The sequence below is a fragment of the Micrasema longulum genome, unplaced genomic scaffold (assembly GCF_059751315.1).
Source record: "Micrasema longulum isolate JH-2025_06_02 unplaced genomic scaffold, ASM5975131v1 h1tg001689l, whole genome shotgun sequence".
In the NCBI taxonomy this organism is placed as follows: Eukaryota; Metazoa; Arthropoda; class Insecta; order Trichoptera; family Brachycentridae; genus Micrasema; species Micrasema longulum.
Genome location: NW_028278867.1, coordinates 64,177 through 352,534, shown reverse-complemented (window position 1 = coordinate 352,534; position 288,358 = coordinate 64,177). Strand labels below are relative to the sequence as shown.

Here is a 288,358-nt window from a genome sequence, read left to right as displayed (position 1 = left end):
TTTTACTTGCCCTGCCATTTCAAAGCCAAAACGAAGAGAATGGAAAGCCTCTAACTTATTAAGTCTATATATGTTTTCCTCTGCCTCGTAATATTAAATAATATGTGGTTTTTTTTGTGTGTTCAGGCGGATGAAAAATACAGTTCTGTGTGTAAAATAGACAAACTCAAAATATTGTTAAAACTTATATATCAATATTTCTCTCGGAACTCGCTATATTGAAAAGACCAATGCAACTTAATACTTGAGGCTATTTATTAACTCCAAAATTTCATGAAGCTACCAATTTGAGCATGTTAAATCAAAAATAACACCCGTAACTGGCGTACTGCATAGACTTCGAGGCTTGCTTCCTCATTCCGTTTTGTTTGCCATCTACTACGCTTTGATTCATTCCCACCTGTCTTATCTATCATGTATATGGGGTTTTGCCAGAAAAAAACAGATCTCGGAAATACAAGTTCTTCAGAACAGAGCTCTGAGAAACACTATTTGACTAAAATGGGATTCCCATGTCAAGGATATCTACCGACAAACAAAGATAATTTCTTTCAAAGTAATGCCACTTCATGACATAACCAATACAATTGTAAGTTTCATAAACTTTTTTGCTAACACAAATTTAAAATACACATTTGGTCATGATGTTCACAATTACAATACGCGTTACTCAGTTCAACCAAGTTCGACAGTAGGTCTTTGGAAAATATTGGCCATTCCGAATATAATAAACTGCCCGATGAGCTAAAACACGAAAAATTGAGTAAAAAATCCAGAAGTGTCACAATTAAAAAAATATTTCTTGAATCTTTTTGATAGTGATAATTTTTAATGTAATTTAAATAGATCGTGTAAAATATTTTGTTTCTTATACAATTATGTTTTCTTACTATTTCGGATGTATTAACCATGTATTTATGTACGGTCCCAAACGAGTTTTTTGAATAACTCCCGGGAGTATAATATGTTCTTTTTGTATATAATAAAAAAAATAATAATAAAAAAAACATTGATTTAAAAGGTTGATTAAACTGCAATGCTTGGTAAATATATATTTATTTAACATTGTCTTTTATAGTCTTGGCATCATCTAATTGAAACAAAATTCGGTTTGATAGTACTAATATGTATTTGTGACAACTAATTTTGAAGGTGTCAAAGTATCTGCATCCTATAAAGTCGACTGCCAGCTATTCCGCCATTTTTTCAAAGGTCTGCTTGGGAGTCTTGTGCCTTCGGGGTTCACTTGAAGCAAGATACTCGGAAACCTGTTATCTAGTATTCTGTTGACATGTTCATTCCTGAATCATCTTTGCTGTCTTCCATATCGTTTTACTAGACGTGCTTCAAATATTTGTGTGTCTAATGCAATCTTCTTACTCGAAATTTTCTTCTGGGGGTATTATCCACTCTTGAGCTAACCCAAATCCTCACGGGTCGTGATGGGTTCATGAGCTAACTACGTCGCTTCAAGATCTCCGAGATCGGCAGTTGCCCACGTGATGATGAAACACCTCAAAATGTTTTCCACCTGTTGATGCATTGCCCCATTTCCAGCATTTAAAGAAAACAGCTGGAGACGCGATGCAGAAGTCTGAGTAAGGAATACTTCATAATTAACTCACACGAGAGGTAGTATCTAACATGGTTAAGTTGGTGCAGGATAAAGGTTAAATAAACCAACATAGGACAACAAAATACAAAAAAATCTAATTGAATGGAAGCTCTGTCAATAATTATCAATAAACTGGCTTTTTCAAAAGAGTTTTAGGTGATTTCCTTATAACTAAAGCAAATGTTAAAGAAGTTTATGATTGGTCAAATATAGAATATCCTTCCTGATCCCAACACTCAAAGATAAAACAGAAGCTCATTAAAAGCAGAGAAATCTACTTTTTAAAATGACAAACCTTGTACATAATAAGCAAGGTAAATAATAAATGCAACTCCCATATAAAAAAACCCGTTCTTCTATCATTATTGAGCAAATTATATATATATGCGTTCAATTTATATAAAAAATAAATAACGACTCATTCTGTCTGGCAGCGACACACTCACACTTGATTTTTAAAGACGCACACGCCTACATATACCTAAACATTTACTCTCATACATAAGAATATGTTTATATATAAACGCTCACACACAATTAAGAATATACCATAATTTAATATACTCGTAAATGATTATAATTTAGAGACTTCACCAGTCTGTCTGTTAACCTTATTTTTATTATTTAATTTATTCTTTGCTGACTGCATGTTTTTTTTTTTAAAAATCAAATAAAAACTTACTTACTTACTTATTGCGTCCGAACTTTAGACCTTGCTGCTCTCGTGTGCAGCGATAGATATCGGTGGCCATCCTCAAATAAATAAAACCGTACTGTTGAAAATATGATATTTAAGTTTATGAATATGAAACTGACGTTATTAAATGTACAAAATTACTTTACTGGACATGGTTATATAATTATGTTTTAACTGTCATGAAGATGAATGACAATATCCGACAAAGGCCCTGTTTGTAATTTGCCAAACTCACAGTGAAAGGAGCAGTGACAGTAGAAGAGTTAAATTCAATCAATATCGCGATATATGGAATATAAATTTTGAAATTGTATCGACCTCGGTGTAGTGGTCAGCGCGTTTGTTTACCATGTAAGAGGTCTCGGGTTCGATTGCCGGTATGGTTGATATGAAATATTTATTTAAAAAGGTATATGTACACAATAATATTTCATAGTCCCTGGATTAGTACCCGAAGCGTAAGACTGATCGCCTTACATTCATGTAACAAAAAAAATGATTGAGATACAGTACGATCGGTGTACCGTGTACCAATGCAGTGCCCTATGCACCATTCGGTGCGGAATGGGAATGATGATGATGATGAAAATTTGTAAAAATAACACGTTAATTGACAAAAAAAAATGCTTTTTTTATGAGCAAAACCGAATCAGTTTTCAAAATTATGGAGTACTTACAGATAAATCTCTAAGGTCAAAATTAGCTTTGAGAGTCATTTTTAATATGTAAATTGGCTTATCGGCGGTAGACTACGTTCATTGTTTCGGTAAACAGCTAAGCATACAACCAACCCTAATTACAGACTCACCTTTGAAACACATTTCGGTCGAAGGGTGAAGCTCAGTTTACCGGTTGTGATAAAAATAACCTAATATCCTCCTATTAATACTTCCTTTGTAACACCGTTAACCCAGAGGCATTTTTATGATCGATAAACATTTTCACTAAGACCGAAAACCTTCCGAGATGGAAAATATAGAAGCCAATAAAAATATGTCAATCAAAGCTTAACTGGCAGTGCACAACGGAGTTTTAGTCCCAACACATATGTATGGAAGTAAAACATGGAACTGGCAGAGGAAGTAAATCTGAGTCAAGTATAATTGATAAGATTAAAAAAGGGTCTCTGAGATGGTTTGGTCACGTAGAACAAATAGACGACAAAAGAATGGTAAAAAAAGTATAGATGGTAAAAATGAACAGCAACGTGAGACGAAGACGACCAAGGAAGACTTGGCATGATCAGATAAACCAAAATCTTAAGTCTGGTCATGTCAAAAGCAGACAGAACCGAAAGGCGTGTATGACAAGATGTATGAATGTGGAAGAAGCTAGGAATGTATGACAGGATAGACGTATGTGGCGGTCCATTCTCTCTGCCTACCCCTACGGGGAAATGGCGTGATGGTAGTAGTAATGGTAAAAGGCATTTACAGGGCCTATGAGCTATCGTTGGCTTGTTCAATTTATCACATGCTATAAAATCATCCCCCTTTCCATACCCTCAAGCGTAGCAGACAAATTCGCCAACCACTACTCCATGAGGCTGACTTATCTCCTCTTTTCGATTTACGTTATCAGGATTTTTATCTGAGAGTAAACATCGAGTCGAAAACGCTTACCCGTGGTTGTATTTTTCATTCTTCTGGATGCGAAAACTTTTTTTAAACAATCACAATAAATACCCGTGTAATATTCGTATTCTAAACTTTTTCAAAATACTGTTTATTCTGTATATTTTGGAGTACTTATTTTCGTAATCAGAATTTGGAATCTACAACAAGGCAACTTAGTCATGAAAAATCCAAAGATAATATTTAAATGATTAGAATAATGAATAAAGGAAAACGTAGCTTCTACATAAAACGTTTTCCAATAAGCTTTGTGATTTTAAATAATAAAGATACATTTTCACGTTTAATAATCAGTTTCAATTTGAGCCAATTACTTTTTAATGAGCACAGAGTCTGGCTTATGAATGTTTGTCCTATAAATTGTCAAATAAACATTTTAGTAAAATGAGAAGATGCTTCTCCGACCGTGGCAATATTTGAATATTAAAATTCACGTTTGTCGTTCAAAGAAAATGAGAATTAGGACAAAGACAAAACTCCCCACACCATAAATAATTTTTAAGGTTTAATAACTAATACGTCAATGGTGAAACAATTAAAACAATCGATTTATAATGGTTAACACTAAGAAGACTTCAAAACACGCATGCCTACAAAGGTTTCAACCGTCAATTTTACGGAGTAACGCAATTTTATTGATTGAAACTAATTTCAACAGAGAAGGAAAACATTTTAAAGAAGTGTAGGAATTCGGAAGTGATGACACTGGGAAACGTTCATCATTCAGCCAACGTTTTTTCATTTATTTTTTATTTATTTATTTATTTTTTAAAATATTTTACATATTTGTTAGAGAAATATACAAGTAATTATTTATAAAACAAATTAATTCAGTAGTAAAAGTAAGCATACATATTTTTGCTGTTGGTTCATCTAAACTGCCTAACTAGGGATAGCTTCCCCATTCTAAGGCAGTAAATTATTTATTTTATAATGATATTTAAAAGTATTTACATTTTTATCATAATGTGTGCTTTTTCAATCTTAAAGGTAAACAGTGAATATCCAGAGAAAACATAAATAATACCAAAGTCTCTATATCCTAAGTCCCAAGTCATTACTAGTAAAACGAGCAACCAGATTACGTCCTTCTACATCGGACAACAAATTCTCTGACTCCCTTCGACCAATATGGATTAAGAATGCAGTCAACACCTTCCTCAGCCTGGCAATCCCACCACATTTCCACGAAACTGGGATAAGGTTATATACCCTCGGGCCCATATAATATTTGAGCCAAAAAAGTATTGACTCCTCTCTGTAGAATCAGATCCTTATTGGAGTGACTAGTATTGTGAACATGACAAACCCTTGCGTATTTTTCCCTGTTGAGATGTGTGACCGCTACTGACCTCAATATATACTGTTGACGAATATCCAGCACTTGAAATTCTTTGAAGAGCGAATCACTCGGGTATGTTTTTTTTAATATAACTCTTAACACTGATTTTTGAGCTATAGCTGCTGAAGCCATAGTCGTTTTAGTGCAGCTTCCCCAGCCAGTCAGACCATACATCAGTATTGAATTTACCAATCCATAATACAATTGTTTTAGTTCTTTAATCCTTAGTATATTTCTTGAAGGTATGAAAAAATGAATCAAACGTTTTATTTTATTAGAAATTTCTTCAGTTTGTAGGTTCCATCTCATAAATTTATCTATTATTAAACCCAAATATTTTACACTAGTGACATTTTCCAATGGTGTACATTTACAATTTACATTATTTATGCGATGACGTAATTTTAATTCATACCCGGAGTTTGGTTGTCCCACCGAAGATGGGCTGAAACAGATAAACTTTGTTTTTTCTGCATTGAGAGTAAGCAAATTGTCAGCAAATTTTAGTACCATGATTAACATAGCCTCAAATACAGCCTCTCACATACACACAAACACACCTATACACTTAATCTCATACAAATACACATAAACACACCCTTTTGTTGTACCACAATTTAATATGTATGACTTTTATTTAGAAACTTGGCTGGTCTGTCTTTAAACTGTAACTTTTTAATGTTATTTTTTTTAATTTTTTTTTATATTTAAATCTTAAAATAGGGCACACATATCATACATATTGTTATGTGTGTTCTAATAATAACATTGCAAATATATTTAATTTATTAATATTTCATCAGATGAAAGAATTGAAGGAAAATAGATGTTCAAATATAGGCAAAATGGTGAATGTTACACAGTGTGCAAAGTGGCCACTTAAACCAGCCATTGACAGGTCATAAGCCCTGTAGATGCCTAGACTTCCATATTACCTTTTCTTAAATGTTCTTTATCTCTGTTGTAATATGTCAATATAAACAGCTCCCCAGGGAGTTGAATCCAGTCCTTGTCTACAAAAATTAGGACAAACTCAAAATATTGTCTATAATTTTAAACATGTTTTATTACTTTTGTGCTATTACTCGTTTTATTAATTTACGTAGATTCACTATTAATTTTAAATCTGATTTTAAGAATTAATCATCATCATCGTTCCCCTTTCCGCATCTAATGGCGCATAGAACACTGCATTGATACAGCATTCGTAGTTTATCTTGATCATTTTTTGTTACTTAAAGGTAAGGAGATCAGTCATATGCTTCAGGTGCCAGCCCGGGGACTATGAAATATTATAGCGTAAAACAACTTTTCAAATAAATATTTTATGCCAACCATGCCGGCAATTGAACCCGAGACCTTGTTTTTTAACCTACATTTTTACATTTAATTTAAAATATATTGACACTTTTCTCGTTTTTTATGTTTTCCGGCATTTATTCGAACCACTTCATTTCCTTGTACATAAGGCAGTTCTGGAACATTCCCTTTGATTTCTTTTTTAGTCTCTTTTAAATCCTCATGTTGCGTAGTTATGAAAGAAATCATTATTTTCCAGTTTCTTTTGGAAAAACCTCGGCACTGTGGGAACTTTGCATTTTTTCAACTCTTCCATCTGCCGAGTTTTGTGAAATAAATGAGTTGAAACCTTTGTAGAGGTGGAAAGGAATTATTTAACTGAAATATTTTACCTACAATGCCTGAAAATACTTTTCAATTTAATTATTTTACTTTTCATCTTGTTTAGGTTACATTTATGAGCACCCACTATAGTAATAAATTTTTTTTTTTCTTATGTTTCAAAAACATTCAAGTGTATGTTTATTCTTTTATAAAATAAATATTTTTTAAACTTTTTTCTACTTTTAAAATATATTTAAAACCACTATATCTGGTTTTGTTGAGTTTTTCTCTTTCGATTTGTCTGTTTTCTTAATATAAACATTTTTAAAAGTTTTTTATTATAAAAATAAAACACGAGTGATACTTTAATCCACAAATTTGGAATATCCAGTGACCGGTTTCATCGCTTTCGCGACATCTTCGAGATATATTGGATATTCCAAATTTGTGGATTAATGTATCACTCGTGTTTTATTTTAAGCTTTATAAACTAAATATTATACGTAAATTTTTTAATATGCGTAAAACATTATGTCTGTAATATTTCACTTTCATTTAATCTTAATTGAAACTAATGTCTGAGCACCCGATGACAAACTATTATTTAATACAACAATGTTTTTAGTATGTCCAAATGCTTGCAGACTGGCTGCATTTCCTCCCTAGGGAGTTATTCATATGAAAATTTGTTGCTTTAGATATTGAAAATATTTTTGAGAAGGGAATATGGAAGTTAAGGCATTTACAAGGCTTAAAACCTGCCATTGATATAAACTCATAACATTTGAATTAACAACCTGGTTAAAGAAGTATAAAAATTGGCAAATGGGTTTCAGGCGTTGCCTAGTAGATGATTTGGTTAATTGGATGAATCTCACCCTCATGATAAAGGTTTCAGCTTTTACTTTGCAAAAGTCAACAAAAAGAAGAGTTGTAAAAATGTGGTTCAAACAAGTTTTAAAATTTTATGTGTTTCTTTTTATAATGTATTAATATTGTAATGAAATGTTTATTGTATTAAATAAAGATTCTATTATTATTATTATTATTATTATTATATTTGTTATACCAGTTGGTTGAGTCAACAAAGCTATCTATTTTGAGTGTGTACAAATATTTGTAGACGAAGGTAAATGTTACGCAGTGTATACAATGATCACTTAAACCAGCTAACGACAGGTCTCTAGAAACGACAGGTCCTTAGGTAAGCTCCGTAATTGCTAAGACATTTATATTCCCTTATTAAAATGTTTTCACCTGTAACAATAAATTTCAATCTAGATAACTCTTGCGGTCGCAGGCCCTACGGCTTGAAATGTTCTCCCAGCAGAGGTGCAAAACTGTGAGAGTGAAATGATGTTTCGGAAAAAACTTAATACACCCACTTGTTCTCTAAATCATTTGAATAAATGCGTAGCATGGCGGCCTCCGTGGCGTAGTGGTCAAGATGCTTGACTCACGCTCGGAAGGTTCCGAGTTCGATTCCCGTTGAGAACACAAAAAAATCAAAATGAATTTTTCTCAAGCCTGGGTGTTCTGTGATGTAATTCACCACTGTAATTGGGCCTACTGGCCTGTAGTGGTGCAAAAATAAATGAAAAAGAAAAAAAAAAAGAAAATTGTTTTGCTTAAAATATAAATTAAAGAAGATAAAATACAATTTTTTTCTTCATTTAATCACTGTGAAAAGCGCCCTTGACGCAATATATTATGAAAATGGCACTATATAAATATAATTTTTTTAAATAAATTTTTCATTTAATTTATTTATACAAATTAAAATATAACTTTCATTTTTTGTACTTTTTGCTCAGCTAGTATATATTAATATTCATTTAACTTTTTGTACATAATGTTATTTGTACATTGGCGGGCTTATTGCCAAATGGCAATTTCTTCCAGCTAACCAATACAATAAAAGTTTTTATTTATAATTCAAGTTACAGAACATATTCAATAGAAAATAAAGATTCAAAAGCTAAAGATATATAAAAATAAACATAAACGTATTTGTTTATAAATTACCTTCAATCAAAACTATTGATAAATGGGAAAAAGGAAAAAAGAGGAAAAAGGAATGGAGGAGAGATAAAGGAAGAGAAAGGAGATATTTCTTCAGACGTGATTTAAACAGAGATAATGTAGTAACATCTTTGATGGCGGATGGGAGATGATTCCACAGTCGAGCCGCATGGACACAATATGAGTTAGAGAAGAAAGAGGAATTGTGGATGGGTAAAAATAATAATAACTCTTTACTCTTAGTGGAATTCAGCATCGACTACAAACATTTGGATAAACTAAAAATATTGTTGATAAATATTTACACCTTCACTTATTCATTTTTCTCTTTCTGCACCTCATGGTTCATATCAATTCATTTACTGCATGTGTTCACCCACCGCAGCGTATCTTGATATTTTTTTAAGGTTAGATAATCAGAATAAGGGATGAGGGTCTTTTAAATATTCTGCTGTAAAAACACTGCGTGATATTGGATAATGCCAGAGATGAGACGCTAAATGGTTTAACCGAGGTTTTGCGATCAGCGCAGCGTGCAGAAAGTCCTCAGGTGGTGGGTTAAATATGGTGGGACGGGCAACTGTTCCTGCAGTATGCTGATACAGTTGAGACTGTGCTTCTTTTCGAGAGGAAAGCGCACGTTCTCTTATTTTGTCCACCCCTAACGAGGATGATCTTTGGATCATTTGTCTCTGTTCACCCTAGGAGTCATTTTTTATTCAAGGCCGTTCTCTTTTTGTAAATAATCGTGATTCTTATTTTGTTTTTTGTAATTCGTACATGTAAACTTGTAAAATTAAAACTTAACAACTTTATTTTAAATCAATTGTTTTATATTTTATTACCAACCATTTTTTTGAGCATGTGTAAACTGGCCTTATGATGTAATAGTCAGCGCGTTTGCCTCGGGTTCTCGAGTCTTGGGTTCGATTCCCGGCATGGTTGGTATAAAATATCCATTTAAAGGATGTTTTCACATCATAATATAATATTTCATAGTCTCTGGACTGGAACCTGAAGCGTAAGACTGATTATCTGAATTTTATTTAATAAAAATGATCAAAATACGCTGTGATTGGTGTATCTATGCCGTGCCCTATGCACCGTTAGGTGCAAAAAAGGAATGATGATGCTGATGTTTAATCTAGTTACATCTATTTTGCCGATAAAATTGTGATTATTAACGAAGACCTTAAAGAACTAGAATCATGATTAAGAAACTCCATGGCACATCCCAAAAATTTGATTAAGAAATGAACATTAATAAAACCAAAATTATAAGTCTCTTCAAAAGCAAACTTAGATAATAAAAGCATTTAAACTGTTGAGGAAAACATATTAAGGACACAAATTTGAATTGGGAAAAGAAAACCAGGTAGCTGAAATATCCAGGAGAATTCGACTATGAAATTGGATTTGAAACATGACTATGTTCGAAAAAATATAGAATCTCCAATCAATCTAAAAAGGAAGGCCTTTGAGACATGCATCCTCCGTCTGATACCATATGGCCCTTAAACTTAGACGTAGCAGATCTCATACTCGTATAATTATATTATACAATCACGGTGATGTGATTTTTCCTACCGCGGTGTATAAATATAAAAACTTTTAAGTATACTCATGTCTAACCAGAATGCTTGCTACAATACTTGAATTTTCATAAAGAAATGTTATAAAATGAGTTATTTCAGAAACCGTTAAGAATATTTATTTATTTGACAATTGTAGTCTGAATTATTTTACGGGCAGTTTTCAACATGAATACTAACTGTGATATAAGAGAGTTAATGAATTGAAAGCGGGTGGCTGCCAGGGGCGAATCGTTCAAGTAAGCGATTATGCACAGCTTACCATTACATTTGACTTTTAGTAATAATAATTTATAGTAACCATGTTCATAGGAAAATAAATAAAGTAATTGATATTTATTATAAATCACCGTTTATATATTTCTACAAAAAAATATATATGAAGTGCGCCCAGCGCCAGCGCCCAGCCCATTCTCACTGAAGGATGAAACTAGCCGATTATCTCAGCTTATTCTTCCATACAAAAAAGTAAACTGTATTTTTCGTCTTTTACCCAAGTCGGCTTTTTTAGTACTAAAACAAACTCGCAGATTACAAATATTTTTAGAAGATTCTCTATTTGGAAACTAGTATTTCGAACATTATTTCCGAAGGACTATTTTCTTTGATGGGATACCGTTGACATATTATGTATCACATAGGACAGGTAGCGTTCGCAGTAGCCGTTTTAGGCATTATTCATTTTTAAAGAAATCGGCCAGTGCTCAAGTGTTGACAGTACTGTCGATGACAGATCATAATGGAAATATCTGCTGAATGTCATTGTGGTATTTGTTGATAAACTTTTGTACAAGCTTAGTATTCTATTAAAATAGTGTAGAATAAAGCTACGTTTATCGCGTGGTTAATAATAATTGTTGTTTGAGTTGATTTTCACAGAACCACAAAAAAATAGTCATTTATAATTACATTACTTGCATGTTATGTAGGTACTTATATGTAGTACATATTATTGAACATTTTTAATAGATTACCTATAAAATAAATCACGGCTCGCCACTGGTAGCTGCTTACCTGCCGATATGTACAGAAAAGTTCATTTATATTATCCGCAGATGCCGTATTTAGCAAGTGAATTAATGGCTGAATTCTGACTCGCATGTGTACGGCTTCTGAGTGTGAAAAACAGCATGATAGATTGCTCTTGTATAATGATTGGGAACATACAAACTGACCTCTTTTAGTATATTTGGATTATATTTCCAAAAATCATCTTCTGAATATATGAATTTTTAGAGGGTGATATAATGCAGCATCCCTGCTAGAAATAATGATGGGTACAAGATTAGATAATTATTGTCTTCCTTTAGATATAAGTATCACCAAAATCACCTTTAAACCTTTTTAAGCGTGTGATTTAATTCAGAAGGGTCCCAAATATGGAACAGTATTCTAGAATACTGCGGATGAGTGTATCATACAATGTGCAAATTGCAGTAGTATTATAGAAATATCTTAAGTTTCGATGTATAAATTACTAGATTGACAATTACGCTGCAACTTACAAAAACAAAACAGATAATAAAATACTAATTTGCCTGCAACTGAAGAGATAAAAACTCTCACACGTTAGTATAAAAGTAATTTTATACTAGTACAAATAATACTAAAAATATTTGAATGGAATTTTAAGCACACCTAAGATAACGCTGATTTTTTATTGCAAAACTCATTTTCGTTGTAGTCGAATATACACGAATAAATTCTTTATTTTATTTTCTTGTGTATGCACGAGTGTTTTGAAAGCTCAAACTAATCCGTTTTATGTCCTGGGTATATGCCAGAAATGCAAGCAATTCACAATCATAGAATATCACGTACAAAATAAAAGAGTTAAACTTTTGTAGGGAAGTATTATGATACCTTTTGTATCATACTTCCTCCCAGTTTAAATCACTATTTTCTCTTATTTAAAAGTTTAACGCTTTGAAAATGCACGAATTATATTTTATCGTTCTGGCTTAATTTGACTTAATACACAATAAACAACACAGTTTATATTACGTTTCTTTTATGATTTTTTTTTAATTCCACTAAATAAATTTTTTATACATAATATAAATAAATATACAATGATAAACAATATCTAATCATAACAAATCGTGAATATTATATCAATGCCGTATGTATTTTTTATCATGCGCATAGCAATGAAAAATATTTTTTGTATCCTGTGTGTTGATACAAATTTAACCTTCCAAATCAAATGTAAAAATGTCAATTTGACGATCACAAAAATACATCTTAATAATTTTAAATAAATAAACACCGTGTTTTTGTATAAATGCCAAAAACAACTCATAAACAATGAGAAAAAAAATTACACGAATTTTTTTTTGGTAAAATTATTTAAAAAAATTATGTACCAAAAAATTTGGTATTTTATATTTTATTTCGATGCACTTCAATTTGTCTAAGAATTATACTAGCAACATTAACCGTTATTTACTTTTCATAAAAAATGTAAATATAGAATCTGATAAAATGTCATTAATACTTGAAGCATTAACTTTGTGGTCAAACATTTTATTAAATGTTATTAAATATTTGTACATAACTACTTACCGACGATTCTACGGTAACCGGTTTAATTGGTGTCCTGACAAAGAGACGGGTACGTCACAAAATTGGTACACATAGAAAAGTCGGTAAGTGGTAAAATGTAAATATTTAATAACACTTGGTAAATAAAGAATCAATTAGAAAACTGGATTTTTCATATTTTTACGCAAGATGAATTTTTTCCCACGTTTGACTAAAAAAAACGTAGTGATATCTGTTATATTTATAAGTAATAAACAATTAAAAACGTATTACTATTATTGCATAAAAAATGTATTCCAGGTTACCTTTTCTGGAAACCAGGGTGTCACAAATGGCATTTGAAACGTGTTGCTGTATGAGTGGAGAGTGTCGAAGGAGTCTGGAGAAACAGCCCCCAACATGGCGAATACTCCTCTTGAGAACTGGTTGCAAACTGTGAAAAATACAAAAACCATTATTCCATTATTATTTCAGAACTGCTTTGTCGCACAAATCTTTAATTTATATCATCGAAACTAAATTATAAGTCCCACGCTTAAGTACCGAAAAATCGAAATAACCTTTAATAATAGAGTATCAACTATTCAATTCTTGTATAGTGCTTCCATATTTATACGTATTCTTCTCTCGATTATCACATTATGAAAATAACTGGTGGTTTAATTGGAATGATAAAAACCATATGAGAACAATATTGTTAACTTAGCCAAGTTGTGCATAGCGCACTGCAATCGGTGGTCAAAAACTAACTTGAGTAAAAGGCGCATTTAACCCAGACATGTATTGGTTCAAGTTGTAAAAAACACGGTACAAAAATAAATCTCTTTAAATAAAACTCTAGTGCCATAATCAAAGGAGGAAACACGGGAATACATGTGAGAAGAAATAAAAGTCATACCACGTTTTACCCTGAGCTTTCTACGCGCAAACGCTCCAACGCAAATTTAGTCATTCTATAACCGCCAACTAGGTTTTGCGTGAGCTTGACATTTAATTCGAAACCAAAAGAAATGAAAAGAAAAATGACTGAATGTGTCATGAAAGCGTCCAAAAACTGTTTAGATATAAGGAAATATACTTTTCATAGATAATTGGGTACCTTGTACCTAGGTACTTGTTTATGATTTAATTCCAAAACTAAAAATTATTAATACTTAAATATTAAATTTAAGTAGGTACCTAGGTATTTGTTTATGGTTGAATTCAAAAACATAAAATAATTCCTTTTCAAATATAAAATTCTTTTTGCAAATGTCAAACTTTGCTTTTCTAGCGTGTTTGAGGTAGGAATGCGATTACAAAAAATGTATTTAATGTCAGTTCATACTAAAAATCCATTAAAAAGAAATAAATGGGTAGAAACTATTAGGGGTGTAAGGAAATAATCTGATTAAGATCCATGAAAAGCGTATGCTGTTTATTTAAAAACTAACTTTTTTTACACAAAAAAAAAACATCCTTCTATTTTTTTATATACGCATTGTCGTCAAATGCAATCCTGGTAGGTCAATGAATAAAACATAATTGCTCCCTACTTTTTTCTCATATAAGATTGAAGATTTTAATGTTTACGAACACGCGCAGCGCAAAGATATAAATTTCGCTGAAAACTGCACGTAAATTGGTTAAGCTGTTAAGGAGAAGGTCAGTGACATCACACATACAGAAAAATTATATATATAAAGATAACTCATACTAATGTAGACGGGAATTAAATTATTCCAACGTTCTGGGTGCATTTATTAATTTCCCGTGAAATTGGATTAAATGCTTTACATACTTTCGTTCTATTGTATTGAATGCGTATTGAAATCATTTTTTAAATTTTAACGTTAAATCAAAATTCTATCGCTATTATTTTTTATCCAATTTATTTCTAAAATTTCCAATCTATCTAACTTTTAAACTTTATGTCCCAGATGTAAATTTTTCATGTTTTTTGATTTGTCAAAATTATGTTTTGATTCATTTAAATATGATGCATAGTTGGATATGTCGTTATTTAATCTATGTGAAGCTAAATGTTCTTTCAGTCTATATTTAATTGCTCTCCCGCTTTGTCCTATATATGAACCAGGACAAGTACATGTTAATTCGTAAATTTCACTATTTTTAAATTCGTCGAACTGATCTTTTCCATTAATTAATGTTTGGCCCAAAGATTTTCTATTATAAAATAAAACTAAAAGATTATTTTTTTGCAATACTTGTTTAAATATAAGTTATTACATCACTACAATGGAATTCCATCTAGAATTGTTAATAAATAGTTTAAATGAAACAAATGTTTATATTAAATACATACAGTTACAACTAACAAAATTACATTTTTTAATTTTTGTACTATTTATGAGTATAATAATTAAGCAGGTACAAAATAAATAAAATTATTTGTTAATTACATTTGAAATCATTTCCCTTAAAACCACATTAACCCCTATTAATCAATTTTGTACGGGTAAATTATTATTTTTCCACAAATGAAATTTTCTGTGAAAATCCAAAGGTATATAATTTTATGATAAAGAGTTTAACGACTGGATACGCCATTTCAAGTGAAAACATGTGGTGTGTATGGGAAAATGTTTGTTAGGGTTGAAACCCAAATTCGTCTGTAAACATACATTTAACTGAAGAATAATAGAGAGAAAACCTTTTATCTGCAAAGTAATGTTACAAGAGAGAATAAAAACGTATTTTTGAAGGTGAAGGCAGTATTTTTTCATACGGAAACCTGTACTTGGTGGAATAAAAATTAAATGCTTTTATATTTCTCACCCGCGCATAATTATTTTTTTTTAAAACGTTATTTCTTTGATCAAACGAGAAATAAAGATAGCATGAAATTAAAACACAATGATATTTAATATGATAATATTTAACGTTTGATTTTTTATTTATAATCGTTTTTATCATGATGATCGCATGGAATTTTTAAGGATTTTGACAATTAAAGGTAAAATTATATTATGTGTCCTTTATGTATAAAGACTTTGTAAAATGTTATTAAAAAATATGACAACAGAGATGGAGAACATTTTTGAGAGCGGAATATAGAAGACTCACGAGACTTACATTATAATCCATAATTGGCAAAATGGTGAATGTTACAAAGTCACTGTGCATTGTTTGAATATTCAAAATTCTTCCATTCAGAGTGAATCAATTAAACTAGCCAATGACAAGCTTTAAACTCTGAAGATGCTTAGAATTATGTATTCTATCCTCAAAAATATTCTTCTTCTCTTTTGTAATTTTAATTTATTTTATTAGCCTTTCTACACGCATTTGGGCATGCCCAAAATATTGTTGATATAAGGTGTCTATTGTTAATTTAAACTTTTCGGGCACTCTACATATTAGATACTAAAATATTATTTTTGGATGTTATTAGAACTCAAACAAAAAAAAGGGTTTTTATTTTAAAAACGATAAAAACATTTATTATCCATAACACTGCAATTTTCTTAAAATCAGTTTTGGGGTATTGATGGAACTAATTATAATCTTCGTATAAATTAAGAAAAGATAGATAAATCGACGATTAATATTTATGTATAATTCATTTGTTACTTTAAATATTACTTCTTTTAGTGTTTCATTTTTTTACTGCATATTTTGTTTTTTTACGCTTATAAAGCTTTTTATTGAAAAAAGAGACCTCGTATAAGGAAGACCCAAAAAAAAACTTTATTTCAACTTAAAAACTATACATTTATAAACTAAAACTTGTAAAATGTCATTTTCAAAGTAAAGCCCTGTAATAAAAAATAAAATAAGGTAAAGAAAATTGTCTATGTCAAATGTAAAAAATAAATAAAGGTTATAATAAAAAAAACTTTTATTTATTTTAAAAAAACATTAGGTAGGTAAATAGTGTATGCTCTAGGATAAAAAATAAGCTTACTAAAAACGTGATCAACACAACAAATAAATGGAAAAACGTAAGTGCATATGAGTTGTTTATATAATCAGATTTTGTATGAGCGTAAATTCATTTTATGGCAACAGTATGAACATAAAACGGATTTATTTTTCAGTTTCGAATATTTCATTTTGCTGTTTTTCCAAATGAAATAATTTCTGATTTAATTGCACTGTTGAATGTTGGCACTAACAAGCAATGAAATAAAAGCAATAAATGAAAAACAAAACTCTTTTAAAAAATCATTATAATTTTAAGTTGATCAACATAATATTGTCTTGAATTTGTTTTTACTTTTATTTTTATTACTGCTTTAAAAAAAAATCTTACTTTTAATTTGTTCGAGATTTCGTGTTTTGTTATTAAAAACTATTAATATATTCAATATTTTTTTTTCTTTGTCTTTGTGCTTGGCAGAGCAGTCATGGTCACGTTGGTGGGAGGGAAGCACGTCGTTACGATGAGCCTTCATCCGCTTCTTTTCTGAGATCAGCTATTCTGTAGGCCTCCTGATATTCCTTTATACGAAAAAAATACATTTACCGTATAAAGGAATATCTGTATGTTTTATGTCTTTATTTCAATCAATAAAAAGCCGCAAAAAGTGATGAGGTACAGCTTAAATTCGGTGATGACTCATTTGGTGCAAATTAGCGTTAAAATCCAGAACCTTCGTACATTTATCATTTTTAATCCTTTCGATTTTAAACGACGCATCATCGTTAGTAAACCATTATATAAACGTGAAATCGAAATTAGGAGCTTCCTTCAAAAAATACAAAGTTAAATGGTTCATAATATTTTACGAGTTGTTTGAAGAAATAATGATAAAATTCTCATAAATTATTCCACGGCAGAACCCAATTTTTGTAGGTTTAGTTCGTCTATGCCGGGTTGTTGGGTTTTATGCCTACTTTAGGAGAGATATCGAAGTCTGAAACTTTTTAATTAAAGTTCTTTTGGCAATGTTCAATCGCATTTCGACTCTGCGGTTCCCTTCAACTTAAATACCCTAACTTCCGATCCGTGCTCTCGGACTAAAAATAATAAAGGTGGCGGGTATATGACAATTTGTCAAACTTAAAGGAACTCTGCAGATAAATTGGAACTGAGTGGTTGCTTTCTGTAATTGAGATAGATTACTTTGGATTTTTTGGATATTAATTACTGCCTCCAAGAATAGTCAAATTAACCCTTATCTTGGAAGAACGGAAAAAGATTTTTTTACACACTGGATGGTTAAAAAGGTTTCAGAATCCAGAAAAAATTGTTTTAATCATTTTTTTTTGTGAATAGGGAAATATCACGCACACAAAAGTGAAGGTAAATATTGGTTTATTTTGTAGAATTAATTATTAATGCAGTCAGTAGGTCGTAAGCCCAGTAAAGTTTATAATTGTTGAACATAAGAAATCCGTCTCTGATGAGATATTTATTTGAATAATATAAAACTTGAGACTAGAATCCTAAGAAATTCTGCTGAAATTTTAAACATCTGAGTTGGAACATTCAAAGTCTATTAAAAGTATCCAGGTTCCCTTGTAAATTTTAAAACCCTACTCAGACTTTTATTTCTCATGAAAATAAAACGGTTAACGTTTGAATAATTCGGTTCAACGTAATTGTTCATATAAAACGAGGCAATAATAGTTAAAACCCCCTAAAAGGTAGTTTTAGGACTATTCGTTAAACAAATAGTACATTAGCAGTCAGAATTTGAGTCTCATAGAAAAGATTCTGGTATCGATTGGCACGTAAACGAATTAGCGTAAAATCCCGGACTGTCGGTAAAGAAGCCAATTTTTCAAACGGGCTAATTTAGAGTAAGCGACGCTTCTACATGACTTCCGTACTAGGGGATGATGGGGAGAGTCATAACATCCACCGGAGTTTATTTCTATCACGTACGGGGGTGTTCATTTATCCCTAGGAAGCACCCCTATCTACTGTTGCCAGTCACCCTCGGAGAAGAAAGCTTCCAAAGGCCCTTAAACTCTGGGTAGTGAAAGGTATCTATCGAATTACTCGTTGTCAATGTTGTGCCTAACGTAATTACGCCGAATGTACTACACTTACGTAAGCTCTTCTCCTTAATTGTAGGTTGTTCACCATAAGGCTACACGCTAGTTAGTGCCATAGGGTGTCAGTGATCTTCTCGTAAAAGCTTTTATCCTTAGAGTTGGGTAAACGGACAGCGAAATTGAATTGACTGAGAGACAGTGGTTTTCATCAGCAAAATTATAATTTTGTTAGGGAATTAATGCTCAATAAGATTAGTGTTACACGGCAGCCAAAAATTGACCTTTTAAAAATAAAAACTTCTTTCTAAAGTACTGCATAACTGGAAGCATATAATTTTTTAACATAAATCTTTTTCCTAAATTATAATTCATCAAAAAAGGTTTATGTGGAAATAAAATAATTGTTACTTCTCAGTCAAAATGGAATACATTTAATTAAAATGGCATAATAGTATTTTACTTCAATTTGCTCCAATATGAATATTCCAAACATAATTTCTCAGTTAATTTCATTTTTTTAGTAACATAAGAATTTTTGTGTTCGGTTGTTCGATTTTGTAAGGAATAATTTTATTTTTATAAAATAAAAAAGTAACATTCATATCACGTTTTTTTTAAACTTTGAAACCAATCAAAATTTTAATGAAGTTTTACCAATTACTACCAAGATAAAAAAAAATAAAATTCCTAAGCCGTTTTGAAATCAAACTTAAGTAAAAAATCTTGGACTATGAAATATTTACATTCTGATAATAAAAGTACGAATGTAACTTGTGTTTTATGTCGAAGTGTTAATGCAGGTAATGGGAGGTGAAAATGATTTTCTTCAGAAATAATTTGAGAGCTCCTCAACAAATTTAAGGCGTTAGCAAAGTTTTGTCCCTCTTGACAGACGGGGTCGTATTAAAATTCACACAAAATTAAGAGGACTGCAAAAGCTGGTGGAACTTCACTTAATATTTGCATTATTACGCGCTAGGGACACAAAAATGCATTTCATTTGAATTCAAAATAATTTTAAGAGAAAATGTTAAATTTCTTAAGATGGGACTGAGACGAAAAGAAATTTAAATATAAAGCTTCATGAGTAACATAAATTTAGTAAATAAGCAGTTTATTCGCTGAGTTTTCCAAACTTTATTCAGAGTTGAAATGAACTATGAAGTACCTACATTCTGTTGTTTTTTTTATTTTGCTTTATTTTTAAAAACCTACAGAAGTTTTCTTCCACTTTTATATCTTATCTGCATTAGGTGTCAACATAAATTGTGTCATTTTTTTTACAAATTCAAAAACGATCACCAACAGTCACACAAAAAATAGTAAAGGTTCGTCATTCGAAAGGAAATTTTCTGCTCTACAATATATTGTGTTTGCTTTTGCGTGACGTGTTTTACTTTATTCAATTGACAACCTTCAAAATAGAATGCTAATTAGACGATAGTGAGTTTTTTCGATAATTACTTCTGTTCGCGTTCAATCGAGTGTATGAAGTTGCCAAAGCTGCTCGCGATATTTGCCCAGTGTACGGTGAAGGTGCTTTGAATTGTTGACTAATTTGCTGCTTTTTTTGGAGCGTCCTCATGAAAAGAATCTCTTTATTTGGAAAAAAACGCCCGAAGTTTTATTTGTACACATACATATCGACGCTGGAAAGAAAAAAATTACCAAGTGCTGACATGTAGCACCTTTACAGAAGAATCAAAGTTTTTTTTCAATTAATAAAGATTACCGTTTGTATAATGTTTAAATTAATAATTTAGGAATAACGCGAAAATAATACGTACGCATGAGATATTTTTTTATTAATTAAAAAAAAAAGATTCTTCTGTAAATGTTGGTACAGGTAGCTTGTTATTTTTTTCCTTTTCAGGGGAAGAGGCCCTTTTAAAATAATAAATAGTAAATATTTAAGAAAGTCCTTTTGAATATAACAAGATATCCAAACATTATGTAAGGCTGAGGTTAGCACTATCGACAAAATACAGAAAGCAGCCCTTCGTCGGTTTGGACACGTGGAGCGAATGGACAGCGAAAGAACGGCTAAACATATTTACAACGCGAATATTGATGGCTGCAGAAATAAAAAAAGACCGAAAAATACATGACATCACCAAATCCAACAAATACTTGAAGATGGACATGTCAAAATTAGGAATAATCTGCGCACGTGCATGAGAAGATGGATGAATGTAAATAAAGCAAAATCTGGACGCAAAAATACAGCGATGTTGTGTTATATCCTATCTGTCTACCCTTACGGGAAAACGGTGTGATGTTTCTTTGTTTGTTTTATTAAAAGTTAATAGAGCTATAGTGATGCATGTATATATACATCTTCTTTCATTATTGTTTTAACACTAGAATATTTCATAGTTGCTGGGCAAGGACTTGAAGCTTAAGACTAATCATCTTACCTTCATGTAACAGAAATTATAAAAAATAGACTGCGGTTGGCAGAACTTAGTTACCACCGATGCAGTGCCCGGTGCTCCTTTAGGGTGTAAATTACTTTGTATGACGACCCATTAAATTAAATCGTATTGTTTGAAATATTTTTATGGAATTTTATCCTTTTGATTTTCTTTCTTACGAAAGGATTAAAAGCAAATAAATATCCCACGCATACATTCTTAGCTTTTTCCACATTCATTCATGCCTTCTGGTTCTGGCTACTTTTGACATGACAAGACTTAAGCTTTTGGTTTCTCTGATCATGTCAATTCTTCTTTGATCGTCCTAGTCCCACGTTACCATTTATTCTCGCCATTAATACTTGTTTTTGATTTTTTTTTGTAATCTATTCGTTCTACATGACCAAACCATCACAGATACCCTTTCTCATTTTTATCTATTACACTTGACTCAAATTTACACTCTCGCCTGATTTCATCATACACAACCTTGTCATATATTGATTTTTCACACATTCTTCATAGATATTGAATTTCGACCGCGTTTACTCGGCTTTATTTTTTTCCTCTGTCAGTTCCATAATTCACTTCCATACATCAGTGTTTGAATTAACACTCCGTTGTGCACTGCCAGTTTAGATTCGATTGATATATTTTTATTAACTATTGTGCTAAGTGCGCCTTTCATTTTGCTACCCACATTCACTTTCGTTTCAACATCTTTTTCTACTCATCCATGTCTTAAAAACATGCTTCTCAGATACACAAATTTTTAAACTAGTTCAATACATTTTTTGTTGACATTTATTATGGAATCAGTAACCTCACTTCCCCTTTTAAATTCCATCTTTTTTGACTTACCTATGATCATCACCAATTCGCTCTCCAGGCATACATAATACATTCTATCGACTTTTTGGGACTAAATCCTCCTTGCTGCTTGCTTAAAGAACTGCACCATCAGCGTACAACAAACATCTTACTGAAAAATGATCAATTTTTGCTCCAATACTTATACATTATATCTTTTATACAGTTGTCCATGTGTAGATTTAAGAATTCGGAAGGCTCAGTAATAACAGTGCTTATTATTTGTCATTGCCTGTACATATTCAAAATGTTTTTGGAATAACCTACACTTTATCGACGTGCAAACAGCAATTTTTAGGACCAAAAATTGTCCCGAGATATCGCAACAGAGAAAGACGGGCAGGCTATCTCCGCGGAAAAATGATAAACCCCACTACTCAGCGTGGCCGAATTGTTCTCGTGTGAACACGCACGAACAGAACCTTGTGACGATTTCGATTTACTCGACGCGAACGTCACTTCTGCACATTATTTCTAGCAAAAACGGCGGCAATTTTTTTTCGTTGTTTTTTTTCGTTTTCGTTTTCGTTTACTAATTCAACAAATCTTGGAATAGGATAAATAGCATTTTTTGGGTATTCGCTTGTTATAAACGTCGTGTTTTCGTTTTCGCAACGCTTACAGGTGGTCTGGGGCCGAATTTTCGTATTTTTCCAGCTTTCTGTTTGGGAACTGGGACAAGACATGTCGTATAAAGTATCCACATGTAAAGGATCCTTTTTAAAAAAATATGTTATTCTGTGACATTCAGCGTAAAACTGCGTATCATATTTTGTTTAAATAAAATCCATGTTATGCGGTTTTTTTAATTTGTAATAGAAGTGTTTTATCCAAAATTACCGAATAGTGCATGACAATAATATTTTTTGGAATAATACATCAGATCGGACACTTATGGCAATATATCCTATAGCTAAAGAGCTCGTTTGAATTATAGCTCTCTATTTACAATTGTGATTATTAAAGCAGGTGTTTATGTAATATTTTGGCAGTGAATTTGATTCAGACCTAAATTTGTTGCAACAACAACAACAACAACAACAAACCATCACGCCGTTTCTCCGTAGGGGTAGACAGAGAGGATAGAACGCCATAACACTCTATCTTGGCATACAGACCTCGCTTCCTCTACATTCATACATCTTCTTATGCATGCACGCCGATTATTCCTACTTTTGACATGTCCATCTTCAAGTATTTGATGGACTTGATCGTGCCATGTCTTTCTCAGTCTTCCTCGTTTTCTGCATCCATCAAAATTTTTTCAGTTTTCATGGCAGTTATTATACATTCTTAAGCTAATTAATGGAAACTAAAATAAATAATATAAAGATTAAAAAAAAAATAAACAAACGAACACAACTTAAAATCTTTCTTAGAATTAAACGTCGGCATCACTTTTTCTGAATTTTGTGTGGCGAATAAAAAAACATTTTTTCCCCCAAGACATCGCATCTTCATATTGATTGTGTATGGCAGGGAATATTAAAAAGTCTAACACCTTTACATAGTCTTGTTTTACTTGTTGCACTAACACTACTGACGTTATGGCTCACAAAAGCGGTAGTTCTGTCAAAATAAGGTTTTTATCAAACCGATCAATTAAACTTTAAAATTTAATTTAGAAGGGGAAAATGCTCTTCTAAGCTGCCTTTTAAAATTTTATTCAATGTTTTGTCTCAAACTTACAGGGTATTATTGATTCCCGGACATAATCCATTAAAAACAAAAGCACTATACATTTAGAAAAAATAATTTTTAAAAATTCAAAAAAACTATATATACACAATTTAATTTCAATTCAATTAATTTATTTTAAATATAACAGATACATAACAAACATATATTTAATACGTACATATTATAAAAAAGACAAAAATACATGAAAGAGACTCATGTCAAAGTAGTAGGAGAATCCTGCTCCGGAAAACCCCTTCGGATACATGAAACATATCAATATCCAGAGCGATGTTGTTCAGCATAGCAATAGCCCTTCCAACAGGAATAACCATAGGTAGGTTGGTCCTATATATCGGAATATGAAACAATCTATACTGACGCTGCCTTAGGTAATTATCAGGAAAAAAAAAACCAATGCTCATCGTAATCTCAGAATTATCGATCATAGATCGATATAAATATGTAGTCAAATACACATTCCATCTAGTCTCTAAACTGTATTAGCCAAGCATACCCTGGAGAAACTCGGCCGGGTAGAGCCAAGGATAATACTCGCACTCTCTCATGTAGAGATATCTCAAAAACTTTTTTTGGATATTCTCTATCATAAGAGAGTACTTCAGTTCATGTGGCCCCCAAATCATCGAGCCACTCTCGACATACCAATGCGTATGAAAGGGTTATTTAATATTTGTGTGAGAGTAAGTGTTACAAGTCTCATACATACTGAGATATTTATATAGCTGCTTAGATCATTGCTTCATCTCTATTGAGATATGTCTTTCTCGATAAAAGCACCGAAGAATAAATCAAGTACTTGTCTATAAAGATTTGCAAATACCCAAAATATTGATTTAAACCTTCAAAAACCAACATATGGCTCAAGACCTTGTTTTCTGGCCGCTGATTTCAATACTTACGCGAAATTCGCTACCAGACTAACGATTAATATCTGGCTATATAAGGTACTCCCATCTTATATTGGGGTGGTATTGCTTAGTGGAACTACCCTTATTCGACTGGTTATTAGGTACCTGTCTTAAGAATTCATGGCATAATTCTCGGACTACGTTCATCCCATGCTGACTAAATATTGAACACACTGAATATTGAAAATTCGGTTTCCGCTTTGGCACCCTAACCACTCGGCACGATTTGCGAATACACTACTTTGAATTCTCACATTAATAGAAACTGCTCTGAATTGTCTTTATATATCGTGGATGGAAATCGATTAAATTAATTGAATATATTTTGTGGAGAACAGTACTAAAATAATAATAATATCTTATAGTGGCGAGACTAACATTTATTTTAATTTTATTTTATTTTATTTTATTTGGAAAATCAACAGTTCTACATACATATTTTTAGTAAACAAACAGATATAGTGTATAAACTCAGAACTAATAACAGATTTCCACATAGTATACAAAGTTAGTAAAAAAAATATATTACATATCAAATAAATACATACAATTTATATATTTAAAAATGTTATTTTCATGTACTCAATAATCAAAGATTTTTAAAATATTTATTTTAAGAACATTAAGTTACTATAAATTGGGCGGGATAAGGACAATAATTCTTGAAGAGAGGATAAGGAGGGGAGAGGAGATGTACATATTTATTATTATAATGTCTACTAAGTTACATAATGCATTTTTAGTGTAAATTTTAAATCTGACAGAGTGATGTTTGTGTAATCTATACTTTTAAATTTTGTATTGTACATTGAAAAAGTCCTACGAAAAAAAGCATTTTTAACATATGATGTTGAAACAGGTGGTACCGTCTACAAATTCTGGCTGGCACATGTATTGTTATTATACCAAGCAGCTCTGTTCAGTCAACCATTCCTGTCATAATTTTGTAAAGCAGTAGTTGGTCCGCACACACTCTGCGGTATTGTAGAGAAATGATTTGACTTGACTATGTATATAAATGCCTATTAAAAGTTTTTTTTTACACCACAATAGGCCAGGAAGCCTAATTACAGTGATGAATTGCATTATTTATGTTTAGTACAATGTTTGAGTTTGTCCAAATGTTTGTAGACAAAAGACTGAAATCACTCCCTTAGGAGTCATTAAGATTAACAAATTACAACAGGTATGGATAATACCTTAAAGAAGAAAAAAATGAAGTCTAGGCATTTACATGGCTTATAACCAGTCCTGAGTGTATGCACCATATCGCTCTAGGTATTAAAATTAAATTTTCCGTTTTTACACCAATGCCTTATCACTCCCGTACTATAACATTATTCTAAAAGGCAAATTATAATACAACTAATAACTCCCTTTTTTAATCTTTCTTGTAACGCTGCTGTAGAACGATTCTATCACATCTTAAGGGAAATTATATCTGTGAATATTTCCACAAAAGAATGCAAAGCAAATAACTCGTATCCTGTATGGTATAGTCCAGCATTAATTAAACTCACTAAAGAAAAATACAATTTTTTTTAAAAATGGAAGAAATATAATAACCCTCTTGATAAAATTGAGTTTAATATTCTGCGCTTAAGACAAAAACAAATGGCCAAAGATTGCCTAAAAAGTTTTGTAAATGAATCTGAGATTAAAATTAGTAAAGATCCAAAGCAATTTTGGAATTTTGTTAAGAGTAAAAACAAAAATCATGGTTTGCCGCAATCTATGGTTCTTGATGATATTACTGCAAATAATCCCGGTGATATTTGTGAGTTATTTTCAAAGCATTTTGTTACTTCCTTCAATCATTGCACCCTTAACACACAATTACCTTATCCAAACATACAAACTGATGATCATGTCAACATATCTTCTATTTCAATTTCAAAAAGGATGATTATTGGTTATATTAAAAGTTTGTCAAATAGTACAAGCGGGGGTAGTGATAACATATCTTCATATTTCATTAAAATGTGTTGTTATGAAATCGCCAAACCATTATTTCTACTATTTCAATTATCATTAAGTGAAGGCATATTTCCTGATATGTGGAAAAGCGCCCTTATAACACCTTTATTTAAATCTGTTTCCAAAAATGATGTAAGAAAATATCGTCCAATCTCAAAATTAATTATTATCAGAAAACTTTTTGAAAAAATAGTCTACAGTTACTTTATAATGCCGTCAAAAACATTATCATCGAGAACCAATATGAAAATTTATAATTAGAAATCAAACACTGATTTGAGTCTACTGAACACTTTATTTTATTTTTACAAATATAAACATATAAAAATAAAAACTTCGTGACAATTGTTTCGCCTTATTAGGGCATTTTCAAACGAATGTGTAATACAAATAATCTTCACATTCGTTTGAAAATGCCCTAATAAGGCGAAACAATTGTCACGAAGTTTTTATTTTTATATGTTTATATTTGTAAAAATAAAATAAAGTGTTCAGTAGACTCAAATCAGTGTTTGATTTCTAATTATAAATTTAAATATGGAGTTCTACAAAATAAACACCAAATCAATCAATAAAGAACCAATATGGTTTTATAAAATTTAGATCCGTCACTTCTAATCTTGTTGTATTTTAAGAATCTGTTTTAAAAGCAATGGACGAAAGAACTCAGGTAGACGTAGTGTATACTGATTATTCAAAGGCCTTTGACACTGTTACGCATAGTATATTACTCAATAAATTATGGAATTTGGGTATCCACGGTAATCTGCATAGGTGGCTGACGTCTTACCTTGATAATAGACTACAATTAGTAGTTGTAAACGGGTTTAGTTCCGATGTTGTAAATGTACCGTCAGGCGTTCCACAAGGATCGCATTTGGGGCCATTACTATTTATAATTTTTATCAATGACATTGGTAAGTGCTTTAAATTTGCAATTTTTTTACTTTTTGCTGATGACATGAAAATATATTTAAAAATAAAATCTAATTTGGACTGTGTCAAACTCTAAGAAGATCTCGATAGATTAAATTTATATTGTTAACAAAACTTACTAAAATTGAATATTAAAAAATGCTTTGTGCTGACATTTTCAAGAAACAACTTTAAAATCTTCCATAATTATTGCCTTGACTATCAAGTACTTACTAAAGTTAATGAGATGCGGGATCTCGGGATTCAACTTGACAATAAGTTAACGTTTGAGTCACATGTCAACTCAATTGTGAAAAAATCATACCAAATGTTAGGTTCCCTTTTCCGTATAGGGAGAGAATTCAATCATGCGCGCACTCTTAGAACTCCTTACTTTACATTTGTTTGAAGTCCAAACCGAATTAAATTATACAATCAGAATTTTTATCGTATTGCAATTTTAGACGGTTGACTCAGAATACAGGTGATGAATCTATAAACTTACCTAAATTCCAAACTCACCAAACTCGAAAGAACATGGTTGACGCCATTTTTATGTATAAAACTTTGAATAACATGATAGGTTGCCCTAAGATTCTATTACTTATTAATTTTAGAGTCCCAGTAAGGCAGACTAAAAACCAATCTCTTTTTAAAATTTCTAATTGTTCCACTTGAATATTTTCAAAATTCATTTGTAAATAGAACCTGCCATATGTGTAATCAGAAATTAAATTGTATAGATACTCGTATTAATAACGTATCTTTAACTTCCTTTAAAAGTGAAATTTCCAAAAATTATTTAAGTTATGATGTTGCGCTCTGAATCTGCAGCCTATATTATGCAGGTTATGTGCAATTCTGTATGTAGGCACATAATAAATGAACACTGTATGGTCAACTATTATTGTATTATATATTATAATGTGCAACTGTGTGACCAATATTCTAAAGTAGATAAATTTTGAATAATATATATTACATTTACATTTACATTTCTAGTAATATTATAAGTTTTGTATGATTAGTTATTTTATGGTTTGTATAATTTTTATGTGACAACATTTACAATAACAATATTATGTGGAAGCCTCTAATTAGACTTTATGATATGTATTTATGGTATAATTAATTCTTATAAATGTATAAATGTCTGTTGGCTTTCTAATGAAATAAAATAAAATAACATTAGCTGGTTTAAGCGGCCACTTTACACACTGTGTAACATTCACAATTTCAATTATGTAATAACGTATACTAACATATAAGTTATTAGTTTTAAAAATACTTGGTACACTTCCACTTATTTATTTTGACCAATTAGCGCTTTCACCCTCTAATGGGCATCTTCAGACTGGTGAATATTATGCAGTGTAAGGATAATTTATATACAACTAAATAATATCTCATGTGTAGGTACATTAAAAAAATTCACCATTTTGCCTATGTTTTAACATATATGTTAATTCAACTCATCCATTTGTTGATTTGAGTGAAGTTAAAGAGTTGAAACCTTTATTGTTGTGAAGAGTTATTTCTATATTATGTTCAAACATAGGCAAAATGGAAAATGTTACATAGTGTGTAAAGTGGCCACTTAAACCAGCCAATGACAGATCATAAGACCTGTAAATGCCTAGACTTCCAAATTGCCTTCTTTAAGGTATTCTCCATACCTCGTGTAATTTGTTATTTTTATATTGTCAAATTTTAAACTTGCGTGATATATTTAATTTAACAATAATTATTATTATTATTATGGATAACTTATACAGCGCCATTTTCGCAATTTAATACCTCAAAAGCGCTTTACATTGTGATTAAATTATTTTCTTTTTTTATTGAAGCTTTTAAATTTGTAATTTAATTCAAACAATTTGTTTTGTTGACACATGCTACGAATTTATTCAAATGATTTAGAGAACAAGTGGGTTTTAAGTTTTTTCCGAAACATCACTTCACTTTTACAGCCTTGCACCTCTGCTGGGAGAGCATTACATGCCATAGGGGATGCGACCGCGAATGCGCGTTTACTAAATTTAGTGCGATGTTTGCGTAGAGGTATAATAACTTTTCCTCTCGCCGTAGACGTAGCTGATCTAAGCGTGAGACGCCTGTCAGCTAGTTCATATGGAATGCATAGTTCCCTTAGATATTCCGGAGCAGAGTTGTGCAGTGACTTATACATGAGCCAACAGAGTTTGTATTCGACCCTCTGTGGAAAACGTAGCCAGTGTAGTTCCAGAAGTAGTGGAGTAATATGACTGAACTTAGAGATTCCAAAATTAAATTTCGCTGCAGCATTTAATACATATTGTTGGCGAGTCATTTTGTTCAATGAATTTTTTATATATTTTAAAATGTAAATGAATAATATTGTAAAGAATAAGTTGATTAAATGGGTAACTTAAAAATTAGAAAATCAAAATATATAGAACATATAACAATAGAAATGGAGATTATTTAATAGAAGGAAACATAGAAGTATAGGCATTTACAGGGTTCGGGATCTATCTTTAGCTGGTTAAAGTGGCAACTTTTCTCTTTAAAAAAAATACATTTATAATAATAAACATTTATTGGGTACATCATGGCTTGTACAAAAAATACATTTGGTGTAAATGTAAGTTTTGTCGGTTTTTTCCGAATGAAGGGATACAAAAATATAGTCAATAATTCTTAGCATCTTCACCGTACATTGCGCAAATACTACGAGCAGCTTTGACAAGCTTATTCCCTTGATTGAAATCGAACAGAAAGTGGTCTTGAAAACGCTCACATTTGACTACTTGACATTCCATCTTGAAGGCTTGTAATTAAATAAAATAATACGTGTAACGTGAAAGCAAACAAAATATCTTGTATAGCAGAAAACTCTGACTTTTACCAATTTGTTAAACTTTCTAAACTTCCTATCTTAACACCTAATACCTAACTACAAAAATAAACGGAATCCACAAATCAAAAATTTTCATAATTTTCAAATATTTTTTTTAGGACATAGTGATCATCGGCAGCAAGATAAAAAAAAATCAACCGTTATGATTAACAAGCCACTGTTTGCTAGCAATCGGTGAATTCAATGAATAATAAAAAGTGACAACTTATTATTGTAAAACAAAAATATTGGTCTGAACAGGAACGGGAATTTAAATCACCGTGTAGTTTAAATGATTTAAGGTCACGGAAAATTCAGAAGTAGACTTTTTTTAAGCCAATCAACATTTAGGGTGGTTCGATTTCAAATTTTTTGGAAATTCAAAACGGCCCTAAGCAGAAAAGATGTTCTTTAGCCTACCTACAGATTAAGGGAAAAATAAACAATAAAATATATTTTTACGATAATATTTGCCGCGAGACTGCTGAAATTTAGGTATTTTAGCATTTTCATGGTGGTAGTAAAAAAATATTTTTTTGGGTAAGCAAATACTTTTTTTAGTGTTTATTGCAAAGATTAAACAGATTAACAGCAGTTTCAGAAAATAAGTTTTTTTTATGCTAAAAAAAAACAAAATTCCAGTTGACGGTTATTACTAGTCTTAAACACTGGCATTGATTTTCTTAATTTTTTCAATTTTTTCATGTATCTGTTTCTTTTTTGGTTTCTGCAGAAACTGATGCTTCCGTAACTATTTTTACGATTTGTGTGGCTTGACTGTGACAGGAAAACCCCTTGGTGGAAGGTAATATGGCCTCCTGAATAATCGATTTGTCTCCTATAGCTTCTGAAATCATCTTATACATATGTAAATTGTTCAGTCATTCGAGGCTCTGCCAGATTATCTCATTAAGTCAAATCCACATAATCTGTTGCGCAAATATCACATTCTGGCATTCAGAATATTTGGATACTTGTTGCAAATGCTGTCCGTTTTATTTTAAAGGCTCACGGAATTTTCCTGAAAACTATTTTTTCTTACGAATCTTCTCTTGACAGCTAGCACTGATAAAATAACTTTCTCAGGATACGAAGTAAGTTTTTTTTTAAACAGGATCATAATCAATAATTTTTATGCCGTTATTGTCAGTTTAATCTTGGATGGATTATTGTGAGACGCACAGCTTATAATTCCTATTTGCGGTGCAACCGAAAATAGCCAAAACTTGGCCACCTCGAGTGCCAATTTTTTTTATGGGTTCTCTTCGACAGACTTTAATTGCAATGTCCAAAGTTGATAGTTTCACAATGCCCATTAAGTAGAGCTGATCAGTGTTCAAGCTTTTATTATTAGTGACTTCAGGTAGCTTGCATTTTATTGAGGTGAATTAAATAATAGGCAGCTTCTTGCCATCTAACATTTTTATATTTTTCCCGTGAACCTTCTGAGCCTATGTGTAGTTCTATCTAAATTTGCAAAAAATATGACAATGTTGGTCATCATTGGCATGTAACTGGCACACAAACTACCGTTCACCAGCTTTGTGAGAAAAATATCAGACCTTGTCGTATGTATAAATGTTTTCCGAAATACTCGGACTCCAGTTCTTTTTACCAGACCATGAGTTTTTCGTTCTGATTTTTCTTCCAGTTTTTGCTTAATTTTATGGTCTTGTTTTTACGTTGGTCAAAACATAAATTAATCAGAATTTGCTACAACTGGCTAAGATGGTAAAGTGGTTTTTGTTGCTGTTCTCTCACGACGAATTAAAATTCAATTAATGATGTTCGATATGTTGCTTAGTGATATAAGGCCAACATTTTGAAGTGCAGCTGACACGATAGCTAACCCTGTTTGATCAGAAACGCCAAACTGATCTTATGTTCTTAAAGTGTGAGGTGTTTGAGAATTTAGTATAGGCTTTCAACAATATCCGACTGTATTGGAAAGTCAGTAGTCTCGCTCAAAAGCGGTTTCTGTTTGCTCTTATTTTTTCTCTTATCATTTACATTTGTTACATCAAACATAATTTTAATTATTGAAATTGATGCTCATTTTTTGATATTTCTAACTTCAAATTATTTACACGGGGCAGAAATGTTTTTTTTATGTCGTATGTTGGTTTAAATGCCAAATTACGTACCAGATTTCGTTTTCACAGACAGAAAGCATATTTGGTGGCAAATCACAACCAGACCTAAAAATATGGCAATCATTTTTAATATCGCTAAAGTGCAAAATTAGTTCAAGTTCATTGACTCACACAATTCACACAATTCACACAATATAAAAGAAATTTATCGGGAACAGCGGTCGCGCATGCTATTCTGACGGCCGCTCGCTCAGTTTGATTCAGTTTTACGAACTGATTTAAGAGGATGCGGGAAAAATATTGGTTATCAAAACCGTTGTACTATGTTATTTAATTAATGTTTATAATTATTGTTTATTTATATCGCAGAAAAACGGTCATTTAGTCTCCAAAATAAACTTACAAAAAACCGCTTTTTCAAAAATAATCTAAAATTCAACTACCTCGTGGCAAACCTTACCCTTAAAAAACATGTTTAATTTTATTTTTCCCTTATTTTACATATCATAGAACATTTTTTCAGCACAGAGCCGTTTTGATATATTTTTTTTTTTTCTATACAAGATCGATCCACCCTTAGTAAAAGGCTTATGGGAGACACAATAAATTGGCATTAATAATAAATATATAAAACAATAGATTGACTTTATCTAAATAAATTTTAAATCAATATTTTGAGTAAGTCCAAAGTTTTGTAGACACAAGACTGGATTTCACGCCAAATGTAAATTAACAAATGAAAGAATAAATGTATTATAAATGTTTAAATATTAGCAAAATTGTGAATGCAATACAGTGTGTAATGTGCCTACTTAAACCAGCCAATGACAGATCGGAAGCCCTGTAAATGCCTAGACTTCAAAATTCCCTATTCTAAAATGTTCTTTATCCCTGTTGTAATTTGTTCATCTTAATGACTCCCTAAGGGGTGAAATCCCGTTTTTTGTATACAATCATTTGGTCACACTCAAAATATTTTAATAAACCAACTGGTCCAAGAAGAAGTTAAACAATTGGAAAATTATTTTCAGGCGTTGCCTGGTATGCTTCCTCAATGTAAATTGTCAAATATAGTACCAACAATGAGTGACTGGATTGAAACGACGTACTTTTTATTTTATTTTTTGTTTTAAAAAGAGAAATACCTGAGCTCTTATAATTTACTCAAATATTAAAATTTTTAGACCATTTCTTAAAAGTCGTAAATAACTTGTGCTGGAGAAATGGAAATCGAGTTGTGGTAGAGTGGGATTTGAATCTTAAATCTTTGGTTAGTGAGACCACACTACCACGGGACCAAAACCCGATTCCAGTTCATAACTCTCAATAAGCGCGAAGCGGTGTAAATTGCATGACTATGGTAATTTTTTGGTTACTTGTCTGAAAGGCGTCGGTAGAGTTAGTTATCTTTCAAAATAATGGCTATCCAAATTCATCTTAAATAAAATTAATATCAAAATGAATTAATTCAAGTTAATTAAAACTGTGTTACTGTTTTTGTAATAGCAGTTTACGGAAAATGAAAATAACCCACATACGACTTATATGATAAAATATAAACGTTGTTATCTGTTATCGCTTTCGTAGATATTTTGTAATTACTACGTGTTTATAGCATCTGAAACATCTGCTGTGCAGACCATCACAGTATAATTACGTTCGGCTCTAGAATCGACAATTGGATTTCAAGATGTTTGTGGATAGTGTCATAATTACATGTGAAATGTACACACTCTACCTCTCAATCCTCAATCTGTGCTGGGCATCGATTTGAATGACAGGTTAATATAGTTATCTTCAAATAAATTTAATGAAATATTAAACATGGATAATCAATGAGTGTGCCAATATATCTAAGAAAAATATTTGCAATTGGTAGCTGCACATCGATAGGGACGAGGTTGTTAATTGTTTTAAAGTTATATTAGCAATTCGCAAAAATTTACAAATCTGCTTTCCTTCCGTACTTTTACTTTTATTTGCTTTTTATATATGTTGATAATATAAAGTTTTTTCATTATGTATTTTTGTACTCACTCTGATTTGGCATATTATTTATACTCCTATTTTTTACTTTAGTATTGAGTGAGTTTCTAAAAAATATATCTCAATTATCATTTCAATTACGTTTTTATATATACGAGATTATTTTTACATATATTTCAATGATACTATCGTTTTGTTTTTATCAATACTACTATATTTGACTTTTATAATTTTATTTTATTGATTTCAATTTTACTATTACTTTGTTTATTTGAATATGTATGAATCTAAATTGGTATATTTTAATATTTATAAATATATATCTTTTTTAGATAATATTCTTTGGAATCGTATTATTTAATACTTATACCGTGTTTTTCTGGATTGTTATTCTATTGTATCACACGTCAGCATAATTTAATGTAATTATTTTTTTTTTTGTTATTTATTATGTCTTGACATGGGCACAGCCTAAAAAGCTTTAATTAGTTCATCAATATTTGAAAGAGTTTAATTTTGAATAAATACATTGATAAATCACAAATAAAGTGCATTAAATATTGAAGGTAAAATTTAATTGTGTAAACTTCCCATCAAACTGAAACACATTCATTCACACAAGATGATGATGATACTAAACATTCAGCAGGTGTTACATACTACACACACCTACGCCCACATTATACTTTAATGATGACGAGTCGGATATCTTTTTTTCTCTCGCAATATAATTCCTGAACTTTTTTTTTGTAAATATTTTAGTTACTTTTTTGTATACACTTGTCACTACTGTTATAGTCAAGCAATTTTGTCATTTTTATTATTTGTTTAAATTTGTGTTTAATGTACATATGGTTTTTTTTTAATATTTTTAATGTATTCAATGTATGTTAAAAGAAATTTGTGTCGTTAATGTAAAAATAAATACATAATATAACTATGTATTTTCATCGTTATTTCCTTTCCCCACCTAACGGTGCATAGGGGACTGCATTGGTACTCCAATCGGAGCGTATCGTGATCATTTTCATTTTATGAAGGTAAGATGATCAGTTTTCCGCTCCAGGTACCAGTCCAGGTACAATGAAATATTCTGGTGTTAATATATTTTTAAATATATATTTCATGTCAGCCATGTCGGGAATCAAACCCGAGACCTCTCTCAGGGTAGAAAAACGCGCTGAACACTACATCACAACGAGAACCAATATTTAGTTTAAATAAAACACACGGCTTCGGATTCTCAGAAAAGGAATAAGGGTTGGTTTAGATACATAACAAAATTTTTGTATATTTTACATGAACTAAATGAAAGATTGCATATTAATCATGGAAAATCCAAAATCTGAAGAATTGTTTACGAATTCTGCCAACCACTACCCTAATAGGTGGACTTATTTCCTCTAGATTTCCTTTATCAGGTTTTCATACCTGTTTTCTAGTTCTATTTCACACCCAAGACTCGACAAAATCCGCATTATATTTGTGGAAAGTCGGGACATCAATTTAAAAACTTTGTTACGTTTTCATCTTTAATTACCACAATTAAAAATAATATAGCAAAAAAATATATATTATTGTTATCAAAAACATTTTTCACTTTGTGGTATGACATTTTACACTTATTTGTTTATAAATTTGTATAGACGATGACGAAGACAATGAGGTAGTAACCTCGAAACCGGTCGAAGTGTAACTAAAAAAATTAAGTGGTTTATACAAATTTATAAACAAATAAGTGTAAAAAAATATACGCTAATGTTTTTAAATTGAGTACTTATAATATGTTAATTAATAAGGGTGCCTACTTTTTCCGTTTGTTTCTTAAAATAAAACAATAAAAAAAAGTCCATAGCGTTTATTTACACAATAAAAAGTAAATTCAACGGGCACGCATATTTCTTTCTTAAAGAGATAAGCTCAATTAAAATATCTGAATTATTTTATTTTTAACATTGTGGTATTTTATATGTACATATATCTCAAATTCACATTGAATTTTGCATTTTTCTTAAACATACACTTTGCAGTCCGTATTTTCTGAGAGAAATAACGATGCTGGCTTTTTTACGTCTTTCTAGAAGCTTCTTGTTTATTTAATTTTTTTATTATATTTATAATAATAAAAAAGTTTATTACAACTCCGGCACGCGCCGTAAAAGTCATTTTTTATGTTTATATTCTCAGCCATAATTTCATATGCAAATAAAAATTATCTTATGTAATATTTTAATAAATTAAAACAAAAAACGAATAATTGAGCAATTTTTAAATGCCAACTTCAATTCTTTGAGCTTCAATAACAAAATTGATACTGCTGAACTTTTATCACTAGTAAAATTTAGAATACCCAGGTTTAATAGTAGACTCTTTCATTTTTTTTCGACATATCTTCAACAATCGAATCTGGAAAAAAATGAATACATTTATCAAGTGTGCTCGTCATACGATAAAAAAATTAGTGCGATAAATCTTTTTAACGAATGAAAATACCATTTTAAAAAATATATCAAAATTGCGATAGAAACGTCACAAGAGCAAAATTTTTGGTTACTATTTTTTAATTGTTTAACATATAAGTTTTCATTATTTTATTTTTAATATAATATATACACGTGTATGTATGTGCAATTGAGTATGCGTATATGTTCATGTGTGTATGTATGTATGTGTATGTATGTATATATATATGTATATATATATGTGTGTGTGTGTGTATGCATGTGTATGTATGTTGTATGTGTACATTTACTTACATTTTATTTTTTTATTTATTTATATACGGCATTTCTGCCATTTATTATTTATTCATATATGTGGTATAAAGAAAGCTTAAAAATTAAAATATTTAAAAAAAATCTAGTATGAAATATTAATATTCTCGTACTGTACACATTATTAATTACTTGAAATACATATATATTTTAAATAAATTGTACAATAACAAAATACATTAATCAATCAAATTATAACTATTCCAACCCAATCTTCTGAATATGATTTGCTCTTTTTGATAAAAATATGTTGGTCACTTTATTTTTTAAGTTAGGCAGAGATAAACTAAATATATCAAAATGTGATGCATATTCATTCCCGGTATTCTGTAATTTAACAATAGGTGAGTTATACTGAGCTACCGTTCGAGAATTTTGACAATAAAATATTGTAGATGTTCCGCTTAATCTAGGTGGTATATAGAATGAAATCAATTTCAGTAGATCAGGGGTATCAAACATTGGTTTTATTATTTTATATAAAGTCGTAAGATCGGTCGATGTTCTTCGTTCTTGCAATTTAGTTAATTTAAGAGAGTCTAAAATTTTATTTTAATTTAATTGATTAGTAGAAAAACCCATCTTAAAATTAATATATCTAAGAAATGTATTCTGAATTCTCTCAATAGAATCTGAGAAAGTAATTTGATAAGGTGACCATATTGGAGAGTTGGCTTCTAACTAGAGATGTGTAAATATTATTTTGTATTGTGTTGTTTTATATTGACTTACTATTTCTTCTTCTTCTCTTCCTTCCCTTTTTTCCCATCCCACTTCCTTTCCGCCCAGCGAACTGTACGTTTTGTTTTTTTTTTTTAATATTTTTGTTCCTATATTAAATCCATAATTGGGCTTATTATTTGTTGTTATTCTTCATGTTTTGTTTATTACTATGACTTTGTTTGTTTTAGAAATAAATTTATAAAAATAAAATACTTTTTTAAATTTGTTGCGACAGAGAAGGAAAATGTTCATGAGAAGGAAATCCGATCTAAATACCTTCAGCACTAACTCCTCTAGGAGAAAATCTAGCCTGTCTACAAACATTTGGCCATACTCAAAACATTGTTGATTAAACTAACTAGTACGAAAATTAAACAATTGTTTTCAAGCGTTGTCTAGTAGGTGGAATGGATTATCCGGATAAATCTCACTGATATGATAAATATTTTAGCTCTTTTACTTCACAAAAACCAACAAAGTGAAGAGTTGAGGAATTGTGGATGTTTGCATAGGCAGAATGGTAAATGTAAATGACCACTTAAACCAGTCAATGACATGTCATAAACTCTGCCTAGACTTCCATATTCCCTTCTCAAAAATATTTTCCTTTTCTGTTGCAACAAATTCAGATCTAAATCTGTAATTTCTTGTCAATTAAAATACTATGTCAACTCGTGTAAAACGGCTTTTGTGACATCTATTATGAATAAGGGAGGCAAAGTTTATTTTGAAGATGTCTTGATATATGCAAAATGTCCAAAGTTTGGGGTCTAGCTAGTCTGATGAAATTCAACTCTAAATTGTAAAATCACTGTGAATTAAATTATTCAATCCTTGTTGAAGACGACATTTCAGTTTGGCTCATATACGGATGAGAAGTTAAGTCAAAACCAATATGGCATCCACTAAACCCGCATAGTTGACCAAACAAGATGGCTGAAAAGACAGATAGATGACAGGAGTTCCGTTAGTAATAATAATATTTATATTTGAGCGTTATTCACTTTTGTGGAAGGTATGACATGTAAATATTGTTTTTTTTTTTAATTTATCGGGTTTGCTCAATCTAATGGTATCTTTTAATTATTTAGCGCTTTTAGCGTTCGTTAAAGATGTTAAGATACCTGTTCAAACATAACTATTTTTCCATATCAAATACATGGTTATCAATGATTAAAAATTAAATAAAAAATCTATTTATTTAAAAAAGGCATTTGTACACTAGAATATTTAAGTCTCTGGACTGGCATTATTTTACTTTCAAATGATATAATAATTTAGATTTCAATATAAGTTATTAATTGAAAATACTTGGTATATTTTCATTTTTTATTGCTTACATCATCTTATGGGCATTTTCAGACTAGTAAATATTATAGAGTTTAAAGATAGTCAATATAAATCTAAATATAACCTGTATAAAGTGAAGGTTCAGTGTTGAAAGAGATACAAAACATAATATTTCAATAAAATAGAGTGGGACAAATTATTGAAAACATGTGTTGGCGGTGTACTGTAAGAAAGGATTCGATTTTATGAAAGTATTTATTGTTTTATTGCAATGTACAGTGTCAAACTAAAGGGGCTAATAAGGGTGAGTTTTGAAATTTTATCTGCTATTTTATTTATTTCTTAAATTTCTCAACTTTGCTTTCTACGTGAACATGTTAATTTTTCTAAAAGTATTTTAAACATCCTGATATAGGCGCTGCTTTATCGGTCTGTTCGCGGACTTTATTGTTGAGATCAATGTGATTAGAGACTTAGGTATAAACGGATTCATCGAATTATTTCCTAAATAATTCAACTAATTAATTATTTGTTGTGTTTTTGATGTTAATAACTGTAAAAGAGATTTTAAAATATATATATATTCTCAAAACACAATATCGGAATCGATGCAGTTCCGAAAAAGATAAAACATTTTTTTTTTTATTTTATTATTTTATTTTATTTTATTATTTTTTCACGCCCATAAGGCTTTTACATACATGAAAATTTTACAAAATATAAGTATATAAACAACATTAAATTTAAAAAATACAATGTAAAGCAACAAAAGATAGAACGGTGTTAAGAAGTAAAGTTGGTATAAAAAAAGAAGATGAGTATATAAACAGCATAGATTTAAAAAAAAAAAAAAAACACAATATAAAGAAATAAAATAAAGGAACAAAATAAAGGAACAGTGTTAAGAAGTATAGTTGGTATAAAAATAAAAAGATGAGTGTATTAACAACATAAATTATAAAAAAAAATACAATATACTGTAATAAAATATAGAACTGTGTTTTAAAGTTAAGTTGGTTTTAAAAAAATTAAAGCAATATATATATATTTCTATTTTTTTAATAAGCTAAAGAAATACAATTAAAGGTTTAAAGCAGCTAGGTACATAATGTTATAAAATACAATATGAACAGAATATTAAGTTCTATTTGATAAGGAACATATACATTGATATTTAAAATTTACAAGACTCACGCTAAAGACATCGATGTTGTTAGCATATTGGTTCGCGAGTACATGCATCCGCATTACTGGCGAATTCGCGCTGTAATTGGTCGATGATGGACCGCAGTAGAACAAAGTATTACATCGGGTAACTCGACCAGGCACTCGCACATTAATCAAATTGATAAGTTCACAACAATCGAACATCGACATTATTATTTTAAACAAAAAAAGCAAGTCATTTAATTTTCGTCTGTTTTCTAATGTTTGGATGTTTAAATAATCATTTAAGTATGAGTAATTTATGTATTCAATCGGTATACTTAATTTAAAATTGATAAAACGCAAAAATTTATGCTGAACTCTTTCGATGTCCTTAACATGAACCCTGTAATGCGGTGACCATATAACTGAGTTATACTCGAGTTGACTTCGCACTAGGGCAATATACAATGTTTTCATTATGTTTATAGACTCAAAATCCCGTATCGTTCGCAGCAAAAATCCCAAGGTTCTCATGCTCTTATTTGTAATGTTTTGTAAATGTTTAATAAAACTCAGTTTTTCGTCAAAAAGAATACCTAAGTCTGTCATCTCTGTAACTTTTTCCAAAGGTGAAGAATTTATTTTATACGTGAAAACGATGGGATTTCTGTTGCGGCAGAATGTCATAATTTTGCATTTTTGAATATTAAGAAATAAATTATTTTTTTTACACCAATTATACAAATTATTAATATTTGATTGCAGAGTTTCACAATGATTAATGTCCGATATTTTTTTTAATATTTTAATATCGTCCGCAAAAAGCAAAACTTCGACATCATGGAAACAGGATGTAATGTCATTTACGAACATTAGAAAAAGAACAGGCCCTAGGTGACTGCCTTGTGGAAGACCACTAGAGGCAGAAAAACAGTCTGATTTTACATTTTTGATTTTTACATATAGATACCTGTCAGATAGATAGGCTCGAAACCAATCAAGGATAGCTCCACGAAAACCCAAACCATACAGCTTACTTAGTAATATTTTGTGAGAGACTTTGTCAAAAGCCTTAGTAAAATCGGTGTATATACTATCAACTTGATTTTTATCATTAAAGGCTTCCGATATGTAATTATGGTAAAGCATTAGGTTTGTGGCAGTTGACCGCGCCTTTATAAAACCGTGTTGTTTAGTGTCTATTATATTTGAGACATCATGTTGAATTTGGTCAAGTATGAGTGACTCAAAAAGTTTGGGTATGACTGATTGGATGCATATTGGACGGTAGTTTTTAATATCTGAGTCGTCCCCCTTTTTAAAAATTGGAGTTATATAGCTAAATTTCCATTTGGAAGGAAACATCCCATTGACAATAGTTTATTGAAAAACGTGGTGAGAGGTTCAGCTATAACTGAGGCACATTTTTTGAGAAAAATAGGCGGAACATTATCAGGACCTGCTGATTTATTTTCATCTAAAGAGAGTAGTCTCTTCTTACAAGACAACATATTAATTTGACAGTTTGAAAGCGTAATTGTTTTATCAAAAGTAAAGGTTGGAATCTTATCATCTGGAATAGGTTCATCATACACTTCCTTAAAGAAATTTGCAAAAAGGTTTACAATATTTTCAGTGCCATTCACTAATTTTCCATCTAGATGCATAGCACTTGGATATTCGAAATGAGAATTGTTTAATTTTTTTATGTAGTTCCAAAGATTGTTTGAGTTTAACGCCAAATTTTCCATACTTTTTACATACGATTTAAAGCATATCTTGGAAAGCGTTTTACATTCGTTTCTTGTTTTGGAAAATTCCTGATAATCATGAATACTCCGACTTTGCTTAAATTTTTTGTGTAGTACTTTTTTTGAATTTAGTAAAATTTTAAGTTCAGCGGTAAACCACTTTGGATAGTTTATTTTAAGTTGATACTTAGGGACAAATTTATCTATAGAATTAAAAATTATGTCATACATATGGCAAATAGATATTTCTGTATTATCATTATTTAAAAAAGTCCAGTCAGTTTTAGAAAGTTGATTAATAATTGAATCAAAATCAGCCTTTTTGTAATTTAAAGAAATATCAGTGTGTTTTGAACAGGTTTCGTGTAAATATAATGTTAATTCAAGAGGAGGGTGGTAATCATCAATTGGCAAGATCGGATCAACGCTCTTTTCAACATTAAGGTTAGCATAATTTGACAAAACTAAATCTAGCAACTTATTTTTCACGTTATAAATAAAATTATGTTGATAAAAATTTAAAAAGTTAATCATGTCCAGTATTGGTCGCGCCCGATCGTTCTCACTTTCACTATGAATATAGCCACTCTCACTATTTCCCCACGACAAGTTGGGAAGGTTGTAGTCACCAAATATAATTAGTTTGTTGTTAGGGTATTTTGAACACAAAAACTCGATGTCTTCACAATGCTTCTGATAATTTTCTGAATCTGTAAGTGGTGGAAAATAGACACATCCAATTATGAATTTTTCAAAAGCTGTGCTCACTTGAACGAATATTTGTTCTGAGATGAGATTATTATTTTTAAGGTGTTTTGATGAATATTTCTTATTAATCGCCAGCAATACTCCCCCACCTCTTGATTTAGTACTTGTAGAAGGTGAGCGATCACACCTATAAATTTTATGGTTAGGGAAACCTAGTTCTGAAGATTTAATACTTGGATCCAACCATGTTTCGGTGAGTACAAACATATCGTAATGAAGTGTTGGTAAAATTAGTCTTAGATCATTTAATTTTGTACGAACGCCCCGGATATTTTGATAATAAAAGTGTAGTGGTACCCTTCTTAGTTTTTTGGTAGAGTTTGAGTTATTCTCGGAGTCGAGTTTATGTATTTGATTGTGATATTTTCTTCGCCGTTTATCTTGCGTAATTCCAATTCCTCTCGCAATTCTTGCAATTCTTTCTGTTGAAGAGGGCTCAAGTCTGAGTAGATTCTTATATTATTTTTTAATAATCTGCGCTTGCTTAATATACTCCTGGATAGTGAAGGATTCGATAGTTCTATTTTAATTGGTCTGGGTACTCCATCCCTGGGTTTCCCAAGCCGATATATTTTATTAATATTATTTGTTACCGAAGCATCTAAATCCAGGAGAATTGATTCAATGGCATTTTCATCTTCTGTAAGTCGTATAAGTTGAGTTGGTGCAGTACTTTCTGGTAAGTTACGAATAATTAAATTACTTGATCTCACGTTCCTCTCTGTCACTTCAGCTATCGCCTCACAGATGCTCGTGCTATCAGATTTAGGAGTGGCAGATGCCATTGCTTTATACGCACTAAGTTCACCTTCAAGGCAAGCATTCTTAGCTGCCATTTCTGAAGACATTATGCCTATAGCACCCAATATTTCATTAGTTTTAGGAACAATTTTCGCAATTTGGTCCTTTGTAAATTTGTTTGCCGGGTCCATAAGGATTTTAGTGATTGCATTAATAGCCACCTGAGCGCTATTTATTAAATTGTTTGCTTGCATATTTTATATTTTTTGAAACTTTAATTTTGTATAAATAATAGGAGATTGTCACTTACTGGCTGGGTTCCCCTATACTGCGCAGTATATGTACTCACAGTCAATTAGCAGGTGAAGTAAATATTGTCACCTGGACTGCTGGGGACTGTAGGTAGTTGCACAGATATTTTAATTATAAAAATCTTTCTCTGAGACTAACAAAACTAGGTTATGTCACTGTAAACGGTTACTTGGTATTATTGTTTACGAGGTTTTAAAGTTTAATATTGCAAATAAAGACTTTATACTGTGTAATTAGGGATTTTAACAGGAGCTGTCAAAACACGTCTAACTAAATCGTTGTTGTTGTGTTGTATATATATCGTAGAATAAATTATATATTTTGAATTCAATTTTAATATTAGTTTTATTTTATTTGTTAACAGTAATTACATCAAAACATTTAAGTTTGTAAGTGAAAACTTTTGATGGAAGGACATCTTAAAGACTGGTATCTGTAATAAGATTAAGATAAAAATAACTTTATTTAATTTACTTTCATATAATTTTGAATTCTCTATCCTTACCTGTTTTGTATAAATACACTGAACTCCTTAATAAATATACCTGTCTTAAAGATGTCACAAAAGCGATGAAACCTGTCACTGGATATTCCAAATTTGAGGATTAAAGTATCACTCGTCTTTTATTTATATTATAAAAAAAAGTTTTTTTTTTTTATTTATTTTTATTTTTATTATTTTACATATTTATTACTGCAATAAACAAGTAATTATTTATACAACAAATTAATTCAGTAGTAAAAATAAGCATACATATTTTTTATTTTTGCTGTTGGTTCATCTAAACTGCCTAACCAGGGATAATTTCCCCGTTCTAAAGCAGTCAATTATGTATTTTATAATGATATTTAAAAGTATTTACAGTTTTATCATAATGTGTGCTTTTTCAGTCTTAAAGGTAAACAGTGAATATCCAGAGAAAACATAAATAATACCAAAATCTCTATATCATAAGTCCCAAGTCATTACATCACTCTGTTTTCATATTAATGTTGAGACATGTTGATTAAAAAAGGGTTTAGTTTTTACAATAAAGAGCAGTATTTACTATTATCTCATATGGAAAAGACAGCGAAATATATATAAAATGTACAATAATTGACTATGTTATTTTTACCTGTATGTACTATAATAGTGGAAATGATATCCGGATCACATGACAATATCTCTATCGCCGGAATGGGCCCATTGGAGCCGTATCCCTACACCGAGCGTAACGAGATAAGGTCCTTTGACTACTTATCGTGGCCTCTTCCTACTTGGCCCCTTGGCAGGGGAGGCAAGTGAGACTCGACGAGGAAGTAATAATATTTCAACATCAATAAGGTAGGATATTATACAGGTAATGTGATGGTTCAAACGGCGTATTGTGGGCGGTCTTTGCCCTAAATACTTCCTGATGATTGTGCTACTTTAAACTCGTGTTGAATGTTTTTTTTATTCATGTTTTTCGTTGACAATATATCAATAAATAAATTTTAAATTAATCTAAAGGAATTTTTTGAACACGTGTAAAAACAACATTAAATTTTAATTAGCATGAATGTCTTATTGTTTTATGTTTTTTCTTTGTAAATCCTATGTTTTTATTTTTCTTTTTCATGTACAAGCATTTAAAATTACATAAACTCCTATAAATATAAAACTAAAACAGGGTAAGTCACTCTCCGAGCACAAGAGTTAGTCTATTTTTTTGGAGAGTTACAGTGATAACATTTACTTGATGTGTTAAAGTAGATGTGTTAAGAAATGAACAAAAACATGTCCTTTTTATAATATTTATTAATAATATTAAAAATTAAAATAAAAAAAAATGTGTATGGACTTCCATTCTAATTAGAAAAAAACTCATATTTTCATTTAAATTATTTATTGGTATATTTCCACCTATTGTTTGTAGCATAATTTTTACCAGTCTAAAGATGGCCGTAAGGTTTAGAAAGCGCTTATAAGTCAAATAAATATTAAATCTTAGTGGGCTTCGTTTTCAAATGACCAAAAACACACGCACGGAACGTCCCACGTCGAATTTCCGGTGAGAACACAAAAAATTAAATGCAACTTTTTTCAAGGATTATGGGCTGAATCTTTTGATGACTTGTTTAAAAGGCATCGGAGTTAAATAATTGTATAAAATAACTATAACACCAATCTAAATTTACGTTATCAGAAATTATTTTCTATAAATTACTCGTACTCTAATGGAAATGGATTGAAACACAGCTTTTGCTACCATTTGTGAAAAAGCAAAAATGCGCATGATGAAAAATGACAATATCTAACATAAGTCTTCAATACGATTTTACAAAGTTTAATTAAAATAGGCGTTGAAAAGGTTTTTTCGTTTATTTAGAAACCGATCAGAAGATCCCCGGTCTTTAAAACGGTTTCCGGGTATGTGAAGGGATTGTTTGCTCTGTGTCATTTCTTGAGCCTAGTTATTCTGGGCTGCCAATAACCGTATTTGGGCCTTCTGACTTGATGTATTGAAAATAAAACTGTTTCATAATTAAAAATTTAAATTTGGGCTAAAACTTAAAAACATATTTCTTAATTATGATTTTATTCATTTTTTTTTCATAAAAACAAAAAACATTGTAGAATTTAAACAATGGTTTTAATATTTCGGTAGAAATGTTTTTTTTAAATGTGTCAATTTACATGTCAGTGAGGGTGAGTATATAATTATATTGTGTGAAGGTGTCTGCATATATGTATGAGAGTGTGAGTATTGTATGTGTGTGACAATTCGAAGTAAATATAAGTGGACTTATTGAACAATGATTATCAAAAATTACATCTTTTTTTAAACCTTTATGAGGAATCCTATCAACTACCTTATAAATCTATGTAAAATTGTTAAGAACTGTTAAAATTAAAAAATATTTTTTAAAAAAGTAACAGAAAACGAAAATATATATAAGTTCTAGTATACATATGTAAACGTAGTTTTGCAGAAAGTTAGCCAGTCCACAATTTTGGAACAAATTAGATATTGGTATTATCAAATTCAGGATGGTTATTTTTATGTTCTGCTTACACTCGCCAGGCCACTTTCATACAAAAAACTGTAATAATCACTTTTAAATTTTAAGATGGCAAAATGTCAAAATGTCATAAAAATGAATGCCCCCCCCATATATTCATAGTTTGTTCAAGGTTTCATTGAATATTTGATCTGGCTGTCATTAAAATTATTGAATCTGGTCATTGACATGGCTAATTTTTTTTTTATTTAAAAAAAATGAATGCAAGCATCATTTATCATTTGCCAAAGTTTAAAACACCGCGATTGTTTTATAGATTTACGAAGTCACGCTTTTTACGAAAGTGCTATTATCTTGGTTTTACTTTTCTATGGCTGGCTGGTTTTTGTTCAACTACGTTAATATATCCTAACCTATAACCAATAATATAACTAATGATTTATCCTACTTTTTATAAATTTGTTTAAACCACTTTACTTAAACTAATTTTATTTTTGTATTAACATTATTTTACCCAATAAAACAAGATATTATATAATAACTGAAAAAAAAACTAAAAATAATCAAAACTACGCACAAAAAAAAAGAATCTCAGACAATGCCTAGAAATATATGTGCATAGTAAGCGAATTTTTTTTAATTTTTCCAGTTTACTAAATAAATATGTGTTTGACACTTATATAATATACGTTTTGTTGTGGTCTGTAAAATCATGTTCATGTTTATCTTATATATGCAGACACAACTATCTAACTACTCATGTGCAATAACAGGTCAACCGAGTTTGCCAATTACACTGTGGTTTTTGCACATTAGCATTTTATTGACTAAATATTTATGAAACCGCGTCAATTGGTTTCCCATCCCGAATTGATATAATAGTCCAATTAGGTTCGATAAAAAAATACACTTTGAAATATGTCGCTTTCAACTGATATCTGAAAATGTTTTCACGGCAGTGGTTTTATTCAATAATCTGTTTTTTTTATACGTACTTTTTGACTGGCGTAATGTTAAACGTTTAGTTTTTGTTTGTTCAGAAATTGAAATTACATTTTAAGATTGATGGATTGTAATAAATTCAGGGCAAAACCAAAAGTACTCGTATAAGAAATAAACATGTTTTTGTTCATTTATGGTTTCCAATTGTTTTGAATTCTTTTTTGTAAAACATCAATGTCACTAATACAATTTTATTAGCTATTCATGTTGTGGCTAACTAAATTTAGGTATAAATTCAATTTTAAAAAAAGATTAGAGATTGTGTAGCGGTTGATGTGTTCGCCTGCCGTGCTTAAAATCCCGGGTTTAATTTGTGGTAAGGTCGACGTGTTAACAATAACCAATCAATTACTACGTCATGATAGATTACGAGTAGCCATGTTTTCCGACTAAAGTTCGAAGGTTTTCACTGCCTTTCAGGTTCTTGTGATGTTTTTCTGGGTTATTGTACCGTTTATTACTCCTTGCCGGCGTAAAAAATGATAATTGAAGATGTATCGTATTACCATCACTGTGATTTTAATAAGTTTTGCTATAACATCACTTGTCCACGAGACTGATCTTGAGTCGGTGAGTTTTCCTGACATTTAAAAGTTGAACCCCGTAACCGTCAAAATACGTTAAACTTAGAAATTCATTCTTGTGATGTTGTTCAGGGTTATTGTGCCATGTTTTAATACTCATTTAGTAAAATTGAAATAATGATTAGTCTTATAGTCTATTAAAATATCTCATGTTTTTTTTTCATTGAACCTTGTCATTGAGCTTGAAACTTTATGCTTGATACGCGAACGTGCTTACTACTACATTACAAGGAGAAGAAAAAAAATATTCTAACAAATTCCTTTCATCTATTTGAATCGGTTTATAACGAAATGATTCATCGGAACAGTTGCTTAAATTCGTAGAGCTGCATTTTTGAAAAATTATGCACCCAAGCAAAAGGCCGCCGATAGAACATTTCTGAATTGGCAAATGGAACTAGATATTTTATCGAATGCAGACTAAAAAATCGTTTGTTGATTCACTCTTTGAACGATTTAAAAATCTACTACCCAGTTTGGTCTCCATTGTTTGGCAAATGAGAGGCTTTTATACCCCATACCAAAAACTTCAGAACAATGCAAGCCTTGAAAATGTAATATAAAATATTAATTGCCAGGATTTATTTTGTTACGAAACGTTTAAAAAAACATTTATTGTTACATAAGACTTGCATGAAGTATTGCAACAATATTGTCATTTTATGTATTTATAAGTTCATTGGAAAAAAATTAGTAAAAAAATTAACGGCTCCGCAATCCATTGGAACTTTTATAATTATATATTGTAAAATTATTATTCTTTTGTCCTTCTGCGATAAAACATAAGACATAAAAAAACACAAGGTATTTCGATTATAGGTCAAACGGCGGTTAGGTGGTCAGTTTTACGCTTTAGATACTAGTCCAGGGACCGTAAAATATTGCAGAGTTAAACCTCATTTTCAACCACCCACACAGATTAAATAAATGTTATTGAATAACAAATTCTGAAATCACCAATTAGTTAGATTTAATTACAGATTTTTTAAAATTTCAATTCTATTCTTTCATCATCAGTAGTGCTGTCTTTTTTTAATCTAACAGATATGTATTTATTGATCTCTCATTACTCCAGTTTCCCAAAAATATAATTTCTGTATCATATAACATTTGAATTTAATTCTCCTTTTCACCGTTTCCGCATTGACTTGATATCCTTTGCTGTTTCCGGAGGGATGTGTTACTGCAATTGTTTGAATAATTTTTGTGATCTTGCTTGTGTAAATATGATTTGCTATATGTTTCAAAATAACCACTATGATATTGTATTTAGTTTGTCAAATATTTGTTTACTGTCACATTGTAGAGGCATATTTATTTGTAAATAAGTAGCTTTTGTTAGAAACTCGCACATCTCTAAGACCAAATGTATGGTGATAGCTAAATTTCACAGGCATAATTGATCTAATAAATATATTGTACAACATAATCAATACACCTTGCACAATGGTTAAAATACCACACGATGCTTAGCTTGCTCTGAATGATATGGATCTACGTATTCATTTACTTAATACGGGGAGTATTAACAAAAATTTCGAAGATTTCACGGTACTTAAAGAGAACCTTAAGTGTTATTTTGATATTATCGTATAAAAATAATTTTGTATCAATTACTCGCTAACACTTATCTGGATATAAATAAGCATAATTGTTTCCAAACACACAATAATCTCCAAAACGATAATCAGGTGTTTTATTCAAAAATCAACATAAAAGTCAATGAAATCCAAATTATTTTAGTTTCAATTGAATGACTTAGTTTAGTTAGTTTCAACTCTAAGTTTTAACAATATTTCATATTTTTCTTCAAATTTAACAAAATACTTGCAATATTTAGTGATAAAGCTAATTTAATGATTGTAGGAGACTTAATTTTTACCTCTAAAAGACTAATTTGCCTGGGCAAGATCATCATTATTTCCCCTTCTGCCACAAGACGTTCATAGGGTACTGTATTGGCGTACCAAATACAGCGTATTTAGATCATTTGTTGCATAAATGTAAGGTGATTAGTTTACGCCTTAGGCGCCAGTCCAGGATAGTTCTTTCACCCTCTTCAAAATATAAGGGAGCTCTATTTTATTCGGTCAATACTGAAGAATTTTTTTTTAATACTAACGGAATTATTGAAAATAAAAAATAATATTGATAAAATTACAACATTTTTAATCAGGATGACCTTGCCAGGAAACGAACCAGGCACTTCTTTGCATGATTGGCAAACGCGCCAAACACCACGCTACTAGGTGGAAATATTGTTATTGTATCTATCTGGTCGAAAACGCTATTCTAGGGTTCTGGTTTTATTTCACACACAGGACTGTATTCTTCGTCCGTCTTGACACGTACACGGGTGTGGGGTAGTATATTATACTACTATGTAAAACAGGTTAAAATATTCAAAAAAGTTTGATTAAGATTTAAATCATAAATAGCATCATTTTTGAAACATTTGTTGAGATATTAAATGTATTCTCTATTGGTTGAAATATTAATAAACGATGTTTACGCAACTCTTCAAAAAGCCAGAATTCCTAACAAAGACGTCTTAATAAAATGTATAAGATTAATACACACAGCAAAATGTGGGCAATATAATATGAATTACGTGTTTAAACATGACTTTGTGCTACAAACTCCTTTAGCATAGCGTTTTAAGTTGTTGAAAATAACTTTGGATCTCGGAGAAAAGTTTTAGGGGTTTCTATACACACCCAAAATGTACACTTATCCTAGCGTCAAACGGTAAAAGCCTATTTTATAAATTAATATAAATGTTACACCTACTCTAATGAAGTATGTATCTTAAACCTTTTCAAACATAACCCCAAATAAATATTTAATACATAATAATTTAAAGGGATGTTTACATGGATATAAAATGTACTAATCGGATGATGAAAAGCCGATTGAGTTAAGCAGCAAACAGCTTTGGAAAAATTACTTTTATCCATCTTAAATAAACGACTTTATGTTTGATAATATACTACAATGATCTCATAAAAAAAAACTTCGTTTTAGATTACCCTTTATTCATTTATCAACATTTATTATTATGTACATACTTAGTTAAAATGATTTGCGGTGGCAAAAAGTTTAATGAATATGTAACAATGTTACAAATGCACGTTAGACTGAATTTGCATAGTTTAAATCGACAAAATCGAGGTCTCATATTCCCGATACCCGCACCACAAAACTCAACCAGATTCGTTTTTTTTTCAATAAAGAGTTTTATAAGAGGAGCTTATTAGTCGAATAAATAAGTGAAAGTGTACCAAGAATTTTTAATTGGTAACTTATATGTAAATATACGTTATTGCATCAATACAATGGAAATCCATCCAGAATTATCGACAAATAACTTAAATAATAATGAAAAGGGGTACAAGAATGAAATTTACTATTCGGGTAACATTTGCGTTTTCCAAAAATATTTATTATATCTATTTTTCATACGTCCGAAGATAGCTGTTTGCACCACATACCACACACCGCACCTGAGAACATTAGTCTCTATGGCGGTGCCCGCATACACGGAAAAGTTGCTCGTTGCCGAAAGAGAAAAAGTGCCTGAAGAAGTTTTCTGTAATCTGGTAGCCTAAGCATCTTTGTGTTAAAATAAGATAAGTAGAAGTCCAGAAGTATATAACATGCACTTCATTAAGTGGAAAAAGAAGGAAGTGAATTAATCACTGACTGCGATCAAACTGATTGGACAAGATCAATTCGCCGAAATAATTATAAAATTAAATTTGCTGGAACAGAGAGAGAAAATATTTTCGAGAAGGTAATATAGAAGTTTTGGCAGTCACAGGGCTAATGACCTGTCATTGGCTGGTTTAAGTTGCCACTTTCTTAATAGTGTAACATCCACCGCTCCTCACCTCTTCCATCTGTCGAATTTTGTGGTTTAAGTTTTATTTTTGCACCACAGCAGGCCAGGAGGCCCAACTACAGTGGTGAATTACATCACAGAACACCCCGGCTTGATAAAAATCACATTTGTTTTTTGTGTTCTCACCGGGAATCGAACCCGGAATTCCGTGTGTGAGTAAAGCGTCTTGACCACTACACCACGGAGGCCGCCTAGGGCTAAGATAACTCCTTAGGGAGGAAATCCAGCCTGTCTGCAAACATTTAGACATATTCAAAACATTGTTGATTACAAAACTTTGTAAAAGCCTAGAAATTATTTTTGGAAGCAACCAGATCTGCATATCCGACGGGACCTAAAACAGGGCCACGGATAGTAGCGAGAAGCTCCATCGGTAATCATAGAGAAGGGGAAAGGGACAAAACCACAGGATGTGTTCAGAAGACTGATTAGGTTATCAGTAGCAGCGCGAAAAGGAATCAACAAAAAAACTAATAATTATTGATCATTAAACTAACCATAACCTGATAAAAACTGCATCCAAACATAGCAGATAAATTTAAGCGCTTTTATGGGTTTTCCGGTGGTTGTTTCCATTAGCAACAATTTATCAAAAAAACAAAACTATAAAGACACGCCAACGAGAAATAATAATAGCCTTTAAAAAAATCACTGTTTTAGTGGGTTAAATCCAGGAAGAAACTATGGGAGTACGTTGGTATGAAGAAAAGTCAGACTGCATTTCCTCTCAATAATGTAAAATTTTCTCTTTTCCTCATAATTTGGATTAACTCAATATTTGCGGTACAACTCTGTTAGTTCTGATAGTCAATATTACGTGTATCGAGCCATAATCGGCAGAACAACGCAAGCGTTTATATGCTGTGAACTTTTTAATAATTAAAAAAAGGAATGGCCCACGATCAGACGCTGAAGTCCTTGTGGCCATTTTTTTCCAATTTATGTTAAAGCTTAATTTAAGATGTTTGTTTTAATGTAAATAATATATGTATGGAAAAATAAACAAATATTTTTATTTTTTCAATCGACCAATAGTGAATTGTGCAGAAGAAGGTTTTTTTATTTTCGTTCCATATATATTTGAGTAATTTGGCAAATGGGATTTAAAATAGTTAGTTACTGCCAATACTGAAATAACAGTCAAATTGTTTAAATACCTTCCGCTTTTAAGATAGTGGCGGTAACGCTGTTTTGCCAAAACTCTGACAGTGGTGCAAGCCTACATTGTCGTCGGTTACGTTGTTTTGCTTAGCTTAAAAATAACATGACAGCATATTTTTTTTTAGAGTAGAATGATGTTGAGTAAGACATAAAAAACTACAATTGGCCTATAATTTTGGTTTATTGGTAAATATTGAATTCTTTGTTGTTTTACACAATTACTAGTGGCTGTTGTTTTCTTTTAATAAATAAAATAAAACAAAGTTTATATTTAAATTTATTTAAACAGAGAGGGAAAACATTTTTGAGAAAGGAATATGGAAGTCTAGGCATTTACAGGGCTTATGACCTGTCATTGGCTGGTGTAAGTAACCACTTTACTCACTGTGTTATATAAGAAAATTATTTTCATGTATTGCCTTGTAGTTGATTTGGTTCAGCCGGATGAATCTCACATAAAGGTCTCAGCTCTTTTACTTCACAAAAGTCAACAGATGGAAGAGTTGATTATGTGGGTGTTCAAACATAGGCAGAATGGTGAATATTGCACAATGTGTATAGTAGCCACTTAAACCAGCCAATGACAAGTCGTAAGCTCTGTAAATGTCTAGACTTCCATATTCCCTTCTCAAAAATGTTTTTCCTCTCTATTGAAATATATTTTAATATGAATAACTCCCAAGGGAGGAAATTCAGCCAGTCTGCAAGCGTTTGGACATATTCAAAAACATTGTCAAAATAAATTGTTGCTTATTCTAAAAATTGCTTATACTAAAAAGTCTTAATAAGTTCATAAATATTTAATTATGTAATTTAAAAAAAAAAAAAATATCCTTAAATGGAGCAGGCGAATTTTATAGAGCTATGATGTTTTTAACACTTGTGCAGGGGGCAATAAGGAACACTTTTCCTAAAAAAAACGCAATTCGTTAAAAATGTCGCTTAAGTTGTTCTGCCGATTATGGCTCGATAAGTCGCAGCTGGATTATTATTTAAGCCGAATTACGTCATATTGGCTAGCCAAATTACAAAACGGCTCCATATTGTAAAAAAGCTAATCGACGATTAACCGAATTGCATTTTGACCAAACATGCATTTGCGACGTTGAATCGTAAATTATTTTATTCATTCTGACTGACTCAACGATCCGCTATAACACCCCACCAAAACAGTAGTCTACTTGAATTCCAAATTATTTTTGCATGTTTGCCATTAGTTATGCATCTAGTTATTCAGACCTACTTACAAGTGACAGTAAAGAAAGTGACAGTTATCGAAAAAAACTCTTTTACTCTAAATACAACCTTATAACCATCTCAAACACCAGCCTTAACCTGTTTAAGTGCTCGTCCTCATCAGCAACTGTTATCTCAAGCTCAGGTGCCTTAATTTCCTTACATTTCTAATATTAATGTTCGTGGACAATTTATTGTTACATGAAGTGTTGGTAGAAATTAATATTTGTACTGAGAACTGACTGACAACTTCACCGCTGACAGCTAATATACTATATATTCATTGATCTATGACCACAGATTACAGATATCTATGACCACAAATATCATAAACGTCAGATTTATACCATAAACTATATAATTTATTTTGAACCATATCAATAGACAATAACCAAGTTGGAACTTAACTAAGTTAAAAAAAAAAAATAAAAAACAATATAATAAAAAAACTGAAAAACAACGATATAATACTAATATGGCTCCAAAAAAAGATATACGGAGAATTGTCCAAATTTCTGAATCTCCTCAATCTCCAGCATTCTCTGTCAGTATGGATTTAAGTAATGCTATCTCAGAACTTCAAGCTGAGGTTCGCAGAATTGCCGATGGATATGAGGAGCTCAAGAGAATTATTTGTGTTGATGTTGAGTTAAAGCTGACAGAAATCTCATCCAAACTATCCAAGATAGATGCACTTGAATTAGAGGTAAAAGATTTGAAGAATGAAGTTTCAGTGCTAAAACAAAATGCTGATAAAAATGAAATATGGGCCAGACAAAACAATTTGGAAATAAAAGGAATCCCTCATCGTAACAGTGAAAATAATTTAGATACAATAATGAAGATAGCACATGCAGTAAATTGTCAAATTAGTCCGGATGATATTGACTTCGCAACGCGTGTGTCTGCGAAACCCCCAAATCAAAGTAAACCCAAATCACTTATCATAAAATTTTTAAGAAGACATACGAAAGACCGATTTCTCCACGCTGTCCGTGTCAAAAAAAACTTAACAACTATGGAAATCGGTATCTCTGGTATTCCACAAAATATCTACTGCAACGAGCATCTGACAACGGAGAAGAAGAAACTCTTGTTCCAGGCAAAGACAATCTCCCGACAACTTGGGTTTTCTTATTGCTGGGTGAAAAACGGTTTAATTTTTGTAAGGCAAAACGACACATCTCCTCCTATCAGGATTCAAACAGAGTGGGATGTTCAAAAGTTAGCCAGGCCTTGATACCTTTTCATTTAAAAATTTATTTCTTGATTCTTTTCTATTTTTTTTCATCTGTACTCAATATCTCTTTTATAATGCCGTACCCCTTAAATATGCTTGAACTCCCCAATCCCTTTTGTATAGCAGTATTAAAATGCAAGTCGTATATCTTTAAAAAAATGCTTTCAGAATTACCTATTACTGCACACAACTATTGTCAAGATCCGAAAGAACTATGTCTTTCTGGTTGTACTTATTTAAACTTTAATTTATATCTGTCACTCTCTCATAATTGTACAGTGTGCGTGCGTGCTGTTTACACTGACCTACCAGCATTAACGCAATCTATTAAGCGACGTACAACGTACAAGCAACACTACAACCTCTCTGAATCTGCGGCTTACTGCATTTATGTTAGTACCTCTCTATATTGGAAACTATTTCAACTTTAAATTAATTCACACAAATAAACATGCAAATATTATAAAATCTCTTATCCACCCTGAGTTTATCCCAATAATGAGGAGTATAATATTATGTTGTATGATCGCATCTCTAGAACCAAGGTCCAAACTCACAATATTTTTATTATGTACCATCATGATCGCAATCTCTGCTGAAATTAATTTTAATATGTTATATTATTACTTTAGATTTATTTTTATCAATTATGGAGTCCTCCCTTAACATTTATTTTCAAAATGTGCGAGGTTTACGCACAAAAGCTGATATATTCCTCAATAATGTTATTTGTGACGACTGGGATATTGTGAGTATAGTGGAGACATGGTTGGTGGATGGTATTAGTAATAACGAAATATTCGATCCCAGGTACACAGTATTTAGGCGCGATAAAAAATATTCCCTCACAGGTCAAAAACTTGGAGGGGGTGTAGCTATTGCGACAAAGACTGAATTAAATGCCATTGAAATACTACAGTGGCAAACTGAAGCAGAAGATATATGGATCTCGATTCCAATAAATTCTAAATCAAAACTAAACATTTGCTGTATATATTTACCAGGAGGACCCAAACATGCTAACCTACTTCATAACTTTCTTCAAAAACTAAATATTATTATTCAGAATAGTACATCAAACGACACTTTTTTAATTTTGGGAAATTTTAATCTTCCTGAAATCTCCTGGGTAAAGACTAATAACAATTTATTCCTTCATCCAATTGATTACCGTACACCTTCTAGTTTAGAATTTGCTGATTCCATTAGCTTTCTGGGATTAAATCAATTCAATCATGCTTCTAATCGATTAGGAAGAATTTTGGACCTGGCACTTTGCAATCAAAATATTAGTACTTTATCTGTATGTGATAGTCCACTGGTGACTGAGGATTCGCATCATAAAGCAATTAACATGTCTCTTTCTATAGCTTCTAATAATCCTCTTAACACATCGTCAAAGAAAAAAATTAAAAAATTTCATAATGGTGATTACCAATCTATAAATGAAAAACTTATAACCTACGATTGGAAAACTTTATTTGCTCACAACAATGTGGATGATGCACTTACTGTCTTTTATAATATTATTAATGACCTGATTAATAATTATATTCCCGTGAAGGATGTCTGGGTAAACAAATACCCACCTTGGTATAATCCTGCTATTATTAAAATAAGCAAAGAAAAATTTAAATACCACAAAAAATATAAATTACATAAAAACCCACTTGATTACAAAGCATTCTCATTATTACGATCAAGATTAAAACATTTATCTTATATTAGTTATATAAATTATAATAAAAAAATTGAGAGCGAAATTCTTACAGATCCTAAACGTTTTTGGTCATATGTAAAATCTAAAAATACCTCTCATGTTATTCCTAATAAAATTATCTACCTAAACCAAACTGCAAATAATGGAATAGACATATGCAATTTATTTTCCGACTACTTTAAATCCGTTTTTACTCCAAAAACAATACCTATTCTGTTCAATCAAAATAACTCTAATTATGGATCAGCTGATATCCAATATGCGGATATAACCCAAGCAATCGTAAAAAAATTCATTAAGGAACTTGACATAAATAAAGGTAGTGGACCAGACGGGATCCCTCCTATTTTTATTAAAGCGTGCTACCAAAATTTATCTCTCCCACTTTTTATATTATTTAAAAAGTCTCTCCAGGAATGTGTTTTTCCATCTCAATGGAAGAAAGCAAACATCACACCCATATTTAAATCTGGATCAAAAAATGACGCAAACAACTATAGGCCAATTTCAATACTATCGACATTCGCTAAATTATTTGAAAAAATTATTTATGAAAAATTATTCCATGCAGTAAAATCCTATATCTGTCCTCAACAACATGGCTTTTTCTCCGGACGCTCGACCGTTACAAACCTTACTTTATTTACAAATGATATTTTAAACACAATGGAAAGTGGTTTCCAAACTGATGCTATATATACTGACTACAGCAAAGCCTTTGACAAAGTTGACCATTCAGTCTTAACACGCAAACTTTTGGCTATAGGTATACATGGTGATCTTCTGCGCTGGCTGATATCATATATTAGTAATCGATGTCAATCGGTAGTAATTGGTGGGTATAAATCTGACTGGGCAGAAATCTCCTCTGGTGTTCCCCAGGGAAGTCTACTCGGTCCCCTATTATTTCTTATATATATAAATGACATTGATGTTTGCTTTCGTTATTCAAAATTTCTTCTTTATGCCGATGATATGAAAATATACGCTAAAGTTAAATCTCAAGAAAATTGCCTAATGATTCAAGACGATCTTAATCGTCTAACTGACTATTGTATTGAAAATAAACTGTTTTTGAATATAAATAAATGTGTCTGTATTACATTCACAAGGAAAAGAAAAATTCTTAATTTTGATTACAAACTAAACAATAATGTACTAATGAGAAAGCACGATATTAAAGATCTTGGGATTGTTTTAGACTCAAAACTACTTTTTGAATCGCATATCAATAAAATTACCTCCAAAGCATTGAGCATGTTAGGTTTCATAATTCGAATGAGTAAACACTTTGATAATCCAAAGGCCCTTATTTCATTATATTATACATTTGTCAGAAGCCATTTGGAATACGCCTCTCAGATATGGAATCCCCAGTATGCCATATATATAAGTAGAATAGAAAATATTCAAAACAAATTTATAAAGTACCTTAAATACAAAACCGGTATTTCTTATGTATCTACTCTCACTGCCTCCACCTTCCATGGAATCATTTCTCTACAATACCGCAGAGTGTGTGCGGACCAACTACTGCTTTACAAAATTGTGACAGGAATGGTTGACTGTACAGAGCTGCTTGTTTTAATAACAATACATGTGCCAGCCAGGATTTGTAGACGGTACCACCTGTTTCATGTACCAACAAGTAAGACATCGTATGTTAAAAATGCTTTTTTTCGTAGGACTTTTTCAATGTACAATACAAAATTTAAAAATATAGATTATACAAACATCACTCTGTCAGATTTAAAATTTAAACTAAAAATGTATTATGTAACTTAGTAGACATTATAATAATAAATATGTACATCTCCCCCCCCCCCCTCCTTATCCTCTCTTCAAGCATTTTTGTCCTTTTTTGTCCTTATCCCGCCCAATTTACAGTAACTTAATGTTCTTAAAATTAATATTTAAAAAATCTTTGATTATTGAGTACTTGAAAATAACATTTTTATATGTATAAATTGTTTGTATTTATTTGATATGTAATATATATATTCTTTACTAACTTTGTATACTATGTGGAAATCTGTTATTGGTTCTGAGTTTATACACTATATCTGTTTGTTTACTAAAAATATGTATGTAGAACTGTTGATTTCCCTAATAAAATAAAATAAAAAAAATAAAAATTTCTAATTTATGTTTAAATCGATATAGTTTTTTTGATTATCATATAAAGCTGTGTGTATATGTATAAAGATATTTGTGCAGATGTTGGAGGACCGGCAGTTAGCCAGTTTAGAGGAACCAAAAAGTCCAAATACTATGTACGCTTCACATTCCCCACTAAGGAGCGGATGTAAAAAAAACAAAAAAGAAGAATAATTGTATTAAATATTCTTACGTCTTCTGATTGTTATTATATGTCATTACTAAAAAATATAATGTTTTATTACTATAAATTATATGACAATATATATATACTTACAATATTTTATTTAAATATAATAAAATCATAATTATTATGAATGTGTGGTAAATCAATGTATGACAGGGTTACAAATAATGAAATAAGGCGAGAGTGTAAATCTGAGTCAAGTATAATTAATAAGATTAAGAAAAGGTCTCTGGGTTGGTTTGATCATGTACAGCGAGTGGACGACGAAAGAATGGTAAAACAAGTATGTATGGCGAAAATGAATCGTAACGTGAGACGAGGACGACCAAGGAAGACGAGGCATGATCGGATAAACCAAAATCTTAGGTCTGGTCATGTCAAAAGCAGACAGAACCGAAGACGCTAGGAATATATGCAAGGATAGACGTGTAGGGCGGTCCGGTTCTCTCTGCCTACCCCAACGGTAAAAAGGACGTGATGGTAGTAGTAGTAGTAGTAGTAGGCAATTTACATTAATTATTTGACAGTAAATCACATACAAATAATATAATCACTAGATTCTCAACACATAAACAACTTAAACAAATACAAACTAATACCACTTTGGGACAAAGGGATTTTGAGTATTATTCAATTAAAATCTATAACCTACTTCCACTATCTATTAAAGCAATTAGTAATGAGAAAATGTTTAAAAAGGCTATTAAAAACTGGACAGTGGAGCTGGGTAGAAGTAAAATGGATTGTCTCATTCGCCCATACCAATGCTGAATCAACTGCTCCACAACTGTATAGCTTATGTTAGGTTTTTGTTGTTTTCATTGTGTGTTTTGTAATATAAATAATATAGATGTACATAAATACCTTGTTTTCAAAACTGTCTGAATATTTGTTAATCATGTTTGTTTTTTAAGTGAGTCTTCTTTGTTTATTCTCAAATGTAATTTAAAAAAACTAAATTGTTAAGTGTCCTCGGCACGGGAAACCCCAGTGAGGTCACATTATTTTTATTATTAATTATAGTTTGTAAGCGAAAAATATGAATAAATAAATTAATAAATAAATATAATATAAGCGTTTGTCAATCGTGTCGATTCATGTCTATTTTTTTTACAATACAATATTGTCATGTCCTCAATCAACATAATTATTTTTCAATAAAAAATAAAGGTCTTGTCATTGTTTACAATGCTGAACGTATTCGAAGGGTCTATTTTTTTGACGTTTTTTGCTAGTACCTATGAGTTTTAATTGGCCGATACCGGGGATCATGACTTTATTCGTAATTATAATATAAAACGACAAAATAAAACAGAAAGTCTTCAATTGAGATCTGTTGATCTTTTTAATTGATTAGTCATTTTATTTATTTTTTAACCTTACTACAATGCACGTGTGCATTGTTTATTATTATATTCAAATAATATTTTGCGAGCTTTGCTGGCAAAAACTAATATTTAAAAAAAAATACTTTCACTTTCAATAAGTTATGCAGGTACATAAAAATCTTGTTTTTTTTACATTGGAACATAAAAAAATATTCTAAATAATGTTGGTATTGTATATGTAGAAAATTAAGTTTGTAAAAATACCTCACTAAAAAGATGTAATTCGTTTGCAAGAAATCAAACTTTCTGTATATGATATCATTTAATTTTAACCATATATTGAAATCATAGAATATTTAACGTGAAATAAAAATAATTAGAATATTTGCTATCCACAACAATTTAAACCGATTTTGTATTATCCAAAGCATATTTTGTTTTTTCTCGCAAAAGGCTGGAAATGTTTGATTATTAGGATCTTAAAAGCAATACAACCGGAGGAAATTCCTCAAATAAGATTTACTTTGAGCTGTAACGTAAAATCCCTTAGCTTTTCCATTTCGCAATAGGAAAAGTCCTTATCTTTCTCATGTCCGAATGCAATTCAATAATGGTCCGAACCTTTCCCGTTTGACGATGTTCCTAACTCAAGTAAAGAGATATCAACAAATCTATTCTTCACGCTTTCTGACTTTCCGTTGAGTTAAATTTTACAAATCTCAATTCCATTCCTCCGAAAAGGAGCGGAAATCTACCATGTTTGATACCAATTTGTGGTCAAAAGATGAAAGTAAGCGTAAAAATAATAATACATAAGCATAGTAAATGATAAGACTTCCTTGTGATTACCTCATACTAAAAGCTATTGTATTTTTAATCATCCCTTCGTCTCCGTTCAAAAATCTGTTGCCCAGATAAAATACTTAGTGGGAAAAATTCTACCGTTTTGTGACTTTGTAAAATATTTTCTTCATTGTTCTGAAAAACGTATTTTATTTTAGTTTAGAGGAATCTGGTAAAGCTTTCAAATGAACAAAAACGTTTTTCATTAGAAAAAAAAAACTTAACAAAAATAAAAATGGCCTTAGTAATAACGTTTCACAAAAACAGTTAAATATTTCAAAAATTTTTGAATTATTATTTTATGAATGTTTACAAAGAATAAAGATTATTATAATTTATAAGAATAAATATTAAATTTTTTTTAATATGAAACACTCCAACAAACGTTAAATGAACGGTTTACAAACTCAAACAAGTACTTATTTTTTAAATAAGTGTATTTCATAATTTATCGTATCTGTATAAACGAAAATGTCTTTATATACATTTTTAATTTGAAGTTCTAACTTTGTGGTTATTCATTATAATAAAATAAATAAAACAACTTTGTTTTTAACCACTATTTTTTTTTCCACCAACCGGTTAAAAAAGCTTCTTTCTCAAGGTTTACTTAACTCAAGAATTTTTTCCTATTTTAGTTTATTTCATCTGTATGCTGCCAATAAAACAAAATATTAATAACCAAAAATACAATATTTCTTTTAGTCCACTCGTAGCTAGTTTCAAACGAATTCAACGCACATAACCATCCTTTCAAGAAAAAAAAAAAGTGATTTATTTGTTTCATTAGCAGCATACAGATATAATAAAATAAAAAAGGAAAAAAAATATTATTTAAGTAAACCTTGAGAAATAAGCTCGTTTAGCCTAAAAACCGGTCCACCGACCGAAAAAAAATAGTGGTTAAAAATAAAGTTGTTTTATTTATGAAAATGTCTTTATTTTAGACTGTTTTTACAAAAATTTGTGTACGCGTAGGTACATCTTTTTCTGGTCAGTGAATGAGTTTGGTTCGTTGCGCTTAGAGGTAAAGCGTTCAGTCGGGTAAATTTTGGAAGGCCAAGTTTAGCCGTGCGGATGAGACACAACCAGCTGCTGAGTTCTGAGTTTAATTTCGTTATTGAACGATTTTATGGTTTAATAAGTGTGTTTAAGACCACGGGACAAAGCACTTTTACGATTTGTTTTGGAGTCTTAATAAACGCACGTTTTTTTTATAGTTATTTAAATATTTTTTATTTATTTCCTACCAAAGTAAAAGTATATATTTATTTCTTACTAAAGCTTTTAAGATTTTACTGTGGAATTGCCAGTTTTTAAAGAAAAATTGAATTACTATCTTTTTTTAATGAAAATACCTACCTATTAAATTAATCAAAAAAGCGTTCCATTATCCAAAAATTTCGGCCGTTTCATGGTTCGTTGATTTTTGCCGTCGCTTCAAAATCTCGTAGAGGGATGTTGCAAGCGTTTTGTTTTTTTTTATATAAATCATTGTATTTAATAATTTTCATTGTTTAAAATGAGTAATTATTTTAATTATGTAATTAAGCGTCGACTAAACTTCTGAATTTTTTCTCGAGATTACTCTTGGAGATTTGTTTTGTAGAATGGTGAATTTGTTTCAAATTTGTAATGATTTGATATGATAATGTGCTACTGCGGTGATTGGTGTGTGATTCAGTAATTGTGTTGTAGGTAATTTTACACGAATTCATATCAACAAATCTTCTGGTTCTTCCCAAAAATTTTAATTGAAATTGTTTTGTTCTCTGCAATATTTTTCGTTATTGCTTACAAGTGTACATATATGGTTTAAAAATGTTAATAATAAGTGTATATTTTAATGACAATTAGATATAAGTTAATGTAAGAACATTCATGAATTATGTTTGTACTATTTTTATACTAAATAAAAAAAAAAGTATTTTTCATCGTCTCTAAATGATTTTTTCTAAAAATAAAATTGTTACAACCAAGCTGAAGAAAGGATTGTAAGTGACTCCTAAGAGTTTCCAGTTATAGTTCTTGCAGCTAAGATACCGTCTGCGGTGAAATATGGGGCAGGGCATCGTCGTAAAGCAGCCCTTGCGGTGAGCGATTGACCAAATTCGGTTGTTTTTTTGCGAGTTTTTCCATCATTGTCTGCAGCTTGATAATAAAACAAAGTCTTTTTAGTTGAAAACGCTGGCACAGGACAGCCGTATAGTTACTATAAGCTTCTTTTGGGTAATATTTCGTTAAGAACATTGTTTGGCCAGAGCTCCTTTATGCAATTACTGAGATAAAAGCTTATGGTGTTGTACAAGATCCATTTTTGAATCCATCAAAGGATTTGATTCAAAATTCCATCGTTATAGCGTCGGCTTAACAAAACAATGCAGGCATCGACGTGACCTTGCTGCTGGCGCTCTCAGGTTACCCACATCTTAATCTTCTTTATCTTGCCAACTTTATTTAAATGATTCAACATTATTTTGCCATTTACGTTGATAGCTGCTGCTAGCTTATTAGTTGTAAAAGATAAATTTTCTTTAATTTTTTTTTTTAATTCATTACCTTTAACCTTTTTTTTCGGTCTTATATGGGGTTAATTGTTGACGTCGATATTTTTTCCAAATGGTAAAGATGAAATCAAAAACGTGCATAGCGTTCGCTTGCGGTATTTAGCCCGTACATATCTTTTATGTTGCGTGCTGCTTGCGCCATGCTAGTGCTTCGAAAGTATCCGAGCATACTGAACAAACATCAAAAATACAAAAGGAATACATAATACGTAAAGACATTTTGAAAATAAATATCATGGCTTTAAAGAACATTTGAATTCGAAATTCATACGTTAACGAAACTGAATTGCGTTAAAATTGCTCAGTTTGTAAAAACGGAAATTTTGTATGTTAGCCTCTAATATTTAATTTCCTTAGTTCGTAAGATAAAAAAAATGTCAAACCTGCCTTTTGTGCAAATATCAGTATTGGTAAAATAAAACAAAATAGTAGAATAAATATTTCCAGTGTTTATTAAATAAAATGCAATTCTAGTCCTTCAGTTTACGTTGAAACAGCGTCAAAAAGTTTTGATATTCGTGTTAATGAACAGTTTCTATGAAATCACCTGATAAGTTTTAATCATGACATTAATAAAGATGCAGGAAATACAATCTTACCAACAAATAATAAAGGATCACAAGTAAATACTATGGAAATATTTCACATCAGGAAGGTTATTTAAAATCATGTCTTTTTGATAAATAATCAAACAACCTTTCAATATACCCCATTACATGATGTTTCATTGTAATGGTCACCCTATACCTATTCAACTCACGTCCCTCCATCCATCCTCTCAACTGTTTCTCCCACAACATCAAGCATTTTTATAAACTAATCGGTGCATGTACGGGGTGCCTACTAAAGGCATGTGGCTAAAATTGGCAAGTTAGTTATATCTTTTTTTGCAACAACTTTGGTGAAGGTGCGACAGAAAGGACAGGTGCGCTTTGAAACGGGTAAACATAGAAAAATCAGTTAGTGGGTATGTACAAATATTTTATATTATTTAGGTATTTTTTAATTCATTAAACAACTTAAATTGATTATTGTACCTTACAATCCTCTGGCTTGGATCTATAAGCACCAATGTCGTCAATCGTAATTTTACAGGAAATTTTACAGGAGAGATTATTTATCTATTTTGTGGCGTTAAAATGAACTCTTTCAAAACTTTGATAACAAATAATTATAAAAAATATACCCATGGATGTGTAGTAATATTTTTTAAATTAAATGCACATTTTTTTTTTATTAACAGGAACCTTTTCACATGGTGCAAAGAAAAATATGAAATTTAACATTGGCCTTTCTAGATCCATGCCACAAAATTTAAAACATCAAACGAATTATTAAAAAGCATGTTTTTTAAAAAATATTTTTACTGTATCTGTTAACTGAAAATTGTTTGGTATTTAATATTTGTTCCGTTTTATAGTCTAAGTGTAAACACATTTAAAAAAAAACAATAATCGTGTTTTTAAATGAGTTATTTAATCAAAAATATTGAAAATATTTTACTCTGTAAATAAACAAATAAACGCTTAATATCCTAATGCGAACATTATATCGACACATTTCCGGCTTTACCCAATCAGAACGTAATTATCCTTGAATCAGTATATTGTTGGTTAGCTATGGGTGAATTGATCGGTATTTTGATCGGAATTTAGGGGTAAGATGTTAATAAGATAAAATTTATTTATAAACAATAGCTCATATTAAATAATCAACGAAATTTAACTATGTCCTAATCTTTGAACATAAGTGAATGTTGAACAATTTTAAAATTTGTTACAAGCCGCAGGTTAATATTTCTATCTTTAAAAAAATCTCCATCTCTTTTGAAATATATACGAAATGTCGCGCAACTCAATTTTGTAATCAGTTTTTTGTATTATGTATTCATATACAAATAGTAGATTTTTGATTGGCTCTAGTATTGTGAATTATTTTTTCTAATTGATGTGTAATATCTGTAAAAATCCAAAATTAATTTTATTTTGAAAAATGTTTTTTAAAAAAATAAGAAAATCTTTTCTCATTATTATCATCTATTTAAAATATATATATATTGTCAAAACGGTTAGAAGGGTATATTTTTATTTATAATTGAAACGTATCGAACAATGTCATGTCTCTCAGTAAAAATATTTAATTTTTAATATATTTTTTGTTATATTGTGTAGTTTGAAATATGTAACTAAATGTTGTTTTAAACACGTTTTAAATATTTTAAATTAATGAATTTTTTTTGTATTTTTTTTCTAGAAATAAAAGAAAATTGATACTTTAAAACACAAATTTGGACAAATCAGTGACCGGTTTTATCGCTTTCGTGACATCTTCGAGACTGGTATCTTTATTAAAAAAATCAGTTCACTAATTATTTGTAGTAATTGACTAACATTAGCCTAACTGAGAAAGGACAATAAAAAAACTTAACGACAACAATAAAATATATTAAAATAACATTTAAACTCATTTAAATGTAATTGTATCGTCTCATTAATTGCCTTTAAACACTCACTCATTCAAGGTCATGAATATAAAAATAACTTAAATTAGTTATATATTGTTTTTTAATGTAAATAAAATTACTGTTATTTATGGTTTTTAATTGCTTATCCATATTGTTAGCGGTAAGTGCATTGAATTTTATAATATAATAATAATACCAGTTTAGAAGATATCGCGAAGGCGGTAAAACCGCTCACTGGGTTTTCCAAATTTGTTGATTAAAGTATAACTTTTCTTTTATTGATATAATATATTACAATGAATTCAAATAAAAAAATCTTTAACGGTTTATTGATTGTCGATTGGTTGAAATAAAAAATATAAAAAAATAAATTAATGTGTAGTTTTACAAATATTCATTATGTAATAAAATAACATTAAATTATTGTTATATTGTTATTAATTTCTATTGTTCCTTTTAATATGAATCTCCAATAAAGTGGTTGTGAGACCACTTTCACGGCGTAACTACGTAGAAACGTATAACTTTTTGAGTAATAACAAAGTTATTACATGTTCTAAGTTCCGATTGCTTTTGCAGTCCATTTATCGAACAAGCGGTCTAAGTGCAGTTCACGACTTAGAAAGCGTTGGGTTTGTGAGTATTTCGCTAACTTTTTATTTACTGTCTGCTGTAGTTGTCTGCACAATCTCAAAATGTAGGTTTCCTGTGCGGAGACATTCGCGAGTCTGTACTGTCTGTAGGTGTTGCTGCGAGTCTGTAGCCTAAGCACAGGGCATTGTCGTTTTCATCCGAAAATAATTTGCGTAGAGCCGAAAACGACCGCGAATCATCATCATCGTAATTCCATGTCCACTCCCTAGTTGGAGCATGCGGTGTCTATGAAGATCTTCCAAGCATCTCTGTCACATGCCAGCTCCTGTGCGTTCTCCCAAAGCAGGTTCGCGTTCCGTAGTTCTCAAACGAACTGCCGATGAACAGTCAGCAGTGGACGTCCAGGGGGTTGAGGACCCAAAGCCTTGTAAAGTATAGCAAGCGTGGCTAAGAGTCTCAGGAGGCATTCGCAGCACATGGCCAAGCCAACCGGATCGCCTCTGCTTGATGACAGTTGTCACCGGAGTTTGTTCCGTCCATTGTCATATTACTTCATTCCTTGCAACGTCAAACAACCGCACGCCCCAGATTCTTCTGAAACATCTATTCTCAGAATTGTGCTGTTTTGGGCTCTAGTAAGGTGCTACTATTCGCATTTGTTGAGTAGTTATGCAGGTGGCATTTTATTTTCACCGAGTAAATATCCGATCTGAAGACTGCCTTCATACTGTAAAATGTGGCACCTGCTATTCCTAGCTGCCCACTTTTTGAAAGTTGCCATTGTCCGTAACATATACTCCCAGGTATTTGAAAATCTCGACCCTTTCGATGACTTAGAATACAAAAAATCAAATGCATGGTACTTTGTGTTTCACATAAGTTAAATAATTTCATCTTTCTTCTTATTGTACTACTTCCCTATGAAGGTTGGCTATCATCATGGCAATTTCCGTTTTTTCCGCAGCCGCTCTAACTAAGGATTTTGAGCTACAGTGGAACCACTTTCTTAAGTTTTAATGCCAGGAGATACATCGTCTTCCTACAATGGTTTTCCTTCCACTTTTGTTTGCATTATGACACAGACCATTTTGTACTTCTCTCCCGCATAAAATATCTAAAGTACTCTAGCTTTGTTTTCTTAATTACATCAATTATTTTCCTTTCTTTTTTCATGAGTCTTGATACTTCTTCGTTACGAACTATATCAACTAGTGATATTTTAAGCATTCTTCTTGAAATTCTCTCAAAGTTTTTTTTTATATTGTTATATATAATCTGATTATTACCAACGCTTTAAAAAACATTTTTTACTTGACGTTCGTTTTCGTCTAAGTAAACTGTGAAAATGTTGAGTTTAGCGAAATTCTCGTGTTCTTAAAAATCTAGCTTACAAAAAACATTGCGCCTTTACTTATATAATCTTGGGAATATTAATTTATAAAATAATATTTGAAATTTTTCCAAATGGTTGTAGGCAAAGCAGGTTAATTTATTTATTACACAATATATAATTATTACACAATATCAGTAGGGTCGCAGTGAGTAACATCTTGCCGGAGGGTGTATCTATAAAATGCTGCGAACGATAAGTTGCACACCACCGGCAACACTAGTGACTAGTCCAACACGACATCGCTAATTTACGAGCGAATAAAAAAAGCAGAGTATTGTTAAGCTACACGAAATCGAAACCGGAACAATGCACGTTATCACCAAATACGATCTCTCGCGTAAAAGATCGCTAGCACTTTCCGATAAAATTAGTGCATGGTAGTCCCCCTATATCTAACTATATTCGGTAAACATCTAGAAGTGTCGATTTTTCTCGGGTACGGTACGGCGAGACTTGCGCCACAAACTCGCAAAATTAAGAAAGCAGTCAGGGAAGTTTCAACATAATCAGGGACGTTACAAACGTTATTATACTTTGCTACCTTTGGAAGAGTTTACTAAGAACTTCGTGTTATTTTTATGTTCCCTTGACACTTGTTTGTTTTAAAAAAATATAGCTAAGAACTAGCGTGGCAATAATTTTTAATAGTAAGAATTTTTTATTTACTTTGAAAACGATTGAATAAAATTTAATTTAACCGATTTTAAAGAAAACATTTAAAAAAATCTAAATACGCTATTTTCTTCTCTGATTATATTGGTTGATCTGTTATCGGCTAGAGGGTGATTCAATGTGAATTATACCCGCGCTACGTTATACATCAATAAAAATTTAAGTATATCATCGGACCCGACAGACGTTGTCCTGTCTGAACGTTCGCTTGCCTGTGATTGTCTGACGAAAAATCTGGAAAAATTCGAATTTCAAGAGACATTTGACATTGAGATCGCAGCGCCACCTACCGGATCCAATTATGAATCTAAAGCATCCAGGGACCCACTTAAACACACAAATAATAATTAAAACGAAATCCCGTCGAATGTAACCTTGGTAGATTTTAATATCAACGAACACGCGCAGCGCAAAGATCTATATTTCACTGAAAACCGCAATCAAATCAGTTTAACCGCTTAGTAAGAGTTCAGTGATATTACACGTATAGAAGAATTATATATTTCAAGACATATCAATAAATTGCTTTTTATTAAAACTATTATCTCATAAAATATTATATCCCTTCATACAAGCACTTTTACTGATTGGGAATATTTCGTACAAATAAAATATGTAACGTAATGTTATATGAAAAGTGAAAACGATGTGTTTTGTCCTAACTAAATAAATCTAAAAATCCTTATTATTAGACTTTAAAAAAATATTTTGAATATTTTTATTTCATGATCTTTTTTTTATAAATACGATGTGATAAAAAAATGCAGATAATAAATCTATTTTTTTATAGATGTAATTTGAAATTTTTACCCAGTTTCAAAAAGTTAACGCTCCGAAATTAATATTTATTATCAATAAAACACTAGCAGCTATTTAACTGATGCGTGTATAATATCAAATGTACATGGTTATCAAACATTATAAATTGGTGTGTGCATCTAGGCGGTTTTTGAATACATTAACTGAACAAGCACCAATCATTTTCTCAGGAAGGCCATTCCATTTCTCTACTACTCGGTTTGTCAGGAAGTTCTTCCTGGGGTTGTATGAAAAGGAGGTAGTGTTTAATTTCAATGAATGACTTTTGAAATTGTGGTTTTCATTCAAAATGAACATTGATTCAAACTTGGGTACATTATATTGCTCAGTTAAGATTTTGAACGTTTCAATCAAGTCACCACGCTGCCTCCGCCCTACAGTTAACTTAACCCAAGCTCCCTTAAGCGGTCGATATTATTTTATTAAGAAATCATACAGTATAATAAAGATTTTTTTTCAAAATATTTTTTTTCCCTCAGTGAGGACTATTAGCTTTTTAATGTTCTATACTTTTATGTAAAAGTGAGGAAATAAACCAATAAGAAACTTTGTTTTTGATATATCCAGGCCAACTACATGAACGTAAGTCGTGAATTCTTGTGTTTAACATTTACTTTGAAATACCAAAGATAAGCAATGCAACTTGTGTATCCGTCAATACGCGTTGTACACCGTTAAGGCATATCTTGAACTAATTTTACCAACCAAATCAAATTTAAGATGTTATTTTTATTTTACGAAACTTTTGATGTAGGTATGCTTTATTTGAGCGAAAGAATTTTGATTAAATAAATACTACAGCAGCTGTGTGGCACTAATACCACACTTTTTAAGCACGGGCCTTAAGATTAAATAATATTTTCTTTGTGAAAAGTTGTTTTGAGACTCATCAATCAAACGCTACGAAAAAGTTTTATTTTCAGAAGGAAAGACATAATAACTTCCTTGCTGAAATTATATTACCGAAGAATAACTTATGCTCGAAGCAAAGATTGGTGAGCCACTTGAATATATTATAATAAACTTAATATTCCCCACATAAAACAAATAAGTTATCTACACTTTGCCGCTTGATTGAATGGAATGTGAACTTATATGAACAGTTACCAACACTTGTGATAAAAAGTTAACTTTTACGAGGAAAACTATTACGTAAAGGATTTGGAAATTCGTTTTTTTTATGTGAACTCTTTAGGCGTTTTTATGTTGTGTGTAGAAATTGTAGGAGTTATTTTTTTATCTTTATTTTTTTATTTATTTAATCCAATATTAAAAACAAATACATAGTTTACAAAATAAAATGTTTTTACAATAGGTGCGTTCAATATAATTTCATTTTTATTTATGGATGTAGCTACTCTACTGGCCCACAGGCATGTTCCGGAGTGTCAGTGTATTATTATTTATTTTATACATACTTTCACATCAATTGTTGTGTAAAAATTCAAAAGATATATACTCAAACATCAGTGAAACGAGAAAGGACTTTCAAGAAACTAAAGTTATATTCTGATATATAAAACATATTCCTCAGCTTCCTGCCTTGTCTTTTTAGCAATCGATTTATGGACTTGAGCTTTGAAAATATTGTATTTCATTTTGTTCACCAATATGTCCTTGCTTAAAAAGTTGTATAGCTTAGGGGCCAGAAAAGTGTTATGCCTTTGTTAGATATTTGTTTTTTTCTTTGAGAGCAGAAATATTATTTTTTGTCTTTGCCTAGTGTCATAAATTTGTTGTCCGTCATTATTGAGTTTGTATTTTATATAGTTATGTAAGCTGAAGATTATAAATTATCATATCTAATTTTTGACAACAATGGATTACGTTTTTTTTAATTTATGTCAAATGTTAGTTTGTATAATTGAATAAATATCATAAAATACATGTAATACTTGTTCTTCCTATTAATTTAGTATAACCCTTTCCAAGTGCAAAGGAATGTCTCTTTTTTGGAGAGGAACAGAATTTAAAAAACGAAATATTAAACTTATATAATGCAATAAAACTTAAATATATATAATTTAATTAAACAATATGTGTTAAATAAAAAAATATTCATAATTAGACCTGGCACATCAACGCCTGTATAAATAAATAAACAAACTATTACCAATAAAACATTGTAATTTTAAAATCCTGTTATTTTTAACACGATTTACAATAATTTAACATCAACAAATTACAAAAAGAAAAAATAGTAATAAAGGCAGGAAATATGGAAGTCTAGGCATTAACAGGGCTTATGACATGTCGTTAGCTGGTTTAAGTAACAATTTTACACACTGTGTAACATTCACCTTTTGCCTATGTTTTAACACCCATAACACTTAAATTCTTCCATCTGTTGATTTTAGTGAAGGTAAAGAGCTGAAACCTTCATTGTTGTAAAGAGATTCATCTGCTGGAATTATTTTACTTATAAGACACAAAAAAACAAGTTCCCAATTTTAATCTTCTTGGACCAGTTGGTTTAATTACAATATTTTGAATTTGTCCAGATGTTTGTAGACAAAAGACTGGATTTCACCCCCTAGGGAGTCATAATGATTTACAAATTACAACAGGGATGGAAAAAAATTTAGGGAAGCGAATATGGAAGTAGATGCATTTACAGGGCTTATGACCTGTCATTGGCTGGTTAAATTGGCATGTGACATTCACCATTTTGCCTATGTTTGAACACCCATATTTCTTTAATTCTTCCAAATGTTGATTTGAGTGAAGTTATACAGCTGAAACCTTGAGTGTTGTGAAGAGATTCATCTGATTAAATTATTTCACATTCTAGGCAACGCCTGAAAACAATTTCCCAATTTTTGAATAAAAGTAAATGCCTAGACTTTCATATTCCTTTTTCTAAAATGTTCTCCATCCTAGTTGTCATTTATTAATCTTAAAGATTCCCTAGGGGATGAAATCCAGCCTTTTGTCTACAAACTCAAAATGTTTCAATCATTTCATCGTTTTATTTTATACATACATGTAGCGTCGCCATTTGCTTAAAGTTATTTAGTAAAAATAATAACTTTTTAGCATGTAAACTACGTTTCGTATCTTTTTCAGTCTCAGTATTATTATGTTCAGAGGTTGCGTTTTAAAAAGATTAAAAAGTTAATTCTTGAAGTATGGTCTTTGTTCTGTTTATTTACTAGATTGGATGGGATAATTCAATTTATTTCGAGTTATGAAGTGTTTAAAAACATGAACGATGTTAATTTCCTGGCGAAATTGTTTGTTTTGAAATGTGCATCGTTATGACGGAATGTGTAGCGAAATGAACACCCAGGCGTAATGAAACCAGCTCTGCCTGTTCATAAAGTCCAATGGCAACAGTTGAGGTAGATGTTCATAAAAGTTTCGCAATGTTTAGTCTCTTTAAAGAAGCATTTAAGGAGTAGAAGTAACGGCGCGACCGTCTGTATTGCTCGAACAAAGGGGGTATTGCGAGCAACGTACAATGTTATTCCGGCTCAAGTTATTTTATTCAGAACTTTTTCATTTCACTCCGTCAGATATGGTGCGAAGCAGTAGTACAATAGACGCCGTGGATTTGTAAACTTTGTGAGTTATATCCCACTTTCCAGATTCTCGGGCATATTGAAAATATGTTTATTTATTTTTCTACGTTTTTGCGACGTGACCCAAAAGCCAAATACGTATTTTTATATTTAGGTTTTCAGCAGTGAGTGAAAAGAAAATCGGGTTAAATAGTTTTGCGGGCTTTGTATTGTAGTGGAATAACAAGTCAACTTGACCTTTGTTTCAGATTTCAAGTTGCGTTGATATTAAGGTGTACATTTTAAAGCGTCTCTACATTTATTTCAGTAGAAGCTGCTAATATATGTGAATAATGCTCATTATTTAAATTATTAAATAATAAAGTAGACTTTTTAAACCTACTCTCCAACATTAATGTTGATGTCCCCTTTTGCATGACAAGAAATAAATATTTATTTCATCTGCCAATCTGTGCCACTTACTATGCACAACACTTTTTCCTCTATCGTCCTTGTTCACATAATTGTTAATATTGAATTATTTTTGCATTTCGTGTTAGTATCTCTATGAATATATGTCATATACTCGTATATTTGGCATTTGTGCGGATGTTGGGCCACCGGGAGCTGACAGTAGCTTGTTACTTGACCTAATGTTTGCGCAGTAGTTAAATGTTTGAGCTGTACTAATAATATAATGTTGTTTTCTTATTATTTATTTTAATATTTTTTTTCTCTCTTACTATTATATATGTGTATAGGTATATCTGTGTGGATTTAAATGTGAATATGTATTATTTTAGATGTATTATATATATATTTTTTTTTATACACTAAAAGTATAATATGTTAAATTATGTAAATGAATGCCTCGACACGGGTTGTGCCCAGTGAGGTATTCATATTTAATAAAAAAGTTTTATGTAAAACCTAAAATAATAAATAAATAAAAATAAAATATTTTTATACGTTTGTAATTCATATCATTAATTGAAGTGCTTTCACACTTATAGATTACGCAGGTAGGGTATATTCTATGCTTATGTTCAAGTTGCACAGTTCAAATTCGCGGGTACCCTGCAAGATATCGGACTCTCCCAATTGATATATTAACATGCCCCTTAATTTATTTAAAAATAATTTACAACTCATTCCATCTGGCTGCGATGCACTCCCACTTGCTTTTTTATTTGCAGACGCTTACAGATACAACACAAACACACCCTCTTACATATATATGCACATACGCACTTATTGATGAATGTGCCATTATTTAGTATACACGATTATCATTTAGAAATTTCGCTGGTCTGTCTTTTACCCTTATCATTACTATGTAATTTAATCATTGTTGACTGTATGTTTCTATAAAACAAATATGTTGCTATTAATCATTTGATATTTTTCGAATTATTTTAATTTTTTTATTTAAATATTTTTTTTCTTGTTGTTTTTATTTATAGGTACAAATTAATTCTCTTGAATCAGTCTGATGATCAGTCTTACGCTTCAGGTGCAAGTACATGGATAAAAAAAAATCTAGTGTAAAAACGCCTTTTTCATAAAACATTTCATTTCAACCATAGCAGGAATCGAACCTGAGACCTGTTGGATGGTGGGCAAACGCGCTTACCACTACATCACGAGGCCGACAATATAAGGGATGGAAAACAATTTTTTTAAGAATTATTTCTAAAATTTCATAAAACTTGTTTTTCAACAATATTTTGAGTGTTGTCAACAATGTCCAAATTGTTTGTAGACAGGTTTACTTAACACACGTCACAAGATGAAAGAGTTCATGAATTGTGAATGTTGTAAATATAAATGTTACATAGTGTGTAAAGTGGCAACTTAAACTAGCTAATGACAATACATAGGCCATGTGAATGCCTAGACTTCCAAATATACTCTTCTCAAAAATGTTTTGCCTCTTTGTTGCAAGAAATTTTATTTTGTTTTTCAAGTGATTTATAGAGACCAATCAATAATTCCATGGCTTGATTCTAAAAGGACTAATTTCGTTAATCACAATATTACGGCAGATTAATTTCGTACCTATTTTGTGACGTCATAATAAACTATTTTCAATTCAAAAACACTACTGCACATGCATGTACATTGTACTTTATATTTTTTTATTGTTTGTACTTTTTGATTAATATCAATCGTTTGTAAAATATTGGTAAGAAAAAAATTACATCCAACACTGGCCTTTTTAGACCCAAGATACAGATCTGTTAAACGCTTCTCGCAAAAGAAATGAATATCCTTAAATCCGATTGAGATAAAGCAGATAAAAAGTGATTTCCAATGGAGTAATAAATGTAATAAATTGAATGAAATACCATCAAGTGCTTTGAATATAAACGGGATAGATATATTTAATGGCAAGTTAGCATTGAAATGCGAGATTGAGATACAAAAATATCGTTAATTGAATCCAGCATCGTGTCTTAACTCTATTCGAACAGAACGATGCATAGGGCACTGCATTGGTACACTAAGTGCACCGTATCTCCATTATTTGTTTCTTGAATTTAAGGTGATCAGCCTTTCGCGTCAGTCGCCAAAATTAATTATCTTCATAAGTAAAATTACGTTTTTTTTTGTATGAAAATCAGAATAAACGTACAATTTTTTCTTCTAAATATGTTCAATCATAGATAACTGACCAAGATACTTTAAATGCTCATCCAAATATACTCATCTTCGTAGACAAACATTGTGTATTTCTTTACAGATAGTAAAAAATAACTCTGTTAACTTCCCATTGTAATCGGGGCCCAGAAACCAAAGACGTCAACCTTGGTAGGCGAATGCGCCAACTACTTTATTACGAGGTGGGCTTATCTCTACTTAATTTAAGTTAAAAACTCTCCTTCAACATTCTGGTTCCATTCCACACACAAAATTGTATTTTTCATCCCCTTGAGCGGAGTAAAAAGGTTTTTTTGGACTGAATCGTTGGTTTAGTGTCTAATTGGCACCGAAAGCGTTAACTGATCATTTTATGATAACTGTATTCTGTATTTCTGATATATATTACATCTCCCTTTCTCCGTTTCTATGATCACCGAATGGAGCTTCTCGCTAGTATACGTGGCCCTTTTATAGGTTCTGTCTGATATTCAGATCTGATAGCCTCAAAAAATAATTTCACGGCTTTTAAAAATTTTTGCAATCATTTCGGCGGTTTGATCATATCCAATCAATTTAATCCCATTAGATTAATAATTCGCTTCCTTTTTCCCCACAAATTTATAAAGCGTATACTTTGACGATGCTAAGGCTACCAGATTACGGAGACTTCTTTCAGGCAGCTTTTTTTTTCGAATAAGTGGCCACCGCCAAGGAAACATGTCTCCAGATGCTGTGTGCGGTATGTCTTGGGCAAGCTGTATTATTTACATGCGTATACAGGAAACGAATTGAATGACGATTTTGATTAAATTTACTATGCGTTAATGGCTGATGCCTTGTTAAGTACAAAAGCGTGGTTATAGCTCTCAGGAGACACAGCCAGCCACACCGTAAACGGCTATGTCCGTTATCTTATTTCTATATTCCTTCGAGGCCCCTATTCTCAAAACTAAATATTGAGTTGTTTTTGGGCTCATGTGTGGTATCACGATTCACATCCTAGCATGGAAAAGATCCACCTATCTCGGTAGGCTGTTTAACGGACCAATAATTCTCCCCCAAGCATCAACAACGGTAAACTTGTCCGGCATTCTGCAAAAACAAATGGTCTGTGTTGCCAAGCTCTTAAATATGTTCTCGGAATTCCAATATTGAAGTGTACAATTTATTCCCACTATTCCGTCACGACAACCTTACTATACCGGAGTAAGGGTGATTTAGAATCTAAAAAAAAGCGTTAAAAGAAATTTGAAATCAAGTAGTTTCTGGCCGCTCAACAAGATGATTTATATTCTCTCTGGACGTGAAAACAAGCTTTTTGTACCCGTTATTGCCCATTAAAATTGATTCAATGAACTGAACATGTAGACAGTTTATATTGTTGGAGAAAAGTATAGTTACATGGACTTCTCGGTCTGGCCAAAGTTTGGGTGAAATATTGCTGAAGGCAAAAATATCATGGGGCGCTGTAGAAAAAATATAGCTGGTCACTCGATTGAGATATTGCTGTTGATGGTCGAGAACAAGGTATTATACGAGTAATATAAAACGCTGTTTTAACTATTGTGTGACTGTGATGTAACACGAGTCTACATAGGATACAAGACTTGAAATATTTGTCTTTTTTTTTCGTGGATGATTTGTGTTTTTTGCTATCTTTAAATGCACATTTTTTCCACCGGATTCAGAGTATGTGTAAACATGCAAGATTTTAATACAAATACATATTTATCCTTGCTGTGTGTAGAATAATTACAGCAAGAAAGACGGATACGTTGTTCCATGGCTACGCTTTTGTGAAAGAGACAAGGGCATTCATACAGCACGATCGATGTACCGTGCATAAGATGAGTAAAATATTAGTAATCTGCGTTTTTCTCATTCGTTCATCAGTCGGTTATTGGCAGTCAGCAGGAGTGCACGCTAATTAAATGACTAGCCTTTTAATGATTTTAAAATTATTTTGCTATAACAGGCCTAAATATTTTATTTATGAATTGTGAAAAAAAAATAGTAAACAGCATGTCTCTGTGTTTTTTCTTCGAATGTCTGAATTTCAGAATATTCCGTCTTTTGCTTTATATAACATGACGTCACAGTACCGCTGCTAAAAATATTTTTAAAGAACAGAATTTTTAGAGTCACTGAAAAAAAAATACCATTAAATATAATTACCGAAAAAAATATGACGATTTCGTAAGTCTATTATTTATTCATTTTTTTTATTATTGAATAATTTAAATAAGGTGCACACAAATCCTGATGCCATGCGACTTAATTTTTGATAAATATTCCTATTCGATTTCAGTATGAAATTTTTGATGGCCAATATTATTTATTTATTAAGGAAATCATTCAGTAATATTTTGAGTTTGTCCAAATTTTTGTAGACTAGGACTGGATTCAACTCCCTGGGGAGCTGTTTATATTAAAATATTACAACAGAGATGAAGAACATTTAAGAGAAGGTAATATAGAAGTCTAGGCATCTACAGGGCTTATGACCTTATGACATTGACAGAAATACTCAATGTTTTTTTATCTTTTATTCTTTAGCAATTATTTAAGATTTATTTTTGATTAAAAAAATGATAAAACTGATAATCAACCAACAATATTTATTGAAAGTGTGTTATTACGTTATAAAATATGTTTATTAAAAAAAAAATATATATTTTACTAAAATATGTTTTTTATAAGGACGACAGGAATTCGCTCCAAAACAAACAAACAAGCCAGAAGTCAGATATGAAAGATACAAACGAACATTTTTGTGTATTATGATAACCAACGTATGCAAAAAAATAGAAACGTACTTAGCGATTCGAGTAATTAAAAAATAATTTCATCCCTTTTGAATTTCGGTTAAAAGTTGAGTACATTTTAATAAATACATTGTTCAAGCTGCTAGACTTTGGAATGAGCTACTACTTCATAAAAAATGCACCTTCTCTAGCCATTTTTGGGAATTGCCTGAAAAATTAATTTATATCCTCAGAATCCTGAGCTCACTGAATTTTTCTGTTTTTTGAAAAAAAAATGCATATTTTTATTCCTTTTTCTTTTTATGGTTTCCCACTTCTTACTCCTCTCAAAACTCATAATCTGATTCCACATTTCTCATCATTTAATATGTAAAATATAATTAACTTTTAAAAAAAATATGTATATGCAAGCGTCATCTCCCAATTAAAATCAGCTGTTATGTTAAATCTATTTGTTTTTTTTATATATGTACCTTTTGATATATATTAATGGTTTTTTAGTCCAAATTTTGACCATCTCTTCCTTTGACCAGTCTGTTTTTTAATTGGCTAGAAGATATTGCTTTGAGCAATTAGTCCACCAAAGTACTTATTTTTTAAACTTAAAGTTTTAAATAAATAAATAAACACCGGACTGAAAAGGTTTATAGAACATAAAACCTGGTAATCATTATAAAAATATAAAAAATTACCATCCTTTTCACATTTTTATTTTTTATAGATTAATCGAGAAGTCCATAATATTTTTTTCCCTTTTAATAATATATAAATTAATCATAGTACATTACTCCTATTGCTATTGCTTGTTATACAAGTCAGTATAGATGATCAGCTTAATTTTCTAGTAGCTAAACCGCTATACCAATTTGTAAAATGTCGAGATTTAAAAAAACTTCAGAAAAATGTTTCTTATCCAACAATTGAAGTTTCATAGTATTTAATATGTAGATCCTTACGTTCTACACATGGTAGTGCACCGTCACAAAAATAAATATTATAATCTCTCTTTAGATAAGAACAAAGTAAAAATAAAGAACTTGGGTTTACAGTGTAAAATCCAAAAAAACAAATGTCGAAAAGATCCATTTATATTCAAATTTTGGTGTTATTCCAGATTTTTCGGGCTTTTCTTGATTTTCCTGCCAATTTCATCCGGTTAGCCGTAGGAAAATTATGTTTCGTACACAGGTCGCAGTACGCCAATTAATTTTAAGGGCTGAACACAATTTTCTACCCCCGCCCTTCGGACCTAGCCAGCCACCGGGGAATCATGAAATACAGAAGGCCTTAAATATGGAGCCCGTGACAATGTTAATTTTACTCACACTAATTAAAGTACTATCTCTACTACTTCACTTGGGATGTTGGGTTATAATTTAAATAAATTTATTATTTTTTAAAGGTTTTTCTTAAACCTTTTTCATATTATAGTGACAATGGAGTTGGAAAAATGATGAAGAAAGGACTATGAATAAATTAATTTATAGCATTGCTTGTTAACAGTACCTTTACAGTATGTCAATACGAGTAAGAATAATTTACAAAGCCCTGGTAGAAAAATGAAAAAAATAATTCATTTTTCATGAAAGTCAGCAAATAATATTTTTGAATTGTTAAAAAATTAATATTTTCAGTTTGTTTACCTTATCAGCGCCCTTGGGGTGATTTTCACAAAAATGGCGCTATATAAATTATCCAAACATTATTATTATTAAGATAGTACCTACAATATTAAAAATTACCTACACAAAATTGTGATCATGCAACTAATTAAATTTGGATTGTCTTTATGCAAAATTAAAATAATCAAACGTGTTAAAAGTTATGAAAAGGAGTGAAATCCAGTCTTGTCTACAAAAAAATGGGTATATTTTAAATATTGCGTTCTTAAAATGTTCATAGATATAAAAAAATAGATATTCTCGCTCCGATACAGGTTTACCTAGTGAGACTGATTATCGAAAAATCAAACGTCATTTTAAATATTTATAGTTAGTAACAAGTAAAAACATTTATTCTTTTATCCACAAGAATGAGGTACTATAATTAACTAAAACAAAAAAAAACAAAATATCATGAATTGTACTTACTCAGTCTGGATAGCTTAAAAGCATCGGCAGTGTTGATAACGTCAACGTAGGCTTGGAGTTCAAACTTTCTATTGGAGATATTCTGATTGTGGTTCTGCATGGCGAATCGAAAAGCTGACTGCACTTCATCTGTGCCTTGTTCAAAAATCGCACCTGTAAACAATAAATAAATATATATTAATATCATAAATCGAACTTTCAAAGTGTTTATCATCGTTATTCCATTATTGGCAACCGATGGAGCATAAAATACTGCACTGATATAACAAAGACACCTTATCTAAATACACTTTTATCTTAACACTTGAGGCCTCCAATTGTCTGTAAAGTAAACAACATATAAATGACTATATTTCTAATACAGAAAAAAAGATCATTCGAATCAGCTTCTAGTAACAAACGGAGACGATATGGTTGGCTTGGACATATAAGCACTGCGGATGCGTCCTAAGAGCCTTAACCACGACCACTTACTTAACAAAGTGTCAGGTTTTCAACATTCTGGACGCCCACTGACTAGATGATTGTTCGTCAGCAGTTTGTGTTAGAGCAAAGAGACGCAAACCTGGCTTGATAGGATACACAGAAGCTGGCCGCCAATAGAGGAATAGATAATGTTAATTTTTATTTTCCTTTCTCTCTTCTAGATTTGTTGATTTGTTCTGGCAGCAGGCTGCTACTTTTGGGTCGACGATATCCCACTGTCACTTCTTCTTTTAGGTGTCTTCCAGGAAAATTAAAACAAGATGATTTTTACTGGCTGCGAACCAAGGGATTTTTAAATTGTTTATTCTGCTTTTATTATCTTTCCATAATCTTTTTCTTGCTTTGCTCTATTGCACAACATCTCCAGTTCCTCAGGTCTGCCTTATTTCTTCATCACGAATTTAATCTCTAAGCATTCTGTGATTGCCCTTAAAGTTTTCATCTCCAATGTTCTAACCAGATTCTTTGTCCTGGTTGTGTCGGTCTTTTATTTTCCCATATGTCATGATTAACCTGATATGTCTTGTAAATCTGTACTTTGCTTTCTATACGCAAGTATCTATCGCTTTAAATACTATTACAAAAATATTCAGCTGTGGCAAAGGTTTTATTTGTATGTTCCTTAGCTTTGAAGACTTTAGACTGTTTGTTTACAAAATATGCTCAAACAAGGGAGTGAACATAGAATTATAATGGTACAAGTTTATTTGTCAATGAATTTCATTGAAAATGTGTTCCGGCTTTTTCATTCTGGCTTTTGGCATCAGACGCCTGCAAATGAGTTGACTTTTTAAAATAAAGTAAACGGTGTATCAAATTTAACAACAACCAAGCTCCAAGAATCAGATTAGGGTAATTTGTCAATTTTACGAAAAAAAAGTAAGACGTCAGTACCTTAGTCTGTAACATGATAAACCGGTCATCAGTATCAACCTGAGTAATAATTTGCTACATGTAACAAGAATTTCTTGCCAATTAATGCTAAGCAAACATAAGTCCAGAGCTTACTTCTTTCACTCCTTGACTATGTGGATGTATGTTATATAAGTTGGAACGATTGCAGAATGTTTGTTTACGTTGTATCTTTGATCTTCGCAAATTTGACTATATAACCGAGTATCGCACGCAACTACACTGGCTCAGTATCAGGCATAGAAGAAACATTCACATTCTATCACTTCTTCACAATATTTTAAATAATCCCACTTCACCTGTTTATCTGAGACAACTCATCCAACCTCTTTCACAACACGGACTGTTTCTTCGTTCTAGTAACGAGAGAAACCTTTTAATACCCTGCCATCACTCTAATTTTCTTGCCTCCTCTTTCACAGTAGTAGCCGGTCGATTGTGGAATAATCTACCCACTAATGTTAGAGACGCCCCTTCTTTATTTACATTTAAATTAAGATTGAAACGTCGCTATCTAAATATTTAAATTGTTCCTTTATCCTTCTTCTTTTTTTCCCATCTCCTCTTCTCTCTTCATAGTATAGTGTTATTTTTTATTTATTTATATCTATTTTTGTTAATCTTTGCTTTTAATTTTTGTATAAAATTGTAAGATTAATTAGAGTAGACAAGAGTAGATGTAATTGTATTTTTCTCAAACTGAGCGGTTTGGGTATGTAGGAAGAAATTCACTGCATGCAATTCACAACTGAAATTCACTCATGCATTATATGTATATATATTGCATATGTATATAAAGTGTCCAATAAATAACGGACAGTTTCGGTTTGCTCTTGCAATTCTTGACCTGAGTACCTACAGCCCGTTTTATTGCTGTAAACTGTAGTTAAATTTGTGATTCATAATAATAGAATCAGCTTAGTCTTTATGACTCTATAAACGGGTAGCGTATCATCACACCAAGGTAGCAGTGATGTATTTAAAAAAAAATGTGAATTAATTTTTTGAGTTCTAAATTTTTGTTGACAGTGATAGGATTTAACCTATATGGAGTTATAAAGATAAACATATTACAACAGAGATGGAACATATATATGATGAGAGAATAAAGAAGTCAAGGCATTTATAATGCTTATGACCTCTCAATGGCCGGTATAAGTGGCCATTTAACATACCTTAAATCTTCTTTATCCCAAGACTTTCCTATTCCGTTTTTTTTTTCTCTGTTGCAATAAATTTCAATGTTAATAACTCTCAAGGGAGTGATATCAAGCCACGTCTACAAACATTTGGACATACTTAAAATTTTGTTGTTCATGGTTCTAATTACCAACTTAGCTAATCCATTTTGATTGACGGTAAATTAAAAGAGGTATAATAATACAGTCTCGACAAACAAAACCTAGTTTTTCATTACCCATTTCCGGGATGAAAATTTTCCAAAAAGACGTATAATGTATGCGTGTACACGTTCCGTAGAACGAGGACCGCAGTATCGCGGGTGCTAAATACGAAAGTGATTGATAAAGCTCGACTCAAGCTAAAAGCTTCTCCGGAGCTTTAATTTAGTTAGGCGCCGTTTTTCAATGGGCGGGTAAACTCTCTTCATATTAAAACTCAATAACAAATTTTCAATTTTACTTGATTTAAGATGATAACAATAGAAAATTTTAAATTTAAAAAAATATTTTTATGAATTTTAGAAAGGAGATTATGAAACAGTTAATATTGATGTCAAAGTTTTGTTTTTAAATTTCTGTATTTTAAAATATCCCCTCTTTAATGTAACACGACGTTACAGCGCCGTTTCTAAGGGGAGTTTTCAGCACAATGTTTAAAGATTGAATTAGCAAAGCAGTGCCCTATGGTTTGCAACAATTATGAATAATTATAATAACAAAAAAACTCGTGTAGTTTTACTTTGATTTTTATTAATATTATAATTGAAATGCAGTTCCACCAAAAAATGTCAGTAGAAAAACCCAATCCATTATGAATAACGTTTGAAAAACGGCAATAAAGATTTAGTAATTTTTATCGCTATTAAATTTTAGGGTGGTGACAACGTGCAAACTCCAGGGATGCAATTACAAACGCTATTTTCATCTGTACATATTGAGACGGTATAATTAACTTTTTTATACTCATCTCAGACCACGTACGATCGAATTCGTCTAATAGGTAGCGCGGAAACTTTACTTCGCGTTCAAAGCAAAATTAAAACTAATGTATTTCTCATTCATATTTTAAACAGGCTTCAGTGATAAAATGCAGCTACTTTAATACGATTTGAAATTTTCAACAAATTGTAATTAAAGCAAAAAATCCCGCTTAAACATGATTTTTTAATTGCATTTGAAAATTTCCGAGACGGTAGTTTTAACATTTTGCCACGTATCAAAAAACCGGCTCTATCGATATTTTGATACGTGCTCTTATAAAAATATAAAAGAATATGAACATAATATAATAATTAGGTTTATTTTTTATTGTGGCAATATTTTAACCAAATCTCAAAGGCTCAAATGATCTTATGCATGCGTTATTTTTTCAAACGAGTTTTCAAACCGACCTTAGAATAATTAATAAATTTACTTGCTGGGACAAAACTTAACACTTTTAATGCGTAAATGTGTTCCGTAGAGTACTTGAGCCCTCGGTACAAACTGATATACCTAACTCAAAACTTGAAGATAAAGAGGCTTGAAGGCATATTATTTTAGTGCGAAGATATGTGTACCGTGACGTACGCGTATCCTTAGTACATATTAATGTACCTACCCAAAACATGAAAATAGAGATTTGATAGTGTATCTTCGTGATCTCTCGTCTTAAAAGGAGAAGGTATGACGTCCCTAACATCCGATTTTAATCGCTGGCCAGATATGGCTCGTAAATAAAAAATATATTTCCATATGAAGCGATCCTGTGGTTTTCTTGATATTGAGTATCTGATTAAATAATTAATGCGACCTTATTACCAAGGAATAAATAACTTGGCATCAAAATACAATATAATACAATTTAATTACATGTTTTATTACTCTACAAAAGGTGTGAATTGCCTTCGTAAAGCTCCTCGAACAAGAAAAAGTATGCTTATTTAAGAAAGTCACAATATAATATAATTTGTGGAGGGTTGAGATACTTATACACCGAGCAGAGTAGGCGAAGGGCGAAAGGGTGAGATATATGAGGGGTTGGACGGAAAGGCAGGAAGTGTCATCGTCGTGAAATATGGGTGTTGACCGCAAAACCACGTCACCCCTAACGACTTCACCTATGTCTGCCTTGAAAACATTTCTACATACACATTAAGCGGGCTTAGGAATAAAAAAAGTCCACAAAAACGTAGAACTGGTTACGCCAGATACGTATCACTAGAATAAATTAGATCTAAATGAGAAATTTCCTTGAAGCATGACTCTTCTAAGCCTAGGTAAAAAAATGATTAAAAATTTCGCGAACATTTTCTATTAATTTATTAAAAATTAACAATTATACACTGTGGATCATTAACCCTTATTTATTTTTAAATGTTTTTAGTTTGATCTTTTTTTTAGAACAAGGACTGAATTCAATCCCCCCGGGAGGTGTTAATATAAACATTAAACAATAGAGATGAAAAACATTTTCAGATGTAGGGAATATATAAATCTAGACATCTACAGAGCTTATGGGCTGTTATTGGTTGGTGTATGTAGTCATTTCACGCACTCTGCAATATTCATCATTTTGTCTGTATTTAAACATCTATATTCCTGCATTTTTTCCATTTGTTGATGTAGGTGAAGTTAAAAAGCTGAAACCTTTATTGATGCGGGTGAGGTTAATATGATTGAATTATTTATATACACGTTCTGAAAACGTTGACTGTGAAAATCTTCACACTTATCTTACAATATATTTATTTGAAACTTAGTTTAGAAAAATTGATTGCAACTTGACAGACTGACAGAAATGTTTCTGAATAAAAAAAACACCCATTGTATCCTTTTGATGATTTAAAACATTACTATGCAGCCTTAATAACAATTTTTGTATGTCTTATCATTTGCCTTTTTTTTTCTCTCTCTTCCTATATCTTCAACCTATCTTCTCTCAAACTCTCTTCTCATGTTCTTCCTTTCTCACATTCTGGACATTTCTTAGGTACCGCATCATGTTAAATGTTACAGAAGTATTTCTAGTGATATGTATTATATTTGTGTACTAGCCCTATTTGCGTACTAAAAACAGCTTTAATCGGGTTTTTAAAATTATAAAAAGTATGTAAATTTATAAAAATTAAATATTCAAAAAATTACTTCCAACATCCGTAATTTAAATGTCTTCAAGGCGACCTCCGTCGTGTAGTAGTCAAGACGCTTGACTCACACACGGAAGGTTCCGGGTTCGATTCGCGGTGAGCACATGAAAATTAAATGTGATTTTTCTCAAGCCTGGGTGTTCGTTCATGTAATTCTCCGCTGTAATTGGGCCTCCTGGCCTATTGTAGTGCAAATAAAAACCTACCGATTATAATTTAAAAATAAAAAAACAAATGAAGTGCAATTATTTTGTACAAGAAGTATAAAATATTTAAACCATACAAAAAAATATGCTATTGTGACCTTATAAATTAAAGCACATTTAGATTACCAATTAAGAAAAAACTCTGCCTTAAATAAATTATTATGTCTGGTTTGTTTGATTTGAAGCGAATTCTTGTCATCATTCTATGTGCTATTTCAAGAAAGTTTTAATAAATTTAAATTCAATAAATCGAAAAAAAATATTATTATTATTATTTTAAAAGAATTCATTAAATTCCTTCTAATCGTTAATAATATTAAAACCATAAAATATACATCAATAATTAGTATATTGAACGTCTTAAACGAATTAATTTGAATCAACAACACATTTTAGATTAAAAAAACTAGAATTAATAAATTGAAATCAACTAATCTAATATTATTTAATCTGATTGAATAAACATATGCTTCATTTAGTAAAAACAGAATAATTCTTTACTGTCAAATACAATACGGGTAGTTTTTATTGATAAATAAATGAACCGTCATTTTTTTTTACATACTTTGACGTTTTTTAATGAATTAAAGTCTAAAAGGTAAGTAAATTCGATCAATTAAAATAAATTGAATTTGTATTTAATGTACGGCGTTTAGTTGCACGAGTGGTTGATGGTATTGAGGGGTTTGTGGCTGGATGAACTGTCAGTTGATAAAGGTCCACCCATCCTATATCCCATCCTGGGATTTTCTCACTTTTCCCTAAATGTTTATACACTTCCCTCGTCGCTATGACCATGGGTAGCTACGGTTGCTATGGAAAAAATATTCATATCCACACCAACCAACAATAACAATCTCGTTTTTTCTCTCTTCAATTTGTCTGCCCGCATCCGTATGCCTATTTATATAAAAAAAAAACGCACACCAATTCATAATTTGTCCGCATTCCTATCTAGATATATTCTTACACGCGCATTATTTAACTACCCGAACGCAAAAGACGTTTTTGAAAGTTTTGTATTCTGTGTTCGCCGATAATCCAAAGCACGAACTAAAAAAAAAGACTTGGAGAATTCAGCATCCATATCCTGTCCTTGATCCTTCTTTTCTGACACCCTAAATGTAGGATTTTTGACTACTGCATTGGCCGCAGGCTGTTTGTATCCGCTTTTTCCATCTCCGCACACCATATTTTTCTTTCCCGCAAAATAACTACGAATCGACATTTCTATCAAATAATCCTACAAAGTTATAAATCGCCATACCAACAGTATTTTTTAACCCTTTGACGTCCATTTTTTCTAATTCTTATAAACCATTTTTAAATGTATGTTTTTGGGTATGTTATCAAATAGGGTTTTTTTTTCAAATTTAATTTATGTGGACAATATGCTACACCGAACATTAAAAGGTTAAAAAATACAAGAGTGTAAGGGAAACAAGAAAAAAAATTGTTATGAACATCTTTTTAAATAATAATGAAAGTTGCGAAAATAACTTCAAATCTTAAAAAAAAAGAACAAATCATCCTTTGAACTTTGGCTAAATAATACTTTTGACAGAATACGCGCAACTGACTTTTTGTTTCAAATTTTATCCAAATTTTTTATCCTGGTGGCGACTTTTTAAAATAAATAATGATGGCTTATATGTTAATAATATAAAAAACTAGTCGCCGAGTGATGAACATGTTTGAAATCATTTTTATATACCGATTATTAGTATGTAGCAGATCCTCTACATTGGGTAACGTAGAGTTAATTTAACAACAAACTCCTTTCGGCAAAACACTAAACCTTTTTTAGTGTTGATTACAAATTAAAAAAAGCATTGTGTTTTACCGAAACAATGTTGTAAGTCATTACATAAAAAATATAAAATGCTACATAAAAAAAATTAAATAATTTTATTTTTAAATCGATTGAACAATAATGTTCTTAAAGATAGCTCTCCAACCATTGAAAATATGGTTGGTAAATTAATCATGTTAAATGATATACAAACGAAAGTGGGTACATTCCTACTAAAATATTGATCAAATATAATTATTATTTAATATGAGTGGTTTAAAACGTAATCGTTCAATCAAATTAAATTAATTTATATTACTTTATACAAGTTGATGGGGGGAATTAATAATCCTTTGACAAGAAACAGTTTATATTGGCATTAGGTTACTGATTGATTTGGGACATCAAACAGCGTGAACATATCGAGCCATCATCGCCAAAATATCGTAACTGACAAGATGAATATTTTACGGGAGAATATTTATTCTTCTTAATTATAAAGTTTGAGAATAAAAACATGAAAATAAAAAGTCTAAACATAGTTTTACTTTCGTATTTGAAGTGTTATCCTTGTTAATAAGAAAGGTAAGTGGTTTTAAAAAAAAAAAAAATCATTATTAAACCACCACATTTAGACTATTTTTTATAATTTTGAAATTACTTCGTCCTTAACGTCACAAGTTCTCGTCAGAGTTCTGCTGATTGGTAAGTTGGCTTCCTGAAAACTGGAAATGTATGACAAGAATATCATTGGTTTATCAGAGTGAACTTGTGTTTTAGTTTCTTAGAGTGATTACACAACGCTGGCTTATAGAGTCGCTCACATTGAGAAAAAACTATTCTGTAATTATTTACCACAAAGTAAGCTACAAATTACAGTAAAACAACGGGCCATAAGTACTCTGCTCCAGAATTGCAAGCGCAAACCAAAACCGTCCGTAACACGTTTGTTGTTAAACTAAAAACTTAACTTAAAACCAAACAAAAAACTTGAAACGCTTTTGTTAAATGCAATGGAGCTAAAGAGCTTCTCTGGTGAATAATAATAAGACTCTTTGAAATTCTCTAGTGAATGATCGTAGTCCAAAGTAGTCCTTTTTTATATATATTTTTTCGTTTGTTTTCGAAAAACTACGCAGTACAATTAAATGTTCAAATTTTCACTGCATGCAGGAAAACATTTTTCATATGCAATTTCCGGTAGAAGTGAACTCAGTGCGAGGATGAAGTCTTCTATTGAATAATGTTTTTTGTCGTTTACGATGTTTTGGCAATCATGGCTCGATACATATTGCGTACTACTGTCTATCATCGCAACATAATACTGTTTGAGATGTTGTAATTAAGTTATACAATATAAAAACGTATATTATATAATTCTTATAGAATGGCTTTTGTAATAAAATAAAATAAACTTTAACCTTATTGACGTGATTACATAATAATTATAACAATTAATATAATCCAATAAAAACGCTTTTTAGTAAAGAGCTAATTTCACTAATATTTAAGGTATAATTTTTATGTGTCTGAGTCCTGACGGTTTTTTTATAATCAAAAATTGAAAAAGGGTCTTTGAAATACTGTCAAGTAAAAAAAAAAAGTTTTATTTTATAATTTTTAATTCCCGCGAAAACGGTCATTGCACTGTCCGCGCCCCTAATACGTCACGATACATGTGAAATTTGAACATTGTTTGTGACCGTTAAAATTTAAATATAATATTGTCACGGATTTTGACGTCACAATCACCAAGGCCGAGCATGTTGCGTTTTTGAAGGGACATATTTTTTAAACATATTTCAACAGAGATGAAGAACATTTTGAAGAAGGTAATATAGATGTCTAGGCATTTACAGGGCTATTATTGTCTGGTTTAAGTGGCCGCTTTACACACTGTGTAACATTCACCATTCTACCCATATTTAAACATCTATATTCAGCTTTTTAATTTCACAAACAACAACATATGAAAGAATTGAAGAAATAAAGATGTTTAAATATGGGCAGAATAGTGAACTATCTATTAAGTGTTCTCAACCGTGTCCTATGAAGTCAAAATCTTATATTTATCAAATGTCCAGAATGTGAAAATTAGTCAATTCGTCACACAACTTGTTAATCTTAAGGATAGATTTTCCGGTTTTTCGTAAATTTCTTCGCCTGTGCCAATGGATTGGCATGGTTTAGCTCGAAGTCTTTTTTTACGTTTTATTAATTACAATTTATCTATTCCTATTGGATCTTTAAATTATGACTTCTTATTGAACACACTTGATTTGGAAAGTTTATTCAGAAGACGGAATCTGAGTGATTTAATGTTTTTCTTTAAGATAATAAATGGCATATTAGACTCTCCTGACTTGCTAAATATAATTCAATTTTAAATACCTGTTAGGACTAATAAACATAATGTGCCATTTCACATAGATATTACTGTTACTAATTGTGCCGTTAATTGACCTATTCCAAGATTGCACAGTCTAGGGAACCAGATCAGTTGTATTGACATTTTTCGCATTGGCCGAATGAAGTTTAAACTTGCTATTAAGGAAACAGTTTAGTATTTTGACTACTGTTTAAAGATTTATGTTAATTTGTAAAAAAAAACAAAGAAATGGATACATAAATACACGTCAAATATATATAAACGTATGACTAGATATTTGTTTTTTTAGGTATTTTTTTAAAAATGTTAATATTTATTTTATTAAATGTTTATTATTTTATTTATTTTTAAAACGGTTGAGAACCCCTGAGCTCTTATCAAGCGACAGTTAGTATAATACCTAGGGTATTTATTATACATAGCAACAATACCAACAAATCAATGATTTATGATCTTTGCTATTTCGAATATACCGCGTTACCTTTATTTTTGTTATTAAAATTATTTAAATTTTTTTACCCAAGTATGTTATGTTTTAAAATTTCAAAATATAACATAAAGACTAAGGTACGAAACAACTGTGTAATATGTATAGATATTATATTATTTCATTATTTTGCAATAGAGCAATGTTATACAAAATGTATTTATGTTTATAAAAGGCATTTGTGCCGTGTACACTAGTAAAATAAAATAAAATGAATGTCGTGTTTTTAAACATATTGTTTATCATTATTTTATGGTTCTTGTTTATTTTAGCTACATAGTTGAATGTTTGTTTTGTACAGTTTCTTATACATATATTTCTTCATAAAACCGTTGTTATTGGATTAGACCATTCATATAAGAAATAAATATTCGAGTAACTAACAATGTTTTTAAAAAAAAAACAAGCCGGAGAAAATAATAATTAAATGTTGCATAGAAACTGCAAATCGATTTTTATAATATTTTATGGGTGCGGATTTCTTCTGTCGTTTACCGCACAAAAATAATTTTTCATTTAGCAAAAATTCCAACGTATTGAAAAAAATACTGATTAAAAAGTGTAGAGTTCCCCACGCAATTTTTTTGTTTCCTCATTTCTAATAAGTGTGTTTTACGCATGGACGAATTGCCAATTTCTTTCCCAGCTTCGGGTGTGGGTTGGGGTCTTGCGCGAAGCGATTTCTGTGCCGAGTTTTCAGTCGCATCATTTGTTTAACACGTACATTGGGCACAGTCGAATACTAATCGGTTTTGTTTGCACAAAGTCGAATTTAATCCCGAACCGGAAACGAAGTACACCTTTGCTAAAACTGCTCGTGCAAAAATATTACACGGAGCTTTTTAAATTGAACAAAGGTCTTAAGATGTAGCGAGATGCTTCTGGTGAATTTTATTTTAAAAGGTTCCCCTTGTCGACATTTTGTTCAAACAGGTAGATAATATTTATTTTCCTTTCTTTATTCCATCTACGAATTAAAGCGAAATTTTCTCATTAGATAAATCTTTTAATAGAGAGCCTGGCTTTGCAAATCTAATATAATTCACCGTTTCTCAGTTCTCATATTTTTATTTTTAATTAAAATAAATTATGTTATTTGATTAAACTCAGTTTGATTCAAAATGGTCCTAACGTGGTTTGAATTAATTAAAAAGTATTGTTTCTGTTTTGCAATATTTAAAATGTATTTAATTTCTTTTCTCTATTTCCAATCGGATGAAGAAATTAAAATCGGGTTGTGGTCCTGTGGCTAGTGTCTCGGACTCACGGACCAAAGGTCCGTGGTTCGAATCCTATTCTACCCCAACTCGACTCCATTTTCTAATAGTGATTTATTTACAACTCGTTGAAAATGGCCTCAAAATTAAATATTAAATATTTATTTGGGTAAATCATAAGAACGCAAATATTTAATTTTCTAAAAAAAATACGGTCCTGTTTGTAAAATTTAACCGGAATCCTGGACGTGGTGCATGTCTACCATGATTAAGGTTTCAGGTTCGATTTCTGGCACAGTTGACGTGAAAAATTTAAAGGTTAAATTATTATAAAAATAAAACTTTGTTATTAGTGTTACACAATTTTTATTATTTTACAAGAACACGACTATAGTTTTGGGAGAGCACTCCTCCCATCGACGGGTGATATAAAACTCTTAATAAAGTTTTATATCACCCGTCGATGGGAGGAGTGCTTTCTCGAAACTGTAGGGTTCTTGTAAAATAATAAAAATTGTGTAACACTAGTACCCGTATGCAGAAACAAAACTTAAGGTGAGGAAAGTACATTCTATTGTCTTCACTTTCAGGTTATTCTCCGCATTTGAGATAAGAATATACTTTCCTCACCTTAAGTTTTGTCTCTGCATACGGGTATAATAACAAAGTTTTATCTTCATAATAATTTTTAATATAGAGTTACAAAGTGAATGCCGATTCAATTAACAGTTTAAAGGTTGTTTAACACTCCAGTATTTCATTCTTTCTGAACAGGTACATGAAGCGTAAAACTGATAACCTTCCTCTTATTTAACAGATGACACACGTACGCTGCAATAAGTGTTCAAATGTAGTTCTCTATACAGCATTGGGTGCGAAAAAAGAGCGATGATGTTAGTATTTTGAAGAGTTCGTTAGTTTTTCTATGTCTAATTTGATTAATTATATGTTATCTTTAAATTTTTTTTTTACAGGACCTCGACTTACATGTTTAAACGTGTTATGATTCATATCATTAATTGTAGTGCTTTCGCACTTATAGATTTCGCAGACAGGGTATAGTCTAAGCTTATAACCGAGTTACACAGTTTAAACCTGCGCTTGCCAGCAGGTACCTTGCAAGACATCGGACCCTCCCATATTATATAATATAAAACAATCATGATAATAATCAATCCCCTTTTCAGCATCCAGTAGTGTATAGGGTACTGTTTTGTTACTTTAACCAAATGCAGCTTATTTTGATCATCTGTTAAATGAAAATAAGGTGATAAGTGTAACGCTTCAGGTGACAGTCCAAGAACGGTGAAATATTACAGTAAACCACATTTAAAATTGAGATATCAAGCTCACCCTGCCAGGAATCGAACCCAGGACCTCAAGCATGTTAGCAAATGCGCCAACCACTACACTTAAGACTACGATGCGGCTTATCTTCCCTCGATTGTTGTTGCTCTTAAATTTTTAGCTCAGTGTAGCCAATGAGTCGAAAACAGCTCGTTCAGGTTTTTTTTTAATATTAAAATTGAAAGTCATTTTCAATTTATGTGATAATTTTATTTGTTGTATTCTTTATATTTTTTTATTTAGGGTGTGATTCTATTAAATGCTGCAAATGACCAGTTGCATTCCATCCGCAACACAACTGCCTAGTTCAACTCGTTAGCGTCCACGTCGCTAATTCTAGGCAACGAGATCACACTCACAACAGCAGATAACAAAAGGACAAAAGGCGAGTTTCTGGCGCCTCCAAACCAGAACCATCCAGCTAAGGAAAGGTAGCCCCGACAGAAAAATCCACCTGAGAAGGTATCGGGAAACCACTCTGGTCACCTTTTCTTTGGAATCACTATGGCGAGTACATACAACAAGCAGTTGTCCTGTCCTCGGAGTAGAGCAGGACCAAAATGCCTTTGCTGTACTGATTGCCAACGTCGGGGGGACCAGATAAGGCATCGCAAGAAGAAATATTATTTTATAATGTGCATGCTTCCAATTTCTCTTTTGTTGTATCCCAACTCAACATATGGTTCTTGGCCTCGTACAGTTAGGGATGCGTTTTTATTTATTTATTTATATACGGCATTTCTGCCATTTACATATATGTGGTATAGAGAGTGCTTAAAAATAAAAATAATAAAAAAAAATCGAGTATGAAATATTAATATACTCGTACTGTACACATTATTGATTACTTGAAATACATACATATTTTAAAGAAATTGTACAATAACAAAATACATTAATCAATCAAATTATAACTATTCCAACCCAATCTTCTGAAGATGATTTGCTCTTTTTGATAAAAATATGTTGGTCACTTTATTTTTTAAGTTAGGCAGAGATAAACTAAATATATCAAAATGTGATGCAAATTCGTTCCCGGTATTCTGTAATCTTACAATAGTTGGGTTATATTGAGCTACCGTTCGAGAATTTTGACAATAAAATATTCTAGATGTTCTGCTTAATCTAGTTGGTACATAGAATGAAATCAATTTCAGTAGATCAGGGGTTTTATTATTTTATATAAAGACGTAAGATCGGTCTATGTTCTTCGTTCTTGCAATTTAGTTCATTTAAGAGAATCTAAAATTGTGTTATAAATTAATTGATTAGTAGAAAACCCCACCTTAAAATTAATATATCGAAGAAATTTATTTTGAATTCTCTCAATAGAATCTGAGAAAGTGATTTGATAAGGTGACCATATTGGAGAATTATAATCTAGTTGGCTTCTAACTAGAGATGTGTAAAGATATTTTTATGTGTTTATATTATTAAAATCTTTTCCGGTTCTAAGTACAAAGTATTGTTTTGTAATGTGAATCTTTATATGAATAAATAAAAAACTAACCCTCTAAAGGACATACCACATAGGTCTATTGCAAGGAAGATAAATAATTTTACTACCATAGTAAAAAAATATTTATGCATAGTACTATTTACATTAATATAGAGTTTTAAAAATATTTTTCATAGTTTCCGATTGTCAAGTTAGGACACGGTAAAATATAAACTATAAATGCGCAGATAAAACTGATTTCGAAAGCTTTAAATTGTTCTTATCTTGTTAACAGAACTTTATTTATCGTTTTCTCATTCAAATAGTCTCGGGTTCAATTTTCCGACATGGTTGACATGAAATATTTATTTGAAAAGGTATCTTTGTATTAGAATAGTTCATAGTCCCTGTACTGGCGCGGCACCTAAAACGTAAGACGGATCATTTTATTTATTTATTTGACGGGCTTATGGAGTTCATTTTAACGCTGGTAAATACAATTTCTTATAATAAATACAGGTTCAATAAAATACAACTAAATAAAATTAAAGCTAGGACAAAAAAAAAATACTACCTCAAGACAAGAACCTTGTTACAAGAATGATCAAGATACGCTGCGGTTGGTGTACCAATACCGTGTCCTTTGTACCGTTAGGTGCGGAAAGGGAATAATGATTATTAATTATCAGTAAATATAGAGACTTGAAAAAAAAGTAGAAAAACTGATAAATAAATATCAAATCAATTACTAATTGAAGTAAGGACTTATTTTAGCATTACTGACATGTTAAACAGAAGCACATAATGTTTTTTTGTGTAATTTTGGCGTGTGTCATTGCACTCTTTGCTGACGTTTCGGATTGCATTTTAGCGTTGGTGCGATAGCGTCGATGTTAAACACAATATTTGGACTCCCAAATATTGTTACTTCGTTAATTTATCAACTGCATACAAATCACATATCGTCGGTGATACTCCAATAACGTGTAAATATCAATTGATTTTTTTGTAAAGAAACTTTAAAAATGTGCTTTTAATATAAATTACTTTTTTATTAACGAAAAAATACCTCTGGAGTATCTATTATTAAGCTATTATTGTTATTTATAAAATTAGGAATAATTAAAATAAACGGCTCTTAGTCCCTATAATAAATTTACTTCTGTAAATTATTTTCCTAAAAAAACAGGTGGCGCGAGTTAACAGTATCACCGACGATATCAGTTTTCCGTTTTCATCGATATTTTATTTGACTAAGAGAAAAGATAAATTTAAAAAAAAATCCAATCGAAGTACTCGTGTATGAGTCAAACAGTTTACAAACATATACAATTCCGTCGACACATATTGTCAAACAAATAATAAATGTGATTCGTGGAAATATTTCTCGAATAAATCACTCGGTGGCTTTTTGCGGTATCCGGCGTGATTTGTGTCCGCGCTTAGCCGCGATGCGAACCACTCCGAGACTCGATCCTGCACCCGCGCGGCGCGGCGATGGGTGGCGACAAATTGAAAAAACAATTTCTTCAAACGGTGAATAATGGGCGCCATTTGCTCCCCTTAGCGACATCACTCATTTTATTCCTGTTTTTGTTTTCTAGTCCCCGCTTTTATTGCTACCGCAACTGTTGTGACGTAAGCACTCCCGTGTGGAACGATACCCTACGATATTTGACGTTGCTAGTAGAATCTTCATTGGCTTAATTACGCGCATCAATCTACAGGCAGACGTGGAGTTATTAGCTATTACTACGGACTGTAAACTTAGTTAAAATTCATTTTATTTAAACCCTTTTTTCTTGTTGGACCTACATATTTTAGCTTTATGCCAAAGACATTTGCATTTATTACTACGCACCAGAGCTTTCATAATAGCAAAAGTTCAAAATTATCATTTTTGTATTAAGTACGAAGGAAAATTTTCTAAATACATTTTCTATTCGCAAAATAATGGCAAAATACTTATTGTTTCTCTTTTTCTCTGGTTTTAATTATCTAAAGCTAGGGTTTTCTAGGACAGCAGTGCCCGTATCTTAACGGCCGTAGTGAACAGTGATGCGGTAGGCAGCCGTCGTAGTGGTGAATAGAGAGTGGTTTTATTTTTTAACGGTATTATCAACACCATTTTTATAGGAAACACTTTCTAGTCACCGTTACGACAGCTGTCAACCGCATCACTGTTCACTACGGCCGTTAAAATACGGGCACCGTTGTCATAGGAAACCCTAGCTTAAGATGGATTGGTTAACATCAAAGCTCTGCACTACGTCAGCCACTCTGATTTGTCCTTTGCGGCCCTCTTTAGGTCTTTATATGACTTTCAGCTCATCTCATCGCATTAATCCTTAAGGTATACTCCGAGAAGGCGCCCCCTATAGTTTGTCCCCTCAAACATCTCAGCTATTACCTCATGTAGAAGACTCTTATGATACACTATCTTTCAGGTCTTAAGAAGTTGTCTTCCTTCTTCGATTCTACTAAGACCCTCGTAATTCCAGTTGCGGTCTCTCCGAGAAATTCTCAGAATCTGTATACATTTTTGATAGCCTCTAGCATAGAATTAAGAATAGTTCAAAAACCGCATACGCACATTAAAGTGAAGGCGACTAAACTACTCATAAATGAGTAGTTTTGAGTTCGACCATTAGTTCCTTTGTAGACGTCGCTTGGTACGCAACTCCCGATTTGAATGCTATGCCGTGTTGTGTCGTTTTAAAGTGTAGAAATTCTGCTGGAATAAAACAGAAATAGGATGGGAACACATTTTATGAGTATTCATATCATATGTTAGATTGTCAAAGATAACAAAATTGTAATTTTTTGTGTTGCCAGGGTAGTCAAATTGTTTACGCTACTTTGCTCATCTAATGAGAAAACTAACAAAAATGGGACCTCTCGGATTAAGCAACGCCGTGGTGGACATTTGACCGACTTTATCTTTGCAGCTTCCGTGGTGTAGTGGTTAAGACGCTTGATTCACGCATGGAAGGTTCTGGCTTCGATTCCCGGTGAGAGCACAAAAATTAAAATGTGATTTTTCTTAAGCCTAGGTGTTCTGTGCTGTAATTGATCATTGTAATTGGGTCTCCTGACCTGTTGTGGTGAAAAAAAAACATGATGGCATCAAATATCATTATTTAACATCACATAAAAATATCTGCTAAAAAAAAATTGTTTTGTGGTAAATGTTCAATTATTAATATTAAATGAACCTTTACATATCTACTCTGTTGTGTCAATCAATGTTTCCACGTGCACAATAAATAGAGAAAATATTTAGAGAAATTAAAAACTTGGCGTATTTTTAATTTATGTTACGATATTATTGTTTGCAATCTGGCAACATGACGCGGTGACTTCACGCATGCGCGCGGTGAAAATAGGGCAGAGAGGGGGGGGGGAATTAACATTTTTTTGGACACAGTCCGATGTATTCAAATATGATTCTACACCCTTTCTGTATATTATAATTCTATGGCCCCTAGTCTCTTTATTGACCTTTCGGAGACCAATTTAAGGACAAATGAAAATATTTATACGATTTAAAAAGCGTAATTTATTTTTAAATCAAATTCAAGAAATGATACACTTCATTATGCTCTTGTTATTTCCCAAAAAATTAAAATAGATGGTACAAGTGACTAAACTTTCACATGAGCTCTTTTTTGAGAAATGAATGTTAGTTTGCCAAAAGCACGAATGTAAAATCGTACTACTGTTAAAATAAGGTTTATTTTAAATAAAAACAAAACTTTTTAAATAACCTTCTTTATTATTAGACTTATCTCATTTTCACATATTTTAAGAGGTATCTACTAACATATTTTATAAACACGTGCATTTTATTTTATTCGACATTGAACATTTCTTCAATTTGATTTTATTGTACCAGTTCTGTATTATTTTTTTGGTTTCAATAAATAGGTACAAATAGTTATTTTTAAATGAAGTTGCTTGAATTTTTGTTACTTTTTATTTTACAATTACGTTTCAAGAAATATTCAAAACAGGTCTAGCGTAAGAAAGTAATTTTAAATGGAGGGTTTCCTTTTTTAAAGGACTTTTTTATTCAGCCTGGAAAACGAACATAGTCCCATAAAAATTAGATTAATATATTCATAATGACATTTCGTGATGTTTTGACATTAAAATTTATTGAATTTCCACGTTAGGTCGTTTAGATTAACTTTGTCATGAACAATAAAATATAAATATACCAAAGAAGTAATATTTATTTTTTCATTATTTTTATCTATAGGCATATAATATTGCAATCTTAAAATAACACAAAGACATATTATCATAAAAAAATTAGGTATTCATATATACATACATAATAAAGCTCATATGCTTTAACTTTCTGTTAAAATTTCATTATTTTTCTTCCTTCATGTTCACTTATCCCGATTTCGTATTTTTTTTTACTAACTTAAATCAAATTGTACTCTGTGACTCGGTCTTCATTATAAATGGGAGTATCATATTTTTTTTGTCTCTGGTACAATGGGTGATATATGTGTGTTTGGATAATTTATATAGCGCCATTTTTGTGAAAATCACCTCAAGGGCGCTGTACAATAAATAAATATCCCAACACGTCTTGCAGCTACAGAGCGCATGGACAGTAAAAAATCTAGCCCCTATTTACATTTTTATTTTTTATTTTATTTGCCAGTGAAGTTAAGAGTTTTTAGTGATATTTAAAAAAACGAAATAAAAAGCAAATTTATAAAAATAGAAGTTAGACAATAACAAGTCTTGCAGCTACTGAAGGCATGGACGGTTGAAATTCCAAACCCCATTTACTAAATTTAGATATTTGATAGTTGATAACATTTACTTAACATGATAGATAACATCACAAAAAGTCTTAAAGCTTCAAAACGCATTGACGAGTGGAATTTCAACAACATAAGAATAATTTTAAAAAACTTACAATAAAAAATAATAAAATATAAACAAAAAACAATAATAATACCATATCGTTGTTGTTATTTAATTCCATCAGACATTATGTGATTTATTTGAAATTTATAATTTGTACCCATATAACATAAACTTTTTTAATTTAGTTGTCTACATATTAATTTGTAATTCCTTTAACGTAGACTTAAAATGCAAATAGATTATTTATTTATTTTTAAAAAAATGTACGTATGTAATTTGAGATTATGTTTTTAACATAGAATACCTTTTACCCTTAGGGCAGTAAAAGGCACTCCTCCTATCCATAAAATGAAATGTTACGTTTTTACGTCAGATTTGGGTTTTTTCACTATCTTAACCATGAAAGAAATATTAGGTTTCGTTTGATAGATATCAAAGTACAAAAAAAAAATAGCGCAAGACAAGTGTCTTGCTGCATCATCCGGCGAGGGGGGGATTAGGAGGGAAAAATAGTACCGTTATGCGGCGCTCGCGAGCATTAAAAATAGTACCACTCCTGGCTCCGTTGAGATATAACGTCGAGTTAGGTGCAGTTGAAATTGTATTTTCAAGTACTTTCTACTCGATGTACTGCAAAAGCGATTACATTGTCAAAATATTTGTACAACTGATGATTAAAGTATAAAAAAACGTGTCGTATTTTGCGGATGACAAGACGCATTATGATCATAAGACCCACTTCAAAATTTATGTATCAATTTAAAAAAAAATGTTTTTGCATCGGATAATAAAACGCTCCCTAATTTTTGGTTGAATTTTCAGGGTAAAATAGCGCGTCTTATGGTCTGAAAAATACGGAATATACTTACCAAATGCCGCGGTGTATGAATGATAAACTAGCTCAAAGGTATCGTTAAGGCATACGACAGACTGAAAAGAATTATAGGAAATCTTATTGAATGTATCCAAAGCAAAAATAGCGAGCGTCAAAAGAATTACAAAAAAAGTTTAAGAGATGAGGCGATCAAACGGCACGCTCATGGAACGAGCACAGCAGATCCGTAACCAAGTACGTCTGCTGGTGCTGGCGCTGACACTCCTATTGCTGCGGACGAAGCGGGATCCGTTAGGAATAGGGAACATCACATACGAATACCGAAAAAAATATATTAAATGAATTAAAAATAATAAACTGTATTTTTAAAATCAATGTAAATATTGTGGAGAAATATTTTCGTACATGATTTTTTTTTTTTTGAATACGTCACTAGAAAAACGTGACGTCAAGATTCGCGATAATGTTCTTAACAAATTTGAATAGTCAGGAACAAATAAACATGAATCGTGACGTATTAGGGGCGTTGCCAATGACCGTTGACCGTTTCAGCAGGAATTCAAAATCACAAATTTAAAAATCTTTTTAATACTATTAAAAAGTACCCATTGATATTTTTTTTTATTACTTTAAAAATGTTAAAAAAAAAAAAAAACCCTTTTTCTAAAATAAAGAAACTGAACCCACTTATGTATGATTATTACCCAAACTTGAATAAGATTGCGGTCGTGGCTCTGACGCAGCCCCGCCACTGATTTGTTTTCTTTAACTTAAAACCTGTTGGAAAAATATAAATAATAACAATGTCAAAACGTATTGTTTTAATTTTTAGATTTTTTTAAATTTAGAATAAATATTTTTTACCTCCATATTTCAATCTTGATGGCCATTTTAAACAAGCTGAATATAATTTAACTCTCTATTTTAAAATGACAATGTAAAAACAATAGCCATAAACTATCCTAAGCCCATTTAGCGGTACTTCAAAAAACTTGTAAAGATATAATTATTTTCTTCTTACATTTTTAGTTTTATAATTTAGTACGAAATATTACTAAAAAAATGTTATCAATTTTTCAAATACATATCCAATAAGCGCACAACCCTCCGGGAGGGTTTTTTAAACAAATACCATTAGATAGATTGACGTTTTGCTGCATGAAAAATGCATTATTTTGGAAAAACGTATTTTACAATTCTGCAAAGAAAAGCAAACAGAAATGACACTTTAATTAAACTCTATCCCTTGATATATGGCGTGAGGCAAATGACAATAGGCGCAGAATGTCAGCCTGATTTATAGTGGGGGATATTCGTTCATTTATTATCCAATCTCAAGACTAAAATGTAATATTTGTACCTTGTGGAACCAATAATCAATCTAATAATTTTACTTAAATATTTGTTGGCCATTTTTAAATATGAATTTTACTTTTATATGTATATAGTAAATATATGACGATTATTAAACTCTTGAACAAAGCCAGTACTTCTATATGGGTGCGAATTTTGGTACTTTACCAAAGCTCAAAAAACCAAACTTCTGAGTTTTGAGAGTAAGTGCTTGAGAAAAATATTAGAAATAAGATGGTTTGATTTTATAACTAACATTGAAGTCCGAGAATGGATGCAGCAGCCTCCTATAACGAGCGTCTGCCTTTTAAAGTAAGCAAGCGTAGTTAAGGCTCTCAGAAGGCATACGCAGTACATGGCGAAGCTAGCCGGTAGTTTTTACCGGATTTTGCTGCGTTTGTTCTATTATTACTTCATTCCGCTCAAAGTCAAACCACCGCACACCTGATTCATATATTCATTTTCAATGAAAAAAAATATGGAACCTCCCTTAAAGGCCGCTTACACTTAGAAAATACAGTACTGTTTTGTCCCAGGATTCGACATTTTTGACGTGTAAACAGCAATTTGTAGGACGAAATTTGTACCTAGACATCGCCACCGAGATAGACGGGCGGGCTATCTCTGTGGGACAATGATCACTCCCACTGTCTTCCCAATTGTCTTCAAGTGAACACGTACGGCCAGGACCTTGTGACAATAGCGATTTGCTTGATGTATAAAATGTATATATTTATTAAATTTTATTTAGTTCATGCTTTAACAATTCAAATATATTGAGGTTTTACCGACAGAATGCATTAAGTCATTAAGACAAGTTCCGAGATAATTGCATTCAAAGCTTTTTATTATTTCAATGGATTATTTCTACTAAAAATTTTTTTTTATTTCAATTATTTTTAAAGCTTTGAAAGAGTAATTTTTATTCTAGGCATAGCATAAAATTTAAAATCAACATCTTGCACCTGTATCTAAAAATATCTTAAATACATAAATACTGTTGACTTAAAGCATTCTGTCAGTATACCCTCAATATCTTGGTATAAAATAAACAATATTTTCGGCGAATTTGCTCGTAACAAACGACGTCCTGTATTTTTTTTTCTGTGGAAGAATTTTTGTATTGTTCCAGCATTTAGCTCTGTGCGGTTGTTCACGGAGCGGAGCAAGATACTGTTGTAATATCTGTTAACATATTACAACAGAGATGAAAAACATTTAAGAAAAGGTAATATATAAGTCTAAGCATCTACAGGGCTTATGACCTGTCATTGCCTTGGCCACTTGACACACTGTGTAACATTCACCATTCTACCGATGTTTGAACATCTATATTCCAAATATGGGTAGAATAGTAAATGTTACACAGGCCACTTAAACCAGCCAATGATAGGTCATAAGCTCTGTAGATGCCTAGACTTCTATATAAACTTCTCTAAAATGTTCTTCATCTCTGCTGTAATGTGATAATGTTGACAGCTCCCCGGGAGTTGAATCCAGTCCTTGTCTACAAAAATTTGGACAGACAGTTCACGTGTAAACGGCCCTTTAATAACTATTGAAATCGTACTGGGGGTCAACGGCATGATATTCAGTGAGATCACAATAACATGGTGCATTATTGATCAATCTTTCGTATTTTTCACCGTAAATCAAAATTTATTATAGCTTCTAAAGTGTTTTGATCTTACTTCAAAACATTATCTTTATATATTTTATCCCTCTGTACGTGTGATCTCACTGAACTCCTTCTAAACGGCTTAACCGATTTACGTGCGGTTTTCAGGGAAACGTAGATATTTGCGCTGTGCGTGTTCGTAGATATTAAAATCTTTAATCTAATGTGTAGAAAAGAAATAAAGAGCATAATTTTTTTATTCATCGATCTATCAGAGTTGCATTCGAGGAGAATGCATTGACAAAAAATAAATTATTTTGTTTTTTGTGTAAACAAAAAGTTTGTTTTTGAATGTTTACAAACAGCATTTGTTTTTGTGGATCTCAATCAGATTCTTTCCTGAAATTCCTTATAGTGTCTATATTATTATTTTTTTACTGGATTTTGGTAATACTAAAATAATATTATATTCAACACATTTTTTAAAATCGTATTCCCACATAAGTACACCCCTCTGTTGATGAGAAAACCGGAGTTTGACGTTTGCAAAAAGAATGTCATATTTACAAAAATATATATTTTATGTTTTGGAGTTCAACCATAAACAAGTACCTACTTAAATTTATTATTTAAATATTAACAAATTTTAGTTTTGGAATTCGATCACAAACAAGTGCCTAGGTACCTACTTATCAATAAAAGTATTTTTCCAAGGCAAGGAGGCAACGTTGAGGCAGGACATCGTCTGTCGGGTCAGCTAGTATTTAATAAAATAATTACAGAACAACTTTTTTTAAGCAGACATTTTTTTTCTCTACCGATCGATTTCACTATAGCTTGATAAAAAGCTTATGTTTATTTAAAACTGGTCGGCAGAATTAAAAAAAAAAAAAAAGTGGTTAAAAGTAAAATTTTAACAAGAGATTGAAAAAGCACAAAGCCAGTGCTTTAAATATAATTTTTATACGGCATTTAATATTGAAAAAATCGTACGAGTTTCGAAAATGTATTCAGTTGTTTTTTTCGTTCTTTTTTTCGAAAAAATCCACAATATGAGAGATATAAATAGAAGCCTCAGAAGGTTTCACCATCGCGCAAAAGAAATAACAAGAAACTTGGAAATCAAAACTTTGCAACAGACTCTTACTTTTATTTTTCTTACATAATTCATGTGTTTCCTGGATTTCTGGGTCGCACTTCCGATGATAGTCGTCACCCATAGGAAGAATTCGGATTCTTTAAGACTTTAAGAAAAGAAAAGGATATTTTCGTGTTTACTTAAACTAGTGCACTCGTCTGGTCGGGGTCACGGCTTTCGATGAATTATTTATATCTAGTCATGAATATCATTCGTATGTCGATATTGGTTCAGAACTCAAGTTAAGCAGAAAACATAATTCAATTCTCGCTTGTCCATACCTGGAATAATTTTTTTAAACGATGTATTTTTTTTATCTTACTCCTAACTTAAAGTGCAAAGGGAACAGAATTTGCAGAATTGGTTTATCTTTTTATAAAATTTATAATATATACCAATCACTTTGTGGTTATTAATAATAATAAATTAAACTTAAAACAACTTGTTTTGAATGCAGATATTTTTTATTTTCTAAATAAAAGTTCACGTTTTACGAGATATTGAAAGTTTGTGATAAGTCGACAAAGTATTTTTTGTTTGGCATACTGTCTGGATCGTAGAACAGCGATGCATGTGATTCCCTTAAACTTTACGTTAGAGCGGTTTTTTTATTCTTTATGCCACTACTTGATTAGAACAAAAATATACCATTTGATACGTGGATTAGTTGTATATATATTTTTAAACCTGGAAAAGAACTATCTGACGAAATATAACTTTTTAATTTAAGATATATAAGAAAGTCAATGCCTCATTTTTCGCAAATCCGTCGTTATTTTACGATCCCAACGATATTTTTATATCGGCTCAAATGCATGATTCTTAAAACCGTTTTTTTTAAACAGAGCAGGTTGGGAAAAAAATTTTCGCATTCACTGAAAAGACAGCAAAATTTTCTTCTGACCACAACCAAAAAAAATCTGTCCCAATCTATTATATTTTTTTCTCGGTGCTATGCTAATATTTGCTATCTTGACGCCAAAACGGAACTCATAGATTGTCTGAAGCGTTTGCAGAATCAACGCACCCGCTTTATTTTCAATCTCCAAAAGTATGACCATGTATCACCCTTTTGCTCCGAACACAAGTGACTTCATTTTTATCAGCGCATAAACTTTCGATCTCTCTCACTTCTTTTTAATATTCTTCACAATCCTTGCGCTCCGAAATATCTTGCGGAGAATTTCATTTACCTTTCTGATCATGGTCTTTTGCTTCGCTCTTCTCAGGAAAGAACACTTTCCGTTCCCCGACATAGCACATCATTTTTCAGATATTTTTTTTCCGCTCAAGCCACTAGATTTTAAAATGAACTACCCCTTCTTATAAAAAATGCACCTTCTCTAGGCACTTTCATGAAACGCCTGAATCATTATCATATATCCCCAGAAACCTGAACTACTTGAGTTTTTACTGCTTTTTTTTCTCAAATGTAATTTTTTTATCCCTTTTTCTTTCCTTGGTTCCTATTTTTCTCTATTTCCAAACTCATTATCTGATCCCGCATTTTCCTCATCATTTAATACATTTTACATAATGTACTATTTAAAAATATATTTATTAATGTTTATATGTGCAAGTCTTATCACCCAATTAAAAAACGGCCGTTATTTTTATTCATTAGGATTTTTAAATATTTTATTTAAACATATTTATGTATGTATCTTTTAATAAATATTTATGATTTTTAGTACAATATTTTGACCATTGTCTTCTTTTGACCAGTCTGTTTTTTGGTTGGCTGAAAGATGTTGCTTTAAGCAATAAGTCCGCCAAAGTATTTATTCTTTGTACTTGAAGTTATAGATAAATATTTTTTTATCGATTTATTTATGTAAAAACAACGTTTTTTGTTGTTATGTTTTACCAATTAATTAACCAAGTAATCCAAATGACAAATAACACAAATATTTATTTCTAAAAATACACGTCCGTCTCCGATTTTTCCGAGACGTTTGTTTTTATAACTATACTATATTTAAAAATTGTATGCAAAATTTATTTAAAAACCATTTTCTCAAGGAAAACCTAAAAACGTGTTTTAGGAAGGACTGTTCGATGTTCAAAATTTAATTTCCTTTGTAATTATGTCACTCATTTTAAAACAGTACTTGGATCTCAATGTACATTTTATGTACTTATTAAAATATGAATCGGGTTGTGGTCCTGTGTCTAGTGTCTTGAACTCACGGACCAATGGTCTGTGGTTCGAATCCCACTCTACCCCAACTTGATTCCATTTTCTAATAGTGAGTTATTAACAACTCGTTGAAAATGGCCCTCAAAATTAAATATTTGGGTTAATCATAAGAACGCAAAAATTTCTTTTAAATAAAAAAAAATATGCACTTACTTGTATAATATTGCATTAAAAATAATTGTTATGCAATGTCATATATATAACATTTAATTCAATAATTGTATAAGAATAAGTGCTTAACAGACAATTAAATTGAGTTTCTCTACTTGCATTGTTGGTATTAAATAATTGAAATCAAAAGTAAACATTAACCTAACGATGTCAGTAACAACAAAACCCGGTCACTAGTGAACAATTCAAAACGATCGAAATTAAAATAAAATTCTTACATAAGATTAATAAAAGTGAGTCTTTCGATGATTTTGTTGAGACTTTAAACATTTAAGATATCAAACAAGTTTTAATATAATTTAGATTTACAAAAACAGTCAAAGGTTCTCAATTTAATACATTTAATGATGAAAAACGATTAACCTAAAGCTCTCAGAAATAATTGCCAGTTTTCAATAAATTATTACCAAAATTGCTTTGCGTGATATAAGAAAATCAGGAAAAGGTTCGGAAACTCGATGTAGAATAATAAATAAAGTTACCTGCCTTCTTCCTTCACATGCAGACGTTCGGTAAATACAGCGAATCCATTCCCTGAATGTTTTTTTAATCATCTGGACTAAGTTAAGCTTCGGTACTTAATCTTTTTCTTCCCAACAATATTTTCTGAAAGGCATGGATCTATTGAACAAGATTCATACCATTTGAGATGCGATCGCTTCTAAGAGATTTCATCTTAAGAATAACATTTTAAACTTCTCGCGAAACTTTCTCTAAAATCCCACCCTGCTTCTGTTCATCCGATAATGCTTTAAAAAAATTCATAAAATAATTTTTAAATGGTTTTAGGACAGATTCAATACTTAAGAGAGAGTTTTTCAATAATTAATTGACTGTGTTAAAATAAATGCAAAAAAGTTTGTTCTTTTGCCGAAAATTAAGTAATTGTTTAAATCTTAAATTTTTCAAATTATTTTACTTAAAGATATTAAATCAAAGTTTTTAAGTAAAACATAGTACCTATCTGTTAAGTTTTGATGTAATTTTTCTGGTACGGTTAACTTCATATATTTATGCACTACCATATAGTGAAATAAGTATCACTGGTGTACATCATAATTTGAGTTTATTCGCTGGAGCGACGAAGGAAAACGCTCTAGAAAATATCACCTGAATGTTTATGACGATGTTGTGTGCCATAAAACTAGAAAGGAGAAAGATAACATTTTTTGTGTGTTTCAGATGCTTACAATTTTGTTTTTATTTATGTGTTAAATAAAATTAAAATCTTATTTTATGTAGCTATCTTAGTACTAAATATGATTTTTAGGATCTCATAAATGAAAAACAAATTTTAGAAGTTTTATGAGGGCATTAATAAAAACACCTTTATTTTAAAATATAATTTTTTTTTTCCATAAACCATTTATCAAATAGTATTTATTACTAAAAATGTTTTATGTTAAATGTTACACAAATATTAAGTATGTTTTTGTTGTTTTTTTTCCATACATATATTTACTTTAAAATATAGTTACAAAAATACCCTTTAGAAAAATTCATCTTAAAATTAAGCTATCACATAACTTGGAAAAAAGCCCACAAAGACTTCAGCGTCTGAGCGAAAAAAAATGGAAGAGGTTTTATTTGGATTTCTAAATATTGTATATTTACAGATAAAGTGTAAATGGCATTTTAAAATGGCCCTATTCCTAAATTGTATATCACAGAATAAATAAATATATCTGTATATATTTCAAATATAATGTTGCCTTTATCAAGTCATTCAAATAGTTTATTCATCAAAGTTTGAAATATTCGTCTAAATCCATCGTGCATCAAGAGGGGGGTGATCACACAAATTGTTACGTTTCTAGGTAAAGGCAGGACCTTTCAAGGGGCAACAACAACTCAGAGCTACCCTGTAAAAGCCTTTCTGAAACCGCTTCTGGGAACCACCCTTGTCATAATTGCTCTTATCTTTGTCTTTTGCCTCATCACTGGGCTGACTTGAAACTTCTCGAGAGCCTTTCTAATAAAGACCACAGTATTTATGTATTAATGAAATCTGGTTAGATTTCATCCAATAAATTCACTTGTAACTATCTTGGTATTACTAACTGGTCATATTGGAATATTTCAATAATTATTGTTTTTGAAAAAATTAATTGATCAATATTTTTAGATTTGTGTCAGCTATAAAAAAACATTATTCTTTCTATAATTACATTTTTTTGTGAAACATTTAAGTATGGTCTTTGTGAAACTTCATTTTAATTCACTATTTATATGAAAGATAAATTCACATATAGTCCTTTTTTTGGATTCTCCTATTGTTTTTTTAAATACTTATTTCTGTACTCAATTTTTTTTATTCCTGAATAATCATCCTAAAAAGAATCATCTTAAAATTATTTGTAAATGATTGTCGATTTCTGTTTTCATTTACACATTCTTGTTCTTTTTCTAAAAAAAAAACGAAAGCCAGTGCTATAACATAGTTTCTAGACATCAGTGTGACCTAAGTAGATCTGTTGTGACGGATCCTAGTTATTAGCGATCCAAGCCCAGGTCTTCAAAGAGCCACGCTCACTGAGTGAAGGGCGAGTGTTTTCATATTACTTCTTTCCCCCCTCCATGCTCAGATCCTTTAAAGTTTAAAGTATCGGACTTCTATGTAGAGGACGAGGGCTCTTCGTGTTTCCCCAAGGTTGTGGCTTCTTTTGTCATATAAAACATTACATCAACTTAATGCAATATGTATAGGTATTTCATTATCTGCACTGCAGAACTTACATGTAGAAGTATCAAAAAAATCATGTTCATTCTAGCAGGGTGCTTATTTGATATGCAGTGCCCTCCAAGGGCTCTGGTGATAACCCTCATTTGGTTTCGACTGAGTTTCAATACGACAACAGTGAACCTTTCTGAGTACCCTTTTAATATTTCCTTTGCATGTTGTGGACCAGGTGCCTTTTGCCAAAGTATTATGCTGTGCTTCCAGGCCCAGGACCTAAATTCATTACCATGAGCACATTTGAGCAAACCACAGTAGGTCTCTGGGCCTACTGGGAATGTCTCAGCTCCCAACCTCGCCAAATATCAACCGCCTCATTACCGTAAATATTTGAAAATCCATGAATCTAAATACATGTTCAACATTTTTACTCAACTACACAATTGCCTCTAGGCATTGAAAGATAGTTGATCTCTATCAAACTCAGGGCTTTTAAATCTGTCTGACTATAGTTATCTTAATATTTTTATGTTGTCTACGCAAATTTTCATAAACATAGGCAAATAAGTCATAGAGTTCCGTTTAGACAGTGAAACAGAACCATATACTATGTTTTTTTTTACCGGGTCTAACTCCGGGTATTCCCGCCCCTTCTTTGGAGCTATCTATGTTCTACTCCTTGTTTCCTTCCCTATAATACAGGGGGCTATTGACCAGCCATTGTTCTCTATCAGGTATAAGCACCTTAAAGTGCTTTTGGAAGTTTAATTCCATTGTCATTACATCTGATGGCATAAACCTCGCAGTATATACACGTTTACTCTGACGCATAAACAAAATTAGATTTTCAATGAGGTATTGTCGCAAATTCCTCGTGGTTTTTTATTTAAAATTGACAACCTTGTATGTAGCGTAGTCATTCTTGCCTTCATCTGTATATGACCATGTAAATCATTTAGGTACTACATCATTTCTATTTCTGTTGTTGGAGTAGAGTTCATCGCTCCAGTGACACTGGTGCAAACCATAATTTGTAAGCAACTTGATATTTCCCAAATACGTACCCTTTGTTGGACTTTTTTGTGCCAAGCTATAAATCCACAGGTGAGTATAGGTATTACCATGGTTTCATACCTATAGCTGAAGTGCAGTCTTTTGTTTCAGGCCTCATTTTTTAACCACCATGCAACAGTCAATACCCAGTATGATTTCGCCCAAAATACGTTAATACATAATTATAATACATAACCCGTTATTTCACATATTATTTATTATATTACTTTTTCATTTGTTTTTTATTATATTTTACTGCAAAACTTATGTTTATGTGATATTTTGTATTCTTAGCAAATATATATAGGTCGTTCCTGATTGTGTCACAATAAACTGTGTATTTGTCTCGTATAAATGTATGTTAAATGTTATTAATAAAAAAATAAGTAATAAATACATACTTTTATATTTTCATAATAATGATTATTAAATTCAACATTTATTCATTTTTTATTTTTTTATTTTACAGAAACAAACAGTCAACAATGATATAATAACTTAAAAAAGATACGGTTTAAAGATAGGCCAGCGAAGTTTCGAAATAAAAATCAAACACATTAAATTGTGGTAAACAAAAGGGTGTGTATTTGTATGAAAGTAAGTGAAGAGGTGTGTTTGTGTGTATTTATGTGGGAGTAAGTGTTCAAGTGTGTGCAAGCGTGAGCATCATTAAATAGCAAGTGGGAGCGTATAGCAGCCAGACAGAATGAGTCTTAATTTATTTTTCAATAAATTAAGGGGGATGTTAAATATATCAATGGAGGAAAAAAAATCATTTTAGTTTAAGCAAGTACGATAGATTAAAGAGTGTCGTGCAAAGTTAGTGCTACAGACTGACATGGAATAAGTATTTATTTTTCGACACGCAAAAAGGGACATTAAGATTAATTTTGGAGAGTAGATTAAAAGAGAATTATGATAAGCTATGCATAAACAATTTTTGAGCTTTAGTTTTTTTTCATTATTGTTATACTCGTATTAGTAACGAACTATTGATACTAAAAAGTAAAATAAAAAGTCTATCTTAGAACAGGATGTAAGATCAAGACTATTCTAACTGAGGACGCTCCGTATTCGTTTTCTAATTGACTAGTTTTATTTAGATTCCATGGTTTAAAATATGTATGCTTATTTATGCAATAAATTTATAAAATTAAATTGTTTTTTTATGAATTTATACTTTTACGTATGTAAAAAATACTGGTTTTGAGTATATACAGAAAATGTATTTATTATTTTTAGTTTCTGTTATTTACAATACAAATATATGATATCATTGCCTTTTTTGGCCTCCCTCACCGCTAATGTTGTCACTCAAGCCAAAATTCAGTCACAACGGTGGTAATATATGCGGATAAAAGTACGGCTAGGAATGTTAATACAAAATGTATGCTTTCATAGAACAGGGTTGTGGTCCCGTGGCCTAGCATTGCCTAATTGTGAGTTATTTATAATTCGTAGGAAATGGCTCCATAATTGAAACATTGAAGTAAATCACATTTGAAGCAAAAATTATTTTGTGCTAATATTAGTGCAAAACACTTATTTTGTAAAAACTAATTACGTCTTTTGTCGTAGCAAAAACGGTTTCCAATTAAATTATTTGGTACGAAAAAACGTTAGTTTATAAATTAAACATGTTTGTTTATCCAATAAATCAACTTTTCTGTTTGATCTTGTGTAAGTTGGATTCGTTTCGACGTTTCGACTATTGTTGCAAGAGCAATCTTCAGGGTAAATTAGGCTCCTACCACGGTAGCCGAAACGTCGGACCGAATTCAACTTCCAAGGGATCCCTCAAAAAGTGTGGCACAAATGATTAACAGTAACCGTAAAAAATCTAAGCACCCATTTATTCAATCATTCATTTTTCCAGTCTCATAATGATAGGAAATAAACATTTATATTTTTATTTTTTTTAATAATAAATTTCATAAAATGTACATGTTTTTAAAAATTCTATACAGATCTTCTTTATACATCTAGTAAATGTTATCACTGTTACTTTTAAAAAAAGAGACTAACTCTTGTACTTGGAGAGTGACTTACACTGTTGTAGTTGTTTATTTATAAGAGATTATTTAATTTTAAATTTACGAGTACATGAAAAACAAAATAAAAAAATAGGATTTATAAAGAAAAACATAAAACCGAAATACATTCATACTAATTAAAGTTTAATGTAGTTTTTACTCGTGTTCAGAAAATTTCTTTTGATTTACTTTTAATTTATTTATTGATATATTATTTTTCATAGTTTCTAGTTCATTATGGGAGATTATTATAACTTTCTACATCTTTAAAGACAAAATTATTTTGACCATGACTTTTGTGGAATTTTCAATATTATGTTGGTATCTGAGTGACTTATTCATCTCAAATTCTTTTTTTTTTCTTTATACATTTGTTTAATAGAATTTATTCTATAAAGAGTGTCTACTGTATGAACCTTAAACATTTTCTATAGACTTTCCATTTATCTATACATATATCTCTTTACTATGTTTTACTTCGTCGACCTCGTGGTGAAATGGCCAGCACGTTTGCCTACCATGCAAGAGGTCTCGGGATCGATTCCCGACATGGTTGATTTGAAATATTTATTTGAAAGGGTGTTTTTATACTAGAATATTTCAAAGTCCCTGGACTGGTACCTGAAGCGTAAGACTGATCATCTTACCTTCATGTAACAAAAATGATCAATATACAAGTACGCTGCAATTGGTGAACCAATGCATTGCCCTATGCAACATTAGGTGCGGAAAGGGGATTTTTTATTTATTTTGGTTTACAAACAATTAACAATACGTATGACAGTGGTATAATAATCACAAAATGTTATTTTAGATATTCTTCATCAATTGTATGTGAACACAGCGTGCACAAATAATGAAACAAAAAATATAAAAATAGTTTTTTTAATTGGCTAGATTAATTGAATTATATGATTGTTAAAATATTTACAAAATATTACTCACTGGTTATTTCTAATTAATTTACCTAACTAACTTAAGAGACTATTTAATTTTATAAATTGCGTAACAGTTTTCCTATAATTATTTGATGTATCGTTAAAGATATCAATCAGCATTACTTTATATTTATTTTTTTATTTTTATTTTATATATTTAATGCCCAAAATACACAATTTTATATGGACACAATTATATGTTTTTTATGTCCCGACTTATTAGAAAATTACGTGTTAAATCGGAAATCTTCAATATATAAATAAAAAATATTTATTTACATATTATAACAATATATAAGTAATCAAAACAATATGCAAAATAATGAAAACAAACAAAATAATAATAGAAATATATAAATAATAAAAATTTATACATGTCGAAAAATATTATGAATATATAAATCTTTATTATTATACAATCTTTACATACGTGATAATGCATTAAAGTGCGACATATTATTATTGAAGGCGATAATAATGATGATGTTTTTTTCTTTTTACTTTGTATTTTGCTGTTTTCCTTTATTTTTTCAATTGTTTTTTGCTATACACATTTTTTTTTACGTTGACTATAAATATGTTTCTTACCATGTATTTTTTTTAACTATGTATTTTACTGGGTTTTTAAATATGTATTTTACTACGAGTATATTTCTTACAATGAATTTTGTTTTTACTACGTATTTCTTGAGTTTTTCATACACTTTTTTTTACTATGCTTTACTTCATTATTTGCTTAATTTTTTACTATGTCTGCTAGCTTTATTATTGTTTCTGTAAATTGATTAATAATTTTCGATTATTTATTTGACTTTATAAGAACGGGGTAAATAACCCTAGTTAGATAGTCAAAGCCACTTTGTATAAATTATAATTTAATGTTAATAATATGATAATCAATAAAATAATTCTAATTTAACTCGAAACGAATTAAATTTTGTTTTATGTACATGTATTTTCTTCTTAATCTTTAGATTTCCATTGCATATATATTTTTTGTGAATCTTTTCTTTACTTTTTTTTTTTTTTGCACCACAACAGGCCCAAAAGCCCAATTACAGAAGTAGAACTACATCACAGAACACCCAGGCTTGAGAAAAATCACAGTTTTATTTTTTGTGTTCTCACCAGGAATCGAACCCGGAACCTTTCGTGTGTGAGTCAAGCATTTTGACTACTACACCACGGAGGCCGCCTACTTTACAGTTTATTATATTTTAAAAATAGCATTTCAAGCGTCAGCGTATATTTTTATGTATAAATATAAAAAGTATTTTTTTAACTTAAGAAGCTCTTATCTGTATTCTATCAGCAATTTAAGAATGCATTTTAGTTTCCCAACAATTTATTTTTCTGTTCCCTGGTAAAAATAAAAATTTAGGGTTTCAATTATTTTTGATTTAAAAAAAAGTCCCGTCACTTTTATTACAATACCGATGAAAAACACTTTTCAACAAGTCAAATAATGTGTGACTTGAATATTTGGCTTAAGTATTCATTTTACATACGAACATGTTCTGAAGAGCTTAACTTTACGTGAAGTTTTTGCAAGTATTGTGGAATTAGGCTTTCGGTCGGAAACTCAAATGACTGCCTCTTGTGCTTTCGAACATCTCGTGTATTCTTAGTAAGGAAGAATTTTATTTTAAGTGTGTGAGAAATATTGGCTTTGAGATAAGAATGTTCAATTTTGGGAGTATAAACGATTATTTGAATTCGTGATAAAAGTACGTGGAATACGTTTTAAAGAATATAATACTTATTAAAAAGTACAGTTTTCGCCATAGAATTAAGAATAGTCCAGAAAGAGCGTAGAATCATATTTGAATACATTGGACTGTGTCCTTTTCTTTCACCGCGCGCACACTTGAAGTCGCCAAGTAATGTTGCAAGGTGGGAAAAAATAAAATCATAACACAAATGCAAGGTAAAAAAAAAGCAATTTTGTAATTTCTCTAAAATTGTATAGTGCACGCGGAAACATTGATTGACACAACAAAGTAGATAAGTAAAGGGTCATTTTATAATAGCAATTGAATTAACGAACTTTAAACATTAAAAATGTAACTAATTGTATTTTACATAAAGCGGATATTTTTATGTCATGTTAAATAATATATAATGAGCAAAATAGCGTAAAAAACAAGACTACCCTGACAACACTAAAAAAATGACCTTTTTTTTTCTTTGACATTCTGACAGATGAAAAAATAATTTATTCTCTAATAGTTGCATTTGCTACTTACACATGAAATAAGATCCCATCCTGTTTCTTGTTGATTTCAGCAGCATTTTTACATTTTAAAATGACACAACACGGCATAGTTGAATTCCAATCGGAAGTTGCGTACTGAGCGACGTCTACAAAGAAATTAATGGGTCAAAACGTGAAACTACTCCTTTAAGAGTAGTTTATTCGCCTTCTGTTTAATGCGCGTATGCAGTATCTGGACTATTCTTAATTCAATGGTTTTCGCATATATTTACAAAATACGTATTTACTATTATTGTTTTACTTATTTACTTATCAATGTTTGTATTAATTTATATATAACATGTTTTATATATATTGCATATAACATTCACGCGTTTCGTTGTGTAACAAGACAATATGTTTCTGATAGACATAATTATTATTTTTCAAAGTGTCATATAACATTATGTTTTATAGATAAATAAATAAATAAAAATAAAATATTTTTTTTAAAAGAAGGTAGGTGCAAAATTAAATGTTTTTAAATGATATTTACAGTCTGAATTATTTGAGTGTAGGAAAGTAAAACACGAAAAGACAATGTGATTATTACAGTATACGTATTATTAAAATATTTATATTTTATCCTTGTTAAAGTTTTAAATTAAATAATTGACAATAGGAATCGAAACAATAAATGTTATTTATTAGTTTCTGTTATTAACCGTACAAATGTTATATTTATTTTATATGAACTTAAATTTATTTAAAGTATACCTAACTGAAATTATATTTTAACCTAAGCCTCTCTTCATATTACAACTTCAAATGTTTTTACTCTGTTTGGTTGTACTGCTGAAAAAAAATATTACAAAGACTAGAAACATCAATGTTTAAAATAAAATAAAATAATAAATAACAAACATATTAGATATTATAAAAAAGATAAGACTACTAGTGTAGTGGGAAGAAAAAAGAATCTCATTATGAAAAGGGTTTAAAATTGTGCTTTAAGTTACTTGATAAAATTTGAATTATAAAAAACTGATTTGAATATAAGCCAATATAAAAGAAGAACCTTTGCCAATCTGCAAACATTTGGACTCACTCAAAACATTATTACTATAAATTGTTTAAAAATCAATTAAAAAACATCAATATCAGAAATTGAGATATTTTATGTGAATTATCTGTTTATATGAGCTCTAAACTATAAAATAAATTAGTATTATTCGTTACAAGTAGGCAGTCTTTGCCGGTGCGCCTATATCTCATATACTGCTTTTTGTCCAAGTTCTTCTTCCTTCAAAAAAGCATCCAAATGGTTTTTGAACTGGTTGATCGAAATGGAATGGAAAACTAGGCTTGACAATTTATTCTATTTTGAAACCACCCCGCTAGAAGAGAAGTTTTTCTTAGAGTAGAGGTGGAATTGGAGACGATAGAGCTTAAAAATAAATGGAAAGTAGGGAGATTAGAGAGGAAATGGACTGACGACATCGTCAAACTTGTGGGCCATGGACGGAAACAGAGTGCCCGGCACAGAAAATTTTGGAAGAGGCCTTTCTAGCAGTGGATAGAAACAAGCTTATAAGAAGAAGAAAAGCTTTGATTGATAAAACAAAGTTTTAAAAAAAACTATTAAAATTGTATGGTTTTCGTGATTGGTTGGAAGCTTATTTTCTATTTCCTCACTGTTCTTTAGTTTTTATTTTTAAATCATATTGTTTATTATTTATTTAGATTGTTCATTTTCAATTTGTGTAAATTTCAGTTTTACAAGAAAAAGAACACGTGTTTAACCGAAACGTTAAATTGTTAAAAAAACATGTAATTATAAAAGAAAAATATGAACAACCGAACATGTTAAAATAAAATAAAAAAACTCTGTTTTTAAACTTTTCTTTTTTTTTCGACCGACCGGTTTCAAAGCTTCACAAGCTTCTTTATCAAGTTTCAAATTAAGGTTTAAATAATACAAATAATATTTTTTAAAAAGGATTAAGAAAATTTAAGGAAACCTCGATAAAGGAGCTTGTATAGCTTTAAAACCGGTCGGTAGAAAAAAAATGAGAAGCTAAAAAGAAAGTAGTTTGACGTTTATTTTATTATAATGAATAAGCACAAAGATTTGAAAATAAACAACTTTTTGTATGCTTAAAAAATCAAGTCTATAAGTCGTGTATATTGCCGGGACATACGAACTAGACACCATGTCTGTAACACAGAAAAGAAGACAGAAACTTAAATGCACGCAACGATCCATGGAAAGACACATGCTCGGTGTATGTATAAGAGACAGAAAAAAAAATGAAGAAACAAGGCGCCGGACCGGGGTCGTGGATATCATGGATTGTTCAGAAAAATTAAAATGGCAGTGGGCAGGATAGGATATTCGGCTGGGAAAAATGATGGCAGGTGGACATCCAGAATAATCAAGTGGAGACCATGGGCAAACAAAAGAAGTATTGGAAGGCAACAGAAAAGACAGGTGGGGATAGCATTATCTCGATAACTCATAAAATATGAATGATAACACGAATTAAATAATAGAATATATACGTTCAAAAAATGCATTTATTCAGCAGTGGAAAGAAAAGGCTGAAAAAGATAAACCACAAAGTAAGTGCTTCAAATAAAAAACATATATTATTATATATTTGTAAAGTATTTCGCAATTTCTAAAAAATATTTTTTGTCAAATACGATATCGTGTACAAGTGTTGGGTACCAGAAATTCTTATCAGATCATCTTTATTTATGTTCATGAGTTGTTAGTAAATTTGGCCAAGGTTGTCAAAACTACGGACATTGATGAATTGACGGGATCAGAGACATAACCTGGATAGTGGGACTTATTGTGTATCGTTTTACTTTAGCAGCATTATTGGATATTACTAACTGTTTTCAAAATATTTTAAATATTTATTTGGTAGATTTATATTAATTATACAAACGAGTTTTGAAAATTTAAAGCCTGAATAGATCCATGTTATAGAAAATAATTATACGTTATTGCAAATGTCAAATCAGGAGTTCTTGATTTGAATTTTTTTATTTCACAAATTAAAAACCGATTAAGAAATCTTCATTTTTAATCCTAAATAATTATTTCTAACTATCACAAATCAATATGTGTTTTATTTAAAAGCCATTAAATTTTTTGGAATCTAATGTTAATGTTCTCTTATATAGCTTCTAGAACTGCAGTTTATTATAATTTTCTAATATTTACTTTTGTTAACTTGACTAAATTCTTTACATTTTATTTATTTCACTAACATATATAGCAAAATTGTCTATAACAAAACTTATAATATAAATTTATTCGGTTCAATTATTATTTTTTTAAAACAAACATTTCCTTTTAGCCAAGATTTAGGAACAAAAATTATACCTAAATTTTATATAACACATTCAGTAGAAGTTATTTTTTTTTTTATAAATAAATTTAAAAATCAAATTGAATAATAAAATATTTTAGTATTTTTGGCAATGCGTTATCACAAATTATAAAAGTTTTCTATAAGAATGCTTTCTCTGATGTCAGTTAGGAGATAAAATTTAACGGCGAAATTAATTACAAAATCAGATATGCTCACAATACCGTTATTCCGCTGACAACGTATATTTCCTTCTGGAACTCCAAACCAAAACTGATGAAGCTGGTAGATTAATGGGCTTAAACATCAATGTGGCTAAAAAAAAGATGATGGTATTTAGCTGAAACCCCCTCAATAATGCTGTTTTGCGACTGAATGGTCAAACAATCGAGAGAGTGACTAACTTTAAATACCTCGACAGTCAAATCAATTCTGATCTGGACCTAGATAAGGAAATTAGACGCAAAATAGAGATAGCACGATCAGAATTCAATGGCATGAAATCATTATTCTTCTGTGGTAGTCTTAACTTAAAACTAAGACAGAGGATGATTCAGTGCTATGTGTGGTAATACTGCTCTACGGTGTTGAAACTGGAGAATGCTGATAATCCCGTGGACAGATTAAGTGACCACTGTGGAGGTGCTGAGATAAATCAGTGCCGAAAAAGAACTACGGTCTTCAATGAAAAAGAAAAAACTCGCATATCTGGGCCATATCATACGCGGAAGTAAAAATGCGCTTCTACAGCTAATCATGATAGGGAAGATCGAAGGAATGAGTGAAGTTGGAAGGCGACAGATGTCCTGGTTGAGAAACATTCACGGCTGGACGGGAGGTGCTATTCCAGTTGGCACAAAACCGGAATACCTACTCTAGAGTGATACTCGGGGGGACTCGATGTGGCACAGAGAGAAAAATAAAAGTTCTATTCGTTTGGAATATTAATTTGTACAAAACGATGTAAAATTAACTAAGCAGCCAGATTTGGTATATAGGTATGGAAAATATTAACTATCGTTAATTAAGAAATATTATTAATAATTTTTTGTTCGGACCAACTCTCAGCTAAATCCATTTATACATACCTACCTGTCCTTTTCATTTCATGCAACAATAATTCTACGCGTGAGTGCCGGTAACAACATTAAAATTTCAGTACTAATCTAATCTCAACCAAGTAGTGCTAAATAAATATTTTATCAAGCAAGCTGTGCCAGCATCCATTTAGACCGTCAGCTCCATACAAGTTGTGCCGGCGTCTCACTACCGCCGGCTTCACCAGCCTGGTTCCAGCACTCGTCACGCCTCGTCATTAGCAAGTCGACAGTCGAAGTCAGCAAATTGACAAATTATTACATTAAAAACTCCAAACATAGGCAAAATGGTGAATGTTACACAGTGTGTAAAGTGGCCACTTAAACCAGCCAAAGACAGGTCATAAACCCTGTAAACGCTTTGACTCCCATATTCCTTTATTTAAGGTTTTCTCCATCCCTGTTGTGATTTGTTAATTTTATATTCATTATCCTTTTTAATTCTAAAGAGAAGAAAAAGTAATTTTGTGCTGCACTAGTATTTTATAAAATAATTTAAACTCCAATATTTCATTTCTTCCTGGACTGGCACCTGAAACGTCATGCTAATTTGCTCACATCCAGTAGCAGATACAAGTTACGATGCATATTTTTCGGTAAAAGTCAACTCCTGGGGTGAAAGTTTTCAGATGTCAACATAAATAAGATACTTTTTGCGTTGACGTATAGAAATGGCGTTAATAAATCAGACCCTTGTTTTGAATTTGTTGATTCCATTAGAACAACAAAGATATTTTGAAGGTGTTTTGTCACTATCGTAGGAAGTGTATAATCAATCACCATTGACAACTATTGAAAACGTAGAAATCGGGAAATTCGCCTAACGGTACATTTATAAGCGCAAAGCATCGCCCCAGAAATCTACACAATATAGGCTGACAGAAAACTAAAAAATACTCTCAAACAGTTTCTTGGCAAACGAATTATGTATATCACAATATTATGACGTACAACTAATGTCTTGAACAAGTAGAATAATTTTTGTATCTAGGAAGTGTGTTTTCGAGAGATGGAAGAGTACAAAAAGATGTTGAAAGGAGAGTGAATGCGGGCAACAAAACAAACGATGCACTAAGCACAGTAATTGCTAATAAAAATATGTCAATCGAATCTTCACTGGCAGTGCACGACGGAGTTTAAGTCCCAACACTTATGTATGGAACTGGCAGAGGAAAGATAAAAGCCGAGTGAACACAGTTGAAATGCGATCTCTTAGAGGAATGTGTGGGAAATCAATGTATTGGTAACGAATGGTGAAATCAGGCGATAACGTAAATTTAAGTCAAGTATAATTGATAAAATTAAGAAAAGGTCTCTGAGAAACGTGAGACGAGGATGACCAAGGAAGACGTGGCATGATCAAATAAACCAAAATCTTAAGTCTGGTCACGTCAAAAGTAGACCGAACCGAAGGGCATGTATGACAAGATGTATGAATATGGAAGAAGCTTGGAATATTTGCCAGGGTAGACGTGAGTGGCGGTTCATTCTCTCCGCCTTCTCCTACGGGGAAATGGTGTGATGGTAGTAGGTAATAGTAGTAATAATATCATTTTTAATCACATAGAAATACACATTCAATCAAAGAGGTGATTGTTTGATGTAATTTTATTTTGTAACTTTCAGCAATTTAAAACTGTTCATTGCAGGATTTAAATTCATTTGGATTTATAGATTTTTATCTAATACTTTTCAAATTTTTAAAAAAATAATAGGGGTCTATGAAATACTTTCGAGGACGATTTTTGTATTTATTTATAAGTAGCATAAAAAATATTTTTGAATTCATAATTTTTAATTCCCGTGCAAGCAGTCATTGCATTGGCCACGCCCCTAATACGTCACAACTTATGTAATTTCGATCTTTGTAGCCGTTAAAATTTTTAATGAACGTCGTCACAATTATCGATGCCAAGCATGTCTCGTTTTTTTAGGGACACTTTTTTATAATTTATTTTTTAATGTTATGTATAAAAACATGTCTCCAAAATATCCATATTGATTTCGAAAATACAATTGATTTTTCTTAATCCAATTCACATTTTTTATTGGTCTTTGTAGTATGTGATATTTCCCCATTTTTTTTACCCATTAAAGATAAATTGTCTTTAAGTATTAAATATTGTAAGAGTGTCATATTTATAAAGTAATGTAATACAAATTTATATACCTATGTTTATATTAAAACAGAGTAAGAAGACATTTTAGAGAAGAGAATGTGGATGTCTTAGCACTTACAGGGAGTATAAACTGTCTTTGGCTGTATTTAACATTTCTGTACCTAAGAGTACACATTTTGCCATTTTTAGTTAAAAATGCAGAAATTATCGCAAGGAGCTATTTCACTTTTGAATGAAACACCAATGGCCACTCTCGACGGAAAAAAACATTGTAAAAATGAATCAAAAATTATTAATCTACTTCGTTTTAATGCAAAAAACATAAGTTTTCCTGCATATGCCATTTTTATAAGCATTATTATTTTGAAAACAATATTTTTTTTACATCGAAAGTTTTTTATAGATCGAAATTATCTCATTTGGTTTTGAAAAACACTCAATCACAAAATTCTGTTTCTCAAATATTTCGTTCAATATGACTCGTGCTTTATCCTTTGAGGTAAAAGTTTATAATTCTGATTTTGTTTAAACATCCATATTTCTTTAAGTATAAGCCTTGTGAATCCGTAGACTTCCATATTCCCTCTTATACATGTTTTTCATCTCTGTTGTAATAAACGTAATATGTACATGTATTTTAATAGGCTCCTCTCTAGATAGTTGAATCCATAATTTGTCTATACACGTTTGCACTAACTGGAAGGTTGGATGTTTTAAATTGAAACGAACCATTTTTTATTTACAAATCAGAAAAACCAAATGTTTCCTTTGCTTTTAAATAAAAGAATCTAATAAATTCTAACACTTTCTAGCAATGAAATAAATCAATGTTATTTTAAAAAATGCAATATTGTAATATTACATTACCATTTATTTCTGAGAGCTGTAAGGTTTTTAATAAAAAGTGCGCTTCCAAGAGGCCCTTTAGCGAAAGAAGGTAAAATAAGCAGAGGTGTGATTTTTCAGCTAGTTCATCTGCAGAGAGTGGTCGGAAAAGAAATGGTTTGGGTAAACCATAGTGACAGAAAGATTTATTCATGATTTTATATTCCATAAATATCCTCTTGTTACGTGTGTATGTGAAAAGAAGTCATATCGAGGGTGCCGGGGTGTATAAAGACGAGGATCCGCAAAAAGGAAAGCCTTTTGGGGAATAAAAAGGGCAGCTTATGTAAAATAATGAACTCTGGATGACAATAAAATGGATTACTAGAGACACTTCTCTCTCTTGCTGCGGATGAGATTGTGAATATTTCAGAACCGGCACTAACTTATGTACATACTTTTATATTTATGACGTTTTATCAATTTATTGCGTTTTTTATATCATCCGATATAGGTACTTTTATGAACTTAGACGTGGTTGGAAAAAAGGACGAAACTGTTACAATGTCTGTGGATTGGGACTTACAAACTCTTTCATTTCACGTGTTGCGCGATGTTTTTTTCACTTCTAGGTGTAAAATTTTGAATGATATTTATTAATATTATCTAAAACGTTCGAAATAGTTTGTAATCTAAATTGGATAGGATCCCTTTGATAAATATTTGTGTATCCGAGGGCTTAACATCCGCCTACTACATACTCGACAGAGAGAGCACAATTAAATTACAGCAATTAATGCCAGTCTGCAATAGGCGTGGTCACTTAATTTGTTCGGGGTGGTTTTTTGATTAATGTTGAAAACTTTCATACGCTCTAAACTGAAATGAAAAACAAAAGAAAGCCGCAATGGCGAATGCGGGACAAGAACCCGGCTCACAATTTGACTTCCACCCTATTAGACGTGACACTTTTCGTTGTAGAACAGTCATTAATCCAGCAAGATGTTATTTAAGTTCACATTTCCTTATTGTTTCCCTGCGCTGGAGGCATGACCACAGGGTTGGGGCCTTTTGAGAAATAGTTTTGTATTTGAAAGGAAGACGGTTCGTTTAAAATACCCGGAATGAGTGGAGGCTTCTACAGCAAAATCGTTTGTTGACTTTGCTCGACTAACAGTTAGCAGTGTTTACAGAGTACCGGCACATACAAACTTGGATCCGTACTAAAAATTGTGTATTTTTAAATACCATCACGAGAATAAATAATTAAGACTAGATAAAAAAAACTCCCAATTGGTGTATCAATTTGTAAAACTAGACCACTAATAATATTTTTTATAATAATCAAAATAAAAAAGCGGTTAAAATAAAAGAGATACAAACTCAAAGTATTCTATAAATATATTATTTCAAAACGATGCAATATTATTACAACGTTTTAAAATACACGCAATGCATTTATCTGAAACAGTATTTAAATGTTAGCACTGTACAGGCAGGTGGCGTACGTAGAATTCTTCCCATTAACCGAGTAGGGTGTGCCGTGAACATATTTTTTATCCGAAAACTCAGTAAGTAGTTTGACAATTTTAACAGACTTTCGTACATCTTCATAAACGTGTTCTATCGTAGGATGAAGAAATTGAAGGAGATGGGGAGGGCAGAGATAAAGGGATTACCAATGGCGTGAAAAGTTTGGAACTTCCACAGAAAACTTTGAACTTTCTTTATAAACGAAAGCTCAACAGTGTTCCGGGAATAATGAAAATTTTAAAATCACTCAAATAAATTAATTAAACGTTTTTAGAACTCGTTCACTAAAGAGCCGCAACGGAAGAGGAATTCTGCCAAAAATACACGGGGATCCCATTATGAAATAATTATATCGAAACGCTTGTTTTGAAGCTACCGTGTATGAATACATGTTTTCTGTTCGAAATTATTAAGTACACTACAAACACAAAGTTTGGTTATATATATGATAAAATAGTCGGCTCACCTGCAAGATAGAAGCTCGTTAAGACAAGGGATGTTTTCATTAATAAGACGGATTGTGCCTGGAGCATCGCAGGTTTTTAACAGCTGATAGGCATAATATAATCACCTCGGCTTGTTTGGTTAATTAGTTTGTGGCGAAAATCTTCGTTTTAGGGAGTTTCAGCGCCTGGATATATTTCCAGCATAATTATGCGATCTCCAAGATTTATTAGATTTTAATTACCATTTCTCTGATTCAGAATGATCACGCTAATCGCTTAGCGCGATGAAGAATCGTATCACTGCGTATTTTAGATTGTTAACATTGTAATATCACGGATCACTTAATCGATTTGTTAAAAACAAATTTTTCAAATTAGAGTATTTTTTGTAATTTACGTGTATATATATATTGGTTTTATTTGAAATAGTTTCCTTTTTGATCTATTGTTGAATGATTTCAGAACACAGGTATTCGTTTGTGAAGATCAAAATTACAAAATTCTAATTTTTTGAGCAAAAAAAAACGCTTTAGGTATAAAAAATATAAACTAATAATATTAGAAATCAAACACTGATTTGAGTCTACTGAACACTTTATTTTATTTTTACAAAAATAAAAACAAAAACTTCGTGACAATTGTTTCGCCTTATTAGGGCATTTTCAAACGAATTCGTTCAAACATTCGTTTGAAAATGCCTTAATAAGGCGAAACAATTGTCACGAAGATTTATTTTTATTTTTAAAAATAAAATAAAGTGTTCAGTAGACTCAAATCAGTGTTTGATTTCTAATTTTATAAGTTGAAATATGGAGTTCTACAAAATAAACACCAAATCATTCAATATGAAAAATTCTTAACCATAACATGTCCTTATAAAAATATTTTTTTTTTAGTTATTTGTTGGATTGTGAGGTAAAATACGAAATAGCTATGTAATGATGACTATTTATAAATAAAATAAAAAAAAATCGTTCTCTATCTGTGCTAAAGTACATAAATGCACGTTTTTTTGGACATCATCGGATCATTTTGCTAATTTTGAAAGCTTTTACATCGTAATAGGAGCATGAAATGTTTGGTCAAATATCATGGGGATCAAAATACATATTTGAGTAAATTATCGTATAGAGACGAGAATATAATTATATAATGTATACACAAAGTTTACTTGCAGCGTTCTGACTAATATTTTGGTTAGAATCTATGAATAACATTATGTATGTACATACATATCAAATAAGTTGAAACTATATAATTAAGTCGTTTTCGTGAAATATGCAAATGAAGTTTTAGAACCAAAAAGTCAAGCATATATATTATAAATTATAGAAGAGGCAAATATTTTGAATGTATATTAATTCTCTAAGCACTGTTTAATTAACAAACACGTTGTTTGTCTCACCCAGTTACATAATATTTTGGCGAATTTGTAACCGGTAAAAAATAATAAAGGTAAATCGATCGAAAAAGTATTAAAAAATTGTTTCACTAAAAATACATAAGGGTTGAATAAATACAAAGGATAAAGCACAGGCGAATTTGTTAATGTTACATACAGTAGTAAGTAAAATTATAACTTAAATTAGCCAACGTTAAGTGGTAACGCTATTTCCCTTTATGGTTATTTATTGAGATTCATCTACCTAAATTCTCTCGATTTGTCTACAAAGATTTGCCAAAATTTTTAATTTTTATTTTTTCCATGATTGGTTTCTGTTAAAATAAATAAAATTATTATTTCATTCAGAGGCCCGTTTCTCGTGTCTATCGCGCACACAAACAATGCAAAAGTATTTTTTTGTAAGATTTTTTATAGTATCTACCTGTATTAGGTTTCATCTGCTTATTCGGGGTGCATTGCTATCTTCACAATTTAACCCCGTTACGCTAGAGTCTAGCTTTCTGCTAATATAATGCACGTGGCCATCTCTTATTATCTTGCTGTTGCAAGCAAGTGTTTTCCTATCGCCAATCGAGTGGCAAACTCTAATACAGTAACATTGGAATATATAAACAATCAAATAATAAATATTGTTGATGTTTGCAGCACTTTCTTTGTGTAACATTATTATTTAGCATATTAAATAAAATATAATCACTTTGTTTTTATGTACCACTTATATTTTTTATAATTCGACAACCAACTAGTTTCGGCAATACTAAGCCCATAGAGCTGATAACATAAGGTTTAATTTTTTTGCATTTAACACCAGACGTTAGCTGACTATTGCCTGCCAGTTAATATTAAATCAGTGTTGTGTATATATCGTAAATACTCGTAGTAAAATAAATTAAGGCTTCAATTAATGATATAATAACTTATATGTTAATATAAGTTATTCATTTTAAAATACTTGGTACACTTCCACTTATTTATTTGACCAATTAGCACTTTAACCCATTGGCATTTTCAGACTGGTGAGTAAGGATAATTTATATAAAACTTAATATTATCTTAAGTGTAGGTACATTAAAAAATAATTGGAAATATATGCAATACGCAATATTTCAATGGAACAGAGTGAGACAAATTATTGAAACATTTGTTGGCGGTGGTTTTTAGGATATGATTTTATTATAAGAAAAACATTTATTGTTTTATTTCAATGTACAGGGTCAAACAAAGTGGGCTAATAATTGTGAGTTTTTAAATTCAATCTACTGATTAATTGAAATTCTATCGCTATTATTTTTTATCCTGTTTATTTCTAAAATTTATAATATATCTAACTTTTGACCTTTATGTCCTACATGAAAAATTTTTATGTTTTTTGATTCGTCAAAATTATGTTTCAATTAATTTTAATGTGATGCATAGTTTGATATATCGTTATTTAATCTATGTGAAGCTAAGTGTTCTTTCAGTCTATATATAATTTCTCTCCCGCTTTGTCCTGTATATGAACCAGGACAAGTACGTGTAAATTCATATATGCCGATTTTTTCAAATTTGTTGACCTGATTTTAACTATTAGTTCATGTTTGCCCCAAAAAGTTTCATTATAAAACGAAACTAAAAGTTAATTTTTTTGTAACATTTTTTTTATTTTATTGTTCGTATTTCCAATATAATTAAATTTTACCCATTTTTTATTCGTATTTTTTTCGATAGATGTAAGTCCTGCACATGATTGAGACCTTTTGTTTTGTTTTTTACGTATTAAATTATAAACTAAAGATTCTTTGTAGTCATTGTTACGTGCTTATATTTTAATAAGATTAAGTTCTTTTTTTTTTGTTGACATTGATATATTTAATAATCTGAGAATTAACGAATAAAATGTGGACATTTTGTGCGAAACATGATGACGTGAAGAATTATGAATTATTTTATCGCTGAATGTGGGCTTTCTAAATATACTGAAATTTAATTAACCGTTAATTATTTTTATTGTTATATCTAAAAAGTTAATTTTATTTCATATTTTATCTAATGTTAATTGAATAGATTTAACTAAAGAGTTTATTTTAACAAAAAAATATTTAAAACGCGTTTTGATTTATTAAAAATTATAAAAATGTCGTCCATATATCTTGAGTAACACATGATATATTTAAATAAGCCAAGATTCACATTTTTTTTTTCTAAAACTTCCAAGTAAAAGTCCGCTAAAATTGGTGAAACTGAACTCCCCATAGCTAGTCCATTTATTTGTTGATAAATTTTATACTTACATTTAAAATAGTTCTGATCTATACATATGTTTAATAAGTCTTAATTTCGTATTTTGAATTTAGGCTTATATTTTTCTCAATCATAAACAAGTCTTAAGCATTTTTTAAATTGATAGTTGGAATTTTAGTGAAAAGATTAAAAACATCGAATGATACAAGTAAAGAGTTTGAAGGGACAGTTAAATTTTAAATTTTCTCTTTTAATTCTAAAAAGTTTGTTTTACGGTATGTGTAGGTATAAATTTTAAAATACTTTGAATTATGCAATTAGCCTTCTTGAAAAGTTTATAACAGCTTTCAATTAAACTTCGACTAGACAGAGTGTAGAAAATCAAGAAGGTAAATTACGAAAAAGTTTTAAGGACCAATTATTGATTTCGTGAAACTGAGTGCAAGTCATTCTCGGCACATTTACTATAGCTTCTAAATAAATACTGTTCTATTAACTTAACAAAAATACTTGTTGGATAAGTTTAATTCATTTGTCTACTCCTAACACAAGGAGAACTTAGAGAAGAAATAAAATACCAGTTGAAAGAAAATATTCTATTTCGCTACTGTGGATCAGTAAAAAAGTCGATATTTAACAATAAAAATAAATTAAATAAAAATCACCGTTTTATTATTATTTACATATACTTTTTTTGCAAAATTTTTGCATAGTGAAAGTGCCTACCAATTTTCTAAACCTACTGCAAAACTAGTTTGTGGTTTTCTGTTTTTTGCACGTTCAATATACGTTTTTAAATTAATCGTTTTTTTATCTATTCAAAAGAATGAGAAATATTTCATATACGTTACTTTAAAATTTCTTTTTTATTTTCATGTACCTCTAACTGACGAAGTCAATTTGAAAACAATAATTAAAGACAGTCAATTGTCAATAATTTTACCTTCTGATTCCTCATTGAGATATTAAGACAGTGTTAGGTTGGGACAGATGTTATGTCCCACTAAACAACCGAAAAAAAAACTAAGAAATTTTACCGATTTTTGAGATCTTGTTTTTAGTATTGCCTAGAGAGTTCAAACTTTTTTAGATATCCGATTCTTTGAATGCACTCTCTTTTTCAGCTACTTTGAATAGATAAAACATGCGAAGGTTTTCACGGTCACTTTAATCAATACGTATGTTTTTTTGGGTGATCCCGTGTATGTTGGATTCATTCCGACGCACTGGGGGACTTATTTTGCTACGCTAAATAATTATCAACGCGTGATTTCACAGTTTTCTCCCTTTACTTCATAATAGCAATTTTCGGTTCTAAAAATACACCTCAATAAACAATTTATTTGTGTACAAGTAAAAAATACATTTTAAAAACTTTATGCTGTTTACTTTTTATTTTGTATAAAAAACAATGGAACTACAAAACTGTGACTATTTACCTTAAACAGTGAATATCTGTCGAAGTAAAGAATAAATTAAACGGCAGTCTTGGGTATACGGTGTCCAGAAAACCAACCCATACGAACCAATGCCTACAGGCTGGTTCACATCATCATCCAGCACAAAAACAATGACTGATAAATACAAGGGATACGAAATAAACAAAATTTCAGATGCGTTAGAACGTAATGGATATAAGAAGGAACAAACTGACCAAATTTTTAAATCGCAAGCTACGAAGAAGATTCATGAAAAAGGTGTTACAAAAGGGACTGCATACCTACCATATGTTTAAAATGTTTCTGCTAGGATAGCCAAAGTGCTAAAAAAATAGAATATTTAAATTATGTTCTAGACTGTGTGAAAAATTAAGGATCACTTATAAAGCCTGAAAGGCAAAAACTCCCTAGAAAATGAAGCACTTGAGCTGCCAAAAATGTGATAAAGTGTGCATTGGATAAACAGGGCGCACATCAAATAAAATAATTGATGAACATAAAACAGCGTGTAAATTAGGGCACGCGTAAAAATCTGCAATAGTGGAACACTTTAAAGACTCGGGACATATTTTCGCTTTCAAAGCAAAGATTTTTCATCAACCTAGAAATTAAGGTATACGAATAATAAAAGAGGCAATTGAAATACACAGACACCCAAATATATTTTGACAATTATAGAATTTAGTTGCTGTGAAATTTCTACGTATTGAAAAAGAGTTTAAATGTGAAAAAAATAAAGAGAAAGATAAAATGGAGGCATATTAAGTAGAACAAATTATTTTTCCATCATTTCTCAATAAATAAATAGTTAATATGTTTGAAAAGTGACATAACAATTTTTATTGAAAAAATATAAAGGTAAACTCTTGCTCAGTAATTATTGTTACCGATCAGTTTTACACGACAGTATTTATTTAGAGTGATTTATCTATATTTATACAAAATTAACGAAAGATTGTATCTGGAAACGCTGAAATGAAAGGAAAATTAAAATATTTATGACCTGCAGCTCAGATAAATAAAAGCATTCCCAAAATAAAAGAAATGATAAAACAATTGAAAGTAAAACCAGAATCAATAAAATGTTATAACTTTAATGAAATCAAAGAAAGTCGTGCGATGGTTATTATTTGACCAAAAAATAAAGAAGACTCTATTTTTACTTCATGGAATGACATAAAAAAATGTCTAAGTCCAGTTGAGTTTGGAGTTTCAGGGATGAGAAATTCAAAAAAAGGATCTGTAATTTTTTCAAGCAAAGGATTTAAAAAAAGACTAATTTTAAAGAAAGAAGTTAAACGAAAATTTGGAGGAAAATACATGAGAGATATTCTATTTAATAAGACCAGTATTCAAAATTGATCTAAGAAGAAGTGGAAGAGAAAATAAACATATCACATGATTTCATTACAGACGATATTCAAATTACAGTAAAGTAGGCTAAATAAATAAAAAAAACCATTGACCTAATCAATTTCATGGTTATTATGGAAGTTGACGGAAAACTCTACGTTAGGGTTATACAAAAAGAAAAAAATTGTGCCCTTTGTATCCACACCTATCTTTATCGCGATGCTTCAAGTGTAGCGGTTTTAACCACAAAGCTCGTGATTGTGAAAATACCCAATCGTGTCCTAGATGTGCTAAGTCTCATGATATCAAAAAATGTAATGAAAAAATTAGACAAGTTGCAGTGTATAAGCTGTAAGATCATACGTGAACGACTGAAATTACTAATCAATATTAAACACCAGGTTTGGAGTAAAAAATGCGCAGTTTATTAAAGGAAAAACGAATTACAGAAAAAGAAATCCATTTTTTAGAGTGAAAAAGGGTTCTAATTTTTTTTTTACATTTGAGTGTTTTAACCACAGATATATTAAGTTTAGAGTAATTTAGCTCATTGTGAAGAACTGGAAGTATTATTGAATAAGTACAAAGCATGTATACTAATGTTTGGTGAAATATATGTAACTAAAGAAATAACAAATAATGAAATAATGTTTGCGGGAACACGACTGTCAGATGTGATTCGTTAAGTCGGGATACAGGAAGCGTAATGATCGTTATCCGAAGTAAAATTTCTTTTGAGAAAATTTTAAATGAGGTTCTGCAAGAAACGAAACTTACGATGCTCATTATTCACGTAAAAGATAAATTTATAACAGAAACATATGCAGTGGTATGCAATTCTCTAAATCAAGCTATTATTTTTTTATTGGAATTCATCGAATATTGATATAAAAAACAAAAGTGCATTGGTTTGGAGAAAAAATAAGTTTGGATCATTAAAAAAATAATGAAACATCTATATGCGAATAAAATGATAAAAATAACGTTTTTCGATCAAAGTAATTGACAATGTCATGCCTACTTAAAAAATTAAATGCATAAAAATTAATCAAAATTAGTATACAACAACCTTTGAGTAAACATTAGAAACAGGGAAACGTATACAAAGTTACAAAAAAAGTAACTTAAATAATTCAATCAAATGAAGAATGGAAAAAAAGAAAAAAAAATGGTAACATAATGCGTCTGAATTTAGTAACTTGTTATATGGTGGCTGAAATTATTTTTGGAAATATTGATTAAAATGTATGCTTTAACTAATTCTTTGGGTTTTTTCTTTAACTACCTAAATAAATACATTACAGATCACATAAACTAAGACGAAGCACGACTGGCTGAAATTAAACTCATAAATGGTTCCCGAAATTACACACTACAAAAATGACATGGAATGTGCCTGCTGCCGATTGCGACATGGTACAAATTACTAGTACATAAACAAATCTCCTTTTACAAAACACACAGTTAACCCTGAACATGGCTCCTGCAATGGTTTCTGAAATGTCGGAACGCATCCAACGTACACGGGATCTCCCAAAAATGATTTATATAAATACATTTTCTGTTTCCCTATTTTTGTTAAATCAGCACTTTTCACGTTAAAGACATAGTTCGCATTATAAAAAAACTTTTTTACACCAACATTAATACAGTATTGTAAAAGCTTTTAGCACAGGAATATAATTCCTTTAAGCTCACTTCCCATCTCACATTTTATTAAATTCAATTTAACCACTCCTGTTCATACCTCATTAATAAAGTATACATTTTAGTGACATGTTACTTAAACCAATGGTTATAGTTACATCAATCGGTAAAATGTTTAATGATATCCCTTACTTATCCATTAGTGACTATGACATTCCTAATGATTAAATCAAAAGTTTTGCAAGTATTTTGCCATAGGTAAATAAATAATAAATAACTAGGCCAATAATTTTAATGTTTTCCGAAAAGTTTATGTTGAAAAAAAATGGAATGAGAAAATTAAGTCCTACGAGAAATTGGATGAAAATTATATATTCTTACACGTGGTAAAAATTAGAACATTTAATTGTACCGCGAATTTCATTGAAAATGTATTAAAAAAAACACTGAATTGAAACGAACTATTTAGCTCGACGTCACTAGTTTTCCTAAATCAACCAATGATATGAAAATTGTGATACGTTTCCGGTTTACGCTCAGTCAATTGACAAATCAACAGAACTCACCAAGAAGGAAGGGAAAAGGACTTAAGATGTCACACGCGAAGTTATTTAAAAAACATAAAGACTTAAAAAATCAAAGCGCTAATAATATAATAAATCAAACTTTAAAAAAAAATGACTGAGTTAAATAGTCTATTATTTTTTTTTAACCACTGCAATTCCTTATCGCGATTTTTTATTAGGCTTTTGCATACGTGTGTACGCTGAAAAAGCATTTTTTTAAATACGTAATGAAATTTTTTTCAAATGCAAATAAAACATGCACACACATAACTCATAATTAAGCAAACAAATAATTAATAAATAAGTAAATAATTAATGTTCGTAGGTTTTCTTCGTGGTTCAGATAATTGTAATGGTTTCTGAGTAATAATTATTCCAGGTATTGTTTCTTGTTCTTACAGCCGCGCCGTTTTGTACAGCGCTACAGTGTCCTATATCTGGGCCGATGTATTTTTTTGTATTTGATTAACTATGTTTTTTATTCAAAATAACTATTTTTTAAAAAACCTATCGACAATATCCAACTATGGGTAAAACGCATAACTAATATATGTACAAACATATTTTTGATTTAAAGTTCATTTATGTAAATAACGATTTAAAAAAATTGAAACATTTGTTCAACGATAAAAAATAAAAAAACAAAGGTCTCTCACATCAGGGTTCACAAAAAAAAAATTATGTTCTATGTATGTGAAAAAGTTATGTATGTACATACTCGTATGTCAATAAAGTCTATTCATAAAATAACTTAAAGAAAATCATATCGTTTGGTTTAAAAGCGATTCATGTTATGCTGAATAACATTTTTGCGTTTTATATGGGTTTAGACACAAAAGGCCCGTAAATTCCAGGAAAGGCGTATTCAGATGATAAAACCTTCATTCATTCATGTTGCATTTTCCAGGTGGTTTCCGGGGAATAAAACAGCTGATTTGTTGACTTAAACTACTTATTCTGCTTTCGAATAGGGAAAAATTCAAATTCACCTCGGCTGTGATCAAGAAATTTGATTTTCGTACATCGCTATTATTCAGACGGTATCACTGTAAAGCGAGAAAAAAATTCCAGGAAATTGAATTGGGTCGATTCGATTCTATTTTGAAAGTATTGATTATCTGTTTTTAAGTGAATCAGATGTTTTTTTAAAAAAAAAAAAAAGTTTGAGTAGTCATAGTACGTCTATAAAGAATCTTGTATGGCTTTGAAGCCGGTCCAAAAGTACTTAGGAATTTTTTTTTTTATTTAAAGCTCATTAAGTCTTATTATTTTTTATTAAAGATACTAGACTATCTTTACTAGAATATTTTATTAAAGATACTAGAAAAAGACAATAAAATCAATATATTTGTAAAAATACATTGGTTACATTTTGGGAATAGTAACTAAAACATTTTTTTTGCAATTGGCCCCTTTTATCGGCCATTTTTCCCATTTTTGACTTATTGTCCCATATAAGTCTTCTGTAAAATAATTATGTATTTGCGTTTATTTTAATCAAATATATATAAAAATCTCATACTACGAACTTTTGACTAGTGAAAAAATTACCTACTCGTAAATTTACTATCTATTATATTTTTTGAAATTCAATGAAAATTCCTATAAAAAATACACGAATTTAAAAAAAAAGGGTTGAGATAATGTTTTAAACATTTCAAAATTGCTTTAAGTCTGATATTTGAATAATGAAATTGAACAAATTATTTTTTTAATTCTGATGTTAAACCGATCCTTTTAAAAAACTCTGAAAAATATCTGTTTCGATGAACAAGAATTTAAATTGAAAACTCTGTCATTAAAACGAATTTTTATTTTTGTGGAAAAACCCGATGACGTCTTAATGTAAAAGTTTTCCATGGCAAAGCCAATGTCTTCATAAATGTGCCGTCTTTGTGAATGTTCTCCAACTATAGTAATGGTGACTGAAGAAATTAAAAGCAACTTGCTAGCAGTATATTTTAAGAGCTGTATTGAAGTTCCAAATGTTTTCTTCCGGGCAAATCTTTACGGGTGATTGAGTCAAAGGGGTTGTGAAAAATGTAAAGAAAATTTTCATAAGCTCCATTATTTTCTATTCAAAAATATAAAATAAAAGAAACATAATTAAAATCTGTCATAATATAGAATGTGCAAAAAATATTATTCATAATAATATTTGCATAATAATATTATTGGAGCCAATGCGAGCGATATATTCAACTTGAATGTTAATAAACTCATAAAAGAAATAATACGGGCATTATCGCTGTAGGTAAATTGTGAGTAATCCCAAAACTATTTTATTTTTAATATACAATTTACAATTACGCACAACTATTATTTTTTCGGTTTTTCAATTACGATTCTGCTGTAATTTAATTTGTGACATATTATGTACATTGTTAATCATAAGTTTGAAATCATTTTTCATCATCATTTCTTTTCCGCACCTAGTGGTGCAATGGGCACTGAATTGGTTCGCCAATCACAGCGTATCTTGATCATTTATGTTACATATAGGTAAGATGATCAGTCTTACCCTTCAGGTACCAGTCCAGGGAGTTTGAAATATTGTTGTGTGAAAACACCCCTTTAAATAAATATTTCATGTTGACCATGTCGGGAATCGAACCTGAGATCTCTTGCATGGCAGGCTAACGCGCTGACCATTACACCACGAGGCCGACAAAAATATTTTTTAGTCTTGTATTAAGTATCTATCATATTATAACCATGTCATTGTGTATGTGACTGTAGATTTCAATAAATTAAAAAAACAATAATCAAATTTTAAATAAAAACATAATTTACTACATGCTATTACTTTATAACTTTTTTACGATTTAGTATATCAACTGCGAAATATAGGAACAGGACGTTTGAATTGGAAGCTTTTTTCGTTTTTTTTGTCAGCGCGTTTGCCTACCATGCTAGAGGTCCCGAGTTCGATTGCCGTCATGGTTGATATGAAATATTTATTTTAAAGGGTATTTTCACACTAGAATATTTTATAGACCCCTCCCTGGACTGGCACCTGAAGCGCAAGACCGACCATTTTACCATCATGTAACAAAAATGATCAAGATACGCCGCGATTGGTGCATCAATGCAGTGTCCTATGCACCATACGGTGCGGAAAGGAAATGATGATGACTGATCGATATGACGTATGAGTAATGTATGTTGAAATAATTTGGTAGTTGTGGGGTACAAGTGGACGGGATGAATCCGGTTCCCGTCATTGATTCGCTATATTTACAATAACGGAGAGTTTTTTTTATTTTAAGGACCCTAAGATTCCACGAAGTTAAGTTTCAAAATCAACAATTTTGTTTTTGTCAGGGTCAGATATATTACTGGCAATTAATAGTGCCGCACGTATTCGCCGCGACCACTAACAACGTACCAAAATGTTCCCACGAAGATCGAATAAACAAGATAAGAAAGGGAGTAACAAATTACGCTGTTTTTCAAAAGTGCCAAAATATGCCGTTTCAGAAAAATTAGAAAACCTTCTAGTCAGTGAACTTTATAATAACTATGTAGTCATATCTATTTGGTTCAACAAAACATATCTCAATCGTTAAAAATAAAAAAGATGGCGCTTTTTTATTTTTTTTGTGAAAAATCCCATTTTTTCCTTTATTTTCAATGGAAATTTTATCAAACTTGGATTGCGGAAACTTTACAATATGTTGATTGTTACAAATACCAAAAAAATATAATTAAGGTCTTTCGAAATTTATTTCAACAGAGAAAGAAAACATTTTCGAGAAGGTAATATGGAAGTCTAGGCATTTACGGGGCTTATGAAATGTCATTGGCTGGTTTTAGTGGCCACTTTACCCACTCTCACCCACGTGATAAAGGTTTGAAGAGTTGAGAAAATGAGGATGTTCAAACATGAGCAGACTGGTGAGACATTACACAGTGTGTAAAATGGACACTTAAACCAGCCGATGACTGGTCATAAGTCCTGTAAATTGCCTAGACTTCCATATTTTCTTCTTTAAGGTATACTCCATACCTGCTGTAATTTTTTAATCTTAATGACTCCCGAGGGAGTGATTCAAGTATTTTGTCTACAAACATTTGGACAAACTTAAACATTGTTGAATACTTAGGGTCCTTTCACAAAATGGTGTACAAAACAAAAAACAAAATGATTTTTTTTTTGTTTTGTACGCAATTTTGTGAAAAGTACCTAAATTATATTTTTTATGGTATTTGCTACAATTAATATAGTGTAAAGTTACCGCAAACCAAGTTTTGTAAAATTTACATTGAAAATTAACGTAAAAATTTCAGTTTTCAATGAAAAATTATAAAACGCCATCTATGAGGAATCAGTTTAATATTTTCGTCTAAAATCACCTCTATAAAGAAACAAAACTTGCCGGTTCGGACGGGTACATGAGTTTATAAAAACCCCTTAAACACCATTGACGATCTTTCCCAGTGTTCTGATGAAAAAAAGACTGATGGATTGTGCTCCATCAGGAACCGTGACAGTTTGCCCTCGAAGTGGATTAATGCAGCAGCATATTTTAACAAGATAAATACATAATTTTATACCAAACGTAAAGCCTAAATCAAAAGATTCAATACTGTTGATTTTAGATGTTGTTTAATAAGAATATCGATAAGATTGAATAAGTCCATATAATGGAATTACAAAACGGCATTATTATGTTTTGGCTGCCTCTTCAAACAAAATGCGGTATCCGGTTTTATATGATGATTGTAAACGAATTTCGCTATCTCTCGAAATAATTAGTTTATGCTAAAAACACATGATAGTCTTACATAATATGAAGCAAAAATTTTAAAACGTTTCTTCTTGATTTTTGTGTAAGAGTTTATTTTTTTAAAGACATTCAAATTCAAGAATGTTATTTTAAATTTTTCTTAACTTTCAGTTTTCCTCCACATTTCCTATTTTTGTTTGGTTTAAATATTATTCATAAGATTAATATTATATTATGCATGGTCATATATAATTTTTGTCTTTTTGGGAATATTATACAAAATAATGTTTAGTATGTTTCTGAATCAAATAAATCTTAGCATTTTTTATCTTCTTATATAATATGTATTTAGTTTTTTTATTTATATTGATCTGTGACCAAATAATTTCAATCTTCATATCAGTATTAATTTTCTCAGAAGGGGTGTGATGTATACATATTATCAATAAATCGTAAACACGCAAATTTAAAAAAAAACGTTTCAACAGAGATGAAGAACATTTTAGAGAAGGTTAAACAGAAGTCTAGGTATCACTTTACACACTGTGCAACATTCACTATTCTGCCCATCTTTAAACAACTATATTTCTTAAATTCTTTCATCTGTTGATGTTTGTAAAGTTAAGTAAAGTTTGTGAAGACTTCTATATTACCTAGTCTAAAATGTTCTTCATCTCTGTTGTAATATATTTATATTAACAGCTTCCCGGAGACTTGAATCTAGTCTTTGTCTTAAAAAATTTGGACAAACTCAAAAAATTGTGTTATAAAAAACCGCATTTTAATTTTGTGACCAAATGTTTCTTTTTTAACTTTGCCAAACAGACATAACCAAAGCATATTTTCAACGGGTTCCTAAACGTTCTGCCTATTACAGAGCGTCTGATAGCCACCGCGCAATGGTACAAAGCTTAGCATCCATGGCCACTGGATGGTCAGAAAAATAAACAATGAAAGTAATTGAAACAAATTATTTAAAATGAATAAATTAATACTTAAGCTGTTTTCTTCATAAAAAATACTTTTTACTTCTATCGAAAAAATATAGTCAACGAATAAAAAATCAACGGGTTCATAAATAAATACAGAGCATATTCTGTAAAAGTCTAAACTTCATAAAAACTGATCCCCAACTATAGATATATAAATCTGTCTTTTTAATATCTTTCACAGTTAGATATACATTGTTTGTTATGTAATGATCATAAATTAATAAAAAAGTCGTGTATTTTGGTATAAATTTTGATAGATATTTTGTAAGAAATGAATAACCTTAATATTAAATTCAACATATTTACTAAGGTAGGTGCTTAAGTAATTGGACACTCTAAATCTGTCAAAGTTAGTAAATGTAACATTTCTCCTCGCCATAAAATATACGCTTTTTTGTGCGCTTTTTCTTCGAATGAAAATAAAACATTTATTTTTTGTTGACCATAAGATTGAGAACGTCTAATTACTAAAGCACCCAACCTAAGTTACAATTTCTCAGGACCAAATAATAAAACTCAAAGCGTCATAGAGTATTAAAAAATGCATGTAATCAGATAGATAAGATCAACAAATTACAAAAGGGATGGAGAATATCTAAAATAAGGGAATATTAAAGTCTAGGCATTTACAGGTCATAAGCCCTGTTAACGTCTAGATAAACAAATAGTAGTCTTTTTTACAATATTTTTAGTTTGTCCAAATGTTTGTAGACAAAATATTGAATTTCACCCCCTAAGGAGTCATTAAGATTATCAAATTACAACAGGGGATGAAGAACATTTTAGAGAAGAGAAGATGGATGTCTAGCTAGGGCTTATGACCTGTCATTGGCTTTATTGGTTGATTGTTTGAAGTAAACATTTTACACACTGTGCAACATTCACTATTTTGCCTATGCTTGAACATCCATATTTCTTCAATCATTCCATCTGTTGATTTAAGTATTATTAAAGAACTGAAATCTTTCTTGTTTATTGCCTGAAAATTTTCCAATTTTTAAACTTCTTCTTGGACCAGTTGGTTTTATTACAATATTTCAAGTGTGTCCATATGTTGGTATACAAAAGGCTGGATTTTACCCGCTAAGGAGTCAATTATATTAATATTTATTATTTCCTATATTTATTATTATGGCAGCCTCCGTGGTGTAGTGGTCAAGACGCTTGACTCACTCACGGAAGGTTCCGGGTTCGATTCCTGGTGAGAACACAGAAATTCAATGTGATTTTTCTCAAGCCTGGGTGTTTTGTAATGTAATTCACCACTGTAATTGGGCCTCCTGGTCTGTTGTGGTGTAAAAATAAAATAAATAAAAAAAATATTTATTTTGTATTCCCTTATCTAAAATGTTATTTCTGTTATAATTTGATATACTTTTTTATTGTTTTTTTTTTTTTTTCTGGCTACTCGCAGGTAAGAATCCTGTAAAAGAAGTAGACATTAGTCACCCTTATGGTTAGTGCGTTTGCGCGTCATTAAATCGTTTTAGTTTTTTTCATAAACCAATGCGCCCCGAGTAATTTTTCCGCGCCGGGTGGAATTGCACGTCCGTCTAAAATAGTCCTTTAACTTCTGAGATAGTTTGAAGATTAAGAAAATGCAGTGACTTCGTTCCGGCTATTTGTGACCACCGTGTACTAGTGAATGCGGGCAAAGTTTGAGAAGTCCTCCGGGATACTAGCGGAACGTTTTTGATTAATGCTTGAATCACAAAGCGCTAACGAACCTTTCGCCACTACGGTAATTTCTCGCCTTTGAAGCTTCAGGCTAGCCAACTCTGCACTCTTCCACGCCACTGACAGGAATGGACCTGGGTGTACTTCGATGGATTCAAAAGAAATGGATTTGAAAAGTTCGATTCTTAATAAGCAAGGAGCTTAAAGTTTCCCGGGCTTAAAAACGAAACGCATAAAATTTAAAAATAAATGTCTTCACTGTATTAAAAAACTTTTGATTTTAATTGTGGAAGGAGTTAGAAGTGTCCCAGACTCAAAAATAGAAAGTATTATTTTTGAAAAAAAGTGTCTTCAAAGAATTCAAGAATGTTTAGATTCTGACTAAGTTTTTTATTTTCCAGATTTAATTACGATCTTAAATTTAAATAACGGATTTTAAGATGTCATGCTTTAAAATGTGCAAGAAATTAAGAATTTACCCGACTTTAAAACGGAACGACTTTAATTGAAACGTCAATACCTTCAATCATCAACCTATTAATACACATAGACTTGCCCTAGGCGAGTAGAATATTTTTAAAAGTAGTGAGGAAAAAACGTTCCCACAGTTACCGAGTGAGTTTATCTATACCAGAGCTGCATTTCACGATAATGCACGTATTATAAAAACTAAAAGTAAACTTACTTTCGGTATTTAAAAATTATGTATTTAAACGTTTCCAAACAATTTAATTTTTTTAGGGATTCTTTCCTTAAATTTTTCTGATTTCTACACAATTATTTATTTTTACTGGATGCTGCAGAATGCAACACTGACACAAAGTAACATTTATTTAATTTTTAAAACCATTTTTCTACCATCAGACCCCTGTCAGAAAGAAGAGTCTCGTTTTTGTGCCGCTACTAGGCATAATTCGACAAAATGTTATTATTTTTTTGTTATAAAATAAATAATTCTTATATTTGGTAATGCATTTTTTAAAGCTTTGTCAATCACTTATAATCGAATACTTACCAATAAAAATTACACCATTAGAAAAAAAATTATTATATTCACAAGGAAGCATTTTGGTTTAAATTTAAAATGTCAAGGATACGTCACACCCGGCTGGCAAACGAAGAACCTCTAAATACACGTTGGGCATTACTGAAAGTTAAGTGACATATTTTTTAGGGCTCAAGGCGCGTCTGAATGTAAGTCGATGCATTTAACGGATTTGATAGAGATCTATTAAAAAAAGTGAAGATTTTAACAAAGCAAGGAATTTAAAATTTATCTAAACTTCAAAATTGAGCATCTTGTGTATAATTAAAAATAAAAGAATTTTCATTTCTTACAATAAATTGGACCTGAAATAAAAAAAAAACAAAAAAAAATTGTTTTAATAATTTATTCTACTCTAAGTTAGTTTTCTAGTTCATCACCTTTTTTAAAAAAGCTTATGTGTATCTTATTTTTTAACACTAGTTTGAGGGAAGTTCCGACGTATTTTTTTGACAAATGTTTATGACTACCAATAAATTATAGAAAAATACTCTTATAAAAAAATATATAAAATTTTGAACGCTTGAAATTCAAATTTTGAAAAAATCTCAATAAAGTATAAAAATTGACATCTCCCAAACTATAAAACTCTAGCTAGGAAAAGTAAGGTCCAATAATAAACAAATAACCTCCTTTATATGCGAATTTGCTATGGCGGGTTCAGAGTTTCAGTCACCTGAATAATAAATAAATAGTAAAATAATTTAAAAAACAAATCCAGCCAGAGCACTCAAGCCTTTCTTATGGCTGGTAAAATAATTATCAATTTTCAGATAAAATCGTGCCTGTTGTTCCCATAATCAGAAATAAAAAAATTCCTTTTATGTCACGAATAATTGTATTTTTGTAATTTTTTCGTAAAGTGCCGAGTACGACTCAAATAAAATTGTGACCTTGGCTTTCAAATAACGGAATTTGATTCCTTATTTTTTATGTCTTTACAACCTTTTTTAGGGAAAGTGGTGAATTTACAGTTACCATGTGTTTTTAGTTCATGTTAAAAAACAATTAATATCTTTGAAGTTAGATGTTCTAGATTTGCATAGCCAAAGCGTACAAATTTTGTCTTAAAGTTTGTCACATGAATCTAAAGCTAGGGTTTCCTAGGACAGCGGTGCCCGTATCTTAACGGCCGTAGTGAACGGTGATGCGGTGGACAGCCGTCGTAGTGGTGACTAGAGAGTGGTTTTATTTTTTAACGGTGTTATCAACACCATTTTTATAGGAAACCACTCTCTAGTCACCGTTACGACGGCTGTCAACCGCATTAATGTTCACTACGGCCGTTAAAATACGGGCACCGCTGTCCTAGGAAACCCGAGCTTTACTGAATTACATTCAGATAATGACTACGCTAATTCATGGATCAGGTTTGAAGTTTCCAAGACGTGCATGTTTGTGTTTGCTAATATTAATTGTTCCAAAGGTAATATGCATGTTTATAATTTAAAATTTAAATTTTGGCAAACTTCATTCGTGGCTCGATGTACGATATTACTTTTGATGTTTGTACAGAACTAATTATACACTCACTCACTCAAAATATATCAATATACTTGAGCAATCACCAATAATACACATAAACACTAGAACAAACAATTGAGCCGTTCATCTGCAAAAATAGCCACATCCAAAAAACGTTTTATTTAATTAAAACATTTTTGTGACACATACGGCATTTATTTATATTTTAATTAAGAAATCGTTGATATTTTGGTTAAATTTTCCATAAATAAATGGATGCAAAATTCAAAATTTATTGCATCATCTGCTAGATTCAATTCAAATTTCTAAGTTTGCAGATTGCACACTTATTTTTAAAATTTTCTTATAGGTTTAAACCTGAGACCTTCTTATCCGAAGTCCACGCCACCACCAACGGGAAAATCACATTTTTATATTTTTGATATATACCCAGAGCCTAAAATAAATGTCAAGAGATCAAAAAAGTTTTATCGATAATTATTTGTTCACGTTTTTTATTTATCTGATAAATGGCTCAGTCACTCAGTAATTTGCCCTTTTGTAATTCAAATATAAAAATGTAAACGTTGAAACAGAAAACACAATAAATTTTTGTAAAGCAATTTATACAACCCACGAAATATTTTTGATAGCGTCTCTAAAATTGCTCTTTAAGAGTTTTTTTTATAATACTCGTATGTGAGTAAAATAAATACATTTCACTACTAGATCCGTCATATAACATTTATCAATTGAATTTTTGAAAAACCATGAATTTCGTGGAAAAGATTTACTGATATGTTTAATTAAATACCCACAGCAAAATAGTTTCATTTATTTCATATTTGAGACCTTTCAATAAAAATAATATTTTAAGCGGCAAAAAAATGGATGTTTGAATTCCATGTTGGTTTCTGAGTGTCTATTAATTATATTTCATGTTTTTTGATTGGTAATTAAGTATAATTTATTATGATTCACATCGATTCGGTTTGTTGTACAACTGTCAGCGTATTTATCTACCATTCAAAGGTCTCAGGCTCGATTTCTTATTTTTTCTTTTTTTTTAAAGCTTGTTTAAATTTAAATATTTTATAGTTTCTTGGCTGTGTGCTTGTGCAAATAAAAGAAACACGGTGTAAGTAAATGAGAAAAAAAAAACGATTTAAAATCTCTACACGTATGGGAGTTCTTATGGTAGTTTTTCTACTTTACATATTGTTATGTTTTAAATTTAATTTATTTAAAAAATGCATCAATCGGTGTACTCAAATTTACGTAAAAAAGATTATCATTGCGCCACTTCTCAAATAGCAGATGGCTGCTCAAATTATGCGTGTTTTGCTAGTTCGCGGAATTTGGTGTTGATATTGTGTCATCTTTAGTTACTTAGCCACCAAACTCCAATACAAATAAATGCAATTACCTACCTTGTACTGGGGTTCTTCCAACCTTAATGTTCGAACTTCTCTCTCGCGGCAGGCTCTATCAGATCCTGTGGTCAGATCGGCGCTTGTCGGTTTCTTGATTATTAATTCATACGATAACACGACACAGTAGATTGGAATGATTTGTTAATAGCTTAATTAAATTGTAAGCAATCGCGCTGAGAATATTAAAAAAATACATCTACATTCGGTGACAGTCCAGTTGGTGTTTTTTTTTTCGGGCCGGAGAGAAAAATATTGTACCTACAGTAGGATAATTACGTACAAAACTTTTGTACTTTTTCTCAGAAAAAATCATTAAACCTACTAATTCAAATTATAATTATCTAAATATATGCGAGTATATATTTATATAATTAAAAAAAAGTTGTTTTTTTTTTTATAATTGTCAACTCAAAAGTTAGATTCATATCAATAGAAAATGCAAACGTTACCGATTATTATTTTTTCGCTAAAGTTATTTATTTTTGTCAAATTTAATGTTTGCATGTTTTTCATGATTTATGAAAACTAAATTGATATTTTTATGTTTAAAAATCTTTGTTTTATATTTATTATGTATGACTATGTTTTCTAAATAAAATTAAATAATGACCATCAATTTGAAATAATATGGTTTTATAATGGATTATTACGAGTTTATTTGTTTTCATGTTTAGTTTCTTTTATCCAGTGTAATTCAGTTAAAATTTGAAACTGTGATAATTACGATTTACTTTCAAAATTAATTTATATTTTAGAGACCGCAGTAGCGCGTTGCGTACATATCTAATTTATTGTTGGGAAGGAATAATTATTTCCATAAATAATATTGTTGTTGACGCAAGGCTTCAAAGAAACGCTTGAAGCTGTCAACCAATCTGGTGATTTCCATCAAATTCAGTTGATTTTCGGAAAACTCTCTCAATAATTCCAGTCATTAATTGTACCTTAATTTACGTTTTCCTAGTTGAACATTGATCTTAAAATTTAAAAAATATATATTTTCATTTCTCAAAACTTTTAAAAATGTCTTTATTTTTTTTTCAATCGTCTTAAAGAGGTTTTCCAACTAAGCGAATCCTTTAGGAGTCGTTAAATTGATGAACGTTGAATAATTAAAAAATGTAATAAAATTGAAGTGTGGTAGGCCAATAATACAAACATATCACAAACATTGTTTAAAAAATGTATGCTTTATTTTTAACATACCTTAGACATAATATGCCTCAACCACTAAATTTCCAGATCAACTGTAAAATATCAACGAGATTTTTTTTCCCACCAGCATGCGTATTTTGTTCTGTCGCGTATCAGTCTTATTGCGGTTATTGTGCGCTTTCTTTCGAAATGCCCTATGCATCGTCTCCAGGGCTGCTGAGTCACAGCCTAGTCATGCTACCTTCTCCAACCGAGTTGTATCAACATCCCAGGCCCGTGACCCGGTTCTTTATAGACAAAACGCCCACCGGATCGTGCCGTCTATACGCCCTGTAAATGCGCTATCTTCAAGTGTTGTCCAAATTGCGAGAAAACCTGATGGTAGAAAATAGACTAAAATTGAACTACGGTATGTCTTTTTAATTCTTTACTTTTTGATGGTCAAATTAGTAAAATGATTCGTGATAAAACTAAATTTATAATATTGTGCATAAAATGTAATAAAGATAAAAAAATTATTTAAAAAAACCAATAAAAAAGTATAATCTGGGTGTTTCTAAATTTGTATTTATTGATCAATGATTTTTACAAGATAATAGATATCTATATTTATGAAAAAAAATCAATAATGTAAATGTCTCCAAATGTTAACTAATTTATTTTTCACGTAGTTTTAAACCTATTTCATTAAAATATTTTATAAGTAACCAAGCTATACAACGAGTTGAAACTGTTTATAATCTTAATGTGATACTAGATAAAGAATTTACGTATGAAAACCACATCGATAATATAGTGAACCGGGCGGTTTTTTTATCCGCACTTGTCAAGTTTTTAATGATATTGGAAGTATTAAATTTATTTGCTTCGCTTACGTTCGCAGTCTCCCTGAATATGCCTCCTCTGTGTGGCTCCTCAGTACTGCACACACAAGGTAAGGCTTGAAAATATTCAGCAAACATTTTTGAGACATCTCAATTGAAGATCCATTTGAATTTGAAGATCATTTACGGACGTAAATTATAAAACTTCTGGTCATAAACATAATAAATTTAGTCTTGAGGATCGTCGTTTGGTATTAGATATGGTGATTTTACATGACATTCTTAATGGACGTCTTGATAGAGTCCTGTTTTGGTTTTCGAGTTGGCCTTTAATGTACCTGGCTACCGCACCCGTCACACAAATCTATATATTTTCCATATACCAACAGTTCGCACAAACTGTGCACAAAACTCTCCTTTGATTTGCTCGGCGCGTAATCATAATGTAGTTTTCAAAAGCGTTGATACTGATAACTATAGTATATTCACTTTAAAATAAGAATGCTAAAAAAAATATTGTTGTGAAATTGTGTTCCTTAATAAAAAAATTTAACATTAAAAATGTAAGATGTTTCTATTCACTCGTGTTAAATACACACTCACCTTGTCTATAAACCCACTCTCAGACCCATATACAATCAAACACACGTTCACATACCTACCAAAATTACACTCCACTCCCTTACCCACGCATCCTCAAATACAAAAATTTGCACACATGCACATCTTTATTAATATTTGATCGAACTGGTTTTTTGTAATTGTACGAATATTTATGTGGAAAACTTATTTGGCTTAATTTTATGTTTTTTTATAAAGTTGTTTATGTTTTTTTTGTGTTGCTGTTGTTTTTCTTAATAAACAAAATAAAATAAAATAAAAATAAATATAGATAAAGGTTTTGTTATGGTAACACCCTATGCTAGTAACAATCTCCTTAGCACTGGCGGTTGGACTAAAAAATAAGGTGAATGTTGTTGCAGTATCACATAAGTGTTTGCGGTTAAGCCTAGACACCTCTTACTGATATGTAAAAAGTAAAATTGTGTATTAATTTAGACACCTTAATCTTTTCAAACTTGAATTTATGCGTGTGAATATTACAGTTAATAGTATTATGTATGTAATACAGGAATTAAAACAATAAAACTGTTATTATTTTGTATTTTACATTCCAGAAATATTAATCGTTTAGAAATCCATGTCCAAGAAGATGAAGGATACTATTCTACATGTGCAATAGATCCAGAATTGTAGTGTTTTTAGCCGTTGGCTACTTTTGGGTAAAAATATCAAAAAACGTAATCTAGTGGAGATTGGTGTAGTCGTTGATACATTTGCTTACAAAACTTGATATTATAATTCATGTTTGTTTGATGAAATAAGTCCATTTGTAAAGAAACAAACTTGCCTTAAGTTTCATGCAAGTGCAAGAAGCACAGCTGAAATTTGTTTCAAAACAAACAGATTAGCTAGAAGGTAGCTGTCAAACTATAAACGAACTTTTCTGTCGTATGCTGATTACACAAACAAGATGATTTAACGGAAACTAGTACCAAAAATAAACTTTTTTAATTTGTAATTGTATGTTCATAAGTATCGGGTTCAAAAGGTTAACTTGCTATTAAGAGGTAAAAGACCAATTTTTCAGTACCATTGTTTTAATGCGTCTTTGTATATTTTTGTATGATACACATACAGTCAAATATGTAAGATAGTATGAGTTGACAATATTTGGAGTATGTCCAAAAATCATTTACACCTTTCAAAAATAAATAGAAATACCTAGTTTTCTCACTTCTTCCATTTATATAAAAATATGTACATTTATATGATAAAATGTAAAAAGAAAAACATGAATACAAGTAAACGATTACTTGTTTGAAATAAGAAAATAGAAAAGGCTGATCTGGGGCTACTTCGTATGGATCCGGTGACGAAAATATTTTTTAAGACATAGTAAACAAAAAACTTTTTCTTATATTTTTATAATTATTTTGTTATGATTTTTAACGTCTTTTTTCTTATTTTATGACATTGTATTTACTTAATTCTAAAAAAAAAATATTGGCCAATAACTTTGGTTTATTTTTGGTTATTGCATTTTTCGTAATAATGGCTGATGTTTTCTTTTAATAAATAAATAAACATATACATACATATGTAATAATCATGAAAGACTTAAGATGTTCAATGAGTTGCCTGCAGAGATACCTGTTGTTATAAGTTAATCTCATTGACTCCCTAGGGGGTGAAACCCAGTCTTATATCTACAAACATTTGGACAAATTCAAAATATTGTATTAAATATGGATATTTGTGCTTAAGTTTATTAAATCGTTTTTCGTGCAATATACTATCAAATGCTTTATATAGATCAATAAGAATACTGACAGTTTTTTTTTGTCTTAAGTCTAAAGCATCATTGACAAGTTAGGTAATTTTTGCCATAGCATGATCGGTACTTAAGCCCCGTATAAACCCAAATTGATTTTCAAAATACTAGTTTTTTTTCAGCAAAATGTTTTACAAATATATATAAATAATGGATTTCGTAATGAGTTAACTCAAGGTAAACAAATAAATTATTCATAAAGGAATTTAAATGATTCAACATTGTTAACTATTTTAAGTTTCTTGGCGCTTGTTTTGTGTCAGATTGTTATTGTTTCCCCCAAAACAGTTTCCTTTCGTTTCCAAACTTTTAACACTTTTATTGAAAAGGTAAAATAAATACCCGTGCTTTTAGGGCTTTTCCAGGTGCTTTGTATGGGTGCCGCAAATGCTTTGAGATTAACCTTTTTGTGGAGCCCTTTTCTATCATTTTGATAAACCGACAATATTTATTGAATTTCTAAAACAAAACAGAGCGTTACAAAATGTTAAGCTCATTACGAGGGTAAATACTAAAGGCCCTAAATATGTCAAAGTAATATTATGTGCCACAATTGGTGCAGAAACGCAAACATTAATGAGTATTTTTTTTATTGAGCTAAATTAATAATAAATAACTTAATTGTTGTAATAACTTATACTTACGTCCAACTATGCATCACATTTAAATGAATTAAAACATAATTTTGACAAATCAAAAAACATTAAAATTTTACATTTAGGACATAAAAGTCAAAAGTTAGATATATTAGAAATTTAAGAAATAAATAGGATAAAAAATAAAAACGATAGAATTTTAATAAATCAGAAGATAGGATTCAAAATTTCACAATTATTAGCCGCCTTAGTTGGACCTTGTAATTTGTAATAAAACAATAAATGTTTTTAATATGGTAAAATCTTCTCTTAAAGTACACCGCCAACACATGTTTCAATAATTTGTTTCACTCTGTTCCATTGAAATATTGCGTATTGTATATTTTTCGAATTATTTTTTAATGTACCTACACTTGTACGATAATATTAAGTTTTATATAAATTATCTTTACACTGTATATTATTCATCAGTCTAAAGATGCCCATCAGAGGGTGAAAGCGCTAATTTGTCAAATAAATAAGGGGAAATGTACCGAGTATTTTTTAATTACTAACTTATATGTAAATATAAGTTATTACACCATTACAATGGAATTCCATCAAGGATTGTCAATAAATAATTTAAATTAAAAAAAAACTTAATTGTTACTGTCGTATTTATTTCTCTATAATAAATGTATAAATAATTTGATCAGCAATTTTTTTTTTCAAACGTTTTATAATTATTCCCATAATTATAGACATGCGAGTATAATAGGGTTTTCTCACCTTATTTTTATTTTTAAATAAGCAAAAAAATGCTTTGGCAACGGTTCACACTTTGGCAACAAATTGCATAAGCAACGTCAAATAAGTTTGCTACGAAGGTTTAAAATATGCATATTTTTAATTAACCGAAAACGAGATGTTTCGAGCCCTGTGAGACAAACGGCACATGTGACTTCTAGCGCAAAACTTGCACGCAATGTTTACTAGAAGCGCAATCAGTTAAAAGTAACAAATGACGTTATTCCATCTGCAAAGACATTTTTTTGTGCTCATTTCAAACCAAAAAATTATAAATGAAAACTTATTTTTAATACATTGATAATAACATCATGAGAATCGTAAAGATTCGTTTTAAATATATCGCACCTTCGGTGCAACAAAGATACAACAGCTTTTTTTTAAATTTTACTGAGGACTTTTAATTTAATTTTCTCATTTATTGCCTTATTACTGAATTTTTATTTGCAGAAGGTTTAAAATCTTTAATTAATTTATTGTTTTTGTTAAGATTACACATTAAAAGCTTATTCTGCATTATTTAATATAAAATAATAACAGACGTAACAAAAAAAATGTCGTGAATTGTGCCTTTGTTGCATTGAAGGTTATTATATATTGTATTTTCAACGTTATTCCCGACTTGTGACGATATTCTATTGTAAATTTTTATATTATATGTATACGTGGACGACTGTTTTTGACTTAAAGGCAGCTCTCAGGTAAAAGTCCTTAATTAGAAAATTGAGTAGAGTGCATTAAAGAGATATATGCAGATAGAGAGGAAAAGAAAATAATAATTTTCATCCAATACAGACAAAACGATGTCTTTCTCAGAACGTTAACGTAATGATTCTTTATTTTGTCCTTGTTTAGGCGGATTAAAATTTTTGGTAGAAATGTATCCCTTAGGGTACATTTCTAAGTAAAATTTAGGTTGACATTTTTATCTCATTTTTATCTTCTGAGCTGTATTATCCAAATTCATAATAAACTTTGATTAAGGCAAAAAAAAAAACATTTTTTTTATGATTCTGAAGCCTTTCCAACCATCAAATGTTTAAAAAGATATTTGTTCGTTTTGTCAAGATAAGAACACAGTTTTGGGCGTAAAATAAAACCAAAATCCAGGACTAGTATTTTTGACTTAATGGCTGCTTTAAGGTAAAATCCTGAAAGAGTAAATCAAGTGGAAATAATTCCGCCTTATTGCATAGAAATTGGCACATTCACCCACCATTATTGAGATCCCTGGTTCAATTCCTGGCAAGGTTGACGTAAAATATTGATTTCAAAAGTTGTTTAACTGCTATATTTTATTGTGGGAATAATGAAATGAAAGGAATACTGGCACCTAAAATGTGAGGCTGGTCATCTTATCTTCATGTACAGTATTATGAGAATTGATGGAATAAAATTCCTTGTCATCGTAATTTACGTTTTTTATTAATATTTTGAGTTACAGATGATGTAAAATCATTTTTATTTAATAGGATGTATATATCCTCCTTTTGCTTTTATAACAGCCTGAACACGTTTTGGAATGGATTATATTTAACTTCGGCAATTTTCTTTTATTCTGTCATCTCGAAACCAAATCTGAATAACAGCTTATATCGTCTTTATCTTGGTGGTGCAGATCAATTTTTGTATTCTAGATTTATAAATCGCCCATAAATTTTCTTTAGGGTTTAGGTCAGGTGAGTGTCTAGGCTAGTCTAAAAGAGTTATCTTTTAATCATTGAAATACTTATGCATAAACTGCGATACGTAACTATTGGTAGTAAAGATCCGGTCCCCATTTACAAAAAATAGCCCCAAAACATCTTTTTCACAGGATACTTGACCGTTTGGTCAATATGAGCCACAGTCAGTTTTTCATCCCCACTTTTTCTTAAAATTTCGTGCGATATTCCTGCACGAGAAAGTGTGTCACATCTGAAAACAGCACTTTTCTTCAGTCTTCTACAGTCCGTTTGGTATATTTTCTAGCCCAAATGAGCCTTTGTTTTCATCATACGTGCCGTCAGAAGTTGTTTCTTCTGTAGTAAAATTGCTTTTTTTCCAGATTCAAAGAGTCTTCTTCGTACTGTTGAGGCATGTATCATCACTTCAGTGGCTTCTTAATCTCGTCGAAGTTCGTAACTTGTATTTTCTGGGTTTTACTTACTATTTCTGATGTAAGATATTTCATCTTGAACACTAGTTTTCCGATTATTTTCTCATTTCTAAATTCTTTATGCTCCAACTGAACCTGTTTCTCTTTTCTGCTTAATAATCTCGCTGACTGCTTCCTGACTCACAAAACATTTATTTGCAATCTCTTTATGTGTTATTGATGTGTATTTACTTAAGGTTTTAATCTTTTCCCATTTCTTCGGCGTGATATCCATGATTTAAACCAACTTAAAAACACCGCTTAATATGCAAGCAATTTATAAAATGAGTCCTTTATTAAAATAATGTTAAAAAAACAACAGATAGTACACCAACAAACTCCAATATGAGCCAAAAAAATAATGAAATGTAAGTCATAATGTTTGGTGCTAAACAACTGTCAAATTGACATATGAGTGTTTTTATACATAAAAAGTTACAAATAACTATGTACAAAAAAAAATTATGATATAATGTAACGATTTAAATAAAAATTAATCGTTATAATACGCTTTATTTGATTTAAACATTCTTTCAGTAAATTATTTATAATGAAGCAAGAGTATAATTATTTTACTACAATATATACAATGCTAAAATAAATTAAAATATATTGATACTTCAAACATAAAACATCGTAAGGTATTTAAAATCAAATAATTTAAAATATTTATTTCTATTTTAATTTTTTTAAATACCTTAGTGTATAATATGACGCGTTTTGTCTTGTTAGAACATAATCAAACTGTATATAAAAAACACTTTTGTTTATTTAAAAAATAAATGTTTAATTTAATCCTTATAGGTTGTTTTATTTTGGATAACTTACCAAACTTTAATATCGAATTCTACCAATTATCTGCATACATAATAAATATACCAAACAGACTTTAAATTATAATAACAACTATTCATTTATATCGCTAGATAAATGATCAAACAGATATGCTGAACGAGCTCATTATTCTGATTTCTTTATTTTGATTCAAACGGGTACATTAAGAGAACATTTGGTAGAAGTAAAAAAGGCTCGTGTTACATAGGACAGAATACCTGAATTAGAAATTAATTTTGATTCCCAAAATAATCCCGCAACAAATTGACTGAATCTTGTAAATATCGTATGCAAATGCGAAAACAAAGATTGTTTTATGATTTCTACCCAAATTTTGAACGCAAAATATATTTTGTAAATGAAATGTAAAAAAAAATGTAACATTATACAACCGTATCTTGATAAACATTCTAAAATTCACCATATTTTCAAACGTAATCAGAGCATTATAAAATTATTTAACTAAAAATATTTTTTCAAAATGTTTCAAATGCATTACAATAATACACTTTTAAACAATCAAACTTCTTATCAACCCTCTATATCCTATAGATATACAAACATTTTTTTACTCATGCACTCACACATACGCACTCCCATATAAACATTCACATGCGTAAATACACACTCACGAACACAAACGTCACACACACGATTATCTAATGTCTCTATTTTTACATGTATAATTAAATTAACTTTTTATTTGTTTGCTCTTAATTTTGCGTTTAAGCTGAAAAAATCCCTAATATAATAAAATAAAATGCAATGTGTATTATTGCTAAAAAAAAGAAACAAAATTAAATTTAATAAAATAAATACTTCAGAACACGTGTACAGTGTTTTTACTAATTTTTAATATTTTTTATTGGAATATTTGCGTATGCTACCCAAATACATTACACATTATATTTACCCAAATATTTTAATTTTGGGGCCATTGCTAACAAGACGTAAATAACCAACTATTAGGAAATGGGAATCAAGTTAGAGTAGGGTGGAGTTCGACCATCGGACCTCTGATCCGTGAATCTGCATCACTAGCCACGGAATAACAACTAACCGCTGTAGACGCACCGCCAAGCTATTTTACTTATACACTACAGATTTTTTTCCAAAAAGAAAACGGCACTGCACTAAGTATTGCTCGTAAAATGTAAAAACATTTCGAAGAAAATAACAATTCAGTTGTTAAAAATGAACCTAAGGTAAGCCACAAGCAGACAGTTTTTTAACCGAGAGCCAAGAGTACTGCGCTTTCACTTTCACTTATTTCCGGTTCAACTTTTCAGGGAATTAACAAAGGTTGACAAATATTTTTTTTAAAAACTAGAGAAGGGGATATGGTGTCAATTAAACCAAACAATGACCTAGGTTACCCTGTAAAGCCTTAACTCCTAAATTCTTTTTTTAAATAGAGTCTTGCCATGGGTTAAATAAAATAATCATTGAACAAGAACATGTTAGGATTTTTTAATATAGTTATGTGTTTACGATAAAAATAACTGTTCCATAAAAAACGAGTTTAATGATGTCTGGCACCTACATACATGAGTTTGCGCTGATTGACGATATCCGCTCAACTAAACACCTTCAATCAAGTGAGAACACGCACCCCTAGTTGTATAAATTATCAAAAAGACCGGATGTTTCCCGAGAATGTCTGAAATTCCATTCCCCACGCTGAATGTTACCCCGGTATGCCTCCGACGGAGATACCTTGAATACCCGCCCCCAATTTGATGCTTTGTAAAAGGATATTCGACTCGGCTTCTATATTAAATATTTCTCTCTGTAAATGGATAGAAAAATTCTCAAATACTATTCGGCTATTGCCGGCGAACTTATGATCCACAAAGAAAACCAAAATTCTGCTAAATAATCTTTTTGCTGTCAGAACGGTAGAGAAAGAATGAAATAATTTACTCTACATATGAAAAAACAAAGTCGTGTCATCAACGCGCAACGTCGGCAAACAATTTCACTATTTTCACTTTCTCAATGAATTTAGTGGTTTATTTTTTCAATTATTACTACAATTTTCAATATTATTTCTGACTTTTTTCCTATCCGCCTCGTAATTGAGTATGTATTTTGCATTTAAGTTTCGAATTTGATTGCTGGAAATAGTCAAGTATGTTGTTGTGTCCTTAAGTAAATTTACAATAGGACAAAACGGCAAAAAAATTAAGGGATTCGTAAATTATGTACTTTTTTTCATTATTTAAAAATAAATAAGTCAATGATTCATAGCATCTTCATCGTACACTGCGTAAATATCACAAGCAGCTTTATATTCTCGATTGAACGTGTACAGAGAGCATCAAAAATGCACACGATTGTCTACTTGACATTCCATTTAAAAGGCTTGTATTTAAACAAAATAGTAACAAATAATAAAATAAATAAAACAACTTTGTTTTTTACCACTAATTTTTATTTTTCCCTTACCGGTTTTAAAGCAAACAAGCTTCTTCGTCAAGGTTTACGTAACAAATGAATAGTCGTTTTTTCCTTACACGGGTGGTAATTTGATATCACTTTTTTCGAAGTTAGACAAGACTAAAAGAAATATTGTTTATTTGGTTATTAATTATTTTTTAATTTAAAATATTAACCTATAAAAGATACGGCACGAGCGCGTAAAAAATAGCATTTTAATTGTCAGGTAATTATTGCCGGCCTTGCGTTCTCTCTGTTTTTTTTCGTATTGTTCGCTAACCGGTTTGCCATGAGGCGGATTTATCTCCCCTTAATTTTCTTTTGCAGGAATTTACCCAAAAACTGCCATCGCACCGAGTCGAAAACACTCGTCCGGGTTTTCGTATCTATTTTGCGACAAGAACAGTATTCTTTATGGCAAAAAAAAAAGACGGAAATTTTGTATTCAAACTCCGTCTCAGTAGTATCTACTCCCCTTGTATTCCTAGTCATTAAAATGTATCTTTCGAATTTTGTCACGTCTTTTGATATTATGAAAAACAGGGTAGGTGATGAAAAATAAATACTGTTGGATAATGTTTTAAAACATCATAAGTGACGTAATTTAATTACTTGAGTGCCTTAAAACGAAGGGTAAGGCGCCATTGTGGAATGATAATGACGTCCCTTCCGTTTCTCCGCGAAATTATTATGTATATGCCGTTTCTACTTAAGATGCTTTTAAGTTTACTAAAGACTACACAGAGTTATAGAAACGCATCATCATCATAATACCCATGTTCGTACCTGATGGTGCATAGGGCTATGCATTGGTTCCCTAAATCTCACGTATAAAGATCATATTATAGTCTATGAAAGTTAGGTGATCAGTATAACGCTTCAAGTGCCAGTCCAGAAACATGAACAATTACAGTGAAAAACCACTTTTTTACTCAATACAATTTATTTTGACCTTCCCAGGAATCAAACCCGGGACCTTTAGCATTTTAAGCAATCTCGCCAATTTCATGGGACTATAAAATATGTAAACTCTCAATTATTTTTTTCCTTGGGAAAAACAATATTATAGCACAGAAAATATATGTATGCAGTTTGATAAAGAAAACAGGAATATTGAAAAATCAACGTATATATTTTAAATTATATTTTATATTTATTTTTGCACCACAACAGGCCAGGAGGCCCAATTGTAGTGGTGAATTCTATCACAAAACACCCAGGCTTGAGAAAAATCACATTTTAATTTTTGTGTTCTTGCCGGGCATCGAACCCGGAACATTCCGTGCGTGAGTCAAGCGTCTTGATCACTACATCACGGAGGCCACCATATGTGAAGTAAATGATATAGCAGATCAGTTTGTGTACAATATGAGAGTATTTGACAACAACAGCACTAACTTAAATCTTTTTTGATAATATAAGGAACAAATTGGGCTTTGGGAGTAATTAAGTTTTTAGGGCAATAGTTTGGCCAAATTTTGCTTTCTTGCTTTCTAAGTAGCGAAAGTTTGTAGAAACCCAAAAGATTCAGAATAAAGGCATGGAGACGATATAAAATATAAATCATTACCAACGAAAAGTAAATATTTATCATAATTTTTGTGTGTCTGTGATGTCACACTAGTCGACATAGGACACAGGACTTGATCTACCTCTCAAATAAATGTCAGCTAATTCAGCAACACATCTAAACAGATACCTTTTACAAGAGAGAGTACGAAGATATAAGTCATAGAAAGGAAGACAGATACGCTGTTCTGCGGCAGGTGTTGTCTAAAACAGATTCAGTCTTCAGTCGGTTGATAATAGTGATGGGGAACGCACACGCCTAACATGAGCGGCGTATTTTTGATTTTTAATTTATTTTACTAAAACACGGCTAAATAAAATGTTAATTTGCATAAATTATGGAAAGACAATTATTAAAAAGTATGTCTCCATATTTTTTTTTCAAATGTCTGAACTTGAGAATATTCCGTCTTTTACTAGTGTTACACGATGTTACATCACAGCGCGCAAAGGGATTATTTATCACAGTATTTTAAGAGTTAAGGCGGAAATATAATTATGTAAATTAATTAAAATCAGTTTGTTAATTTAAAAAATCATTTCAAATATTATACTTTTGCGGAAGCTGTCGTTCTGATTAAATTTATTTTTCAAAATCCGACTTGAAATTATAATTTATTTTGTAATTAATATGATTTCAAATAATTAAAATTTCATATTATTAATTTGATGCAGATAAAAAATATTCGTTTGTATATAAATAATTTATTAAAATTTGTCAATGCATGAATGTTAGTTTTTACTCGTAAATTTTTATATTAATTAAATAAATAGAAGTACAATTATTACAATTTCAATCGTTTAATTTCTTTTTATTAACATGTAAATGTTAGTTAAAGCGAACTAAAGTATTGTTTTGGATTAAGTAAAAGGAGTTTGTCGCAAATATTTACCATACTCTTAACAAGGATACCCAGCTTGCAAAGGTGTCAAACTCTATAACAATACTCTAAGTATAAAGCTTTGGAAGTTTAATAAGGGTACTTAATGATAAGTCCGCTTACAGTTTAACAACACATAGTGTTTATAACAATTTGACATCGCAGTATTTCTTTATACTGTGGTTAAACAATATATAATTATCATAGCAAATAAACTTTCAAGAGAGTTTAAGTGAATTAAAATGTGTTTTACGTCATCAAAATCATGGGAAGGTATCGCTGTATCTATCGGCTTGGTTATTTAAAGCAGTAATAATATGACTTTTATATAAATAGCTATTAAATTACACAAAAGATTTTAGTTTGACAGAACATTAATACTTGACTGACTCACTCCAGTGTTAGGCCTTAAGTCTGTTTTTCCCCTTTTTGATTGTAATATTATGATTATAAAGTTTCACTAACATTATTAGGTCATAAGCCATGAAAACTTCCGCATCCCCTTCTCAAAAATGTTTTCCCTCTCTGTTGAAACGAATTTGTTGCAAATAAGAGGAAAAACTTTTCTGAGAAGAGAAAATGGAAGTTTAGGCGTTTACCGGGCTTATAACCTGTCATTGGCTGATTTAAGTGGACACTTTATACGCTGAGTAATATTCACCAATCGGTCTGTATATAAATATCTACATTTAATCAACTCTTCTATCTGTTGACTGTGATGTAAAATAACTGAAACCTTTATCACCTGGGAGAGATTCATTCGGCTGAACCATTGCCCCCACTAGGCAATGCCTAAAAAACATTTTTCAATTTTTATATTTCTTCTAATACATCTTCAAATTCAAGATAAAGATTTCAGCCCTTTTACTACACAAAAGTCATAAATAGTTTTTAAAGTGTTGTGTAAACGTGTGTTCTCTCACTTTTATGTGGAATTTTCGATTAAAAATCAATAAAAAAACTTTCGTTTTATTTTGTTTAGTTAAGTCATTTTTCTGTATTTAACTTAACAGCTAAGCTAAACAATTAATTATTTTTCTGATCTCTGTCTGGAAAATATAAAAATCAACAACTAATAATACTGTTACCAACATTTTCTGTGATTTGGGGATATGGTTTCAAGCTCGATGATTTGGAGGCCAAATGAACTGAAGTACTTTCTTATGATAAAGAAAATCCAAAAGAAGTTAATGAGATATCTCTACATAGGAGAGCGCGGGTATTATTCATGGCTCTACCCGAGCGAGTTTCTCCAGGGTATGCTTTGCAACAACAGTTAAGAGACTAGAAGGAATGCGTATTTGACTAGTCATTTTTATCGATTGTTGCGCGGTATTGTCGATAATTCTGAGATAATGATGAGCATTGGTTTGTATGTTCCTGATAATTACCTATGACAGCGTCAGCATATATTGTTTCATGTTCCAATGGAACCTGTTGTACCTGTTGGAAGGATTACATCTCTGCTGAACAACATCTCTCTGAGTATTGATCTGTTCTATGTATCCAAAGGGGTTTTCCAAAACAGGATTCTCCCACTAATTTGACAAGAGCCTCTTTCCTGTATTTTTTTTCTTTTTATAATATTTACGTTATAATTTTAGTTTGTTATGTAGGTATTATTTTAAAACAATTGAATCAAATTGAACGTTTACTTAAAAACATATTTGAAAAATAGCTGAAACACAATATGTTTAAATACAATACTATCGAATTGATTTAAAATAAAACACTTAGCATTTTTTAACACATAAGAATTTAGTTTATTATAACACAACTAGTTTCAGGTATTCTGAATTACTCATCACCAGGTGTAAATATAAACTTAATTAAAATATATACACAGATTAGTACTGAGGTGCTGATAGGGTTGGGTGGAAGGGGCAAAGCAATGTGTAGTAGAGGGGGTGGGGTTTTCCTAATTACGGAGAATATTGATAGCAGGGGTAAAGAATTTTGAAATATAATATTATTAATTAAAGTATTCATGAAACTTAAAGTTTTTTTTTGTGTTTCAATATTTTCTAAATTATGTGGTTAAAATTACAGAGTTTCATTTAAAATGTTTTTCCACAAAGTAAATGCTGAAAAAATAAAAAATACAATTACTTGCAATGGTAAAAAAAAAAAAGTAACTGACACAAGTCATTTACGGAAATTATAAACATTTTTACAAACTAAATTTTCTAGTAATGTACCATTATCAAGCCAGAAAATGGATTTTTAACTCCAATAAACAATAATTTAAAATACATGTAACATCAACAATATCAAATCTATGCATTTATACCAGGGTTAAGATTCATAATATCACTGCAATTAATATTTATTTCAAAGTTTACTGAAAGTGTTTGCTGCTTAACATAAAACAATCAATAAACTGTTTTAATTTCAGTAACCCCTTTACATTTTCAAATAATTAATTAACGCCTGTCGAATGAAGCGAAAATAATCAATTTAATTCAACAACGTTTTGAGTCTGTCCAAATTTTTGTAAACAAGGCCTGGTATTAGCCCATTCAAAAGTTTTCATGATTTACGTAAAGCTGAAGATTCTAAATGTTCAACTTCACAAGAATCAACAAATGGAAAAATTAAAGCAATATGCACGTAAAAAACCTTTAGAAACATCGTAAGAAAAAACGATTGAAAATAAAATTACTACGCACTCTGCCATTTTCAATTAGACCATTGACTAATAGTATCGGACTCCGCTGCATCTACGCTTCACATCTTAAACAAATTATTAAAGTACAAAATACTTTAATTTGTTTTTCTACACAGATTTAGAGATGGACAGTCATCCCTCTGCTCAGGGATGTGAAAGTAATACAAGGGTAAGAAATAATATCATGGTCAACATTCCTTCCTTTAACACAACGTTTGGACAAAGTTGGAAGAATAGTTTTTTTGACAGTGTTTAATATGCTTCTATATAAAATTTAGTTAACTGATAACAATATTTCAAAAGAGAAAAAAAATCTGGGTGATGAAAATTAGAATAAATGAAATAAAAAAAAATGGATGACACGTGAAATACGTAAAACAAAAATTGGACACGTACAGGTTTCCCTAGTGAGAAGGACTCTTAAATTACTTTCGGATAAAAAAAAATTAAACAGTTTATAAATAAATAAAAAAACATTTATTAACATTACACGGTGTGTAAAATAGCCAGTTTATCAAGCCAATGACAGACCATGATCCCTGAAAATGTGTGGTTTTCCGAAATCCCCAATCTAAAAATTTTTCCATCACTTTTGTTACTTGTAAATGTTTAATTTTGTTGAAAAGGCAATTAGATCAATAACATCTCCATCTTAGAACAGGCTGAGCCATTTAAGATAGAGACTAACCTAACTAGAGGAGACTTCATACTTGTGTTCAAATGCTCTAGTAATTTATAGATTTCCTAGTAACGAATATGTATGTTAATGCAATAAATTTATAAAAAATAAATTAAAAAGTATTGAATTTTTTTATATAAATAAAAGACGAGTGATACTTTAATCCACAAATTTGGAATATCCAGTGACCGGTTTCATCGCTATTGCGACATCTATCTACTTCATGTTGTACCTAAAGGCCATAAACTTGACAAACTAGAAATTCTCGAAATGAATAGATTAAAAAATAAACCCGTCGTAGAATTACCTAATGAACAGATAACACACGTGCATTCTCCATTACTTTACCCATTGTAATATATTTTATCTAATGACTTTTTCCCGTTTGTTTTTCAGAAATCATAATTGACAAAATCCTCCTCTGGGGCACTCAAAATAAAATACTTCAACTCATTAAAATAGCATTATATCAACTCATTAGTTAATCCAAAAAAAAATTGAAAATTATCCCTAAGATAAAAATAACTTTATTTTATTTACTTTCATATAATTTTGAATTATCTATTCTCTGTTTTACATTGAACTTCTCAATAAAGATACCAGTCTCGAAGATGTCGCGAATGTGATGAAACCGGTCACTGGGTATTCCAAATTTATGGGTTAAAGTATCACTCGTCTTTTATTTATAGAATGAATAGCAATGAACGTCTATTAAGAATTTCACTTACAAACTTAAATATTTAACACTTATTTGTTTATAAATTTGTATAAACCACTTAATTTCTTTTAATTACACTTCGACCGGTTTCGAGGTTACTACCTCATCGTCAGGAATTTAACTAACTTATAATTACACGCGTTGCTATTTATATAAAAAAATATTATATTTAAGAGACAGAAAATTGAAAGAAAGAGAGAGAAAGAAGATAAAATAAATCATAACGGTAATAGTTTTAAAAGAGGACTCGAAGTTGAATTTGATTGATTATTTATTATTTGAAGTTTTCGATTAATGGGTTTACTAATTTCTAATCGTTCTAAATTATCTAAACGAAAACCATTTTTATTGACATGCAAAATTTCTACACACGTTTCTTGATTAAATTCATGGTTTTCGGATATAAGATGATTTGCGATTTCTGAAAAATTATTAAAATGATTAAATGTTTAAATAAAAAAGTCATTTATTCATAAGAAATCAGCGTGTAGAAATGTTTCCTAAGAAAAATTTGATGACGAGATTCAAGGGTGTTGTAATCCAGCATCTCTGCTTGAGATGATGATGGATACAATAATGAATAATGAATAATTATAATTTTCTTTAAAATACAAGTATTGAAAAAATCTCCTTAAAACCTTCTCTAATTCAAAGATGTGGTTTGATTCAGAAGGGCCCTAAATTACGGAACAGTATTCTAATAAGCTGGGTACTAGTTTATTATACAATGTGAAAATAGCAGTGGTATTATTAAAATATCTAGAATTTCGAAGTTCAAATTTAAGCGTTTTACTAGATTCATCTACAAAACAAGTAATGTGGGACTCGAACGTGAAATTTGCTTCAAAAATAATACCAAGATCTTTAATTTGGTAATTGCGTGGTAAACCTACATTATTAATGTTGTAAGGTAATAGAGATGTTTCTTTGGAGCGAGTCTACGAGATAACGCAGCGTTTTGGTATGGTAAAAGGTAATTTATGTGGTATGTCTATTTTTTTTTCAAGACTGGTTCAGGATTTAATTACCCAGGGAGTTTATCATGATTAATCGATATATATATTTATTGAGAAAGTTGACAGCTTTAAATACTCGGGAGTACAGTTACTGAGGATGAAAGCATGCATAAAGAGCTCGCAACCCGCCTAGAAATTGCTGGAGCAACTTTTAACATGATGCGTATTGTCTGGAACTCTAGTCTATGCTCGGTCAAAACGAAATTTCAACTCTTGTATAATGCCAGTTCTCCTATATGGGTTCGAATCTTGGCACCTTATCTAAGCTTAAAACACCAAACTTCTGAGTTTTGAGAGTAAGTGCTTGAGAAGAATATTAGGTATAAGGTGGTTCGATTTTATAACTAACACTGAAGTCCAAGAACGAACGCAGCAGCCTCCTATAACGAGAGTCTTGAGGATGCGACGGTGGACCTGGCTTGGACACGTGCTGCGCATGCCTCAGGAAAACCTAAACCCTAGTTGCCTCTTCACTAAACCTACGGGATCACGCCGTCCTGGAAGGCCGTCAATGACGATCTTTAGACTTTATTCGGTGGAATTAAGGGGCGTTGGATTGACATGAGAAGAAACGAGAGTGCTGGCTGGCGATAATGTCTTCTGGAGGCAACTGGTGATGTTCACATGCTCCACTTAGGAGGGGATGTGGAAAAGAAGAAGAAGAAAAAGAATTCATATTCATTAAAGTTCGAACTGAACCCGGCAATGATTTGCTATTGCTAGATTTGAGTACGTATTCGTATATATATTGAATAAATACAATCAGAAACATTAAATGAATTATTTAAGTTATATTTAAAAATCTACAAATACATTATCATTTTTGTGTTTCAGATTACATTGAATGTAAGAAAATGCGGTGACGGCAATTTTGATAAATATGTATTTTAACATCGTTTTTTCTTTTACTGTCTTGCGGATTGCTCCCCGATACTATGCAAAAAAGACAAATGCCTGTCAGAAATGTTTCTTAAATAGACGTTTTGCGCGCCTCAAAATTGAACTGATTTTGTTATTTTTTCAAACAGTAGCAGAATAAAATATTCTGTATCGGTACGCTTTAAGTTTTTCAAAAATAGTTATAATATATATACACTGTGTACACAAATACAGAAGATAAAAATTTGTATTTTTACGGGTTTCAGGGTGGTTCTAGATCCCATAGTAAATAATTTATCAAAAAAACAAACCAATAGGGACACGCCAATAGTAGAAATTTAAACAAAAATCAAGGGATCCATAAAAAACTAATGTTTTTTGCATACATTCAAATAAATACCTACAAACTTTTTTACGTGTTAAAAAATAACATTTTATTTTTTAATATATGCATTCTTGTCGAATGCATTAAGTAATACATTTGAATGATGAATAAGACAAATTCGCACCTTAAGTTTTATCGCGCCCAAGACAAAATCCTTCAATATGCAAAAATCTACGCGTAAACCGGTCCAGTATTTATTTCGTCTTTCGAGGATACACTTCCAAACATTACCTTATATATATATATATAGACAGTTGAGGAACGTTTTTAGACGGAGAATATAAAAGTTTAGACATCGACATGGCATTTTACTTATCATTGCCTGGTCTAAGTGAACACTTCATGTACTTAAAATGTTATAGTTGAGCGTTTAACTTTTTTAATTATCCAATAACTTCAATATCGGTTTCAATTCTTTTTATTTGCAATAAAGTGAAAATAATAAAAAAAAAATAGTGTTGAAAAAAAACATAATTTATGATTTATAGATATTTGTTTTGAAGTAGTAATAAAAAATAAATTAAACATACCAATTCATTTTTTTCTCAAAATGTTTCATTCATTGAAGAGAAAAAAAATGCAATGAAAAAAATTAAATTTATTTACAGCACAGACTAAAAACATTTGATATAAGTTGAGGCATTGACAGGGCTTATGAATTGTCATTGGCTGATTGAAACGGCCACTTAACGCACTGTGTAACATTTACCATTCTGCATATGTTTGCACTGCGCAAGTACTGTAAGCAGATTTATTTCCTCGATTGAAATCATACAGGAGGAGTAAAAAAATCTCAGATTCGTCTACTTGGCACTCCGTTTTAAAGGCTTGTATTAAAATAAAATAATACATCTAACTTCAAACCACACAAAATGTCTTGTAGAACGGAAAATCTGTTTTTCGAATGCCGTATAATCTTTAATATTATATTTTTACTTTTGGTGCTAATTTTAAAATTTGGTAAAAACAATTATACAACTCATGCTAACACCCAATACATTGGGTGTTAGCATATGGTTTTAAAATTAATCGTTTGCCTAAGTTTTAAGCGTCCAGAAAGTAATTGTACTAGATTTTCATATTTTTTTAGAAAAAGTGTATTTGAAAAAAAAAATTGGTATAGTTATTGACTCTTTTACCACACAATTGCCATCCCATTCAATGCATGTGGTGAGCCGTGGCACAAGCTTCGTTATGCCCCCCACTAAGAACTCTCCCACATACTCTTTCCCCCAATTCAGAACCTATTTCTGCACCTACTGGTTGGTTGAAAATTAAATTTCACCCGTCTCATGTCATGTGTAATAATCTGATAGAGCCAATCCAGGGAATAAAAAAAGTGGTTCAAAACATACCGACTAAATGAGCCCGTTTTAACACAGACTTAGCCACCAAGGAACTCTTGGAATCATTTAATTAATTAATCAAATTATTTATTTATATACGGCATTTCTGCCATTTACATATATGTAGTATAAAGAGTGCTAAAAAATAAAAATATTAAAAAAAAAATCGAGTATAAATTATAAATATACTCGTACTGTACACATTATTAATTATTTGAAATACATTTATATTTTAAAGAAATTATACAATAACAAAATACATCAATCAATCAAATTATAACTATTCCAACCCAATCTTCTGAAGGTGATTTGCTCTTCTTGATAAAAATATGTTGGTCACTTTATATTTTAAATTAGGCAGAGATAAACTAAATATATCAAAATGTGATGTTTAGTTGGTGTTTTTAATGTTTTTTTTTTGTTGGAATGATTTGAACAACCACCTTCATTCTCATGATTTGGCACCTTCAAATATATATTTTTTTAATTTTTTTGAAGGCACACACGAGTGGAATTTAATTTTTAACCAACGAGCAGTTCAGAAAGAGGTTCTGAAATGTGGAAGGAGCTGGCGGGAGAGTTCCTTGAGGAAGGCATAAAAAAGCTTGTGCCACGAATTACCAAATGCTTTAAACAGGATGACAATTATGTGGAAAAATATTCAACAAAAATATTCAACAAGTGTATCAACAATACCCTGATTTTTTTTTTAAATACAATTTTGATTACAATTACAATTACAATTTAAAAAATATGAAAATCTTGTTACTTTCTGAACAAGCCTCGTACTATTGTTATACATAATCCTACTTTTAAAAATATTTCGTGAAATTACTTTGATCTGAATTCTTTCGTCCGGAAGACTTTAATATACTAATTTGTTCTCTTTGAAGTTGATTATTAAATACCAGGAATAGGAAAAATCAACGGTTCATAATGCAAATTTTAAATTAAACTGGCTTATATTTATATCAACAGGTTGAAAATACAAATAATGATCGAACATTGTTTTGTTCATTTTTTGTAAGGTACGTAAAAGCAAAATGATCAGCGTTACGCACCTGGTGCCAGCCTAGGCAAATTGAAATATTGCGGTGTAAAAATATCGTTCTTTGTCATTACGGGAGTCGAACCCTTGACCCATGCCATGGGAGACAAACGCACTAGCTGCCAGATCATTAGGCGGACTAATTTAACAAATAATCTGTATTTTTAATACATGCTTTAAACTTACTTCCAGAATAATTTATTTCAAAACGTATACAGACTTTTGAATAAAAGTGTTAATTAGACACCACAGTAGTAATTGAATAGAGCTAATAAAATATTGTTTTAAATCAGTTCAAAAGATGTTGGGCCCTCCAAAATATGTATTTTTTATGTTGTATTATTTCCTGAAAACATCGAAAGATATCAAAATTCTACTGATTTTTTACTGATGAATTTATATTCGTGAATTTTGGCATTGTAAATAAAGTGTTGGATGAACGAAATGTAATACTTACACCGTAAGTACACCCAACCTTTTGAATCACAACATATGATGTTTAAAACTTTGAGTACGTTTATAAGCTCAGATCGCTCTTTTCCATACACACAACCCAAATCTGTAACCGCACCCCCATCTTTAACCACACCTACTCACAACCACACCTACTTCCACACCGCACTCACCCTTTAATCACACTTACTTCCTACACCTAAGAAAAATTATACCCAGGTGATTAAACTCACAATATTACAGCTCTGCGTCTTTAGAGAAAGTGTACGAGAAGAATATTAGGTAAAAGGTGGTTAGATTTTATAACCAACATTGAATTGACATTGACAACCACAGTAACTAAGAACATTTTGAACAAGGGAGTATGAAAGTCTGGATATTTGAGGTCTTACGACCTGCCAATGGCTGGTTTAAGTAGCCACTTTAGGCGTTTATTTATTTGATAGTTGTAGTCTGCATTACTTTACGGGCTGTTTGACCCATTACGTAATGCAGACTATAAATGCAGGTTAAAGTTAATGAATAGAAAGCAAACAGCTCCTAAACTGCCGATATATAGAATAAAATAGATCCATTTTGTCCGCTGAAGCCGTATTCAGCTAACAAATTGCCCTATTAATGGGTGAATTCTGACTTGCATTTGTACGTCTTTTGGGTGCGTTAAACAATGCATGAGATATCTCTACAATATAATTATTAGGAACATACAAACTGATCTCTTACAGTATATTTTGATTATTATATACTTTAAAAAATTCACTCTTAGAAATTTTTCCCAAATAAAATTTACGACGATATTTGAGAGTGTTGTAATAATGATGGGTAAAAGAATAAATAATTATTATTATCTATAAGATACCACATTGCGTAACTTAACCATTCACAACTCTGCATAATTTAAACCAGACGAGTTTAAATGCCGAGACTTCCATATTACCTTCTTTATAATGTTTCCGTCTCTTTTGAAATACGTTTATTTTGATAACTTCGTGACTACAACCGTAAAAAAGCTTCAAATTCAAATTTAAACCAAAAAAAGTAATATTATTGACCAGCATTGCAGCCCGACTTGTTTTAGCTATGGTTTCCTCGGAGAGTGGTGCCATTATCTAGAGGCCTTAATATGCCGTGCGCGGTGGGCGAAATAAGATGGCCCGTCTTAACGGTATCCAGAAATATTAGCCTAAAGAAAGCGGTGTCGTTATCTGGCGTCCTTGAAAATGAAAAAATGCACTAAAATAAGCGTACGTGATCTGTCATATATTTATCAGTAATCGTAATGTAGTAAAAATAATATCATCATTAGAATTTTTTTGTTCCAATGACAGTAAGTATCTGATGTCTCAAGTGTTGTCCCGATGTTTCTGCACAAATTTGATTTTAACTGTCATTTTTCGTTACATTATATAAAGCTTCATGATTTTTCACAAAATCATTCAACGTTTCGTCAATTTCACTAGTCTACATAACGTTTTCACTCATTTTGAAAGCTTTGACAGGCAAAAATGTTCACCGATACACGAGAAAAACCATTCATGGACTGTTCGCACCCCTGCGCTACCATGACACATGATGGCCGCTGGACAACAGCACCGCTCTCTTAGGAAACCACGGATCATCACCAAATAACGAATTTTACACGAGAGCAAAAAGGGTCATGAAAACCTTGTTTGTAGGACACTGAATTCATATATTAGATAATCAAGTAAAACAGATTTTCAATTAACGCAATTAGTATTTTTACATTCACAATCTCAGAATAAAAGAAACACAAACGTATATTTTATATTTTTTTAAAACTCCTTTCTTGAAATGACGAAAACAAAGTCATTTTTTTGCCAGCCGACACCCCAATTATTTTTATACAATTTGTAAGACAGCTAGTCACGTTTTGTTAGTTTTTAATAATACATTTTGCAATACTTATTATGTAAAAAAATGACATTAATAAAAATGCCATGAGCTCATTTTAGCTCTTTACCGTACCCTTTGCGTGCTACAGATTCCTCAGAAGAGCATAAACCTCATCTAAAGTACATATACCTGTGGGCTCCCAAAATTCTGAAAGACGTCGGAGACGATTTTTCGGCTTTATTCAGCGGAACTAAGGGACGCGGTATAAACGTGGGAGGACGCGAAAGTGATAACTAGTGATACTGTCTCCTAGAGATTTCTGGTCTTATTCATATGCTCCACATAGGAGCGGATGTGGAAACGAATAAGAAGAGAAAGATTCGGTTTATTAAATTTATTACTAAGCTAATACTTAGTTAAACTTTTGTGCGGTTTTAACCGTATCTTTGTAAGAAAAATAAATTTTATTCATATCTCTCCCCCCAGAAGTACAATTTGTCTTCATTGAGTTATTAATTTAGTTTATCTACATTTTTTCTCTTAAGAGAACAATAAAGTTTCGTTATGATTTATTTTGGACTAGATAGTTAACACACTTTGGTATTCTTTGAAATAATTAGATCAAGAACGCTGCACTAATTATGATGCCACAGTGTGCTCATATTATGGCAATACGCCCTATAGGCAATACTGCACCTTAGTCCTACAATTCCGAATGTAGACGATCTGCTGCATACCGATATTCGATGTATAAAAGTGATTTTTAACATGTTCATCACTCGATGACTGGTTTATTATATTGTATACATACTAGCAATTATACATTATTTTTAAATTCGCCACCAGAATACAATTTTTCGATAACATTTGAACCATAAAGTCAGTTGCACGTATTCAGTTAAAAGTGTAATTTAGCTTATGTTCAGGGGTGATTTCTTTGTTTTTATTTTAAGATTTGAAGATATAATTGTTTCCGCAACTTTCATTATTATGTATAAAAATATTCATTAGAATCGTGTTTTCTTGTTTCCCTTACATTCTAGTATTTTTTAAGCTTTCAATACTCGATGTAGCATATTGCCAACATAAACTCAGATATGAAATTAAAACTGAAAAAAATTAAATTTTTTCTTTTTCATTATTTTTCTCAGTATTTGCATCAAAAATCATACATAAAAACTCATTTTAGTTAGAATTAGAAGCATTGGGCATTGGAGGGTTAAAATACAGTATTCTGTTAGGATAACCCCTACAAACGCTGTTTTGCCATTACAGCGCCGTCGGGCCGTGCGGAATGGTACAGTGCGCGCGCACATAAGATACCTTTTTAAATAAAAAAAAGTTTTTAAAAAATGTTCCGCAAAAAACATGTTTTTATAACAAAACCTTAGAGTATATACATCTGTTTATACTCTAAAGATAAAACACGTTTTCTATTTTATATTTTGAACAATGGGTTAATCTACCTTCTCACGAAATTTTTAATTACTCCTACTTTCAGTTTACAAGTACCTCATCTAAAAAAATGTCTAATCTAAGTAATTTATCGCATAATTAACTTTTTTAAGATACAACATATTTCCATAACGTGGTCCGTTTTTCATATTTTAACAGTCAAATGAGCAAATACCATAAATATACATTAAGTAAAGAGCTTTAATAAATGTTAAAAAAATTGTTTTAATTCTCCGGCAAAATGTCAAATTTTAATAGAGATACTACAGTGTATTTCTGGGATTGCGATATTTGTATGTATTTAACACGTTTGTTTCACACAAGGTTGGATTTTTCTGTTCATTTTCTTTTAAAAATATCATTTCCACATGTTACAATTGTTTTGTTCTTGAAATGAGTTAACCTCCCTTGCTTGCTTGATGAACAACTTTTTGATATAGGGATGGTTTCACCCCCTACGATAAATCAGTAAATATGTTAAAGGAATAAGCAAAAATAATACGATTTGCTTTATGTTTTTCGAATACGCGGTATAAATATGTTTCGATTAGCTTATTTAGCGATTAAGGTCGGCAAAGAAAAAACAAATATGAAATTCCTATTTTCCGAAGAAAATATTAAAATGAACCAATGAGAAAAAAATGTACGCTTTTTAGGCATCAACTTTTATTATGATTTTTTTTGCTCTACAAAATAAAATAAGCACATTTATTTGTTTTTTTATTTATAAAAAAAAGAATTATAATTTTTCCCCAAACATTTACATTTTGGGACCATTTTCAACGAGTTTTAAAGAAATCACGATTAGAAATCGGAAATCAAGTTATGGTAGAGCGGGGTTCGAACCTCTGACCTTATATCTGTGAGTCCGCGACACTAGCCACAGAACCGCAACCCTGTTAATGTCATTACATCTTAGCGATTAAAAATACCTATTTTCCTAATATTAAATTTTAACATTATTTGTGTCCGTTTTTTTCAAAATTCATACATATTATATTTTTATTTAAATGATTCAAAAAAAAAAAAGGTTTTTGTGGATTCCAATCAGACTCTCTCTTATATTTTAAATATATTTATTTATTTTTAATGGATCTTGTGGATTGTGAAATTATATTTTAAAAAACGTATTCCTTTCAGTTCGATTCCTGACATGGTTGATATGAAATATTTATTTAAATAGGTGTTTTAACACAAAAATATTTCAAAGTCCCTAGACTAGTAAATAAGCGTAAGACTGATCATATAACATACATGTAACAAAAAATATTATCAAGATACGCCACATACGATACTGCCATTGGTGTACGCGTGTAATTAAAAGAATTTATGTAAACGGTAGATTACAAACACTATTTTATTATTTTCTTTAATTTTTATATGGCTGTTTTTATAATTATATCTTATTCAGGTGATTCATCACTTTATGCAAGTACGCTTTTTTTGTAATATCTAGACAACTATAATTGGTCTAAAATTTTGGTTTATTTGTAAACGTTAAATGAAAGGCGCACTTAACAAAGTAATTGCTAATAAAAGTATGTCAATCGCAGCTAAACTACGGAGTTTCAGTCCCAGCACTTATGAATAGAAGTGAATCAAGGAGCTGGTAGAGGAAAGTTAAGAACCGAAAAAACGCTGTCGAAATGCGATCTATAAGACGAATGTGTCGGAAATCAATGTATGACAGGGTTACGGATGACGAAATTAGGCGGGAGTGTAAATCTTAATCAGATGCAATTGATAGGATTAAAAAACGGTCTCTGAGATGGTTTGGTCATGTAGAACGAATGAATGATGAAAGAATGGTAAATAAAAGAGAATGAATGATAATGTGGGACGAGGACGGCCGAGGAAGATGTGGCACGATCTTAATCTGGCCATGTCAAAAGCAGGCAGAACCGAAGAGAATGTATGACAAGATGTATGAATGTGGAGGAAGTTAGATATGTATGCAAGTATAGACGTGTATGGCGGTCTATTCTCTCTGCCTACCCATACGGAGAAATAATGTATTGATGGTAGTAGTTGTAGTGTAAACGTTGTATTTCTGTTTACGGCTGTTGTTTTCTTGAAATAACCAATAACATATGCTGTAATTTAGAAAAGGAAATATAGAAGTCTAGGCATCTACAAGGCTTATGACATGTCGATGGCTGGTTCATGTGGTCACTCTACACACTGTGTAGCGTTTGTCATTCTGCCTATATTAAAACATCTATAATCCTCCAACTTTTTCATATGTTGATGTTTGTAAAGTTAAAGACAGATAATTAGCCCAGTAGATGCATAGACTTCTATAATCCCTTCTCTAAAATATTCTTTGTCTCTGTTGCAATATGTTTATATCAAAAGCTCCCTAGAAATTTGACACCAGTTTTTGCCTGAAAAAATTTAGACAAACTCAAAATATTGCCAGTAAAACATTCTTGACTTTTATTTATATTCTATAAAACATTGAGTTTTTCTACTGACATTTCTTGGTGGAACTGCATTTTAATTATTATCATAAAAATACGTTTATAGTTTTATTCCACTCTTTTCTGTCTAGTCTGACGATGTCAGTCACGACAAAACCCGGTCACTAGTTAATTTTGAAAATAAAATTGGAATAAAACTGTATAGTATTTTTATAATAATAATATTAAGCTTTCAAGGACAAAAACTATTTACAAGAAAGTAGTAAAGGACTGGATTTTCCTTAGTGGGAGGGATTTGAGTAGGAAACTCCTTAATGACTTTCCGAATGTTTGAGCTTACTTTTTACCATATTGAAAGTTTAATACATATATTTAAAAAATAAAAAAAAATATACGTTTGTGATTTGTGGTGATATACTCTACTCATGTGTCAGTGTCAACTAATTGCTAGTTCCATCTCAACACAGGACTTTAAGTCCCATGGAGTTGGGAATTATCTCTCAAATAATGTACAATTAACTTAAATATTTAAATAAATAAATAAATAATTGTAACAAGAGATGCATTTCAATGTCGATCGAACTGGATTCCAGAACGTTCCAAAGATAGTTGACTGAACGGTACCTCGGTGTTTTTAGATGGTAGCGAATACCAATAATATATCTTATTTTGTCTCAGATAAAATTTTTACTTCCGCTAGAGATACTCACATCACCCCTGAAATCAAATATCGGCTAGAAGAAACCTTTTTTGCCATTTTCCGGCCAAAAAGACAGCAGTTGTAAAACATCCAAGTATATCTATAAAATATATTTATTTTTAAAAAAAATTATAAACATTGTGGAAAATTGATAAGATTGTATTTTTATTTTTAAGCAAAGGAGGGATTTTATCAGCTGTAATTTAATATTGTTAAATATAAAAATATTATTTTATTTGTTAAAACTTGTTTTTTATTTTATTTTTTTATAAATTTTAATATTTAGTTACACGTCACTTAAGTTACTTACTGATTAAGTCTATAGACTTGCTAATTTACACAATTTATACCAAGTTTTTTTATAACAAACAATTACTTTCATTATTAAACGTTTAACATTTACCTACTATAAGGTACTGAGGTAATATTTTCATAGTTTATTTGAAGATATTCCATGTTAATTTTGGTTTTCGGGAATTTTTTTAACAGTCGTGGAATTACGCAATTTAATGTTCTCTGAAGTTATTTGTAATTCCAGGGAACCCTTAGTTTTAAATCTAGTGTTGTGAGCGTGGGAAACTTTTTTTTGTATTCCAGATTAAAAAAGTGACCTTCAATCAATTTAATGTCACGAAGTGGTTTTACCGGTAGAACATCACAGATAACCAGCGTAATTTATATTTAAGAGGCTTGTCAGCAGGGGAAAAATAGAGGATATCAAAGGAAGTTATGAAAAATACATCACAATACTCCGATCAATTGAGCAAAAAATATTACGTGGATTTTCTTCTCGCAGTTGCGGGAATCAAATCCGCGACGCCAGTTTCACAGTTAACCGTCTAAATAACTTCGCCACGGGACGGCATTTGTCAAATATATACATTAGCACATCTACATAGGTTACTTTATTCTGTACAATTCCCTTGAACAATATCTGTTAAATACTATGAATTTTTGCATGTTATTTTTTTCTTAATGAACTTATGTTATAACTTTGTACTTGTTATTTGGCTAGTTATAAATATTTTATTTTTATTTACTTTATCAAAATAAATAATAATCAATCAATCAGTGGTGTTAGTAAAGTAATTAAAACATAAGTAATACTAAACAAGAAATTGCCCATAGCATTTCATATAAATTCCCCGATATTTGAGTCGTGGGTCGTGGCCGAGGGGAGAAATATAGCGCTGTCTTCCAGGTCAAATTCAAAAGTTCCTCTTTTCAAAGACAATTAATTATCATTTACACCATCTCTCACTACCAGTTTCCTTTATTCGTCATCTCTGTTGTTTTGCTTGAATTTAATTATGAATGCCTCTCATTTTGTAAGACATTATAATTAATTATTAAATTTGAATAATTGTGAGTTTTCAATTTGAGGCTTTTAAAAGTATCGGCAAGGCTAATTGTTTTACCCTTTTGTCCTTAAGAACTACACCCCCTTTGTCAGGATGAACGAAGGTCTCGAAGTTTTATTTGAAAAAATAATATTGGATTTATTTATTGTTTTACACAGGCTAAAAATATCAGGCAGACAATATTTTTTGGAGCTATTTGTGGGTCAGTTTTATTTTTTCCAAAGTTTTAAACCATCAATTTTCATATGCATTTTTAGGACTAATTAATTTGAAAGAAAACGTTATTTGTATTTTTCAATTCATGAAAAATTTACTGACTTTTAAAATAGATTAAATATTATGCTGAATTAAAAATAAACTAAATTAAAAAATAAAAACAGGCTGCTCATTCGTTGATTAGAAGAAATAGTTTAAAATCCAAATTAAGTTACAGCCTTTTATTATTTTTTTTATAAAATAAGAAAATGTTTTAAAATTTTTTCTACAACTTAATACTAATATTCATACTCAACTATTAATAATGGTCTAAACTCCAAGCCTAACGCCCTCCGATATTAATAATAATATCTTTTGGTTCGTTCTCAGTTTGAAGTAAGGGTTTTTCCGCGACGAATATTTGTATATTTTCATGAGCCTCGTGTGCAAAAACTACAATGATTACAGAATATCTATATAATACTAAGGCAAGATAGTCCGTTATGTTGAATATTGGAACAAGTTGGTAGCAAGCAAAGGGGAGGTTGAGAGATAACGTCACAGCGCTGTTGGAGTTTCAATTTGGGCTTGTATGGGCACGGCGCGCGCTTAGTTCAGTTGTATCTCTGGAACGAGTTAATCGTTTAATGTGATCAAGAGATAGCTGAGTAAGTTAATTCAACGTAAGTAATACAACAAATAATAAATAAAAAATCAACAGAGAGGGAAATTTTTTTTAGAAGGGAATATGGAAGTCTAGGCATTTACAGGGCTAATGACCTGTCATTGGCTAGTTTAAGTGACCATTTTACACACTGCGTAACATTCGCTATTCTGTCCATGTTTAAACATCCACATTTCCTCAACTCTTCCAGGGCAGAATGGTGAATGTTACACAGTGTGAAAAGTGGCCACTTATGCCAGCCAATGGCAGGTCATAAGCCCTGTAAATGCCTAAACTTCCATAATCTCTTCTCAAAAATGTCTACCCTCTCTGTTGAAATACATTTAAATATGAATAATTCCCTAGGGAGGAAATCCAGCCAGTCTGTAAGCACTTGGACATACTCAAACATTGTTCAACAAATAATTAATTACTAATTGAAAATATTGAGATATTGTGAAAATACCGCGTCCTCTGATGAAAATAAACGACCACGTCCTACGGTTATGCCCTACGTTTCATATTTTAGTTACCATTGACCAATTTTTCGTAGTTTAGCCTTTTTTACTAATGTTTTCGATGAATAAATATTATGAATAGCGTAATTTTATTATTTAATTTTCAACTTTCTTTCTGACGAGCAAAACAAATGAATCTTATTATAACGAGAGTAACGTTTTTCCCATTGATTTTTTTAGGGTTGGTTTATGGACAGGGTGAGTGTGTGTTGGATATGAGTGAATAGAAACATCTTTAATTTATAATGTAAAAATATTTTTCGTATGAAGAAACAGATTTATTTTCGAATAATAGTTTTTTAATTCTTATTTTAAAAGTGGGTTGACCGTAGTTAAATGTATGTATGCTATTGTAAAATACATTATAATTACGCGCCAAGAGAATCAGAGAAGAGTTCTTTGCATATATGGTAATGAATGCATTAATGACCAAGAAACACTGTAATAAAAAAACCAATTCGGTGTCATTTGCACCACCGAATGTCGATAGTTATATGTTTATGATGATGAATAATTATTGGGTATTTTACTCTTCATACATATAAGACAGTGAATAATTTACCGGGTTCGATTCTCGCCATGGTCGACGCTAATTATACAGTTTTGCGCTTGAAGCGTAAGACTGCTCATTTTGGTCAGTGCCCTTTGTACCTTTATCTAGTCACATGGCATTATTTAGAAACTCCTACGTTTAATAAGAGAAAGTCTCACGATCGAGGTTTTATCGTGGTACAGGATTTATGTTTCTCTCGGGAGATTTTATGATCAAATATTCCGCTTTTCGAAACGTTGCAACGGATTATTTTTAATCCAAGTAGATGGATAAAAATCACGTATTTGGTTATTTAAAATGGTTGGCATGTGTTTTCTATCAAAAAAAAAAATTTTTCAATAACAAATGAATCACCAGATTCAAAGCTCAACAAACCTTTTTATTAAGGTATACTCAACTAATGAATTCTTTTTCTTTTAATTGTTACATTGATAAGTAGTAAATATTACATTGATACATAAGGAGCTAATAAGGCTTGTGGTTTTGTCATGTTGTTCTTTTAATGACGGAAAGTGTGAAATGGAAAAATTGTTTGTTTAATTTTTTTTTTCTTTTCTATTTCTTATTTCTTATAATGTGCATCAACGTTGAATTCTAGCCAAATCGAGTTGCGCGCGTATTCCGCGCATGCGCAAGTCCAATCATGCGCGCGTTTCTTCGCTACTTGCCGCGCAAACCGACAGACCGACAGACCTTGGGAGGCCGCGAAACAGAAAGAAAATGCGGCTCCCCTAATCCAAAGTTACCACGTCGCGTTGCGTTGAGTTGCACCAGCCGCGTGGTACCATAGAATTCAGAATAGTCCAGAAACCGCATACGCACATCAAACAAAAGGCAACTAAACTACTCAAAAATGAGTAGGTTTACGTTTTGAGCCATTAGTTTCTTTGTAGACGTCGCTCAGTTCGCAACTCCTGATTTGAATTTGAATTTAACTTTGCCGTATTGTGTCCTTTTAAAGTGTAGGAATACTGCTAGAATCTTAAAGAAAGAGGATGCAATCATATTTAATGTGTAATTAGCAAATGAATGTGTATCTAACAAATGCATTACTTAATAATTAAATAATTTTTCCATCTGTCAGATTGTCTAAGAAACAAATGGCAATTTTGTTAGTGTTGCCAGGGTAGTAATTTTTTTTACCTTACTTTACTCATATAATGAGAGAACTAATGAAAATTGTATCTCGGATTGAACAACTATATCGTGGACATTTGACAGACATTTTCTTTAAAACATCAAATATCATTTGACACAATTTAAAAATATCCGTTTTATGTAAAATTAAATTGGTTTTAAATTTTAAGTTTAAAGTTCATTAATTCAATTGCTCTTATTAAATGACCCTTTACTTATCTACTCTGTTGTATCAATCATTGATTTTGCGTGCACAATAAAATTTTCGAGAAATTAACAGATTGCTTTTTTTACCTAACATTTGTGCTATAATTATATTTTTTACCATCGAGCAACATTACGCGACGACATCAGTAATGCGCGCGGCGAAAGTCAGGCATAGTGGGGAAATTATTGGACACAGTCCGATGTATTCAAATATGATTCTATGCTCCTTCTGGACTATTCTATATTATATGCGTGGTACGTTACATTTTGAAGTGTTTTGTTAGCTCCGTTTTTGTACGATTACTTGCGCGCTTAATGAGTACGATTTAAGTCTCAAACCTTAGGTGCTTGCGCGTAACAAATTTAAAAGTTGTTTTGAATAAAACCATCAAAAATGAGCCATAACGATTGTTTCAAATGAAAGGCCTGATCGTGGCGACGCGATCAGGACTCGCACGCTAAATTTGGTACGACTTAAGCCGCCAACCTTTGGTACTGCACGTAACAGACTCATGGCGTGGCTTTTGAATAAGGCTGATAAAGGTGTACATGGACTAATTGTGTAATAAATGATAGCCGCAAATTATTGATATAAAAGTCGTTAAAAGGGCCCATAGACTAAGTTTGAGTCCATAACTGCTAGAATCCAGAAGTGCGCAAGGGAAATTTAACGAGTCACCCGGTGTTGCAACGGACCGTACACCGGCTTCGTTTTACTAGTGCATAATAGACATTCACAAGGAAGCGCTCGATAGCTCTTAAAATCCCGGTTGCCGAGGTGCATTCTTCCAAACTGCGTTCATTTGCACTTTGCCTGCAAGGGCATAATTTTGAACTCGCCGCCTGAGAACCTAAGGAAAAAACTAAGTATTCTTTTCCATTACCTGTCGTCGCCCGTGGAGCTGTCCTTTCGGGGTTCTTTTTCCATGAGATCCCGGCCAGCACGCTCACTAAATGCCCCCAAACAGATAAGCATCAGTTGTTTCTCCTGTACCTCGTTGTCTCGTTATGGACTTGGGAGTACTCTATTATAGGTAGGCGACCAAACGTCGCACGTAAAATTTGTCCACTGTTATGTACCCGCTGTATTTATATGTTAGCTATTCAATGCAGGCACTGTGAAGTGTCACTTGACGTTTCCTGTACGTATTTGGGTCTCTATAGAATATATGTCTAGCCATAGATACCGCTTTGTATTCTCGTGGACTAGTTCCTTCTTTGTTTACAGTGGTTATACATATTTCAGCTCGATTGAGTCGACTGAGAAAATACTATCGGAAGGAAGGTCGTGAGATCACAGTTTACTACACAAATCTTACCTGCATCCCGAGATTAATCTCCCCCCCCCCGATTCACCTGCTGGTTGGTGACTAAAGGTGAAGTATTTCTTTTACGAGAAGTCACCCCGAGAAGGTAGTGACTCTCGCCCACGCGTTCTTACCTAAACCCTCAATTATATTTATTTTTATATCTACATCACGCCATATTTGATATATTTTTTTTTAATCTTCATGAAAAGGTATTACAAAGTTTCCCCCAAAATCATTTTATTTACATTTACAGTCGTCAAAAGAAGACAAAATATTGTTTAAAAACAAAGTTGTTTTACATTTATTTAACTATATTTTTGACGGATGAAATCACCCTTTACTGAAAAAGAATTCAAACGAGTTAGACTCATACTAATTCGGTGACAATGGTGTCTGGATTATCTTTCAAAAGAAAAGTGCTAGAGATAGATGGAGGCGGATCCTGTCGACGTCTTGCATCCTTGCAGCGTCGTGGGGCTAGCCAGGCGAGCGGCTTCCAGAGACGCACTTTTCAGACCAATAGCCTGCCTTTCTCTTTCTAAAATATAAGTATTGGGGGAGCCGAAATTCAAATGTCGCCAGGGACGTTCATGACTCTAGTTACGACGCTGCTTTCGCCTATCAATGTGAGCACACAATTTGTTAGATGAGTGCCTTTAAAACGGCTAAATGTCGTGAAAAATGTGTAATGTCTAGGGTGGAAACATCCAGGTTTGCTAGATCGCTTCATGCTCTATCTACCCTCTCAGTAATTATTCGTTCATTAGAGTTTAAAATTGTTTTTTCAATGTGCGAATCTGAAAAAAAGTCAGAAAACATCTAGAACGCATCCGGGTTAGTACAGTAGAGCGGGCTTTCAATATGACTACAAATGCTCTGACAAGATGAACCGACTGATAATAATAAACTCCAAACAAAACGGTAAAGATTATTGACGAATAATACCATTTCTTAACAACTATTCATATTACCATTTCTTATTTGTATTCAACTCCATACTTATAGCTAAACAAAAACAAAATTAATGAATTTACGCATAAGTGAAGATACAATATTGTATCATAGCACCGATAATATTTTATAAAATCCGTAATATTAATTCCATCATTTTTACTCTGAATTGTATAGGGCCATGTATTTTGTAAAGCTTGAAAATACTTCGACATAAATATTTATATTAAAAACTAAGAACATAATATATTACAAAAGTTTTCATGTTCATTTGTTTAGTAAGTACACAGTAGTGGGTAATATTTGTTTTAAAAAAAAAACTAAGTGCTTAGGAAGGAAAAATACGCTTTTCGTCTGATGATCCTTATTCAAAGTTTTCCTCTAGCCATTTTGTGTAATAATAAATTTCCTTGATGATATTTGTATTGTAATTTTTTATGTTAATGTGGATTGTTAAAGTCTGGAAAACGAAAAATAACTCCCATAACGTAGTCGTAACACAAATAAATAACCGTTAACCTAATAATGTTTGTGATTCTGCGACTTTATTTATTTGCTCTTTTTTGTAAACGAGAATATGTCTGAAATTGCTTTAATCGTTTTTGAATCTTGATTTCTTTATTTTAGATCGTTATTTTAAAACAAGCACCTACCAATGTTTTTTTTTAAAGGGTAAAGTAGATATTTAAACCAGCTTGTGGCAAGTGATCCGGGTTGTGGTCTTGTGGCTAGTGTCACGGATTCACAGATCAGTGGTCCGAGGTTTGAACCCTGTTCTTCCACAACTTGATTTCCATTTTAAATAGTGAACTTTTTACAATTCCTTGAAAATGGCCCCAAAAATTTATTTCAGAACCATTTTTAAATTTATATTTTTGTAATATAAATTTAAATGTTGAATTTTCTGTTATGTATTTGTTAGATAATAAATAATTAAAACATATGAAAAATAGGTAATTTGTAATTTAAATATGATTGTCATTTTTAAAAATAATTTTATCTATTGTTCCAAAATTTTATATGTGAGATTTGTAGAAGATTTGATTTGAATTTGTCTGTCATGGAATTTGTCTATAGAAATGTTATGCTAAGCGAAATACCCCCAATTTTTTCTCGAATTCAAACATTTTCTTCGGAAAACCCAATTTTTGGCTGAATGTATTATATCATATTGTAAAAAGTATATCTTATATATGCGAAAAGCGAATAACACGGAAAAGCTTTGAAACACCTGAAAAGAGAACATTACTTCCTATTATAATATTATAACGGAACCTTATGAAAAGTCTCGTAAAAGCTGAAAAGATTGAACATTTTTTTGGTTTACAATACCTCGACTATTTTTATGTACTAATATTATCTTACAATTTAAAATAAATGTGTATTTGTCGGGGTACGGGCGGATGAAGTATACAGTTCTAAGGAAGAAAATCTAGTAGAAAAATGTCCGTTCCGAAGTGTTTTGGTCTGCGTATTTGACGTACCATTAGGTCCCGGGTTCAATTTCTGGATGGGTTTAGGTGTTGTTCGGATTTAAATCTGGTTTTACAGAGATATATTTCTATGTCCCTAGACTGGCATAGGAAGCGGCTTAAGACTGACCACCTGATCTTCTTGTAAGAAATGACAGGGATATGCTGAACGGCCAACTCCATAGTATAACGCCACAGATTTCAAATGTAACACATCTATCTACACAAATAACATCAACCCCGATGATGGACGCTGTAATGCAATCCAAAACTTCGGTTAATAGTAAAGATTACAAGAATTACAAACGGCACAATAACCCAGAAAAAAATATTGTGCATCTGAACGGCCGTGTAAATCTTTAAAATTTAGACTTTTTCATGATGATTAAAAATCAAGAGAGATTATCTTACAAACTAAGGATCGCTAAACCTTTGGGAAAATACATCCATTACAATAAAATTTGTCAAAAAATCACTTGAAAACACTACCAGCTCCCAATATTTTGCAAACTGCATAATTAAACAAAAATGAAAAGAAGAAGGTTAAATTCCAAAGTAAAATATATAAAAAAATCGTTATTGATAAAATCATTGAAAACATATAATGTCGGCATACGACTTCATAATATTCTCAAAATAAGTCCACTTGTTAATTATTGTTAAGCCTAATGTTAACTTTCATTAATTCTATTTTTGGTAATTAAACTAATTATTTGTAAAAAAATAACTGAAAAACTGTTTTTTTTTTAATTGTTTATTTTAAAACATTTCTTAATTATCCATTTAACAATTTATTTTATTTTTTTGTACAGAAGGCAATAAATATATTTTGTAATCAACTATGAGTTGTAAAAGCCTTCTGGGCGTTTGATGTATAATAAAATGATTAAAGCAAAATATGACAACTTGTTTTGTATCTAAATGTGATTTAGCTAACATGCAATGTTTTATTTTTTGACTTACAATGTATTGTTATCAGAATTTCAAATTTTATTTTCACACGCTTTTCCAAAATGAGTTAACTCATCTCCTGGGAGTATAATAACGTTTTACGTATACTGTGAATTTTACTGAAACATCGACGATAACGAGGCAGCTGATGAACTGGCAAAGCTGAAAGCTGAAACAGCCCCAATAGGCCGTGAACCCTGCTGCGGGGTGCATAAATGTGCGCCAGGAAGCAGAGTGTAATGCTCTAGCAAAGAGTACCTGGTCAGCACCATGCGAAGGAACTGATAAAAGGATACTCGCAAAGTTTTGCTTTTAATCTAATAAAGCTCAGCCGAGATCAAGTGAGGGTTGTTAATAGAGCCCTTACAGGGCACTGCAGATTAAACAAAAACACCTTGCTAGAATGAACCTTTCCGAAACTTCTAGATGTAGGTTCTGCTGTGCAGAGGAAGAAACACCTATACACAACATATGTGAATGTCATACTTTACATCATAAAAGGAGCATCATCCTCGGGGGATCACTGGTTTAACCTGAGAATGTTAGAGAGCTCGCCCTCTACTAATAGCTCGATACTTTACGGTTCTGGAATTGGAGGGGGAGATTTAGCAAAATGTAAACTCTCGCCTTCCACACAGTAGCCAGGCTCTTTATTGACCTGGGCTTGGAGGGCGAGAACGATTTACGGAGACTCGGCACAATTTATCTTCACGGGTCGCAGTGACATCAGGAGCTTGCAGAGCACTGACCCCCACCACCAAGAATAAGAATAAAACTGTGCGAATAAACATATTTTTAAAAAGATTTCCGAAATTTTATCAAGGCCTCAGATTTATATTCTACTTATTTGACTTAAACCATACTACAGTCTAACATTTAACACTCGCATGTCAATTAGATAAAATACAATTTGAAGGTAGAATCTCTTAATAAGACTCGTAATGTTTTTATGGTAATCAAGTTAGGTATACAGTAAGTACCAATTACGTGTAATTCAATAAACACGTCACCAAGCGCGAAGAAAATGGCATTTTAATTCATGGGTAATTGCCTTCCATCGCTCATTCTCTAGAGTACTTTGATGCTTTAAAAAGAAAACAGATAAATTGGTTCATCAATACAGTTCAATTCAAAGAATCTGTATATAATTAATTAAGTATATTTTTGAAATTTTAACTACTAAATTGGAAATGCCCTTTGGAAATTGCTAAATCAAAATTCGTCGGGTTAAGTCAGGAAAGGTTAAAGAAAGTTACGTAAAAATATTTTTATTTTTTATTTTTAAACTAAACCTAACCTAACTTCACAAAGCAAGTTAAATTTTAAAATCAACAAAGTTATTGTTGTATTAAAATAAAAAGGTTAAGTGATACCGATGTTCAGTTCTTTCGTTAAACGTTGCTTTCAAAATTTTGGCCAGGCATCCGTTAGCCATTTAATTAAATGCCGGCATTTAATTAACAACCGAGCCGTCCAATTCAGTGACTGAACTTTTTGAGGGGATAAATCTATGATAACGAGTTGCACAGAAATAAATACGAAGTCAGGAAATTTGCAAATCTCTTTAGCACAATAATGTCTGCATGTAAATGGTGATTTGATATATCTTCATTTTTATAATTGTCAAAAGCAACGCAATATTTGCTATATATATGAGATGTAGCTTGTATAGAAATAACGTGTCTAATTATTACACGTCAAGGATAAGCACTGCCTTATAATTATGGAGTGAATAATTTTAAATAATTAAAATCTAAAAAGAAAATTGATAGTTGGAAAGAATTTTTATTTCACGATCAACGCCGACCTCCGCATTGTGACTATGTAGCTATCTCTATGTGCTTATAGTTTATGAAAGTTAATCGGCGCTCTATAAATTCTAAACTGTAAAAGATATTCTCCAGATAAAACGGTCGGGCGTCTTGTAAAAGTGCATAAAGCCTTACAGGGGTATATTCTTGAAAAATGTATGTAAGTACAATGTAGAACCATGTAGAGCCAGTGTAATGTAGGAAGCGATTCTCAAAATCGATACATTCTCACTTGGAATACGTTCACGAGAAATGTACCAATCGATGGAAGTAATAAAAAAATACATTCAGGATAATTTATATTTTTATATTTTGGTGTAATATTCATAATTTTTCCTTTGTTTTTATTGGTTTTTATTGGAACATGAATTTTCAACAATTTAGTATGGTAAATTTCACAATGTTTGTCAAATAAAATAGCCACTTAAACTAGCCGACGATAGGTCGTACGCCCTGTTAATATTTTTTATTTCTCATAAATGTTCTCCATCTTTGTAGTAATATGTAAACCTAATAAAGGAGGTTAAATTCAGTAGATGTCTACGAAAATTTGAGTAAGCTAAAATATTGATTGCAATAAATTAAACAGCCGATGTGACAATTTGTAAACCTGAATTTTATACAGCTGATTGTTTTTTTTTTATTTTACTGTCCACCTCGTAGTCTTATAGTCAGCGCGTTTGCCTACCACGCAAGAGATCTTAACTTCAATTCTAGACATGTTGACATGTTTCGGTAGTCAGATGGCAGAAAGGACCATCTGTAATTTTTTAGCTTTTTAGTTTTTACAAGTTTTAGTAAATATTTCATTAAATACACAAAAAAACGAAAACATCATACTGTAAAACGATTATATTGAAAAATATTTTTTTTTTAGTTTGTGGATAAAAGTCCTGAAATTAAGTTTTACTATAGGTTTCTTTAATCTTTCTGAAAATTACAAATGGTCGCTTCAGCCATTTGACTACCGATTTAATTGAAATGTTTATTTACGCTGCAATATTATTTATGCAATATTTAAGTAGTCCCTGGGTAGTATTACAATGGGAAGTTAACATTTATCTTTAAAGTACAATTATGTTTTCTGCGTAAAAAATGGTAAAAACAGACATTTTTTTTTCGAAACAGCCTACAGCTTGCCCACCACATACCGTACAACGCATCTGAGGACATAACTCTCCTTGACGGTGCCCACATACACGGAAAACTTGCTCGTTGCCGAACGAGAAAAGCTGCCCGAAGACGCTCTCTGTAATTTGATAGCCTTAGCATATTTTTTTATAAACATGTATTACATGTAACCGACGAAGATACTTGAAATTTTCATTCAAATTTACATTTTGTCGTACATAAATGTCGATATTAGTTTATACCGTCTCGATACGTTCCGATGAAGATAGCGTTTGTAATCGCGGCCGAGGAGTGGCACGTGAAGAAAGGAAGAATGATCATCTTATTTTCATGCACTGCATTAGTACACCAATTGTAGCGTATCTTGATATTTTTTTCGTTACATGAAGGTATGATGATCAGTCTTACGCTCCAGGTACCAGTTCGGGAATTATAAAATATTCTTATATAAAAATACATATAAAATATAAAATAAATATTTCATAGCCACCATGTCAGGAATCGGACCCGAGACCTCTTGCATGGTAGGCAAACGCGCTTACTGAAACCACGAGGCTGACAGTAATTATTTCTTTATTTTTTGTTTTTAGCACTTTTGACTCGTTTTTTATCAAATAACTAGGCAATGTAATTTTTTTCCTGATCATAAATTTTTCTATATTATTTATAAGTATGTCAGCGCAAAGTATAAATTGTTCAGGAGAATGAATGGAAAGATTTTTTTTTTTATATTTCTCTTTTTCGTTACTTTGTTTTACACAAACACAAGTATAATATACTACAATACGTTAACGTACAATTTTTTGAATACAAATGTTGATTTTTTAAAACTTTTTCCCTCTCCTTAACAGTTTTTACTTTAAATGGGTGCGTCGGTTTTCGTGGTTGCATTAATAATATGTATTTTTTTTGGGTGATCCAGTGTAAGTTTAATTTGTCCCGACGTTTCGGCTACCATTGCAGGAGTCATATTTAGGGTAAACAGTGTTTTGTAGGAAAAACATGTGTTTATGTACTTGTAATTTGTTCGGGATCACCCAAAAAATACAAATTGAGTTTTCTCTTTATTCCTAACAGTATTTCGAATTTCTGCTAACGTTTTGTACCTGTGTAGTATGTTATCAAATTTCATGAGGGTTAAATACAGAAGTATTTAAATACTATGATGTCAAAAAAAATAATGCGACACAATTGTTATTTTTTTTAACATTGATATATATGGCCACAATTAATAGTATCGTTGGACGCCGACCACCAAAAAAGACGTGGCATGATCAGAAAAATCAAAACCTCAAATCTGGTTACATCAAAATTTGAAGGGCATGCATAGCATGAAAGTGGAAGAAGCTATGAATGTATGTCAGGTTAGACGTGTGTAGTGGTCTCTCTGCCAACCGCTACGGAGAAATGGCTTGATGGTAGTAGTAGTAAATCATCTCTAGACATCATTAAGACCAAATTTAAACGCTTTCTACCTCAGAATAGGTATTTACTATACTTAGTGAGGATAAACAGTGTCTAATGTGTTTGGTAATAATTTAATTTGACTTAATTGTATTAGATGGCAGGCGCCGTGGCGTAGTTAGTTCGGTGGCCAACTGTGAAACTGGCGTCGTGGGTTCAATTCCCGCTAGTTGCAAGAAAACAATTCAAGAAAGATTTTTTCTCAATTGGTCTAGGTGTTGTGGGGTATTTTTCATTACCTGCCGATAGACTTAAAAATATTTTCCAACAAAAAAACCTTTTTTATTTAGAAACTCGTTGGGAAATATATTAAACTAAGTATATTAATCATATTGATTGAAAAAAAAAGTAGCTTCAAAATTAAAATGTTTATTTTTCGGTCGCTTTTTTATTATCTTCTTATCAATGTTTTTCTGTTAATGCTGTTTTAAATAAAATCTGTTAAGATTGTCTAAATCATAATTAAGTTAGTTTTTTTTTTGGCGCATTTGTCTTCTATGCTAGCTGTCCCAGTTTCAATTCTTTGCTCAGTCGATGTGTTTTATACGTGGTTTATCACTAAAATATTTTACTGTTCTCAGACTGGCATCTAAAACGTAAGATTGACCTTACCTTCAATGTGTTTTTTTTCCAAATACGTTGCACTTGGAATACCACTGTAGTTCCCTATGCACAACTTGGCGCAGATACGGAAATACCAGTCACGATGTACTTCTGTTTTCTCTTATAAAACGTCTAATATAAAAATATTTTTATGACCTAAGCTCTTTTCTTGTGGAAGTCTATAAGTGTGCTTTCGTGGGTGCTTTTAACCAGCGGCTTCCATTTTGGTTACCCGAAATAGATTTATTGTTCGTCGTATTGTTGTTTCTATAATCTCAACCCCTTTGCACCATGGGATATTTTTAATTTTGATTTTTCGTGTAGATTTGTACTCCGACGGACACCTCACATGTGTAGCTACATTTGGGATTTTACTAACACCAGTATCGCAATTGTCTAAAATGAGATTTAAACCATAAAATCCAAATATGGCACCCCTCCCCATCAAGGGTGCTATAAGTTAAAAAAAATTGTGTTTGAGCTAAGTATGACATTATTTATTATTATTAAAAAGTTTCCTCTCCTCTATCCATCATAATTATGAATATAGAAATATGTTTTTTTTAAATCTGTAATGGGTCTTATTTTTTTTAATGTTCTTTTATCCTTTTTTACTTAATCAAAAACTATATCGTCTCAATAATAATTAACAAATATAAAAAAAAAAAACTGTCCGTTTTAAATAGTACATTACAGTGTTATTATACTGTGTACTTTGTTTTATACTGGTCAGTGGTCAAAACTTGCGAGTATCAAATTTTCATAATAGTTTTTTTTCTGTTTGATGCATTAAGAGTTTCGGCACTCTGAACAAAAGGTAAGAAGATGCAATATATGTGAATATTTTACAGTTTCAACTATTTTTATTATTGGTTATTTATTGGCTGGGCGCAAAACTATTATAAGTTGCATTTTATACAAAGAAACAGTTTTTGAAGTATTCATATCCGCCAACTTAATACTTCGCTTTGCAGAAGTTTAAGAAGTGTGTTCACAACGTTTTATGCAAAAATGTTATTTTCTAGTTTTTAACTTAAAATTGCTTTTATGGAAATTTCAATAAAATAAACCAAAAATAGCTATGCATCCAGCTAACGTACGGTACGGAACACCCAGGCTTGTGTAACATCAAATTTAATTACATTAGACCCCACTTGAATTTTATTTTCTAGAGCAGTTATTTTCGGCATTCAAAAATGTTCACGAACTTGAAAATCATAAGATCGCTTATATTTGTTTTTTTTTTTAATGTGTTGTCATCTCATCGGGTATCGAACATAGACTATGTGCTTCGAGAATTGAATCCATTACACCACCGTACTGTTTTTTATTTGCATGCGTTGTTTACTTCTATCTATGTTATGTTTTTTAAGTAGGGAAGCGCGTATTTTGAAAATGGAGTCTGCATATTATCGACAAGATCAAGACAGGAGTTTTTAAAATATTAACAAATTGTAAAGATAAGGATGGTAAATTAAATCATTTGGGAATTCATAAATTTAATTGTTTAAATTGCCCAAATTTCTATATTGGAAAAACTTCACGTAAATTTAAAGTTAGAATCAAAGAACATATAAAATGTCTGAGTAACAATAATTTTTCAGAATTCGCAAATCATCTTATATCCGAAAACCATGAATTTAATCAAGAAACGTGTTTAAAAATTTTGCATGTCAATAAAAATGGTTTTCGTTTAGATAATTTAGAACGATTAGAAATTAGTAAAGCCATTAAACAAAAACTTCAAATAATAAATAATCAATTAAATTTAACTTCGAGTCCTCTTTTAAAACTATTCCCGTTATGATTTATTTTATCTTCTTTCTTTCAATTTTCTGTCTCTTTCATACAATATTTTATTATATAAATAGCAACGCGTGTAATTATAAGTTAGTTAAATTCCTGACGATGAGGTAGTAACCTCGAAACCGGTCGAAGTGTAATAAAAAAATTAAAGTGGTTTATACAAATTTATTAACAAATAAGTGTAAAATGTCATACCACAAAGGGAAAAATGTTTTTGATAACAATAATATATTAATCTATTATTTTATTATTATACTTATTACAACGATCCATGGAAAGACAGATGCTCGGTGTATGTTTAAGATACAGAGTAAGAAATGAAGAAATAACGTGCCGAACCCAAGTCGTGGAAATCATGGATCGTGCAGGGAAATTGAAATGGAAGTGGGCAGGATACTTGGCGAGACAAAATGATGGCAGGTGGACACCCAGAATAATAAAGTGGAGACCATGGGCAAACAAAAGAAGTGTTGGGAGGCCACATAAAAGATGGTTCGACGTTATCGCCTCTATTACCAGTAAAACATGGATGATGAAAGCGGGTGATATGAATGAATGGAGACGTTTGGAAAAGGCCTTTATCTAGCAATGGAGAGAATAAGGCTGAAAAAAAAGAAGAAGAAGATACTTATTTTATAAATATTGTACATTATTATCCTTATTATTTCACTCAAACTTAGAAACGGCGTATTGAGTCTATGGTAATTTTTCAGAAAGGTGACATTTCTTGCTTCATAATAAGTATTATATTATATACTCATTGGAATTATTATTTTATTTTTTTTATTGAATCGGCTTTGTGCTCATTTACATATGTTTAAAAATTGTTATTTTTTTCTGTAAAATATGCACTTTTCCAAACTTAGTCAAACTACATGTCTCTTAAAATTATTTCCTAAGATGCATACAACTTATTCAAGGAATAATTTTGGATTCAGTCAAAACATTGACGGAAGGGTTCTTTGATGATATTCAAATGTAATCAAAATGCTCTTAAGGTTATATATCTCGGAGTTTGAGAGCACAACGTAAGTTCAATTTTGCTAAATCAAACGTCTACATAGAGAAATGTCCGTTCTCTAAACTTGATACGCAATTTGACATTGTTTATGTTAGCATTTCGAATTCGATTTTATCATTTCCCACGCATTTATAATTTTTGTTTTTGGTTGATTTTATATTCCAGCAAGAAACATCAATTTCAAAAGCAAAAAATATTTCAATTTGTTGCAACAGAGAGAGAGAAAACATTGTTGAGAGGGGAAAAAAATAAAATCAGAATATATTTCCTTAAACTTTGCGAAAAACAAGAATACGGGTTTTACGCGAGGGATTTTACGATGAATTAAAAACATTGAAATCTTTTTTTTATTACCCCTGCCTTAATTATAAAAAGATTAAAATGTGTTTCACTTTTTATGTTGCTAGTATTTTAATGATAAGATTTTAATGCACCAAAGATAGAGCACGCGCAAACAATAATACAGATATAAAAAATTGAATTTTATTCCCTACCTTTTTAGAGTTCACTGCCAAAAAACTCAACTTTACGACATAGAATCTTTTGTTTAAGTGTTGCTTGAAAAACACTTAAACACAATGGAGAAAATTTCGCTCGAGTAAGCACGAAAATATTTCATTATCTGTTTTGGGAACACGATGTGAGAGTTAATAATGAAGCGTCTTGATTACACAAGTATGTTTACGAGTATAATTAATACGTTTTATTTATTGAAAAGCAACACCTTTTTTAAGCCTACATAAAAGATTTCCCTAACAAGATCAAATAAGCGCCACTATTTATTTTGTTGTTTCTAAGCGGGCAGCACGTAAGTTTACAACTGAGCAATATTTTGGTTACGCTCAATAAAATTAAATGCGATGTTTACACAGAAATCGGGATTATGAACACAAATTTGAATATCTGTGTAAATATTTATGACCACATTAAACTCGCCTACAAAAGAAACGCTCTATGGGGAAAATTGTCATTAGGGAAATTAGGCTTCATTTTACACAATATATTCTTTGCTGATTTAGTCTTGATGATGCTATTTCGGACATACACAGATAAATAAATAAATAAAAAGAAATCCTTCAATCTGCTAAGGATAGTTTTTTTTTTGTTTGATGAAGCGAGAAATAGTTAGATTCAGTAGTGTTTTTTTGAGATTGGTTTAGTAAGCGGAGTCCAGCTTGCCTTGGGGCCGTTTAATTAGGCTGTGAAAATATGAAACCATTGTCTGTGACGTGTATACAGTTTATCTCTTTCCTCCCCGGCGACGAAAGAGATTTCATCCCCTAAAAAGAGGCAAATAAAGGGTGGCAAGAGTGACTAACTGTCGCATGAATTACCCCAGCAATATGGGGCTGAACAGAGGCGGCCTTCCTGCCGCCGGGGAGTCTTCCTCTACGAAGTCGAAATGACTTACTTATCTCATTTTCCATTGTTTTCGCGCGTGTTTTTTTTTACACGAAATAAAAATCATCACGTCGCCCATTTTATTCGCCGACCCCAAATGCTATCTGTGTCATAAGGCCGGATGAGTATTTTAGGCGGATGCAGAGGTATTATTACTCGTATTTTAAGTAGAACATGTTTTCCCTCCTTGCAGTGTTTTTGTTATGCTGAATTCCATTACAGACCCTTTATCTCGCTTTTTTATTAATGTTTTGGTCACGCATATACTCAAATACTATTTATGTCCCATTATGAAACAAGCTTACATTCTTTCCTGATTTTACAAGCAACATTCATACTACGGTTTCAACAACAACAAAAAAAATTAATGGCATTGTATAAAAAATCTCGTCATACAAATGACATTTACTTTTATATTTTATCTTCATTAATTGTTATTTTTTTAACGTCATTACTTTTACATATTGTAGCTTTCAGTCACCCCCAAAAAAAAAAACATTTAAACAATTAAAAAAAAAGTTAACTTATTGAAGAGTGGGTTCGGCCGAATAGTTAAAAATGTGTTTTTTTTTTATTATTTATAGTTTAACTTATATTATAAATTAATGTTATAGTAAAATTTTGTTAAAAAAGTGCATGTTTCAAATAACAAACATCATTTCAATTATAAAAAATATGTTTAACATGTTTTGGATGGACTAAACTCGTTAATAAATAAATTGAAAAATATTTTTAAAATGGTTAACAATATGTAAATCAATTTTATTGGTAACCGGTTGTACCTTAACATTTTTATGAAAAAATAAAATCCTTTTTTCAACGAACCAACGTGTTTATTTTTTTTTAAATGAACTTTTAATATCAAATTTTCGAACGTTTTCGAAATTGATAAATATTTCAAACGGTCACATTGTCCTCCTTCCCGAAATTAATAAATACTGTTGACCCTTTTCTGTCCCGCTTCATTTAATTATTTTTCATGCCACGCCGCTGTAGAATTTTCTTTAGCCAACATGAAATGGTTATGCCAGGCATAGCAAAAACAAAAGTGGATGTTCTGAGATAAGGTAGGCCTTTACAGTGCTACCCGACCATGTTTTGCTTAGGGACAAAAAAAACAATTAACAAGATGAGTAGCTGAGAGACAAGTCCGGCGTGTTAACACGCCAATTTCCAAAGGTCCGTGAGAGAGATTTTGCACTTAATGTTTTTACCGCGTTTTGTGAAATTCAATTCAATTCACCGGGCAAAAACGTAATTTCTTTATTTTGTACCGACCGAAATTGATTTTGCGTGAAATAACCAAACTGAAATCATTTTTTTTATTTTACAGGACTAACTAAGCCAATTTATATGACTTGTCGGTAAAGATCCTTTACATGAAAACGTATGATCACACTACATAGTTGTATAATATTAATTACTACTAACTTAAATATTCGGAGAGAAAAAAAAGGTACATTTTTTAAATATTTTTTTTATTTATAACAAATAAAAATACAATATTACAACGAAACACAATTTTTTACATTAATCAAGTACATATATTTACATTTACGTTTCCCATTACGTAAAAGAAATAAACAATTCTTTTGTACATAATGGGGAGTGACGTCTTACAATAGTTTTTTTTATTTTAATTAATAATATTTGTAGGATAACATATGTACATTACAAAAAAGATCAAATCGATGTATTTAATCAGTGTTACATAAAGAAGAATTAAAGATGTAATTTTTCACTTCTATCTTAAATATATTGTATTCCTGACTGTACTTTTTATTATCTTTGTTCGTTTCATTAAAAAAATATATTCCTCCGTAAGTATAATGAACTTGTGCAGTAGTTGTTTTTAATTTCGGAATAAAGATATTACCACCTGTTCTAGGTCGCGTACTTACGTTTTGTGACCTAGAAATACTACTATTTATTTTATCTTTATGTGTTTGAAGCGAACAATTCTTTTCATATAGCAATTTAATATCAAAAACCTTATTTTTTTCAAATAATTGAACAGTGGCAAAGGTAGGCGGTTTTTTCAAAATAACTTTTATAATTATTTTTTGTGTTTTTTCAACCGGTAAAATATTTATTTTAAAAGCACCACTCCATCCAATTATTCCGTATTTTAATATGGATTGGGCGAATGCAAAGAAAATTGATTTTAATTTTTTGATGGTTAATTTATTCTTTAATCTAATAGATACATATATAGGTTTTCTCATTCTATTCATAATATTATTTATCTGCTCCTTCCATTTATATTTTTATCAATTATAATGCTAAAATATGAAATGCTATTTTTTTAAGTGATTTGAAGGCAATTATCATCATAAAACTAATTTATATCTTTCATTGCATTTTGTTGGGTGGATACAAATATTTATAGTAGGTATAACTTGTTCTTTTAATTTAAAAGTAATGTAATATGTTTTTTCAGTATTCAGAGACAAATAATTGTCATCGAACCATTCTTTAAATTTATTAATATCTATATTTGGTTATTAATTTACTTGGTCCCATAAAAATCCCCTTATAATGAGTACATATATAAAGTTTTCAAATAATATTTAGAAAAATTTAAATGAAAAGCAAAAAATAAGTATATGATACCGCAATTATAAGATAAAAAATAAATACGAGAATACCAAAATTTAAAACAGAAAGTACCTTTGTATAACAATGTTTTATGATATCCTTGCAGACTGGCTGGATCACCTTCCTAGGGAATGATTCATATTTAAATTTGGACACAATTAAACATTGTTGAATTAACTACCAGATAAAAGAAGTATAAAAATTGGAAAATTGTTTCCAGGTGTTGAATCTCACCTGCATAATAGAGGTTTCAGCTTCTTAACTTAAAAAAAAGTCAACGAATGCAAGAGTTGAGGAAATGTGGATGTTTAAACATGGGCAGAATGCTGAATATTACACCGAGTGCAAAGTGGCCACTTAAACCAGCCAATGACAGGTCATAAGCCCCGTAAATGCCTTGACTACCATATTCCCTTGTCGAAAATAATTTCCCTCTCTGTTACAATAAATGCAAAAATAGCTTTGCATGGAGATTAAAACTTTTTTGAGCGTAAAATAAATAATCAGATATTTTACAAACATTATTTGATTGAAACGTATTTATAAAAATCGCAAATATTTATATAATATTTTAATGGCTTTTTGTATGACGTCTTTATTCAGTCTGTGTGCAAAGTGATAGCTAAATGTTTGATGTAATATCTACATATATACAGGTCGTAAAACCGCAGGAGTTCAAGAAAAGTGCGAGTAAATCAGACTCAACGCCACAAAAATGTTCATTCTTGCTTTAAATAACGCCACTGTAATATTCATAAACCTTATAATAATATTTTACAAATGTCTTCTTACTTTTATTCGATGAGGCTTAAGGACAATTTATTATATTTGTTGCATGAGACGTTATTCTTTTTGTTAAGATCATAATAAATGCGAATTATAAAATAAGCTTTTATAAATGGAAAAAAAAATCTTAAAATTATTTAGGTATTGTTCATGCTGTGTGAAGTTTAAGAAGACTTTTAAAATATGCATCATACTCCAATAATTCCCTTATCTGCACGTTATTTTGAATAAGGAACTGCATTACATCACCAATGAAATACATAAAGACAAAATGAGCGTAGTTATGCAGAAAGTAGCCAGCCATAGAAAAGTGAAACCGAGATAATAGCACCTTTGTGAAGAGTGAACAATCAAATATAAACGACAGTTAGAACTATTTTGACTTTGAAAAATAATCAATAATGAATTCTTTAGTTTTTTTATATAACAAACAAGCATCGAGTTATGTATTTGACCATTTATAATGATTTTTAAAGTACCGTCAGATTTTTCTAGTGCTGTGAGTGTTTTTTGTAAATTGAGAAATGCGGCTTTTGTTATTAAAACAATTGTTTTAGAAGGTAATTATTAGAGTTTTTGATATGAAAGTGGTCTGGCTGTTTTTAACAGAACATAAAATTGAACGTACTGCACCCGATAACACTAAAATTTCATTTTCTTTTCAAATGATTAATCGTTTCTTCAAAAGGTATGTTTAATCTATAAATATATTTACTGAATGACCGATTTACGTGCGGTATTTATCGCAATCAATTTCTTTTCATGTTCCCAACCGTGTCACCAGAACTCAAAATCTGCTATTTATAAAATCTTCTAAGAGCAACTTTGGTTTTTATGCCCCAATGTTCAGAATGTGTAGATTAGTCAATTCATCACACGACTTGGAATTCTTCGGGATAGATCTTCCAGCTTTTCGTAGATCTCTTCGCAACTAAACAGTGTGGGATGAAGTTGAATTGGCATGGTATAGCTCAAAGTCTTAGGTCTTTCGTTCTCATGAATATATTGTACATAATTATTGTTTTGCCCTTGTTTGTCTTTGCTAAATAGCTTTATGTTCTTTTTGTTCAGTTTCTTGCATTTGTGTTTCTTCATGTAACTGTTGTAATTAGCTTAGGCCGTATAAATAATAAATAAATAAAATGATGGGCATTGCCAGAGGTATGTTTATAACTTTAAAAATCTTTAATCAGTTCTTTAAAAAAAAAATAAGAAGCGTAAATGTTTTACTTCTCATTTACCAGGAATGCATTCGAGGAAAATGCATGTATTAAAAAATTGAGTGGATGTTATATTTGAAAAAAAAAATATTTTAATGTTTAAAAATACCATTAATTTTTTATGGCTTCCAATCAGATGCTTTCTTAAAATTCCTTATAACTTCTACCTATTTGTTTCTTTTTACTGGATTTTTCGTAATACCAAAATAACGTTTGATTCATTAAAAAAATAGTGTTCTTAAATAAAGTGCACCTCTGTTGGTAAGAAAAGCTGAGTTTTACATTTGCAAAAAAAATTACATATATTTTTAAAAATTAATTATTAAAGTTTTAGAATTCAATTATAAACAAGTACCTTGGTACCTTCTTACCAATAAAAATTTACTGCATCTTTTTTACGTTTGTCTTTTTATCATTATAAAATAAAGATTTGTGAGTATACTTAAACGTGTTTAATCTTTAGGGTAAACGCGGTTTGACTTTTCTTCATACAAATGTATTCCCGTATTTTCCTCCTAGATTGTGGACTAAAACAGTGTTTTTTTTTTACTTACCATAGGTATTTACTATTGAGGCGTTCCTATAGCTTTGTTTTTTTTTTTAATATAAATAGTTTATTATGTGAACTAGAACCATCCGAAATCCCGTAAAAATGCCAAGTTTTATTCGTTGTCTTTGGACGCACGGCATACAAATGTGATAACTATTTTTAAAAAATGCAAGACGTACTAATAGGGAATCTTTTATTATTATTATATTTATAAAAGAAAACGGGACAACGAAACGTTGATTTTGTTCATTTCAGCTATGCATAAAAGATCCGACATGCAGTTGTTTTTTTTCCACAGTATTGGGAAAGCATCTGCAAAGCAGTGACATAAAAATAATTTTCAAATGCCTATTTATAAAAATTCTCTGTCACCGCATATCCTCACAATTTATGTAAAGTGAAACACAAAAACCAAAATTTCGAATGTATTCATTTAATATATAAACGACCATATACTTAAATCTAGCTATGGCAAAGTATTGCCGGGTTCAACTAGTGATTTATGAAAAAATATGTACCTACCTTTTTCAATAAAATATGCAACAAAAAATTATGTTTTTTTTTTTTTTTGTTTAAATGGAGGATAAAATTCATCTGAAAAAAAATACAACTCGCCTAAGACTCGAACCAGGGTCTTTCCAAATCATATCTCAATCCAACTTAATGATCTTTTTACGAAGAACAATATAAAAAACTGACATCATATTGCCTTTTAATGCTTTTTTATTTATTAAGATTTTTCATTTTGTTTGCAAATAATGTAAAACAATATTTCATAGACGAAATGTTTATATAAAAAAAACACATTAAAAATATTCTTCTATCAACACGCAAACACTAATAAAATACATATTTTGAAAATTTTTTTAAAAATAAAAACAGAATAATAAAACGCATGTTAAAGAAACAAATTAATGATGTAAGTAATTGAAGTAAAATTATTGTGAACTTATTCGTTTAGACCGAAAACACATTTTGGATACATTTCTGAAACCTAAACAATCTGCATATTTTTGATATCAGATTGAAAACGATATATTATTACTGTACGAATTTTGTTAACCGTTTTTGGGTTAAATTATGGTCATCAAATATTACTTAAACAGCAAATTTTGATATTACTCAAACAGCATGAGCTTTCTAATTTATAGTTATAAATATAATATAATATTTACAATAATAGCTTATAAACAAAACTACAATATGTAAATCTACTATATTTTTATATTAATAGATATCACTGGGTTATTTGTAGTCTGCCTAACTAGGTAAAACTTGTTTTAAGGCAGATATTTTTGTGTAGTACTAAATTAAGAAAACATAACTACCTACTATGAATTTACAAGACCATTTGAAATTATTAAACATCCTTTTTCTATTTTTCATTTTTTTTTTTATAAAATATTTTTTAACAAATGTTTTAACTTCTCTCTAATCAAGTCCAGTAACATTTTTTTGTAAATGTATAAAATTGGAACCTGGTCCTGATTTTACAATAATCAGGTAAAACATTGTATATTTTATCAGCTTATAAGTTCATGGTTTACCTCTTTGTTCTGATTCTCAAGGCACTCTCTTAATACCCATCCACAATTACCTTTTCTTCTCTAACTCATATAGTATCCATGCGGCTCGACTGTGGAATCATCTCCCATCTACCATTAAAGATGTTACTTCATTATCTCTGTTTAAATCACGTCTGAGGAAACATCTCCTTTCTCTTCCTTAATCTCTCCTCCTTTCCTTTTTCCTCTTTCCTCTTTTTTCCTTTGCCCCATTAAGTAATCGTTTTGATTTATGGTAATTTATAAACAAAGACGTTTTTTTCTATTTTTATAAATTTTTAGCTTTTTAATTTTTCTATTGAATATGTTTTATAACTTGAATCATAAAACTTTTATTTTATTTGTCGGTTGGAAGAAATTGCCATTTGGCAAAAAGTCCGCAAATGTACAAATAAAATTATGTACAAAAAGTCAAACAAATAAATAAAATATTTTGGAAATCGGAGTTTGTAGTAGACCCCATGACCCTTCGTCTAGTTTGATTTCTGGTAGTATTTTGTAATTTAGTGGAATAGTTAACTTTTACAAACATCATGGTTCTATGAATATACAACTGCCTTATGTATACATAATTATTCTTCATAAAATGCACTTTACCTCTTCACACATTTATTCACGATTCGTTCGAAGAATCTTCGTATTTATCTTTAACTTTTAGTTTTGAATCGTATTGAAGAAACCAAGAATTTTCTATCGAGTAAAACCTAAATAGATAACTTTTACATATAATGTTAAGAACAACATAGCTTTTACCGCACTATTTCTGAGCGATTACTTATCATTCTTATATTTCCCTAAATATATTCTTACGGTACATACCTTTACATTAAAATTAAATAAAATACTTAGAATTTCGAATACACTTGATTTTGTCATTTTATAATCATCATCATCATAAGCTCGACAGCCTTGTGTGAGCCTTGGCTGAATCAATGAGTCTCTTCCTCTATTGTCCGTCTTCTGCCTCTCCTCTCCAGTTCCTCACTGTAAACGTAGTCGTATCTGCAATGATGCAGTCCATCCATGGCATTTTGGGGTTTTCTGGTCTCCGTCGACTTTGTGGCACAGATACATTTAGGCGTTTTGTAGGGTTTTCATCGACCATTCTAATTATATGGCCGGCCACCTCAAGCGCCCCACCTCGATAGAGTTGATTACATCTGGCGCTCCGTGGATTTCATATGGCTCCCTATAGACATTTTTTTATGCAACTTATAATGTTTAAAGTCGTTGTTGTTAGTTTGAATATAAATTCATAATTTATAATTAATAAATAAACGATTGCGTAATAGTTTTTATCCTTGAGTGTACCTACTGAAGAATATATAGAAATAGATAAACAAAAAAGGTCATTTAAATTTCTTCTAGTCCTTTATGTTTAAAATCTTACTATTTCCTATGACGTAATGAATTATTGTTTGATTCGTGACATTTTTATTAAGTTTACTTACAAACGTCAGTTTTATATGATAACAATTTAAAATTATTCTTACAAATTAAAAGGGATTATTGTTTATTAATGTTTTCAATCTAAGTAATTAAAGTTAAAACAAATCTTTACAAGAAAATTATTGCCAAACGACGCAATATTGATTTCTGGAAAATATAAACTTTTCAGGATAATATTATGATACAAAATATAATATATCTTTGTATTTCAAAATCGATTTATGTTTTCCATATCAAAGTAATTAGGTTCCCTTTGAGTTTTCGTTCCGTGAAGCCAAGGGAAGAATATGATTATTTTGAAACCTAACACCAAGCAACGAGGGGTTCAATCGAATATTGATTTCGGATAAGCACCCTTTTGAAGTGTTATATTTTATGTATGGAAAATAGTTTTGTGGGATTTGTTTAGCATAATAACAAAAGATATGTTATGATCGCACAACAATGTTTGATGCTGAATTATTTATAACAGCTTTAAATAAATGCAATGAGATGTATGGTGTACTTACATCGGGGATAACAGTATACGATTCGAATGAAAATACATTCACTTACGTCGCAATAACTTTATTTCAATTCAGCAACAATTTTCCTTTTACATAAAAACACATATTATATGATATTATGAAATTTAATTCTTTTCTTGAATTTCTATATATAATAAAGTTCTCATCTTCATCAAACATATTAACACATTTCTATCCACATGTTCCATTTAGGAGCGGATGTGGAAGAGAAGAAGAAGAAGAAGTAAAAGATATTATTCATTTATTAAACTCATTGTAAAAAAAAAATATGTACACATTTAATTGTAACTAAATTAAGATAATAAATAAATCGTATCTGTATAAAAAGTTTTGTTTTTATATTCTTCGTTTACACAAAAAAAAATTAAAAGGAATTAACATTTACTGCTTTAAATGGCTTACCACTGTCAGAATACATCAGTCTATATGGGAAATTTGTCCGTTGCCACTAACTTAATTTTACCATTATGACGGTAATGGACTATTAGAGCTTGTTGATAGATGAGAGGAACCAAAACCGATCGAGGAAACCAGAGCTGTTGCCACTCTTCCATCAGCCATTCTATAACAGTTCATACATAGCAACCGTTCCACTGCATTTTAATGGTGAATGTTTCACAGTGTGTATAGAGATTACATTAACAAGCCAATGATACAAACTAAAACTTGACAAGTAAAACAAATTTTAAAATAAAAATAACTGCTCATATAAAAAGTGTAGCGAGAGAATTCGTACAAAGATTTTATTAAAAAAATATTTCACGGCGAATCGCTCAGGTAACTTTAAGTACCTACTTTTTTTCGCATTCTGAAGTAAATTTAAAACAATTTTCTAGTTCAACTTAAAGCAACCTATAAGATCATGATCATAAAAGGGTCCCAAAATACAAATTGAAAAAAAATGCCATCAATCATATTCCTTAAGAATCATCAATCTACAGAAAGCTGCGATATATTTTCTGATAGAATTTTCTTAATGGCTCTTAAGCATAATATTGCAAAAATGTTTTGAAGCTGCCATGAGACAGATAAACGAGTGTTTTTGTTGTTAATGGATTTGCATTTGTTTAAGTGATTAATCATCACTTTCATTATGTGTATTTGAATTTTGAGATGAAATTCAATAATATTTTTTTAAATACGGAAATGCGGTTATTATTATTTATTTAAATGTGCATTGAAGGTTTAAATCACACAACTTGTGTAAGATTTATGATAATTGTTGGTGGTATTTCATATTTTTCATCTTCCCGATCTGCTCCTATCGGAGGTTGGCGACCATCACTTAAAACTCCTCTCGATCCCGGGCCATGAAGATTGCTGCAACTGGTATTCTAAACCACGGCCGGATATTCCCGATTACGATGTTCTTTTCACATTATATAATGATTTATGATAATTGTTATTACATGGAGAAAAATATACGGAACACAAGAGTTATAACGATTATGAGTTGAAGTAATTGCACTTGGACTACATGTTGAAACCTTGAAAGCGTTGAGCATACTTAGTTGGGCTGACTCTTTGGGCTAACTGGGTATTTCCACGCCCTACGGTCTGTTTATAGGCCACGTTCCTTTATTCTCCATGTCTTTATGACGTAAATGTACTGCATGACGTTGTTCTTAAGTAAATGGACGTTTTATGTGCATGATATACTGTCTTGCAGAATATAATATATTGTATTCAATGTAAAATTATGACTTGCTTCGCGTGTGTGTCATCGATCAATGGACTATGACCCTCAATTAAACATAAACCATAAGCGTGGCAAATGCTAAGAGATAAATAGTCACTTCTCATTTTTTTCTCCATCTCTGCTGCAATGTGTTCATTGTTACGTAAATGTTTGTATATTACTATATTATTCTACAACTACCTTTTTTTATAAATTAAAGTACTATCTGAACCACATTAGTATTGATGAAATTCGTTTCGACCCAAACAAGTGTTTTCTTTTGTTACTTTCCGTTACGTATTTAAATTAATGGCATTTCAAGTTTCCGACCGACTGGAAAACAAATATCTTAGATATTAGTCGCCAGTTGCAAAGTCCTTGATTACACGGGCTTACTTACTAATAACGTTAGTTTTACATCTTTCTTTATCTTGATAATAGTATGACTGTTTTTTTCACACAATAAAGAGTATAGTTGATGGCCTTACTCCATGCACTGAGACAGGGCCAAGGATCTGGGCAGGTCTCAAGGTAGGTTCACGCTAGAAACATCGTGTGATTGTTCAGATTTGACGGATTAGTTGACAACTTCGAACCCAATATATCTGATTTAGGAACTTGTATTATTTCCTCATAATCCGAAAGTTTCTCGAGTGCCGATAGTGTGTTGTCCACAATGTAGTGCGTTTAAATGACTTATAATTGTTTTATCCTCGATTACCCAAGTTTTCACCAATCTAATAAGATGGTTCAGATACAAAGTGACTTTATAAGAATAAAAAGATTCAGGATAATATAACAAGCTTCAAAGATTTACGTGACAATCAACATATTACAACAGATAGAGAAAAACTTTGAGAAGTGAATACGAAAGTCGTGACATTTACCGGGATTAATTCCTGTCATTGGTTGGTTTCAGTAGCCACTTTGCACAATGTATTCAACATTTCTAGGTAGTAAACAAAAAATTGGGTAAACTCTTAATTTTATTATGGCTTGAAATAGAAGTAAAAAAATGATGAAATGAAATGAAAATAAAAAAGAATGAAAGATCACGAGCTTTTTAAATGCCTTGAATTCCATATTCTCTTCTCAAAAATATTTTCCCTTTATGTTGCAATATATTAAAATAAATACCATTTTAACTTTATATATTTTTTTTTAAATTCCACTTTCTACAAAAAATATAAAAATGCTATTTTTAAAAATAAATTTTTAAAAAATAAAACAATAAAAGAGCGCAATACAATTATTGTTTATTCGAACCACCGCGCACTTATTCGCCAGTTTCATTTCATCCAATATACGCATTTCTTAATTGAATAGCCTTGTGGGCATCGCAAATGTTAGGTACAGTGCGTATTCCTTTTTATATTCCTGGCTACCTTAAATCTATAAAAATGAGGATTCTATTTTCTATCTTCGCTCATAAGTGGTAGCAATCTTCTCAAATTGATCCCTCCACCAAAGTCGAGGGTATGGGAGGCTGATTCGATCTATAAGTGGATTGCCAATACGACAAACAATTTTGAAATTGTTATTTCTCAATACACATTCGTCGATATAAGGTGCTCGATTTCGATTTAAGGAACACTTAACGTCGTTATGGATAGGACGATATTAGCGTTGGACTGTGTCATTATTACTTCTATTGTCTTGTATGTCTTCAAGCGTAAAATAATTGAGCAGTTTTTTGGTAAATACTCAAACGCAAACTGACCATTTTTTTATATGAAGTATCCAAATTATTATTCATGTGACAAATTTTAAATGATAACTTAAAACGCAGCGGTGTGTTCAAGTTATTTTTTAACTTATTTTATTCACAAAAAATCTTCTTATTCACTAAGAATCGATAGAGTTTAAATGCTCAGTTTTTTGGTTGCCTGGAAGATACTGCTTTTAGCAATAAGTCCGCCAAAATACTTATTCTTTGTACTCGAAGTTTTTAAATAAATAAATAAAATAATTACGTAAATGCCCAGGCTTTAATATTTCGTTATTCAAAACGTATGCCGCATTCGTAATATGTCTCAATCTCAGAGATAAAAACATTTTTGAGAAAGCGATATGTAATTATAAGCATTAACAGGGCGTTTGAACTGAAATTGGTTGGTTTAAACGGCATCCGTTGTGTAGTGGTTAAGATACTTGACTTACATACGGAAGATTCCAGGTTCGATACTCGGTGAGAACACACAAAAATAAATATATTTTTTCCTAGGCCTGGATATTCCGTCCTGTAATTTACCACTGTAATTGGGTCTCCTAGACTGTTGTGGTGCAAAACAAATATAAAATAAAAAGTGGGCACGCTACACACGGTGTAACATTTACAACTAAAGCTAATGAAAGTTGAATCTTCTTCTTCTTGGTTAAGATCGATTAATTTGGCATCAGCTAAAAGCTAACTCCTGAGACTTTGAGTTTCAGCTGTTCTTCCCTCTCCTTAGTGGTCTTTCGGGCTGACGGTAAACGGCCGGGATTTTATGAACAATGGTATAGGGGATTTAGGAGCTGTCCATCAATGGACAATTATTGACGTTATCTCTTCACAATCTATTTAATATTCACTAGGTATATTTAATCCGTCTAACTTCTTGACTCTAGATTGTGCCTCTTTTTGGTTCCCCTGCAATTGCCTTTAGTACTTTCATCTCTGACGTTCTGAGCAGTTATTTGTATTTTCTATTTAGCTTTTCTATTTAATTTTTCTACTTAGTATTTCGTATTTTTTATTTTCTCTCTATCGATCCTCGCCTCTTTTGTATACACCATGATTTGGTCTGACACACGTTTTGTATATCCAAATTATGTTTCCAATAATTATGTGTTCATCGTACGATACGACGTTTCTTAGGCATCTAGATGTTTACTAACTGAGATGGATATGTTTTCATCATTACTATGGCAGCATCATCTGCATGGCATGTGATGTAAATGACATTATCCCCCTTAGTAGATTCATTTCTTTTTTTTTTTTATTCTTAAAAGCGTTTTTTTTATACATATTTATTCTGCTTGTGTAAGAAAAGGTTTTTGGCGTATATATTGTTGTGCTATATTTAGTTGTAAAGGTGCTAAACTTGCTTTGTTTCTTTGTTGTTCTCGATATGTGTTATTTTCTAAATGTTGTAATTCCTGGGAATGTAATTCAACATTTTATACTTGTAAAATACTTTGTGTTATATGATTTATAAATAAAAGAAAAATAACAGAATACTGCCGGAGTTGAATATAAATTTTTCCTCAACTCTTTTATAAGTTAACTTATCTTAAGTAAAAAAGCTAAAACCTGAAGATAAAAGTGTGATTCATGTGGCTGAATTATTTCTCGTATCCTCTGACTTATATCACGCAACCACAACTAGGTCAAAATCAATAAAAAATGCAATTGACTGAAGTTATAATATAATTTTCGGTATAACAGCTGTCATTTCACAGGTATTTTCCAATACTTTCATTTTCCCCCTTTTTAAATTAAGGCTCCTTGAAAACTTGTAAAAACCATTCTATATTGAAATCGTTTTTTCCCTTATACATTCATGTATGTATATTCTTCGAGGGGTAGATTGTTTACGTGTAGGTATTAAGCGAGTTCAAGCGCGTGTTCTTCAATTCTCACTTACTTAAGACCGTATTAAATTTTAACCCCCAGAGCGTAAAGTTGTACAAGTATGTTAATTTCAAATTTTAAACTTTCAGCAAAAGAATTTTTAAAAATTCCTTGAGTCTTGAACTTCACAAATCGGTTAATATTGAATCGGATTGTGATCCCAATTGTGTTGCGAACTTCAGCTCAACAGCAAAATCACAACTAAGTCTTTGTTTATTTACTAGTTAACTGAGGATTAAATTATTATATATATATATATAAATATATATATATAAGCATCCTGAGTCAAGAAAACGCTAGTGAAGCCATGCAAAACTTTGTGGACATCTTCAACACACAGATAAATGATAATTCTGAAACATTAAAAATTACTCACAAACAAAAAAAGATTACCCCTTGGATCTCAGAGAATTTGGTGAAATGTAAAAAAAAACGTAATCACCCACAAAGTTTAACTAAAAAACACTCAAACAATGATTTTCTACTCCATTATTATAAAAATTATAGAAATACATGTACCAGAACAACAAAAAAAGTAAAAGAAAAATATTACGCCAGCAAAATAGAAGAAAGCAGTGATGATATCAAAACTATATGGAAGGTCATTAAAGAAATAAACAATACGTCAAACAAAAACCAAACATTAATACCGAGCATAGTTGAAAGTGATAGGACATTCACAAATAAACAAGAAATTGCAAATGCACTCAACAAACATTTTTCTAACATAGGAAAAAAACTGGCTGGTAAAATACTTAACAAATTGAATAAAAAATAGTGGAAAATAAGAAACACTGAAAACATTGAATTTAACTCTCAAGAAATGTTTACAATAAAAAAATTACCGTAGACAAAATTAAAAAAAAACCCTAAAAACCGACTGCTCAAAAAGACATGATGGGATAGATGCTAAACTTTTGAAGATTTTGTATGAAAAGATAGCTATACCAATCTGCCACGTATTCAATCAAAGTATAAAAACAGGTGAATTCCCAATTCAGCCGAAGAAAGCTTGTGTGATATCAATTTTCAAAGAAGGTAACAAAACAGAACTTAATAATTATGGACCAATATGTCTTCTAAACATTCTCAGTAAAGTTCTGGAAAAAATTGTTAACACTCAACTTACTAAATACCTTAGTGAAAATAATCTGCTTTCAACAAATCAATACGGATTTCGTAAAGGAATAGGAATGCAGGATGCCATATTAGACATAACTGAATACATTTATCAAAACGTAGACCAAAATTAAAAAACCTTAGCAGTATTCTTTGACCTTGCTAAAGCCTTTGAATCAGTGTCACAAATACTTTTGGTTAAGAAATTACAAGCATATGGAATAAAAGGTGTATGTCCAAAGTGGTTCAAAAGTTTTATTTTCAAAAGAAAACAAACTGTAAAAATAGGTCATACAATTGGCAAAAATCTTACCGGAAATTTCGGAGTACCTCAGGGAAGTTCATAAGGGCCTACATTATTTCTAATATATGTAAATGGACCATGTAACTTGAATGTTGATGGACGCATTGTTACTTTTGCAGATGATACGGTGCTTTTATTCCATGCTAAAAGCTGGAAGAAAGTGTACAGATAAAGTGAGAAAGGCTTGGAAGGGACGAAAACATGGCAAGATTATAACTTACTTACACTTAACGCGCACAAAACAAAATATCTGACTTTTAGTATAGACAAACGTAATCAGCCAATAGAAAGAACCCTTGTAATTCATAAATGTACGAATGCAAGAAACAGCGATCGTGACTGCCAAACTATAGAAAAGGTCGATCATATAAAATATCTAGGTGCGCACATTGATAGTTACTTAAGGTGGAACCTACACGTAGATAACACAGTAACCAAACTAAGAAAAATTATTTATTTATTTAAAAACATAAGAAACACCCTAAACAAAGCAACTTTAATTAAAGTGTACTTTGTTCTAGCACAATCAACTATTAGTTACGGAATAATAGGATGGGGAAGAACAAGTAAAACTACATTAGAGCCATTAATAAAAGCTCAAAAAGCCTTACAAAGAGTAGCTAACAAAAAACCTTACCAGTACCCTACAGATTTTTTTTTTTACAGAATTTCCAGTACTAGACATAAGAGAAATATACATAAAGACAATTTTAAGACATTTTCATCAAAATCCTGACAGATATAATGACGGACAATAAATTTACGACACTAGGCAAAGACAAAAGACAATACTTCTGCTCCCAAAGAAAAAACAAATTACGGACAAAGGCATTATACTTTTCTGGCTCCTAGGCTATACAACTTTTTAAGCAAGGACATATTAGCGAACAAAATGAAAAACAATATTTTCAAAGCTAGAGTACATAAATGGATTGCTAAAAAAACTAGACAGGAAGCTGAGGAATATATTTCATAAATGAGAATGTAATTTTAGTTTCTTGAAAATCCTTTTTCGTTTATTGATGTATTTTTTAATTTTTTAATTTTCTTTGAATTTTTACACAATTGATGTGAAATTATGTACAATTATGTATAAATAAATAATACACTGACACTCCGGAACGTGCTTGTGGGCCAGTGGAGTGGCTATATCCATAAAAAAATATATATATATTGAATGTACCTACCTATTGTATAAAAAAAATTGTTAACTATGTATGTGTATTTTATATTGGATTAAATAAATAAATATAATTGTACATAAAATTAATAAATACCTTTAAATTAATTATATTAAATACTTGCACAAAAAAAGCATAATTTTCGGTTGGTTGATCAATATTGACAAATATCCCAACAGAGATTGACAATTTCACATAATTATTCCATAATAACTGTTAAGTATTAAAGTATCAAGTAGTTGTACAAGATTGCAGTCTACCTTTATTGTGGCATCTGGTAGATATATTAATTTTGTAAATTCTCCAATCCCCAGACTACACCAGCTTGGAAACGAACGAAGAAATTGATAATTCTTTTTCTATTGTCAGATTTTTGAAAAAAAAAAATATTTGGATAAAATCAACATTATTTTCTCTGTTCAAATGCTGTAAAAATCACTCTGACTGTTTCTGTTTTGCTTACGTTTACTTTAATAATACCTGCTGTAAGGTTTAATTTTTCCCGTTTAACTGTTATAACATTTCAACACATTTATTTTATTTGACACTTTATATACATATACAATAAATATACATATAAGGGCGGGCATATTGCCTTAAGGCAATTTCTTCCTACCTACCCAAACCGTTCAGTTTGAGAAAATTATAAATACATTTAATTATGTACCTACCTGCTTATATATACTATTCAATCTTTATATCTATAAAATATGTTGTCATTTGATACTTAATTTTTCATATTATTTTTTTACAAATTAACTTGTTTTACCGTATAATTCTTCAATTTTAATTTTATACATGTCGTGTAAAAGCTCTCCAGGATTATAAAGATATTAAATAAATACTACAAGTAAAATGCTAGGGCTGAACACCTGTTTTTTTAATTCCTTTGGCAAAGAGTTTCTCCATAGCTGTTTCAAATTGCATTTAAAGTAATTGATAAATAAACTGTTCTCCAAATAATCAACTAGAACAATTGTTTAGAAAAAATGTCAGTGGTTCAAATCGAAATTTATTTTAACTCCTTGAAATCGGTCCTCAAAATGAAATATTATGGTAAATCACAAGAACGCAAATATTTATTTTAAATGTAAATATAAAATATTAAAAAATAAAATAAAAATATCTTTAAAAAATCTAAACTTTAGTCAAAATATTGAATTCTCTTGAACGTCCTAAAAAATGGGTTCAAGACAAAAAGCAGGGAGTTGTATTTTCCTTCGAGTTTCTTTTTTAATGAAATTCACCAGCACTAAATAAAATGCCTTTACTATTAAATCCGGCTACAAAAATATTACCAAGTTATTGTTTAAATTGTATTCAATTCTAAGTTTGGTAAGGATGATGTGATTTGCACATAAAACGACATAAATATGCGCAGTTTGTGATAGGGATATACAGGGTTAAGAGGTAGGTAACTCGTGTTACGACTATGAATATCTCTTATTCGATTATCTCACGCGTTTGGAAAACCACACGCGCTCTAGAGCTTTTTTGAATTTGTAAAAAAAGGAATAATAAAAATGGAATAAACTGTGCTCCCTCGAGCCGGATGGTGAAATTCATAAGCTGATGTGAAAAGGCCGTTTTATTTTGATATCATTCGAAGAAAATGGGTAACTAGGGCTGTATTGATGTCTATTCGAAGCGGCGAAGAAATTTTTGCATACAAAGAAGTTAGATAAAATACCATAATTTTAAGTACCGATGTATTGTAAGCAATAATTTCTTTCAACTGATTTCTCCGTTAATTATGAATAAAAAACGGGTTTTTGATAGAAAAAATACATAGTAAAGATAAAACTCTAGCCAAATAGATTTCGTGTTTTAAAAGTTGATGTGTAACTCAATGTACAAAGTACTGAAAATGTGTGCAAGGGACATCCCTGTACATACACGTTTTAAAATATTTTTATGAACAACCTCATTTTTCCAAGTCCTGATTTTTAAGAGAAAAAGAAGTGCATTCATTTTTGAATTCTAGATCAGGACAAATAGATTTGATCCTGAATGGTTGATAGTGATTTGAAGATTTTTGTAATACTTGCATAAGTTATTATGTATGTTTTTCTGAAACATGTTATTTTGTATACACTATAGATGTAATTTTGCGAACTTAAATGTAGATTTTTTACAAGTGGACTCGCATTTTCTCATGAAAAGTCTATTTAAACATGTTATTGACAGAAAAAAAAACACTTAAAATTACACTCAATAAAAATTTTTGAAGAGCTTTTATCATCATTTAAATTTATACGTCTTATTTTATTGATTTTCAAACAATAACAAAATACCTAAAACAGTCATAAATATACATATGTCAAAAAATATAACGGGGCCGTAATTTTTTTTAACGTTCACAACATCCAAATTAAAAGAATCTTAAGAAAATCACAAACAGGACTTTAATATCAATATTTTCTCGGAACTGGCAATATTAAAAAAATCAATGTTACTAAATACATAGGACTATTTATTGACTCCAAATTTTCATGGAGCTACACCAATTGGAACATCTATAATCAAAAATATCACCCGTAACTGGCGTATTGCATAGACTTCGTAGCTTTTTTTCTTATTCCGTTTTGTTTGCCGTCTACTACGCTCTGATACATTCCCACCTATCCTATATATCATGTATGTGGGGTTTCGCCAGCAAAAAATATATTTTGGAAATACAGGTTCTTCAGAACAGAATTCTGAGAAACATTTTTGGACTAAACTGGGATTCCCATGTCGAGGATATCTACGAATACTATTTGTAATATCATAAACTTTTCTGCTCACACAAATTGAAAAAAAACATTCCAGATTGGCTGGTCGATGAGCTAAATCACGAAAAGTCGAATAGAAAATCCAAAAGTGTCGCAATGAAAAAAATCACTTACATCTTTTTGACAGTGATAATTATTAATGTAATTTATATAGATAGTGTAAAGAATTGTGTTTTATGTTTCTTACATTATAATGTTTTTTACTATTTCAGATGTATTAAGGTTGTAGTCTGGTAAAATGAACGCAAAATGAGGAAATCATACGATTCAGCCATTTTAAAACAAATGTCTTTTTTAATCGTGCAATAATAAATAAATGAAAGAAAAACATCAGTAGATAAAAACAATAATTTTTAAATGTGTTTCTGTTAAAAATATACTTAAAAATTGTATGTAACTTAAATATACAGATTTTTTTACAAGAGTTAAAAATACCGTTCCATATGAATTAGGTATTTTTTTATTTCATAAAAATTAAACGTTTATTTATAATTATTAATGAAAACTGAAGAAATTTTTCCACGCAGTGCAGACATAATTAAATTGGCGGCTCAGATATTGCTATGTTGATATTGTTTATATTGCATTTGACTTTTTTAACCTTTGTTAACCACGATAAAGAGGCAACAATAGTAAACGTAAAAAAACATCTGTTTCACATTCAATATAAGAATTTGCAAAAACTTCACAACCTTTTAAATGCTGTCACTTTATTTTTTTTAGTTTAAATGACGACTCTTAACGAAAACCTATCAATTTTGGTTCTAAATGGTTTTCATTTTTACCAAAATTGAAAGGGGCAAATACAGATTTATAAAAAGGGGAGGTCAAGTGATTCATTACGACAATCGCATCAGCCAGTGTCTATCTTCGATCAATTCGAGATTAAATTATTCTCAAAACCGGTACGTACGCCCTTTGATTGACTTTTTCATGAGATTTTATTAGTTTCCTAATGAACTATCATTAATCTTAATTTCTAGTCAAAGAATCGTCAATCGGCTTTTTTAGGATTTAAGCATGAGTGAAATGAGCCAATCTTTCAATGGTTGTAGTATGAAACAGCAACGCAATTACAAAAATAATGTCAAAAAATAAAAAAAATGATTTAAATAATTATACAAGATTTTTTGTTATGCAGTAGCGTCCAAAGCAAAATAATTATGTTTATCAATTACCAACAAAAAAATGAACATACTACACACAAACACCAACACATCAACTAGCACAAACCAATATTTACACATTCTACACATACTCGTACACATTATTCATACACAAAATTTTCACAACCTTCTTTATTTACTCTGTAAAATTTTACAACGGAATGAATCAAAAAGCCGTTATGTTATACAAACCAATTATATAATAATTTTTATTTGCATATCTGTATGCCGCGACGCGCCGTTTAATATCTAAATGAAATAAAATAAATTGAGAATAAATATATAAAAGCTGCTCTTAGGTAAAAGTACTGAATAAGAAAATCTAGTGGAGATAAGGTGAGAAGTTCGCCTACCATTATCAAGGTCCTGGGTTCGACTCCTGTGACTCGACTTGAACAAATATTTTTAAGGTTTTTTGAACAGCAGTATTTTATTGTTCCTCGACTGGCACCGTAAGCGTAAGGCCTTATCTTTGTGTAACACAAGATCAAACTACGCTTACGGTGGTTTACCAACACAGTGCCCAATGCACCACTGGGTTGGAAAAGGGGATGGTGATGAAAATTATGAAACATTTCAACACCATTCACTATTTTGGGAAGTGGTCGATATTGTTATTTACGTATTGTAGAAAATTAAAAAGTCGTTAGATTCAAGCAGCTTTTTCTGAATTTAACATAATGATTGGTCTGACACATGTTTTGTATTTCTGAATCTCGCTTCCAATCCGCATGTGTTTATCGTGCCATACGACATTTCTTAGGTATACAGAGGCAGCAAAGGCTTCACTCGTTTGTTTCTTCAATTTGCAGTTAAGTGGCTCGAGCTTTTTAAACCGCAATATAAAAACTTTTTGTTTTACTAACTAAGAAAAATATGTTCTAATCATCAGGTTTTGCCACTGCTACTGTGATGTAACGACCTTTTCTCCCTAAGTTTTAGATTTATTATTCTTAAAAGCGTTATTGTATATTTATTTTTTTGTGTAAGGATTTTTTTTTTAGTTTTAAAGGTGATAAATTTGTCCATTGTTATTCCGTATATGTTCTTTAGAAAAAACTTTAATATTATTTAAGTCCCGTATTGAGTTGTTGTAACTGCTGGAAATTTAATTCAGATGTTCTACTATTTGACATACATACTTTGTAATTTACGATTTATAAATGAATTAAATTATCTTCTTCATTTTTGTTGTGATATATTAATATTATCGAAGTATTTCCTGCCAAATAATATAATATTATAAATGCTGGTATTTTTTAGTGTAATCATCAATCAGGACCTTGATAAGACTTGTCCTGGAGCAGATTTCTTCGGAGTGTACAGTAAATTAGAAGATTTCTCAAACTCTGAATTTTGGACGAGTTTTCCTATTCTTCTTGTGTAATTCCATCAGTATTTCTATTACAGTTTTGCTCGGGGGCGCCGGAGATATGCCCGTAGAACAATGTTATTACCAAACTTGTATGTTGGAGGAGTAGAAAATTGTGACGAAATCTTCTCTTGTTTTACTTGTATTTGGTCTTCTTAGGTGTGTACTTAACGCGAGTAAAGATATTACTTACACAAGAAGTATACATTGTACTAAACAAGAACTTCTTCCGATGTGTAAAATTTTTGATAAGAATTTACGAAATACTCTGTAAACGCAAAACTTTCTTTTTGTTATTTTAACAACGTAACACAAAAAAGAGATACAAACAATCCACTATTTTATTTTTTTAATAAATCGTACAGTTGAAATTTTTCTTTTTTTGGTGATCCCGTGTAATTTGGATTCGTTCTGACGTTTCGGCTACCATTTTAGGAGCCATCTGTTTTGTAAATAAAATGTTTGTTTATTTACTAGTAATTTGTACCGTGCCGCAGTCGGCAATAGGCACATTCCGTGTCGTTTTTGTAGTGTGCAGTGCCAGAAACCAAAGGTTAATTTTAACCCGTCGTCTTTGTTTATGTTATTTGGGTATAGGCAATACGCAAAAATCCAAATAAAAAATTAAAATAAGGCGCGACGCGCTGAAATCAAACTCAACATAGTTCCCGGCATTACACATTACAAAAATGACATGAAATGTGCCTACTGCTGACTGCAACACGGTACAAATTACAAATACATATTTTTTCTACAAAATACTGTTTACCCTGAAGATAGCTCCTGCAATGGTAGCCAAAACGTCAAAACGAATCGAACTTATATAGTAGCACCTAAATGTTTTTGGTTTTTTTTCAATTAAATTTAAATGAACTTCATTTAACCAAATTACTTATTGTTTCATAATAAAAATTATTTCCCTATTCTATATTTCAAAACACACATTCCTTTTATCAAATTTCTCTACAATTAACAAAATAAACGACTACGGAATGTTAAAACCCGGAATCTTAAAATATAAAAGAAGAAAGTAAAAAACCCCTTTTTCATATTCGCTAACCGTTCATATTACTTATTATATATTTTTAAGAAGAAATAAATTACAATAAATACCTACATATATATTTTTTTTTTGTTCTTTTACAATTTAAGTATTACTTTTTATACATTTACAATAATCTTTCCTCACCAAGGGAGACATTTTATATCATTTTGAAACATCATTTGTTCAAGATAAATTAATCATAATATCAAATACATTACAAACATAATAAAAACACATAAAACTTACCAACAAAAACTCTTTAAATAAAAAGGGTTTTCTACCAACTTGGACTGATCCACTCATCAATCCGCGCGCAACCCACCTCCATTATCCATTTCTCAAAAGCGACTTTATAATGATAGTAGGTATTGACTAATTGTCTTTATGGACAATAGAAGTAGGGTGTACACTTGAATAAAGAAGTAGACCAATCCTCTTTGACTGAAAGTTGTGTTTATTTTCGATTGCTTTTACAGCATCAGGGTGGAATATCTAGTAACTCTAGTAATTGTGTTTGGTGCCATGGGAGGTATTGAATAATGTTTGTATGCATATATAAGTAAAACTTTTGCATAAATTTGTTTTACAGTCATAACATTACGTTTTTCATACATGTCGAGGGAGTTTGTTTTGGCAGGGGCTTTTAAGATAATTTTTATTAAGGTTTTTGTGCAATAATTAGTTATTTGTACAATGTGTCCATTTGCACATCCCCATACAATTATACGATATTTCAAAACTGATTGATATACTGCATAATTAAACATTATATTTTGTTGAAAAAAAAAGGTTCATTTGTTTTCTTAGTTTATATATTATATTGTATACTTGTATATCGTGTATATGCGTATTTTTGATATTCCCAATGAGTTTTTATTTTTAAAATAACTCAGACAATACAATCTTACAATTTCAGCATATGGTGATAGTATATTCCAAGATACAAAACAAACACCACGAATTTCTCAATTTAACAGTAGGGAGAGAAAAGCATGAAAAATAATCGAACCGGGTTGTGGTCCCGTGCCTAGTGTAGTGGACTCAAGGTTCAGAGGTCCAAGGTTCGGACCCTGCTCTATCCTAAATTTGACTCTAGTTCTTTGAAAATGCCCCTTAAATTCTAATTTCTTGGTAAATTATACGAGTAAATGCTTTTTTTTAAATTTAAAATATGACACGAGGAATAATAAACAAAACACCAAAGGTCAGCCTTGTGGTGTAATAGTCAGTGCGTTTATCTACCTTGCAAGAGGTCTCGGGTTCAATTCCCGACATAGTTGATATGAAATATTAATTTAAATGTGTGTTTCCATACTGGAATATTTCATAGACTGGACTGATACCTGAAGCGTAAGACTGATAATCTTACATTCATGTACCAAAAATGATCAAGATACGTAGCAGTTGGTAAACCAATGCATTGCCATATTCACCATTAGGTGCAAAAAGGGAATGATGATGAACAATTAAGAAATTGAGTGTTTTTTTTTGTTGTTTGTTAATAGACTATTTAGCAAAATTTTTTTTTGCCAAAAATATTTTTCTACAATGTTCTCTTTGGTGAGTTTCACTGATCGGTGAATGGGCTTCCCTTAAACTGGAAATCTATCACAACAATATATCATTGGTTGATTCGGAAGAACTAGTGACGTCGTTCAAAGTAGTTCGTTTGGTCGTATATGATATTTTTTGGTAGGTATAAGAAACTTCGCCTTAAAATTGAATGACGTAATTTTTTCCGCGCGTTATAAAACATTTTTCTAACCCAATTTCCCGTTGAACTGAACTTTCTTATTTTAATGACACCCTTACGTGTAAAATTTTGGGGTTTTTAGATTGTATAACGTGTTGTACAATTTATGTACTGATTTTTTAATTCATCCTTTTTTGGACAAGTTTCAGCAGAAAAATAACACAATTCATTTAGCTACTTTCACTTAGATCATGATGTAATATAAACAGAATGAGTAACATAGTCGAGAACACATAAACAAAATATTGTGATATAATTTTATACAAAATAATGCTTTGCCTTTATTAGTATTTCAACCCTTTTTGTGCTTTTGCATATTAACGTGTGTTTTCTTAAAATTATATCCCATGTGAATAATAATTATGGGTAAACAGGAGTGCCAAATTGAATGTAAAATAAAATAGAATCTTCAGTAATGCCATTTTGCATATACGTTACCTACATATTTTTCAGGTAACAAAAAAACATGTATTATTTATTCTGCAAAAAAAAAAACAATGCTTTTCTACCATTACCTGGATTAACTCTTAGTGGATTTTATCAAGCAGGTAACTATCTCACGAGAAAAAATATTCCTAATTAATGTAATCCGTGTTTTTCTACAAATGTAATCAAGCGAAGGCAATACTGCTGGCTGGACTGTATTGTAATATATTCTACGGATGCCTCCCGAGAGCCGTAAACGCGCATACCCACTTTTCAAGGCATCATGTTTTCACGATCCCGAACGTTCACGGCTGACGGTTTGTCGGCAGTTAACGTCTGAACTACAGAACACGAACCTGACTTGCGAGGAAATACTGGAGTTTCTGCAGACGTAAACGCAGACAGAGAGGCAGGTATAGATTTTGTGGATACCATATGCTTTACCTATGGATGAAGGTTAGCCCTTTCCCTTTGATCCCGGTACATAGATAGCTTTAGAGTTTTTGAACTTTTAAGTTTTGAATTATGAAATTTATAGCTTGAAAACTGTTGCATATTTTTCTTGTTTTTATTTTCAAAACTCTTTACCAAAAAAAAATTTTGGAAAAAGTTTGTTCCTCTCGTTAAGTTTTTTTCATTAAAAAACAATACATTAACATAAATAAATTAAAACCCCGCAACATAATCAAACCATTAACAGTTTTGAAAAAAATATAACTTTTTTGCAATCCTAATTATAATTCGTGGATTTGTAAAGTAGTTGTAATTTTGCATAACTAAACGGATAACAGCTTTACGAAAAACTGATCCCCAGGGCTCCAATGACAATAGGAAGTTAACATAGTTATCTACGACTGGTCTAAGAACAATCAATATTTGTGTATAAAAATTAGTATATTTGCATTAAAATTAAAAGTATCTTCATCGGTACCCTATAATTGAAGATGTTTACATCTCTTTTCAAACTCAATTTTACCGTGTAGATAAAATTGAAGATAAATGTAAACTTCCCATTGTAATCGAGATCCTGGAGTCAGTTTCTGAAACTAATTAAAACAAACAGTTTATTTTTACTTCTTCCATGCTGATATTACAGGTCGATTTCTTTCCGAAAGTCAACAAATGAAAAATAATTTTATTTTTTTTTTTTTTTTATTTGAAAATTTATTTATAAACCCTTACGGATTATAACATATAGTTTATCCGATCTAAATTTTTTCACAAAAACATTATTAATATAGGTACAACAACGAAATATTACAAATCAATGACAGATTATAAGCACAGTAAAAAAAACCATCGTGCCATCTCCGTAGAAGCAAGCAGAGAGAATAGAACGCCATACCACTCTGTCTTTGCATACTTTCTCTACATTCTCACGCCTTTAATTCTAATATTCGACAACTTAATTAGCTACATTTCTCTATAACTGACATTTTTATAAACACGTCAGTTTTCTTTTAAATAAAAAGGTAGGGACAATTTCTTTTTTATTTGTTTTATTTTATCTAGTTTCAATATTGATTTTAAAAATCTCATTTCGATCCCCAGCTTTGTCCATTCAATGATGCAAACCAAATTCAATTGCTTGATTATAAAAAGACCGACTCGATACCATCGTTTTCTGATAATTGATTTAACAGTTCACCGAGGAAAATGTTTTTTAATTTTTTTTCTGAATGCTTTTACAACTCGAACCGTAAAAAGATAAACGAAATTCCAAGGGCAGTAATTATTTTAAGAATAACGTTAAATATTTCAACTAGTTTCATGCTTTAAAATTGTGATATAAATAAAATTTTATTTTTATTTTATTGTTTATATTTTATTTAAAACGTATAATTTTTTTTTTTAATAAGTTGACTGTTTAAATTTATTTCAACAGAGAGGGAAAACTTTTTTGAGAAGGGAAAATAGAAGTCTATGCATTTACAGGGCTTATGACTTGTCATTGGCAGGTTTAAGTGGCCACTTTACACACTGTGTAACATTTACTGTAAATGCCTAGACTTCCATATTTACATCTCAAAAACGTTTTCCCTCTCTGTTGAAATAAATTAAAATATGAACTACTCCCTAGGGAGAGTATCCAGCTAGTCTGCAAGCATTTGGACAAACTCAAACATTGTTGAATAAACCTGGTAAAAAAAGTATAAAATTTAGAAAAATGTTTTCAGGCGTTGCCTAGTAGGTGATTTTTGTTCAGCCGGAAGAATCTCACCCACGTGATAAAGGTTTCAGCTCTTTTACTTCACAAAAGTTAACGGATGGAAGAGTTGAGGAAATGTGGATGTTCAAACATGGACAGAATGGTGAATGTAACACAGTGTGTAAAATGGCCACTTAAACCAGCCAATGACGGGTCATAAGCCCTTTAAATGTCTAGACTTCCATATTTCCTTCTCAAAAACGTTTTCCCTCTCTGTTGAAATAAATTTAAGTATGAACGACTCCCTAGGGAGAGAATCCAGCCAGTATGCAAGCATTTGGAGATACTCAAACATTGTTAAGTTGACTGTCCCTAAACCGTTAAAACATTTATTGTTATAACCAAAAAAATCTTATTTCAAAAACCCAATGTGTATCCAATCTAAAATATAATAAGTGTCGTAGAACCCTTAATCTGGCAAAAAGATAAATGAATTTTTTACACATTTGGTGGTTGAAAAGGCTTCGGATTCAGAAAGATTTTTTTTTTCGTTTTTTTCAAAGTTTATCAAAAATTGTGGTAATGCAGTTAAAATTTTACAATATAACAAAGCAGTTTTAACAAAATGCTATTTTACTCGTGTTTTAGTTTTAGTAAAATACATTGCCAATAAAAGGGTTAAAATAGTGTTCTTATGAGCTATTTTCGGTTTATTTAAAAGGTGCTTTACATTTTGTCCCAATGAAGTATATTACTCTATACTTTTTTTAGTCACGAAGTGAATATAAAATCCTTTTTTTTATCTTGTTACTTATTAAAGTCGTTGCACATCTGGAAAGCTTGTAAACGTTTCGTAGAAAGTTATTTGGCACTGGTTCATAGTAGAATTCCACAATGGATAAAAAATAAAGCTTTGTTTCGTTAATGATCTCAAAAAGTCAAATTATAATCAGAATTTAATTTAGTTTATAGCTTTAATGTTCTCAAAAAGATCAATCGATAGTCAGCGAACCACATGTTTATGATACCGAACGAATAAAATTCGGCTTTGGTTTGATTTCTTTTGTCATATCAATATTCTACGAATATATTTGCCACTGTCTGGAGATATTTATATTTTTTTGATATTTTATTTCTTTACACAAGTGTTTCGTTTATTTTTTTGATTGTTATTTTATCTTGTCAAATTTAAATTAATTAACCATTAAATTAATCAATAAACAAATATACAAATACGGTAGCGTTAATTCAACATTAACATTTGAAATTGCATAATTCTAAAACGTTTTTTTTATTTATTTTCATATGTTCAAGGTGCCATGCCAGTTAAGTATTGTGAAAGACTCTATTTAAAATAGTACACGAGTGTGCAAGTTGAATTTACAAGTAATCTATTTAACTCCTGGGAAGCTATCAACATACCTTAATAAGAGCTTATGATTTGTAGCAATTGGATACGATTCCAAAGCGTGATTTAATTATTTATTCATACAAAGATACATTTTATAAAAAAAAAAAAAAAGTTTATCCCTTACTCTATGAGGCCAAAAATTCTGTGTTGAGTTGTGATACAAAATAATAGAAATGAATTGATAATATTGTTCAAATAAAGCTAAAGTTTTAATAAGTATTTGTTTAAGTTCGTGTTCCGTGAATTTCTGTTGGATTTTATATTCCCATTTTTCGAAAATTGTCTCTTCGATAAACACTTAACGAAAACCCTCTATTCGATAATATGTTGTATTATGTATGATACATTCATGCAAAAAATAAAATTCTCTTGAAAAACGTTGGAAAACAATGTGGGTTCACTTTCATAATATGAATCAAAGACATTTTGTAAATTCCAGAATACATTTTCCTCTTCGTTATTTTGACTTTGGAAGATTCAAATATGCATTAAATTATAATTTTCTTTGATCGTTTTTATGTCAAATTTGAGTTAAATGCGAATTTTGCTTTATATGAGAATTCCATTTAGTCCTAACTAGAATGAATATTTTAATTCATCCTACACAGTGGATTCAAACTTTATTAAGTCTAATCTGTAGTTTATTTAAGAAATATATTTAAATAAATATTACCGTTTTTATGGTTAACCGCAAAATTTTAATTTTCAACGAGTTATAAATAAGTTGCCATTATAAAATAGTAATTATGTTGTGGTAGATTTGGATTCAAACCTCGAACCTTTGATCTTTGATTGGTTCAGTTTTAGTGCTGCAGGGCAGCGTTTATTTTATAATTTAAAATACATATAACAATTGTTTACCCATTAAATCCAAAGACTTTTCGGTTGGACACATTTTTTTAATGACAGGTTTATTTTACATTACTTTATTCATATTATATAAATTTATTTATTAACAGGCACTTTAAAGTATTTAAAATATATTTTGAGTCCTTTTTTTTCATTTGAAGATCTTTCATGATAATGATGGTTTGTGGGATATCATTGAACAAGCTTAGAATAACGCAATTTAATGTTCGCTCTCCGAAGTAATTTGTAATTCGAGGAACAATCAGGGAACCCTTAGTTTTTAATCTAGTGTGGGAAACTCTTTTTTTATATTCCGGATCAACAAAGTGATCTACAATGAATTTATAGTCACAAAGTTGTTTTACCGGCAGGACATTATATGCATGATATGCACCTTCGCCCATATGTTTCGCCTCATGGATTATGCTATCCAGTACAATCCCCTTTAACAGTCTCATCTGAATATCATAAATTTTGCCGAGATGAGACTGGAAAGTGAGACCCCAGACAAGCACTCCTTAAGATATAATCGATTCAATGAGCGAGGTTTACATGTATCTTAACGTTTTGAAAGGTAGTACGCTTTTGATTTCATAAATCACTTTTTTTTTTTTTTTCTTTTTTTTTTGAAAGAAATATTTGCGTTCTTATGATTTACCCAAATATTTAATTTTGAGGGCCATTTTCAACGAGTTGTAAATAACTCACTATTAGAAAATGGAATCAAGTTGGGGTAGAGTGGGATTCGAACCACAGACCTTTGGTCCGTGAGTCCGAGACACTAGCCACAGGACCACAACCCGATCAAACTAGCCACAGGACCACAACTTTAAGCCAGTACCTTGATCTGTAGCAGATTCAAATTATATTAAATTATATGATCTTCAGATTTTCTTTCTACGCATGTTTTTTAGCGTCAGGGTGGAGTTATGAATGCAGGGGTGTGCGTAAACTAAAACCAGAATAAAGAACAAGAGTTTTCAAATTGATATAATCAAAGATTTTAACTGTCAGGCAAATAAACGAATAAGAAACAAAAATACAAATGCTTAACAATTCAAGAATAAATTGTTACAATTACAGATAAATAAGACTAAATCTTAGGATCAGAGTACAAGGAGTCAATAACAAGAATTCTTTATTTTATAACTTGGATTTTCGTTGCCGTGTCAAGACGGAAGAGAGATCTTGAGCTGCAATTCTTCTACTTATTTACACCACCCTTATACAATATTCCACATTGTTTTACCCCTCTTAGAAAGGGTTGGCCTTATCTTGTCTCTCTTTGTTACGGACCCCTATTAAATGCACTACAAAGGACTACAACCTGAAAATCGTAGTGAGACTAAGGTAACCCTTAGTGCCATTGTATTCTCTTGGACAAATAAACATGTTTGATTGAAGAACAGACTGTTTACACCTTTGAACAATCAAGTTTTATTGGGGTAATTATCATTACAATCATTTTAGCATGCATGACAACTATTAATCTGTTAAATCAAACAAATAAGATATTTCAACGATGCATTTAATTCAATTATGAATTTATTGATTAATTATAAGTACATAAATTACTTTTAACAAATGTTCTGTTACAATGTTCCAAAAAAAATATGCAATAGTCGCATTTTATTTTCAGTTGTATTCTTTACTTTTATCAGTTTTTTTTTTTTCTTAGCATATCTGTTTATAATTAAATTTAAATAAAATTATTTTCATATTTTCAATTGTTTTATTTTTCAATAAATATGTTTATATATATAGGATTTATATAATACGAATAAATATGTATTATAATTTGAAAACGCCATTAGGTCAGGTAATGTTATGTATCGTCTAGTTAGTATAGGTCATTATGTGCTTTTTAAACAAGTCAGGACATGAAAAAATATAATTTAGGGTACTACTTTCAAATCCGGCAAAATATATCTTTCTTTATTTTGAGCAAATCACAAAAACTGATACAATACTTAACTCCAACTTTTTTAAAAACTTTTTTTTTTATTCAAATCAGTTAATATTTTATACGTAAGCAATAACGACATAAGCATGATTATTTCAACAAACAGTAGTGAAATAATAAATTTAATTTTATACATTACCAACTTTGCAATACTCAAGTAAAGGTTGCCACGTTCGTAACAAAGCCAATCATTTAAAGTAAAGTATTTAAAATTAAGACGTTTTTTTAACTGACAATGTTAAAATTATTGTAAAAAATTGTATTCTGAATAAGTTTCGATTAATATTTCACTTCTTTTAAATTTCGGATTCTGCCGGGTGTGCACTAAATAAATAATAAATATTTATTTTAAATTTCCGTGATATTTTCTTTAAATCTAAAATATAGTGCAGTTAGTGAAAAAAAATAAAGATTTAATTAATCAATTACATTTACGATTTTCTGTCACAAACCTTATAATTACTTACAAAGTATGTTGAAAAATGAATAAAAATGTTTTTTCAAATCTAGTCCATAAATGGATAGCTAAAATAAAAACAAAACAAATCTGAGGAATATGTTGTTTCATATTTTAGAGCATAATTATATGCCTTAAATCAGCGGCTTCCAACCTAGGAGGCGCGCCTTCAAGGGGTTAATTTTTTTTTTAATTGATAGAGTTATCATGCGATAGCTTACCAAAATGTTTCAAAATGAAACCTTAGTTAAATTTTGGATAAATCTAAGCGGAGAGTATTAATCTTTGCATCGCAAAAAAATGCAGGTACGTCTACCGTGTGTGACGTTTTATTTATGCGAAACGGGCTATTCGGCACTGGCTGCAATGAAAACCGAATACCAAGCCAGGTTAGGTTATGTTAGTCGAAAAGGCGATGCGAGAAGCACTCTTCACATTGTTCTCATGATTTGATAAACTTTGTTCTTAAAAACAGCAACGAACCTCGCATTTAATTTTTAAATTATGTACCATCCTCCAAAATAAAAATACATCAACGTACATGTTATTTTAGCATAACTTTGTTATTATTCTGTTGATTATAATTTACAGGTTTTTTTAAATTTAAATGTGTGTATATTTTAATAACTATTTATAAATTAAAGTAAGAGAGGCGCGGATTTTTTTTTGATAAGGCGTAGAAGCATAATGTTTGGAAACCGCAGCCTCAAAGGTAAGTTCTTTTTTTTTAGTGATTGAATCTTTTTTTTTATTATTCTTATATATGTGATGAGGTTATGTAAGTTCCGGAACTAAAACCATATGCCTTTGAGCTAATGGAGTGGTCATTTCCAATAAAAAAGTGAATTAAACAAAATATATAATTTATACTTAGGTTATATACAAGAAAAAAAATTGTAAGCTTTGCATATATTTGCACTTTTTTTTATGGATAATCATCACAGATATCATAGATAGATACGCTTTTAATCTTGTTTTTCCTAATATCTCATAACGTTTTTACCTCTCTAAATTAGTGAAAACACGTGTTTAGAGAGGAAGTTCGTGTTACATTTAGTTTTATACATAATAAATATTGTTTCTGTACACATATTTTACGAATATTTTATTTTTTAGTTGGATATGGAATGACATACATGAAGTTTTTTTTAATTCATAATAAATAAAACATGTATGTGCCTTAATTTTCCGTATGGTGGCCTCTAATGATAGGCGTGTTTGCCTACTATACCGAGATTTATTTAAAAACGTATTTTAAGACTATAAAACTTACTATTGTCCGTAGACAAGTACATAGAGAAAAAGACTTATCATTTTACAAACATAATAATTACACTCTAAGGTTGATGTAGCAATGTTGCAGTGCTCAAAGAATGATTAATGAAACCAAATAACAAAATGTATTGGGTGGATGTTTGCGAAAATATAAAAGCTTAGATTTATTATTCCCTTATACTTGATGGATTTTATATTCTGAAAATTGATACCACCTGATTGAGGCATATAAATGAATTCTCCCTTAAAGCTGTGTGACTCGGAGTATGCAGACGATGCGGTTCTTCTTAAAAGTCTGTTAGTGATTTTTAAGAAACTGTTTACAAACTGCAGAAAAACTTTTCTCGTCACGGTTTTAACATCAATACCAAAAATACTCAGATTATGTGCAAAAAATCTTGGCCTGACCCTGATCACCCGCTCTATAATAATGAACAAAGAATTGAGAAAGTTGACAGCTTTAAATATTTGGGATTTCACATAACTGAGGATGGAAGTATGCACAAAGAGCTCGTAACCCGCATAGAAATTGGGAGCAACTTCTAAAATGATGCGTGTTGTCTGGAACTCTAGTCTTTACTCGGTAAAAACAAAATACCGATAATTTCACTCTTCAGAATGCCAGTATTCCTATATGGGTGCGAATCTTGGCACCTTACCAAAGCTCAGAATACCGAATTTCTGAGTTTTGAGAGTACATGCTTAAGGAGAATATTAAGAAAAAGGTAGCTCGATTTTATCAATAAACATTGAAGTTCGAGAACGAAAGGCGCTAGACCCGGTTTGGATACATGCTGCGCATACCTCAAGAAAACCTGAACCCATGTTGCCTCTTTTGTAAACCTCCGGGCTCGCGCCGGCCTGGAAAGCCGTCGATTACCATCTTTCAACTTTTTCGGCGAAACTAAAATATGTCAATCGAAGCTAAATTAGCAGTGGACAAAGGAGTTTTAGTCCAAAAAGCCATGTATGCAAGTGATACATGAAACTAGCAGAGAAAGGATAAAAGTTAAGTAAACACGGTTAAAATGCGATTTTTTCGACGAATGAGTGGGAAATGAATGTATGACAGGGTTACGAATGATAAAATCAGGCAAGAGTGTAAATCTGAGTAAAGCATAATTGATAAGATTAAGAAAGAGTCTCTGAGATGGTTTGATCATGTAGAGCAAATGAACGACGAAAAAATTGTAAATGAACGGTATCGTAAGACGAGGATGACCAAAAAAGACGTGGTAAGATCAGATAAACCAAAACCTTAAATCTGGTCATGTCAAAAGCAGACAGCACCGAAGGGCATGTATGACAAGATGTATGAATGTGGAAGAAGCTAGAAATGTATGCCAGGATAGACATGTGTAGCGGTCCTATCTCTCTGCCTACCTCTATGGGGAAATAGCGTGATGGTATTAGTAGTAACTAACGGGCTCTAGACTGACGTGAAAGGAGGCGAGAAAACAGGCTGGGGATAGGGTCTCCTGGAGGCAACTGGTAATATCCACATGCTCCATTTAGGAGTGGATGTGGAAAAGAAGATGAATGAGATACTTGATGGATTTAAAGCTTAAAAAAATATGGGAGCTGCTACTCAGTTGGAGATTGATAAAAGAAAGCGATGTTAATTTTTATTTTTATTTATTTATTTCTGCACCACAACAAGCCAGGAGGCCCAATAACAGTGGTGAATTACATCACAGAACACCCAGGCTTGAGAAAACTCACATTTAAATTTTTGTGTTCTCACCAGGAATTGAACTCGGAACCTTCCGTATGTGAGTCAAGCGTATTGACCACCACACCACGGAGGCCGCCGTTGATGTTTTGATGCGTGTTTATTACATGTCATATAAATAGAGTGACCGATAAAGTAACTGTGTAGATGTTGTACGTTGAACCACAGCACACTGAACTGGACTACCCATTGTAATCGCATGTAGTAACTGAGGATGTTATCGCTTATTTATTGTCCAGTGTTCATTTTGCTTCCAAATGAGATTTTGAGGTCACGTATTAATTTTTTGACTTTCATCGATTTTAAAGATATGGCTCATATCAGCAATAATTAGTAATTTAGGTGAGTGGATCAATTATTTACTCTAAAGAAATGTGTGATTTCGCTTCTGCATTTTATTCAATACGATAGTAGGTCTGCTGATACTGAAAATTGATTTTCGGGTGACTCCTACATACTTACTACCCTGCTTGATGGTTAATTAGTTTTTGTTGAGATATATCTCTTAGTAAAATTCTAAAATAATTCAATCCCACTTATCCTTCAAGCTTTTGACATAATTAATATTTTAAATACACGTTTTTCTACATTTCAATATGTTAAAAACACTTATGAGTTTCATATTTATTTACGGGTTTTCATATTACGATGTGAGGGAAAAATGGGAAAAAATACAGTAACGAAACGGACTGGTACAAAAAATGTGGAAAGCAATCTTCTTTAGAACATTATGCGAGCGGCTACCTACATATATTCATACCGCGTTTATTTAAAATAAGCTTGAATTTTTTCCCAAGCGGGGGAGAATTCTTTTCGGATAATAAGCCGCTTTTCTCTTGTCTGATGTACTTGTTCATTGTTCATACACTTTCACATTTTTCTATTGCATGCTTTAGATGTACTTTTGATTACTTTAATTGAAAACGGACCCCAATTCCCATTAAGCGTCGTAGCTTTAATGATTCGAAACAAAGTTCAACAAAAACTAGGTGGAGCTCATTTTCCTAATCATCATTAAAATTATTAATTGTTTTTTTCCTCATAGCATCAAGTATATTCACTTAGAGTAACAAAAAAAATATTAATTTTTTTATTTTCTATCGTAATTTTAGCATAAAATACAGTCACACCAACATGTATAGTGCATAATTGTACATAAAACATAATGAAAGATAACCGTTGGCCTCCGGGGTGTAGTGGTTAAGACACTTGACTCACATACGAAAGGTTCTGGATTCGATTCCCGGTGAGGACACAAATATGAAATGAGTCTTTTTCAAGCCTGGGTGTACTGTGCAGTAATTCATCACTACTATTGGGCCTTAAGGCCTATTGTGAAATAAAAAAATATTATAATTTTTTTTTAAATAACAACCTAACAGGGAATTTATGCATTTGGTAATAAATGATTGATTGATAAGATATTTCTTCTCTGATTATCGAACATCTGTTATTTCGGTGCCCATTTTTCAGTTTGCAACGTCCTTAACTTAAGGCTTAAAATAAAAATAACTGCACATATAAATAGTTGCAACGCCATAATCTTGAAGCAGAATGCAGGAAAGATGGAATATCCTTAACAGATATTCACACTGTCGTCACAAATAGTTATTACGCGGTCTTAGACTAGCAAAATGGTGATTGGACTCATTGAGGTAATAAACCAAAATCAGTGATCGAATAACCCATTTCCAAAATAAACAATGTTTTTTTCGAGTACTAACCTACCTTAGCCATGTACATGACACGTAAAGCTACTAAATATAAGGGTCCAAACACAAAAAAAAAAATAGTTTGAAGGAATTTTAAAATATGTGATATAAAGTATTGACAAATTAGCGCTTTCAATATCTAACGGCTATATTAAGTCTTGTAAATACGATTAGCATTAAAATAGTTAATAAGTAAACAATTTAACAATAAAACATTTGAAAAACAAGCCGAAATCGATATTATTATATTTTAGTGCAAAAGAAAAATACATTATAGGATATGTGTGTCAACAGTTAGGAAGGATTTCATTCTTTAAAGATGTTCTTTTTTTTATCATTGTGTACAGGGTCAAAATAAGGGAGCTTAAAATGGTGAGTTTTATTATCATTCTTGCAATTGCAATATTTTTATTCTTTGAGGTGTGACATCTGCTATTTGAACTCCTGACGTCTCTGCGACCTGTGAAGATTTATTGTGAGGGGATTCCTGTGAATAGTCCTCGCCCTCCAAGCCCAGTGCCTTGATTATAAACACTATCTTCATATGTACATATCGAGACGGTACACTTAACTTCTGTTCTATCTCTTTCTACCTCGGTACGATCAACCAACTTGTCATCTTGACGTCGTATGATCAAATTCAACCAATTAACGACCCCGAAAATTTAGTTCGCGTTCCTTACTTCATAAAAATAGTCCTTATTTATATTTAAAATAGGCTTCTGTGATAGAAAGTGCCCACTTCAAAGCGTCAAAACTCCAATAAATCCCGATTCGAGAAAAAAATGCTCGTATGAACATGATTTTTTTTTTTATTTGAAAATTTATTTATAAACCCTTACGGATTATTACATTCATATTACATAAAATAATATATACATTTTTCATTTATACTCTGTTGTTCAAGATAATATTTTTTACATCTTTTGAAAAGTTTGTCTGAGTCTTTTGTTTAGTTTTGTCTGGTAGTTTATTATATAATTTCAGTCCCTGGTTCATTAGTCTTGATTGTCCTTTTCTTGTTTTAGAAAGTTGTATATGGTATTTGTCTGATATTCTCGTATTATGTCCATGTTGATTACAATTTTCTACTAGTTTTAGTTCTTCGTCTACAATTACATTAGTGGCTAATTTATGGATAAATTTTAATGATTCTAGTTGAAAGAGTTCAGTTATATTTAATTGGTTAGTTTGTTTAAAAAGTTCTCTAGTTGCAGTTAAATAGGGAAGGTCATACACTAAATTTAATATTTTATTTTGTTGTCTTTGTAGTCTGTTTATGTCATTTTGATATCCTGCTCCCCATAATAGTTGCGTATAACATATTTTAGTTTTTACATAGGCTTCATACATTAGAATTTTTTCCGTTTTTGGAATAAAATTTTTGATTTTTAAAAAAAGACTCGATAATGTCGCCACTTTGCTAATTAAATTGTTGATATGAATTGTCCATGTTAGTTGTCTGTCTATTGTTAGTCCTAAGTATTTAACATGTTCAATTTAAAATTGACTTTTTAAGACGGTATGCTAAACAATTGTCTGTATTTATCTACCGAGCAATTACAAAGCTGGCTCCTTTAGCGTATCGATACGTACACTTAGAAAGATAGTAAAATATATAGAAACAATATAACTACCAAACAGATTTTTTATAGTAGCAACATTTAAACATCTATCTAGATGAGAATCTTCTCTTAATAATAAAATAGCAGAATTTAGACACATTTTCTGTGCATCTAGGCGTTTGTTTACAAAACTGACAGGTATGTCAAAATTTAATTCGACTTCAAAATTTACTTCATTCTATCTTTTGTTTTTTATAGGATTTCAGAACGATCAAAAATTAAAATAAGTCGTAACTAAAGGAAAACTTGCCTGGAGGAATATTTTTTTATCACTTTTAATGCGTAGGTATGCGTATCGAGGGGTACAAGACTAGCCGCTATAAACCGATGTGCTTAAATCAAAACATGAAGGTGGGGGGTTGGTTGTATATCTTCGTAATCGCCAGAGAGAATTTATCTTTACTTTACCGTCGTGGTAAAGATAAAACGTCCAAATATTTCGATAATAATCGCGGCCCAGGTTTTTAAAGAGCCTGGCTGGAACTATGTGGAAGGCGAGAGTTTTCATTTCGCAAAATCTCCCGCTTTAAGCCAAGATCCATAAAGCATCGGGCCATTAGGTTAAACCAGTGGTCTCCCAAGGATGCAGCTTCTTTTCATAATGTAAAGCAACACATTCACATAGAATGTATAGGTGTTTCCTCATCTGCACTGCAGAACCTACAACTATAAGTTTCGGAAAGGTTCATTCTAGCAAGGTGTTTGTTCAAATTGCAGTGCCCTGGGCGGGTTCAAGTGATAACCCTCACTTGATTTCGACTGAGCTTTATTAGGTCGAAAGAAAACCTTCGCGAGTACCCCTTTATTAGTTCCTTCGCGTGGCGCTGACCGGGTGGTTTTCGCCAGAGTATTATTCTCTGATTCCTGGCCCATAACCTCACTAACAAGTGGAAAGAATGCTTTCACTGTAATGGTGAATTTTTTTATTTATATTAATAATAAAAATAATAATAATAATCATAGTTAATTAACAAAAATAACAGTAACTTTATCTACTACATACACACTTAGGTAATAGATTTTTCTGGATCATGTCTAGTCTGCCTAGCTAGGTACAACTTGTTTTAAGTCAGACATTTTGATGCAAAAATAATCTTGTTTATTTACTTTACAGCTATAAAATAATAATTTATTACTTAGGAATGTATTTTGAGTAAATTTTTCTTGACCTTAACCCATTCATCATTTTTTTACAAAATGATTAAACTGAATCCGGGTCATGGTTTTGCAATTTTTGGGTATAATTTATCTAATTTTGTGTTGAAATTTATTTTAATTTGATAATCTAAAATAATCGTTAAATTATTTCAATGCTACGCGAAAAGAATGAATTCGGTCCTTTTATTTTGCATACTCAACTCCCTTCGCCTCTTGTTCTATGATGTGCTTAGATTTAGGAAAACGTTTTTAAAATTCCTTGTTAAACATAAAAGTATAGAAGTGGTGCGAAGCGTTAAGTGATCTTTCATAGTTTATGTGCTGGCACTTGACTTCATTTTTCCTTCAATGACTCTTATCAACTTCCCGCTGAATGATTTCATATTTACACCCAGTTTGTTTTTTGAAGCGATTAACCGTGAAGCGGAGCATTAATACTGATATTAAGAAATGAATTTAGATGTAAAAAATGTAGTAAAAAAAAACGTATTGCGATCAATCATTCTAAGATTACGTATTTAAATAACTTAAAATGTTTTGAACAATATTTTGACAACAAAAAAGCGTGCTGATAAACCCGTTTACACCTAAATAAAGATTGAAATATTATTATTAATCAAATAAATAGTAGTAAAAGTCATATGTTCCCTCTTCCTAAATCCATACACAAACCGCCTATCCTCTCTACCCTCGTAGCCACGCCCGCTCTACTCTCACTGTGAAAATTTTATAAATGTTATGTTTGAAATTAACCCCGAAGAATGCATAGTGTTGCCGAAACGTTGGTAGTCTAATTATAAAAATATAATTCGTTCATAAAAACAAAGTGGTTTTATTTCAATAAAACCTATTTGTTTTTACGAACGACTTATATTTTATATGTGAACAGTATAATGTATTTACTCTTTAATTTGAATCTGAATTAAAACATATGTCTGAGCAACTAATGGTAAACTATTGTTTAATAGTTTATCGGGAATTTTTTTTTTTTTTTTAAATAATGTATTAATATTTTTATTTATATCCCTACAGAGATGAGGTAGATTTTTTTTCAAATTCAGGATTATGGATATTCGAGCGTTTACAGGGCTTTTGACCTGTCATTGGCTGGGTACAGTGGCCACTTTAAGTACTACAACATTCCCCATTCCGCTTATTAGCGAATATCCACACCGGTAACATTTTTGATTTTTGTATTTATGTTATGAATTTGAGAAACCATCCATAAGTGAGTTGGAGGGCCATCTATGTATTGATATTGAAGTTAAGTATTTTAATTAAGCAGATTACTTTATTTTATGTAGTTAAGACTCTTCCGAGTTAAAATAAGTACTAGTAATCGCCTGCAGATGACTCTGCAATTTATTTTAAATTAAAATACTTAACTTTAATTTCAATACATAGATGGCCCTCCAACTCGCTTGTGGATGGTTTCTCAAATTCATAACATAAATACAAAAATCAAAAATGTTACCGGTGTGGATATTCGCTAATAAGCGGAATGGGGAATGTTGTAGTACTTAAAGTGGCCACTTAACCCAGCCAATGACAGGTCATAAGCCCTGTAAACGCTCGAATATCCATAATCCTGAATTTGAAAAAAATTCTACCTCATCTCTGTAGGGATATAAATAAAAATATATACCTACTCCCCCTTGGGAGAAAATCCAGATTTGTACAAGTACACGTACCAATAATGTAATGTATTAATATTTTAAACCATCCAATAACAGACCATAAGTCCTGAAACCTGCCTAGACCTCCATATTTTTTTAAATATGTTTTCCATCCCTGTTTTAATGTGTTATTTGAAATAAATCCGGTATTTTATTTAATAATGACTTGATAAAACATAAGCGGTTCTTAAATGTTACTAAATCTAAAATAATTAGATTAAATCGTTCAAATATGATTTGTTTTTCCTTATTCATTCGACGTTGTTACCCTTGTTTCTGTTAAATAAATTAAAGTCCTCAGCCTCATTTTCCGTGAAACACTTTCTTTAACTAGTCATATTGATTTTATAGCAAAGAAGGGTATGCACATGCTTGAAAGTGTATAATGGTGAGCAAAATCTTTTATATCAATATTTTCAATCAAATTTTATATTTTTCATTGGTTAAGAGTCACTTAAAACACATTTTTTTTTTAAATTTTCATCCGTCATAACCCTCGTAACAGAATGGAATAAATCCAGCCTAAATTTCTCCGGTTCACGAATTTTAAACTGCATTTACCGCGAGAAAATATAAACTTTTATCTTCCATCAAATTATTACATTTACTTGAAATAAGTGATAGAAGAATAATATCCCATCTGCCTTTTTTTTTTTTAAAGTTGTAAATAATCTTTTGGTGTTCCGCATTGAATCAAATGTATATATTTCAATGTGCCTGGCCAACGAAGAATCATTTTTATTTTAGATACAATAATATATAAAAATCAAATGTGCACATTAATTCTCTGTTTCCAAAAATTCAATCTTTGAAAACTTTTGTTTGATTTTGTTGATGTTTGAAACACTGATGACCAAAAAATAGTTGTATATTCTATACCTTTTTAAAATTTCAAGTAAATGTCATATTGGGTTTCTAGTAATTTCATTTGTTTTTAGTGATTTTTTTAAATATTAAAAATTGTATTTTTATCTTTGTTAATTGTTTATTACCTCTGTTTATGTAAAAGTCCTATTGGCATTAATATATAAATAGATAAAAGTAATAACTCAATTTCACCAAATTTGAAGTAACCGTAGTTAACCTCTCGCATGCAGAAATTTGTGATACTATTCGAATTTAATTTCAAGTACATACTTCGAATCTACAAAAGCCAGAGGAACATTAATGTTCCCGATCGTATAAAGATTAACATTTCCATGCAAACTTTTGTCTATACCATCAGAATGTATTTGTTGTAATCAACATGATACATGACTTAGTCGTCGTTTGGTCATAAATTGTACTTATTCCGCCATTTTCGCGCTCATACGCCATGATTTTACAATAACCCTAACGTGTTTATGTTCGCAAATTACGTTAGATGCGTGCCAAATGCAATTCGTTCGACGTGATTTGTAAGTCCTATGTGATTTTTGGTTCAACAACCATTGCCAGCCATTTTAATTTTTCAACAACCGCTCTCAAATAATAGTAAAAAATAAAATGTTTTTTGAGGCGTTTCCCAGTAGGCGAAATAATTTGAAAGAATTTCACCTACACCATACAAGGTTTCTACTCTTCCATTATCATAATGTCGTTGCTTTAGTTTGTTTTTGTCCAATATACCATTTTTCATGAAATTTAGTCAAATGTGCAGGAGTTCTGAGAAAGCTTTTATTTATAAAATTCAAATAAAAAACATTTTTTTTATGTTTAAGGGGTTTTTTTACGGTTTTTTTTTACAAGTTGTGGTCATTATTTATCCTTATTGCATAAAAAAATCTTTAAAGCTCTATTTCTGAAGATTTTTGGTTTGGTCTGTTGGACAAAAATAAACTGAAACCGCAACGTCTATGTTTTTTTTTGTAATAAAAATATTACAATATTCGGACAATATGTACATATACTACTAATTTTCTCAAATTTAACGATTTGGATAGGTAGACAGAAATTGCCTTAAGGCAATATGCCCGCCCTTATGCACTGGTATGTAAACTGTACGTATGTGAAAAGTGTTCAAATAAATAAATAACAATCATCATCATCAAATCCTTATTCGCACCCCGTGATGGATAGGGCACTGCATTATAAAATCAACTGTAGCTTATAAGAATCATCTGTTGAAGGAAGATAAGATGTTTTATGTTTCATGTGCCAGTCCACAGAAAATGAAATACTTAAGTCAAAAACCACCTTCATGTTTTTTTTTATTTCAACCGCCTAGAAATCCAACCGGGGACCACAAGTATAATAGGCGAACACGTCAACCGCTACACTACAAAGCGGATGTTTCTCCCCTCGATCAACTTTTCTAGGATTTTTATCTGAGAGCAATCGAGTCAAAAACACTATTTTACTCACTAAATTGTATTCTTCATTTACCAGGACAAAGACAAAAAACATGAACTACTCATAGTTTGGAATAAATGACAATAGTCAAGTCACAATGGCATAACATTAACGTAAAACATAATTATTTTTTTAACAAAAATAATAATTTTTGTTCTTGTGATTTACCTAAATATTTAATTTTATGGGACATTTCCAACAAGTTATAAATAGCTCACTAAAAAAAATAATAATCAAGGTAGAGTGGGATTCGAACCATGGACTTTTGATTCGTGAGTCCGAGACTCTAGCCACGAAACCACAACCCGATTCAAATTTCAGTTTATTGAACAACATTATTTTATATGAGGAACTAATCGATTGGAAATGGATATTTCCTTTCTACTTTCTACTTTCCTATTCTTTAATAAAATGGTCTATCTGTTAAAGAAATATTTTAGTTTATATTATTAACTGAAATATATCAATTTCCAGACCATTTTCTAAACGTCGTAAATAACTTTGTAGAATGATATTTCAGCCTCATTTGATCCGTGATTCTACAATACTACCACAGAACCACAATCCGGTTTAAGAGTTCCTTTATCTCTATTGAGATATCTATAAATCAATCAACAATATTTTGATTCTAATTTAAATTTGGTTAAAATATAAGAGAAACAAAAGCATTTTTGAGTATGTCAAGACCCAACTGTTTCACTATGAAATATTGTATAATAAATCAGTGACTCATAAGAAATTTATAAATTAAACACAGTTTTATCTTTATAAAAAAAATAGTGATCGTGTAACACAGTTTTATGCTTTAAAAAACCTTATATATCATGTTCATTAAAACAAAATTTAAGCTTTAACAAATTTTATAATTATTTTTAAAAAATGAGGTAATTGTAAAATCCGGTAATAATTCATCACTTTTTAAACATGTTTTAATATGTCCAATAAAAAATACATATAATTTATTTCAAAAACATATTATTAACTCCTTCAGTTCATTGTAGAGCACTATTAGTTTCTCTACAGGTGTAATTATAAAGTGTTCAATAATGTTTTCATTTATTTATTTTGAATATGTTGGAGACAAAACACTCTATTTAACTATCCTAGAATTAAATAAAATTCAATGATGTCTTAATTAGAGACCTCTTAATTCAGTCAATAATACTTGAGAGGCCCTTTAAAGGTCTAGACATCTACAATTCTTAGTCAAAAATAACCCCAATTAAAATAATAAAACACAAATATTTCATTCTTGTTGAAAAAAAAAAACATTTACGCAGAGTTTTTATTTACCTTTTAGTACTGATTTACATTTTGAAAAATATAATAAGAGATAATTTTTTTCATAAGTATCAAATAAAATAAATATAAATATTTACAAGGATTACAAATATATATGTATTTGATATGTAATACACTAATATTTTTTTATTTGATTTGTGGATGTAGCCACTCCACTGGTTCTGGAGTGTTGATGTATTATTTATTTTATACATAAGAGTATGTACTTTCACATAAATTTTAGTTACAGTTTTAAAAAAAATAATAAAATATGTAATAAATTTGATTTCTAGAAACGTTCATGAAATGAAAAGAGAAAAAAAAAAGAAAAGACAATAATTATACATTATACTCTGATATATGAGACGTATTTCTCAGCTTCCTTTCTAATTCTGTTAGTTTTCCATTTATGAGAAGAGTTTTAAGAGAATTATTATTAATTTTGCTTACCGGTATTTTCGTACTCAAGAAATTGTAAAATTTCAGTGCCAGAAAGTTGTGTATTTGTCCGTAATTTGCTTTTATCTTTATTATCAGAATTCAGTTTTTTTGTTATTGTTTAGTTTCGTAAATTTGTTGTCCGCCATTTTTTAATTTGGTTTTAAGTGCGTTCGTCGTAATTATAACTTGAATTTTGACCTTAGTTTTATTTATGCGGCAATTGCTAAAGTTCTCATAATTTCTGGGCGAACCCGCTTTGAAGGTCCGAACGACGATTGAAAATCAACAAAGATGGTTATCCAAAAATCCCTACATTTCTACCTTTTCATGTACCTTATTATTGTTTATGAAAGTTCCATACCAAATAAAAACTTTTCAGTGAACAAAACATGCTCATAGTTATTTACTTCATATTTTTTGTTAGTCTAAGCCCCGCGATGTTCTTGAGGCGAACTCGGGAATGGAAGACAAGCCTAGTACGCATAACCCCTTCGCACACACGTGCTGATTCATGTTCGCATAACTTCTAGGGAGGCTGACATTATCATTCTACTGGCAGTAAATCAAAACAGATAAGACGGTAATAGAGTTGTAACGCACTCCGCGTAACATTACGAACACCCATTTGTTTCTACAACGAATAAAGGATGAAAAACAATTTAAATTAATCACAAGAATTTATTCGAGCGTTCCTTCGGGTGCGAATTCAAAAATCATATTATTTAAAGGAATGGACTAAATTAGATCATCGTCATCATCATTGTTCGTTTTTGCACTTGTGGTGCATAGGGCACTGCTTTTGTACACCAACCGCAGCGTATCTTAATCATTGTTGTTACATTTTGTTACATGATTCGTTGCTGGTTTTTTTATTTATTTTATTTAGATCCATGATTGACATAGTTTTATGTAATATTTTCAATTCAATATTTGATTTTTTTCTTATCCTTACTCTATATATTACTTACTTAGATAATGTATAATATTCAAAGAGTTTTAAATGTAAATTTATATTAACTTATGCATATCACTACTTAGAATACATATTTTTTATATTTATTGAAAAAAAATCTTGTCAAGATAAGTACCTTTAAAAATACAAAATGGTTGGTACATACATAATTATTAATAACATTTCTACCTCTCCAATAGAGTAAAAACTCGTGTTTAGAGAGGAAGTTCGTTTTGAATTTATGTTTTTACATATATTTATATATATGGTATCTATATACATATGATTTATATTTTATGTACATTTCATTTTTACTATCTAAAATAGATCCCTTAGATAGATATCATTTATATATGTATATATTTTTTTATATTCTAAAAAATACGCCATCTAACGCCTGAAAATAAATTTTAAATTATAATACTTCTTGGATCAGGTTTATTTATCATCAATGTTTTAAGTTTGTCCAACTTTTGAATATAAAGTGGCCACTTAAACCAGCTAATTACAAGTCATAATCCCTATAGATGGCCAGACATATATATTCTCTTATCTAAATAGTTCTTCATCTCCGTTGTAATATGTTAATATTAAGAGCTTCCTAGGGAGTTGAATCCAGTTCTTGTGTCTATAAAAGTTTGGACCAACTGAAACATTGGTAATTATGATATAGATTTTAAACAAATCAAATATTACTTATTAATATATTTGTGAGGTTTATAGTCCATGATTGATGAGACACACGTGCTGAATCATTTCATCTGAAATGTAAAACGACGATAGATAAAGCATGTAACCATTTTATATTGGATTCAATTCAATATATTTCGCAAGTTTAACGCATTGCACATAACGACGAAAAACAACAGTACACAGAAAGAAATCAAAAAGAGAATAATAGCTGCCAACCGTTGCTACTACATGCTTCAGAAACAATTACGGTCCAAACTAGAACTAAAAAATACTGAACAAAACTCTGATTAAACCAATTGTTATATATGCCTCCAAAACCTGAGTTATGACAAAGAATATTAAGAGAACTGTTGCAGCTTTTGAAAGACAAATCCTCAGAGTTATCTATAATTTTGTTGAAAAAAACAACCATTGGCGTCGTCGCTACAATAGAGAGCTATACGATGCCTAGCGAGCGCTCGATGTAATCAGCTCCATCAAGGTGGGACGCTTGAGGATGATTGGCCATATAATTAGAATGGATGACGAAAACCTCATAAAACGCCTAACTCTCTCTGTGCCACAAGGATGACGAAGACCACGAAAGCTCAAAATGCGATTAATGAACTGCATCAGAGCAGATATGATAATATTGAAAGTGAGGAACTGGCGATGAAGGGAAGCAGACCGACAAAAGTGGAAGAGACTACTGAATTTGGTCACAGCCTCCCTATGGCAGTCGAACTTATGATGATGAAATAACGACAAGAGCAATGTCCTGCAGTACATTAACATCGTTTCTTTCACGGAGACATGAACAACAGAGGAACGAAGCATATAAAGAGACCATAGGGCACGGTAACGCCCAGTCAGCCCTGTCAGCCTAGTTGGCCCAAGCAGTCAGCCCAAGGAAGTCAATCCAGTCATGCAGAAAATTAGTTCCAGCATGTTGTCTAAGTGCAGCCAGTTTAACACCTCATCGCCGTAACACTCACGCTACGTAATTCAATCCATAATTTATTTGCCATGTAATAAATAAACATCAAGCCACAATACTATCTCTTCTGTCAATTTTCAACTGGAGTAGTAGCTCCATAATCCTCAATAACTTAAACTTGATACGTTAAAGCATTTTTTCATTTTGTGAGCGAATGGGTGGAAAAATGGGAGGAACTGGGTAAAGGCCTACCATGAGTACTTTATCAATTTAAGATATAAGGAAACATACTTGGGTACTAGCATCGGTTGTCTGAGCTCTGTATCTGTTTTTCTTGTCCCGTAGAAGGGAAGTGGTAAATTACAAATCTAAATAGTAGACTTACTCAAGAGAACCAAGTGCCGACCATGCTCTAGGACCCGTTTCTTCTGCTCTAAGGTCTAAAAGATCGTTAGGACGAATAGTGTCTTTGCATAGGATTGTTTCTACTGTTGATATTAGGGTAGTGGTTTTTGCAAGGGATTTAGTATTGTGACGACAAGAAATTTTGTCTGAGTTCGATAGGGATCATGTTAGGATTTGAGTTAGGATTTTGCCAGTAGTGTCTTGATAATTTAATGTTCCTCTGTGATTTGGTATAGATACGTATTGTTTTTCTTCTGTTGCTTGAGTGCATGTTGTATAGAGCAAATTATTCTAATGTTTCCTTTATGTATTTGGGTTTTGTGTCGTTGTTTGCTTTAATTGTATTACTACGTTCTTCTTTCTTTCCGAAACGTGATCTGGGGCGTGCGGCCACGGTCTCAATTTAGAACTAACACTGCATTCCTTCACTATCATACTGGGAAATTAGAAAAAGGTGATTGTGCTGACCATGTGTATTTGATTCATCACAAATTGACAATACTGCAGTGAATGTTATAATGAAATCTTTTAAAGTTTCTTTGTTTTGTTATTTCCGCGGTTTGATTGGGAAAAAAAATTAAATTTTCTCTTTATTAGATTTTTTTAATTAATAGTGATATGCAAACCTAAAGAATGACACAAGTCTTTATGAACAGTTCGGGAAAAGAGTGGATGCTTATATTGTATACATACAAATTATTTATACTTTTCTCAAAAGGATTTGAAAAGAAAATTTTGATTGTATTTCTCTAATAGAGAATTATTCAAGAAGATTTTAGTACAACAGACTAGTATTTTCTCGAAAGTTAATAGATTAATTATAATGTCGAAGGTTTTTACTTGGTTCCAAACAACTTTTCCACTGACTTTGTTTTTCAAGTACAATGTGAGATCCGCAAGCATCATAAATCGTTTAGTAATAAACTTCTTCAGTCTATAACTTTAAAACAAATAATTGTGTATTTCAACAATACTTTGAGAAATAAACAAAGCTTTGTAAACGATTATAAAACCCATATATAAAAATTGGACACAAGTGGCATAAGATAGTGGTAAAAAATAAACAAAAAAATGATTTTTTTATTAATATCCCTACAGAGATGAGATAGGTTTTTTTCAAATTCAGGATTATGGGTATTCGAGTGTTAACAGGGCTTATGACCTGTCATTGGCTGGGTTAAGTGGCCACTTTACGTACTACAACATTCCCCATTCCGCTTATTAGCGAATATCGACACAGGTAACATTTTTGATTTTTTGTACATATGTTATTAAATGAGAAACCATTCACAAGCAAGTTGGAGCGCCATCTATGTATTGATATTGAAGTTAAGTATTTTTAATTAGCATTTTACTTTATTTTATGTATTTAAGACTCTTCCGAGTTAAATTAAGTACTAGTAATCGCCTGCAGATGACTCTGCGATTTATTTTTACTTACTTTTAAAAATGAATAATTAATAATTTGTTTATCACAACAGAGACGAAGTTTATTTTATTGAAGGAAATATAAAATTCTAGGCATCTACAGCACTAACGACCTGTCGTAAGCTGGTGTAAGTGACCACATTGCACACAGTTTAGCATTAACTATTATGTTTTATGCATTATGTTTGAATATCTATGGTAAATGTTACAGAGTGTGTAAAGGAGCCACTTAAATAAGCCAGACAGTCTATAAGCCGGGTTATTATTATATATTTCTCCTCTACTGTTGTATATTCCTTTCAATAAAATGTTCATCATCTCTGTTGTAAAATACTGATATTTATAACTCTCAAAGGCGTTAGATCCAGTACCTGTACAAAAATTTTGGATATACTAAAATGTTGGTTTTAAATGATAATTACATTATTAGGTGTATGGCCAAATAATATTTGCAATTATTTATCACAGCCTAATATAATGAACCCGTAAATAAGAATTCAGCCTCAAAGTGTAGTGGTCAGTGCATTAGTCTATCATACAAGAGGCCTTGGGGTCGAATCCGAGCGTCGTTGACGTGAAATATTCATTTCAAAAGGTTTTTTTACACTAAAATATTTCATAGTCTCTGGACTGCCTCTTGAAGCGTAAGACATCTTACCTTCGTGTAGCAAAAAATGATCAAGATTAGCTGTGATTGGTATACTAGTGCAGAGTCCTATGCACAATTCAATGCCCACAGGTTATTAAATGCCTAAAGAAAGGGGGGTGATAAAATGTGATGGAAAAAAAATAATTATCAACGCATTGTCATTTTTATGAAAATTACCTCAGGTGCGCTGTACAATGAGAATCCCGACACGTCTTGCTGCTACAAAGCGCATGAATTATAAGTATTCTAGTTTTTCGTTTCTAATTATCATCTAATATTAAAGGCACAATTTGTATACATTTTATACCAAGCTTTAGCTGTATGCGCGTATTATCATCGAGTCAAGCCTTTTCAAATTGTCATAATTGAATATAAGCCAAGAATATTATTTTAATGAAAGACAGTATTTAGTAATTTCTTTCTTAGAAAAAGATTGAATGGAAGTATTTTTCTCGGCCAGTAATTGCTTCTATATTTGTATTTTCCACGGTAGACCGAAATAATTTCTCAGAGCTTTGAAAATCTTGCTCTGTGAGATCTGTCTTTTGTTACTCCACATTAGATTTTTCTCACGAAGAATTAAAGAATAAACCATTGCATTAAAACCAATGTAACAATAAAAAATATTTGTAAACTAAAAAAAATAAAATTCAGTCTACTGCAAGAGGTTGCTGCAAGATATTGCATTGATTTGTTTACTTTAAAGAGTGTTGTCCAGATGTTTATTTAAATAATGTATATTATAATTAAATATTTTTTAATTTTTATTTGTCGTATTGTTTAATAATATGCATGCTTCTACTTTCCATTATGATGTATCCCAACTCAACACAAGGCTCTTGGCATCAAAGAGTTAGTAATACGTTATTATTTGTTTATAATAAATATATTTGTATTAATAAACATTAACAAATTACAACAGGGATGGAGAATACTTTAAATAAGGGAATATGGAGGTCTAGACATTTACAGGGCCTATGATCTGTCATTGGCGGGTTTAAGTGGCCACTTTACACACTGTGTCACAATTATCATTTTGCCAATGTTTGAACATCCATATTTATTCAATTCTTCCATTTGTTGATTTAAGTGAAGTTAAAGAGCTGAAACCTTTATTGTTGTCCTGGAAATGGAAAAATAATTAAAAGACGTTATACTCATAGTGGCACATTGGCCTATTACGCTTTAGGTTTCGAGTTCGATTTCTGGGAGGATCGATATGAAGTATTATTTTAAAATGCGGTTTTACAATGCAATATTTCATTTCAATTTCATTAAAACAAATTTTAAAGTCTGTCTTTTTTGGTACTTTCATTAAAAACACTTTAAAAACAAAATTTTAATTTCTCTACATATGCTCGTAAATTAAATTATCCCTTAAAAAAACACGAAATAACGTTTTTTTACGTCTTATTCTATAAAATCTACTATATACTAGAATGTATATTCATTTACACGTTCGATATTTTAATTTTATACTAATTTATATTACCTGCACACTTACTGTAAGTGAAAATTAAAATTTCCGATTTACATAATTTCAAGTAAGATTTGTGATAAAGATTCTTCAAGACTGATATTCCAAACAAGTTACAGTTTGGAATATTTTGGTTCGCGTGATAGTCGTTATTTACGCCAAACACATTTTCTAATTAGTTTTATATTGCATAGTCAAACCCGCAGGAATCGGTTTAGTGGGCGTCCTCAACTGTGAGACTGCGAGAACGAAAAGCTGTTATTTCAAAATGTACCCAGTCGATTCCTTTTTTTTTCGAATAATAAAAAAATACATTAATTTACAGAATAAGGTATCCATACAGCCTTCTACCGCCATAGGGCACCCCCTGGCAGCTGCTTAGAAAGAACAGTTTGCAAAATTATTTCAAAAGAGTACTAAATCAATGGACCGAAGCCACGACGTTGTCCTCACACCTAGAATCCTCTGAATATATCTTGTTCATAAAAAAAATCTGATTTTATAAACAACTGAAATTAAAATACATGAAAAGGAATTTCAGCCCTGCATTCAATTACCCGGCAAAGTTTCTTAAAATGTGCGAAAAAAATATTAAAAAATATTTCAATAAAAACAAACTACTTTGAACAGCGTCTCTAGTTCATATAAATCTACCGATGAGACTTATGCGAGAGTTATGAAAGATTTTCGGTTTGACTTTTGTCAACAAACCAATCGACAGAACTGATCGAGAAGAAGCGGAAGAGAACTTGAGACATCAATCAACGGAGTAATTTTAAAAATATAAAACTTCAATATATCATTGCGCTGATAATACGATGTATAAAAAAAATAAAATAATAAATTTGAGAATAGATTTTAAAAGTCAATTAATAAATTTTAAAAACCATTAAAAAACACACCCTCATTGTCGGGATACGCTAAGAATATAGAATAGTGGTGGTAACAAAATGAAACAAGTATTTTAAAGCAGTTATTCTCCCAAAACAGTTTTATAAAAGTCATTTTACTTCAGAAAAAAACACCATATACATGTTTGTTAAATAATTCATCTTAGCGATAAGTCGAGTTTTGTTTTTTAATGTTCACCAATTTTACTATCCAAGCCGTCTTTTCTTTTTAAATCTTTCCAGCCGAAGCATTTTTTTATGCAATTAAGCTCCTAAAAGTATCACATAATACATAAACATATGGTAGAGTTAACGAATGGGATTTGAGTAAGGTTCTCTTTATTGAGCTTAAGGGATGAAACTCACATTTTATAATATCTTCCAAAGAAAAACTCAGCACAGCATTTAATTATACAAATATTTGAGGATTTCATAATACCCACTACAATAACACTAGTTTTCCTCCGAAACAAGGGTATATAACTTTTTATTATTTTTATTTCTAGAATTTTCTTTTATTAATATTTTTTACTTCTAGAAGAATAAATATGATAAAATAAACATTCAGAAAAATTAATGTAATTTCTCATATATCACATAATTAGTATTTTATTGAATTAATTAATTAGACAGATATGTAGGTACAATATTTTTTTTACATACAAGTCAGTTTATTCAATTGAATTTATTGGATAAGAAAAAACCGTCTTTTTTTATTTAATTGAATTCAGACTTCCGTATTGTAGTCTGTGTCATTGTAGTCAAAATTTCAATATTTATTAATTATAAAATTCGCCGATTTCTTTCAAAGACGGTCTTTTGATATCTTTTACAATACACAGCGGCGATTATATTGTGCGTTTCACTGGGGAATTTTTCTGTATAGTACAAGTCATTATTGGAATCCTGGCGTTTCGAATCAATGGGACTTTCTTTTAAAAGTGCAATGTAATGAAAAGTACCTTGCTAATCTGATACATGCCTTTACGTAAAGGAAATTAATTTTCGGCTCACGGGTTTGGGACTCGTGCGTGCCATGTTGAAAAATCCTTTCAGCATCTTGTATTACAAACCTTCTGGAAATTCCAAAATGTCTCACAATAATTTTCCCTAAATGAGATCCAGTATACAACCTTCGCATAGCATCGGATCCTTTCATTTTAATATGGTAAACAATTATTTCCGAATCTAATTTATTGTTTTGAGTACAACTTCTGTTATTTAATCGATTTTATTTTATCTCAAGTATAAACCTAATATTATCCTCATCTTAAATAACGATTATGTGATTAGTGCTAATAAAAAAAAAGTTTACATGTTCAAAACTATCTACGTTCAATGATGCGTAAGGAAATAATTTTTTACACCCAATGTAGCGTATCTCGATCATAAATTAATATGTTTTAGTCAAATAATATCACAAATTATTCGGGATATTGTCTTGATTTGATTTTTTGTAATGTTTCTGACCCAAATGCTACTGAATTCATTAATACTTTACTGTTTCTTGACAAATATCTCCCACCTCTCTAAGAAATTTCTAAAATGGTTTAGTTCGAATTCAATATACTTAATTTTTGCGAAGCAAAAATATCATAAAATTGACAAATTAACAAGCAATCTTGTAATTTATAATTTTTTTGTTCAATTTAAAGAAACAGCGAAAAGGGAAAGTAAAACCTGCCACACCATTTTTATTGAAAATACACAACAGATGCTTAGAGACAATCCAAAAATGGGAATTTGTAAATAATTCATAAATAAATAAAATATTTAAAAAAAAAAATAATATGTGAGTCTTTCGCTCACAAGGCATAAACAAATACTTAATGTTGACCTTGCCAGGATTATAACCCTTGATATTACGTTAGTGAAATGCGCTTACCAGTAAACTACAAGGCGGACATATCCCTTATCGATTTTTTGTTCGTTTTTAATTGAGAGTAGCAATCGAGCCGAAAACACTTTATACTAGGATTGTGAGTGATTACTGTACAACCTGCTGAAAAAAAAAAAAAAAAACTCGCCAAGTACTTCTTTCACGTGTTTTAAATAAAAAAAAGGTAAATGTGTTCTAAAAATATCTCCTATATTTATTCCGTTTATATATTTTTGCCATCACACATATCGGTTTTATTTATTTTGGCGTTGTTAGCTGAGCCATGTAAAATCATGAAAAAAAGCTGCACTCGTTGGAATTGTATAGCTACTAGGGTATGCAAAATTTCCACTAAAAATATTGGCGGTATATTAAAACTAAATTGACAATTAAACTGAGAGAAAGCATATATATATATATATATTATTTATTGATTTATTAGGGCTTCATATAATACATGAATATAAACATGAGGTTCATGTATTATTATAACCCTATGGAAAATACAGTATTGAAGAACACCTTTTTCGATAAAGAAATCATAAAACTAATCAACATGTCATCTTAATATTTTCACATTAAACACATTTTTTAATATTTATTTAATTAAATGCATTGCGTTTAAATGATAATTACCAATATTATTTTTTAATTAAAAAAAAAATGAAAACAGGCATATTACAGCTAGTAAAATAAATATTTATTTTACACATTGCCAAAAATATAATGAAAATGAATATGCATAAAATAATTTTTAAATCTACCAATTTTACGAAGTTTCATAAAATTTATTTATCCATTTTAGCTTTTTATAAAATACGTAAAATTAAAAATAGTGCGTCCCTAATGGCGACATGATTGACATGAATTATTTATTAAAAACTAATTTTTACACTATACTGGGACATTTCTCTGCTCTCCAATCTCTTTCAAAAAGGAAGTAAACTTTCAACATTCCCGTGCGAAAAACTAATGTTTCATCACTTGGTTAGAAACTTCCTCCCACCTTCCCGGTGCCTGTCCACCCGTTCTACGTACAAAGCTTCTAGAATGTCCCACCTCGTGACGCGTTCCTTTTCCTTGCCTACTGATCGCTTCCTTGATCTCCAGTTACGCTGAAATTCCCGGCGTCGTCAAAACAAACTTATCCTATGAGAAAAACAAATCTTCTCGTTCAAAGCGTGACTCCCGTACTCTGCTTCTTGTTTCGAAATTTTAGTGTTTATTATTTGAATGCGACGTCATTTATAACGCGAGAACATAAAAACTCATAAAAATTTAAATTTATTTCAACAGAGAGGGAAAAAGTTTTCGAGAAGAAATTTGGAAGTCTAGGCATTTACAGGGCTTATGACCTGTCATTGGCTGGTTTAAGTGGCCACTTTACACACTGTGTAACATTCACCATTCTGCCCATGTTTGAACATCCACATTTCCTCAACTCTTCCATCTGTTGACTTTTGTGAAGTGAAAGAGCTGAAACCTTTATCACGTGGATGAGATTCATCCGGCTGAACCAAATCACCTACTAGGCAACGCCTGGAAACAATTTTCCAATTTTTATACTTCTTCTTTTACCAGGTAGTAATTCAACAATGTTTGATTATGTCCAAATGCTTGCAGACTGGCTGGATTTCCTCCCTAGGGAGTTGTTCATATTTAAATTTATTTCAACAGAGAGGGAAAAAGTTTTCGAGAAGAAATTTGGAAGTCTAGGCATTTACAGGGCTTATGACCTGTCATTGGCTGGTTTAAGTGGACACTTTACACACTGTGTAACATTCACCATTCTGCCCATGTTTGAACATCCACATTTCCTCAACTCTTCCATCTGTTGACTTTTGTGAAGTGAAAGAGCTGAAACCTTTATCACGTGGGTGAGATTCATCCGGCTGAACCAAATCACCTACTAGGCAACGCCTGGAAACAATTTTCCAATTTTTATACTTCTTCTTTTACCAGGTAGTAATTCAACAATGTTTGATTATGTCCAAATGCTTGCAGACTGGCTGGATTTCCTCCCTAGGGAGTTGTTCATATTTAAATTTATTTCAACAGAGAGGGAAAAAGTTTTCGAGAAGAAATTTGGAAGTCTAGGCATTTACAGGGCTTATGACCTGTCATTAGCTGGTTTAAGTGGCCACTTTACACACTGTGTAACATTCACCATTCTGCCCATGTTTGAACATCCACATTTCCTCAACTCTTCCATCTGTTGACTTTTGTGAAGTGAAAGAGCTGAAACCTTTATCACGTGGGTGAGATTCATCCGGCTGAACCAAATCACCTACTAGGCAACGCCTGGAAACAATTTTCCAATTTTTATACTTTTTCTTTTACCAGGTAGTAATTCAACAATGTTTAATTATGTCCAAATGCTTGCAGACTGGCTGGATTTCCTCCCTAGGGAGTTGTTCATATTTAAATTTCATTTAAATTTCACTTCACAAAAGTCAACAGATGGAAGAGTTGAGGAAATGTGGATGTTCAAACATGGGCAGAATGGTGAATGTTACACAGTGTGTAAAGTGGCCACTTAAACCAGCCAATGACAGGTCATAAGCCCTGTAAATGCCTAGACTTCCAAATTTCTTCTCGAAAACTTTTTCCCTCTCTGTTGAAATAAATTTAAATATGAACAACTCCCTAGGGAGGAAATCCAGCCAGTCTGCAAGTATTTGGACATAATCAATCATTGTACTCATAAAAATGTTCAGTTATTAGTGCCAAAAGACTGAATTTATTCGTGCGACTGGTGTTGAAAATCAACTGCGCAATACTTATAAAAGACAGTTTTTCTTGTGTTCGTGATTTAAAAACTGATCGTGAATTGTCTGTAAAGTGGAAAATTTGAACCAAGCTGTGTTTATCTCCGCTGATTGTTAATGACTCTACCTTTAACACATTTGTGACTTTATCCTTACGGACTATATTGCTACAGTCAGTAATGTTATTCCTCAAAGTATGTCGCTAGAAGCAAATTGCATAATTTAATGACTTTGAAATTAAACTCTCTTGGATAACCCGTCATTGTGATACTGGAAGTCGGTCCAGATGATGGTGTTAACTCGACAAAAGCTCACCTATCAAATTCAGCTTGTATTGATTAAACGACAATCTTTTGTATCAATCTCAGCTGCAAACCTGCCAACTATGGTCTGCGTCACTGATAATACGTGATGATTCCCCAAAATTAGAGAAAAATCCTCTTCGGAAAGATTTGTCAAATGTGTTATTTGAATACATTTTAAACTAAGAATCGGTGGGCTGTTCCACACTAGTTGCTTACTACCCTAGAAAGTGCAGCAGACTCCCTTGGCGACAGTACGTACGTACGTGAGCTAATGTGTTTTGCTATTTTCATGTACTCTTGAAGTGTTTAATTGTACATAGCTTCAAAAAACATTACAATACTAGCCTCAAAAGCCCGCCTATTTGCCTAGTAATAATTCGTGCGAGCAGAAATATGTACTAACATCACGCTTTTTTCTATTGTGAATGTAGAAAATTTTGGATTGACCTCCCTTTGCATTCGTCTCTCCTAGTAACTATGCCCCCAAGCGGGAAACAATATTAACTTTGCGGCTTTTTGTGACGTCACCGAGATATTCAAAAACTGTATTCCACTCTGCTTTTGGTCAATGAAAGTTTACCTTACACCTCTTTGATTTTTCTCATTCACTTTATTTTATAATAAAACCAGTGTTGTGGAGACCTCAAACAATATTCTTGTGCTTAAGGTTAAGTAATTTTACAGTATTCTAAGGATCACTATTGTAGCGTTTGTTATTTTGAGATATCTCAAGAACTTCATTACATCAATAACAGTACCTGATCCAAAATATAAAATAGAATATTGATCCAAATGTTGATTCAGAACACTGCCCTGAATTTATTATTGATTGAATCATATTGGAGCTGTCTTGAGAGTTTTAATATAGTAAAATCACAATTAATAGTAAAGATTATTATATTTGTATTTCCATACTTGAGACACTCGTGAAATAAGTTATGTCATTATAAAAATTTTGTATACGGGTATCAAATCTCACACCAGTAACGGGTGATGACAATTATTATCGGGTATTTGTTAAATTAATAATTATGGAATTATATGTTTTTATTTATTGATATTATTTATGAGTAAATAATTTTTATGATTGTTGCCGTGTACATTTTATCATAATTGTTTTTCACGTATATGCTTATCATGATTAAAAACTTACTTGTATTTAATATTTTTCTTTCGCTGAGTAAAGTAATCTGTTGATTGATCATAATTTTTTTGAAATTTGTCATATATCTTAGAACAATTATTGACGTTTAGAGTCCACTCATCACACTGAGACCAAAGGGCCCTTACTTGTCACGCTTAGCTAGCCAAAGACATTGAGGTACTACGCGGAGATAAGAAAGTGTGTAGAGTTATGTAAATTGAGAACGTTTTCTTACAATTCTAGAATATGGACTGGTCCCTGAAGCGTAGGACTTATTATATTACCTTTTTTTAACAAAAATCATAAAGATTCGCTGCGGTTGGTGTACCAATGCAGTACCTTATTCGCCATAAGCTGCGGAAAATGAATGACGATGTTTTTTTTTCTACCAATCGGTTTTAAAACTATACAAGCTTCTGTAATAGCTGCATCTGTTTACATTTAATTTTAAGTCGACACTGGAAAAATAACATTGGATAAGACTCATTAGTAAAATTTACCATGATAAAGAAATTTGTGTAGCTTTGAAACCGCTAGTTAGAAAAAAAATTAGTTTTAAACGAAGTCGTTTTGTATTCTTACTATTCTGTCATTACTGGTATTTTCAACAAAAAGTATAGTTTATATAAATAAATTATTATCATTGGTAAGCTATAGTTATTAACCTATAGGGAGTTGGTTTTACCTTAATTTTTGTGAATATTATATTTTATATATACATATATCATTAATCTTTATTATTTTAATAAGATTCCTTAAGATTACACATTATTTTCCAATAAACACAAAATTTTCTACTATTTGGAGTACAAGATAGGGTGGTCTCATTTTTTTTAAAAAATGAGATAGAAATGTTTTTATATTTATAAAATACAAAATGAAATAATAACGTTATATTCAAATATTTAGTTTGCCATTGCAGTGTCTCAAAAATTAGTTTCTTAATTAATCGGTTAATATGTTAAACGTTAAACGATGCAAGCCCTGCTACTAGGCGCATATAACGCATTGCAGGTCTATTTCTACGTGCTGAGGCTTTAAATCAAACAACACACAAGCCTGCCAGCCTACATACGACATATTGCATCTATCTTACCATGAATAGCATGGGACCGTGTAAATTAATATCACCACGTTAACATAAATAATCAAATAGATATAACATACTCGTATCACATTTTTTTTTACGAAATTGTATATTTGATTCCTGTTTATTTTATTACATGCTTTTACCCATGGCTTTGTTTGCATGGTATTAGGGAGAAATAAGTTAGAAAATTAGTTTGTTTTGTCGTTTATCAATAAGAATTTTCCCGATGGAATAATATATCGATCTTTCAAAAGTAGCTTGAATCAACTGGCGGTATTTTTAAAATCACTAAGGAAAAAATAAGTTGATCCTATAGTCTATAGGGATGCAGCATGGTAATTTCGATCACAAATACAAAATTCATAACTATGCTACAAAACCAAAACGAAAAGCTAACCAAACTAAAAATAGATAAAGCAACTCAATTTAAGAAATTTAAGAATTTATTGATAATTGATGTATAAACAAAGGCAGATTGGCGAATGTTACACAATGAAAAAACAAATTTCCTTTTCAAAAACTATAAGAAATATAATTAGCCTAAAAGAATTTGTAAAATTATATTACCCAATAATTCAATCAGTTTCGGAATATGGAATTATTGGATGGGGATGTGCAATTGACCCATTGATCAAACAAATAATAATTGCACAAAATGCTTTAATAAAAAATATCTTTAGAGTCCCAATCATAACTAGCTCCCTCGGTATATTCTTAGATCTTAATGTAACATCTGTAGAAGAACTTTATGTAAAAGTTCTGTTACTGTTTGCACACAAACATTATTTTTCACCTTCCATAACTCCTTCCACAAATACAATAGTTACTAGATATTCCACCCTGATGCTAAAAAAACAATTGAAAATGAATACAACTTTTGGTCAAAGAAGATTGGCCTACTACTCGGTTAAAGTGTACAATCTACTTCCACTATCTCTAAGGACAATTAGTAAGTTCTCACAATATTAAATTGCTATTAAGAAATGGATAGTAGAGGTGGGTTGCGCTCGGATCTATGAGTAGATGAAGCCAAATAGGTAAAAATTTGTGCACTCTTTTATTATTTTAATTATAATTAAATTAATAAGATTAATTACGTTTTTATTTTATTATTATGTTTACTTTGTTAAATAACTAATTTAAGGCCTGTTTTACTTATTGTAAAATGTTTCCCTTGGCATGGGACACCCCAGTGAGGGAACATTGTTCTTTATAAAAAAAGAATACACACATTGTAAAAGTATGAATAAATAAATAAATGTGTTAAGTGGTCACTTAAACCAGACAATGACTAATCATAAGCCCTGTAAATGCTTAGACTTCTAAAATCCCTTCTCCTGCCTGTCTACTAACATTAAGACATACTCAAAACATTGTTTACTTTCATATAATTTTATTTATTTTTTCAACATTTAATTTTAAAAACATTTCCTCATGTTAAGATTTTTTTTAACTTTGCACAGCTAACAAGACTACAAAAGCCGTTGCAAGGAAGGCAATTAAAATTTGATTTATAATTTTTATTTACTAGTTCATTTATTTTAAAGAAAGAAGAGACAAATAAAATATACACTTACTAGCATACACACACTTATATATATATATAAACATATACCTATGCGCATACTCATTTAAACATTAAAAAAAACACAATTTAATTAATATTGGAGAAACTTCATGAATGCTACTGATGCTTTTGTATTTTCAGAAATTACTTCCTCTTGAGTAATTATATATTCCAACATTAAATTTTTACAAATACTTTTGGTTTACTACTAAAATGACGCGCATCAATTTTTTGGTTGTGCTTCCAATTTTCGGTTTATATTTTTTTGGATTTACTTTATAATTTTCCTCTTGTATTGCTTTGAAAATAATTGTTTTTTCACACAGAACAAAATCATTTTTTTTTTTATGTAAACTGTAATGGTTAATGAGGTCTCCATCTCCATTTCATTTTTAAAATATTTCTTGAAGAAACACTTTAAGAAGCGTTTCTTCAAGCAATGCCTGGCACTCTTCATCAAATGTTACCAATATTTCAATTATTTTAGCAAACTTTCAATTAAGGTTTTTTGGGCATGCCATCAAACTAGCCTCTCGAATGCTTTTTTGTCATGTTTTCTTTTAAAATTCTCTCAAATTTTCCATTATGCCTTCCATGACCTTTCCAAGTTTTTCGTCATGTTTTTATTCAAGACTCCCATTCAAGGTATAAGTTATTGTAAATTAGCCCTAATTCTATAAATCTTTCGGCATACCTACTGCCTCGTGTCATTTTAACTCTATGAGTGGCTACAGATCATGCTTCCCAAAAGCATTCATGCAAAATTCATCCCTTTTCTCAGCACTTTGTTATTGCAAGTAGAATATAGGTTAAAATTATTTATATTTTGAATTTATTATATTTAGGCACAGGAGTTAAAGAGATAAAACGCCCCCCTGTGAATCAAAGAGGCAAGTTAAAAATAATTTTCTATGGAGACATTACAAGTATACATTTGTACATATTGCACCCCCAGAAGTACAATTACGAGTCCATTAAATTAAGTGGAAAATAAAAATATAATTAAATAAAAGGCATAAATTTGTTTATTTTAAGCGCTTTTTGGTTTGTTATTATATTATACATATGAGCTTTCTTATTGTCTATGCGCTCTGTAGCTGCAAGACGTGCTGTAATCTAGCTCATGTATATCATAATTGGAGACGAGGAACAAGAATCTCAACCATCCATGCGCTTTGTAGCTGTAAGACGTGCTGTAATCTAGCTCATGTATATCATAATTGGAGACGAGGAACAAGAATCCCAACCATGCATGCGCTTTGTAGCTGTAAGACGTGGTGGGATATTTATTTATTGTACAGCGCCCTTGATGTGATTTTCACAAAAACGGCGCTATAAAAATTATCCAAATATATGTATGATTAAACTATATTGTTCCCATTCTTTAATGCACACTATGATAACTTTAACTCATTAACTGAATCGGGTTGTGGTCCTGGGGCTAGTGTTGCGGACTCACGGATCAGAGGTCCGAGGTTCGAACCCCATCTACCCTAACTTCATTCCCATTTTCAAATATTGAGTTATTTACAACTCATTTTAAATGCCCCCAAAATCTTAATATTTCGGTATACGAGTATAATTAGAACAAAAATTATTTTCATAAAAAAAAAACTCATCGGAATTACAAAAATAAAAAAGATCTACTACAAACTGTAGTCAACAAATTACTCTAGTTTCGATTTTGTCTGTAGACAATGGCAATAAAATAATTAACTATTTGAATGGAGAAAAATCCAATCTCTCTAATTGTGCTTATTTTCCACCCAAGTACAGTTGAACGTTATTAGACACGCTCCGACTGAAGGTTTCGGTTGAGCCGAAGTTTCGGTTAATTTTTATAATAAAAATGAAATAGATGCTAAACTGCCGATATGTATCCATACTTGATATTATATATTTGCAAAAGTGTGATTATTTGAGTTTCCTTCACGCCTTCAACGGAGCACCCGATCGTATTTTTAGTAAGTTAAAGGTAAAATAAAATACTTATTTTTCATCGCGAATTTCGAAAAGTAAAACAAAAAAAAACATAATAAATCAATAATTAGCAATTATATTTTTAAAGTACGCGGTAAGGTGATATTACCAACTTACCGCGTAAAAAAATTAAATCGATTGGTTAAATTTGATAAATATGCTTAGTTTCATTTGGGTTCCATTTGATTTATAGCACTTGTGATTTTTGATCTGTGAACAGAATAACGATACTGCGTCGCCATATACTAAAAGATCGTCGTTTATTTTTAACTGCAATCGATACAGGCTACTTTTCATTCCAAAAAAAATATCATTCCATCAGAAAATCTCTAAAGTTAAACGAGAAAACTAGTTGTTTCTCTATAATACCACGTGAACGCGGGTAAAAGCTAGTTGAAATATGTCCGTGAAAAATATATTTTGTGAAAACCCGTGCTTTAATATGCTCCAATCTTGATATTATATGTAAAATTAAGACAAAAACAAAACGAGGATGCAATTAAATCTAGTGGTGTAATAGTAGTATCTGATGGACTACCTATAGGAATAAACAAGATAACTAAGTCGAATTAAGATTACAATGAAAGCAGTGATGAGTTGCTAGGAAACGCGTATTATTGATGAGTGTATACCCGTCTTAATTAACACTGATAGCTTCCTCAATAAAACAAAATTAGAAAAGTTAACGTTACAAGATACCATAGAAGAAAATATTGGACCCTTTCAGACCTGATTAAATGCTTATAGATATTTTGTATAAATGTTTTATACTTTTGAAATAAATTAATCAATGTTCTGATTTCAGAAGATAAGTTTCAAAAAAAGTCGTTTCCAATTTTGTTGAAATTGAGTAAATGTGATTTTTAGTTTCTGAAGTTTCTATATTGAAGCAGAACAGGGAGAGACTTGATCGAATTTGAAATTTCGCAATTCAAGAACATTTTTGTGCAAATAGAAGAGGTATTGATACAATTAAAGCAAAAGCGATGCTCTAAAATAAATTTATGTACAAAAATATTCTGAAAAAAAAAAAACGAATTTTTAGACTTGGTTATGTTTCAAGAGAACCTCCTGATTTAAATGATTTATTATCAATTCTTGGTGGAATTACGTTGTTATAATATAGTAAATTAAGTATATTTAAATATAAGTTAATTATTAAAAATACTTGGCACAATTCCACTTATTTATTTGACTAATTAGCGCTTTCACCCTCTTGTGGGCATCTTCAGACTGATAAATATTAAACAGATAATCTATAAGCAACTAAATAATTTACGTCGTGTACGTAAATTAAAAAATTAATTCGAAAGACATACAATACATAACATTTCTTTCTAACAAAATGGGACAAAGTTATTGAAAACAAAAATATTTATTGTTATATATTATATCAGTCGGTTTATAGCAGTGAGCAGGAGTGCACGCTAGTTAAATGATCGGCATTTTTATAATCGTTAATTTATTTTACTATACCAGGCCTAAAATATATTATAATTTTATAAATTATGGAAAAGGAATTATTTAACGGTATGCATGTATGTATTTTATTTCAAACGTCTGAACTTCAGAATATTCTGTCTTTTGCTTGAGGTAACACGATGTTAAATCACTGCGCGTAAAGGTTTTTTTAGCACACCCTTTTATGACTTTAAACCAAAGACAATTTTAATCATTACCATAAAGTATTTTTGCTTAAATCAAAACTGCATTAGTTTTTTATTAATATTTTATAATACGGGATTTAGTCATAACTGTTGACCTATAATTATTTTTAAATGCCTGTAGTGAAATTGACGACCTAATTAAATTATTTATTAATTGATTTATTTCGTTATTCCATTTTTTCCACCTAATAAACAAAGATTAATAGTAAAAATATTGTGACCTCACCTGTAATAATGATAATAATTCTGTGTTATGCCTTCAAACTATTCTAATGCCAAATCATGTCATGTTTGTAAATGAAATAATATATTTAATAAAGGGTTATATTATATTACGTAATACTGAAACCCCTGTTATGTGATTTTCTAATGATTCAACAAAAAATAATAATATCTTTGATCTACATCAATTTCTGTGATGTATAAATATGATACGTAATGTTCCAAACTAACAAACGTAATTTGATGGTATATATACAGACTTAACATCGATAAATCTACAGTGCGTCTTATATTATTTTATACATTATGTTTACACGTTGTTGATGGTAAGGAAATTACGTTTTTACACCGATTCCTATTCTTAAACTAAGAAACATTATAATTACAATACAATATCTTGCTACTAGGTCTTATCAGACCCATCTCTGGTGATTAAGAAAAATATATAAGATTTAGTACTCAACTGAAATGCGCAATAATACATGTACTAGCAGGCAAATGTTGGCGACGGTGAAGCCGATTTGATATTAAAACAATATCCATTGTATTTATGAAAAATATGCTTTAATTAAAAAACATATTTTTAAATTGCCAAAAAAACTCATTTTTCTTCAAGGTATTGCATTCGTCTCTTAATTTATTTACTATATGGTTCCATTCATAATTTAAATTCAAATTTTTGAAGTCGATTTTCATTTATTAATTTTATTTTGTACCAATATTATAAATTGATAATTGGCGGGCTTATTGAAAAAGGGCAATTTCTTCCAACAACCAAAAAAAGTTTTATTTATAAAATTCAAGTTTGAAAACATATTCATTATAAAATAAAATAAAAAACAAAAGATATACAACAATAGAATTAACTGTATTTGTATGTATGTAAATTACCTTAAATTAATACTATTACTCGATGGAAAAAGGAGGAATGAAGAAAGATAAAAGGAAGAGAGATTGAGGGAGAGAAAGAAGATGTTTTTTCAGACGTAATTTAATTACATGTACCTTAGTTATATTTTTGATAGTAGATGGGAGATGATTCTACAGTCGAGCCGCATGGACACTATATAAGTAAGATAAGAATTAAGAGAGAGCTTTTAGAATAAAAAGAAAAAAGTAAACCACGAAGTAATAAGCGTTTAATTAAAATTACAGAGGTGTAGAGGTGCTTTAAGACTACAAAGTACAGTGAACAGAAGTAAGAGGGAGTGATAGTCTTTTCGCTATCTAATTTTGAGCCATTTCAGTTGCCTACGACAGTGAGATATGTAGTCACATTTCCTAAGACCAAAAATATACCTGATGCATGTATTCTGAAGACGTTCAAGTTTGTTTCAATATAGTTTAAAGTCAAATAATTTAAATTTTAACTGGTTGGCAGTAAAATATTCAGTAGTGAGATGGTGGTTTATAATTTGGTGGGATTATTTGAAAGAAGAGTTGATCCATGTTAATTTTGCGGGGAAATAAAAATGCGGAATGCAAAGTTAGTGGATGCGGATAAAAAACAGTCTGCGGCTAAAAAACTACAGTAAACAAAAATCCCACCTTTGAGAAGCCAGGAAAGGGGATCAGGGACAGGAATTTAGATGTAAAAAACTCCAAGTTCTTTCTTCCGGGTAGTGCTTTGGATTGTAGGTAAACACAGAACACACTTTCACAACATTTCTTGCGTTCGTAACGTATATGCAGGTAACAATATATATCGATAGGAATGCGGGCAAAAGATCAGAATGTGTATGGTTTTTTGTAAGAAAGCGGGCAAACGGTGAAGTGGCGTGCAGGTGCGAGCAGACGAATTGAAGAGAAAAAAAAATTGTTACGGTTGGTTAGTTGCTATGGACATGAATAATTGTTCCTTTGGCAACCGTAGCTACCAGTAACCATAGCGAGAGGAGAATCATTTAGGGATTGAATGTTGGGAAATCACAGGATGCGGGTAAGATACGTGGACCTTTATCAACTGACCGTCCATCCAGCCACAAACCACTCAATCCCAGCAATCAATTTGTGTTAGCAATTTATTTTATAAAATGATATTTTTTTTGCTTCTCAAATGACAATATCAGATTTATTTTTATATTTAGCTATTATTCATATCTAGCGATGTGGTGTGAATTCTGCGAATCGTATCTCCTTTTGTCGAGTGAATTAATGCATCGGTGGGGGTATTGTCACTAATTTCAAAGGTTGACAAATGTGGACCGCATTCTCTATAGTCAAATCGCAGTATGCTTCGCCTAAACGGGTGTAATTCCGTAGTCAAAACACCGCCATCGTCACCGTCCCAATAACAGGGGACGCGAATAACGTTTTACATGACGTAGCGTATATCATTTTAATGAAGGGTGAAACGAATATCACCCCAACAAGAATTACGTGATCAGATGTACATAAATAAACATAAAAATGACACGTAAGTCTCGATTGCGTGTTTCATATTTAAATATGTGTCGTATTCTATAATGTGTATGTGTCAGCATATAACGAATTACAATGTGAGAGATAAATAGGAACCTAATTTAATTATAAAACGGATAACAACAGATTACATATTTTGTTTTTTTTTTTATTTTCGTTTTCATTATTTAAGCGCAGTGTTTAATGCGTTTACCCTTAAAAATATCGTGTGATAAAACTCCTTCGAGTCAATATGTGGTGGTAAACTGAGGTAAGGAAATGATCGCTTGATAATCACTGTTACTTTTCATCTTATTATTATTGAACGTAGTTATGCAGAAAGCAGCCAGGCATAGAAAAGTGAAAAATTATAATGTATCACAGTTGTGAAAAGAGTGAATAATCAAATCTTTACAACAGTAGGAATGTTTTTTACTTTGACAAATGATACATAATCCATACATTTGTTTTTTTCTATAACACTAAAAATGATTTAATTATATTTTTGGCCAGTATTAATGATTTTAAAAGTCTGGCTGATCACACAACCTAGGATGTGCATTTTTCTGAAAACAGCCAGCCCTAGTAAAACTCTAGTTTATATTGTGTCATTCTGTATTGAAAATCTTATTTTATACTAATATAAGGGTCGGCCTCGTGGTGTAATGGTCAGCGCGTTTGCCTACCATGCAAGACGTCTCGGGTTCTATTCCCGACATGACCTGAAGCGTGAGACTGATCATCTTACCTTTATGTAACAAAACTTATCTAGATACGCTGCAAATGATGTACCAATGCAGTGCCCTATGTACCATTAGGTGCGGATAGGGAGTGATAATTTTTTTGTGATTTATTTCAATCTTGCTGAACCCAAAGAGGGTACTACTTGCAAGCCCGGCAAAATCCAAAATTTAAAAAAAGTTATATATTTGTTGAAACTTATTCAGAATATAATTTTTTACAATAATTGTAACATTTTCACTTAAAATACGGTTCAATTTGTAAGACTTGACTTTTAAATTATCGGCTTTGTTGCAAACATGGCAACCTCTACTTGAGTATTGCAAAGTTGGTAATGTATAAAATTCAGTTTACTATTTCAATACTGTTTCTTGACATAATCATGCTTCTACCATCACTGCTTACGTATAAAATATTTACTAATTATAACAAAAAAAATTAGTTCAAAAAAAAGTTGAAGTTAAGTATTGTATCAGTTTTTTGTGATTTGCTCAAAATAAAGAAAAATGGATTTTGCTGGGTTTGCAAATACTCTCAAATATAAATTTTGCACAATCATCCAGATCTAATTTTGAATGATACCTTTTTTAAAATTTGTATGTATGATGTGATATTCTAAAGTCAAACATTTTTTTTTACTTCTCGTATTTTTAAAATTATGAATTTGTCAAATTAAAATAATAAGTTTTTAGAGACATTAATCTTCTCAATGTTTGATTATGTCCAAATGCTTGCAGACTGGCTGGATTTCCTCACTAGGGAGTTGTTCATATTAAAATTTATTTTAACAGAGAGGGAAAACATTTTTGAGATGGTTAGAAGGTAAGAAGAAGATTGTTAAATTACTACCTGGTCAAAGAAGAAGTGAAAAAATTGGAAAATTGTTTTTAGGCGTTGCCTAGTAGGTGATTTGGTTCAGCCGGATGAATTTCACCCACGTGATAAAGGTTTCAGCTCTTTTCTTCACAAAAGTCGACAGATGGAAGAGTTGAGGGAATGTGGATGTTCAAACATGGGCAGAATGGTGAATGTTACACAGTGTGTAAAATGGCCACTTAAAGCAGCCAATGACAGGTCATAAGCCCTGTAAATGCTTATTACTTTCATATTCCCTTCTCAAAAATGTTTTCCCTCTCTGTTAAAATAAATTTTAATTAATCTTCTCACCAGCATCAAAACCGTAAGACTTCCCTAGGCTATGGATGTTTTCTGCGAAATCGAGAAATTCTTTTTTGTGATCAACACTATTTTCAGAAGGTGATTATAATGTTTTTTTGTATTCAAGCGGTCTGACTGTTTCTTGTGGAACATAAAATTGACCTAACGGCCCCCAATTAAACCAATATTTTTTATTTTTAAGTTCTAGACTGGCGTGCTTTCTGCATAACTATATTCAATTTTATGTGTGTCTTGCTTTGTGATCTAATTAGACTTTATATGAGGGCATTGAAAGCAAATATAGCAACCTCTAAAAAAAAGTTTCGTTATTTATTCATTCATTTATTTTACAGAAACAAACAGTCAACAACGATATAACAATAAAAAAAATGCGGTATAAGGACAGACCAGCAAAGTTTCTAAACAAAAATCATACATTTTCAATTGTGGTTCAACAAAAGGGTGTGTTAATGTGTAATTGTATGAAAGTAAGTCTATAGGTAGGTTCGTGTGTATGTGGAAGTAAATGTTCAGATGTGTGTAAATGTTAGCATCATTAAATAGCAAGTGAGATCGTATCACAACCAGAAATAATCAGTGTTAATTTATTTTTAAATAAATTATGGGTCGTGTTAAACATATCAAAAGATGAAAAAAAAACATTATGGTTAGAGCAAGAACGATAGAGGAAAGAGTGATAATGGTTATGATGTCATTCTGTGGTTTATCAACTTTATTTTTATAAAAATCATGAGTTGAAATGCAAATGTGGTTTAAAGTCATACTTCTGATGGTTTAAAAATAGTGTTTGAAAGCATAAAAATATCCATCAGCCATTTATTCGACCAATGACAGGCTTGAGATTTAAATTTTCAAAATGGCCGTGCCATACAAATATCAAGAAAGTTTCTTTAATTCGTGTTTCTATAAAAGCTAATTTATTAATATCTTAATGTTAAAGTTCAGTGAAAATAACATTTTCAACATGAAGACTCTCTTTGGCATTAGTGCAGCAGTTTTTGTTGTTTTTCTCGAAAACACCAAAACAGGTGTTTGCTATATTTGCTTAAATGCCCTCATATCTTCTGCCAAATAAATGTTTTATATATTCCTTTGAGAGTACTTGATATTGTGTCATTTTCGGAGATCCTGATTGGCAAAGTATTAAATTTAAAATTAGTTAATACTCTTAAATATGCGATATATTTTTTCTTATGCGTTAAGTTTAACGTGAAGATTACGAAAAAAAATGTGGTAATGTTTATAGTAATGGTCGAGAAATGAATTAATCAAGTTCAATTTGCAACGCCGGTTATGGCACAGGTACAAACGGATTAAAATGTGAAGGAACGTTATTTTAAATCAATAGACTTACATAAAATTATAATTGTAGGTATCAAAACAAGTTTATCTTACTATATTTTAAAAATAACTTACTTAATCCATATCCGCTCTCTAGGTGGAGCATATGTTGTCTACGAAATCTCTCCGCACCTCTTTAACTGTGTTCAACTCCCATGTTTTCTCTCAAGTCAGGTCCGCGTCAAATAGTTAAGATGTGAATTGCCGATGGACTGTCAGCCGTGGACGTCCAGGACTTCGGGAAAGTGATGCCTTGTAAAGTAAGCAAGCGTGGTTAAGGCTCATGGGAGGAGAAATATATGTCAGCCAGCCGTATCGCCTACGCTCTATGACGGTTGTCACTAGAGGTTGCTGTATCCGTTGTCTTGTTTCTACATTCTAAGAACTACATTACTAATACCGAACCTAAAACATTGGCAAAAGAAGAAATTTTATGCGTGTAATGATTTTGAAAGTTTGATAATTATTTTTTGCACATATTGTTACTAAGTGAATTACAATCGACCTACATTGGCTACGTTTAATAACATTTAATTCTTTTTTCGAGTTTTCATTGTAAATATATTTTTATTTTCAACCCACCTGTTCTCACCGGGAATCTATTTTGGAGCCTTCCTTACGTCAGTCAAGCATCTTAGTCACTACACTACGGAGGCCACAATCATACAGGTATTAAATAAATATTTCGTTGTTTTTTATTAATAACTATTTGCAAAAATATTTTATGTAAATTACTTGATCTAAATGATCATCGAGGGAGTAGGCACAAATTAAACAAAATAACTGTAATATTAATAATAACGTTAAAACAAATTAATAAAAAATATGAAACGTCAAGTTACAATTATTAATTAAAAAGTAATTGTCTAATGTAATGATATAAAATATCATTTTATGTCTAGACTGAACCTCATTTAGCAAATTACATCATTTACTTTTTTATTTGTTTACTTGTACTGGGCAGAACTTAGCATCCCGTAGAAAAATGAAACTTAATACTAATGATGCCCCTACTCAAAACTACATCAGGCTTGGATTAGTCTGAAGAAAATTTTATTAAAAATCTACTTTTTCATAATAATTCACGATAACTCGAAGTCATTCATGGCTTTTGAATTCGCACGCACAGAATTGCATGTTTTAAAAGTTGATGATAGTATTAAAATTATGAAACACTGAGAGAAATATCATCATTTAAAATACCATAAAAAGAATATTTAGAAGCAATGTTTTTTTCGTTTCTTTTTTCGTTTTTTTCTACTTTTTCATCATAAAAAAAAACGTTTTGTTTAATTTGCTGTAATTATATTTTGTATTTTTGTTCAATTTACCTATGATTATAACTTTTTTTAAAACACTTTTTAACCTTTCAATTTTTATACGCCTTTTAATGATTTGTTTTTTGCACAATATGTTAACGTATTTGTTGCGTGAATCCATTGTGATATAATCATATAAAAAAAATCTGCCTTTTTTTTCGTTTATCTACTGTACATTATTTGAAGTATTTATTTCTAGACACTACGTATGTTAAAAAGTACTGTGTGCCGTGTATATTGATTTTACTATTATATTTCTTGTATAAAATACACAAAAAATAACAATTAATAATTTTTTAAAACGAAAATAATATTTTTATGTTTACATAGATAATAACTAATAAACATAATATATATATTGATGATAACTATCTTTTGAAGTATAATTAACATTATTTAATTTATTATTTACGTTTTCTTAATATTACTATCCATGAGTTTTTGACGTATTGGCTACTCTCAGGTAAAAATTCTAGAAATGGAAATGACGTGGAGAAAGTTCCACCGCTTGGGTCAGTGATTGGCGTATTTTCATACCATTTTTAAGGTCCTGGGTTCAACTTCTAGGAAAATTAACATGTTTTTTTTTTTTAAGTTAGTTTTTCACTCTAATATTCCATTGTCTCTGGATTGGCACCTGAAGCATAAAACTAATCTCCTCACCTTAACGTAACACATGATTGAGATACACTGCTGGTATTTATAAATACATTACCGTGCACCATCAAGTGTGGATATGAAATTGATTTATACGTTTTATTTGCACTGTTTTCAATAAAAACGGACAAATTTTTAGAGAAGTTAAAGACACCAATATAAACACAAGCCTTATAAATGCCTAGTTTTAAAAATAATACTATCATAATCGTTCTCTCTGTTAAGATATCTGTCAATATTAAAATCTTTTATTTGGAAATATATTGTATACGACACCCATGAATATCATAGTTAAGATAACACTTCATCATCGTGTGAGGAACATGTCACATAAACCGGAAATGAACCAACATCCTTTATTTCCGGGGTGCTTTCCCCATCGAACCATTTTCCAAGTCTCAAAGTTCAAAAAAACCTTTATCCTTGTGTCAATTGACACATAAAGAATAGTTCTAACTTCAAACGAAAAACCATACATTAATTTAATCAAATTCTATAATATTACTTTCAAAATGAATCGAATAAGTTAAACTAAGCATTTATAGATAATTTAAGCTGTCATTGACTGGTTTCAACATTCACCACGTTAAGAAAAAAACAACCAGTTTGCCACATTAACATCCATATTTTCTGATTTTTTTAAAAATGGAAAACAGTTTTTAAAAATTGAATGTCCAAAACCAGTTTTTCTATGTCCAAAACCAGTTTTTGATGAAAATTTGATCCTGGACCCTTAACTTAATTTTAAAATATAATTTATATTTACCAATTTCATTTTAACAGCTCACTTTTGAATTATAAATGTCCCTTATGGATCGTTTGTCACAATTCTGTTAGTGGCTGTTGGCCATGTCTAAATTCGAGCAACTGTATGCTTAATTTCCATATTCCGAGCGTAACTCCGAAATAAAGTAAAATTACGAATTCGAAATGTGGGCCAGAGTTGGTGAGGCTGCGTTTCGTTTTTACGCGAGGTTACGCACCATCAATTTTCACTTTTACCTCATCATAACACCGTTTTATCTGGACCGAGCCCGCCTCTTATTTACCATTAGGCGACAATTTAGTCGCTGTTAAATTTCGCTTCTTTCATGAGCACTCACTCTACCGCAAAAAGTACCATCAAGGGTCGGCCCTCTCTCCCATAATAATTATCGCGTGCAACTAGGGCAGGCTTAGGAAAATAAGCAAGATGAAATAAATTCATATTCATAAAAGGAATTATTATTATACGGATTTCAATTTTCACTTTGAAGATACTTGTCTGTTTCCACTTATTTAAATTAAGCGTTGATGGGCATTAAAGATACGCATTTATTATGGTAACAGGTAAGAGCCAACATATTTTTTCAAAGAAACAAGCATTTTTAATGCTTATGAACTGTTACGGTGTTTTATAATGAATGTATTTTTTTTAGAAAATATACCAAATTAACAGCAAAGCAAATAAACACTACGGCGTCCATACTTTAAAAACATTTTTCCAAAAAAAAATAAAAGATCAAATACAAAGACAAATTCAAAATAGTTCACAGGTGTAAAGAAATATCACTTAAGCCAGCGAATGACAGATAATAAGAACTGATAATTCGTGATAATTCGTAATAATTCGTGATAATTAATGTATGATTTTACAGTTAAAAAAAATTAGGTATATTTTTTATTCTGTAGATTATCTAAATAAATCAACAATATTTTGAGTTTGTCCAAATGTTTGTAGACAAGGACTGGATTTAATTCCCTGGAGAGCTGTCTTTATTAACATATTACAACAAAGATGAAGAACGACTTCATAAATATCAACAGATGAAAGAATTGAAGGAATATAGAATTTCAAATGGGCATAATGGTGAATGTTCCACAGTATGTAAAGTGGCTACTTAATTTTGTTTTATTTTTGTACCACAATAGACCAGGAGGCCCAACAGTGGTGAATTACATCACAGAACACCCAGGCTTGAGAAAAATCACATTTTAATTTTTGTGTTCTCAGCGGGAATCACCTTTCGTGCGTGAGTCAAGCGTCTTGACCACTGCATCACGGAGGCCGCCAGCCAATGACAGGTCATAAGCCCTGTAGAATGTTCTTTATCTCTATTGAAATAGATTTAAACATTACGTCGTCCGCTAAATGTAACAAAACGTTACTGTACCGTTTTCAGCGGGATTTTTTAACACGGTCTTTTAAGAGTAAAAATATGCAAAGAGACTAAATGTTTAGCTAAAAAAAGTTTTTGCCTCAATGTAAACCGAAACATAAACCAACAGAATACGATCATTTTAACGTTCTCAAAGTATTATTTAAAAAAAAACAGTAACTTATAATGTTTGGTTATATTAGGGTTAGGTGCAGTCGTGTTGTCTCGTCTGGCAAGTTAAGTCATCATGTCCCTTTTTAGGTTGATTTTGAATTTGTCTCCAGTGTAATATTTTTATTTATGCTTTATTTAGTAAGTTCATAACATCTTGAAAACTAATATAAACTTTAAAGAACATTACAATTTTCTTATCAAAATTTCTCAATAACATATTATTAAAATTAATTTTTAATATTTCAATCTTTTCTATCTTCTCTTTTTCTTCAGGTAACTCATTGTACAGCTTCAATCCCTTGTACAATGAGTTTTGAGATTCTGTTTTTCTCTCATTGGTAATCTTATCTTTTTTTTATCCCTTGTTTTATACATACGACATTGTTGGTTAAATTTTATCATTGTTTTTATTTTATTAATCTCCTTTATTATTTTATGAATAAGAATTGCTACAATATTTTTAATTTGCTGCTTTACTGTGAGCAAGCCAATTTCTTTGTGCATTATTTCTACATTAGAATAGATATTTCTTTTAAGTATAATCCTCATGGCCTTATTTTAAAGAATTTGCATTTTTTAAATTTCTCCTTCATTCCATAAAAAAAGAATAGAAGAATAGTAATTTATGTGTGGACATATTTATGATTGTTTTATATATAAAAACACTACTCTTTACATCTTTTACATTTCGCAATCTTCGCAAAAATGAAATTTTATGTCATGTGTGTCACTGTAGTATTTAAGTCTATTTTATAGTGTTTTTGACTGTCTTACGTTTGTCTTTGTTTTTTTTAAATGTAGAACTGTTGTTTTTGTCTGGTAATATATTTGGTGTCAGCATTTTTGGTCAATGTTGTTTCATTGTCTTGTAAGTTTTCCAGTGCGAGTACTAAAAATATATTTAAAAAAAAAAACATTTCAAACAAAAAAACAACGAAATATATTTTTAAAATTAAAACACATCTTTTTTTATAAATTTAAACTTATAATTTACTTAGATAATCATATAAACTGAGGATTTCTAAGTGTTCATCGTTTAACAGTTATGGTTTAGGTATTACTGTACTATTTTGCATCTGAATGATTTTATTGGAAAACAGTTTCAATGATCGGCATAGTGTTATCTCACTGGTATGCATCGCAATGTTGTGTACTCGAATAATCACGTTTATTTACAGGAAGTGTATATCAGTATTGCTAGCGAGTCTTCTGTTCTGATTGTCTACAATGATCTGAATTGCATGTTGAATTAGTAAGTTGCGATTCCATTTTGGTTAAATCATTATCAATGCAAACTAAATCTCAAATTACAATACCTAATGAGACTCGGGAACAAATTAAGTTAATTAAATAATGGATTGAAGAGGCGCATAATCAAGAATAAATTAAAATACTTAATCAAGCATCGGATCCACAATCTAAATGTAAATATTACCACGCAAATTTAAACAAAAATTAAGGAGATCTTAAAAACATTTAAATGTTAAATGAAACAAATGTTGTTTTTTGTAATTGCCTACATTTATTTATGTTATTTATATTTTTACTTTTATTTTTAATGGTTTGGCAGTGGTCTTGTTTGTAGTAAAGAAGCGGACTCCGAATTAAGTGGTCCGAAGTTATATTTCTTCTTTATGCCGTTCGAGTTAATGTTGTCTAGCATAGTTAATTACACATATATTTACTCAAAAATCTTATTCATACTAATCAGTGAGCAAATATATATAATACACCAATTTGAATGCCGAATAATAATTTTGAAATGAAAGCCTGTCAGTCTTCAGACGTTAGTTCAGGATTATGAAATAATGTCTATTTTGTTAAAAGTCGAATTCTGAAATTTTACGTATCGTAGTCAAACACGAGAATCTCTTGACTCCAAGTAAAAATAATATATTAACAGTGTTGTTTAGAAAATTGTTTAAAAAAAAATCACAATCAGATTACGAACTAGTGTAATGCGCTAAAAAACGTTATTAAGTAATTTAATTACATGATAAGGCAAATGTTTTTTAGGGGTGACGATAAACTGGTTATTTAAGTATATTTTTTCTATATAAGCTTGCTTTACCATAAAATGTTTTATTTTCATAATTAACAAAAATGGTTATTAAGAAAAGTTATGTCTCCAAACCCTCGTGTCCTTCGCACACTTGCTGTAATAACTCCCTTTATAACTTCATAAAGTGTTACAGAAAGGTTAAGAAATCAATAAATGAAATATAATATCCCTTCAGTAATATTTCATAGCCTTTAAACTACACATTAATTTTATTTGTGCTTAAAATAACATTCTAGAATAATAAGCAGAATAAAGTTATAGTTTATGATTGTATAAAAGGCTTTAATATAATTGTTTTTAAATACTTACCTTTTTCAATAACCTGAAAAGTGAATGAAAAATGTTTTATACTCTTATGTTTTGCATAGGTACGAATTTTTTGTGACGTTTAAAAAAAATGCTCATCGAAAATATCCCCATCATCAATGATTTTGTATTAAAATTAAATCAAAGCTAAAACTATTTTTATTCTTCCAATCTGATTTTGAATGCATAATTTTTTTTAGTTTTGTTTTTTCAGAACAAAACAATTTTTTTCGTTGATAAGACGGGCTGTAGTTCCATGGGTAGCGTCACAGACTCCAGATCTGGAGATCCGTGGCTCGAACCCTGCCGTACCACAATTGGTTTGCAATTTTTAAGATGGTCATTTATTATTATTATTCTATTATTTTTATTGTCCGCCTCTTGGTCAAATAGTTAGTGCAATTTGTCTATCATGCAAAAGGTTTTGGGTTTGTTTTCCGACAAGGTTGTCATATAATATTTATCAAAAAGGTGTTTATGCCGTAGAATATTTTTTCATAGTCCTTAAACTCACAAACAACGCGTATCATCTTACTTTTATGCAAAAATGAAAAAGATACACTACGGTTGGTGTACCCTTTGCACCATTAAGTGCAAAAAGAGAACTTTGAACAAATAATGAATTTATGACTTAAATAAAATGCTTCCTAAGTTGAAATATTTGTTTTATTCATAAGAACGCAATTTTGAAAAATAAAAACTGAAAATAGTCAATTGTTTGTTACAAAGAGATCCTGGAATTTACCTCGAAAGTTAAACATGATATTAAATATTCTTTCGACTCTTGATTTCAGAAAATACCGTTTGTAATTTTTTTTAAAAGTTCATAGCTTGCGAATTTTTTATTTTTGGATGGCGTGTCACAGAAAATAAAAATACTTCAATTTAGTAAAGCTTTTGGTTGAAGGTTCGTCTTGTGCGCAATTTCATATTGGATGAAATAAGTATATTTTGGTTAAATTATTTTTGGTCTCTTGTTTTACTCGACAAATCTAGTCAGTGGGCTTGGAAACTAGGGTGGGTGCTTCGCCCCAGAAATTTTCACATCACAATGGCCATTGTTGCATTAGAATCATCCGCATTGAATATCAAATATTTTTTGACGTTATTGAATATTTGCGAAAGTACCTTTAAAATTCATGGTTGAAATTCATAAAAAAATACAGGAGATTGAATTGAATGACTGGTTGATACTTAGGTATCGTTTGTTATTTAAAACGTTAGATAAACAAAAAAAAATGTGCGTTGATTAAACATAAGAAAGGGTCCAATAGAATAACAGGCGTTATAATGACTCAGTGCGTCATTTGAAGGAAATTCAGCCATTAACGCCGCGCGCCGTCGGCACTAAAATTTAAACCCCTTCCATCCACCCTCCCCATCAAAGGACAGATGAAAAATCAGATAAGAAAAATAATAATTCTGCTTCTGATTGATTGAGATCATGTTTCTCTCAAAAAAACAATCTTCCAGTGCCATTTTCTGTTTGAAATCCCAATAGAAACTCAATGGAGTTTTTGTAGGTCTTTTTGAAAATAAATGCGACTTTACAATTTCTTAAATTGAAAGCAATCGAAAAAACTTGAACTTTTAATTTTAAATAAATAATCCCTTTTCGGATCGTAATACAATTTAACTATTTGTAAAAGTTATTGAGAAATTTTAGTTATTTACAAAACAATTTTTTTGTCGTTTTTGATAATTCTACAGAATTATATTCTAATAATTATATATTTTTTGTGATTTTTTTTTTCTTCTTATTACGTGTTTGATTATTTTAAAAATTTGTAATGTATTAATGGTCGGCTGTTCCTGTATAGTTTGCACTGTTCAAATATTTCTTCAAACTGTTTTCAAGAAATATTTAAACAGTGGTGGAGCGCCTCTTAAAAGATATAATTAATCGAAGAAATGTGGATGTTAAGACTAAGAAAGAATAGTGAATATTATACTGTATGAAGAGTGATTACTTCAAACACGTTTTAACAGGTCATATATAGGAATTACAGATGTCTTCAAATTCAACAAATCTGGAATAGAAATATTTAAACGTAATATCAATGTGAAAACGCAAAATTATGATAATATAATGTTCTAAAGTACAGTTGATTTTCACAAATATCAAGATAATTTTTTAAATTCCTATTGAAATGAGGCTTAAAGTGTATTACATGTTTGATTTTTTTTAAATATTTTCACACAGAAAAAAAAACTCAAATTACCCTCTAAATTGATTAAAAGAATAACTCAGTCTTACCTTTTAATTCAATAATAAACAATTTTTTATAATTTAGGACTTGTCGTATTTGCAAAGGGTCTTAAAATTCGTGAAAAATTAAAAACGTAATTTTAAATCTGCATTTGAGTAAAGCATTCGCATAAATTTTCCAGTGACAAGTCTTTAGCTCTATAAATGCATATTTTTTATGTTTTAATCCGAAAAGACTTCTTCTTCTCCCGCATTTTCTTCTTAAAATATTAAATTTAAAATATGGAAAGGTAATGTTGCTCTTTTAAATGACACATTATTTATTGTTAGTAAACGTACCAGATAAATTCAAAAAACCCAAATTTACATTTTAAACCTAAATAAATAATTAAGTATTATTCGTATTTATATTGAAAAAAAGTAGTCAGTAAATTAATATTTTATTGGTAGTATTTACATAAAATGTTTACATTGTCAAAAGGAATACGACTAACTTAGAAGTTTTTCAATATTTGAAACAGAGCGTTAAAAAGCAAACAATTAGATGGTTATTTTAAAAAAATAAATTATGTCACTTACCGAGTGCAATTTTTTCTCCTGTTGACATCTGTCCACGGCCAGGAGTTGCCATGGAAGAAGCAATAAGCAAGGCGGCCAAAAATAAGGCCGCCATAATTTAAGTCCAAATCAGGCTAGTGACTAAAAAGTCCACGCGAAAAAAAACACATAAAAATAACAGTAATAATAATTTCGAACTCCCGGATCTTCCTTAAAACTTCGAACTGTTGTCGGCGCAGGGCGCGGGCGCGCGGGGGTAAACGTAGGTTTTGAAGTATTTAATCCGATGTCGGTTGATGCGATTCGAGCAGACGTCGTGACGCAGGCGTCGGCACAAGGCGACGCACGGAGAGAAACTGATACGAAGCTGGCTGGACCAACTCAGCCATCAAAAGCCGCGCGAGTACTATGCCGCGCGTGCGCCCTGCTCGCCGGCCTTTGTAAAATTCACGAAACATCTTATTCTACATTAAAATAAAGCACTGGCCAAATAAATTGTTTTGGTCAACGACGCGAATTCTAAGCCTTTAATTTTGTCCGATCTTTACAAAAATAATTACCACTTAAACTAGTTTATTTCTACATAAATAGATGTATTTTCATTACATTTTACATCTTCAATCAGTTTATATATTTTTATTTACACAAATATTTCAATTATTGGTACCATTTTCTACGAAATGTAAATTACTCATTATTATAAAATGTTAGACAGGTTGCCGTGATGAAATGAGACTTAACACTTGTAAACCCTACTTGCACTTTTATTAAACATAGGAATTTGTTTGGACTCCCACTAGTCTGACGATGTCGGTCACGTCAAAACCCGGTCACCGGTAAAACTTTATAAATAATAGTGGGAAAAAATTGTATCAGTATTTTTATTATTATAATTTTAGTTTAAGTTTTTTTAACTATAAAATGGCTATGGTAAAATTATCATTTTAGCGCGGAGATGTAACATCGACGTTACCACAAGCCAAAAATGGAATATTCCGAGGTTCAGACATTTAAAAATCAAAACGTGGTGATATACTGTTTAGTAGTTTCTTTTCCATTAAAAAAAAAAATGAATACATAATTTAGCCCTTTTATATTCGTAACAAATTTAATTAAAAATCATAAATACGCCAGTCATCTTACATGTGTCACCCCCGGTCCCTGCCAAAATCCACCTGATTCTCTTTTACACAAACACCTGCCACAGAAAAGCATAACTATCTTTTTTTATTGAGTTATATCTTTGTGCCCTCTCTTACACAAATTTGTTGCTGTATTGGTGTCACATTCATATTTAAATCCAGCACATTTATACAAATTTCGGTTTTTAACTCAGGTGTGAAAATGTCAATTTGAGGGTTACAAAAAATCCAACTTCATCATTAAAAAACATAGGAAAGATACATATATTAAGTTTTGTATCGTATGTAGACTAGCGTGACATCCCAGCGCCCCACAAGAGTAAAACGATCTATATATATAATTTATGTAGCAATATAAACAAAAAATAACAACATCAAACTTACCTATATATTCTAGTAAAATAGATAAGCAAAGACATTTAAGCTAAAGTAACTAATGAATGAACTAAGTTAATTGAAAATTTAAATTATGCAAATATTATTAATAAATATTGTATTATAAACTAATAAACGTTTTTTTATTTGTAAAACAATAAGTTAAAGTCATGAATTTTCATATTAATTTCCCACTGACAAATTACTTAATACAAAAATACTCGTTCGGGTGCTGGTTCTATTTCAAAAGTAGACCAGTATTCATCCACCTGCTCAAATACTGAAAGTGAATGAAGTCACTGAAATTAAATATTTAGGTGTAATGTTGGATTCAAAACTTACATTTCACCAAAACGCTAAGATGGTAATAAATAAGATTGCAAAAAAAATATCAATTTTGGGAAGGATCAGAAGATTTATTGATAAGGACTCCTGCAAAACTATTTACAAAGCAATTATTGAACCACACGTTAACTACTGTAGTAGCATTTTATTTTTATCAAACAAAGAAAACATAGATAAACTAACTGTATTACAAAATAAAGCCTTTAGAATCATTTTGAAAAAAAACAGATAAACGAGGGTAAAGTCGATGGTAAATGAAATGAAATTATTAACATATAAACAAAGAATATTTTACAATACAATGATATTTGTTCATAAAATTATAAACTCTAATAAAAAAACAGAATTTTGGAAAAAAATTGATCGGAACCAGCATGAACACGATCACAATACTAGAGAAAAGAACAAAATTAGACTTCCATTTAGGAAAAAGGCAAAGTCACAAAATTCAATTTTATTTAAAGCAATTAAAAAGTATTTCGAAATGGAAAAAAATATTTATGAAGAAAAAAACATATCAAAATTTAAAATAATGGTCAAGACATATGTGATAAACAATTTATAAATTAAATATATGTTCAATGTTATTATTAGAACACACATAACAATATGTATGATACGTGTGCCCTACTTTAAGATTTAAATAAAAAAAAAATTAAAAAAAAATACTGGTAAAGTTAGTCTCTATCCACATTACGTGGCTTATCCCGTTTATAGGCGGAAATAAAGGTTTAAGGTTCTGGACTCAATTCCCGGCGGAGTAGACGTAAAATAGCTGCCTTAAAGGTGGTTTTACAGTACAATATTGAATTGTTCCTGGACTGGCGCCTTCAGCAGAAGATTGATCTCCTTACCTGCCATGTATCAAAAACGATCCAGTTTAAGTACTAATATAATGTACTATGCACCAACACGGGATGCGGATAGGGAAATTTTCATGATGCAAAGCGGGGAGTGAACCTCAAATCAATTTGTTTTTTAGAAAGGCATATAAATAGGGCAAATGTCCTGTTATTGGCTTGTTTGACTAATAAATTTACTCTTTAATCCCTGAGCATAAATTAAAAACAGTTATTAAACCTTTCCTTTTTTAATTTTGTTATTAATTTAAAGCTTGAACACAATAACGCATTTATTTTTTTCTGGATGAAATGAAATTTGCAATGTTGTGTCGGAGAATTGCAATATAATTCTTGTTATTTTTTCAATACGATATATTTACAAAAATAAATCTAAAACCAACATTACAATTAAACTACGTAAATTCGTATTAAAAATTCCCCGAAGTAATTTTTTAAATTAATTACTTCAAAATAGCCGAAACTACTCAAAAATATCAAAATATGTACTAACATTGATTAGTTACATCAAATTCGTTTCCGTATAAGAGATTTCGGAGTTATTTTGCATCGGGATAAATTTTTTACCGTCAAGATCCCAAGAATTTGTAGATGTATATTTGAAGATGCATTTTTTGAAGTGTATTTTTTATGAAAATTCTATGTGAATATACGTATGGAAAAATAAACATATAAATAAAATTTATAAAATAAAAAAAAAAACTCATTGTCTTACTGTAAGTATGGAAAAAAAAAAGAAAAAAGAAACGCAAACAAATTATTTTTTCTTTTGAAATTTATTTATTTGCAAAAGAAAATATAAATAAATATCACGTCAAACCTAATACGAGAAGAATTAACAATAAAAAATATTTAAAAAACAACTTAAAATTAAAATACAATGTAATTATATTAAAAAGAAGACATTCTCTCTGAATTTCCTTTCAGTAAAACGGAAGTTGTCAATATCGCCTTTTTTATATATATCCAGACCCCGCTTTCTCAACATTCATACACCTTCTCATGGGAGATTATTCTGACGTTCGACGTGTCTTTGAGTATTTGTTGTTGTCATGCAATGCCTTTCCCGGTCTTTCTTGTTTTTGATATCCATCAAGTTTTCTTCTTTAATTATTTTAAGAGATATTTCACTGTCCTGTCCATGTTCAAACTGATGAAGCATTTTTGTCTCAGCCTTACATAATTAATGCACGGATCTCGACATTTGTGTACCTTCCGTCAATAGTTTTACCGCACATTAGCCTAAAAAAAATTAACATTTTGACAATATTCATCCTGTTTTCATGCTTGTTTTCCAACTTCATACTTCGCTACTACACATAAGGGTCGGCAACAGGAATTCACTGTGATCTGCTAATTTTGACTATATCGACAAAATTTACTTGTCAAGGTTGAACTGTTTACCATGTTCCTAGCACTCATTTTCGTTTTTATAAATGTATCAGTCTTTCCATTTTTTTAAATCATACTTCCCAGATGTATATTTTTTTTACTTGATTCAGAATAAAACAGTGAACATTTGTTTATTTATATATATGTACTATGCACAGATAATAAAATAAAATGTATGTAGAGGGGATCCGCAATAAAACGCAAACTTTTATACAAACTTCAATTTTTTTAAAGTATTGCTTTGAGACACAAATCAAATATTTCAAATTAATTAACAGTTTATCTGCTACACACATTTAAAATCAAATTTTTGATTCAATTATTATAAAACAATAAAAATACAGTATTTGTAATAAACTCTATTTGTATGTTTCAAATCACCGTCGGCGTCGGCGTTGCTTTAAAAGGGACACTGGGTGTTAAAAAACCGACATCGGAATGATATGAACGATTTATCAACGTAAACATAAATCTAACAATTCACTGCAATAATTTTATTACGAAATTATACATGGTGAGATTTGAGTATTAATTAACTAAGATGAGTAAATATTTTTAATGAAAATAATCCAAGTTATTCCAGTTGCAATTTTGATCCAAAAAAAATCATATGCCCTTTATACCACATATTTGGTTATAACATTGAACGTATTTCAACTAGTCAACCTAACTTTTAGAATATGGTTCTGTTCGAACTGTACTTTTTCTTGATTTTAAGTTTTTTCATACTTTTGTTTTTTGCCTTTCTTAATTTCTTTTCCCTTCCATCCAGTTATTGAGGCTAATGTAAAACGTTCCTTAGTAGAACTATCAAGTATGGATATTTAACAATCACTTTAATCATCATCTAACCGTCTTCACGCATTATTGTGGCAGATAGTAGGATAGAGTCAGAAATCGCTCTGTCAAATGATTATTCGTGCAGCAGGTATATTTTAAAATGTGATATAAAAAAATAAAATACACTTATCAATATACCTTTAAAATTAAATAATCAGAGTAATGAATCATAGGACTAATGAAAAAGACCCTCAGCGTCATAAATCGGCTGTCCTATTCACGGCGCAGTTATCTGGCTAATTCAATGCCTACATGTAGTTTGCAAATCATCACGGCTGAACTGGGGCCGAATTTTTGAATTGTCCTAGCGTGATTCCAGCGTTCTGTCCCGCGCGTTCGGGGGTGTTTCGGAGCTGGGACAAGACAATATTGTCATATCTATTGTATGTTCTCATGAGAACAGCCCTTGACTCATATAGTGTTCACTTGGCTCGACTGTGGAATTATCTCTCATCCACTATCAAAGATCTTTTAACAGTGGCTCTGTTTAAATTACGCCTGAAGAAACGTTTTATTTTTCTTATTTAATATATTTTCCGTTTCTCTCTCTTTATTATTTTTTCCACCAATAACCAGTACCGATATTAATAAATTTATGATTATGTATTATTACGAGCGTTTTCCTGTTAACGCTTTTACTACGAATCACGTGGTACTAGCTATCATACATTTATTTAACTTTTTGTATATTGGCGAGCTTATTCCCAAACAGAAATTTATTCCCACTAACGAATAAAATAAAATATGAATATTTATATAATACTATGTACAAAATGTATGGTAGATAATTAAAAACAGAACAGTAGAATTGTGATAGAAAAATCTTAAATTTTGGTTTTGAAAAGAAATTCAAGCACTTTGATTTACATAAATTTTGTATTATTTTTCATTAGTTCTTCGTAAACTGAATAAATAATCAATCTGCGTTTTGGTTTGCTATTTTGAAAAAATAAAACCAATAAAATATTCGAGTTCTACACCTTTTTATGGAATTACATAAATATTTTTTTCGTAATATTTTTTTTTGTAAATATTTTATTTTAACAGTACTCGTACGTTTTTAGCAAAATTTGAACGTCATTTGACGCCTAATATTTTAAATAAATTAACATTATTTAACAATGATACATACTAGAAAACATACTATTTTTAGGTATTAGTCGATGCAATTTTACGTGCGTGTTAATCTTCAATTATATTTATAAATAAATATTTACTTTATAAATAAATAAATAAATTATATAATTTCTGAAAATCAATGAATTGATAAATCATGGGTATAATTAGGCTAAGAACGTACCAAAGAAATTAAAAACTTCCTACCAAAAAAATCTTCCTGAAAACGATTTAAAATATGTTATTCCATAAAAAGGGTAAGAAATAAAATATTCCAACTGATTATTGCAGGTAAAATTTAACGCAGAATTATATAAAAATATCACAAAATTAAAAAATTAATACATATGATCTAAGCCAATCACAGCAGTTCCATAGAAGAAAAATATACACAAGAAACTGAACAAAAATTATGTAAAACTATGCAACAAAGAAAATGTAGTTTAAAGTGTTTGGATGTATTTCTTTTCAAAAATAAATAGTAAAGATGTTTCTGCAATGTTCAATTTATAATCTCGCATACGTTTTGTATCGAATATTGTGTATTTTTTATTTATTTTATTCGTTGGTTGGTAAAATTGTCCATTTGGAAATAAGTCCGCCAACGTACACAAAGAAAAAAAATATTTAATCTAGTAGCTGTTTCAAGACACTCATAAAAAAAAAAATATTGAGTTACTTATGCTTGTTTTGAGATTTAAAATCCATAGCCAGAGGATATTGTTTTATATAATTTTGATAGTAAATACTCCATAATATCTCGATTTCTGCCAATTGCAAGAAAATAGTCTAATACATTCCTTTTTCTCAACAATTGGTCAAGGCATTGAGGAGTATTTTTTATAAGTTCCTTACACATTCTTTCTTTCCTACCACCCGAGATGTCTTTTAGATTAAGAGTTATCTTTTTTTTTAATTGGGTGTTATTTATTAACAATGTTTTGAGTTTGTCCAAAATTTTGTAGACAAGTATTGGATTCATTCCCTTAGGGAGCTGTTAATATTAACAAATAATATCAACGATAAAGAACGATTAGAGAAGGGAATAAAGAAGTGTAGGCATCCACAGGGCTTATGACCTGTCATTGGCTGGTTTAAGTGACTATTTTACACACTGTGTTACATTCACCATTATGTCTTTATTTAAACATCTATATTCTTTCTAATCTTCCATCTATTGACGTTTGTTGACGTCTGTTGACGTACACAGTGTGTAAAGTGGCCACTTCAACCAACCAATGACAGGTCATAAGCCCCGTGGATGCCTAGACGTCTGTATTCCTTTCTCTTAAAAGTTATTATATATACGGCCCAAGCCAATTACAGCTATATGAAGAAACATTCGTTTAAGAAACTGAACAAAAAGAACATAAAACTATGTAGCAAAGACAAACAACGTCAATAAAATAATGTAATACAATACATTCTTAAACACAATCAACAAATACATGTCTTCGATATTAACCAGCAAATTAATCTTTATCCCACACTGTTTTAGTGGCAAAGAGATCACGAAAAGCCGGAAGATCTACCCCAAAAAATTCCAAGTTGTCCGATGAATTAACATATCTACACATTCTGGACATTCGGGCATAAAAACAAAGTTGTTCTTAAAAGATTTCAAATATAGCAGATTTTGATTTCTGTGACACGGTTGGAAACCTAAAGAGAAATCTTAATTGTTGCGACAGAGAGGGAAAACATTTTTGAGAAGAGAATATGGTAGTTTAGGCATTTACAGGGCTTATGACCGGTCATTTGCTGGTTTAAGTGGCCACTTTACACAGATGATAAGTGTTTCAGCTCTTTTAATTCACAAAGGTTAAAATATGGAAGAGTTGAGGAAGTTTGATAGAATAAGGAACGTTAAAGTAAAAATTCTCACTTATAACCTTGCTATAGTTTTACCCGGAATAGCCTGAGAGAGCGATTAAAGAAACTTATTACACGCTTATACCTGCGTCCAACGTAGTTTAACGCTGGCACAAGCCTGCAATTCCTCATCTGTCACATTTTTCAATAGTAAAATGGATTACATTTATCTCGAATTTAAACAATTATAAAAATATGCTTACTTTTTAGGGATTTTAGAGTGAAATGTCCATTAGTGAGTGCAAAACTGATTATCAAATTTACATAACATTCAGAAAAACCATATTTGGCATTTGTTTTGAGAATGATTATCCTTGTCATATTTTGCAGTATTTAAAAATAAAAGATTTACTGTACATAATTTAACTAATTAAATGAATTGTGACTGTTACACAATGTGTAAAGTGGCCACTTAAACCGGCCAATGATAGGTCATAAGCCCTGTAAATGCCTAGAATTGCATATTCTCTTCTCAAAAATGTTTTCCTACTCTGTTGCAACAAATTTAAATATGAATAAATCCCTAGAGAGGAAATCCAGTGAGTCTGCAAACTTTTGGACATACGCAAAACATTTTTGAAAAGAAATTAACTTCAACAGAGGTGGAACATCAATTATAGCATAAATACATAATTATATTAAACTTATTATATCGAAAATAGTATAGTAGACTGAGAATCGTAATAGTTTTATCGTATAGTAACAAGCAATTGCAGTTAATTTTTAGTTTATTCAGAAAAAATATATCGTCGTCATCGTCATTCCCTTTCCGCACCTAATGGTGCATAGGGAACTGCATTGGTACACCAATCTCAGCGTATCTTGATCATTTTTGTTACATGAAGGTGAGGTGATCAGTCTAACGCTTCAGTCCAGGGACTATGAAATATTATAATGTAAAAACATAATTTTAAATATTTTTTTTTTTTTTTTTAAATTTCATTGATAAACCCTTACGGATTACATACATTTAACAAAATATGATCACTTTTAAAATTCACATTCTACTGTTAATAATAATATTTTTAACATCTTTTGTAAAGGTTGTCTGAGTCTTTTGTTTAGTTTTGTCTGGTAGTTTATTGTATTATTTCAGTCCATGGTTTATTAGTCTCGATTGTACGACCTCTTGCATGGTAGGTGAATGCACTTACCATTACACCACGAGGCCGACAAGAAATATATTTGTGTATAATATTGCAACAAAATACATAATTACTGTTTACATCGCTAAGAAACCAATAAATAATATTATTTTCAATATTAATTCTACAAAGAATTTTAGACTGGCACATCCTAAGGGTGACGTCATCACCCCCTCCACACCCTCCATTTTCTTGCTAGCTCCTTTACCGCCCCAAAGAGGTGGCGTATTATGACCGGTATTAAATATTCTAGTCTCGCAACCAGCCAGTGATATTTATACCAAAGTAAAAACACAAACAAGGCCGAGCCGAATTTACATTAGGGTTCGTGCTCGACCTTTTTACATAATGCCTCGTATTTATGGTGGCATTTGTAATCTGAGACACCTTAAGTACTGGCTCATGGTGCCGTCTAGAGGGAGCGTGTATGGAAAAGAGAATCACGAAATCCACGGCACCCTCAGGAACGAGTCACCGAGCCGAAGATTTCTCCGTTGAAAGTTAAACCATCTCGCTATTTTTGCTCGAGTCACTTTTTTTGTCTCGGACTTTTTTGCACGTTTTTACTAACTATATGTTTTAATGGCCTTGGCTTAGTTGGATTAAGGTTGATTGGTCTTATTTGTATACAGCTGTATTTACTATAAACAATTCATAAAAAAAAACCCTCGTAGTGGAGTGGTTGGCACGTTCGTCACCATACTTATTTAATTTATTTTTTTAAATGTAGTAAGTAGTTTTAAGTTGTTTTTATTTATTTACAATCCAAAAAAATTATTGAGCTAATACGAAGTTAACAAAATGTATATTTACACATTTCAAACATTTTATTTCTAGATGTAGTCATAACACTAGCCTGTTGGCTCGATCCGGAGTGTCGAGCGTATTATTTATTTACATCGATGTATTTTCGTATCAATTCTAATTAAAGTTTAATATCATCACCATCAGCCAAAAGTCGCCACACAAAAAGGCCAGTTTTTAGTTAAGTATGCCATTTGAAGGTTAAAATTGTTATCTTTGACAGGCAAATGTCACCATGGTAACTTAGAAAAAAGTTGTATAAATCAGAATTATTCGTTTTTACCAAGTGGCAGTTTATTATTACGAGTACACTTAAAAAAATATTTCTTAACCCTACAATAACTATTTATAATATTTCATTCCTTTCAGTATCTCTAATAGCTTGCATTGTCCAGATTATTAACAAGAAAAAGACACTTAATCTAATTTTAGCCACCCTGCGTCATTAAAAACCTTCCAGATATTTTTTAATGTATTAGATGGAAAAAATACTGAGGAAATCATTTAAAAAGACATAAAAGGTATAAACTAAATTTAGTACATAAAATCCCCATAACACGAAAATCCTTCGTTTTTACACTTCTACATTGCAATTTCTCAAAATGATTTTTGGTCTAAATTTGTTGCAACAGAAGAAAAACATTTTAAGAATGGAATATGTAAGTCTAGGCATTTACAGGGCTTATGATCTGTCATTGACTGGTTTGAGTGGCCATTTTACAAACGGTGGAATATTTACCATTTTGCTTATTTTTAAACATCCACATTTCCTCAACTCTTCCATCTGTTGACTTTTGTGTTGAAAAATAGCTGAAACCTTAATTATATGGGTGACATTCATCTGACTGAACTAAATGGTGATTGTTGCACAGTTTGCAAAATGGCCACTCAGACCTGCCAGCGACAGGTCATAAACTCTGTAAATGCCTTGACTCCCATACTGCCTTTTTTTCCCACTGTTGAAACAAATTCAGATCTGAGTAACTCCCTTGGGAGAAAATTCCTAGTCCGCAAACATTTGGACATACTCAAAACATTGTTGATGCTATTTGGGCTAGTGTTTTTTGCCTAAACGGCGACGACATGATATGGTGATGTAAAATACAGTTTTGCGTGTGAAATAGAACCAGAATTCTGGACAAGTGCATTCGACCCAATGGCTACTCTCAGATGAAAATTATGAATCAAGGAATAGAGTTGAGATAAATCCACCTTGTAGTGCAGTGGTTTGCGCGTTTGCCTACCATGATTGAGATCTTGGGTTTGATTCTCCTAAGATCGATATGAAATATTGATAAGACGGGTAGTTCTACATTACACAATTTCATGTTCCTGGACTGGAACTAAGGCTGATCACCTTTCCTTTATTTTAACAGATTACAACAGAGATGAAGAACATTTAAGATAAGGTAATACAGAAGTCTAGGCATCTACAGGGCTAATGACCTGTCAATAGATGGTTTAATTGGCCACTTTACACATTGTGTAACATTTACCATTCTGTCCATATTTTAAAATATATATTTCTTCAATTCTTTCATCTGTTGATGTTTGTGAAATTTAAGAGCTTAAAATTTTATTTATGCGGGTGAGATTAATCTAATTGAATTATTTTACCTACATACTAGGCAACGCCTGAAAAAAATATTTTTTCAATTTCTATACTTCTTCATGGACCAGGTGGATTTATCAACAATATTTTGAGTTTGTCCGAATTTCTTTTATTTAATGGATGATCAATAAACGCAGTATTTCGTGTACCAATGCAGTGATAGAGGTTTTATGACGATGAAAAAAAAATTGCCGTGTCCGGGTGGAATACAGAATACTGTGGGAAATTGATTGAACACCCGGTACGAGTGTTATTAAATTGATGTTTACTCTCAGATAAAAACCTGCAAGGGAATCGAGTGGAGATGAGTCCACCTTGTGGTTGATTAGAGCTTATGTTTAAAATACCTTACTTCAGTTTAGCCCCATAAAACTTAACCTTATAATTAAAGATGATCAAATTTAACAAACAGAAAATGTAAAGTACTTGGGTTTGGAAGTGAATGAAAAATTAGCGTGGACAAAACATATCAAAGCAATTATAAAAAAAACTGGGCTTAATTATTGGAACAATGAGAAGAATAGAAGTCTTTGATAAAAGTACAAAATTAATGATATCCAATGCCTATATACTTTTACGCTTTGTATATAGATTAATAATGTGGTCGCAACGTAGTAAACAAATACAAGAATTAATACAAAGAACAATGAATAAAGCACTTTAAGTTACATTTAATTTTAATAAATATACTAGAACCACAGATTTATAAATAATAATTTGCTCAATCTAGAGGAATTAATCTACACAGAAAAAGTAAAAATGATATTTAAGTTGAAAAAGAATAAAATAAAGACAAATATTGACTTTAATTTCAACTACAACAAACATAAAATAAATACAATAGCATCAAATAATTTATTTGCGAACAACCTAAGACTAACACAAAAAAAACAGTTTTTTGTATACAGCAATATATTTTTACAATTCACTTTCTAATGACCTAAAAATATACAAAACATATACGTACTTAAAAAACACTTAAATAAAATAGTTCTTACAGACCGTGTGACGAGTGATATATGATGTTATTTTATCGAATTTTTATTTAAACTATTGTCATAATATATTATATCCCATCAAACCAGCACTTTTGCTGATTGGAAGATAAAATGATCAGTCTTACGCTTCAGGTACCAGTCCAGGGACTAAGAAATATTCTTTTGTAAAAACAACCTTTTAAATAAATATTTCATGTCAACCATGCCGAGAATCGAACCCGAAACCCCTTGAATGGTAGGCAAACGCGCTGAACATAACACTACAAGGCTGATCACCCGACTGAGCATACCCAAAAGAAACTCATGTAGAGATAGCGAAGAAACTTCATATAATGGATGTTAAAGCATAGGCAGAACGCGGAATGCTGCGCAATGAGTATAATGAACACTTCCGCCAATGAATGTCATGTCATGAAACCTGTTTATACCTAGAATTCCCCATTTTCTTCTTAAAAGTGTTAACCATCGAATTTGTTTTAATGAACGATTAATATTTCTTTAAATTGTGAGGAGCTTAATTTTAAAAAGAATTATCATGAAAGCTAAATACCTGGAGTTTAACTTTGTCAGTATGTACGG

At 30.8% G+C, this 288,358-nt stretch overlaps 1 pseudogene across 1 annotated transcript; it reads right to left on the bottom strand.

Annotated features, from left to right (window-relative positions):
* Positions 1-82,102: 82,102 nt before the first annotated feature.
* LOC148274311 (glutamate receptor 1 pseudogene) lies at positions 82,103-275,493 on the bottom strand (annotated as a pseudogene). The gene is made up of 2 exons (XR_015824327.1): positions 275,300-275,493; positions 82,103-82,272 (listed from the first exon to the last, which is right to left on the bottom strand). The product of XR_015824327.1 is annotated as a glutamate receptor 1 pseudogene (transcript).
* Positions 275,494-288,358: the final 12,865 nt, after the last annotated feature.